We start from the raw sequence: 288,358 nt of genomic DNA on the forward strand, positions 1-288,358 counted from the left end.
GGACAAGAGATACAGCTGCTGATTTGCAGGAAACGGAACAATGGAACACGTTGAATGGCACCATGATCACGCAATCTGCAAAGTTCTGACTGTGGGCGGCTCTACAGGTCAAAGGGATAAACCATAAAGTTAAAAAAAGACTTAAAAGATAGATATATAATTAAAACATATATTTATGTGTGTGGCAGGGAAATAGGGAGACTATACTGTCTCAGGGTGAACATTTGGCTGGTAAAACCATTAAAGAAGGAAGTGAAAATGATTACTATAAAAGTTAGGAGGATGGTTACTTATTAGGTGGTGGTGGTGGTGAAACAGCTGTAGCTGCAAGAGGGGAAGGTGCTTCTAAGGGTAGTAGCAAAATTCTTGACTTGGTGTTAGAAGGGTGTTCACTTTAGAATAATTCATTAGGGCAGACATTTCCTTTGTGTCATCTTCAGTTTCTGTGTTTTATAAAAGTTTCTGTGTTGATAAAAAGATTTTAAAAGAAAAAGTTTAGAGGGAGAGGTGAGTCCTACCCAAGAGCTGAAATATATTTTCTCCACATCAAGCTATTTACAAATGTATTGCATTTGGTTTCCTAGAAAAATATTTAGTTTAATTAGTTTAAAAAGAAAATAAATGCTTTTAAAAAAACCCACCCAAATCCTTTTTGGAGGATATTTCATGTTGTAATACAATTTTGAATTTTATTTAGATATTGTATCCTTTTTAAGAAGATAAGGCACAAGTAGTAGTAGACTGTATTTTGAGTGTTACAGAAAAGGTAAAATGGAATGATGAAAGCTAAGGAGCTTAGAAGTTTCTTGAAGCTTAATGGTTAAATTCCAATAATGGTCAAGAGAGTAATCTATAAACATTTCCCATTGAGATTTTGAGAGGGCATGCGCTCCCTCCCTTTCCCACCTACATGCCAGGACAATTTATCTCAGAATTTTGCGACTTTAAATGTCCATAGAGTGCTCAGCCAGAGATTCAAGTTTCAAGTAAACATCTGTAAACATAAATCCTATGGAGAGTCAGAATGGAGAAGTCAGAAAATATGGAAGTATGTTACCCTGGGCTTCAGCAGAGTCTGTTTGTAAACTGATCATTTGTTTATCTCTCATGACTCCTATTACGGTTTACAGACTCTGACCTTCCAATCCCATGGACCAGCTCTGACGGATCACATTGCCTCTGTGAACACACATCTCATTTTTCAACCCAATACTGAGAATGCTGGCAAGTTTTTTAACCTTACATGAGTTTTAAGTAAACTGCATTTGAAAAGAAAACAAATAGACAAGCCCCAAAATATGCATTCTTCAAACTAGGATTTGAACCAGTGAGCTTTAGGCTCTCAAAATGGACTCCAGTCAGTTACTGGGCCCACAGAACACCATGAGATTCTCTTACTTTGCTCAAATCACAGCTCCTCCTTTCCCCAAACTTTCAATAACTTAAAAAAGGCAAAAATCTGTTTTCCAAATCATGTAAGTCCTGGCTCCCTACCTCCATTCTCTGAGAAACTGTATAATGAGAAACAGATAAACAGTAAGATAAATGATGGGAACTAGGCAATTCAGAAAAGTTGCTTCTGCTTTTAATCGAGATCCCAAAGTGTTCTTGCTTGAGTTATGATGCCTACTTGAAAATAAGTCTGTTTGTGACTATACAAAGTATGTGAAAAAGGAAATATAAAAACATGAAGTGGTATCAGATTCATAAGAAAGTGTGGTATAGTGAAGTAAACATTGAAAAAAGAGCTGATGACCTCAGTTTGAGGCCACTCTGACACTTATTGACTGAGCAAGTCACACATAAGCTCAGGTTTCCTATCTGTAAGATGATAACTTTGCCAAGAGGTTCTTATGAGGAAGAAAAAACATAATCAAAATGTATGCAAGTGTATTTTATAACCTCAAAGCACTAGAGAAATTTAAGGAAAGATCAGTATTAATGTTATACACACACTCCAACTAAACTAATATTATCTTTAAAAGGAACAGCTGAAGACTTTGTGAGATAAAATTGCCCTCTTAATGTCAACCATAAATTGTTAGTATAGGAAAATTCACTCGTTTCCTTAACATTTATTATGCAGTTTGAATGAAAATAAAAACAGTTTGAAGAAAATGTCTTCAATATTTTCTTTTCTCCATAATCATTAATAATGATAGAGTTACTATTTTAAAGAGAATTTAACATCTTTTCTTAAGGGGATATTTGGTTCTCTATCAAATGTGTCCCTTTTCAGCACATTTTTAATGGTATAGTAATTGCCCTTGTAGATTCTTCTTAAAGTTACCAAATGCACATATACACACAGACAAGTACACTCCTAGGCTGGATTTAGAAGGAATTATTAGGAATTAGTCCTTCCTTAGCCACTCTGATTTTTAACCACATGATAGCAATATATGAACAATGTTGAAGAGCAGTTTCAGAAAATTCTTCTTGCTCTGAGTCTATGTAGCATTTAACAGTTAAGTTTAGTAGTAATTTGGGTTGTTCTCTCTTGTTTATTGTAAATGAAGATAAGTCCCTGTAATTCCAGGGAGAGGAAATCCCGGGGCAAAATACCTCTAAAACCGAAATCAGCCAAAGGGAGAAATAAAGTTTAAAAACCGTTTATTGCTTACAAACTGCGGTCTGGGGGCTCCGGCAGAAGCAAGAGAGCCCTCCCCCTAACCTCTCACAACCTGAGATAAGCCCTCAGTCCCCCAGGTAATTACCTATTGATATGGAGATGAACTACTGCTCTCCAACCCTTAGGAACACCTGTTCATATGGAGCTACCCTAAAGCCAGGAAAGAGACTCTGGAATATTACAATTTTACCCTGTCTTGGCAATGGGTTTCAGTCCTGGGCAAGCTCACTATGTGATTCAATGTGACCAAAGAAATTGAGAGCAAAACATTCTTGGGGTGAAAGGGTTATACCCAACTTTATTTCCAGGTGGCAGGTCAGTCACTAGAATCCCGTTCACTCAGAGCAAGTCTGCATGCAGCAAGCCAGTCTCTGCCTCTTGGGCCTCTCTGTCCACACAGCCATCCTCTAGGCCTCTCTGCCTGCACAGCCATCCCGCACAGCCATCCTCTACGCCTCTCTGCACAGTCGTACCACACAGCTGTCCTCTGGGCCTCTCTACCTGCCCAGTTGTCCCACACAGCCATCCTCTGGGCCTCTGTCCTTGGCACTGCCAACCACTACCAGCCTCGGCTCTGCTCTCCTGCAGCCTTCCAGGCCTGCCACCTGTGATGCGCCCAGAGCACTGGGCGGGGCTCTTCTTATAGAGTTAACAGCCATGTATTGCCCACAGGTGTGCAGTGAGCTAGTCAACCAGGGCCAGGTGAGAATCCTGGCTACAGGAACTCTCATTTTATCCACATACCCACAGTCCCTATAATGCTGAAAACTAGATGTTCAGGTTTGGGTGATAATCATACACAGGTGTCCCCCATTTTTTGTAAGTTTGTGTTACACCACTTTACTTTTACAAAAGACCTACAATACTATCTGTTTTTGATGACCAAAATAAACTGAAGCAGATTCTCACTTCTATGAAAAAAAAGGCAAAAAGAGAAAACAGCATTCAATGTTTGTTTTGCAGTGAGCTATACAACTTTCTTCCCTGGGAACTGCACTCAGCATCGAGCCACCATGGTGTTGAACAGTGTGAGCATCTGTGCTGTGTTTTATCCCTATTTATTATGTGCATCTGTTAGCAAAATGTGTCCTAAGGATTGGAAAAGTCTACAAGAGGTTATTTTTTGGGTCTGGGAATGCTCAAAAATTTTTCCATATAAATTAATGGTAGTTGTGCCCTTGCTTTGCACCATTTTGGCTTACAAGAGGTTTCATAGGAATGCTCTGCTTCTGGATAGCAAGAGAATCCTGTACTTAGAAACTGACTTTGAGAAGGAGTCAGGTGAGAAAGCTGAACAGGAATTAAGGAGATATGTTATCTGGCACCAGGCAGTCTCATGATTTCTCTGTCTCATTTCTTTTTATCTAAAAATTAGAAAGTTTGGGCAAAATGATAGTAGCCATTTGTTGACTGCTTTCCATATGGTAGTGTTAAAGATAAACTGAGGCATATTAAGCATTTTTTTTACTTTTTTTATTAAGATATCATTGATATATACTCTTATGAATGTTTCACAAGAAAAACAATGTGGTTACTACAGTCACCCTTATTATCGAGTCCCCCCTATACCCTATTGCAGTCACTGTCCATCAGTATAGTAAGATGCCACAGAGTCCCTACTTGTCTTCTCTGTGCTACACTGTCTTCCCCGTGACCCCACACACACCATGTGCACTAATCATAATACCCCTCAATCCCCTTCTCCCTCCCTCCCCACCCACCCACCTCTACTCCTCCCCTTTGGTAACCACTAGTCCCTTGGAGTCTGTGAGTCTGCTGCTATTTTGTTCCTTCAGTTTTGCTTCATTGTTATACCCCACAAATGAGGGAAATCACTTGGCACTTGTCTTTCTATACCTGGTTTTCTCACTTATTTTAGGATAAAATCTAAGTCCCTTAGCAAAGCATATAAGACCCTGTATGATTTGGCCCCTGCCCATGTATCTTTTCTTATTTTGGGCTACTTACCCAGTATTCTTCATTCATACTGGCTTTCTTGTTTTGCTTCCTTTTTTTTAAATCTTTTTTTATTTTTGTAAACTAATCCAGGCACATAATTTAGAAACCAATCATTGCTAAATAATTTATGAAAAAACTCTTTTCCAGGATCCCCACTTCATAACTGTCAGTTTACTCCTTTCTTTTGGCGGAGCCCATTCTCCCATAGCTTCCTGAGAAAGGATGCCAGAGAGGCTCATTTTTTGAGATGTTATAGGGAAATGGGACTTATTCTAGTCTCACTTGCTAGTTTAAGTTGGTGTGCTGTTCTAGATTAGAAAACATTTTCTCTTAAGATTTTGAAGGTTCTATTGTCTCCCAATAGTGCTGCTGAATTCCTATTTCATTTTTCTCCAATGTGGAAGTTTTCAGGATCTGCAATTTATCATTGATGCACAGACCTTGGTGTAGGTCTTTTCCTTAGTTTGTCTTACTGGGAAGTCAGTGGGACTTTCCATTCTGGAGACATATGTCCTTTGTTTTGGGAAGTGTTCTCACATTTGTTTCTTTGATAATATCTTTAAAGTTTTTGCTGCTTTTTCTTTTTTCCCCTGGAATCCCTATTATTCAGATATTGAACTTCCTAGATCCTCTAGTCTTATCATTTTCTTTTGTTGTCCATATGTTTGTCTTCTACAGTTGAGATTTTTAAAATATCCTCGAGGGTGGTTTTCAACCACATAAATGAACCATTCAAAAATCAGTCTCCCTAAACTGGTAAAAAAAAAGAATAAGACAAATTAGAACATTTCAGCTAATACACTTTATTATTCTAGTTAAAAGTCTAGCAAATTTTAGCAATTGAATGAAAAGGGACCTTTGCCACCTAACTAAATACAAATCTTTTCAAATCACATGCATTTGAAATATTTTATTTTTTACATACCTTAATTGTCTGACAAATTCAAATACTTAAGAATTTATTGTAAGCCCAATAAACTTAAAAATGTGGGTTAATTGTTAATTCTTGCATATGCCAAATTCTGTTGAATATTGAAAGCATAGGTTTGATTTTACTTAGCCTTGATATACCAAACTACTCCACCAAAACTAAGGATTTCAGTTTTATCATTAACTAACTTTCCAATCTGATTAGAACCTGTAATTGCTACCTCACTTGATTAGATTCAACCAGTTTATTCACTGCTTCATTTTATTTTGAATTCTTTTTAAAAATAGGCAACAATTTTGACAGATATTAGCATGAAAGTCTTTTAAATTTTAGATCTCTTTCATGACTTTTCCTCACAGGTTTTTATTACGAAAAATTTCAAAAATAAAAGTTTAGGGCATAGTATATTCAACACGAGTCCATCCACCATCTAAATGGAACAATAATCAACATTTTGACATATCTGCTTTATTTTTGTAGTTATTTATTATGGAAAATTCAAATATTGAGAAAAATTGAGAAAGTAGTGTAATTAACCCTACTATACCCACTATTTAATTATTAACATTTCTCCATTTTTGTTTCATCTATTTATTAATAACTCTTCTGCTGACTAATTTGAAAGCAAGTGGCAGAGAACATGACATTTCACCCCCAAATAGTTTAAGATGTAACTCCTAAAACTTAAGGACATTCCCTGTATGCATGTAATTACATTATTGTGCCTAGGAATAGTAACAATAATTCCTTAATATCATTTTTATACCAGTTTTTTTTAAACCAAGATCCAAAGTTCACGTATTACCTTTGGTTGTTTCATCTCTTTAGCCTCTTTTAATCCAGAGCAGTGTTTCCATCTCCCACCAATTTATCTCCCCATAATCCTAATTTTTTTAAAGACATCAGTCAGTTGCCCTACAGAATGTTCTCATGACCTTTTCTGACTTGTAATAATTTCCAAGGTCATTCTAACTTTGGTGGATTTCTTTGTCCTTATCTTTATATAATTTTTTACCAAATTTTAATTAGCTATAGTATTTGTATTTCTAACTGCTCTTTCTTGTTCTTAGACTGTTTATTCTTTTAGCATCCTGTTCTTGTTTCATGGATATAATATTTTTCTGATGATGCTATAATTTCTTTGAAGTACTTTTGTGCTCCCTGCATTGTCTCTGTTTCTTGTGATTCTGTTTTTCTCCCTGATTCTTACATGTTGGAGGTTTTAATATTTTTCACATTGAATGTTTTTCTCAGGTATTGGGTGATTTTTGTCCATTCATATTTTAAAAGTGAAATTCTAAAAGCTGATTGGGGGACCTAAGTGTATGTCAATTGAAGGGATTCACTGTAACTTTCCCCTATGAGGACCCCCAAATATCAGTATCTGTGGTTCCTTTTTCTGATGTGGTTCATTTTTTTTTCCTGAGAAGTACCCTTCATTTTCAACTAGAGAGAGAATTTGGCTGCAAAGTTCTGTATCTGAGCAGAAGAAGCCTAAGGTATATCATCTTCAGTTTCAGACTTAATCCCTGTCTCTTCAGTAATATGGTGGGAAAAGTAGTAGCCTGATTATATCCAGTGGAATGGGGACCAGGGGACCTGACCACTTATTAAACAGGTTTTCAAACAAATCTCCCTTTTCAGCATCATGCTCCATCCATCTCCACTCCTTTAACTTCCCTCTGCACTCTACCTGCTTCCGGCTCCTGAGTCTTTGCAGGGATCTTTACGGTGACCTGCCTGGTTTCTTCCTCTCTCCCTCTCCAGCCAGTTAGGCCTGACCTTCCTGGGGTCCATTAAGTCCTTTACCATCTTCCATCCATTTTCCATTTTCATGCATTGTGATTTGGAGTGACTACCAATTCAATAAAAATGAAATCTGTGTTTCTGCTGCTTTGCCCCCACCCTCCTTTTTATTTTTGAGAGAAGTGACGCTAGGAAGATCTCAGCTATCTTGAATTAGAAAGTCTTTGCTGTTATTTTTAGTTCTTCAAGTGCTTTGAATTCTTTCCTTCCTTTTTGCTTTTGCATTTGGTGTTTTGGCTCTCTGAGATATTCTTTTTCCCTCTTTCCTGTTCCCTCCTGGCCAATTCCAAGTTATCTTTTAGGTCCCAGCCTACACATCATTCCTAGTCCTGCCTGACCACCCAGACTAGATTGGGCCCACTACCTATTATATATTCCCATAACATCTAACATGAATGTAACTAAACATATATGCCTGTCTCCCCTACTAGACTGTCACCTCCACAAAGGAAGGGACTAATTCTGTCTTGTTGACTGCTATATCCTCAGTGTCTAGTGCAATACCTGGCATTCATTAGGGCATCAATATATATTTTTCATTATTGCTCACTGTATATTGCTCACTATAAAGATTCTTAGCTAATTAACAGTTGCCACCACCAATAAGTTATTTAGAGTTCAACAATTCTAGTCATTATGACTGTCTAGTTATTGTTATGGAAACGCTGTACTATAATATGGACTCTAGACCATGTCCAAATTTACTTTACAATGAACATTTAAAAATATACATGATGTACTGACAATAATATGATATGTACTTAGATCAAGATAATGCATATGTTTTCCATTCCTGCTGTTAAAAATAACCACAGGCTGCTCCCTCTCTCTGGGGGCAGCCATTTTCTCTTGCAGATAATAAAATATCTTGCATGGAAAAAATAAATAAATAACCACAGACTGAGCAGCCTAAAACAATACAAATTTATTATCTTATAGTTCTGGAGGTCAGAAGGCTAAATTGGGTTGCCAGGGCTGCATTCCTTCTGGAGGCTATAGGGGAGAATCAGTTTCCTTGCCTTCTTTAGCTTCTAGAGGCTGCCTGTGTTCCTTGGCTCATAGACCTTTCTCACATCTTTCTGACCTCTGCTTCCATTATCACACCTCCCTCTCTGACTCTGACCCTCTTGCTTGCCTCTTTTAAGGAGTCATATGATTAGGTTGGATGCAGATAATCCACGATAATCTCTTCTTCTAAACAGCCTTAATTTATTTTTTGCCTTTTTAAAAAAAAAATTTTTACCAAATATACATCACAGTGGTTCAACATCCCTTCCCCCTCCCTGTGCCCCTGCCCACTCCCATCCCCCTTGGTAACCACTAGTCACCTCTCAGTGTCTATGAGTTTAATGCTGTTTTGTTCCTTTTATTTTCCTTTGCTTTTTATATACCACAAGTAAGTGAAATCATATAGTATTTGTCTTTTTCTGCCTGGTTTATTTCACTGAGCATAATACCCTCTAGCTCCTTCCATGTTGTTGCAAATGGTAGGATTGGTTTCTTTTTATGGCTGAATAGTATTCCATTGTGTATATGTACCACATCTTCATCCTTTCATCCATTGATGAACACTTAAGTTGCTTCCATATCTTGGCTATTGCAAATAGCATGGTGATAAACATAGGGGTGCATATATCTTTTTGAATCAGGGATTTTGTTTTCTTCAGGTAAATTCCTAGGAGTGAAATTACTGGGTCAAATGGTATCTCTATTTTTAGTTTTTTGAGGAAACTCCATACTGCTTTCCACAGCAGTTGCACCAACTTGCAATCCCACCAACAGTGTAGGAGGGTTCCTATTTCTCTGCCTTCTTGCCAGCATTTGTTATTTCTTGTCTCTTGAATAGTGGCCATTCTAACTGGTGTGAGGTGTTATCTCATTGTGATTTTAATTTGCATTTATTTCTCTGATGATTAGCGATGTGGAGCATCTTTTCATGTGCCTGTTGGCCACGTGTATTTCTTCTTTGGAGAAGTGTTTGTTCAGGTCCTCTGCCCATTTTTTGATTGGGTTATTTGTTTTTTTGGGGTGTTGAGGCACACAAATTATATATTTTGATGTTAATGAATATATTCTCCCATACTGTAGGAGGCCTTTTTGTTCTGCTGATAGTGTCCTTTGCTGTACAGAAGCTTTTTAGTTTGATGTAATCCCATTTGTGCATTTTTTATTTTGTTTCCCATACCTGAGGAGATGTGTTCAGTAAAATGTTCTCATGTTTATATTCACGAAATTTTTGTCTGTGTTTTCTTCTAGGAGTTTTATGGTTTCATGACTTACATTCAGGTCTTTGATCCATTTCAAGATTACTTTTGTGTATGGAGTTAGGCAGTAATCCAGTTTCATTCTCTTATATGTAGCTGCCCAGTTTTTCCAACACCAGTTATTGAAGAGGTTGTTTTTTACCCATTGTATATTCATGGCTCCTTTATCATATGTTAGTTGACCATATATGTGTGGGTTTATATCTGGGCTCTCAATGCTGTTCCATTGATCCATGGTTCTGTTCTTGTGCCAGTACCATACTGCTTTGATTGCCGTAGCTTTGTAGTAGAGCTTGAAGTCAGGGAGCATAATCCCCCCAGCTTTGTTCTTCTTTCTCAGGATTGCTTTGGCTATTTGGGGTCTTCTGTGGTTCCATATGAATTTTAGAACTATTTGTTCTAGTTCATTGAAGAATGCTGTTGGTATTTTGATAGGGATTCCATTGAATCTGTAAATTGCTTTGGGCAGATGGCCATTGTGACAATATTAATTCTTCCTATCCATGAACACAGGATAGATTTCCATTTTTTGGTGTCTTCTTTAACTTCTCTCATGAGTGTCTTGAGTTTTCAGAATACAGGTCTTTCATCTCCTTGGCTAGGTTTATTCCTAGGTGTTTTATTCTTTTTGATGCAATTGTAATTGAGTGGTTTTCCTGATTCCTCTTTCTACTAATTCATTGTTAGGATATAGGAATGCACCAGACTTCTGTGTGTTAATTTTGTATCCTACAACTTTTCTGAATTCAGTTATTAGTTCTAATAGTTTTTTAGTGGATTCTTTAGGGTTTTCTATGTATAATATCATGTCATCTGCAAATAGTGAGAGTTTAACATCTTCCTCACCAATTTGGATGCCTTTTATCACTTTGTTGTCTGATTGCTCTGACTAGGCTCTCCAGTATTATGCTGAATAAAAGTGGTGAGAGTGAGCATCCTTACCTTGCTCCTGATCTTAGAGGAAAAGCTTTCAGCTTTTCACTATTAAGCGTGATGTTGGCTATGGGTTTGTCATATATGGCCTTTATTATATTGAGGTATTTACTCTCCATACCCATTTTGTTGAGAGTTTTTATCATGAATGGATGTTGAATTTTGTCAAATGCTTTTTCAGCATCTGTTGAGATGATCATGTGGCTTTTATCCTTCTTTTTGTTAATGTGGTGTATGATGTTGATGAATTTTTGAATATTGTACCATCCTTGCATCCCTGAAATAAATCCCAGTTGTTCATGATGGATGATCTTTTTGATGTATTTTTGGATTATGTTTGCTAATATTTTCTCAAGAGCTTTAATCTGCACATCTGCAAAGTTCATTTTGCCATGTAAGATAAACTATTCATGAGTTCTGGGGATTAGGCTGTGGACATCTTTGGGGACCATTATTCAGCCTACCACACATAGACAGCAAAATGTGAACCCACAGATGAATTAGTTGCCACAGAAATGATAAAACTCCACTCATATATATTTTAAACTTTATATCAGAACATCCAAAGTAGGTGAAATAACTTTATTAAGTAAAAAATATCATAAATACACATTGAAATAAGACCTGATACCTAACAAAAAACTATGATTATTAAATAGGCACCATACATCAGCTCAATGGCTGCTTGGGCTTCCTTGTGCAAATCCATTATCATGCTTTAGTGAATCCTGGGTTTTCCTGGCGTTTTCAGGTAGGCACACCATTTCCTCAAGGCAATTATCTAATTATACTATATAAAAGAGCATAGGGTTTTTTATCCATGTATTCAAGAATAAAATTTAGGTAAACAATGTAACTAAGTACTAATTATTTTTCAATAAGTACCTCAACATCCTACAGAATTGTTTGGGTAAAAGTACAATGTAAACCTATCTGGGGAAAATCAAGTCCAACATTTCTTGATGTTTATTTTAAAAGACTATGGTTAGATATTTTATTCTGAATTATCTAGCAATGTCATATGAATAACTATTACTAAATGACAGTTTCACAATGGGCTGATGGGTAAGGCTGTCAGCTGGCTCTTTCTGATAAGAACCTCACCCTACAACTGCATCTTGATGATGAATTTTGCCTATTTAGTAATTTAATAATTCATCCAAGGCTGATCTGGCTCTGATGCATTCACTGAAGAGCAATGTCCTTTTCCCAATGGAAACTTTGAGAAATCAAATTGAGATCATAAGTTTGCCTGATTAGTATAGTTAAAATGTCAGGCTGCTTAGGGCACCAAAAATGCCCAGGCACTCACCACCCTTCATCCCAACTTCCCTTTCCCCTAATCTGGCCCAAATTACAATAATCAAAATACTGAAGAAGTATTCTACACTGAAAAACTTGATACATTTTTAAAATAATGAGTCAGAATTCAACTTGATGATTTCCTCCCTTGGTTTGTATAGCTGAGGCAGCTGCTCATTGTCTTTCTCCCAAAGTCATTTCTTTTCAATTGTTTTTTTCTCTAAAGCTGCAATGCAGCCTTACTGTTTTTACTGTCCAATATAGTAGACACTAGCCATGTGTAGCTACTGAGCACCTGAAATATGGCTAGTCTGAATTGAGATGTATTGTAAGTATAAAATAATATCAGTTTAAAAACTTACATTAATGACAACGTAAAATATATCATTAATAATTTTAGGATTGATTACTGATCGAAACAACATTTAGATTTATTTTGGGAAAATTTGGTTAAATAAAATACATAATTAAAATTAATTTTACCTGTTTCTTTTTACCTGGTTAACGTAGCTACTAGAAAACTTAAAGTTACATACGCGGTTCACCTATTTTTATTGGGTAGCACTGATCTAAGGTTCCTGAAGGCCTCCCGTTACCTTCTTTAATTGTTCTTTATGGTCTGACCTCTCCATTCCTTCCCTTTCTGGGATCTGCTTCAATTTATAAGGTAAAATAGAAAGTCAAATTCTGTGAGCAACCTATAAGTCAAGAGAATTAAGTGCATCCATAGACATTGAAAGTCTTAGTTCAATTCTTCAATTTAGTGGCTTGGTACCGCAATATTAGAAAAAAGGGGGCAGGAGAATAGCCTTCATTAGTGTCTACCATGGACTATTGGTATATGGAGAATTAAAGAGAGAATATAAGAATCATTCTGGAGAGGAAACATATACACACAGAAGGAAGTAGGACAAAGACTATGGAAGTAGGACAAAGACTATTCCATCTCCAACCCTACCCACCTCTCTAGGTTTCTGATCTATTTTTCTTTTGGCCACACCTATTTGCCTCTCCTTTTCTGTGTGCTAATTTAGACTGTTTCCTTGATGGAATGCGGCAGTTGAAAAGATGAAGAAAAACTGCTGGGAGAGGAGGATGTGGAGTGGTGTAGCAGATCTAAAGACCAGGCAACATAGAAAGATGTTTATCTAAGTTGAAAAAGACCTTAGAGATTACCTTCTTCTATCTTCCACCCAAACCTATAACCTTTCTATATGTGGAATAAAAGCTGCCTGTATTGTTAGAACATCAATATTTGTCTCACAAACCAAATACATGCTGAGAATGGGGGAAATCCTCTGAAAAAATGTTTTTCAACGGGGAAAAAATATGAAGAAAACACATGATGCCATTGTTTATGAACCTGAAGAACTTCTGAATACCTCTCCCAAAGTAACAAATTGTTGCAAACTGTGGGTGAAATACAGTTTTCAGAGGACATACATGACCAGACTTGTTTGCTCCCAGGCAGTTTCAGCCATGCCAAGGAAAACAGGTAAGATATTATTTGTATTAAGATAAATATTCTACTTAGTGTGTATTTTTCTTGGTATTGAGGATATAAAATTGGGCTGTAGATCATTTAAATGTTAACTGTAAAAGGAGAGTGCTAAATCTATTTGTTGAAGTTATTATGTGGTGGAAATCTGAAACTGACTTTGCTTCATAGTATTAAATCTTTTAGTTTGTATAAGCCCTGAATCATTGATGTGATGACTAATTAAGATAATCCCAAATCAACTAAAATAGATCAAACACATCTTTAGTAAAAATTTGCCTTTAAACTTGACCCAATGATATCTGCATTGTTAAGGTAGGGAACATTCAGTTTGGGTTCCTTCTTGATTTTATCAATACAGGAAAACACATGAAGGAAAGATAAACTTGGAAGTTTGATTTTGCAAAATGTGTGATTCCTAAATGTCCCAAAATGTTGGAATATTAAAGTCTTATGTTTTGAAGAACATTAAAGAGTGTTGGGGTTAAATTTATAGGACTTTAGATTTTTAGATTAAAAATGTTATACTCCTGAAATGTATTATTAAAACTAATCTCAAACTATCCTCCAATTTTAAAAGGTGGAGATTTCAAACATCCTGATAGGTCCCATGCCACCATATCAAATATGGTATCCATTTTCTAGAAGGAACTCAATTGACTAAAATTTTTAATTTTCAACTGTGCAGGTGTCAACAATTGTCTCAAAGCCTGAGATTCTCACTTATAAATACCTTCTAAAACATATTTTGTTTTTTTTGAAATGTAATTCATACACCATAAAACTCACCCTTCTAAAGCTCAGAATTCAGTGGTTTTCAGTATATTTGCGAAGTTGTTCATTCATTACCACTCTTCTAGAACTTATGTTTTATTGTAAATCTTACCAGTATGTTTTCACACTCACCACCTGATCCTCAGATTCCTCATAAAGCTGATGGGTGTCTTCCTAGGTGTCCTGTGGGTGGTTGCCACATTTACGCCAAGTGCTTTTCTAATTAGTTTCACTTCAAAAACAGCAGCAGTGTGAAAAATTCCGATGCTACCACGTTTGATTTATAGAGTAACAGCCAACAACCTAATGTACACGTTTGTTTTCATGCCTAGAACTCTTGTTTTTCTATGTATGTAAAACTTGTGACTGGCATTTTAGTCTGGTGGGCCACCAGTATGTTCAACACCAAACAACTGGAAACAAGGGACCCCCAATTAGAGGTGGTGGCAGATGCAAGCCTGCCTTTTCCTGCCCCCATTTTTCCTGGCTCAGGAGGCCGCAGCGCGTTTCTCCCTTTTATTACATTGCTGACGAAATGGAGGAGGCGCTCCCTGAGGGAGCCGGTGTGAGACTGCAGGGCGTTGTTACCACGGCATCGAGAACGCCCAAGCCAAGGTGATCGGAGGCGCCCGGCCCCTGAGTGCGGGAACCCAGCTTCCCAGCCCTCGGGTGCCGTCAGCGGCTAGGAACGCTAAGGCGCGCCTCTGCGGCCCCGGAGCCCGCCCCTGGCCGCCGCGCGGCGTGTGCGCTCCCCACTGGCCACGGGTGGCACACGTGACCGCTGCGGCCCAACCGGCCGAGCGCGCGCTTTTCTCGCCAGCGCGCGGGCCGGGGCTGCGTAGCCGGTCACTCCCCCGCCGTGTGCGGTAGGGTCCCCAGAGGACCCTGGGAAGCTCTCCGGGCCGGGAACCTTTAAACAAACAAGCAAACAAAAAAGCCCTAAGCACTGCCCAAGGCAAAAGTAGGGAGGAAGCTGATTATTGAAGGTCCCCTTACCCCGGCAGTGGCTTTGATCCGGGGCTGCGACACAGACTGAAGATGGAAATCCCAAGCCATTCTTGGCTGGAAAGTGACTCACTGAGGGCCAATTTTAACTCTCTTACTTTAGGGAAATCTACACGTATGAACACAAGCCTTTGGAAAAACCCATAATTTCTGTAAGGGGAACTTAAAGACACTTTTTCTTAGAAGTAGAGGGGGTGGGTAGGACCTTGGGAAGTCCAGAGCAACGATCCTGATGCATCATTTAAGGAAAATTAGCAACTCTTGGGAAGTTAAAAATGCATAAAAGCAAAGGAGGCCCTGTCCACCTCTAAAAATGTAGTAGTTATTGATAGGAAAGGGCTGAATTAAAGAAACCCTATGTATGTACGGATGTGTATAAGCAGTATAAATGGGATACATTAATTGTAGAAGTCAATAGACTCGAGTTATTCAGCTTTTCTCTCCCTTTGAGAATGCTGGCATGCTTATTTTTACCTGTTCTTTGTAAGGCTCACCAACTCTCCCCTGCCTCCTCTGGATAGACAGTTTCTTTTTTTCTTCCAAAAAACTACTAGGGCCTACTATATTCCAGGCCCTGTGCTAGGTATTGGGGTAACAATGGTGAACAAAAATGGTACTAATCCTTCCTTTCTGGAGTGTACAGTCTGGTAAAGGAGGCAGAGAGTAGTCAGTTACACACACCAATGTTAAATATAATGCGATGAGAGGTCCAGATGCTATAATGGGACTTTGACCCAACAGGGAGGTTAGAGAAGACTTCCTTCGTAATGTAACCTCTGGGCTGAGGTCTTTAACAGTTAAGGGGCCAGGAACTGCAGGCAGAGGGAACAGCCTGAGCAAGGGACAGCTGGTAGCCTTTCCCTTTCCAGTAACTGCCCATCTCACCCAGTTACTATCCATGCTTTAATCTTGCCTCTTAGTTCTCACAAGACACTTTTTCTTTCAATTCCAAGTATTTAGAGAGTAACTTGTAACCTAATAATTATATTGTGATAGACAATGAGTATCCTGTATGTAAGTATACTAATATACATATCTAATATGCATTAACTAACATCTGTTGTTTTAAGAAAAACATACCATAATTATTACAAAATGTAGAATATGATGTATCTCAATAGAACTAAAAGTGCTGTAGATATTCAAGTGTAAGAAATCACTTTATTTTGGAAGATTCAAAGCATTTAGAGTAAGTAATTTTTGAGATATGCTTACAAGGCAAGATTTGGTCAAATGGAGATACAGTTTAGTGCATACAGTTCAAGAAGAGAAAGTAGGCTGGGCAGATAGGTTGTGATTCGTTATAAGGGACTTGGAAACCAGTCCAAACAGTTTGTGGAAACTAAATAGAAATGTTTTATTGAAGTTTTAAGGACTTTTGTGAGGTTGTTTTTCCCTTCCAACATTTACCATGGAAAATAAAAAATCTATAAAAAAGTAGTACAAATAAGTCTATGGTTACTCATAAACACTTCCCATGGATTCACCATTTTGGGGGACCACATTTGCTTTATCTTTTTCTCTTTCTACCCCCTCCTGCACACACCACACACACACACACATGCACACCCCCAAATACATGCACAGATGTTTTTCTTTGCTAAACCATATGAGATAACGTTGCATAATACTAACTTCAACTCTAAATAACTCCACATGTCTCCTAAGAGCAAAGATATTTTTCTGCATAACCACAATACAATTATGACACTTCTGAGATAACTTTTTAAATTAATTTTGGAAAAAGTGTGTTAAGTAAATAAAAAGTGAGTTACTTGCAACAGCGGCTGACACATCGTAAGTACAATGTAAGTGTTTAAGTGTTTGCCTAAAAATACATTTTCATGGTTGGAAAACTAAAAAATATGAAAAGGCATATGATGAGAAGTCTCCTCTGTATGCTTCTCTCCCACTCTGATCATTCCCTATAACTGGTGACCATTTATCTCAGATTCTTGGGTATTCTTCTAGAGGCTCTTTATGCAAATATGAATAACTGTAAATACAGGTTTTTATACTCCCCTTTTAGACAAAAGATAGCATATTAAGCACACTGTTTTTACTTCATAATTTATTTAAATAGTCTCCTATTGATGTATATTTGGATTGTTTCCAATCACTTAACATTGAAACCAATGCTACAACAAATAACCTTGAACACACTTGCATTTGTAAAATTTGGTACGTTGCCCACCCACACCCCCCAGAGTTTGTACCAATTTACACTCCCACCACCAATTGTGAAAGTATCTCCAGGCTTTTGATAAAGTTCTATACCAAGAGTTTAAAATATGTGAATGTGCTGCTATTATACAACTTAAAATGACAGAAGTGTCTTCAAGACAAACTAAAAGGTCAGGCTGTCCTTAGATAAACTTACAGAGTAGCCAATATTTTTCATCCAACTCTAACCTTTTTTGTTCCATTCTCTCCACCCCCTTATGCAACTATATCTTTATAATCATAACCAACAATATATGATGAGTATAGTTCTATATGTAGGCCCTGAGCAAGGTCCCAGAGTTATGAAATAGATACATGCCCTTAAGGGTTTCACCATTCAGTTGGTCAGATACGTACAAAATGCAAACAGTTGTTGAGTTCCAGAATGCAAAACATACCTCTTGCTTTTGGCCCACTCAATCCTTTGTTGCATCTTACCTCCAGGTCTCCCCTTCTCTGCTCCTTTGCTTGCCCAATTGAGCTACCCATGGCTCGTTGGCTTCCTTACAGTGCCTCCATTTCTCCCAACATCCCTAACTGAAACTTGCCCAACTTGTATTCTATTTTCCTAATGCAGATTCTAGATTTTGTATTTCCCAGGTAGTAGTTAATCAATTAACAAATAATTACCCTTTTGACTGGCACAAGCAGGGCTGGTCCTAAACACATTTTGCAATAGGTGATCTTCATTTGCAGGCTCTCCCTAGTCAGTTCCCTTTCTTATTTTTGGGCACTTTGTCTCCTGGGTGAGCAATCAGTCCTCACAGGTACCTTCACTTTTTCTCACAAAAAAAAGTCAAATAATCCTTGCTGGGGTATGAACTAAGCATTAGGGTATTATTTCAAAATAGCATGAGGTGAGAATATCTTCACTATGTATATGTTTCAAAATACTCTTGAAACCAACAATAGAAACTGAAATGACAGTATGGTTGCAGTTTTAATCACAGGGCTAGGTATTTCACCTACTATGTAAGCCACCTACTTAGGGGCTTGCCCTTGGCTGAGGTGAAATTAATGTACAAGACCCTGGCTCCCTCAGACCTCTCCCCCACCTGCTTCCCACTCTACTCTGTTGCAGGGTTCTGGCGCTCTGGGAACTGTTGCCCTCAGAGCTCTTTACTTTTGAACCCCGCTGGCAGTCCTGGTTCAGTGGCATCTGGCAGCAGGGCTGGGGGGACTGTGAGGGGGAGTTGGTGCCCTTCAGTGCCCTTAGGCACTCTTTCCTTTCTTCTCCCAGTCAGCCTGCGGCCTGATGGCCCTCTTGTGAAAGGTTGTTTTTCCCAACTGTATCCTCTTGTGTAGGTGATACACTTTCTACTCAGGAATAAGTAAGTGGTTCCCAGTTGCTGCCCAGTGTATTTAAAAGTGTGGATTTAGGTAATGATGCTGTGTTTTTGTTGCATTAAATTTTTTAAAATGCAAGTGCTCATGTCCATGGAAACCAATCAACTAGTACTGGAGAGTTTATAGTGAAAAAGGCCTGAAGCAGGGCCCAGCACACAGAAGGCCTTTTACAATATTTGTTGAATGAAAAAGTGAATGAATGAATGCAGTCAGTATCCAGCCACTCCCTTTCATTTCTACAACATCCCACTATCCCATTCCCATAAGGGAAACTCTTTAACTGGCAACGCTTTCCAGTTTTTCTAGATCAGTGATTCTCAACCCTGGCTGCATGTTAGAATAATTTGGGGAGTTTTAAAAACCTTATGTGTAGTTTTTTTCTGAGACCAAAAAAAAAATTTAAGTTTCCAAGCTAATACTCATGTGGAGCCAGATTTGACAACAGTGTTTAGATAATGTATGTTTACTCTTTTAATCTTCTGGTTTATCAAATTGATACCATCCTTTGATTCCTTGATATGACAGGTGAGGTTTAGCCCATACTAGACTCTCTCTTCTCATGTCTGATAATTAAATTATTTTAATACTTCTAATTTGTTATCTTTATAAACAATTAAAAATTTTTTAATTTCTTATTTCTCATTTCCTATTATTTCATGTCTTTTCAGCAATATCATGATCCTTTTATAAGATAAAGATACTAACTTCCCTGCCCTGTTTTCACCCAGCCTTCCTCAGCCTGCTGTTTGTCCCCTTTACTTTTCATGTTTTGGGAGAGCCAGGGTTGTTAACATTTACATTCTGACCTCCAGGCACAACCAACTCTTCCATGCTTTGTCTATCAGTTGATTCTAAAAGTTAAAAACCAAAAATCTCAGTTTACACTACTGTATCTATGTAAATATTGTCTAACACCAAGTCCAGTGTTAGTAGCTAAGACATACAACATAGAGCCTATTGTATACCAGGCACTTTATAAAGATCATTGTTTAATATTAATGAGAATCTAAAAATTCCTTTTAACAAAGTAGGAAAATGAGGCACAGAGAAGCTAACAACTTGCCTAAGAACAGGAAATTAGAAAGTAACTGAAGCTTCTCCTTTGGGAGGATAGGATAAAAATTTTTTTCCTATAGCTACAAGTTTAGGACCCTTGCCAGCTGGAAAGGCAATGTCCACCAAGGTCATATATGTATTTTTTCTTCCTTTTTTGGGGGCTAGGGGGATGACAGTGGTCTTCAGCTCCTGTTGTACTACTATGGTCAGTTTTCTTCTTTTCATTTCTGTTAGGACCCCCTCTTCCTTATCATATGGCCTAGTTCTCTGCTCCATGTACAAAACTGATGTCTTTGGGATAAGCACCTGAATCTCCTTCACCCTTTCATCAGACGTCCTTAGGTGAGCATCACATGTGATCTCCTATCTTAACTCATAGGAAGGTGGGACCCCCTCCTGTTCAAAGCTAATCTTCCATGTGTTTTCATTCTTACTGTTCCTAAACCTCTGGGACTTTGTCTCAACAATTCGCCCTACTCTATCTTCCACTTTACATTACTGTTCTCGAATTCCTTTCCTTAATCTACAAACCTGCTCAAGACTCTCAATTTAGAACATTCCTTCAGCGCCTCTCCTTGCTCCTGCCCACTCTCTCATTCCTCCATTAGGGCTCTCTTGGAGGGTAGTCTACACTTAGTGATGCCAAGTCTCACCTGGTAGCTCAGATGCACATTTCACTATAGTGCAAGCTTCTTTTCATCCTTACTGTGTGACCAGTTCTCTTTTGCTGTACTTCAATCCTGAGGGATACCAGCAATGCTTTTTTAAAGAAGCAGGTTGTCCTTCACAAGAGACTTTGCGTCTTCCTGAGATTGGTTAGTAGTCCTGCTAAATTTAAGAAAATTCTTTAAAAAATATTATTCAGATCAAGTGTTGTTAGCCATTGAACATTCAAGTATAATGCATTTAATTGATGATGAGCAAGTGTGTCCTTTGAGATGAGGCAATTGCTGCTGATTTTTACTTGAAAGTTGTAATTGTTCAAAGTGATTGAATTCAGAGTACTAGCTAATGGCTTAAAGTTTTTCTAAAAAAAGCCACTTTCCTCAATTAAAAGAAGAGGTCACACTAAGTTTGGGGTGAAGTCTTGAGTTCTGGCGATGTGGTTTGTCTTGGCAAAAGGGAGGCATGTGTTTTCCAATCTGGAAGCAGATGGTCCAGCATATGGAGAGGCCAAGACTTCCTGAACATTATACCTCATTCTTGTCCACCTGTTGTGTCAGCATTCCAAAGGTAAAAGGTTGTGCAAACACTCTCTTCAAGCTCTCTTAAGGCTCCAGGATTTAAGGGTGATGGCTACCAGCAAAAAGTCTGTATGTACTGATTTTACCTGAGAATAATCACCTCCCAGTGATGAAGCAAATGAAACAAGGGACTAGAGCTGCAATTGCTTAAGACTATGCCTAGTCATACAGGTAAAGTACTGCAAAGTGTAACACAGAGGAATAGCCTTTCAGAGGGCACTATAAAATAATTACTTCAGTTTAAACTTAAGCCACATATTAATTTGCTTCATGTTTGGACCATAATCTTCCTGTAGATTTTTTATTGTTTTCTGGGCTTTCTCATTGCGTTTCCTCCCCTCCCCCAATGTGATTTGTAGTTATGATATCCTCAAGTTTCCCCAATTTTTGTTTTCTTTTCCTTAATATGTTTTCTATCAAATCTCCCTTTCCCTGGGGACTTCTTTTCTGGAGCTGTTCTCTTGCTCCAGTGTAGTCACTTTCTGAGCCTTATTGCACCATTTCAACCTGGGATTTCCCTTCACATGGGTTGGATTCACCTTCTAAATCTTTTCCTTTCTTTGTTGGTTTAGTCATACTCTTTCTGGAATACTTCCACAAAGACTTCATAAGAAACTGTGAATGGGAGAGAAATTTTCTGAGTCTTTGTGTGTCTGCAAATGTCTTTATTCACCTCTTGCATATTATTGAGTGTTTATTTAGGCATAGAATTCTAGGCTGAAAGTAATTTTTTATGAAATTTTTGAGGGCATTAATTTTCCACTATGTTCTAGTATCCATTGTTGGTGGGAAGTTAGTCACCAAACTAATTCGTGTTTCTCTATGGAGATGTTTAGCATCTCCTTATGCCTGATGTTTTGAAATTTCAATCTTTTTATTTTCCCTTTTATTGTCCTGATAGCTTTTTTTTTTTTCCAATGGGACTTTCTAATCTGAAGTTTGGTGACCTTCAGTTCTGGGAGGCTGTTTTATACTGTTTGGTTTCCTAATTTCCCCCTCTATTTCTCTCTTCCTGGGACTCCTATTAATCATACTGGTCCTCCTTATGACCTATATTTTCTATTTTTCAACTTCTGATGTTTTTTTCTGAGTGATTTCCTTCACTTAATTTTTTAGACCATCAGTTGTATTTTTAATTTTGGCAGTGATATTTTTAACATCTGGAAGATTTTGTTCTAGGTAATTCTTACTCAAGCATTGTCTTTTGTTTCCTGAATGTAATATTTTCTTAAATCTCTCTAAACATGTAACATTAGAACTAGCAAACATTATCTTCTGTTCCCTGCATTATATAATTTTCTTCAGGATCACTGTTCTCTTTGTTTATCTGGTATTTCTCTTTCATTCTGTGGTTTTCAATTGCCTGGTGTTCATCCATTATTCTAAAAAAATATGGACTGGGTAGCTGGTGTGGCTTTTTTCTGCTGTGAGTAGGACTGTTTTCCCAGTGGTAGCTATAGTTAACATTATGTAGCATTTAACCATGTTCCAATCACTGTCCTCTGCAGGTTAAATATATTAACTGATTTACTCATCTCAGCAACCTTTTTATGAGGTAGTTACTATGGTGTTTCATTAAATTTAGTATTTCATTGGTTATAAAATGTACCATTATTTTGTTTACAACTGAGAAGGTAAACAATGCTGTTGAAATATGACATGCTATAGATTATAAAACACATTCTGATTTTAGGATTAAAAAAATCCTAGAATTGTTGAAATAATACATTACTAGTCCCATTTTACAGTTAAAGAAACAGACGCATCGAGAGATTAAGTAAATCTTGCCCCAGGTTACACAGTTTTATCTGTAGCAGATTTTGCCTTTGAACCCAAGGGATCTGGCTTCAGAATTTTACCATTATGATGCCTAACTGCCTCTCCAGGGCTCCCGGCTGAGTGGGGACTCAACTAGGGCATAGGAGGGCTCTGAGCAGGGTGTGAATGTGGGGGGCACTTTAGGGAGATGGTTAGGGAGCTAGTTTTCTAACCCTGGGCCCCTTAAATGCTAGAACAAAGAGACCTTTAATCTGAGGCACCAACACTCACAAAGAAGCTTCAGATTTCTCTGTAAGATTTGTCCTCTTCCATTAGAGAAGAATGGTTTGTTTTTTGTTTTTTTGGCCTGAAATCTGAGCAGGGTACTGTGGGCTGGAAGTGTCAAGGGTACCAAGTGACTCAGTTGATCTCCATCAGACTTCCAGTCAGTGGCATGCCTCCCTCACCCAGCCTCGGGGTATTGGTGGAGTAAAGGGGGCTTCCAAGCTTCGGGAGCCCCTGTGGTAGGTTCTCGGCTCTTTCTCTGCCTGGCTCATTTGTCCGTGTTTTGTTGCATCTGTTTTCTGCCTTCCAGAAACATGTACAGATTTCTCATCTATTGTTGACCCTGACTCCCATTTCTCTTCATTGTTGTGGTTTTATTCTGTTTCATACTTTAATTTTGGTGGGGTCAGAGGGATTAGGATATAATATCTGAAGCTTAGGGGATGTCAGAACTTAAAATAAGGATTTAAAAGTCATCATTAATGTATTTATTCAATAAAAATACAAGACAGTGGATCAGATACTTCAGAGTTTGTACAACTGATGACATAACTTCTGGATAATGGCTGATGGTCAACAAGGTAGGCAAAGGAGGGGAAATCAGGAAAAAAAAAGATGTTTCCTAATCATCTTTCAACTTTTGTTGAAAATTTCTTTCTAAAATATACTAATGGGCATTGCTACTTGGCTAACTATGGTGTACAGAATATAACAGCTTGTGTTCAGTCTTGAAACAGAAGTCTATTTTTAGTAAGACCTTCATTTTTAGTAAATAAGTCATGAGTATAAAAGTATGATTGCCATGGAGAAAATAAAATAGTCATGTGATAGCTGGCAGTGGAGAAACACTTATAAAAGTTTAAGAGCATGTTTGCTTAAAAGTTTTCCTAAATGAAAATGAAGGAACATCTGGTCAAAGTTTCTCATATAGGATTCTCAGCAACAATATTTTTAAAAGTTCCATCACATTGAGGCTTCTTATTTGCTCTATGAATGAATTATTCTTGCAAAAATATTAACCATGAGATTCTTCTGAATTCCTCACTGGGCCAGACCATTTTGTTTTCATAACTGTGTGTATATATACATATTCACACAACTTTTTAGCATAAAGTGAGATTTTCCCCTCACTGGATATTAAAAAGTCAATATTTAGAAAATAATAAAAAGTTTACTTTTTTCATTTCATTCATTTTGATGATCTTGTGACAAGATGTCTCACTTCTCCAATATATATATATATGATCACTTTGAACTTTGATGTAAGGATTTATTTCCTGTTATCTTATAAAATTACTTATAATATTGTGGTAGAGCTATTTTTTTATATAAATGTCTGTAGGACAGGTATACCAACTCTCTCTAGCCAGCAAATAATGTCATATATAGTCAGAGTCCAGCAGAGCTTTCAATCTATTTTGCATTCAATGTTTTTGAGTAATTGGTATAAATGACCAAAACCGAAACCAGAAGCCACTAGTATTGGGAACTTAATTTTTAAATTTCATTTTCAGAGTCTATCCTGAAGCTGAATTATGGCCAACACAATTTTCTACATAGTTTTGTCTAATTTTGACAGCTTTGGACAATGATAATTGATACATCTATGATTATTTATTTGGTTGTAGTGAAGAGAAACCTACTCTGGTTGGTTCCAGAAAGCTGTGTTTTCTGGTGAGGATGCTTATGGAAAAGAACTGAACATGGAGGATTCAGGTTCTGGGGCAATTCTGCGGTTAATTTTTTTCTTTTTTCTTTCTTCTTTCATACATATATTTTTAAATTTGATTTCTTTCTGAATGTCTGTTCTGTTCAGTTCTTCTTTGCCAACCAGCTTCCTCTGCCTGTTCTTTGAATGTTTCCTTCCCCTTCATAATTTTCACTTACAAATGCCTTTGACTTACTCTGGACCCAACATACTCTTGTGGCATTATTGGTCCCACTGCCAATATCTCCCTTAGTATCCTGAGTCTATATTAAACAGAAGTGGGACCCTGCTCACTTTTGGAACTAGGCTCTGAGTACATGGCCAGCCAATGGTTTATTTGCTCTTGGGTCAGGTGTCCATTTCTGATCCAATCAACTGTGACCTGGGGTTAGGGTAAGAAAGAACTTGATTGCTTAGGCAGTAGGACAGACTCTCTTAGAATAGGGTGTGGGCAAGTGAGACAATGTGACATCTTTAATACAAGGATCCTAAGGTGTGTTTCAGGATTCTGAATCATTATCATCAACACACCCACAGTTATATTCTGTACACCATAGTTAGCCAAGTAGCAATGCCCATTAGTATATTTTAGAAAGAAATTTTCAACAAGAGTTGAAAGATGATTAGGAAACATCTTTTTTTTCCTGATTTCCCCTTCTTTTCCTACCTTGTTGACCATCATTATCCAGAAGTTATGTCATCAGTTGTACAAACTCTGAAATATCTGATCCACTGTCCTGTATTTTTATTGAATAAATGCATGAATGATGACTTTTAAATCCTTATTTTAAGTTCTGACATCCCCTGAGCTTCAGATATTATCCAGATACCTGCTAAGATGCCTTACAGGTACCTTAAATTTATAAATGAACTCACATTTTCTTCTTTCTCTTTCTACCTGCCTGTCCTCCCCTGACCCCCATTCTCTCATAGGCTGCTGCCATCACCTTTCCAGTCTTTAGAACTGGAAGAGTAGGAATTTCCCTTTCCCTCACTTTCTCATCTACTCTATCACCAATTTCAGTCTATTCTGCTTCCTAAATATTTATAGAATCTGTTCTCACCACTCCACCCCTGTTAGTACCACTTTGGTTCAGGCTCTGTGTGCTGAGCACAGGCTTTGCAGCCAGATAGACCTGGATTTAAGTCCTGGCTTTCAAAATCATTGGCTTTCAAACCCTAAGCAAGGTACTCAACATCTCTAGACTACTGGTCCTCAAATCTGCTGCACATGGAAACCATCTGGGGAGCTTAAAAAAGTACGGATGCTTGGTCACACTCCCGGGATTCTGATTTCAATGGACTGGAGTGAGGCCTGAGCACTGGGAATTTTAAAATCCTCCCCAAGGGATTCCAAAGTGGAGCCAAGTTTGAAAGCCACTGCTCTAAACCATAGCTTTCTCATCTGTAACATGGCTGATGACCTGCTGGGGGTCATTATGAGGGAGTAGTTAGCAAGATAATAGAAGTGTGGTCTGATATGTGCTAAAAATGTTAGTTATTGTTAGACATCTCCTTATCATCTCTCCCCAGGACTTTCGCAGTAGCCTCTAAATGTGTTCCCTCCTGTAAGTCTTACCAGTCTCCATTCTGGTCCCAGAGAGAAATAGCTAGAAAGCAAATCAGATCATGTCATTTCCTGTTTAAAATCCTTCAGTGGGTCAACAGGATAAAGTTCAGTACTGGATAAAGTCCAAGCCTCTTACTGCACCTTCATGATTTTGCACTTGCCTACTCACTTAACTTTGTCTTCCATCACTCCCTGCCTTTCAGCAGTAACACCACTTACTGTCTGTGCACAAAACCTCAGTGTCTGTCACCCCACGCCTTTGCTCAGGTGATCCTTCTGCCTGGAATGTCCTATTTGCCACTTCCTTGCAGCTGGCCCTCTCCCCATCTCTCTCTTCTCCTGGTTGATTTTTACTCACCTTTCATCCTTCAAGACTGAACTCAGGTATCATCTTCTTTGGACATCTTCCCTGACTTCTCTGTGCAGACCTTGCTCTTAATATAATATGTTGAATTGTAGTGGGAGACAGAGTCTCTCTGACTCTTTGAGGACAGGGCTTCTTCTCTCAGGACAAAGTCTGAAAAATCAAAAGTCCTCACAAGTTCAGTGCAAAACTTGCCATATTTCTGGAGCTGTACTTACATCTACTTTAGCCCAAATTTATTCCTCCTCTGCGTTCCTAAAGCACTTGGGAATTATTTCATCCCTAAACAGTGGTTGTAAACAAGTGACAGACAGAAACCTTCTCTTTATTTTTTATAAGTTCCTCAAAGCACCCACACAGTAGTTTACTCCTAATGTTGCTTAAAAACGCTCATTGGTTGCCAGAAGCAAATAGGTTTTGGAGGAACTCATTAGAGGATTATGGGTATAAACATTAAATGGAAAAATCTAATTTAAAAAAATGTAAAGATCTAGACATGAGCTTTCCAGTACAATAACTACTAACCTCATTTGTTTATTGAGTTCTTGAAATATAGCCAGTGCAATTCAGGAACTGACTTTTAAGCTTTCTTTAATTTTAATTAATATAAGTTTGAAAACTGATATGTGCTTTAATTGTTGGGAATTTTTTTAAGTTTTTGAATTTTTTATTAAGGTATCATTGATATACAATCTTATGAAGGTATCACATGAGCAACATTGTGGTTGCTACATTTACCCATGTTATCAAGTCCACTCCCACACACCCCACCACAGTCACTATCCATCAGCATAGCAATATGCCACAGAGTCTCTACTTGTCTTCTCTGCGCTATACTGTCTTCCCTGTGACCACCCCAAGCCACGTGTACCAATCATAATGCCCCTCAATCCCCTTCTCCCTCCCTCCCCACCCATCATTCCCTAACCCTCCCCTTTGGTAACCACTAGTCCCTTCTTGGAGTCTGTGAGCCTACTGCTGTTTTGTTCTTTCAGTTTTTTTATTTGTTCTTACACTCCACATATGAGTGAAATCATTTGGTACGTGTCTTTTTCTGCCTGGCTTATTTCACTGAGCATAATACCCTCTAGCTCCATCCATGTTGTTGCAATTGGTAGGATTTCTTTTCTTCTTATGGCTGAATAATATTCCATTGTGTATATGTACCACCTCTTCTTTATCCATTCATCTACTGACGGACACATAGGTTGCTTCCATGTCTTTGCTATTGTCAATAGTGCTGCAATAAACAGGGGTCCATAGGTCTTTTTGAATCTGGGATCTTGTTTTCTTTGGATAAATTCCTAGGAGTGGGAATTCCTGGGTCAAATGGTATTTTTAGTTTCAGTTTTTTGAGGAACCTCCATATTGTTTTCCACAATGGTTGAACTATTTTACATTCCCACCAGCAGTGTAGGAGGGTTCCCTTTTCTTTTAATCCTCACCAGCATTTGTTGTTGTCTTTTGGATGATGGCCATCCTAATTGGTGTGAGGTGATATCTCATTGTAGTTTTAACTTGCATTTCCCTGATAATTAGTGATGTGGAGCACCTTTTCATGTGCCTGTTGACCATCTGAATTTCTTCTTTGGAGAAGTGTCTGTTCAGATCCTCTGCCTATTTTTTTATTGGGTTATTTGCTTTTTGGGTGTTGAAGTGAGTTCTTTATATATTTTGGATGTTAACCCCTTGTTGAATTTGTCATTTACAAATATATTCTCCCATACTGTAGGATGCCTTTTTGTTCTGCTGATGGTGCCCTTTGCTGTACAGAAGCTTTTAAATTTGATTTAGTCCCTGTTGTTCATTTTTGCTTTTGTTTCCCTTGCCCGAGGAGATGTGTTCAGAAAAAAGTTGCTAATGTTTATATTCAAGAGATTTTTGTCTATGTTTTCTTCTAAGGGTTTTATGGTATCATGACTTACATTCAGGTCTTTGATCCATTTTGAGTTTACTTTTGTGTATGGAGTTAGACAGTAATCCAGATTTATTCTTTTACATGTAGCTGTCCAGTTTTGCCAACACCAGTTGTTGAAGAGGCTGTTATTTCCCCATTGTATATCCAGGGCTCCTTTATCGTATATGAATTGACCATATATACTTGGGTTTATATCTGGGCTTTCTAGTCTGTTCCATTGATCTATGGGTCTATTCTTGTGCCAGTACCAAATTGTTTTGATTACTGTGGCTTTGTAGTAGAGCTTGAAGTTGGGGAGCATAATTGACCCAGCTTTATTCTTCCTTCTCAGGATTGCTTTGGCTATTCAGGGTCTTTTGTGGTTCCATATGAATTTTAGAATGATTTGTTACAGTACATTGAAGAATGCTGTTGGTATTTTGATAGGGTTGCTTTAGGCAGGATGGCCATTTTGACAATATTCTTCTTATCCATGAGCACGGGTATATTTCCATTTATTGGTGTCTTCCTTAATTTCTTTCAGGAATGTCTTACAGTTGCAATTTTCACAGTATAGGTCTTTCACTTCCTTGGTTAGATTTATTCCTATGTGTTTTATTCTTTTTGATGCAATTGTGAATGGAATTGTTTTCTTGATTTCTCTTTCTGCTGTTCATTGTTAGTGTATAGGAATGCAACAGATTTCTGTGTTTTAATTTTGTATCCTGCAACTTTGCTTAATTCAGTTATTAGTTCTAGTAGTTTTGGGGTGGATTCTTTAGGGTTTTTTATGTACAATATCACATCATTTGCAAGCAGTGACAGTTTAACTTCTTCCTTAACAATCTGGATGCCTTTTATTTCTTTGTGTTGTCTGAATGCTGTGGCTAGGACCTCCACTACTATGTTGAATAAAATTTGGCTGAGAGGGCATCCTTGTCTTGTTCCTGCTCAGCTTTTTGCTCTTCAGTATGATGTTGGCTGTGGGTTTGTAGTATGTGGCCTTTCTTATGTTGAGGTACTTGCCCTCTATATCCATTTTGTTGAGAGTTTTTATCATGAATGGATGTTGAATTTTGTCAAATGTTTTTTCAGCATCTATGGAGATGATCATGTGATTTTTTTCCTTCTTTTTGTTAATGTAGTGTATGATGTTGATGGATTTTTGAATATTGTACCATCCTTGCATCCCTGGAATAAATCCTACTTGATCATAATGGATGATCTTTTTGATGTATTTTTTAATTCAATTTGCGAAAATTTTGTTGAGTATTTTTGCATCTATTTTCATCAGGGATATTGGCCTGTAATTTTCTTTTTTTTAGTGTCTTTGCCTGGTTTTGGTATTAGAGTAGTGCTGGTCTCATAGAATGAGTTTGGAAGTATTCCCTCCTCTTCTACTTTTTGGAAAACTTTAAGGAGAATGGATCTTAGGTCTTCATTAAATGTTTGATAAAATTCAGTGGTGAAGCCATCTGGTCCAGGCATTTTGTTCTTAGGTAGTTTTTTTGATTACTGATTCAATTTCGTTGCTGGTAATTGGTTCATTCAGATTTTCTGGTTCTTCCTGGATCAGCCTTGGAAGGTTTTATTTTTCTAGAAAGTTGTTCATTTCTTCTAGGTTATCCAGTTTGTTACCATATAATTTTTCATAATATTCTCTAATAATTCTTTGTATTTCTGTGGTGTCCATAGTGATTTTTCATCTCTCATTTCTGATTCTGTTTATGTATATAGACTCTCTTTTTTTCTGAAAAGCCTGGCCAGGGTTTTATCTATTTTGTTTTTTTTCTCAAAGAACCAGCCCCTAGTTTCATTGATTCTTTCTATTGTTTTATTCTTCTCGATTTTTTTTCTGCTCTGATCTTTATTATGTCCCTCCTTCTACTGACTTTGGGCCTCATTTGTTCTTCTTTTTCTACTTTCATTAATTGTGAGTTTAAACTGCTCATTTGGGATTGCTTTTATTTCTTGAGATAAGCCTGTATTGCTATATACTTCCCTCTTAGAATGGCCTTCGCTGCATCCCACAGATTTTGCAGTGTTTAGTTATTGTTTTCATTTGTTTCAATATGTTACTTGATCTTTGTTTTTATTTGGTCATTGATCCATTGATTATTTAGGAGCATGTTGTTAAGCCTTCATGTTTTTGTGGGCTTTTTTGTTTTCTTTGCATAATTTATTTCTAGTTTCATACCTCTGTAGTCTGAGAAGCTGGTTGGTACAATTTCAATCTTTTTGAATTTACTGAGGCTCTTTTTGTGGCTTAGTATGTGATCTGTTCTTGAAAATGTTCCATGCGCACTGAAGAAGAATTTGTTTCCTGCTGCTTTTGGGTAGAGTGTTCTGTAGATGTCATTTAGGTCCATCTGTTTTAATGTGTTGTTCAGTACCTGTGTCTCCTTATTTATTTTCTGTCTGGTTGATCTCTCCTTTGGAGTGAGTGGTGTGTTGAAGTATCCTAAAATGAATGCATTGCATTCTATTTCCTCCTTTAATTCTGTTAGTATTTGTTTCACATATGTAGGTGCTCTTGCTTTGGGTGCATAGATATTTAAAATGGTTATATCCTCTTGTTGGACTGACCCATTTATCATTATGTAATGTCCTTCTTTGTTTCTTGTTACTTTCTTTGTTTTGAAGTCTATTTTGTCTAATACAAGCAGTGTAACTCTTGCTTTTTACCACCTATTATTTTCATGAAATATCTTTTTCCATCCCTTCACTTTTAGTCTGTATATGTCTTTGGGTTTGAAGTTAGTCTCTTGTAGGCAGCATATAGATGGATCTTGTTTTCGTATCCATTCTGTAACTCTATGTCTTTTGATTGGTGCATTCAGTCCATTTACATTTAAGGTGATTATTGATAGATATGTACTTACAGCCATTGCAGGCTTTAGATTCATGGTTACCAAAGGTTAAAAGGTAGCTTATTTACTATTTAACAGTCTAACTTAACTCACTTCGTACACTCTTTCAAACACAATCTAAAGGTTCTTTTTTTTCCCTCCTTTATTTTTCTTCATCTTCCACTATTTATATATTAGGTGTCATATTCTGTACTCTTTGTGTGTCCCTTCACTGACTTTGGGGGTAGTTGATTTAGTTTTGCATTTGCTTAGTAATTAGTTTGTCTACTTCCTTTACTATGGTTTTATTTTCTCTGGTGACAGCTATTTTGCCTTAGAAGCACATCTATCTAGAGCAGTCACTCCAAAATACAATGCATAGATGGTTTAGGGGAGGTATATTCTCTCACCTTTTGTTTATCTGGAAATTGTTAAATCCCTGCTTCAAATTTAAATGATAATCTTGCCAGGTAGAGTATTCTTGGTTGGAGGCCCTTCTGTTTCATTGCATTAAATATATCATGCCATTTCCTTCTGGCCTGTACAGTTTCTTCTGAGAAATCTGATGACAGCCTGATGAATTTTTCTTTGTATGTGATCTTTTTCTATCTTTGGTTGTTTTTAATACTTTGTCCTTGTCCTTGATCTTTTGTCATTTTAATTATTGTATGCCTTGATGTTGTCTTCCTTTGGTCCCTTGTGTTGGGAGATCTCTGCACCTCCATGGCCTGAGAGATTATGTCCTTTCCCAGATTGGGGAAATGTTCAGCAATTATTTCCTCAAAACCAGTTTATATCCCTTTTTCTCTCTCTTCTTCTGGTACCCCTATAATGCAAATATTGTTTCATTTGGATTGGTCACACAGTTCTCTTAATATTCTTTCATTCCTAGAGATTCTTTTTCTCTCTGTGTCTTAGCTTCTTTGTATTCCTGTTCTCTAATTTGTATTTCATTTACCATCTCCTCTACCTCATCTAATATGCTTTTATATCCCTCCATTGTACGTTTCATTTTGGATACTCTATTTTTCAATGTTTCTATCTCCTTCTTGGATTCTTCCCTGAGGTCTTCACTATTTTTCTGTAGCTCCATGAGCATGTTTATGATTTTTATTTTGAAATCTTTTTCAGAAAGATTGATGCTTTCAGTTTCACTTAGTCCTATTTCTGGTGTTTGTGGAATTTTGGGTTGTACCAGGTTCTTTTGCTGTTCATATTTGTAATGATTATTATGGAATAATAACTTTGTGTAGGTGGCACTCTCTAGTGCCCAGAAGCTCTACTCTCTCGAGCTTCCCAGCACCTGGAATGATGGCAGGGTTTGCAAGGGAGTGGCACTGTTGCCTGAGGGGAGGAATGAGCTCTTTCCTGCTTCCTGGCTGCAGTGCCTGCTTTCACTGCCATGGCCAGTGAGTTGAGCATGCATGGAGGAGCCCCTGTGTTATGCCCTGGTAGCTGCCCTGGGTGTGACTGCCCTCTGGCTGGCCTGGTGCAATGGTGGGGGCAGCAGGTTTACGAGCCGATGCTGGTGGGGAGGAAGGAGAAGCAGGCTGTGTATCGCAGTGGGGTGCCTCGGCATTCATTGCCAGCCAGGAGAATGGAGTGCCTGAAGCTCCTGAAAGTTCTCAACCTGCTGGACTGAGTGTGCAGGGACAATTTTGTCCACCTCTCCTTTCTCTTGAGCAGCAAGCTTTGTGTAATCCTTGCCCCTTTAGCAGCCCTCTCACCATTGGGAAGCCTTTCAAAGTGCCCACCTTTCTTTTGTCCTGGAGTTACTGGTTTTGGGTACCTGTTCTCCATAAGCAGCTGTGATCTCAGTCTCTCTGAGTATTCTGCCTGTCATTGCTTTCCAACCCCACTAATCTACATAGCACCATGTAATTTAATCTCCAGGGGTGGTGTTCAGCAGTCCTAGGCTTTTACTCCCTCCCTGATCCATTTCTCTTCCTCAATCTAGTAAACTGGGGGCTGGGGGAGAGCTTGGGTCCGGCTGGATTGTATATTTGCTACTTTACCCTTTTCCATGAGGTTTTCTCTTTTCCCTAGATGTAGGCAGTCCATCACAGTCTTCTTTCCAGTCCCTCTTTCAGGATTAGTTGTATTTGCTGTATTTTCATATTACATATGTTTTTGGGAGGAGGTTTCTGACTCACTTCTCACACAGCCATCTTTAAACCCCTCTGTTGGGAAATTTTTAAGTGTGTTTGGAACAACTTGGATATATGAACCTACTTTTTTAACTGTAAAATTCATGAAATCTAAATACAGATCAAAGTTTTCCAGTGAAAGCTAGCACCTGGACTGAGATATACTGTAAGTATAAAAAACACTGAATTTTGAGGACTTACGTATAACAGAATGACAAGCATATTAATAATTTTATATTGATCGTATGTTGTAATAATAGTATGTTGGCTATGTTGTCTTAAGTATAATATACAGTTGACCTTTGAACAGTTGATTCACTTATATACAGATATTTTCTATAAATATATTGGAAACATTTTTGGAGATTTGCAACAATTTGATAAAACATTTTCTTTTCTCTAGGTTACTTTATTTTAAGAATATAGTATATAATACATATAATGTACAAAATGTGTGTTAATCAACTATTTATATTATCAATAAGGCTTCCAATCAACAGTATGCTACTAGTAGTTAAGTTTTGGAGGAGTCAAAAGTTATAATACACTGATTTTCGGCTGCTAGAGGGGTCAATGCCCTTAATCCCCACATTGCTCAAGAGTCCACTGTATTATGGAAATTATTTTTACCTGATTTGGGTACTAGAAAATTTTAAATTACTATGTAGCTTGAATTATATTTCTATTGGACAGACAGAATTTATCTATTCCACTGCAAAGATTTTCTTTTTGATAATCATTGTGATAATGGAATTTCATCCCTGTCATTGTCTAAGACAATTTTTAGTAACTAGTGGTGAGTGAGTTACACTCAGTTTATGGAGTTGTCTCTTTTGAACTCTTCTGTCAATGCAGATCACAGTCCACCTCCTCAGCCCAAGGTGAATATAATTTGCCAGAGCCTTCATCAGGAGGAAATAATCCAGGAGTTAACCATGAAGCTGAGACACATTGGAGACAGCATTGATCATAGGATGGCTCAAGAGGTGAGACATTGGTTTCCGCAGCAGGGACCTCTCTGCTGGGTGGAAAGAGCAAATAGAACAGTAGGTACCAAGTATCTGGGATGCCCAGAAATTAGCAGAACACATGGATTAATGATGTCCAGATTACCAAACATTAGATCTGAAAATTGTGAACCTGAGTCAAAGCCAGTGTTTGAACTCACACCTGCTACTCAAACTGTGGTCCATGGACTCACAGCATCAGCATTGTTTGGCAGCTGGTAAGATGACCTGAGGTATGGTCTGGGCATCAGGCACTTTGAAAACTCCCCAGGTGAGACTAATGCTCCATCAGGGAGAAGAACCTCTGCCTTTGGTTGTGGTCATCCTTGCAGCACCATCCCAGAGGTTATGATCAGCCCCACTGCTGTTGATTGTTGATTGCTTTGTTTCTCCTGATTATTGTTTAAGATAAGGGAAAATAGAAAAGAATAATGATTACTGTTTGAATCTGAGGGATGTCAAAATCCATAGCCAACTTAGTTTTCTTCCAGAACAACCTGTAGTTGGTGGCAGAGAGAGAATGATCACATGGAATTTCACAATAAGAGGGGTGGCTGCCCCTCAGAGCCAACTTCTTGCCCATAAATGTACCTGTCCTATGATGACTTCCTGTTCATCACTGCTTCTGCATCACAGTGGCTTTGGGAAGGGCCTTTTCCTCTTTTATGCTCTGGTCCAAATGTGAACAATACTTGGCCATTCCCTCAAACAAAACATTCCCTGAGACAAAATATGAATGGAAGTTCCCAAAATAATGCTACTAAAAGAAAGAAGGAAACAAAGAGGAAATAAACACAGGCAATCAAATAATGTATTTGATAGACCAATTTCATTCAAATAAATATTTATTGAGTACTTACTATATGCCAGAGTCAGTTCTAGGCTTTGGGTGTCTGAGTGAGAGAAAGAAGATGCACCTGCTCTCCCAGAACCTGTAACGCAGGAGGGAGACAGACAGTAAAGCAGATGACTGGCCTGCTGCTTAGTCCCATCAGACAGTGATGTGGTCTCAAAGCAGGGTTAGGGGAAACTGAGTGATGGAGAGCAACTCTGGTTGGGTGATCAGGGAAGGCCTCTCTGGGAAGGTGATATTTGAGCAGAGACTGGAAGTGGGGAGTGGGCCTTGGGAACACCTGGGTGGAAAGTGTCCCAGGCAGAGGGAACAGGCCTATGGAATAGCGTGGAGGCTGTATAGCTGGAATGGAGTGAGTTCAGGTCCAGGAGTTGGCCTCAGTTTAAGAACTGAGGGTCTGTGATTGGGTTTTACCCAAAATAGAGTGAAAGCTTTTGGGAGAATGGAGACTGACTGTGGTGCAGAGAGCTGGCTGTTGTGAAAATTAAATGAGATAATCTTTTATTATTCACTTAGAACAGAGACTAACCCACAGAAAATGATCAACAAATGTCATTTAAGCCAAAAAATTAATTTGTTTTTTGTCCTTGCCCTTTCAGTATCTGGAGTTGAACATCTCTTTGCTTTGTACCGTCATCACATTCTCATGATGTTGGCAATCTCCCCCTGCTACGGTTTCTTCTTGAGGAAACTGTTGCTGATGACTGCACTTTATGATTCTGAGGAATGTCCTTAGTTCAGCTTTCTTGCTTCTTTATCAGCTAACTCTCTCAATACTCATGGCTCCTTCTAATTTTTTTTTCTCTCAAGAAGAGAGAACAAAGTAGGACAAATCACTACCACCTATTTCCTATTTTTGCCTCAACCCAGTTACTGCTTGATGTAACTCCTTTCTCATTTTTCTCCTTTTCTTTCTTTCCCTTACTTTTTAATTAATTATGTCTTAAATTTACCCCTGCAGCTTAAGAAACTGATGCTGAACTGCTCTGGCTTTCCTTTCTTTTTAAAAAAACTTTATTGAGAAATAAAATCTATATTCCGTACAATTCACCCCTTTCAACTGTACAATGAGTGGCTTTTAGTATATTTATGGTACTTTAAAACTGTCATCACAATCAATTTTAGAACATTTTCATCACCCCACAAAGATATTCCAAACCCAAGAGCAGTCACCAGTCTTTCCTCCCAGCCCCACCAGTCTTCTCTCTGTCTCTATGGATGTACCTATTCTGGACATTTCTCCTAAGTGGATTAATATAATACATGACCTTTTGTGTCTGGCTTCTTTTGCTTAGCATAATATGTTTTTCAAGTTTCATCCATATTGTAGCACATATCAGTTCTCCATTTTTTATTGCTGAATAATATTCCATTGTTGGCCATTTTGTTTATCCATTTATCAGTTGATGGACATTTGGGTTGTTTCCACTTTTTTACTATTATGAATAATGATGCTGTGAATATTGGTATAGAAGTTTGTTGTGGACACGTTTTCAATTCTTTTTGGCACATACTGAGTCATATGACAATTTATGTTTAACTTTTTGAGGAACTTCCAGACTATTTTCTGAAGTGGCTACACCATTTTACATTGTGGCCCACCAGCAGGTACAAGGGTTCTGGTTTCTCTACATGCTTGTCAACACTTATTAATTGTCTTTTTGATTATAGCCATCCTAATGAGCATTAAGAGGAATCTCATTGTGGTTTTGACTTGCAGTTCCATAATGTTTAGAATTGTGCATCTTTTCATCTGCATTGGTCATTTGTGTATCTTTTCAGAGAAATGTCTATTCAGATCCATTGCCCTTTTTAAAATTGGGTTGTCTTTTTATTGCTGAGTTCAGGAGTTTTTCATGTATTTTAGATATAAATTCCTTATCAGATATATATTATTTGCAAATATTTTCTCCTATCTATCAGATTGTCTTTCTTGATGGTATTCTTTGAAGCCCAAAAGTTTTTAATTTTGATGAAGTTCAATTTATCTATTTTTAATTGTGTTGCTAGTGCTGTTGGGTCATATTTAACAAACCATTACCTACTCCAAAGTCATGAAAATGTATACCTATGTTTTCTTCTAAGAGAGTTATAGTTTTAACTCTTAAATTTAGGTCTTTGATCCATTTGGAGTTAATTTTTACATATGGTGTGAGTTAAAAGTTCATCTTCTTTCTTTTGCATATGGGTATCCAGTTGTCCCAGCACCATTTGTTAAAAAGACTATTCTCTCCCGACTGAAGTGCCTTGGAATGCTTGTCAAAAATCAGTTGATTGTGAATAGTGAACATTTATTTCTGGGCTCTCAATCCATTCCATTGGTCTAGATGGCTATCCTTATGCCCTAGCTTTTCCTGCAGCAGTTTACACAGTTAGAGTTTTAAAGATATCTTGTCTTGTACCTCAAAAATGAATTTTAAAACATTTCTAAATAGACACCAGTATATTTTAAAAATTCCTCCTAAGTTTGGCTCTAAAATGCTAAAGACTTAAATCAAGCAACTTTAACAGAATTTCAAATCTGGCATGGTTCTCCTATTTTTCATGTATTTAAAGAAACTTTTACTCTTGCTTTTGGATCTCCCTAGCAAGAAGCTCACCAATTGTGAGCTATAATTTTGTCTGCTGAATCAGTTGTCCTTGGACTGCCACATAGCTTGATTTCTTGTTCTATTCACTTAAGCGGGGATTCGGTGTTTTCAAGTAGACCTTCATTCTCAAAATGACATCTTCTGTTTTGCTATTTATTTTTGAGAGGTTTTGGTTCAAAGATCTGGTCTTTTTTTTTAAACCTCTCTTTTTTATTTTTCTTTTTTAAACAGGCTCTTCAGCAGGAAGGCAGAGATGCACTGGCTCATTTTGTCTTCATTTTCTTCGGAGGAGTTCATGGGCTGCTACGCTTTCTCTGGAATAACCACTTGGTGTAAATGGAATGTAAATGTCAAGTTCTGTTTTCCTGCTACCCTCTGAGAAAACATGAATCCTATAGGAACAGACAGGAAAAAGACCCTCTTCCACCTTCCTCTCTTCACCCACCACTGTTGATTTATACCTGGTTTGTTGGAAAACTGCAGACTCTCTGGCCATTTGTCTGTTCAGAGCAGCCAGCTTTGAGATGTCTGTGATTGCCTCATGGCAGAGCCCAACGGATACTTAGGAACTCAGGAGGCCTTGACACTTGGTGAACACCAGTGCTGTGGATGGTCCCAGTGCCCCTAATCAGGAAACCTTGAACATTTCCTTCTATCAGTGAAACTGAGGTCACAGAATGGACGCTTTCTCATGGCCTTCCTGGGTGCCAGGCCTGCAGTGAGCTGTCGGCCCCACCCTGTTGCCCATGCCCAGCTATGCAGTGTCCCATTCTCCTTTTACCTTTCTACCTCATATTCCCAATCTCCCACCTTGTAGAAGTATTACAAGTACTAAGACAGTTTACTGTTGTAAGTTCTATATAAGCGTTTTGAGTTCTTTGTAGGAAAAGTGTTATTTAAAAAAACAATAATTTAAAACAAGAAATAAATATTGTTATTTTATTGAGCATGAAACACCTGTGGATATTTCTTTTGTGAAGGAGACATTCCACTTGCTCCTACTCATGTGGGTTCATAATTTTGTAGGCTTTGATCATATGTAGCATCGCCTTTGTCTTTCCCAAGGAAAAAGTCCCCATTTTTTTGGTCTGTCCCAGACAATGAATGCTTGTTCAGTTCCAGCATCACTTACTTAGGTTTTGGCTTGCTGACATGGAACAGATCACAAAATGTCTTTCTTATTTATTTATTTTTACTCTTTTTAACTGGTATTTATTCGTATGGTTAAAAAATCAAAACAATATAAAAAAGTTTCCAATGAAAACTCTTGTTCCTTTTTCTATACTGAATTCCAATTAAGTTTAGTAGTTTGTTACATATACTTCCCCAGTTTCTTTGTATAAATAACCAGTGTATATACATATACATGAAATACTTTGTATATATGTATAGGTATATATATATATTTATACACAAAATGTAACATGTAATGCACATTGTTCTGTACCTTGGTATTTTTTGCTTGGCATGGTGCACTATTTCCATTGTCTTACAAATGTTAAGTTACAAATGTTAAGTTACAAATGTTTACTCTTCATAGCAACCTTAGGAGACAGATATTATCATTAGCTCTATTTTGCTGTTAAGGAAACTGAAGCAGTAGTTTATAGAGAGGTTAACAGACTTGCTCAAGGACACACAGCAAGTAAATGACATAGTTGGGATTCCAAGCCAGGCAGGCTATCCTCAGAGTCCTGGTTCTTAATTGCTGTGCTTGGAGAGTTTGCCATAGTCCTCAGAGAGCTCTGTCGGATAACGATCTTCTGTTAAGTGGATGTATTATAGCATATTTCATCAGATACTTTTTAATGGATACCTGGGTTGTTTCTAATCATTTGGTATTATAAGCCATGTTGAAATAATTAACCATGCACATTTGGGGTATGTGCAGGCGTATTTGTTGAATACACCTTTTCCAGTAGTGGGATCGCTGGGTGAAGGGCAAATAGCATTGGCAACTTTGCTAGTCCTGCTGTACTACCCTCGTGGGGCTGTATCACTTCACGTGCTCAGTGCTCTGTCCTCCACAGCCTCTCCAGCAGATGATGTTATTAAACTTTGGAATTTCTGCCAACAGGTAAGCACTGATATATCAGAATATCTTTAATCTGCGTATCTTTTATAATGAGTGAGTCTGAGCAGCTTTTTCTACATACAGGAACAATTTGGCATTTTGTTTTAGGTGGACTTTCTATGCACAGTCTTGGTTCATTTTTCTTTTGGGACTCTGGCCTTCTCGCTGGTTTCAGGAGCTCATGATGTATCCGTGCTAAGCTTTCTTTATAACAGCATCTAAACCCTCAGAATTTTGGCAGAAGGTTATGACTTCTTTCCTCCCTTACTTTGGAGGCTGTGTTGGTGTGCTTTAATGCTTGCAGTCTCTCTGGGCTTCCTCTCGGGACAGGGGGAGCTGAGGCAGGGGCACCACAGCTGGAGCAGCCAGAGGCCCGGGAACACAGGTGTCAGCCCAGATGGGTCTAAGTGAGAACACCGCAGCGCCCTGAGGTGCCTGGGCCTGGGCGGTGGGGCCTCCACCGAGAGGCAGGGTGACGCACCCCTACAGGGATAGGAACCTGGTCCTGGCCAACAGCTTGGGAGGCCCCCTCCCATCCATCTGCCCAGACGCCAAAGGCGAGGTGAAGTTGGTCTGTCGCTGTCCTGAGCCCGGGGCCGGAGAGGCGCTGTCCCAGACCGCTCGGCTCCCCAGACCATGCCTAGTCCCACCTCTGCCCCGTGGGCGCCAGGGCTAGGCTGCCCGAGGGGCTGTCAGCCGCAGGAGGCTGCGAGCAGGACCGACGCCTCCCAGCCTGCGGGGCTCTGCTCCGCAGGGCCGGCCCCTGCCCTCGCCAGAACCCGCAGGGCGGGAGTGGAAGCCGATCCCGCTCTTTCGTTTTCGTTTCCCGGAAGGATAGCGATTACCCGAGCGCCCTGCGCGACTGCTCGCCCGGGGACCGAGGGCTCATCACCCGGCGCTTCTCAAGAGAGATTGCCTCCTACGTGACTTCCCCGTGTTCCGCGCCAGGTTAGGGGTTTGGGGAAGCAGAGCCTGAGAGCATCGGCCTGGGGCGCAGCAGAGGCAGCCAGTGGAGAGCTCACGACACACCACCAGAACGGGTGGCTCCCTTACCTCCACCTGTAATGCAGGTAAGAGCCTGGCTGCTGAACCACGGGAGCCACCTGCCCCCATCCCTTCTCCAGCACCTCAATTTCCATACCCATTTTATCAGACCCTTTTCCTGGCTGGAATCTCACTTGGCACCAATTCCCAAACCTCACAATCCATGCCTCCCTGCCTCTCATTTTCCACCACACTCACCCAGCCCCTCTCTTTTGGAAACCACTCAGTTATATTCTGCTCCACCTTGCCTTCTCCTCACCCTGCATCAACCAGGTTGGAAGTCCCTGGAAATTCCTGCACCAGCCAGACCCTCACTGCTGGCAAAGGTGTTGTGCAGGGACCCCCACCTTAGCAGCCCCTTCCTTTGCCTGTGTCCTAGCAGCCTCAGAACTGCCCCCAGAGCTGGGCCCTGTGCCCACTTCCAAGGCCTTTCTCCACTCCCCTCTGTCCAAGAGCCATGTCTGAATCTCTGTTTCAGACCTCTCCCTGGCCTTTATGCTGAAACCCAAAGCTCTATTTCTCAGCAGCAACCAGGCTGGGGTTTCTCAGGCAGCCACAGCCCTGGAATTCCCCGTTCTTCTGGAGGACAGACAAGGAGCTTCCTGCAAGTCTCAGGCCTGGAGTCCCTTCTCCAGTGTGGCAAGCCCCCACTGACAGGTGGCAGCTTCTGAGGCTGGGTTACCTGGAAACAGTACCAACTGGGGCAGCAGGCTGGGGGCTGCTAGAAATGCAGTGAGAACCACCCCAAAAGGTGTTGATTCCTTTTCTGTCATGGCCAAGACTTCTGGGGTTTGCTTTTCTAGCTCCAGATCCAGTCTTTCTCTGCAGATTGCCCTTCTCAGACACCCAGAGGTGAATATAACACTCTTGAAGATCCTAGACTGAGAAAATGACTCTTGCTGGGACTGGTTTCACTTTTACTTTGCATGATGTGGCTGAGTATGGACCCCCAGGGTCCTCCTGTTGCTACAAAATCCTATCAGTTTTTTTATTCCCTCATCCTGACGGATGAGCCAAATCACCTCTGGGGGCTAGGCTGACTATAAAATTGTAAAGATTCAGACTTCCCTTGGTGGGACCTTGGGGTTCAGAAAGACATCCTTCCTTTTTCTTTTTCTTTTTTTTCATTTTTAAAATTTTATTTTGGTATCATTAATGTACAATTACATGAGCAACATTATGGTTACTAGTCTCCCCCCATTATCAAGCCCCCACCACATACCCCATTACAGTCACTGTCCATCAGCATAGTAAGATGCTATAGAATCACTACTTGTCTTCTCAATGTTGTACAGCCCTCCCGGTGCTGCCCCCTACACCACGTGTGCTAATCATAATGCCTCTTTTTCCCCCTTCTCCTTCCCTTCCCACCTATCCTCCCCAGTCCCTCTCCCTTTGGTAACTGTTAGTCCTTTCTTGGGTTCTGTGATTCTGCTGCTGTTTTGTCCCTTCAGTTTAATTTTTGTTCTTATACTCCACATATGAGTGAAATCATTTGGTACTTGTCTTTCTCCACCTGGCTTATTTCACTGAGCGAAATGCCCTCTAGCTCCATCCATGTTGCTGCAAATGGTAGGATTTGTTTTCTTCTTATGATCCTTTCTTTTACTGTTTTGAAAATAGTATTTAATTGCTTATTTCTGATTTAAGGTCTTTTTAAATCCTGGATACTCAGGCTCTTTGTGTCGTCTCACCAAGGTCCCAGGGAGTTACTCCTAGGCCCTCAGATTTCCAGCTTATAAGTCAAGTCTTGGCAGGTTAGCCTTATGGTGGGTCAGGCACAGGCATGAAAAGTTGGAGTCGGAAAGATGAAGTTTATCAGCATCCACTGTTTGCAAGATGTTGGCGGTACCAAGCTGAAGACATACATGTCTCCTGCCTTTAAGGCAGAAACAGAGATGGATGATCTTTCCCTCTAAAAAAATCCCTTAATACGTTTGGATGACTGAGCACTGGTCTTTGACTGCCCTTGATTTACACCTCTCTAGGCAGGAGCCTTTGCAGCTGCACCACCCACAGGTCACCAGGCCTGGGCCGGACGTGAAGCTGGAGTGAACCTGCTGGCTGCGGGGGGAGTCTGCAAGCTGCCGGGAAGACTCCGTGAGTAGAGGGGAGGAGAAGGCTGATTTTTTTAAAGGACATACATGTGACACATTAACTTCTTCTCTGAGAAGTTGCTTCACTTCATTTGCTATTTCTTTGCTGAGGTTTTCTTTAACCTTCCCCTGGTGAGGCAGTCAGAGGAGGTACATGTGAATTGCCCACTGGGGAATACAGCTGACATGGCCAGGTCTGAGGGTGGGCAGCCTCCTCATTGATACAGTGAGGGCTGGGATGAGATGAGTTTTCAGGTCCCAGCTAAAGACAAAGAGGTGGGGACATTGCCAGTGAGGGAGCCAGACCAGGCTAAAGAGTGAACAACTGTATATGTGTAGAACCCTCTTTTAAATAGCTATGTTTAATTTTTACCATTACCAAAGTAACATGTGCTTAAAGATTGAGAAATAACAGAGAAGCATAAGAGGAATGTACAGAGCAATCAAATCCCCCCAAAGATAACCAAAGATTCAGGAAATGTGTTGGCTCTATCCTTTCATTTTGTTTTCCTAAGTAAGTCTTTTGCCAGAGGAGACTCATGGCCATGGAACCAGCTGTAGACGGATGCATTTACGCCTGTGTTTCCCGTGGCAAAGCTGAGAGGTGGAAAAGCTCAGAGACGTGCTCAAGAGCACACAGGCTGTCCATGCTAAGGCCAAACCTTGGTCTTGTTGATAATCTTCTCAGAGATTTTTAAATGAACCTCCTAAGCTGTGGGAATCATAGGAGAGGCAGCTAGCTGACTGCTGGGGGGGATCTTTAATCTGGATCGGGGGCTTGGGGCAGCTGTGGGTAGGGATGTCTGACCTGGGTTGTAAAGCATCCAGACCACTTCCTGCTCGGCTGGCCCAGTGGTTGGAACATAGCTTCACTGACTTCACACCCTTCTGATTTCCTGGCCACAACCTGCTTTTTGAGTGCTGACAGGATTGAGCAGAGTGGGGTATGACTTCACAGGCCTTGGGAAGACCTTGCTGCCCCGGATGCCTCTCATGTGCAATGCCTGGCATTCTTTTAATGGGGAACAGCCTGTCTTTTCATGATTAGAAGGAAAGTGGGAACTCACAGACACAAGAGAACCTGAGGCTGCAGAGGGTGCCCTGGCACCTCAGAGCCACGGTGGAGAGAAGTGGCAGTGTGATTTGGGGAGAAGGGTGAGGAGCTCTGTAAGGAACCTCTTTTACCTCATTCTGTCCAAATGCCATCTTGACAGGTAGATCGGGGCTCAGGGCTGCTCCAAGGAGATGTTTGGCAACAGTTGCTTAGAGGGTAGAGTTTGGGCTCCATTCCGGGCCCAAGCCGTGGTGATAAGGAAAAAACAGGACAGATGTGAAGACCGTGAGTGTTGCTGTTGAGAAGGACCTTAGAAGTCATCTAGTCCAGTCACCTCATGGCAGCTGGAGGAGCCGAGCCTCAGAGAGGGTGGGGCTTCTCTGCAGGTACCACAGGGCCCTGTGGATTGTTCCCATTGCCTCCCCCATATTCAAAGACCACACTCATAACCGGCTCACCAGGCCCTAGAATGTTGACACTGACAGACCCTAGATGTTACCTTAGGTAACTGCCTCATATTCCAAATAAGGAAATTGAGAGACAGGAGCTTGTGTTCTGTCCAAGGTCACCAGTGACCTTCAGTCACTGGTGCCTAGCTCAAGGTTACTGGGTGGGAGGGTACAGGAGGACAAGCGGGGCTTTACAAAGGTCAGCCATAGCCTTGGTAAGCACAATTATGCGAGTTTTTTAATTTTTTGAAGCCCCCTTCAGCAGGAACCCTCTGAGATGGTTACCAGGTCTTCCCACACACTTGTAGTGACAGGAATGTCCTCCCCTCTTAAGCCAGCCTGTTCCTTGGTTACTCAACTCAAGGTGAAAGGTCATCGTGACTGGTTTAGAGCTCCTGAGGTACTAGTCCTATTGCCTTGGGTTAGCTTGCTTTCTCCAGAAGCAGCAGACCCTGAAATACTTCCCCTCAGAGAAGAGAAGGAAATCCAAGAGAGTGTTTCCCTTGAGCCTGATAGCACTGTGGGCACCTGGAGCTCAATCTCAGTGGCGACCTCTGGGCACAGTGAGGGCACAGCCCTCCAAACCCAGGTCAAGGAAGCTGAGTCTTTATCCATTCCCTTCCCACCCACGATGGGAGCAGGGCTGCTGCCAGGGATACTGCCTCCCCAGCCTTCCAAGCTGCCCTGTGCGTGGGCCAAGTCATGCGCAGGCAGGAGCTGTCATTCGGCATTCAGCTGCCTGCAAGGAATTGGTGAGAGCTGAGGGCCATGGGCAGGGCACCAACAGCGTCTTCTCTACTTCTCGTCTTAGATTCCATGACTCATATTTGCTTCTGAAAATATTCAGGCAACACAGTTCTGGCCCTTAGTAAATATCTAACACTCTTAGGAGATAGAATACACTAAATGACTCATTTTCCTGTCAAGAACATCCCAAATAAGCAAACTGCTGACACTTATGAGGGTCTGACCTTTCAGATGCTGCGGTGATGCAGCCCCATTTCTTTCATTTCAGGAAACTGGGTTTCCATCTCTCTGACATTTATTCCCAGGCGCCCATTCCATTCCCTCCTCTACCTCCACCTTCCATTCTGATCATCAGGACTGATTTGTCTCAGCAGGGAAGTGAGCAAACAAAACAGGTCTTGCTTAGATCTGTGAGCCAGTGCCAAGTGGAGCACACAAGCTATTTCCGTGTACAGCTCACTTTGCCGTGTTTATTTGCCCAATGAAGAAAGATGTGCAGTAGAGCGGTGCAGAGTCTGCTCTGAGGGCAATTGCAATGTCATCAACCCAGGCCTGCTGAGATGGAGGGGCGGCATCCACGGGGCCTCTGGCAGAGTGCCCCCACTCACAGAAGGAGAGTCCCAGCTCTGCTTCCCTCTGTGGAAGCGGAGAGTGAAAGAGGAGTGCATGTCCCTTGCCTAGTCTGTCCGTGAGGGTCTGTCCAAGGGCGGGGCGAGTCAGGAGCTATGAAGGCAAGAAAGCCCTGGGACCCCTCGCAGGACCCAGGCTAAGGTCACAGGGGAGTGAGTCAGGAAGGAAGGAATGCAACCTTAAGAGACAACTCGGGGGTCTTGAGAGGAGGCAGTTTAGAGATGGTCACCAGCACATTTCATTAGACGACAGAGGAACCGAGACTCTGAGAATGAGACCCCCAGGGGCTAATGGCCAGTTGGGACCTCACACCCAGGACTCTTAGTCCTTGGTCTCAAGTAGTCTTTTCATTTTCCTGGAGCTGATTCCTGTGAACTTGCCACTGCTGAATGCCGAGGGATGGAGATCTTTGTGTTTTGAAATAGACATTCAAAGTTCCAAGATGTGAATAACAAGAGGGGACATAAAGTGCCACCTCCAATTTCCAGATGTCTGGGGCAAAGAATGACACTCTCTGCATGTCCCTGGCAACGTAAAACAAGGGACAAGCTCCAGCAGCTGTTGGTGCCCCTGCTCAACTTCTCAGCCTTCACTTACAACAGAGTCCCCAGGCACTTATTTTAATACATACAGTCCTAACAAGGGTGACTTCTTGGTGTCCTAGGCCCTGGGCGTCTCAAATTTCCGTGGGTACATGAATCTCCTGCCAGCCTTGTTGAAATACAGATTCTGATTTTGCAGATCAGAGGTGGGGCCTGAGGGTCTGTATCTCTAATAATCTCCTGAAAGAGGCTTCTGCTGCTGGGAATGCGTTCAAGGGCCTCATTTTATGCAGTTAAGTCCTAACAGTGATTTTCAAAGTGTTGGTCAAGACTCATTTAAGAGGTGAAATGAATGTAGTGGGTCAAAATAAGTATTTTTAAAGAAAGAAAGCATATACCATGAATAGTAAAGATAGCTGTAATTTCGTTTTGGCTATTGATATATACGTGTGTGGGGGTCTTTTTTTTTTTTTTCACTTTCGACTTCTATTTTATTTCCTTTGCAAAAGTCAAGACAGGAACTTTTTGTCTTACAGCATCCAAATTAGATATCTGATTAATGAGGATGGGGGGAGTTGGCACCATTGTGAACAAATCTCTCCATTACTAAGGAATAAAGTATTATTAATGTTTCTCTCCCATTTAAAAGTTAATTCTTACCAGAATGATGGGCAGCTTTTCTGAAGTTGTTTTTATTCTAATATTTAAATTCCTTATACCTTACTTGAAATGATTGCCTTTATTTGGACTTTGATTATGCTTCATTATATTCTTTTATAGTAAATATTGAAAGTATTTAATATTTTATTCATCCCTTAGCCCCCTAAATCTATACACACTTAATCTGTTTTAGCAACTGCTTAGCAAGAAACACTGAGGAATCCTCACCATAAATCCTCCTCATAATCGAAAAACCCCTGGTAATGTGTGTAAATCATCATTTCTCCCTCCAGAGTGAGCGCTCCTTGAGAACAGAGTATGAGCCAGCATATATGACAATGGGGGGAGGTATAAGAACCCTGTGAATAGATAGGGAATTAGTAACTACCAGGGAAAGTGACCAGGGAAAGTAGTTCCCTGTGGGGGGTCTTGATATAAATGTATTTTTTAACTGCAGGTTGGGGTCAGAATGTGGGGGATTTAGTGGGGGATTTAGTGGGGTTCAGTGATAAGGGCAACACAGCAGAGGAAGGGGAGGAAGCTCATGTCCAGCCCTGCTCTGGCAGTGGGGGACAGAGGGCCGACTCCTTAGGGACACACCAGAGCCCTCCCACTTTGTCTTGGAAAACAGCTCCTCTGGCTGTTCCAGCCAGGGGCTCTGTCCAGATCTGTCCCAGAAGCTAGGAGCTGGCCAAGCTGGAAATCCCCAGTAAGCAAGTCACAGGGGCAGGGAGAGTAAGGTGATATCAGGCTGGAGTTTTGAGAGACAAAGATGGTCGCTGTGAGGAAGTGAAAAGACAGTGGATCACTGCTGAGCCGGGGACTAGCCCTGGCTGGACTGCAGGTGAAGCCCCAGAGGTTTGGTTAGACTGATTAGGGAGATGCAGCTAGGCTCCAACCACTAACTAGGTCAGGGAGACTTCTCCGGGGGGAGCTGACGCCTTAAATAACACTTAACAGCATTTGTTGAACTCTTAGGTGTCCTGGGCCCTGCGCCAGGCATTTTACAAGTGTTACCTCATCCAACACCAAGAGCTCTGTTTGTCTTGGGAAGCACATGTCACATGCCAGGCCCTGGATTCTAAACTGATGCTCTTGTAGAATCCTCATGACAGCTTGTGTGCCCGGTACTATTTTTGTAATTGTCCTCAACTTGCAGATGAGGAAACAGAGACATAGTCATTTAAGCCCCATGGTTTGCAGCTGGCCTGGCACTATCATTGGTACTTTTTGTTGTCATATGTTTTTACTTTCACTGTTTTCTTAGGTATAATTTATATATAGCCAAGTGTGTAGCTCCATGAGTTTTTGTGTGTGTATACACCCATGTAGCTGAAATCTAGATCAAGATCTAGACCATTTCCAGCTCCTAAGGTAGTCCCCTTGTGCCCCTTCCCAGTCAATTCCCCTCCACTGTTTGAACTTCTACTGCATTAGCACTGTCTATTCTTGATTGTATTTTATGGCTGGCTTCTTTCCTTCAACATAAGTATCTTCAAGTTTCTTCCATGTGTCAGGTGTAGCAATGTTCGTACTTTCTGTTTTATTGCTGAGCCGCATTCTATTCATGAAAGCATCACAGTTTGATTGTCCATTCTCCAGCTGATGGATATTTGGGATGTTTCCAGTTCTTTTCTATTTTGACCAGAGCCACTGTGGACACTCACACACGTCTTCCAGGGTACGTGTTCACCATGTCTCCTAGGTCTTTACTGAGGAGTGGAAATGTTCGGTTTTGCAGTTTGTAGCCTCGGCTCCTAATCTCTGCACCACGCTGACCCAGACAGGCAGTGTTATTATCTCATTTCACAGAGGGGAAAGTTGAACCTGAGTGAGATTGAGTGACTTATGAGGGGACTTGGTAGCATGGGGCTGAGCTTCGGAACTTGACCCAGAGCCGGGTAGCTGTTCCAGTGATTGGTGTGAGGGCTTTGACCCGCTGCTGGCTTTGATCAAAACCTTGGTGGCTGACCCACAGCTTGGAGCTTGATCCTTTCCTGGGGACTCAAATCCTATTGGAAAACCCTTTTGACCTTACTATTCTTTGAAGACATGAAGAATGAGAAGGTCCTTTTTCAATTTATTGGACTGGAGGTGTGGCAGCAATAGGATGAAAGGCGAGGGGCAGGAGTGAGCAGGTGTAGCAAGTAAAAACCCAATTCCACTCAGGAAGATGGGGCAGGACCACATTTGGGTTGATAATATCTGCCAAGTTCAGGGTTTTCCCTCAGTGCGATTTTAGTGTTTTTGCAGCACAACAACCAGAGGGCTGTGGAATTCATCCCTACCCTCTGACCAAACACAGGAAAACCCACCTCTGATTTAGGAATCATAGTTTTGAATTTTCAGGCTGTCAGCCTCATATATCATGAAACAGGAGTCCTGAGATCTCCGACTTTTACACCACTCAGCTTGTTGTGTCTCCCTTCTCTCATCAGCATACTGATCTCCTTGGGAGGCTCTGAATTTGTTTGCTCCAGCAAGGTTTCCTTTTCCCTGCATTCCCGCAAGGTGTACGTGTTGTCATTGAAGTGGTATCTCATTCTTCTCTGATTGTGTCTGTCCCTGACTATTCAGGTGACATATCTTGCCACATGTTTATTAGTGGATCTGCTCTACTGCAAAGGTCCTAAACTGGCAATGACTTTGCTCCCTTCCCCTTGGGGACATGTGGCAATGTCTGCTAACATTTTTGGGTGTCACAACTCTTGGGGGGGTGTGCGTGCTGCTGACATCTACTGAGAAGAGACTAGACATGCTACTAACCATTCCACAAAACTCAGGATGGCCCCCACAGCAAGGGATTATCAGGCCCCAAGTGTCAATAGTGCTGGTGCTGAGAAAGCCTGCTCCACTGTGAATTGCTGGCAAGAAAATTAATTTAGAGATGCTCTTGACATATGAGAGGCTTTAGCCCTTTGTCTGTCATCTGCATTGCAAATATTCCCGAAATCTGTCAGTGTTTAGTTTTGTTTCTATCTTTTGTCACACATGCAAAAATTAATGTAGTCAGGTATATCTTTAATTTTTATTATAGCCTCTGAGTTTCTTTGTATGGTTGAGGTCCCCTCAACCCTTGTTTGGTACATATGGTTTCTTATTTTTACTTCTAGAGAGGTTTCTATTGTTCTAGTCATTTTACTGGGCCTTAATCCATCTGGAATTGGGTTTTGTGAATGGTGGGACATAAGGGGCCAAATATATTTTTTTACAGGTGGAGAAGCAGTTGCGATTTTGCTGTATCTTTCCACTGAATTAAAATCCCACTTCTGTCATATATTAACTTCACACACATTTCTGGGCTCCCTCTTCTTTTCCAATGATACTTGCCAATCTTGGGTTAATGCCCTCAGACCTTCATTACATGGCTTTGCAGTATATCGTACCACAAAAGGCAGTTGTCACCTCTATTCTTTTTATCCCTCCTTAAGTAATTTTTTGGTCAATTTTAAACATTCATTCTTCCTTCTTAGGTCCCAAAATAAAGGGAAGACTCCTCCCTTCCAAGGTGGGCTGTATGCCCTGCTTTCTGGGTTTGTAGCACAGTGCATTTCCCTTTGTGCTGCTGATCAGGACTGTCATTAGATAGCCACTGGCTGCCAGGGCCGCTTGCTCTGCGCCTCGCTCCCAGCAGGGGCCTGGTTCCTAGCATGTGGCTGGTACTTGTTAGGTATTGGCTGAATGAATGAATAAGTAGATGATACACTTTTTTTTTTAACATGAAAACTAGCCTTATCTCTTGTGTTGTTTTGGGCCCAAGGCACTCAGAGATTGGTTTAGTCTTGTCACTGCCACTGTGTGGCCTTGGACAGTTGCTTCTCTCTGCTGCCTCAGTTTTCTTACTTGTCTGTCCAACTGGGCCTGATGAGCCCTGAGCTCCTCCCACTCTCACACACTGAGGCTGGGCCTGTGGGCCAGGAAGAGCTCTTGGGGGAAGAACCGCAGAAAGAGGAGCACCAGCTGACTGGTCACAGTGGGCACACTGCCTGTGGCCCCCGTTCTTTCAGGGACCTATGAAAATGTTCCAGTTTCTTTTAAAATCAGAATAAAAAATGAACTTTTAGGCAGAAGAAAATGTTTTTGAATATAACAATGTACTTGCATATAACCTTATATGCAATAACAGTATACTTTAATATATAACAATATACCAATGCAGTCATAAAATGTAATTACAATTATTTTTTAGTGGAGGAAGGGGATCCATGAAGGCAAGAGTGCCAAGGACCCATGGAAGTCATAAGGTGGCCCTGCTAAACACAACCCAGATGAGTGAGATGAAACTGGTATTGGGAGCACAACAGGCCCAGGCAGAGTAGGGGAAATGAAGGAAAGCAGCCATTTGCCTGGGTATTGCCAGAGATAAGAACATGCACAGACTGAATAGGGTGTAGGAGCCCTTTTGTGCCCTGGGCTGTGTCCTGAGCAAACCCAGATGTGAGCAGGCACAACTGATCCAAAAGTACGGCAGCTAGACAGGCCTGGGTTCTGGGCCTGGCTACTCCTCATGCTACTTACCTGTGTGACCTTAGGCTAGTCACTTCACCTCTGGGAACCCCAGACCCCTCATTTGGAAAACAGTAGCAATAACACCTTCTTTGTAGGACTGTTTGTTCATTCATGCAGTCACTTGGCTTATTTGTGGTGCTTCTACAGTATTCCAGGCCCTGTGCTAGGTGCTGAGTACCTACAACGGTGTGCCCCACCACACCTCGCCCAGGGCCTGGCACCGAGCAGGTCCTCACTAAACATTTGTTCAATGAATACTTGGAAAAGAGGCCCAGATGGGGGAGGAGGTTCCAAATATAAGTAAGTGAATATATATATATAATGCACAGATGATGATAAACATAAACATATACCTATATCAAATGTAACATGGAATTCTAAAGAAAATAAGGTGCCGGGAAGGAAAAGAACAGGGCACAGTGACAAAATGACTGGGCATGCGGAGCAGGGCAAGACAGCATCTGCTCCGAAGTAGTGTTCCAGGTGGCCTTCTCTGAGGAGGTGGCATTGCAGCGGAGCCTGGAGAGGAAGGGTGAGCGACTCATGGGACCAGCCCCCTCCGCGCCCTCGCTTGCAGGCGTCCAGCCGGCGCTCTGGAGCAGGGAGGATGTGCTGCACTGGCTGCGCTGGGCCGAGCAGGAGTACTCTCTGCAGCGCACCGGGGAGCGCGGCTTTGAGATGAATGGCCGAGCCCTCTGCATCCTCACCAAGGACGACTTCCGGCTCCGCGCGCCCGATTCAGGTCAGGGAAACTCCCTGCCTCCGCTGGAAGCCCTGTCCGCCCAGGGAGGGGGACGGCGGGCGGTTGGCTGGAGGCGCATGCTCACCCCGGCCCGGTGGTTTCCGCTGAAGCAGCAGCGGAGTCACTCCGGCTGCTGTTTTCAGGGCTCCAGGGGCCCGTCCTGTCCTGCTGTCCTCCCTTCCCCGCGGCCCCGGTCTGCCCCACCCATTTCCAGCGCCCGCGTCTCACTCCATCAGCGCGAAGCTTGGCGACGGGCCGAGGCAGCCCCTCGAGAGGCAGGTGGCCGGTGGCGGCCCGCCCTCCCCGGCGGCGCGCTCAGCCGCCGGCCCTCCCGCCCACCCCCAGGTGACGTCCTGTATGAGCTGCTCCGGTACATCAGGACCCAGCGGCAAGCCCTGGTGTGCGGGCCCTTCTTTGGAGGGGCCTTCAGGCCGAAGATGCCCACTCAGCGCTGCCCCTGCCCCCTGGAAGGTGAGGAGGCTCTGCTGGGGGGCTCTGAGACCCTCCCCTAAGACGCCTCAAGGTGGGGGTGGTGGGGTGGCTTCTTCCGGCAAAGTAAAGAAGGGGCCGCGCTGTGGGCTGAGCTCCCCTCTCCCCCCAGCCCTCCCCTCCTGCGCTCTGGGGCACTCCTGGCAGCCCTTTGTGCTGCAGCCCTCTGGCGGGGAGGCCTTGCCTCTCATCCCCTCCTTTCTCTGCTCTCCTCTCCAGCAAAGAGCTGTTGGTATGCTGCCTCTACTCCCTCTGCTCGGATCTTTCCAAAGAAGCCCTTCTTGTCAGGGTCTCCGGGGACCCGAACAGGGATGTGCATGTCCGCTCTCAGTGTCACTGGCATGACCTCTCAGCCTGCAGCCCAGTGGGCCATCCTCCCTCCCCCTGAACTCCTCCCTTGGCTTCTAGAACACCCCACCACCACTCCTTCTCAGTGTCCTGGTTTTTCTCCTCCCCTACTTCTAAACGTTGGGGAACCGCAGGACTCAGGGTCCTCTTCTCTATCTGCATTCAGGCCTGAATAATCTCATCTACTCTTGGGTGTTAAATACTGTGTATTGCCGATGACTCCCGTACATACCTGGACCTCTCTGAATTGCGGACTCATGAACCCCGCACTCCTACCCAACCTCCACTGGGATGTCTAACAGCACTTCGACCCAAAAGCTCCTAAAGCAATCACCTGCTTCCTGTCTCCACCCCAACCCTACTCCTCTCCCAGCCTCTCTTCTCAGCCCACTGCTCCATCTTTCCAGTTGCTCTGGCCAAAACATTGGACGTCATCTCTGATTGTTCTTCCTCTTCCACCCTCATCCCGGTCCCAAATCTTGTTGACTCTACCTTCAAAATCTCCAGAATCCTACCACTTCATGCAGCTCCCCTGTTGTCCGTGGGCCAGCCCCCATCACCTTTAGAGAGCCTCCTCCCAGGTCTTCTTGCTTCCGTTCTTGACATCCTGTGATCTATTCTTAGCAGAGCAGCCAGAGAGAGTCACAGATCAGGCCATGTCATTTCTCTCCTCAAAACCTTCCAGTGGCTCTGGTCTCACTCAGTGTCAAAGCACATTTCTTACCTGACCCCTATGATTTCTCCTATCCTCTTCCACCCCTATGCTCCTTGATCAGGCAGCTCCAAATACACTAGCCTCTTTGTTCATTGGACAAGCCACAGACACTCCTGCCTCAGGGCCTTTGCACTTGCTGTTCCCTCTGCCTGGCATTCCCTTCTCTAGATACCCATGTAGCTCATTCCTCTACCTTTCCTCAGGTCTCCATTCAAATGTTAACACGTCAGTGAGTCCTTCCCTGGCCAATTAGTGCATGCATATACCCAGGATTCCCAATTTGCCTTACAGTGTTTTATTCCCTCCTGCCCCTATTATATACTGTTTCTATTTCCTTTTTTATTGTAGTCATCTACCTCCCTCAGCCTCACCCCCCAAACAGAACAATGCCTGGCTCATAGAACATTCTCAATAAATATTTATTTGGCAGATGGAGAGTACATTGGACTGAGAAACAGGGCACCTGGGTCCTGGTCCTAGCTCTGTCACCCCAAAATTGTGCAAAATAGTGGCTTTGCAAACAATTTTACTGATGAGGGAACAGGATTGAGAGATTAAGTTTCTTGTCTGGGAGCTAGGCTTAGCCCGTGGGCTGTCTCCCTCATGCCCTCCACTGCCTCCCTGACATCTAACCAGGGCAGGAACAGCATCAGGAGTACTGCCTCATGGGGCTCCCAGGCATGTCCTTGAGGGGGTTTGGGCTGGGGGAGGCTCTGGGCTACAGCATCAGCGGAGCTCATCTGCTTGCAGAGAGGACCAGGCCCTCTCAGGTGGCCCCCCTCGGGGCCTCCTGCAGCAGCCACCAGACCTGGGGCTTGCCAGTACCAGGAGCCACCTGGATGCCCCTGGCTTGGCCAGGTGGCCCCTCAGCAGGGAGGAGTCCCTAAACTTATCTCACTGTGCAGAGTTCGGCTGCAGGGATGAGGGAGTCCACTCCTTCCCCACGGTGTCGCCGGCCCCCATAGACGGCAGGATCGCTGGTAAGTAGGAGGCTGTGTTCCCTGGCCCTGAGGGGGGTGTGCTGAGACAGAGTCCCAGGAGGGTCGTGGGTGATGAGGAAGAGGGCGGTTTTGATCTGGGGGATGAGAGGGTCTGTGCTGCGTTGGGGGCAGGGCATGGTGTGACTGTCCTATGTGCTGGCCACAATCTGGTTGCAGCAGGCAGTGCTGCCTGGGATCACCAAGCCCACCCTTTATCCAGGGCAGGGACTATTTAGCCAGTCATAGTCTGGCAGTAGATTTGCATGAAGTATCTCATCTTTCAAACTTTATGTATTTACTTTTAAATAGTTGAGTACTTACAATATGCTAGGCATGGTTCCAAGGCTTTATTTAATCCCACAGAAGCCCTTTGAGGTTGGCATTGTTGTTAGCTCCATTTTACAGATAAAGGAAAATGAGGCACAGAGAGGTTAAGTGACTTCCCCCTGATCACACAGCAGAAAGCAGCAGAGTTGATAAGTAAATCCAAGCAGTCTGGCTCCACAGCCTGAGCTCCAACCTGGTGATACACTTCTACTCCACATTAATTGTTAAAGGACTGACTCACAGACAGGCAACCAGACAGACTGACAGATAAGCTGCCTGCTTTTCCAAAGGGTGTTTTCTAGCCATGGTGGGGCCACTGCATTTTTTCTAAGACACCACAGAGGGGGCAGAAGCCTCGTTTCTGGAAATGACTAGGACTCACTGAAACCCAATTATATATAGTCTTTGTAATAATAATGCTTAACGTTCTTTGAGTACTTACTCTGTACCAGGCACTATGCTAAGGGTTTTTTTTTTTTGTCCTTTGGTTACTTAATCCTCATGTTACCTCATATGAAGAAATTGTGGCTCAGAAAAGGTTGGGTAATCTTCCCACAGTGACAGTCCCCACCCCTGGGTGGCCCAGGCAGTGGGGTGAGGATCTTGCTCCTAGGTTCCTTTTGCCACTTGCCTTCCATACTGGCACATTTGATTTTCCCAAATCTCCCATTAAGGGGCTTGATAGGATGGATGTTACAATCCTGATGTAACAGAGATCCAGGGGGCTGAGTGACTGGGCAGAGGCAGAGAGGGGTGTGGAAGCAGGGCTCTGCCCACCGGCCAACAGCCCCCCACCTGCCCCCTGCCCCTCAGTGAAAGGTGTTAGTGTTGCTCAGTCTGCACAGCTGGGTGAGACTCCCCACTCTGCCTGCTGCTTAGGAGCTTGGTGATTGGGACATGTCCGTCTTTCTCTGAGATCAGCTCCTCATCTTTCCCTGGGCATAAAGGGAGCCACTTCCTAAGTTAGGATGATTGAACGAGACAGTGAGTATTGAGCCCCCACACATGGCCTTTCCTATTGATACTGTCATTGTGTCCACCATTGTGCTGCTTGCCTGGGCCCTGCGTCCAGAGCCCCAGAGCACTTGAAAATGCTTTTTAATGCCTGTGCCCATAGCTCCAGGAATGCCCCCTGACTGCATCCTCTGTGCTCAATTGCAGACTGCCGGCTGCTGTGGGATTATGTGTACCAGCTGCTCTCTGACACCAGGTACAAGCCCTACATCAGGTGGGAAGACAAGAATGCCAAGGTCTTCCGAGTTGTGGATCCAAATGGACTTGCCAGACTCTGGGGAAACCATAAGGTGAACCTCAGCCAGCAGGCAGGGTAGTCTCAACATAAACATAACCAGAAGAGGACAGGGCAGGGGGACATAGTGGGCCCCTCAGCATTGGGGGATAGTCCCCAACTGACAGGGGCTTCACCAGGAGCCCTACATGTGCTGGGGGTCATTTTATTGTGGGAGATCCGGAGGGACAGGCAGTTACTTGTTGAGAATGGGGACTGTCTATGGAACTCAGGAATCTTGCCTTCTAATCGCTTAGTCCCACCTTTGCTCAGCATTTGAAACTTTCAAAGCACATTTACATGAGTTGTGTAGCATATGCAGTGGGCAGTTAGGCCAGGTGAGGAAGCTGGTTTCCTGGGGGATCTTGGTGCAGAAAGTCAGGTCCCAGGCTCCAGAGGAGCAATTGGTGTCAGGGTCGGAAAGGCCTGGGAACGACTGAGGGCAGCATTCCCATCGTGAGGAACACCCATACCTAAATGAATGTCTGCCGGAAGATTTGGGGCACTTTAGTTATATTCTAATAATTATTTATTTCAGTAAAAATTAGGATTAAAAGCTTTACTACCATGTCAATTTCATGATTTACAGGAATGATACAAAGTGTCCTTGTCTATAAGTAATTCATTTAGGTTAAAAAAAATGAGTCTTTTAGCAATAATGGCCATCTGCAGTATTAAGCATTTCCTAAAACGGTACAGCGTTTGATTCCCAGGCACTGTTCTGAGGACTTTACATGCATGAACTCACTTCATCCTCACAACAATCCCATGAATTACATGTCAGATGGGGAAACTGGGGCCCAGAGAGCAGCAGTTCTATTTAAGGGGCGCATACTACATGCTGAGTGCTGTGTTAAGTGCTCTCATGGATTAGCTAATTTAATCCTCACAACAGATTTGTTCTTATCCTCATTTTGTAGCCACGAAAACAGATTCAGAGAAAGAAAGAAACTTATCCAAGGTCACACAGCTGCCCAATGGTGGCACTGGGCTTAAATTGACACTGAGGCCCAGCTCTTTGCCTCTGCTCTGCACTGCCCACACCCCAGAGAGAGGGCATAAATGACTTGGCCAAGATTGTGCTGCTGGTGGCAAGGCTATCACGTCCCACCTCCGTGCTGTTTTTTCTCTGTGCATCCAAGTAAAAATATATTTATTTGTTACTACGTGGGTCCACTATTTAAAAGCAACATGTGACTCACTCTGTGCCCTGGTTCTCAGCCTGGCAGGTAGCACCTATCACTTCTCCGCCACCCGCCCCTCCCTCCTCCTACACTCAGGAAAACTCTCCCAGCCCCTCACGGAACCCAGGGCCAAGGGGCTCAATAAGCGACCATCTAGTCCACCCTGCTCCTTTCCCAGTGTGGGAACTGAGGCTGTAGGGACTGATGTGGGGCTGCTTTCCCTTCCAGAACCGGGTGAACATGACCTACGAGAAGATGTCACGCGCCCTGCGCCACTACTACAAGCTGAACATCATTCAGAAGGAACCGGGGCAGAAGCTCCTATTCAGGTGAATAGTCTGGGGGCCTGGATGAAGTAAGTGGGCTGGGGCTGGGTGGGCTGGAAGCCCCCTGCAGCTGAGGTAGGAGCTGATCTGCTGCTGGGGCCTGAATTCCAGATTTCTGAAGACTCCTGGGAAGATCGTCCAGGACAAGCACGGCCACCTGGAGCAGCTGGAGAGCCAGCAGCAGGGCGGGATGGAGACGCTGGAAGCCCTTCCATGAGGGGCAGGTGGATGCTGGGTGCTGGTGCTGACGAGGCAGAGATTGAGTCTCCTACGAAGGCAGCTTGCTGCACGGTGGCCTCCTCCCTCCTCGAGGGACAGCAAGGGCCTGAGCTGGGGTTTGTAGTCATGAATCACAGCTGTTGTCTTGCATGTGGCCACTGCCTGGAGGCCTGGAAGGCCTGAGAACTGGGAGGCCTCCCATCAAGGACATCACCCAAGGGCATCATTCTTAGGAAGGGCAGCCCTGGGGCCAAGTGGGGGGCTCAGGGAGTGAACCTTCTCTCTGCCCTACCCCTTGCTACCTACCTGGCTGGAGTGGTAGTCGGGCACGGAGAGCATCCAGCCCAATGCGTTCATGCAGAAGAGGAAGCAAAGGTCCCTCGCTGAGCCTTGGCTTTCCTTACTGTAGAAGGGGCGCGCTCCTGAACACCTGCCCTCGGGCCTGATGCATGAGATGGGAGAAAGGACTCCTGCTTTACCAGCCTTAGGCATAGGAACCATAAAGATAACTGAGGCTTAAGTGCTTAGTCTGTGCCAGGCCTTATGCTTAGGGCTCTGCCTCTATTTTGTCTCATTCAGTTCACGCACCAACCAACCCCCTGAGATTTGACAATGGAGAAACTGAGGCAGAGGCTGGCTGAGCAGGATGCCTCTCCACACCCCAGGGCTGTTACCTGTTTTCTTCTAGTGCCTCTGAATATATCAAGCATTTCTTAAGCAGAGGCCGTGGCCCTACCTCTATGTCCCTGGGTCTTTGCTGAACAGTTCAATTCACTTGGCCCAATGCCCTTGTCCTCAGTGTTCAGTCCTTTGGTGATTCTGTGACTATAACCCAGTGAAGATTGCCATCCCCCACCGCCAGCCTGTGGCTTCCTCTGTTCGGGGCCTGCACCTGCCAGGCAACCTTGGGCAGGTTGTTCCACCCCTCTGGAGTCTCAGGTTTCTCAACGGCAAATACTGTTCATGCCTGACCTGGACTGCCAGGAAACTTCAGTAAGACAATGTTTGTGACGTCCTCAGCGTCTACTTGCTCTGCAAGGACAGCTTAACCTGTGTTAGCTGAGAAAACTCTGCAAACCAAGAGCTGCTTTAAAGCATGACAGTGCCTCTGTCCTGTTGGTTCAACATCTCCTGCCTGCTTCCCCAGACCCAAGTACTGGCTGGGGCCTCCTGAGGTCAGAGCCTCTGCCCTTGCAACCCCCTGGTAAGGATGGTGGGGGAAGGGAAGCCAGTGTTTTCACTCAATCGAAAACAGAACTTCTTGGATTCGCATCTTCTTTCTTGGAAGGAGGAAACCACCTCTGCCTGTGGCCTCAGTGGGTCAGGAAATCCCCCATCTGGCTGAACCTGGGTTAGACTTGAATCACTGTACAGGAGAAGGCTGATAAGGATTCTCAGACGTTGGGACTCAAAGCTGACTGCTCATGAGCAGGGAAACTCTTGGCTTAGTCCCATCTTGACAATTCTACATCAGAAGGAGCCAGGCAGCTTGCGTCAGCAAAAAGGCTCAGCAGCAAATTCCTTGGCCCTCCTCATCTTTGCTGACACTATTCCATCTCCTTGACTTTTGCAGAATGAGCCCACGCCCCGTAGCTTTTATTTTTTTTCCTCATCATCTGCAATCCAAAACTATATAACTGGACTGGGAGGGATTGTCTCTTTTTGATAATAAAAATAAAAAGGATAGACTGATAATCAAAATCAGTTTCTCTTTTTATAGATAAGGCAACTGAGGCCAGAGAGGGGGAGTGACTTGCCCAAGGACACACAGCCCAGCTCAGACTGCTGACTGCTAATACTGCCTTATTTCCTCTTATCTTTCACTTTGCTCCTGGATGTAAGAAGTGGGGGCTTAAATAAGAGGATGGAGTCAAGACACTTCTTCCAGTTACTCATCCCTGGACTCTCCACTCAACCTGGGGTGATCTCCACCCTTTCCCCACCTCCCCAGGCACTGGTATGGGACAGACACCTGGGTGCCAGGAATAAAAGGGCTCATTCAGCCCTTCCTTCCACAAGCATTAATTGAGCAGTTGATACGTACCTGGCACCAGGTGAGCTGTGGGTGTGCATCCATTTCTTACACAATTAGATTCTTGAAAAGTGGTGGATCACTGAAAACTACATATGTCAAAATGGACTTCCTCACAATTTTAAAAAACAGGAAATATATTCTCATGGTTGGAAAAAGTAGCTAGCTGTGTCTTTTTTCTTCACAGATTATATTAAAGTCAACAGTAATTTATTTTGAAAAAAGTAAGTATATTAAATTCATTAATTAAATAAATAACACAAGTCACTGTCTCCTACCAGTCAGACCTTTTACAGTGTTAACCCTGGGGCATGTGCTCTGTTAATCTCCATCTTTCCATTCTATGGATTCTTGAGAATAAAGTCTTTTTCCTAAGGAAGTTCCACCCCTGCTCCCCACTTTACTGAGATATGATTGACATAGGGCATTGTGTAAACTGTAGGTGAGTGACATCTAGCACTGTCTCTAACCCTGGCAGTCCTGCGACGTTTCAGGTTCTTGCTGCAGGGAGCCTGGACTGACGCTGGTCACCCATTGTCTTTCTTGTGGAAGAGCCTAGTGGTTACACCCTTTCTTGGCTTCTTCTTCTGGCCCCTCCCATCATACTAATCTGCATTTTCTATCCAAGTGTTCTCTCAGCAGTTTTTATAAAGATGCTTAGAAAACACTTTTACAGAGCAAGGTCTTGAGCCTTCCAAACTGTAGTGTCTGGTGGTGTATGCAAATGTGGTGCTGGCTCAGAAGAGGCCTTGTCTAATGTTGGTGTCAGGTCCCCTCATCCGTCCGTGCTGGCTTGGCCACTCAGAGGGACCTTCGAACTAAGCTGCCACTGGGACAGCCCCACGGTTTGGATGGAGAGTTTAAAGTGGGTTGTTTTGAAATACGAATGTGTATATCTTAAAAATATTTTAATCATGGTCTTAATTTCTTAAATTCCTAAATCCTTGTAAGTTAATTGCTCATATGGGGAGGGGTGGAGGTAGTGTCCAGAGGCGAGGGGGCCCTGCACTGGGGAAGCTCACAGGTCAGTCAGGGAAGCAGGTGGTGTGGCAGGCCCAGGGAGAGGTGCAATGAGAGGCATGCCCTCTGGGGGCAGTGGGGGGACCAAGTGGCACTGGTGAATTCTGCTTGGGAGGCACTAGGGAGTGTCCCTAAGAATCATACAGGCTCCTGCTGTGTTTTTCTCCTTCATTTTTCCAGGGCTGAGGTCTGGAGGCATGTCAGGGCAGTGTGCCTTCTGATCCCAGTGGGTAGGGGGCTCTGGGGTGCTGGGGAATGTGAGCAGTGCTGACTGCAGAGGCCTGTCCCTGAGGAAGGGCAAAGGGGTCCCTGAATTCTGTGCTTGGGTCAGTCTTATTCACTAGGACAGGCAAGTAGACCATGAACTCCCTTGCCAGGGCAATGAGGGCGCCTTTGGGACTAGGGAGGGGCTGTCCTATGTCTGACCCTTGAGGAAGGGTCGAAGTAACCTCAGCAGCACCAACTGCACACAACCCACTTCATGGAACAAATGATGCTGTGAGGAAAAAACATTGCTTGGAGTCAGTCCACAGGGACCCTTCAGTTCACCGAAAGACTACGGAGTAGCACAGTCCCAGGCCCTGTGCTGGGGTTCCCTGCACCCTTCAGCCTGGCTGGCCTCCAATGCCCAGGTGTAGGCTTGGAACGAATCGTTGATCAAAACTATGTGCTGTTCTCAGCAGTGAGATGCAACTGCACGAAGAAGTGCTGAGAAGAGCAGCTGGCCTGGCTGGGGAGCCCACTTTTCACAGGGGCGTCTGAGTCCTGCTGTTCAGAAAGTCTGGGTTGGGAGCCAGAGCCCATTTCAGTACTTCAGGTTGGGCTGAGTGTGACCCAACACCTGCCTCAGGTGGGGCTGTGCTGGCCCACTGCACTTGCCAGCGTCGTTGCTTTTGCCCAGATCAGATGACCTCTGTGTGGTAATGCGAAGAGGTGAAGACTTCATGGTGTCTACATGCAGTTGCAAAAGGCCTCTGATGATAATAAAGGGTGCGGTAAGATAAGCATAAATAACACTACAACAAATATAAAAATGTGCACTCTGGTAGACAAAACCTTTCACAATATGATCTCCATGGAGCAAAAAACCTTTACAGAATTTTTGTTGGTGGTTTGTTTTTGGTTTCTGGTGGTTTCAGGAAGGCTTACCCAGAACTAAACTGAACTGGGAAATTTTACTTCTGGTTAAAGACAATTCAGGGTCACTCCCAAATAGAAAGACAAGCTGAATGAATAAAGGAGCATCCTCCTGATCTCCTCCAGGTATCGTCCCAGTTTGCTATTCCCAGGAATCTGGAATAAGTTTGGGAGGGACGTATCCCCTTCAATCCCAGGGACATACCTCAGCAACCCCTGAGTTCCATTAATAGATCCTCCCTGTAACAGTGCCCTGTCTGAAGCCTGATGGGGCCTGGCCCAGGGCAGGAGCTCCGCTGAGCTTGTGTAAACTGAAGCGGGCGGGTTCTCATGAAATCGTTAAGAGCCTCTATGAATTGGCTTCACTGCTCAGGTTCTTGGGGGACGCTCAGGCTGCCGGCTTCCTCCATGAAAAGGCCTGCAGCTTAAAGTCATGTCCACCAGGTGGCGCAAAAGCCGCTTTCGTGTCAGCTCTGGCCTGGTTGGCTGCTGCCTGTCCTGTGATGCAGTAGAGCCCCTTCTACGGGGATGGGAGAACAGCTCTCCAGCTCAGGCATACTCCGTAGGTAGACATCCAGCCCCTGTCCAAACACCTCCAGGCACAAGGAGGTCACCACCTATGGGGGCAGAGTAAGTAGCAGGAGTTGGGGGGTGGAACTGAGGGCGCTAAAAAGCCACCTGTTTATGAATAATGTCATTTTCCTCTCCCAATTCACAGACCACGGGTTTCTGAAATTCCTATCTTCCCAGTCTCTGTTGGGAATAACTTTTTGTCTTTTTCTTATCACCTTATCCCGGAGTAGGTTATCAAATTCTGATCAAAGGCTCAGGTGAGACCCTGCACAGGTATGAGACACATGCCAGTGGCATATCAAAAGCTTCTCTACCTACCCCACGCGCCTCTACCCGAGGCCCTGTTCAGGAATCAAAAGGACCGAGGCTCCCTTAGTTTCCTAGAGGCCTTAGTGAAGTCAGCCGTCTGGGCCTCAGTTTCCACCTTTGTAAAATGAATATGGGCATCTTCTACCCTGCTTGCCACATTGCTTTTTTGAGAAGCTTCAAATGAAATAATGTATTCATTTATTTAACACATATCTATCGAGCACCTACTGTATGCTGGGCACTGCTCTAAAAACTGGGGAATACACTGGTGGCCAAGACAGATAAGTAAACAAGAACTACAGCATACGGTATCAGGTGGTGGTAAGTGCCATGAAGAAAAAAAAAATAGAGTCAAGTGAGGGGCCCAGTTTTAGATTGAGCTGTCAGAGGTGTGAAAAGCATGTGCAGGTAGGAGCAAGTATCTTTACTCACATTGGTTTTCCCTCTGTAGTCTGTCTGCTCCCCTTCTGTTTGGCCTGTGGTTCTGTCAGTCCGGGGAGAGGAAATCCTGGGGCAAAATACACCTAAAAAACCAAAAACAGTCAAAGGGAGAAATAAAGTTTAAAACCCATTTATTGCTTACAAACTGCAGTCCAGGGCCATCTCACTCCTCTGCTCCTGCAGAAGCAAGCCAGCAAGCCAGTCCCTCCCCTTAACCTCTCAGGTTCAGACACGCCCTTGGTTGCCCAGGTAATTACCCACTGACATGGAGTTGAACTTCTCTCCACCCCTGAGGATATGCAAATGTACTAAAGCCAGGTAAGATATTCTGGAAATGCTACAATTTTACCCACAGGTTCCTACTATGAAAGCCTCACCTATGATAGACATTGTTGTTAGTTTCTGTTCTGTGTAATCAAATGCAATCCTAATGGGCATGAGTCATGTAGACAGAAAGGCTGGGAGGCAAAGACCAAGTTGGCCAGAGCTCTCCCTTTCTATGCCCCGCCTTTGCCTGGGGTGGGGCAAGCTAAGATCAATGAGATCATAAATTCTCCTGAACAGACCTCAGCTCTCCAGGTCAGGCCCATCTAAACATCCTAACTCAAGGAAGCACTCTGTATTGGTGAAATCTGGCTGGGAACCCCCAGAGTTCTAAACATGGCTCTTTAAATCCCAGCAGTTCTGACCAGGAAGGGATTTCCCTTTGGTCATAGGGTCACACACTCCAGCCAGTGACAAGCTCAGGTTCTCAACCTGCGGTGTGAAGTGGGGGATGCATATCAGATTCTCAGGGAGCAGGGGCTGGGGGTGGCTGGACATGGTGTGTGAATCTCCAGGGATATCCTGAAGCAGGTGACAAGAGCCCTTCTCTCCCCACGAGTGCTTATGAGCATCATGACCTAACCCAGCTTTAAGATCTGGGACACTGAAGATTAAGATATCAGAGGGAACCCAGGGCCTGGGATCCCACCCTTCATCAGCATCCCTTCCAAGCTTTGGAGCAGACCACGCTATCTCTAGCCCGTCACAGACTCTAAAGTGATTTGCAATAAGGGACACTGTTTTCCTGGCTGACCAGTGAATAACTCAGTGACTCAGGTCTTGATCAGCCACGAAGAGAAAAGGGCTTTTGACAGAGCAGGAGGTCTGAACTAGAGCCAAGAGCAGAAGGTCCCCAAATAAATGCAGAAACGAAAGCTAGGTGGCTCATTCACATCTTTATTTTCAGCAAGATGAAATGCCTTTCTGATAATATAAATTCATTCATTTGACTCTAGAGTGTGGGAGACATGCCCAGGTCAAAATCCTTTCCTAAGGAGGCCAGTCCCAGTTGATCTGCTTCTATTCTACCATATCAGCTCTACTATAACATTAGCTGCAGCGTCTGAACTTTCAGTGGTATAGCACGATAGACATTTGTTTCTCAGTTGTGCAAAGTTTGGTTGGCGGGGCATGTTGGTGGTGGGGGGATCCTCTCCATGAAATCATCTGGGGCCTCAAACTGAGGGAGGGACTTCCATTTTCTTCATGTGGCTTCATGTTGGGGATTGGGGGGCTGACCTCCAGCCTGGGGAGGTCAGATGGCACGGAGAATTAGGAAAGTGCTTTCATGAGGTGAGGTGCCCATCACTTCTGTGTGCATTCCATTGCCAGAACTCAGGCATGTGGCATGCCAAATATGTTCTCACTCCTTCTGAACGACTTTCCACCCTTTGTCATGTCGCTGTCCAGCCTTCATCCTGCTCTGTGGCTGGGGGCTGGCCACTGTGGATTGTACCAGTGGGCTCCATTGTCTTCTGCGTCTACTTGGGTTTAGCCAGTGAAGCCACTGGCAGGAGAGGAGAGTGTGGCCAAGGCTGTATTACCTGGTCTGCCCAGGCCCTCCTTGCCGGGTCTCCTAGGTTGGCTATGTTCCTCTACTAAAGGTCACATTTCTATCACTGTCGTCTCCATTGAGTCACTTCCTCCAAATTGTTTCACTGCTCACTCCACATGCTTTTTTAGGCTTAGGAGTGGTAACAATTCCCCACTGTTGCTGGTCTCAGGGAAATGCCCTATTATTTATACACATCCTTGTAAATGGTCTAGTTATTAAACTCTCCACGATTATCTGCTGTGTGGTGCCCCAGTTCCCTGCCATGACCCTGACTGCTACTCATGGGGACAAATAGCTGCAGAGCGGGTGGGGAGTGGAGTCCCAGCCTGGGCAGCCACTCTACAGTGTGGAAGGGCCTCTTTGGTGAACAGCTAGCTGTCTCTGCCCAATCCATTCTGACCTCTATGCTTTTTGCAAAGGTCTTTCTGCATAGGCTATTTGTTTGTATGACATTGGGCAATGCCTCTTCTCTGGATCCCAGTTCCCTCATCTATAAAATAAGTGGGTTGTGCCAGCAATCTATCCAACTGACATTCAATAGCCCCTCTGGCTACAAATGGTATCCTGGTTGTCCTGAGATACTTGGTTGCTTACCTGTGAACTCAAATGCAGGTTTCTCTTTCTGGCTCCAAAAGAGAGGCAATCCCATAATCCTCATGCACCGTTCTTGCCATCCTCCTCTAAATAACTGATTTTGCCACTGAGAGTGGCTTTTCTCCTATTTCATCACAGACTCCTGCCCTTGGCAATGGGGAAAGGCCCTGTAACCCACATGGGGCCATTGGGAGAAGGTTATTCCCCTGACCACATCACTATTCCAGAGATGGCATATGATGCAGGACAGGCCAATCAGAGTCCTTCCCTGGGATTTTCCTAACTGAAGCTGGCAGGGAAGTTAATCCCCAAGCTGGTGGTGGCCATGTCCTCTGCCACAGGGGATGCCAGAGAAGCAGGAAAATGAGGTGAGGTCCCAACAGGGTCTGGTCTCCAATTCCTGTCTTTGCAATCTCTGGGCTATCTGGATCCCTGCAGATCTTCCTTCAACTCTTGGACAGCCCAATGCTTTCTAACAAATCTCCTTTCACTTAAGTTGGTTTGAGTTGCAGTTTCTGTCTCATGCAATCAAGCTCTGACTACATTCTGAGGAGGAGGCACAATCTTTAGGTAAAGGATTGTTGTCACCTCTCTATACTAGAAAGTGAGTTTTCTAGCAGAGAGGGGATGTTCTTTGCCTGGGATGAACCAAAAGGAATTGCTGCACTGAAGCTCCGAAGATTTAACTGGGTGGCACCAGACATGCTCAGTAATAAGCCCTGGTCCGCTGGGTACAGTCTCCTCCTGCTGGGGAGTAGAGGCCTAGTATTTTTTTTTTTTTTTTGAGAGGGCATCTCTCATATTTATTGATCAAATGGTTGTTAACAACAATAAAATTCAGTATAGGGGGGTCAACGCTCAATGTACAATCATTAATCCATCTCAAGCCTAATTCTCGTCAGTCTCCAATCTTCTGAAGCATAACAAACAAGTTCTTACATGGTGAACGAATTCTTACGTAGTGAATAAATTCTTACATGGTGAACAGTACAAGGGCATTCATCACAGAAACTTTCGGTTTTGATCATGCATTATGACCTATAAACAATCAGGACAAATATGAATATTCGTTTGATTTTTGTACTTGATTTATATGTTGATCCCACATTTCTCCTATTATTATTATTATTTTTATTTTTAATAAAATGCTGAAGTGGTAGGTAGATGCAAGATAAAGGTAGAAAACATAGTTTAGTGCTGTAAGAAGGCAAATGTAGATGATCAGATGATCAGGTGTGTGCCTATGGACTAAGTATTAATCCAGTAGAGGCCTAGTATTTGAATATGACTCTAATTTTCTCTCAAACTTGTAGGTCAGAGTTTAAGAGGATTAATGTAATACTCCATATTAATAAAATGAAAGACAAAACCCACATGATCATCTTAATAGATACAGAGGAAGTATTTGCTTTTATTATAAAAATACTCAGCAACCAAGACTGGAAAAAACATCTTTAACCTGATAAAGGACATCTATGAAAACCCTACTGGTACCATCACACTGACTGGTGAAAGACTAGAGGCTTTCCCCCTATTATCAGGAGATTCTAGCCAGGGAAATTAGGGGAAGAAAAAAAAAAGGAAAAGAAAAGAAAAACAAATAAAAGGCATCCAGATTGTAAAAGGATTAAAACTATGTCTGTTTATAGATGATATAATATTGCATATAAAAAGCCCTAAAGATAAAAGTTTATTTGAACTAGTAAATGAGTTGAGCAAAGTTGCAAGATACAAGGTCAATCATCTACAAAAGTAAATCGTATTTCTGTACACTAACAATGAACAATCTGAAAATGAAATTTAGAAACAAGTCTACAATAGTATCAGAAAGAATAAAATACTTAGGAATAAACTTAAAACACAGTAAATATACTTTGAAAATTACAAAGCATTGTTGAAAGAAATTAAAGAACACCTAAATAAATGAGTAGATATCTCATGTTTATGGATTGGAAGACCTAATATTGTTAAGATGCAATACTCGTCAAATTAATCCATAGATCCAGTGCAATCCCTGCCAAAATTCTAATTGCTTTTCTCTTTTTTAGAATTGGATAAGCTGATCCTAAATTCTTATGAAATTGCAAGTGACCCTGAATTGCCAAAACAATCTTGCAAAGAAGAACTAAGTTGGAGAATCCACATTTCCTGATTTCAAACTTACTGTAAAGTTATAGTAATCAAAACAGTGTGGTATTGGCATAAGGCTAGATATATAAATCAAGGAAATAGAATGGAGAATCCTGAACCAAATCCATAGATATGGTAATTGAGTTTTTAATAAGGGTGCCAGTACTATACAATGGGGAAAGAATAATCTCCTTAAAATGGTATTGAGATAACTGGGTATCTACATGCAAGAGGATGAAGTGTACCCTGATCTCACAGTACATACAAAAATTAACTCAAGATGGATCAAAAACATAAATAGAAGAGCTAATATTATAGAACTCTTAGAATAAAACAAAGAAGTAAATGTTAATGACCTTGCATTAGGCAGTATTTTCTTAAATAAGATACCAAAAGCACACACAAAAAAGAAAAAACAGATAAATTGGACATCATCAAAATTAAAAACTTTTATGCTTCAAAGGACACCATCAGGAAGTTGAAAAGACAATATAAAAAATGGGAGAAAATATCCTCACATCATCTATCTGACAAGGGTCTTGTATCCAAGATATATAAAAACCCTTACAACCCCAGATAAAAAGACAAAGACAAATAACCCAATTAAAAAACAAGCAAAAGATTTAAATAGGTATTTTCCCCAAAAAAGATAAATGACTAATAAGCACTTGAAGATACTCAATATTATTAATCATTAGGGAAATGTAGATCACACCACAATGAGATACTACCTCAGACTTACTAGGATCGCTTTAAGAAAAAAGATGAACAGTAACAAATGTTGGAAAGGATTTGAAGAAATTGGAACTTCTATACATACAGACAGTAGATGAGTGGTTTCCAGGGCCTTGAGGGAGGAGCGAACAGGAATGACCGCTAATGGGTAATGGGAGTGCTCAGTGTGATGGAAATGCTCTGGGATCAGAGAGCGGTGAGGGGCGCACAGCTCAGTGAATATATTAAGAACCATTTAATTGTATACTTTAAAGTTGGGTGAACTTTACGGCATGTGAATTAGAAACATCTCAGTGAAGGTGCATGGAAAGAAAGGAAGAGTTTCTGAGCAAACAGAGTTCCTGTGTGGCATGGTGGCATCCCCAAAGGGAGCTGGTCTGGGGCACGGCCCTGGGCCCTTAAGAGTGGGAAGGAGCACAGGGGTGAGAATCCAGGCTTTGAATCCTGATGGCTGTGGGTCTGACTATTGTGCCCACTTCATTTGCGTTGGGCTGGGAAATTGACTCAACCTTTCTGAGTCTTTCCTCTGTAAAATGAGAATGATCCCTACTTTGTAGGGTTCTTGTGAGGACTAACTCTTGGTAGCTTAGAGTATACAGTGATATCTATTTTTATGATTATTTTCTCTTGGACACAGAGAGGTCTGTGGAAGGGAAATTTGGTCTTGGATGAAAGGTGGGAAGAAAAGGCCCAGCTTATATAAGTGGACAAATAGTTTTCGGTTCTAGCTTGGGCTAGAGGGGTATGGAGGTCCCTCTCCAGGCATGCGGGTGGTCAGTGTGGAGCCAGGCAGCGTTATGGGAGAGAAAGAGTACAGGTGCTCAGCCTCCCAAAGGTGTCCCCAGGTCTGTGGGTTAGAACTAGGAGACAAGTTGGGTATTTTATCACTTTCTGTCGCCGTAACTTTTCTCCCTTGCTCTTGGGAAGGGGCCGGGAACTTCTCTGCTTTGGGTATTATGTGTGAGCACCAAAGTCAGCTGAGGCTCCCCTGGGCTGAGCTGATGATTTTGCATTCAAAGGAACAGCTGGCTGACTGATTAGGACCAACATCCCAGTGGGGCTGAATGTTTTCTTTTCATCAATATTTGATTCTTGTGGAATAACATGATTTTTATTTCATTCTTTCTGCCTTTTTTACACTCTTCAGATTTTCTACCAGGATGAGGTTCCTGACTAAAGCGCTATTAGGAAAATCAGGAGCATGATTCACAACATCACCCTTTATTTAAGCTTTTCTTTCTCGTATTTTGCATACTTCTGTCAAGATAAGTATTTATGAGTAGTATCCGTTCGGGTTCGCGGGGAGGAAAGAGAAACTACGCCAGCTAATTTGGGCAGGAAAGGCTTACAAAGCCTTTGGATTGGAGGATTCCCAGCAGGATCTCCGGGAACATTCTGGAATACCACCACCATAGCTGTGATCCAGACTTCGGGGGCCACCACTGCTCCATGAGGGTGCCCGCGTGCTGGAACACTGCCTAACCCACACAACCTCTCTTCACCTTGCTCTTCTCGGCAGCAGCTGGACCCACAAGAAGATGCCCCATCTCACTGGCTCCTCCCAAATCTTGGGCCAGGGCATCTAATTGTCAGACCCTAATTCGCATCTGAAACTCTAGTTCCAAAGTGTACTTTTTAGTTTTTTAGCCCATGAGATAGAAAAGGGACCCTTGGAGGTGGTTGGGATGGATGTGAATGGGTCAATCCATTTGGACTGGCCTCCTTATATCAAGATTTTGACATTTCATTTGGTTTAATACTTGAACCTGAGCTGAACAACGGCTGATCTTTTATTTATATATTTATTTATTTAGGTCTGTGTGAAACTTATATTTGCAGTGTGAAATGACTTTCTCCCATCTGTGGAGCCTATAAATTCAACCCTGACTATCTGTGAACACAAGCTCTTGAAACCTGGAGAAGTGGTTTCCTTTGAGGAGTTCTCATATCTGATTCCAAGGCCTTTGCATCTGGCTAATGATGAATGAATAATTGCTTTCTCTGCAGGAAGTGACAAACTCCTGTGAGTTATAGGAAGCAAGGGCTTCCACATATTCTCTTGAGCAGAATGAGCACTTCCTGGAGGAAACAATATAACTTGATAAACTGAATGTTTTTTTTCAATAAAGAACTGCTTCTCAAGAACAAACTCAGAGGTAGAAAGCATTTGAGAAGATGGCTTAACTTCATGAGCAATTAAATAGAGGCAAATTAAAATAAGACTGACAACAAAGAACAGGCTCAATAGTGTCCACTTGGGTCTGGTAATTTTGCCAAGCATTTTTGCTATAGACATCTTTGCCACAAGCATTTTGCCATATAACTACTTGGCCATAAGGCAATTTTACTGCAAAAGATAAAATAACTGGTTTATAGTTTTGTTTCATCTCTCCATTGACGAAGCTCCCATTTTTTTTTATGTCATATAAATCTTAGCCCTCATAATGGTCTATGAATGATGTAGACATGGTGGTCTTAAAATAGTGGATGATAACAACTATATATGTATCAGCTTGATAGAAAATATGGTGACAAAACTTACTAGAAGAGTGTAAAGCCAGATTGAATACTATATTGCACCAGAAACGATAACATATCAGTTTCGATGATAACAGAGCTCAGTTACAAATACATTATAGTGTTAGCATTTCTTGCATGTTTCCCATAGAACTTGGAATGTCTGTCAGTGGACACGTGACAAGATGTTAAGAATAAAGAACCATGTAAAACACTTTCACAAATAGGCATCCCAGTATTTGGAAACTGATACCTCTCTTAATGAAGGAAGAAACTTAAGTGAAAAAATCAACAGAACAAACAATGTTAAAGGAGAAGACAAACCAACAAACAAAATATAAAAATTGTGTATGGTAGTTCCCCCTTATTGGAGGTTTTGTTTTTCCTGGTTTGTTACCCTCAGTCAACTGCTATCCGGAAACAGATGATCCTTCTGACATCTTGTCTGATGGTCAATAATAGCCTATGTCACAATTCCTACATCATTCCCTCTACTTCATCTCATCACGTAGGCATTGTATCATCTCACATCATCACAAGAAGAAGGGTGAGTACAGTACAGTAAGGTATTTTGAGAAAGAGAGAGACCACATTCACAGAAATTTTATTATAGTATATTGTTATAATTGTTCTATTTTACTATTAGTGCTTGTTAATCTCTATGCCTTTATGAATCAAACTTTATCATAGGTGTGGATGTGTAGAAAAAAACATAGTATTTAGAGAGTTCAGTACCATCCTCCCTTTCGAGCCTCCACTGAGGGGTCTTGGAATACATCCCCTGGGGATAAGGGATGACTACAGTAATACTATGAATGAAAGACTTGGAGACAGGACTTGAAGACAAAATAAAGCCAGTTCTTTGCACAGTATTGCCATGAATCTACATGTATTTTAAATGTATTCAAATATCTTGTATTTCAAAATAAAGTTTTGAATTTTGTTATTTAGTTTTCATGTTGCATTATGTCCTTTTTAATGAATGTCCCTCTTTTATTTCTTATGATTTTATCTTTTATGACACAATTGCCTTATGCCTAATTATATGGCAAAAATGTTTGTACCAAAAATGCTTGCAGCAAAGATATCTATGGCAAAGCTACCTAGAACAGTGTCTGCTGTAGAGGGTGTGGGTGTGAAGCAGCAGCCACATTCCTGGACCACAGGGGGACGTGTGAAGAGGTACAAAGCTTTGGAAGGGAATTCAGCAGGGCCTACCAAGAATATAAATGTGTCTCCTTTGGGATCCAGTCATTCTGTTTCTGAGAATACACCTTTCAGAAATGTTCTCACAATACACACAAAAATATATTTATAGAGAGATTCTCAAAAGTACTGGGTTACAATTACAAAAACTTGGGGGAAAATCCAACTGACTAGAAATAGGGTTTGGATAAGTAAACACTGTGGAATAGTATGCAGTTACTATAAAGAAAACTAGGTCTGTGAGTCCTGACTGGAATGGACACACGGACATTCCCAAAGCTGCAGAGCTGGGGTCTCATGGCCGCTTGCCAAATGGTGATGCTATCCTTGTCTGTGAACATTTAGAGTTCATAAAACCATGTTTCAGGGAATGTGGTGCAGGAAGGCTTAGGGTGATTTTGTTCTATAAGACAATGTATATAATTTATATCAAGAATATTCCAAGCATGGGATATTCTTAGTCTTCATGTCTTCCACTAAGCCTTGAGAATTTTACTTACCTCTCAGAACCCCAAGCGAGAAAGGAAAAGTTGAACTTGGATGTCCTACTTTTCAACTGTCTTGGGTTATAAAGAGGGAGGGATGTTTCCTTGAGGAGGGAGGCAGTGACCTAGTTGTGTACAAGCTGGTTTTGACCCACCTCCTTGTCCCCTCCCCACATCCCTGCCTGTCTAGGTTGGGGGTGGGAGTGGGGCCTGCAGGTTCCACTCCAACTCTTGGAAGTCTGACATCGCTGAACACCACTCCTGAGTACTGACTGTCCTTACAGGTCTGAACCTTTTCACCTGCTAAGAAAAGAAACTATTTGGGGCTTAGAAACAAGAAAGGGAGTGTTGTCTGCTCTTTGGCCAAGAAACTCGCTTATGACAACATTTATTGTGGAACCACCACCACGGGAACATAAAAAAGAAAAAAAAAAGAGTGAGTTGTAGAACAGTATGTATTAAATGTTCCCATCTGTGAGCATAACAGTAACAATCATAATGATAATAATAATACTAAAGTGATGCTATGATGTTTTCTTTAAAAAAGATCCCAGAAGAGCTTATTCAAAACAGTGGGGTGATGGGGTCTCTGGTGTTTTCAATCGCACGCAGACATGCATTCCTCTCACAGTACAGCAGCTCTGCTTCCAGCAGTCGGCCCCACAGGCTTGCCTGCCTGTCAGTAGGCTCTTGTTTTGATAGATAAGACCTTCAAGGTCTGTCCCGCATGGCTCATTTTCTGGTGAGTCCCCTCCAACATGGGCCTAGTGCCAAAGGCCCTCCTGTCTGATCACATTCTTGAGGGTGGGGATGCAGGGGGGTGGGGTGGGGGGGATTTCAGAATGGTCAGAAAGGCTTGGCTCTCAAGTTTCACCTTGCAGGCAGCGTCTGCAGGTGGAAACCTGGTCCTACCCTGAACTTAAAAGGAAGGTGGGAGCTGACTAGCAATGAAATTCACTAAGGGCAGAAAAGGCTGTGAGCAGTGCTTCGAGGATCAACCTTGGCTTCCACTTCCCAAATACTGATTTTAAATTTCTTATTTCAAGTTTGTTTTCTCTTTTATTTCCTTCTATTTGCTTTTTTTTAAATTTTGGTATCGTTAATGTACAATTACTTGAACAATATTATGATTACTAGACTCCCCCTATTATCAAGTCTCCCAAACATACCCGATTAGTCACTGTCCATCAGCATAGTAAGATGCTGTAGAATCACTACTTGTCTTCTCTGTGTTATACTTCCTTTCCTGTGTCCCCCCCCTCCTAAATTGTGTGTGCTAATTGTAATGCCCCATTTTTCCCCCTTATCCCTCCCTTCCCACCCATCCTCCCCAGTCCCTTTCCCTTTGGTAACTGTTAGTCCATTCTTGGGTTCTGTGAGTCTGCTGCTGTTTTGTTCCTTCAGTTTTTTCTTTGATCTTATATTCCACAGATGAGTGAAATCGTTTGATACTTATCTTTCTCCGCCTGGTTTATTTCACTGAGCATAATACCCTCCAGCTCCATCCATGTATTTGCTTATTTTTTAGATGCATGAAGGGAACACTTCTCTTCCTAGTTTAAAAAATTACCATCAGAAGGGCATGTAGAAATTGTCAGACAGTTTTGAGTAAACGTATTGACATATTTCCTGATATTAACAGTTCCTTAATATGAAATCATCTTTGATTTCTTAAAATACAGCCTACTGGATGTAATGGCTAGGTCATTTAATGTACTTTCAAGTTTAATTTAGGGCCTGATATTAAGAAATACTGTTGCGTTGCTGCTCTGAGTGGTCCTTCTGTATCTCTAAGAACAACCCAGAACAGCCCAAAGCAGATGATTCCCTGTTAATCAGTTAGCAAGCTATGGCTTGTCACCTGTTTTTGTGTGGCCTGATAGACTTTGAGAATGGTTTTTACATCTTCAGATGTTTGAAAAAAATTATTTTAAGAATAATATTTCATGGCATGTGACATTTATATAAAATGTAAATTCAGTGCCCATAAAGAGTTTTACTGGAACACAGCCATACTCATTTGTTTACCTACTATCTATGGCTGCTTTCTCATTCCAGCCACAAAGTTGAATAGTTGCAACAGAGGTCATATGGCTCACAAAGCTGGAAGTAATTTATCCCTTTACAGGAAAACTTTCCCAAACCCTGGTATACATGATTCAGTCAACAGAAGTCTGTGGAGAAGCTGCTGGTGAAGGGTGTGCTCTTGTGGCTCCCACGGGTGTTGATTCACTGCTAGGGAGTCACAGCCCAGAGCAACAAGTGCTAGGATGGGACAGCATGGGAGTTTAGCAGGGGTGGAGCAGAGACCTCGGAGCCACACTGGGAGATCAGGGAAAGCTTCTCCGGGGCAGCAATGTCGAACCAGAAACTAGAGAGGAAGAAGGAGCAGGCCACTGAAAGATGGGCAAGGGGAGGTTGGAGGCAGCAGGAAGAATGTTCTGGGCAGAGAGAACAGCATGTCCAGTGGTCAGAGGAATCATGGCTTGCTGGAGGACTGGGTCATGTTTGCATTATCATTTGCATTGATAATGTCTAGTTTGCATGTGAATAAATAATTGCCTATATAGGGCTCTTAGTGACTTAAACAAGGAAGAGGAAAGGTCAAATAATTGATTCAGTAATTAACTCATTCGTTCACTCATTTATTCATTTATTTGTCTAACTGGAATTGATTGAGCACTTTCTCAGTGCTGAACACAGGGCTAAGTTCTGAGGATACAGAGGAAAACACAAGGAGGCCCCTGTCCTGAAGGTGCTCATGGTCTAGTAAAGAAAGCAGAAAAATCATTCCCCCAGGTGGGAGGGGTGCCTATGCTTCCATGTCAGGAGGGCCCAGTCCATTTCCAATGTTCTTCTTCCTGACCACATAGTCATTTTCCCAGCCTCCCTTGTAGCTAAGGATGGGCCTTACCTAGTTTTGGTCAATAGATACCTGAGGGCTGCTGAGAAGGGTCTGGAAAAACTCTTTGGATTAAAGGTGAAGCCATAAATGACACATGACTTTGTCCCTCTTGCTTGCCTTTGAAAAGGACTGTGATGGTGGCACAGTGGGATCATGGCAGCCATCTTGTGATCATGAGGTGATAAGCATCATCACCTTGTTGGCATCATCGAGCTGCTGCACCAAACCTGAAACTGCCCACCTTTGGGGACTCCTAGTTGGATGACATTATTACATGTCACTATTGCCTAAGGCAGTAGTTCTTGGCTGGGAGTGATTTGTCTTCTAGAGGATGTTTGGCAATGTCTAGAGATATTTTTAGTTCTCACTACTGGCATGGTGGTACTGCTGGCATCTAGTGGGTAGAGGCCAGGGTTGCTGCTGACAATCCTACAATACACAGGACAGCCCCACAACGAAGAATTATCTGCTCCAGACTGTCAATAAAGCCCAGGTGAGAAACCCTGGAATGAGCCATGTTAACCAAGTGCTTTCTTCATTGATGTAGAGGGTTGAGAGCCAAGCCAGAGAAGGGAAGGTGAACAAGCCAGTGTCCGCCTTAGGAGAGGGAATTATTCCAGTGTGCTTCACTCACGCAGCACTGTTAGGCTTGGAGCAGATCCCTTGAGAGAGGTGTGGACGCCAGTCCCTCACATGACACCTCATTGTGAGCTTTTCTAGACCTAATGCTACCACTGCCCAAGTGCTATGTGCCCTGGGCTAGGACCTCATGTGAATCACCTCCTTGAAGTTTCCCAGCAAGTCTGCAAGGTCGCCATCATTTAGTCCCATTGTACAGCTGTGAAAACTGTGGTTCAGGAAACAGTGGAGTGCCATGGTTAATATCAGGCTTTGGGGACTGACAGGTTTTAATCTGCCATTTAGCAGTGTCACTTAAGTGGTTTTTTTTTTTTTTTTGTCTTTTTGAGAGTCACTTTTCAGATCTTTACAATAACAGTATCTACTTTATAAATAGTATTATGGGGTAAAAATAAATAACGCATGTAAAAGCTCTTAGAACAGAGCCTGATATATAATGATATATAATTAAAAATGCAATATTAATAATAAAATTTCACAAATGGTTGCTGTTGTTTTACTATTACTAGTTTTTCCAACTGGGGGTGGGGAGCTGGGCTGCAGAGCAGCTCTGTCCAATGGCAAAGCTGTGCCAACAGGATGATCACCTGAGCTGCCCACTTGCAGGGGGGCCCGAGGAACAGCTGAGGGAGAGGACATTCTGGGAGCTACTGGGGGGAGAGAAGAAATCACTGAGGCAGGGGAATGTGGAAGGGAATTGAGATTCATCAAGGACTTCAGGCAAAAGACCTAAATTCAGCCATTTGCACAGGAAGGAAAAGAATATTCCGAGGTTACCTTCCAGCCAAGAGACTTTGGTCTTTGGTCCTGAACTGGCTAGAGAAGAAAAGATGAAGTCAGTCTTTCAGGAACCTCTCAGTGAGGAAAGGGAAGAGCACATCTTTCCAGGAAGCTCGGCGGGCTGGGAGGCCCAAACACAGGGTGGGGCTGGACCTTGAAACCGTGGATTCCAGGGAGAGGGTGGCCCTGGGAGGGGGCATGCTCACACACATGCCTTTTGCTCCTGAGTCACCAAAGGCACCTGTTCTCCTTTTCCGTAATGCAAATTCTCTTGTAGGGGCAGGGGCGGGTATCTGGGCATTGGGATTCCAAACTCACATGGGTTTGAGTGTGTCTTGTGAAAACTCTCCTAAATGTGTCACTCAAAGGCGCCCCACCCGTGGTTCCTGAGACTGGGACACTCTCTTCTACTGCCCCCTCTTTTTCTTAAAAACTTACAATAAATTAAATTTAATTAAAAAATTTTTTAATCACATGTACATCGCAGTGGTTCAGCAGTCTCCCTCTCCTCGCCCCCACCCACTCCCCTCCCCCTTGGTAACCCCTAGTCACTTCTCAGTGTCTATGAGTCTAATGCTGTCTGGTTCCTTCTGTTTTGCTTTGTTTTTATACTCCACAAATAACTGAAATCATATTCTACTGCCCCCTTTTAATTTAATGCCTCCACCTTTACTCAAGACCAAGTTTATCTTCTATGACCCCCTGTTGTGTACCCAGGCCACGCAAGAGAATGAAGAATCTTTCTAGACAAATAAAGAGACTCTCAGGAAAAGGAAAAAGTCTCCATGTTGTGAATATCTCATTGCTTATTTACTCATTGTATTGTTAGGGGGCATTTGAGTAGTTCCAAGGTTTTGAGTTCTTGGCTATTACAGACAGTGCAGATATAAGCACTCATCCCTGCTGCTTGTGCGTGTGTTTCTGTCCTGTCTGTGTCTGGGTGGTGCTGGTCAGCTTTAGGAGATGTTGTTGCCTGGTTTTCCAAGGCAATGGCACCATTCTTCACTCCTCCTGCAGTGGGTCAGAGTTCTGGGTGCCCTGCTTCTCTCCGACACTTGTATTGTCAGTCTGAGAATTTACCACTACAGCTATGCACAGTGGCATGGCTGAATCTCACAAACATGGAATAGAGTGAAAAAGCCAGACCTAAAAGAATGCCGGCAGCCTGATTCCCATTTACGCAACACCTCCACACAGGCAAAAATGATCTAAGCTGTTAGAAGTCAGGAAAGTGGTACCCAAGAGAAGCACAAGGGGGCTGGCTTCTGGGGTGCTGATAATGTTCTGCTTCTTAATCTGGGTGCCGGTTACACGGGTTTATTCCCTTTATGAAAATTCATCAAGCTATACAATTAAGATTAGTGGATTTTTCTAAATGTTCTACCTATATAAAAATTTCAAAAAGTGTTCTCTCTCAGTCTCCTCTCTTGCTTCTTCTGTCACCTCTCCTCGCAACACTTGGTTGGGAGCTGTCCCCATCAGAGTCCCTTGTGATTACGCAGCCTGGGCGGCTGCACGGGGCCCACGCTCAGAAAGGCCTGCAATTGGTTTCATGCTCTGCTGTCTCTGTGTTGAAATTCTTAACACTTTTTGAACAAGGCACCCTCCGTTGCCATTTGACACCGGGCCTCATGCATCAGGCAGCCAGTGTCTCATCACAGATCCCTGCTCAAGGCTTGGTCTTTGATGGGCATGGAGGACAGGGCTAGCTCACCCCTCTGCCTGGTAGAGAAGGTGTTCAATGCCCATGGTGTCCCCAGGATGGTTCTCTCTCCCAGGAAAACCTGGGATTGTACATACCTGCAGTTTACTGGAATTACTGGGTCGTAGGGTAGGTTTGGGCACACAATGCCCCATGTGGCCCTCAGCCCTTGCTTTTCCATCTGCTTTTTAAAAAAATTGTGGCAAGATATGCATAAAATGGTATTTACCATTTTAACCATTTAAATCAGCAGCCTAGTGGCCTTAAATACATTCACATTATTGTACAACCTTCTCTACCATTCATCTTCCCAAATTAATACTCTATATCCATGCAAGAGGGGCTCCCCATTCCCTTCCACCTGCTCCTTATAATTTTTTCTGTATGTCTCTCTTCGCCACTGCACTGTGACCTCCATGTGGGTGGGTGGGGCTTATTTACCTCTGAATAAGGAGCGTGTATGATGCCCACAGGGTCTGGAGGATATGGTTAAGAACACAGTTTTGGTAAATAAATGAAAAATATGGCCTACAATTTAACTCTTGTTTGAAGCCTGAGTAAGCGCTTCAGTATTGAGACAGTGTCCAGCACATAGCTGGGTCCAAAACCTGTTTGCTGACAGACTGAACAAAGCATTAATGACTCTGCTACCAATTGTAAAATACTGGCCCTTTACTGGGCATGCACTGGATGCTAGACACCCCTAGTACTCAGAAAATACTTAGAAAAGTGCCTGGCACTCAATACATTTTCTTCTTTTCCTAATGAGCATTACCACATTTGGTCCTAACAATCAGCCTCTAAGGTGACCACTCAGTTTTTGAGTGAGAAACAAACTCAAAGACATGGTGTCCCCTGCCAGAGGTCACACTGTCCAGTCTGGGTGACTCCAAAGCTCAGTGATTTCAATATTCACTTTGCAAGGCCTGCCCATATCATTAAACAAAAGATGATTTCTGACATGTTTTGCTTTTGTTGACATAAAGCTAGTTTTTCTTTTCTGATCAAATACATGCACAAACTCTCTAAAAAATCCAGAAACTACAGAAAGTGAAAATGTGAATTTTTAAAATTCACATTTCTTAGAATGTTCTGTCAGGATTCACAGAGACCCTACCCAGGGGTAGTGGGGTTTGGAAAGCATGCCCCTTCTCAATTTCTCCTTCTGAGTTTTTCCTCCAGCTTAAGGAATGTATGTGTTGTACGCAATGACCTTTTTTTCTAGATCCTTCCCTCTTTGGAGTTCTTCAGAAAGCTGAGGGAGAGTGTGAAGGCAATACGAACTGCCCTTTTCTCCTTGTTCCATCCTCCTTTCTCAGAAGTCCTTGTTTTCTATTCCATGGGCTGGCTTTCCTCCAGCCAGGCCTAAGGTTGTTTTCTGAGCATTGGTTTCTTGTTGGGGTTGAGGTGTAATAAGGAAGTTGCCAAATGAAACTGTTGTTTTCCAGGGTAGCTGAGGTAAGCCTCCTATCACTGGAAGAGCAGAAAGCAGTCCTGGGATAGGCTGGGTCCGGCAGTGATGGTGAGAGGCCAGCACAGCCAGGCCCTCAGCTCTCAGGATTGGCTGTCATGAGCTAAGCTCCCGGAGTTATAAAACTTGACCAGAGCATCTTCAGAGACACTCTAGAAGCTTGTGGCAGGAATAGCATCATCTTCTCCCTGGGCTACCTACCCTCAGTGGACACAACTTTCAGCCTCTGCGGTGTCTGCCAACACCCAACACTGCGGGGGACGCCCGGCTCCGAGCCCCTGGGCTGGAGGTCCCGGCCACTGTGTCTGGGGACAGAGCGACTTTCGTGGTCTGAGGTTGGTTGAATGATACTCCTTTCTCAGGGGCCTGGAGCACTGGGTTGGTATTTTAGGGTCCTGAAAGGAGGAGAGACCCAGGAGTCAGACTCCAAGTCCAGGCCCAGTTGTGCTTCTGGCTTGCTGGGCCCTCCCTGGGCCTCAGTTTCTTCATCTCTTGAAAGAAAGATAGAGCATATTTCAGTGAAGTCATCTCAGCCAGTGCCATGCAAAAAGCACTGAACTTTGTACAGCTTTGAACTTTAGAAACTCTGAACCTCTTACTTCCCAGCCAGCAACCCTGAGCAGAAGTTTACTTCTCTGAGCCTCAGTTTCCTTATCTGTAGAATGGGGGCAACATCACATGCCTCTCCTGCTCATTTCCCTATTGGGTGTTGTCGGTCAAGTTATAGACTTTAAGTGAAGATACATAGTAAAGGGAAATCCCTTTTAAAGGGGAGGTGTTATTACTATCTATGCCTGGATTGAGGGTCTATAATTTTAAGGCTCTTGGAAATTCTAAAGACAGGGACATCTTTTGGGAAGAGCTTCTGGTGGCCTGCTGCTGTGACAGGTATCATACTGATTGCCCATGGTCTTGGGCAGAGGACAAGATGGGGTGGGGACGAGTGGGGGCAGCTGTGGGGTACAAACTCCAGTGCTGGATGGAGGGGAGCAGTGGCAGTTCTGGAGGTCTCTGGCTTTGTGAATAGGGACCACACTGCCACAGCCAGCCTACCCCACTGCTCTCTCACTGTGCCTGATGCCCCACCACTAGGGAGTTATTCTTTGGGTTTTGAAAGATCCTCAACAGGCACAAATCCTTGACCTTTTGGAAAATAGGCATCAGGTGATAAGTGTGTTTGGTGGTGACAATAAAGAACAGGCAGACAGTCCAAGTCCACCCCTTTATACTGAGCTGCAGGTTGGACCAGGCAGACCTGACCTTCCCGATGGCGCCATGTGGCCACTCAAATGCCTCCATGATTTGAGGCTTTGTGCAAAGATCCCAGAGGGCCCTGTTGCAATTGGGCCCTGGCTGGAGCCTCTGCCTGGGCCTGGGCCTTGGCCTTGCATTTTGACAAGGAGCAGCTGCGGAATGGCCAGGGAAGAGTGCCCAGGCAGGGAATGGCTGCAGAAGCATTGTAATTTGAGGAACAACCGAGAGACCTGGGCAATCGGGGTGGTGGACTGGAACAGAGAGGACTCAGGGGTGACATGGTCTCCCTCAGGGCTGAGAAGGACTGCCACCAGCGACTTCAGCTGCATCTAAGGAAGGCTTTCTGCCTCAAAGGGTGGTGAGTGCCCATTGCAGGAAGGGTTTCAACAGGGGCTCCAAGCCTACAGGAGGTGGGGCTTCCAGCCCTAGGAACCTGCCAAGGACCCCACAGAAGAGAAGCAATCCCTTGAATTGTCACCATAACATTTGAGAAGTGGGCAAGGGAGGAGGATGGGTCCAGTGTTGAGGGAAGAGATGACCAACTGTTAACCCTGCTTGATTCTGGCCAGGAAAGGTTGAGGGTCTGTTACCCAGGAAGCATCTTGCTACACTGCATGTGGGGAAATGTGAGCTGCATGTGGGACCCATACCATTGTGGGAGCCTAGGTTGAAGGCTTTGACCTTGGCCAGATACAGGGTTTGGAGTGTCCATGGGGCCTGGGCTGGTGAGAAGTAAATGTGAATTGAAGGGTACAGCAGCTGACCCTCCAGCCCACTGACTGGCTGCCAGCCCAGGAACATGTGATCCCTGCCCTGTGCTTACAGTCTCTGCCTCTGGGACACAGATGTCCTCCTAGGCACATGTGGATGTGTGACTCCGTGTGTACAAGTCATGGTGGGCATGTGTACAGGTGTGGTTAACTCTATCAGTGTGAAATAACAGGTGTGCTCATCTCTAAGTCCCTGTGTGCACATGTGTGTGTGTCTATATTTACGGGAGGCCACTTGGTGTAGGACACAGAAGAAAGGATTTAGAATCAAGAAGTGGGTCCAAGCCCCAACCGTCTCTGCTTCCCGGCTGTGGGGCCTTGGCTAAGCTTCCTAACCACTCAGAGCCTCAGTGTCCCACTGCCGGCCCATCTGGTTCACAGGGCCACGGCCAAGACAAAGCGAGATGATGCAGTTGAAAAGGTATTCTGGATATTGTGTGGCAGAACACAGGTGAGCTGGCTGTGTTTGTATATATCAGTGTACTGTTCACTTGCTCCACAAATGCTGAGAGCCTCTGAGGCAGCTTGGACATGGCAGGGACCCACGCAGGCTTGGGTCATCTCTCTGGAACTTGGAGTTAGACCGGGAGGGCAGATCGCAAATATACTCAGATAACTATTCCCTTGCACTTGGGGCGGGAAAAGTATAAGGTGTTGTGAACCTGTGTAGGTTAATGTGTGATGACTGTGTTACTGTAACACATGAGTGTCTCAGACTATTTGGGCTGCTGTAACAAATTGCCACTGATTGTTAGAGGCTAGAGCAATGAGTGCCTGTGCGTGTTGCCCCTTGGTCCACACGTCTGTGCCACACACTCTCTCCCAGAGCAGCCAGCTATTTGTTAAATATTTATGGTGTAAAGTTTAGGGGTGGAGAAGGGGAGGAACAAACGATCACTATGAAACTGGCAGCCCAGCTGTTACAGAGTAACACAGCTGTTAAACACGTTAGAGAATAGTGTATAGATGAGGTCAGGGTATCATTTAGAATATAAACCCAAAACAGCAACATACTTGGAAAAAATCAACAAAGTTTCGGCTCCACAATAGCTCAAGGTCAGCTCTGTGCTGTTTCTCTGGTGGTTTGTGGTTGTTTTTAAACGAGCCACTGGTGTGTGTCACGTCTTACCAGAAGTCCTGTGATCTGTAGATCACTTGGGTCTTTCTGAGGAGATTTGTACTTTGCTCAGAAATTATTTGCCAAGGCAATAAATTGACAAGAGCAGCTGGGTTTCCACGAAGTGAGTGTCTGCTGCTGTCTCGGGGTGAGTGGTCTTCTCGGGGTGAGTGGTCTGGAAGCAAGTCCTGGCCTGGGTGGGCTTCCCTGACAGCCAGGCTGAGTGTGGGCCCACCTCCAGGCAAAGCAGAGCAGAAAGTAAGAAAAAAGAGGAAGGGAAGAGAAAGTCTTGCTTTGCTGAGTTCTGGATAGGCAGGATTTTACAACTGGCAAGTCTGGAAAGAATTCATTTCAGCACACATAGATGTTGGTGTGTGTGTGAGAGAAAACCCAGTCTTCTCAAGGCTTAGAGACTCCAGCGGTCTGAGGACCCACCGGCCAGGGAGGCTCTTCCAGTGTGTCTGGGCGGTTTGCCCTCCTCCGCCCGATGCGCTCTCTCAGCGTCCTGGGCTGGCGCTGGAAGACAGCATCTTTGGAACACTAGAGGGGAGCGCAGTCAGGGAGGAAGAGGACAGTGGCTGAGCTCCTGCCCACCTACCAGAGGGGAGAGAGCTGCGAGGAGAGCCGTGGAGGATGAGGAATGGGAAGAGGTCCCTGGATTTGGAATTAGGAGGCCTTGGGAGAGCCTAGAGACTCTGCCCTGGGAAAACGCTCTTGGATCACTAAAGTGGCATGTCACCCACCCCCTGCTCCCCTGCCTGTGGGCTGCTCCCCCTGCTCCTCTCCTGGGTCTCCCTCACCTCCCTCTGGGCATGGGGTACTGTTGTTCCAGGGAGGGAATGGCCAAATCAAGGAGGTTTTCTTGAAAAGTCAAGGAAAACCCTTGTCTGGTGGAAGTGTACTGATGCTTTGATTAGAAGTAGCAACATGTCCTTTGAATGTAGTAGGAAGACCCTGCGACTATCAGCAAAGGTGAAAATGGTTCCTGTAGAAACGACAGCTTTTAAAAAGATTACTGCACCTCTTCTCCCATTGGCTGGGGAAGGACACTCTGGGCCTCCACACTATGGGCCCCGTTGAGCCAAATTACTGCAGGAAAAAGAGGGGCTGAGCTGAACAAGGGTGACCCGTGTGTTTGGCAGGTTTGGTGGTTTTGTTACGGAACAGCTTCTCTGCCAACCCCATCCAATCTGCCCTGAGCACAGGAATATATGGACAAAGCAGAGAGAACCCTGACACTGTTCAGTAAATACAGTTCATCTCACTTGGCTGAAAATTCTGGCTCAGCTTATTTGGACCTTAAAATGAAATAGACCTTCTACCTAAATTTATCTTCTCTTAAGACCGTGTGCTAGTAAAGAGAGAGCAGGCATCAGGGGGACAGAGCGCTCCTGTCATCACCATTCACTCACCTCCCACCCCTGTCCATTTGCCAAAGACTAGAACATTCTTGCTGAGGGACAACCAACATCTTGTTCATTATTATTTCCCCAGCATCAAGCATAATTCCTGGTATACGGTTGGTACGTATTAAATGTTCGTTGGAAGAAATAAATGAGAAGAAAGAAAAATATTTCCTTCTATGATTTCTTCTCCTCATCCTACCCCATACCATATTCTGGAGACATGACTGTAATTCAGCCTCTGAGGCTTTAAGAATATTAGTCAACTTCCATATAAGGTACAAAGGTGTATTGCTAAAAGTTTTCATCTAACTCAGATGTTCCTTTGAAGGAAAATTAAACAACAAATAAAGCCTTCCAAAATACCTGCTTCCTTACTGGGCAGTTTTCTCATTTCCCCCAAGATTGTCCACATGTGGACCCACTACCAGTGCTGGTGGTACCCACTGGCCCCTGGCCATCTGCCCTAGTCCTTCCTTCCCAGAACACACTGAGAGAAGGCAAGTCCTCCTGAATGGTACTGTCACCTTCAAATGTCTCTTTATTTCCCCATGCCTTTTCTTTTCTCTTTTCATGTACCTTCTTCCCATTCACATGGATCCCTGTGCATCTGAAATTGCAATGATGATTCTTATTTTTACTTCTAAGCTGGACATAGCTAATAGAGTACATTTTAAAGTAATGAATCAGCTGGTACATGTAGGAGATATGATGTAAATACATAATATGTGGAGACATAATACAGTAAATAACACTTAGTAGATGCATGTTAAGGCTATAATTGCAAATTAGAGTAGACAATCCATGAATCTAAAGCCCATATGAAACTGGGAGCTCAGGTTTGGGATTCAAAACTATCTTTCATTTTTCTTTCAACTTCCACCATGGGGAAAAGGGTTGCTGGACACTGTGGACAAATTGGAAAGCCCTGGGAATTTCAAATTAAAGACACACAAAGTAAGTGCACTGCCCAGACCCAGCCTGCTTGAAATGCTGCCAAGAGGAGGTGGTTCTTTCATCTTTTCCTTGGGCAGCTGCTTCATTGTGGATGGACAACAGAAAGGCCTCTGCTGCTCTAAGATGGGACAGGTCCAGACAAGTTTACTGTACGTTAACTACACATCGGAAGATACCTTAGATATTGAACGGCTTACTGAATGTTTGTGTTACACATTTCTTCATTAGTTTAGTAAGTACTTCCTGAGTGCCAGTGATGTGCCAGGCATTGTTCTAGGCACTAAGAGTACAAGACCTAGCAAAACAGATAAAGGAGAGGGAGAGAGACTCAGACAACAAACAGGCACATAAATATGTGACACTGCATAACTTCAGGAGGTAAGGTAAAGGGGGAGAGGTTGTGCTGGTGCAGGGTGAACAAAGAGGGCCTCTCTGGGAAGGTGACACTTGAGTGGAGTCTTGAAGGAAGTGAGAGGACAAACCAAAAGATTGTCTAGGAGAGGTATGTTCCAAAAAAAATTCCTGAGACAAAGCAGGCCTGAGGGACAGTGAGTAGGGCTGTGTGAGTGACTCATGAGAGGTGACTGGAGAGGCCACAGAGCCTTGCTGGCCACTGTAAGGCCTTTAACTTTGACTAGGGCAAGGGGAGCCATTGGGGGCAGGAGGCTGATGTGCTCTAACTTATGCTGTGAAAGCCCCCAGGGGGCGGGGGGCAGTTTCTCCATGGATAGATCAGGGAGACTAATTAGGAGGAGATGGCAACAGCCCAGGTGAGCGGAGGGGGTGCCCAGACCCAGGTGGTGGTCGAGAAGGTGCATTGTCGTGGTGGAGGTCTGACGCCATTTGGAAGGCTTTGCTGATGGATCAGATGTGAGAGTGAGAGAAAGGAGTCAGGGATGACTGCCAGCTGGGCCTGAGCAATCGGAAGAACCCAGTTGCCATTTACTGCTCTTTATTGTCTTAACAGCCTGTGGGAGACAGGAAGGTGTGTCAGGCAGGTTTCAGAAAAGATAAATCAGCTTCCCAAAGTCCAGAGGGCAGGACTTGGCCTCTGGGTCCGGCTGTATTAGTTTCCTGTTACCATTATAATAAAATGCCACAAACCCAGTGGTTCTGGAATAACAAGGATTAGCTATCTTACAGTTCTGGTGGTCAGAAGTCCAAAATCGGTCTCCATGGACTAAACTGAGTCCGCTGGCAGGGCTGTGTTCCTTCTGGGGTCTCTGAGGAGCTATGCACTAGCTGTGAGATCTGGAGCTCAGTTTCCTTCTCTGGAGAATGTGGACAAGGACAGCCCTCCGTCCCAGGGCTGTTGAGGAATTTAAACGAGACAACAGCTCTGAGAGTCGTGTCACCCATGTTAGCGGGTTGGTTGGGTGGGTGCAGCCTGAGCCCACCTTGGCGGTCTCTGGTAGGCCTCTTCTAACAGAGCTGCTTGTTTTGGCTGTAGCATGACAGAGCATCCACGGTGCCCGAGGACGTCTCTCTCAGGGAGGAGAGCCAGGTCTCTGGACAGGTCACAGAATCCCCGGAAGGACTCGGAGTCGTGCGACTGCCACTGCCTTTCCCTACTCACGCCCCCCTCCAGGAGGGCGCTTCAGGGGACGGCCAGTGATGGGACCAGATGCCCCAAGAGCCCAGCTCAGTCAGCAGAGGCTCAGGGCACCACAGCCGCAGCCCTAAGCCTGGAGGGGCCCAGGGAGTTTCTCCCCAGCGAGCGCAGACCTCCACCGGACACCAAGAAGGACAAGGCCCAGAGGCGGGCCCAGCAGGGCTGGCTGAAGACTGTGCTGAACTTCGTCCTCAGGGTGGGCCCTGAGGAGCCTGAAGAAAAGGGCAGCAGGAGGGCGAAGGGGAAGGAGGGTTTCCCCCAGCCTGCAGAAACCCCCGAGTCACCGGGACAGCCAGCTTCCAGGAAAAAAGCCCACGACAAGAAGGATACCTGCAGGAAACACAGTCACAAGAAACAATGTGCCGACAAATCCCAGAGGGCCCAAGATCAGGAGGCTGAAGGTCAAGGGGCAGGGCTGCTCAGGATGGCTGCTGCCTCACTCTCCGTGCAGGCGCACCTGGGCCCAGCACCCTCGGGTGAGTGGACCACGCACATTTCTATGGCAACCCCATTGCCCCGCCCAGGGGCTAGGGTGCTCTGAGCTGGCTCTTCAAACCCCTCAATTGAGGGAGTGAAAGGTGGGGCAACTGTCAGGAATAAGACCACTGTGACATTTCTTTGGGGCAGAACAACACGGTGACTGAGACCTTGACGTCTCAGACAAATTTCACTACCTGTGTGACCTGGGGCTGGTGACTTTCCTCTCTGAGCCTCAAATATTTTCCATGGGGGTGCCATGGTTCAGAGCTGACACATGAAAATTGCTCCATAAATAAAGCGCTCTAATTTAGGGTACACAGACCTGGAAGAAATGGGAAGGCTGCAGGGAGGCGAGGAGGGAAGCCCTACCCGCACACTAGTACATATGTGAGGCCGGAGGTGGGTGCCTGGGAAGTAGAAAGAGCCAGCTTCGGGGTGCATTGGTCCATTGGGATCAACTTGTGTGACTTTGCATAAGTTGCTGCCCCTCTCTGGAACTTTCAATTCCCCATTTGTAAAATGAGGGAGCTGGTCCCCAAGGAGCCTTCCGTTTCTGACTCCTAGCCTCCTGGAGTTGAATGCCTCTCAGCTCCTGTGGGGAGGAGGAGCTTTGCCCTGTAGTGAGCGCTCAAAACTTACCATGTTCAATGTGGAGAAGAGACCAAGGGAGGTCCGGGGTACTTTGGAGGTCGGGGGGTAAGGATGTCTGGGTTGAGGCAGCCTCTTTTCAAATGGAAACCTTGGCAGGTTTCTGACTTTTGATTGGTCCTCAAACTACAGCAGAGTTTGTAATGTTTCACTGTGTTAATCAACCAAGTCAGAAGAATGTCACTGACACCCCCTTCCCCCCTCCACCACTTACTCTCACCTTTATTCCAGGGGGGGAGGATTCTGCTCTCCAGCAGTCCTTGCTCACCGAAGGAGGGGGTGTTGGAGTCCTGGAGGGTTCTTCCCAAGCCCCAGGTGACCAGTGGGAAGGGGAGCTCAAAAACCTTGACGGTGAGTTGAATCTACTCAGTGTCCTCATTGCCTGCAGCTGGAGCAGCTGTTGTGCATTGCTCTGGATGACTGCTTAGACCTTGACGGCCACTCTCAAGCTGTGTGTACTGATCTTGCCCCTTCTGGTACTTCTGGTCACATTTGCTTATTTTAGAGTTTCATAGAAGGGAGTCTTGGAAATTAGAATGGCCACTGGCAAATTCTCCTGCCTGTGTGTCAGTAAGTGTGGGACATTTTTTAGTCTTTTTAAATTTACAGGAGAAATAGAAAATAGAGGAATATAGAATATATATATATATATTCTATATATATTTAAATATATAGAAGAATGGAAAGAACAGTTTTTTGCACACTCATATGCTCACAGTTGTTAATAGCTGGCCATATTCCCTTCATTTGTGTGTGTGTGTATAATTTTGTGGCTGAATCATTTTAAGTAAAATGACGCTTCATCCTAAAGTACTTAAGCATGTGTCTCCAAGAAATAAGGACAATCACACACAACCCATACTGTTATTGCTTCTACTAAAATCAATCGTGCTGTATTAATCCAATTCCCTATGAAGAATGGGCTTATTTTAAAAGATGTGAAATGGAAGAGCTCTGTGTGTGTCAAAGAATAACCAAAAGGCATTTAATTGTTTTTTGGGGGGGATTTTTATTTTACTTGCTAATTGTTTCTTCATGTGAGAGGTAGACTGAGTCAGGGGGGAAAAGCCAAACAGGATTTATAAATGAGAGTGAAGCGAGGGAGGATAGCGAGGGGTGAAAAAATCTGCAGACAGCTTGGGAACAGGGAATTTTGTTTGTACCCCCTTTCGTGTAACCTGATCATTTGGTGACTACCAGAGGCCACGCTGAGTACATTGTCTTTGGACTGGTTGACTGAAGTATCAAAGAAAACCATTTATGTGGTTTGAGGCTTCTCTGTAAAGACCCGGTAATGTGATTGAGGCGTCAATGTGGCAGGTGGTCTCCGTCCAGCCTGCTGGAGTCCTTCATAGTTAGGCTGGGTCTCCACTGTTTCCTCTGCTGGACTTTTGCAGGTTAGATCAGCATTAGCTTTGCAAAGTATTTCCAAGCACAGATCCTCATCTGATGGCCTGACAGCCTTCTGAGGGAAGTGGGATAGAGATTAAGACCCCACAGTTCATGGGGAAGAGATGAAGGCCCAGAGAGGTTAAGAGACTTACCCGAGGTCACACAGCTTGCTGAACCCAAAGCAGACATTTACAGATCTGTAAAGTTCAAAGGATATAGTGGGGCACAGGTTGAATACTTAAAGGATTGACCTGAAGTTTCTTGCATACAATTTTATGCCGTGGCCTAGTACCTTCCCCTGTGGATCTTGCCAAAGGACCAGCCCCTGGACTGTGGTGCTTTCCCCACTTCTGGGGCTAAGGAACTGTTTCAAGAGGGCGCTCACTTAATACAGAAGGCCCCAGCTGGTCTCAGAAGTACAACAGTCACCAGAAAGAGTTCTCTGTGCCTCTAGAAAGATTAACCAGGAGCATTTGCTTTCTTTTAGAGGATACTATACTCCAGATGATAGTGGGATTGCTCCAGAAAGTGGGAGACCAGTGGGAAGAAGAGGTGAGGAGCAGAGTCTGTGTAGCACCCCTGGGCACTTGTTCCCTCTCCCTCTCCTTCTCCTCAAGTCCCACCTGTCTTTCCAGCCCCAGCTTCCCCTGCTCTGGGCTCTGTCACCTCCGTCCCCTGGGGCCGCCTGAACCACCTGTTGCCCTTTAGTTGCTTCTTGAGGAGCTTTCCCCTCTTCTCACGGTTAGGGCCCTGACTCAGTTTCTCTCATCTCCCACTGCAGCTTCAAGCCCTTCTGCCACAGGGACTAAAGCTGGCTCCACAAAACCCGGCACCAGCCTACAGGAAGAAATCCCAAGATAAAAAGTCTAGTCTCAAGAGGACATTTTCTTATAAGAAACATAGCTCCGAGGAGCCCAAGAGAGCAGGGGCTACAGATGTTTCCAGCCCGAAGTCCCGGCCACCCAAGAGACCCAGCTTCCTGCCCCTATGTGTTGGGGGCCATCGCCCCTCCATCTCTAGCAGCCCTGGTGAGCAGGCTCACAGTTTCCATAGCAACGCTGCTGCTGCCTCCAGGTCTAAAACCTTCTTTCGGGCTGGAATGGGCCATTTGAAAGGCTGCCATCCCAGTTCTGGCTTTTGCTCTGCCTTTAGTGGGGTGAGGAGGCCTGTGGGGAAGAGAAAAGGGATGCCAGCAGGTCACCTCCACACATGAAACCTTGCCACTTAGGCAGCTCAGCTAAGTCCCCGGTGCAAATGCTCTTCAGGGAACCCCAACAATCCTCTTTCCACAGGCTCAGCTTCCACACCCTTGAAGAGGGGTGGCACATGCAGGTAGGAACTGGAGCCTGGGAGGCAGAACACCTGGGTTCTGAGCTGTACTGTCTATGTCATCCCCCATCTCTGTGCTGCAATCTCTTCACTTATGAAATAAGACACTTCCCTATACGTATCCATGCTCAGTCAGTTCTCACAGCCAGTTTATGACTACACGTTATTGTCCCCATTTTACAGATGAGTAAACAGAGGCTTAGGGAAGAAAAACAATGTGTTCAAGGTCACGTGGCCCATCAATGATGGTACCAGAGCTACAGGGAGAAAGGGTCACCCTGGGTGTCAGGGAGGAACAGTTTAACAGGGCATCCTAGTCGGGGGAACATGCATTTTAAAAAGGAATTGTTCAATGCTTAACACCGAAGAGTGGATCCCAGTGCTGGAATTTCAGGCCACAGAGGGAGATAATTTCATGCAGGCGGAGTCTGGCCATGGAAGCAGGCATTACTCTCCACCTCTGTACACCAAGCAAAGATGCGGGGTGGCGGGGTGGGGGGATGAGGTCCTCAGGGGAGGGAGGAGAGGGGAGCGAAGTCCAGGGAAGTTGTATGGAAGTTCAAAAGGATCAGGGAGGTGTGTCTGGACCAGGGCATGAGAGGCATGGCCCTGCCCAGTTGCTCACCTTCACCCCAGAAAAGCCTTTGCATGATCTGGCCACGGGTCACACTTTGGAGTCCCTGCTGACTCCTGTGCATAGTTAACACCCTCAGGTGACAAAACACACCCATCATTTCCTCTTGCTTCTCAGGTGCAGAGGAACCTGAAGTCCAAGAGGCCCTTTCTACAGATGGTGGGGGTCCAAGTCCCTCTGAGCTTTCTTCCCAAGCAGGAAGTCGGGGACAGGAAGAGGACTTGCAGCTGGACAGAGCCTCAGAATTCAGTTAGTAGTCCCTCTCCTTTTCTCAGAGGCCCTGGTAAAACGTCTGGCCACTTGCAGAAGAGAAAGTGAACCAGAGAGAGGCAGTGACCTGTCTTTACCACCCTCTGAGGTGGCAGGCTGCAGAGGCAGCATGGGGGCCAAAGCATAGGCCCGGAGCCAGGCTGGGGTCACGTTCCCTGCTCCAGCCTCAGCTCCTTGGTGGGGCCTACATGCAACGATTCAAGGAAAACATTGGCCTGCGGCAAGGGCTTGGTGGGTGGTGTGATTCTGAGAGCCTGGATTTGAATATGGGCTGTGGATTTGGACAAGTCACTTCATGGCGGGGCCTGGGACGCCCAGTGCAAGCTCATTGGCACCCTGGACTATTGCCTGGGAGAATCACCCAGAGAGCCACTTGGGCCTTAGAAAAGTCTTTCTCAGCCTTTTTACACTGAAGTGTAGCCACCACTTTGTTCTTTTTCAGAAGAATTCATCGAGACAATCATCACCCTACTCCAAGATGCCGAGGAGCAGGAGGGAGACAAGGTGAGCAAGACATTGCAGGTATAGAGACTGATCCTCACTGTGGAATCCCCCCGCCCCCACCTGGCATAGTAACTTCCCTGCCGCTCCCCGTTCGACATCCTTCCAAAGCCCGGCTCCAGTCCCTCCTCCATCCTGAAACCTCCTCTGGCCACTGTAGGCTGCACTTGTTTCCCCAGCTCTGAGCATCCATTGCCCTTCTCTCCAGGCTGTACCCTCTGGTTCACAGTGGGTTTCAGGAGATGCTAATCTCTTTCCCTAGCTCACTTGCAAATCCTCAAAGTCGGGGCCCTGACTCAGTTTCTCTCATCTCCCCCACAGCAATTTCAAGTCCAGGAGCCAGAAGTGGCTGTAGAAAACCTGGCTCCAGCGTACAGGAAGAAATCCCACGAGAAAAAGCCCAGCTTCAGAAAAGCTTTTTCGCTTAAGAAATATGGTTCGAAAGAGCCCAAGAGAGCAGGGGCAGCAGATGCCGCCAGCCCGGAAGCCCGGCCACTCAAGAAGCCCAACTTTCGGCCCCTGTGTGTCGGGGGCCATCGGTCCTCCATCTCACCTCCTGGTGAGCAGGCCCAGTTGTCATGGTAACAGAGGCTGCCTCCCGCCCTAGGCTTCCTCCAGGGCAGGGTTGGTCAGCTCTGTGGCCTCTCCTTCAGTCTTGACTTTCTCTCTCTGCTCTGAGCAGGGTGGGAGGTGTGGAGGGCTGTGGAGAGGGGAGAGGGGCTGCTTGCCAGCAGGATCCACCAGCCACAATACCCGCCTTCCCCACATATATCCATAAACCTTAAAAACAAATGCAGTATGAGAGCAGCGCCTCTGTTCATCAGAGAAGTGCATCAGAATCATCTGAAAAGCTAGTAGAGAAACAGAGACCCAGGTTTGATGAGGTAGGCTACGGCCCAGGCATTTTTACTGCTCTGAATTGGGAGGACCACTGGTATACAATGATGCAAGTGATGCTTTTGGAGTGCCTACTCTATGCCACTTGCACACATATTATCTCACTCACCTGCTCACCATCCTATGAGATCAGACTTACTACACCCATTTGACAGATGGAGAAAGTAAGGTTCAGGTAGGCTAAGCCTCACAGAGTTAGAGGGGAAGTGGGCTCACTTGGTGGGAACTTATCCCCCTCCCATCCAGTGAGGAGGCAGGGGGTTGGTGGAGGAGATTTCTGGAGGGAGGCAAAGTGGAGTCCTCTGAGGCTGGTCCAGGAAGACTGCGGGCTCATGGAGCCTGGGAGACCAGGACCCCTCTGGTGCCAGTGCCTTCGGGGACAGCTTCTTGTCAAAAGCTGGATTCCGTGATGTGTTTGTGGATCTAAGACAGGTGCAAAACACACTCACTCTGCCTCCTTTTTGCCTTCAGATCTGGACAGCCCAGAGTTCCAGGGGTCCTTGCCGGCAGAAGGGGAACTGGCTGGATCCTCAGAAGCACCCTCCCAGGCCAGGAGCCACAAGCCAGAAGGGCGACCTCAGGCAGGAGGAGCGTGTGAATCTAGTTAGTACCACCCTGCTCTCATCTGGGACAGCTGCCCTGGGGCTTTACTTTTGCATGGATTTCACAGGCTGAATCTGAGTGGGGCATTGGGGAGGTGGGGGACAAATTCCCTGTCCAAGGAGATTCTACAGAGAAGGGAGGAGGCAGAGCTAGCCTTTCACCTGGGGCTGTTGGAGCAGAGTTCCAGGTAGAGCATCTTCTTCAGGTGGAGAACACCTGGCTATTCTGTGGGAGGTAACTTCGCCCCACCCCACCCCACCCCACCTCACTGGTTTGCTTGAATATTTCATATAAAATTCCTCGCTTGCTCTGGGTCTCATAACCAGTGGTGTGCTGGCAAACAGGCTGAAGGTAGATGTTGGGGGGAAACCTGATTTTAAGCTGCCAACGGTTAATAACAATGGGTCCACAAATTTCCTGAATATTTACAATTAACTCTTGGTGTCAGTGGCTACCTGCACTCTGCTGTTTATAGGCAGGCCAATGGGTGCATTCCTGCTCCATCAGTAGCCCTGGCTTTGCCCCCCCCCTCACCCCTGGATTCTGATTAGCTGCTCCTGGTCCCGACTCCCATTCCTGACCATGCTACCCTGCACCCAGGGTAAGAGTCATCGGGAGGTCTCAGTTTTCCCTCTGTCAAATGGACCTGAGGTGAGGCTCAGCTGGCCCAAATCCCTTCTTTTTCCATAAAGCAAACTCAAACAAAGCTCTCATACTCGAGCCTTAGTTTAGGGGGAGATTTTTCTTTACCCTTCATAACTAAGCTGTGTGCCATATTTTAGAGACAAAATACTGTTTGTAATCAATGGATGTGTTATTGCAGAACTTGTCAACAGCCCCTCAATCTTTGTTTTCCTTAGAGGAGCCAATCATCCAGAGGCTGGTGGCCCTTCTGCAAGAAGTAGACGGCCAGGTGGGAGAGCAGGTGAGGACTGCTCAGTCCCCCCAGGGCCAAACCTGGGGGCCTCGGCAACCCACAACCGAGATCTGAGTTCAATCCCTATCTCTGTATCTGGGCAACCTTGGGCATATCCCTTAACCTGTCTTGAGTCTCAATTTCCTCTTTTGCAAAATAGCGATTAAATACTTACCTGACAAAGTTTCATACATATACAGAAACTGCCAGACACAGAGCAGATGAGACAAATGTTAGTTTACAATAATGTAATGCTCCCGTGGCTGCTCCTGCCCGCTAGGACCTCCCCATCCAACTTATTCTTGAAGTTCAGCTCATGCCCCTCCTCCCTGGATGTCTCCTTCGCCAAGTCCGGCCTGCCAGGCCCATGGATCTGGATTTCTGCTATCTTCCTTTCCACTCTGTCTTGGCACATGCATCAGCATTTGTACAGTCTCCAATTGTTTCAAACTTTTAGAATTTTCCTCCTCTGTTAGATAGCATGTAGCAGAAGGTTCCCTGCCTTTGAAAAACTTACAGTTTACCTGGAGAGACAAACACGGATTGCATCTGAGGAGGTGTCAGATATGATCGCAGGTCACAGATAAGTAATCAGAGCAGTGGATGCTGTGGGTGACTCACTTACCACTACAGTACACGCTGGCCCCACTCCCTTCTGCCAGCACTGGTATCCTTTGGCCTGAGACTGGCCCCTAGAGCCACTTTACCACTCATGTGATAGGTCAGAATGAACACTCTCCACCTTCCCGGGAGGAGCCCCCAATCACCAGCTGATGGGAGCTGGTATATACATACCCCAACTCCCTGGCCCCCTCGGGGGATAACTCTGAGGAACGTTCTACATTGGCTCCCCTAAGGCATTGTGTGGATTAGACTCCCATAACTCTTAACTGGGTGTGGGCTGCCTTCCCATCCTTGTCCCAGGTCTCCATCCCACCATCAGAGTTTCCCAGGATCACTGACCACATAAACTACCTGCACTCGAGCCCCCTTGTCTCTGGGGCAACCCAGCCTAAGACATTTAGGCATTAAGAGGAGGAGGCTTAGGGTAGGAACTAAAATTCATCCAACATGTGCTAAGCATGAAACATTTCATGTAAACTGTTCACTTAATCCCCTCCCTGCAACAACAATGGGGGAGTATTATTATTCCCATTTTACACATGACCAAACAGAGGCTCAGAGAAGTCACCCAGCTGGTAAAGGCAATTTAAACATCCGTTATCTGAGTCCAAAGACTTGCACTATTTTTTCACTTTGTCCCGCTGCTTGGAGCTGACCTTTGCAGAACAGATTCTGAGGCTGTGGGAGCTCGTCCCAGGGACAATGGGGTACCCCCTGGCAGCACAGAGCTAGGGGAGGGGCAGCTGACTGGAGGAGATTACCTGCGGGTAACACTGACAGCTTGTCATCTTTTCTGCTTCTAGATCAGGCGGCACCCCAGCTTTAAGAGGTTTTTCTACAAGCTCTCAGACTCTTCCCTCAGAAAGCTGGCAGCCACCCTGTGCAGCCCGGAGGCCCACTCCACTGAACCGCACAGAAGCTCTGCTGAGAGACGCTACCAGTTTGCCTTTGAGCTGGCTAACAAATTCGCAGGCAGCAACAGGCACGCCGTCCTCAGCCTCATGGGACGCCGCTACAGCCGCCGCAGTTACTCCCAGTTCCCCTACGGAGAAGCCCAGCCGGTGAGAAGGGGCAATGCAGCATGAGTGACCACAGGATGTGCTTACTGCCCTCTCCCCTCCCCTGATTAGGTTGGGACTTTGGGGATCCAGCTCAAATGCTCCCTGCTTGCTGAGGCCTTCAAAGACAATTGTATACCCATAGTTGACCCTGCGCTTTTCCAAAACCCTCACTGGCCTTACTTCATAATTAGCATCTTCTCTATTTGGCTCTGGTCTCTAATTATATATGCATTTTCATGCTTTTGATATCACTATGGAGCTTTGGATAAGACAATATCAGTGTCTCAGCTCACTTCTTATTTCACGAGTTCTGCTGCTTGGTCTCCCAATTCAAGACTGTCATACTGTTTAAATAACCAAACAAAGATTACATATCAGATAAGGGGTGGGTGAGGTAGATGGGAAGGATCGATGGCTGTTTGGGTCCTGGAAGCCTCCCAGAGCTGCTCCTTCGCAGACCCTGCCTTGGCTGGTTAGGCACAGCCTCTCCTGATCATGTAGACTCTCCTGATTTGCTTCCTGCTTTTCCTAACAATCCTCCTCCCCTAAGGCTCTGAGATGTTCCCTTTAGAAATAATAGATATCTCTGTTTTTTTTTAAAGATCTTAGTATTCATATATTTTCTGGGGGACTCTAATAAACAGTTTTCTCCACCTTTTTCAAATTCACTTAAGATAACCTACTTACAGACATTGGACTGTCTTTAGCGCAGAAGCTACTGAATGTAGGTGTGACTTTAAAAGAATGAAATGTTAGGTTTGTTGGTGGAAAGAGGAGACCAGAATTTCTGCATCCAAACGGTCCCCTGGGAAACCAATCGTTATACAATGATGTCACCATCCCCCAGCACTCTCTCTTCCTATTACCTAGAGAATTATGGAATTACCTACAGAAGCTGTGTGATAAGTCTCTCGGGAAAGCGGTCTTATTCCATGACACCTGTCCCCTGTCTTTCCAGTACTCACTCTACATTGGCTTGTTTTCCTAGTAGGAACTTCTCATGACCTTAGACCTCTCTTTTCTTAGTAGGTCTTCTCCTGGAGAGTGGGGATATTAGGGATAATTTGCTCTCTAGGATGGATAAGGTAACAGCTTATGGAGTGATGTGGGTTCTTTGTGAAAGATACCATAGAAACTTCAGCTCTGACAGCCTCAGTAGCCCTAACTCCATTTTCTGGCTTTAAAACTACTCATTCATTCATTTATTCACTTACTTATTCATTCAACCAATAGGTATTGAGACCCTCCTATGTGCCTAGCTGTGCAAGGTGCTGTAAGGACCTATGGAAGGTTCTGCTAGTGGAAAAGACAGAATGTTTACTGATAACAGAATTAAATATTAATTAATTGCCAAATCAGTGGTAACTGAGGTCATGAAGCAAGTTGGCCTGTGAGACTTCCAGGAGGTGACAGGCATTGATTGTAGATGGGGAGAAAGGACCAGGAGAACCCTGCAGGGAGGATGGTACTGTGTGAGCAAAGGCGCACAGGTGGGAGCTGGTGCGGTGTGTCGGCGGCTTAATGAGAAGTCGGCTGTCATCTGAGTGGGGCCCATAGATAACTGGGCTATGGCTAAAACCTATATATTTTTTTTTTTGGTCTTCCCAGAACATCACAAGTCATAATAGCCAAAGTCCAGATTAAAAGCTGCACTTTGCACTCAAGTTTCCTTGAATAAGTCAAACAATTGGCAACTTTAACCAGAAGACCCTGAGGATGCTTCATGATGTCTCAATCCAGTGCTTCACAGACAAGACTGAAGAGTGGACGGCCATCTGCATCCATGCACCATTGTGGCTTTATTGAGACTGAGATGCACAAAACATTCTTCCACAAAGCTGGAGGCAGAGGCTGTATTGGGGGCAATAAGCACTGGACTGGGAGTTTGGAGAGGAGGGTTTACCCACTGACCTGCCCCAAAGTTGTGACAAGACCCTCTACATGTCCCCTCACCTCTCCAGACCTTGGATTCTGGGCTAGACTAGGTGGCCCATTGGATTCTTTCTGACTCCCTTATGCTGAAATACCTAAAGAGAGGTAGTGAGCGTTTTCATGCTGTGGCTCCATACACCCCACTGAGCTGGATTCTTAAAGTACTTACACAGGGAGGGAGGGAGGAAGGAAGGAAGGGGAAGGGAAGGGAAGGGAAGCACTGAGATCCAGGCAGTTCTGCCTGGCATTCCCTGGGAGGCCTTGGGCCTCAACTGGAATTATGTAACCAGTGGTTCTAAGTTTGGAGTTAGGGAAGAAATGGGGGAGCTACCTCAACAGGCACTGGGCCTGAGCATTGAACCCAGCCAGAGTTAAGGTCTTTGCAATCTGGGGCCAAACCTAGTGCTATGTGCCTCTTTTTTTAAACCATGTGTTTCCTTGATTCACAGAGGCTAAAATATGCCCACTGTTGTATAGAAGACCTGCTGATATTTTTTAGATGTTAGCTTTAAACAAATCTTAGTTCTGAAAATAAATTTTTATTTGCTCTCTCACCCGAATATCCACATGCACTTTAAACAAGAGGTGCCCCCATGCACAACACATACTTCATTCAGTTGACTAACAGAGCTTGTCCATGTGGATTTGTACAGACCTCCCAGGAACTCTGTAGGCCCCAGAGAGGGGAAACCTATGGACTGGGGATTCTTGGTTTCTCAGAATCCTTCCAACCTTGTATTCTATGATTCTATGGCCAGAGAAACAAAGCTGATGTCTTGCACCTCTCCCATCTCATAGGCACATGGCAAGAGTCAGTGAGAAAATGAATGTGAAGAGTTTTGAAAATTACACTGTCTATACATGTCATTATTCGTACTATAGCTATAATCTGGGTAGTTTTCAGGACGTTGGGGAGGGCTTTAAGCTGGATCACCATGGCTGACTGCACAGGTATGCACTGCTCAAGAGGACCATACCCCAGGAAGTGCTATTCACTTCCTAGACATTGTAGATTTGTAGATTTATGATAATTTCTCAGCTGACAGCAGTCAAGTTTCTTGAAAAAGAGAGAGGGTCCTTTTTGTTTTTGCACAGAGGTGAAGTGTGGACTGCTAGACACCCCTCTTCTATACAGCTGAACAGTTTAAACAGCTTGGCTCAGATGGACAATTTGCCACATGTTTATTATCTATATGGGCTACGAACATGCCCTTGGACATTGCCTGGAACACAAAGTCAGAGAGGAGAGGGTGTTAAAACTCATTCTTGTCACCCTTGGTAGACACTGTATTGCTGTGCTGAACCTGTGGGAGCTCCATGGGGAAGGGGAGAAATCAAGGGCAAAGAGGCCTTGGGCACTTAGTTGGGACTGATCCCAAAACTAAGGCAAGGCTTTAGGAAGTTCAACACAGCATACACTGAACATTATTAAACTTTATTGCTGCTTCTTAGAAATAGAGGTGAGGTGAGCTGTTTATGGATTTCTTTCAGGGAGTGTTCAGGAACCACACCACCAAAATGTGAAGGATCAGAATAAGTGTTGAAATGAGGGTCAGGAACCTTCTGTGTGTAGTTTCTTATTTGGAATGATATTTTTTTAGCTTTATGAGTATTTGGTATGAGTTCCTGATGCTGGCGTCTGAGTCTCATTTTTGTACAGTGTTATTTGAGCAAATAAAGAAATTGACTAGCACAAGGTCTAGCCTGGATTATTCATAAATGGTGACAAAACGGGGGCCTACTTGCCACATTTAGGCTAGTCTGGTGCGCGTAAGGCTGGGAGCGTCAGCCTCTTTGTCCCTTCCTGGATGCTCTCCAGGTGTCCAGTCCTTGGGGTGTCAACTTGCTACAGCAGTAAAAAAGTGCCCTGTGCTAGGTAGGCATCAGGAGACCTGGGTTTTAGTCCAGCTGCTCACTGATGACCTTGGGGACAAGATCCTTGCCCTCCAGACCTGACATCCTATGACTGTGACTCTTAAGGTGACAGTTAATTTTATGTCTGGGAAAATCTGGGCCACTCCTGATTCTACATCACCTGTCTTATTAGTCCCTAGGTTCTGATGCCCAAACCCTGCCACTTAGAACCAGGACAAAAGTGAGCAGAACCCAGTGCCTGTTCTCCAGTGCTGAAGATGTGGTCTCCATCGAAAGCCAGTGAGGCCTCCTTTCCCCTCAAGTAACACTTGAGTTCTTCTAGTGGCTCTCTCAGGAAGGCAACCCTTTTGTGAGCACAGCTTGTCTTCTTTTCAAACCATGTCTCCAACCCCTAACCCTTGAAGGCTCACCATATTGCTCTGAGGAGGGCAGGGGAGAGCAGCATTTTTATACTCATCTGCCAGACAGGAAGCTGAGGCTCAGAGTGGGGAGGTTCCTTGTTTAAGGTCACACAGGCAGTTATAGATAGAATCAAGCTCCAAGAACCCCTGTTTTAGTGACCACCCCCTGCCCCTTATTGTCTAATCCAGTTGTACTTCTATTCAAACAATATTTACTGAGCACTTACTATGTGCCAGGACTGGTCTAGCTCTGTGGAATTCACAGATGTTCAAGACACCATCCACCATCCCTGCCTTCACAATGCTCATGGACCTCACTGTTACGGGCATTTTGTGTCAACAGGAATATAGGGTGGTGGGACAGTGTGTGAGGCTGGGGCTCCCTCAATTCACACCGAGGAGACTTTCAAGAGCCCCGAGATGCATGGGAGACCCTGCTGCTTTGAAAGGCTTTTGAAAGGTGGGCAAGTGGCATCAGGACATAATCAACCTGCTTTCTCACCCTCAGAAGTCAGGAGGCTAACTGGGTGAGTCAGTGGGGCCGGCCAAGGGCTGATTGCGGTTGTTAGCTGGGTACAGGCAGGCCTGCACTGCATGTATCATTCAAATAGGCATGTTTGGAGGGCCAGGAAGTGTTCTTCCATGACCTTGGCACCTGTGGGGCTTCCCAGTTTCAAAGCACAGTCGCTGGCACATCAAAAAACAACAATCCATTAATGCTGGGTTTTTTTCAAAAAGGCATAAAAGGAAGAAAGGAACTAATCAGGGTTGCCAAATTTAGCAAACAAAAATATGGGTGGCCCAGTTACATTTAAATTTCAGATATACAACAAATAGGTACAGTGCAAGGGTCATACTTACACTAAATAATTATTTGATGTTTATCTAAAATTCAAATTAACAAGGTGTCCTGTGTTTTATCTGGTAGCTCTGGAACTAAAACAAGAAAAATTTTCTCAATTACCTCAAAATGGGGGAAAGGGACATTAAGCAAAGTGAAGGAAACTATTCTTTATAAGGGGATTTATTGATGCTTATAACTGTAACATAGGAGCGTCTGGGCTCTAATCCAGGCTTTGAGGCAAAACAACAATTACGTTCCATTCTCCCCTGCACACCAGAGAATAAGCATTCCTCTGAGCTGTGCAAGATGGAAACCCTCCTCCCCTCGGTCACGTGTCTCAGGGCTCTGGGAGCACAGCCTGCTGCGGACTGCAGCATCACTCCCGGAGGAGAGGAGGGGCGGAGGAGGGGGGAGCTGCGTCCAGGTGCCACTCCAGAGAGTCTCCTCCCACCACATGGCCCCGAGGGCGCTGCCCTTGACTGCTCTGGGCCACAGGATCGCAGTAGGCAGTGGGTACAAGAACACCTGACTTGATTCCCCTCAGGCTCAAAGGTACACTCAGCTTCTCCCAGGCAGAAGCTTCTAAAAGGGTCTGTGCGGGCTCATGGGCCCTGACATGGTTCTGTTAAATGCTGGCTGCACCAGGGCCTCCTTACCATAGCCCCCACCCTCCACTGCTCAAATTTCCCTCAGGCACCTCAGACCAGTTCAGGGCTGTCTCCATCCAGTCCTCTGGGGTTCCATGATTTGGTAAGCAAATGTTGCTGAGGCCTGTGTGCAGCCCAGGCTTCCTTACTGGGCCTGGCTAGGGCTGGAGGTTATCTACTATTCTGGGGGCAGTGGCATAATTTCTTCTCTGGCCAGGATAGAAAACTGAGGCTAAAGGTATCTTTCTCATGGAACATGTTCACTGAGGCAGGGCCAGCAGAGTCTGCCCCCATTCGGGCTGAGCGATGGGAAAGAAAGGATGTTTGGCCTCCCATTTCCTTTACAACCACACGAGGCCTCAGGGACGTCCAGGGCAGCCCACCCAGCATGGCCACAGCACATAATCCCTGCGGAGCTCTTAGAGACCTCGCGCCAGCACAAGTCTATCAAATGATTCCAGTGAGCAGCTGAGGTAGAATCCCGTGGCCCCATGTCGAGCCTTTGATACACTGGGAACGGAGAACTTAGGACTTGGTGTCTTTTATTTTATTATTTTATTTTATTTTTTAAATTTTGTTATCATTAATCTACAATTACATGAAGAACATTATGTTTACTAAGCTCTCCCCTTCGGACTTGGTGTCTTTTAACACACCAGGAAGGAGGGAAGTGCGTTTGTGGCTCAGTCCTGCATGTGGACTAGATCTGAGGGGCTCGGGTCTGTCTCGAAGAAGCAAACTCCGGCCGGGGTTGGGAGGAGGGCCCAGGGCCCAGGGCCCAGCAGTCAGGAAGCTGTGCTGTATGCTCCTCAGTGCCAGGCTGTGCTGCCCACCGTCCGTCAGTCTGTCCAGAGCAAGGCATGGAAGGGCTGGAAGGGGTGTTTAAACGAGGAGGTGCTCCCCCTCCACCAGCAGGCTCAGCAGCAAGTGCCACCCCTGTCACTCAGGCTCAGTAGTGAGGGGAGGGCATCTGAGGGCTGTGGGGAGAAGGCTCTACCTGGGGTCTTCAGGTCCTCTCCCGTGCCAGCCCAGGTTTTCTCTCTAGGCTCATCGCTTCCTAGAAAAAGGACACAGGGAAAATGACAAATCATTTCTAAGTCTCTACCTGGACTTCCCGCCCCTCTGCTCCCCTTATTTCCACTGAGAACATTCCCCAAAGCTTCATCGCCCTGGACAGCCCTGAGCAAGCAGCTAGGCCCCATTACAGCCAAGCTGACACTTAGAAATTGGAAATCTCTATGCCAAAAGCCAGTTAAAGGGTTTCTTTATTATGCAAGGGTATTTTGCAAATGGAGAATTGCATTTGCAGAGCAGTTGCTAAGAGTGTTTCAAATATTATTGGTTTACAAAAGTCCAATTAATATTTGGTTTTTCAGGAAGGGGGAAGGGGTGGTGTGGCCTCCAGTGTGTTGAATACAGTTGTGCAGGCTGTGCACGGTACAGGGATATACTGCAATACTAAGGGGTAGGCAGTCCAGAGATATACTTATATCATTTGTACAGTTTTCTATGTGTTATTTATACAGTTTTATAGCTTTGTATGTCATTCATACAGATTTCTAGCAGCTGACAGTCAATTGTTTGAACAAAATCAGTACGTTATGACAATCTTCCGACAACTGGCAGTCAGATTCTCCAGGAATGGGTGCTGCTTTCTTAGTGAACAAGGCATTGTATGGGGCTAGTGTTGGCCTTGACTATGACCAGCAAGAAGCTGGTGGGGGCAGAAGGACGTTGGGCCAGTGGGGCTCAGAGGTCATCACAGCATTCCAGGACGGGGCCGTGTCCAGTCTCTGGAGTCACCCTGGGGAGTTCCACACCTCAGGACAGCTGTACTCCGGGATCCGGGCGGGATGAGGCCTGTAGGTGACCCAAACTGTCCCGGAAGTAGAGAGCAGAGACAAGTCGAGTGGGCAGGGAGCAGATCTAGAAGTGAGAAGCGGAGGAATCACATGAGAGGAGAAATGAGACAAAAAGGGGGAATCAGAAAACCTGAGTTTCCAGCTCTCCTCCACTTGCTGTGTGACCTTGAGCAAGTCACTTGCCCTCTCTGGGAAACTACAGGAAGACCTGCGGACAAAGGCTGGGATGTGAACTTGCAGGTTCTTGGATAATTTTCAAATCTGTGTCATTCTGTGGCTTAAACCCTGTGATGACTCTTCAGCACCGCAGATGAAGTCCAACCTTGCTAGCATGGCACCCAAGCCTGGCTGACCTACTCCTGCCATGTCTTCCAGCTTCCAAGTACCTCCAGGTGCCCCTCCCTGACCAAATGGAAACAGGCACTAGACCCTGTGACTTCCGGCTCTCACTCCAGCCTCCCAGGAGGGAATAATACTCCCTCCTGGGAGGCTGTATCATTTAGCACTCAACATGAAGACACTGCACAAACCACTTAGATTCAGATCCTGGCTCCACCACCTACCGACCATGTGACTTCAGGCATGTTACTTTGTGCCACAGTGCCTGGGACATAATAATTACTATATAAATTTCAACTATTACCATTACATCCACATCAGAATAGAGGGAAATTCCACAGTAATGTAAAGGAGGGGCTCTCAAGCGGTGGAAATTTGGGAAGTCTGACAGACTTGGTGGCAGTTGGGAGGATCTGAGCAGCAAGTAGCCAGATGGACCTCCGCCTTTTCCATCTGTAGCCTGTAGGCAGTCTCTCAATTTCTCAGTCTGTCTTTTTACTTCGAGGTCAGTTACATAACCAGACTCACGTTCACTGAATTCTTAGGAGAGGAGAGAAAAGGCCAGCAGAGGAAAGCACGGCTAGTGCCTATATCTAGCCATCCTCCAGGAGAAAAACATACCCAGCAAAACTACTGGCCCTGGAATGAGAGGCACAGGGAACAGACTCAAGCCCAACCTGTAGCCTAAGCAGAGCTATCACAACCAACTCTCAGACCTATTGGAAAGAAAAAAATATATATGTATTTTTTGTAATCCACTGAGATTGAGGGGAGGGGTGGTTGTTTTGAGGAGATGTCTGCTTTGCCTGCCTAACATTTTTAAGCTTCTCTTTTCTACCCCCTACCCTGGTTTTGAAACTGAAAACAGTGAATTTGCATGGACTTGCTAAGGATCATCAATTGATAAATAAATCGCCTCCAGGCAGTTTTGCAATCTGTTCTATAAATCGCAGACAGATGTGTGACCCACTGACGACAGTGTTCGCCACAGCTTATGAATGTTGTTTTGTTTCCATCACAGCCTGCTTCTTCATAAAGCACCTTGACTCCTAGCAGTTTGTCAACTAAGGGAGCTCTGGCTGAATTGCTCTGTTCCCAATGCTCCGACGCCTGGCCCTGGAAACATCAGAGTCTGGGTCTGGCTCCCAGCCCCAGGGGAGCCTCCGCCCACCCCCCATCCCCACCTACTGCAGGCCTGCCAATGGTCTTATGACCAGACTTGACCCTGAACTCCTGAAGACAGAGACATGGACACTCAGAAGTTAGGGAAGTCTTAGAGCTGGAGACCAAGGACAGAGCAAGCCTAATCCCTGGCTGCACTGATCCCATGACCCCCAGGGACCAGCAAATGCCCGGTGGGTCCTCGCCCTCCCTGCCAATCCTTTAATCTAGAAAGCGACAGGTGGGACTGCTTCATTTCCTGTGCAGCCCTGAGAAGCTCTTTCCCACCATTCTGCTTTGCACCACCCACCAAGTGCCTGTTGCCCAGCCTCTGAAGGGGGCCCGTGGCCTCCAGCGTGAGCCTCTGACCCTCGTCTGATATATCCCTTCACCTACCCAGGGACTGCCACCTGAGGCAGAAGCAACTGGAAGGATGCTGCTTAGATTGATTTAGGGATTTTTCTGATCAATAAAGGCTTGAAACAAATTAAATAACAGTGTGGGTCTGCTCCTTTCAGAGAATATTTGATAGTCCAGTGAACTGATACCTGGCTTGGTTTGTGTTTAAGGCTGGCATTTTTAATTTGTTAGCTTTTATACGTACATGCACGTATCTTTAAAAACAATATTATGGTTCAGTAAAAAAATGGAGACTTGGTTATAAGGGGCTTGTAGTTTGGCAGAGTGGTAGGTTTTATTCTTATTTTTGGTCTAAAATTCAATTTTGGGGTCAACTCCTGAAAGTTGGGGATTGAGTTTAATTCATCTTTGATATCTCCAGAGCTTGAAAGAGTGCTTGGCACATGAGAGGTGCTCAGTAAAAGCTGGTTGATTAAATCAAGGATAATATAATATACTCAAAAAGTCATAAGAAGAAGGCCTGCATTGAGGGCTTTTATGTGTGGCATGGCAACAGTTTAGAGCTCTACCTGTTGAGGGTCCTGTGAGCACACAACTGTCTAGTTTGGTTTTTTAAGTATAGTTCTGTTTAGAAGCAGAGTGGTAGCTAGTTAACCTCTGTGAGTTAGATGACCATAATATTTATTAATTTTATTGAGTGCTACATATTGCACTGTGGAACGACTTACATATTGACCTCATTAAACTCTCACAGCAACCTTAGCAGTTGGTATTATCCCTATTTTACAGATCAGGAAATAGAGGCTCAGAAAGATCACATGTCCTGAGTATGCTCACTGAGTGAGATTGTGGCAGCGCAGGGATTTTATGTTGGGTGTGTCTGACTCCAAAGCCCAGTTCCAAACGCCAACTGCTACTGATTTTCCCTCTGCCCCTTGTAATCTTCCTGCTTCCTGCTTCCTGTTCCCAAATCAGCTCCTTCCTACGGAATTCAAGAAAAAATTAATAATGCTCACTGAATTTTGCTGCCTGTTTTTTTGGATCGTGGATGTCTTGGGAAGCCTCTTCTGCTGCCACTTGTCTTTTGTTTGTTCTTCTTGAATACCTTGCTCACCCAGTTGGGGTCTTCAACAGTGTTCTCCCTGGGCAAAGAGATGTAGTAAATAGATTGTTAATGACCTTCCCTGTGTCCTCCACTGTCAGGGCTCTGCTCCAGCTCAGAAGGTAGACAGACACATAAATGCAATGGTTCCCAGCCCTGGCTGAACAGCAGAGTTCCCAGCAAACTTTTACTTTGTAATCAGTGAATATTTATCTAAGTAACATCATGTCAACTAGTCAACAGAAACTCAGTTAAACCTTTATACAGGTATACATCAATGAAAAAGGTTTAAATCATGTGAACAATATGCATAATTTATGCCCAAGCACAAAAATCATTAAATTACGCAAACTCTTTCAAAGAGTTTTATAATTAAAATTATACTTAATGTGAGCAGGTATGTTTTAATATATTTGATACGATATGGAATGGAAACATCAAAAGTAAAATTGCCCCAAGCCCTGATCTCCCAAACCTGCAGCTGTGGCCACAGAGAAACCCAGCCACTGCCAGAGCTACCCAATGGCGGGTTGCATGGGGGTGGGGGAGCATACCCTTGACCCACCCTCTCTTTGACCCACCCTCTGATCTCCTGCTGGTGTCTTCCACTGGCTAACCCAACTGGCATCCAGCTTCAAGAGAGCCTGGCAACATGGTCCCCAGGGAACATAAAAAAAGTACAGATCTCCTGGCCTTTCATAATGACTGCAAAGATAACAGTGGAGTGCTTGTTACACCACCCAGACAAGTGATGTGCATTATAAAAAAGATTTTCTGGGGACAATCTGCAACATAGGAATATAAACCCTTTTATCATGCTATGAAAATAATCTGGATTAAGGAAGGCCTTTGATAGACTCCCTCAATTTATACCACACAGGGGCTACCTAAGGCTGGAATGTAGCATGTCTGCTAGCTCTCTTGAACTGAGACATTACCAGAGTCAGACATTGGGGGAGAGGTACACATTCCCCCACTGCACTCCGAGAAGGTGGCTTCCCCACTGTACACAGCAGGGAGATGGAGAGAATGAAACTATCAGCATGAACAGGCTCATTTTGCACCCACTGCCCCTACTGAAGAAGAGGGAAGGCAGTTTGTGAAATGTAAAGGGGTGGACTGCAATCACACACACAAGAAAAGGATCCCAGTGTTCCCAGAACAGCTGAAGAGATGGAAATATCACTTAGCTGGACCCCCTCCCCCTCACCAAACAAAAGAATGTGTTCCCAAGTAAGGAGAAACTTACATTGCATAAGGCTTGCTGGCAATTTCTTTCACATTAACCAGAGGCATGGCACTTTTCGGATTTGAAGTGGCAAGGGGAGCTACAGCCAAAAATAAAAATACAAGGGACATGAGTGAGATGAGTGGGGAAGGAGTTGCCATTTTTGAAGTAGCAATAGCAAGCATCAACAATTCCCTCACAAAAAGCAGCCATATTGGGGAAAGTTTTCAAGAAAATCCCTCACAGGAGTCCCAGCCTACCACCACTTGGTTTCTATTAATAATAGAAAATATTAATAATTTCATGACCATTGTTCTTAAGGAAACTCTTGGCATATTTTCACCGAGTATGGGGGGTACATAATATATGAAGGCTAATATGTAAATACACGATACATGTGAATAACAATAATATAGAATATATTTAAATTATTCTACTTGAACTTTTTTCATTTGGGGGCCAGTTGGATATCCCTGGCTCTCCCAAATCTCTTTGCGGTTCCTTTGTTTATGGATTTTCCTAGGACTTTTTGCAACAGCCTCATCCCCAGCAACCTCATGGCCATCATTAAATGACTTGATAACACCAACCGCTGGGGAGGTTCTGTTCTGCCCAACTCTCTTGGCCTGCGATGTCACTGTTGAGGCTCAACTGGAGGCTCTGACAGGGTTTCTCAACCCCAGCACTACAGGCTTGAAGAGCCAGATAATCCTTTGTTGTGGGGGCTGTGTGTTTAGCAGCATCCCTGGCCTCTACCCACTGGATGTTACCCACTGGGTGACAACCCAAAATGTCTCCAGATAGTGTCAAATGCCTCCTGGGGGTAAAATCGCCCCTAGCTGAGAACCACTGGATGGTCTGTCCTCCTAATCCACCCCTGATATGAGTGAGGAAGGCCGACTCAGGGCCCAGGATGGCTCAGGCACCTGGAGAAGGCTACCTTTAGGCACAGGTGTGAACAATATAAAATAAATGCTTTTTATTTAACAGGAAATAAGAGAGCATGTGAAATAGTGACCAATTTTCTGACTCTTATTGTCCTGATGTTTTTGTCTCTTTGTGATTAAAAGAATTAAACCTATTCCAGAGAAAGGAACTGGGCTATTGTTTATCATAACTGTGGGAATCTAGCTGACAGACCAGGAGGACCCTACAACCTGGCTTCTGTCCCTCATTCGGGCCTCCCTCCCTTTGCCCTCTCCCAGCCTATTCACAGTGGCCGAACAGGTATCCCCTTCATCCCAAATGTACTTTGTACTTTCCTTCTCTGCTCCAGGACGTCAAGAAAAACCAAAATCTGAAATGCTCTTTCTCTCTATCCCATCTCATCCTATCCCACAAACCACGACTGTCAAAATCCTACCCATTTCAACTCTTCTGTCACCTCCAAACAGCCTTCTTTAAACCCCCAGAGAGAAGTGATCTTAACCTTTATGAATACCCCCAACACTCATTAGTGATATAGTTCTTATTAATTCTTTTTTTGTATTTTGGAGCTTGGCATCCATGTCACCCCTCTGCTGGAGGGGAGATTTCCTGAGAACGAGGAATTGAGAACTGTTCATCTTTGCAGCCCCTAAAATGGTGCTTCTCAAACTTTCTGTAGTGAAGATTTGGTTTTTTAAAAGTCTAATTTACAGTTCATAATGGACCAGTAGTTTTGTGAAATACAATACAAATCAATCGGTAGGAAAACACCAAGCTCTTGGATGTCATGGCACTATCTCATTGCTACAAACATTTCTAAACGCTTGCTCTCAGTCTGCGCTCATTTCATTGTGAACCAGTAACAGACAGTTTGGGCCCTGGCACTGGTCCTCCAGCCGCTCTTTGAGGTGTATTGTGTGTATTGTCAGGGCTCAGGGACTTTCACAATAAAACCCTCCTGTACAGAGGCTTTCAAATGTGAGCAGGCAAAATAATTACCTGGAGCGATTGTAGAAAAAGACAGATAGCTGGATCCCACCCACAGAGTTAGTAGGCTTATGGTAGGGCCTGAGAATTTTCATTTCTATTAAGTTCCCAGATGAGGCTGTCCCTGCTGGCCAGGGACCCACACCTCAGAAACCATAGGACTAAAGAAATGAACAAATGCTAGGTATACTGCCCCCTTGTGGTGGCCTGTTCTCATAGCAGGTAGTGCCGCCAGAGCTAACTGCTAAGTTCACCACGCTCCCCTATAAAGCAACAGGCAGCAGCTACCATATTGTTGCATGCTTGCCAAGGGCTCCAGACATGAAGGAGCCTGGAGGATCCTGTACCTTGGGGCTGTTCTGGGCCCAGTTCTTCCACAGGTGGCCGTGCAAGTGACGCTGAAGGAGAACACTGGGGCATTTGAGGTGCCCCTACAGCTGGAGGCCCCAAGGATGGCGTGGGTGACAGAGATGACCGGTGGGGTGCAGATCTGGGTGCTGACCCAGTCAGTTGTGCCTGCTGCCATGGTGACACAGGTGACAGCCTGGGTGTTGAGCTGTGCGGTATGTTCCCGGCTGAAAGTGATGTGGGGGGCCGGTCAGTAGGAGAATGTGATGGTGATAGGGCCAGTGGTGATGCAGGTGACTGCTCAAATGGAGGGACAGGCAGCAAAACAGACGACTCTACGGGCCACTCACATGTGAATTCAGGTGTCTGCACACGTGGAGACACAGGTGGTCCATGGCCACCCCATCCTTCCCCTTTGGGAGCCCATTGCATGTGAAGGTGTGTGGATTCTTCCGGACTGGCCTGCTCCCCTTGGAGGCTTGGTTGACTGCGTTCAGGACACTCATTGCCAAGGGCAATTTCTATCTGGCAGTACACTTCTACCCGGGGGAAAATCACTCTCTTGGAGGGAGAATTAAGGTAAGCAGCATCTAAGGAAAACAACAGCATGGGGTCACAGATGGTATTACTAACCCCTGGTATCAGCTTGGCATTTGCAAAAAATGATTTCCCAGATTATTTTAATAAACAACATTAATGATTTCAATGGCCTTTCTTTATCTACTTGAATTTATATTGAGTATTTGGTTATTTATTGATTCATGTATTCAAGGATTATTTATTCAGTGTCTATATGTACCAGACATCATACCAGACACTGAGGGGACAAAAACAGGTGTGATGGTTCCTGGCCTCTTGGAATTTATAGTCTAGTGTGGGGGCAGGTGCTCACCACCTAAATAATCTCAAGTTCTAACCAAGGCAAGTTCTAGCCAAGAGAGGCACATGGTACCAGGACAGAGGGAAACAGGGAGGGCTTAATCAGGAGGACTCCCCTAAGGGTGTGACATTGCCGCTGAGATCTGAAGAGCAAGCCAGCAGTCCAGGGGGTGGTCAGTGGGATGGGGAGGAGCATTTCAGACATAGGGAAGAGCATGCGCAGAGGCCACGGGTTCAAGGGAGCATGAGGAGGGCCTGAGAGGTCAGTGTGGCTAGAGCAGGGGTGGGGGCACTGCGTGGGGAGATGGGGCCGAGGAGGCTGCAGGGCCAGACCATGGGAGAACTTGTAGGTGGCATTGAGGATTCCTGGTTTTCATCGAGGTCATAAGAGTCTTATAGTCAGGGAGGCGTTGCATTCGCCCTGGCTTTGACAAGATCACTGTGGCTGCTGTGTAGACACTCACTGGAAAGGGCACAGGTGACCCAGGAGAAACCTGTCAGGGTGCTATGGAGAGGTGTTGAGGGCTTGCACCAGGAAGGAGATAGAAAGAAGTAGAAGGTTCTGCTTAGAAGGTAAAATAAGTGAGAATTGGTTCCAGACTGACTGGGGGAAAAGGGAAGGTAGGCAGACTGTACAACTAAACGGATGCTGATGCTATTTGCTGAGAGGAGCCCACATTGGGGATGGGCCTGGGGAGGAGTGGGTGAGCACAGGTTGTGAGTCTGTTGTAACATGTGGGTTTTGGAGTGCCTTTGAGGTGTCCAAGGAGAGATGACAAATGGGCAGTTGGATATGTGGGTTTGGGTCCCAGAGAAGAGATGAGGGTTTGGAGGTGTGTATTTGGGAGCCCCCCTACGGATGGCAACTGAAGCCAGGATGGTGGCTGTGCAGGTGATTCCCCAGGGAGGAACATGCAGTGAGAAGAGGAGCAGCAAGGACTGTGGGGAGAAGGGGGTCCAGAGCAAGTTTTTTACGCTAGGCAAGACTGGGGTGGATTCAAAAGATGCTGGTGAGGATCCAGTTGAGAGGTGGAGGTTGGATATATAAAAGGGAAAGGGGGTAATGGATAATTTGGGAATCTTGAGATGGGGAAAGGGTCTGAGCACAGGTGGGGGTGGGCTTCAGGCGGAAAGAGGGACACTTCCTGTAATGTGCTGGGAAGGAGGGGGACAGGGAGAGGAAAGTCTGTATATTTGATAGCACAAAATTGAGAGAACTTCCCTCTAATAGCTCTGGTTTTCTCTGTGCAGTTGGGCAAGGTTCTGTGCTGCTGATCAGGGAGAGGGGAAGGTTTGAGGTGGTATCGCAGAGGATGAGAGAGTTAGTTGGCCAGACAAATACAGCATGATTCCATTTGGTATAGAAAACCACAAGCTAACTCTCAAAATCATATGGAAATACAAAGGACCTAGAATAGCCAAAACAAGTTTGAAAAAGAACAAAGTTGGAGAACTAAGACTACTTCATCTCAAGATTTATTATAAAGCTACAGTGATCAAGACAGAATGCTATTGACAAACATGGAGAAATCTATCAATGGCACAAAACAGAGTCTAAAAATAGACCCATGACATATATAGACAACTGACTTCAGTCAAAGATGCCAAGCCGTTTCAAAGGAGAAAGCACAGTCTTTTCAACAACTAAGGCTGTAGCAATTCAATATCTATATGCAAAAAAAGAACTTTGCTTTTTACCATGAATCATATTTAAAATAAACTCAAATGGATTTTAAACACAAATGAAAAATCAAAAAACTATAAAAGTTCTGGAAGAAAACATAGGAAAATACCTTTGCATAATCATGAGTAAAGCAAAGATTTCTTAGATGAGACATGATTCAGAAAGGAAAAATATTAATAATATGAGCCCCGTCAAAATTAAAAACCCCTTTTCAGAAGACAATGTTAAGGAATTGAAAACAGGAACCAAAGACTGGGATAAAATATTTGCAAATCATATTTCTGGTAAAGGACATTTATCTAGAATATATCAAATCTCTTAAATAAGAAAACAAACAATTCAATTTTTAAAACGGGCAAAAGAGCCAAATGAGAGAGCTCCCAATGGCCAAAGCTCGAACAATCTGAGCAACAAAATAAATTAATTGAGATTGAATAATAACCCAAGATATAAAACAGGTATCCATCAGTCCATAGTGATATGAACAAATGATCAAAGAAGCACATAAGTGGGGGAGAAGAGTTCCAGAAGAATTCCAAATAATTTATGTAGATACCCTGCCCTTAGAGAAGTGGAGCATACTCCCCACCCCTTATGTGTGGGTTGTGTATAGTGACTTCCTTCTGAAGAACCAGTATAGAAAGGGGGAGAAAGAGCAATTCTACAGTGGACAAACCTGATGAACACACTACAGCCAGATGATCAAGGTCAGCCTGATATGTCATGTTACTAGCATGTGCCCTTGATACAGCATGATGGCACTGTGGTCTTCCTCCCTAAAACCCATAACCCCAGTCTAATCATGAGGAAAACATCAGACAAACCCCAATCGAAGGACATTCTACAAAATATCTGGCTACTCAAATCTTGCCAATGTCATTAAAAACAAGGAGAGTCTGAGAAGCTGTCACAGACAAGAGGACCCTGAGGAGACATGACTCAGTGTAATGTAGTACCCTGGATGGGATCCTGGATCAGAAAAAGGACTTTGGGTGAAAACTAAAGAAATCTGAATATATGGACTTTAGTTAATAGTAATTTATCAATATTGGTTCATTAACTGTAAGCAATATACCACACTATGTACCAAATTATATACATAGCATACTATAACATCTGACAAATGTGAGACATAATAATAGGGAAACGTAAATTGGAGTATTTGGAAACTCTCTGTACTATTTTTATACATTTTTTTCTGTAAACCTGAAACTACTCTAAAAAATAAAACTTATTAAAGACCTAGGTGGGAAATGAGCAAAAAAGTTTAACAGACACTTCACCAAGGAAGATATATGGATGGCAAATAAGCACATGAAAAGATGCTCAAGATCATTACTCATTAGGGAAGTACAAGTTAAAATCACAATAAGATACCACCACACACCTAATTGAATGGCTAAAATTAAAAAGACTGATCATAGCAAGTGTTAGCAAGAATTTGGAGAACCAGAACTCTCATACACTGCTGTTGGGCATGTAAAATGGTACAACTGCTTTGGAAAACAATTTGGCAGTTTCTTAAAAGTTAAACATGTATTATGGGTATATGTGTTAGTATATACCCTAAAGAATTGCAAATAGAATCTTGAAGAGATATTCACACTCCCATGTTTATTGCAGCATTATTCAGAGTAGCCAAGAGATGGATGAAACCCACATGTCCATTGATGGATATAGAAAATGTGGTTTATACACAGGATGGAATATTACTCAGCCTTAAAAAGGAAGGAAATCCACACACCAGTAAGGACTGCCACCATCCAAAAGACAAACAACAAATGTTGGCGAGGTTGTGGAGAAAGGGGAACCCTCCTACACTGCTGGTGGGAATGTAAATTAGTTCAACCATTGTGGAAAGCAGTATGGAGGTTCCTCAAAAAGCTCAAAATAGAAATACCATTTGACCCAGGAATTCCACTTCTAGGTATTTACCCTAAGAATACAGCAGCCCGGTTTGAAAAAGACAGATGCACCCCTATGTCTATTTACAATAGCCAAGAAATGGAAGCAACCTAAGTATTCATCAGTAGATGAATGGATAAAGAAGAGGTGGTACCTATACACAATGGAACATTATTCAGCCATAAGAAGAAAACAAATCCTACCCTTTGCAACAACATGGATGGAGCTAGAGGGTATTATACTCAGTGAAATAAGCCAGGCGGAAAAAGACAAGTACCAAATGATTTCACTCATATATGGAGTATAAGAACAAAGAAAAAACTGAAGGAACAAAACAGCAGCAGAATCACAGAACCCAAGAATGGACTAACAGTTACCAAAGGGAAAGGGACTGGGGAGGATGGGTGGGAAGGAAGGGATAAGGGGGGGGTAGAAGAAAGGGAGCATTACGATTAGCATGTATAATGTAGGGGGGGAGCATGGGGAGGGCTGTGCAACACAGAGAAGACAAGTAGTGAGTCTACAGCATCTTACTACGCTGATGGACAGTGACTGTAATGGGGTTTGTGGGAGAGACTTGCTGAAGGGAGGAGTCTAGTAAACATAATGTTCCTCATGTAATTGTAGATTAGTGATACCAAAATAAAAATAATAAAAAATAAAAAAAAGGAAGGAAATCCTGACAAATGCTACAACATGGATGAAACTTGAGGACATTATGATAAGTGAAATAAACCAGTCACAAAAAACAAACCTTGTCCTTTTGACTCCACATATATAAAGTAACTAGTTAAACTCATAGAAACAGAAAACAGAATGGGCCTATGAGGAGGTGGAAATGAGGAGTTATTGGTCAATATGTACAGAGTTGCAGTTTTGCAAGATGAGAAAGTTCTGGAGATTGATTATATAATGTGAATATTATGTAACCTACTGAACTGTACACTTGAAAATGGTTAAGATGGTAAATTTTATTTATGTGTTTTTAACCACAATTTTTTCTATTAACTAAATGTACATCTACCATACAATCTAGTCATTCCACAATTAGGTATTTACCTAAGAGAAATGAAAGCTTAAGTCCACACAAAGACTGCATGAGTGTTCATAGCAGCTTTATTCGTAATAACTCCAAACTGGATACAATCTAAATGTCCATTAACAGGTAAATGGATGAATGAAACATGGTACATTCATCCAATGGAACGGAATGTAAAAAGGAATGAACTATACATGGATGAATCTCAGAATAATTATGCTGAGTGAAAGAAGGCAGACAAATAGAGTCCATACTGTAGGATTTCATTGTGTAAGTCACACTGCAAGTTTCTATAGTGACAGAAAATAGATCGGGTTGCTCAGGGGTGGGGCTGCTGAAAGAAGGTGGGAGGGACCGCTTTCGGTGTGATGTGTTCACTCTCTTGGGTGTGGTGCTGGTTTCACAGGTGTGAGTGTGTGTAAATTTACCAAACTGTGAGAGGGAGGAAGAGAGAGAAGGAAGGAAGGAAGGAAGGAAGGAAGGAAGGAAGGAAGGAAGGAAGGAAGGAAGGAAGGAAGGAAGGAAGGAAGGAAGGAAGGAAGGAAGGAAGGAAGGAGGGAGGGAGGGAGGGAGGGAGGGAGGGAGGGAGGGAGGGAGGGAGGGAGGGAGGGAAGGAAGGTCTGGCTGGGCACGCCTGGGTGCCACACGGGAATTTTAGACATGGCGTCCTCTGAGCAACAACCCCATTGAGCAATGCATATCTGTGGGGTAATGTGGATTTCAAGTATGCCGGCAAGCAGCACCCCTCCCTGTGGCAAAAGGCCACTGCCAGGGAGGCCAGGGGTGGAGGGGGAGGCTAGCCCAGTAGCAGGAATAATTAGGTGGATGTGAGCCCTTATGAGGGAGGAGACAGAGGATGCCAGGATGTGAGTCGAGGGGTTGAGGGTGACATATTGTGGGTGCAGCTTCCTGCTGCAGCTGACCCCCATCCAGAAAGCAGTCAGGAGGGAGGCTGGAATGGACTCCTTTTTTCTATTCCCAGATGGCAGGTGGAAATTAAGAGTGTGGCTCTGGGCACCAACCACAGTTTCTCGGGATGTGTCATACCACCTGCTTGCCGCTGGTGCCAGGGTAAAAGGCCAGGATTTAAGTGATGGAGCTGAAACCTGCTCTGAGAAAGCCATGCATACACTGGCAAACTAGAAGAGGAAGGAAAAAGCTGGTAGCCAGCGTGAGACAGTTTCTTATGGGTTATATGTGTTCCCACCATCTTCCGCATACTGCCCCAATTCTTCAGTGGATGCCTGAAATGCTACTCTTAGCGTTTCACCCTCTGGTTGAAGACTGCCTTTCCTACCTGTGAAGATGTCCACACCTGCTAAGGGTAGAAGGTGGGGGAGGGTGCAAAGGCACTGGTTCTCCCCTGACGGCAGAAGAGGAGGGGCTGCTGAGGAAGCAGGGAGATCGGAGATGTGTAGCAACTCACTTTGTAACTCTCCCCAGGGCTTGCCCTGAGAGGAAGAGAAAGGAAATATTCTAGGGCAGAGACAGGTATGGAGGTGGCCAGGATGCCAGGCTGCAACCTGAGATGATGAAGGGTCTCTTGGGGCAGGGAATTAGTGTCTGTCCCAAGATCACAGTCCCAAATCAGGAGACTCCTCAACCTCAAGTCCCCCGTATAGATCATACACATAAGGCAAGGGTGGAGGGGATCCCCAGCTGGCGGTCGAGAGACCTGGATCCTAGCCAGAGCCCCCATTCCTGAAGCTCTATAGGTGAGGCCCCATCTCCACCTTCCATGGACACCCCTCAGATCGTCCTCCTTTTGGACACTTGGGGCTCGATTTTCACAGGTGTGAAAGGATGTGGAGTAATTGTCAGAGGAGAGTCAGGGTTAGGGGGAGTCTGTCCTGCAGAGAGGTGAGAGGAAGGGCCTGTCTCCAAGGGCAGAGGGGCAGTGGGCTGGATTGACTGTGGCTAGGAATAAAACTCTGATGTAAATTCCACAATCAGCCTCCTGGTACAGATGTGAAAATGGAAGCCCCAGGACATTAATTACCTTCTCAAGATCACACAGTTGGTAGGTATCATGAACCAGAATCTAAACCCTTTTTACAGATTAGAGACCAAAACTTAAAGAGATGGTTGTGAATCCCCCAAGCTCACACAGCTGGGGGGATGGGGATCCTGGTCCTTCAGGGCCCAAGTTCTCTCAGCCCTGGTCTCCTGCTCCCCACCCACTGCACTGGGAGAATGGATCCAGGAGAAAGTAGTCAGGACAAAGGGAACCTGGGAAGCAATTTTGAAAGAAAAAAAGTGAACAAATTTTAGGGGAAAAAAACTCATTTAACCCATTAATCTTACTCCTAAAATATTTTTTTTAAACTACGTATACAAAAAAATGCACCACAGCATTGTTTATTAGAGTAAACATTTGGAAACTCAAAGGAATGATCAAAGTTGTGACCAGTGATCAATGAACAAAAACATACAGTTTTCTGAACAACTCTGATGGACTATTATACAACTGCCAAGAAAGACAGTTACAAAGACCCTATGGCAATGTGGATAAAACTTATCTATAATGTTGGGCAAACATCCTTGGGTCCAGGACTCCCTTTTCCTGCAAATACATTCTATGGAATCAATTCTAAATATGGGAAAGCTTTGTCTGGTTCCTTTGAACAGAGACGTTTGCCATGGCCTGCACAGTTAGGGTGTGTAATGCCCGTCTTGGCATCTTCCCTCCGCCTGATAATGTGAGAGGATGCCCAGGGGTGGGGGCTGTGCTTTCCAAACCGGCCTGGGCAAGGGCTCTTTTCTCTCATTTGTCGATCAATATGTCACTGAAAGTCATACACAGATGTAACCTCATCATGTCTAGATATACATTAACACTACAGTTTTATTGGAAAAGAGAGTAAAATGGAAGAGAAAGAAATCAAATGAGAAAGAAATTCTCCAGGGAGATATGAGCTATGCATTTCCTAAATACAGTTTTTAAATCCAGAAATATATCTGTACACAAGCCCTAGACACTGTCCCATCAGTTAACCTAAAAGCGCCTTTTCACAGGGATCCTACTTTCCGGTCACAGTGGCCTGCCCTGGATGACACAGGCCGACAGGTCCCTGCACCCGTTTCCACCTCTCCTGGGAGAAGGGAATCTCCAGTTCACAAATCTGAGGGCTATGTTCCACTTCCCGTCTTTGCCCCATCCTCCAAGACTCCCTTCCTCGTGGCCCCATGTGTACTTACTCAACCGCCTCAAGTACAGAACAGCATCCTCATACCCTCGGTAGTAGTAATTGTGCAGGATCTGCAAGGTGGGGACACCAGGAAAGTAGCTAAGGCTGCAGCAACAGAGAGAGTCACAGTGGCCTCACCCAGAGCAGCACCTTCCTTTGCTCTTGAGCTTCCTTTGATGGGCATTTCAAAATGTATGCATCCAGTGTCCCATCCCTCCCTATCTGCTAGGAAATGGGGAGCACTTCCTGATCATGTGTCCATAGTATGTTGCAGCAATGTGTTAAACCATTCACAGCTGGTCATCAGCTCCCACCTGGGTGGGAGAGGGTAAAATGTTTATAGTACAACCAGAGAGGGTGCTTTTGGGCCATATGAAGAGCAGAGTTTGGAAACTAGGTTCAAATCCCAGTGCTGCCATATATTGGCTACATGGATGTCACCTCTCATGGCCTCAGTGTCTTCATCTGTAAAATTGACATAAAAATAGTATCTATTGCAGAGGACACTAGAGGATTACACCAGATATTACCCACAAATCCTTTTCTGTAAAAGGCCAGATAGTACATATTTGGGGCTTCACAGGCCACATATTGTCTCTGTGACATCTTTTTTTCTACAACCTGTTAAAAATGGAAAGCTCATAGGTTGTATAAACCATGCCCTGTGTTGGATATGGCCCATGGGCCATAGTTTGCTGACCCCTGCACTGCACATCAGTCGTTCTGTGCACATCAGTCATTCCGATCTGTGGTTCTGACATCATTTCATTTTACAGGGGAGAAAAGAAAATTGAGGCCTGCAGTGCTTAGGGGACTTGTTCAAGGTCACATAGCTAGTCAGTGGCAGGGCCAGGTCTAGGAGGACATTTAAGGGATCGCTTGAGGGGAGGAGACACAGGTGGAACTGAGTGGGCCTCACTGGCTGCCCATCCCACCCCCAGGCCCTGTCACCCTCCTGTGTTCCCTCTGTCCTCCCAGGTCCCCCGTCCCTCACCAGCAGGTCCGGCGGAAACAGGGCCTGGGTCATCCTGGCAATATTCTCCAGAGAGAACTGGAAGGAGAAGTTAAACATGCGGAAGTCATGGAAGATGGCCGGGCAGTCCCGGGGGCAGATGTCCTGCTGCCCGCTGAAGGTGGAGATGGTGATGGCGTCGGTCCAGAAGGAGCAGGGCTGCATGCCCGTGAAGCCGCCGTCTATGTACCGCTGTGGGGGCAGGCAGAGTGAGAAGGGCTCAGTTGGGCTCAAAGGTCCTCTTCCCCACTCAGGAAGTACACCGAGGAAATGGGGCCCTTGGGACAAGCCTTGCGACTGAGGTCTGGGTGGGTGAGCTGTGTGGTCAAAATCACTTCATGGGTCCACAGTAGCCTCATGCAGTCCCAGGGCTCTGTCCCTGCACCGTCTCCCCTCAGCCACCTAAATGGTGCCGAGACTGGGGCTTGGTGGGGAGGCAGACATCTGTACTCTGGATAAAGCAGGAGCAGAACCCTCCCTTGTCACAGCTCCCCCTCCTGGGCTGCCCCCGAGTGAGTCTACCTTCAGCTCCCTTCCCCTCTTGGGGCTTCATCCTCCTCGCAGGCCAGAACACTCACCACACCACGGTAAGTTGGGGGAATGAGGCCACAGTACACGGGGACAAAGCAGCTGCAGTACAGGGCCTGTGGGGAGAGAACAGGGCTGAGATGCCTGAGGCCCTCCCTGGAAGGAAGGCGGAGAGGGCTGCTCTACAGGCCTCCAGGCCTGGCCCTCCCTAAGCCCAGGGTGGAGGCACTGCCCTGGGAAGCGGGGCCCCAGCTCAGTTTCTGGCCTGGCCCTAACTAGCTGGATCTTTGATAACCCACTTGGTCAGTCTGGGCCTGATGTCCCAGCTATAAAGGGAGAAGGTGCCTCAGTGGTCTCCAGGGACCCTTCTAGCACCAAATTTCCATGAATCCAAAGGGATTTGATAAACATTAATGTGTGTCTGACCTGGGTCAGATCCTGGAATCAAAGGAGGGTGATGCCCACCCTTGGGAATGCTCAAACAGGAGGAGGAAGAAGGTAGGTGGCAGTGCATGGGGTGACAGGCACTGCGATGGAGGTGAGCATGGGCACTGTGGTCCTGAAGGAGGCATGCCCGGACTGGGTGGTGGGGCAGGCAGGCGATGAAGGACAGTTCCCTGGCAGGAGTGACTGGAGTCTGTCAAGCAAGTGCAGTGAGGTGGGAAGGTGGGAACAGCAGGTGCAAAGGTCCAGAAGCCTGCTTGGGTTGTGGTTTTCTCATGGGTAGGAGTGAGAAATGGTAGGAGGGGACTGGGGGGGAAAGTCTTGGAGAGTTGGGCACTAATAAACCCACAGGAACATGAGGCAGATGGGGGAGGTATCCATGCCGACTGCCTGCTTATCCCCCATGCCCAGGATCGTGGTTGTGTCAGTGTGGGATGCAAGGATGGGTGGTGAGGACCTTATATTCAGGGGAGGTTAGGAAGTGGAAATGTGGGGTGGAGGTCATGCAGCTTAACCCCTTGTCCTGAAAGAAAATCAGGCATATCCCTACCACTCTCCAGTGAGAATAATTCGTGACTAAAATTTATATTAATGAGCTTAGAATAGTACACAGAGTGTCCTTCCTAAGCGATAACCCATTTAGCGTTAATTCAACCCCTTTTCCAAGGGCCACTGGAAGAGAAGGGGCAGAAGAAGGTGCTATTCCCTCAAACTGGAAGTAATTCAGGGTGGGCACACTACAACCCAGCCTGGGAGGCCCTAAAGGAGACACGAGCCGCCGTTGTCCACAGTTGGGCCTCTGAGCAGCTGCAGGATCAGCACAGAGGACAAGGCAGAGGCAAAAGGAGGGGCTGAGCCCTTGGGGACTCTGGGCGTTGAATTCTTGAGAATGGTTTCTCTTGGGCTTCTGTATCCATCTGGTCTGACAGTGTGCCTGACACAGATGCCAGGAGGGCGAAGGCAGAGAAGGACTAGGGAAGCAGAAAATGAAGCGAGGCGACAGGTGGACCATCACAGGGGCCTGCCAAGAGGAGCAGGACCCGCCCTCGGACCCCTCCTTCCCAGCCCCCACCCTGCGGCACCGCCCCCTCTCCGAGGCTCCTCCCCCGCCCGTGGCCCCGCCCTCGCCCTGGGCCGCTCCCTCTTGCCTCGATGAGCTCCTCCTTGGAAGTATACTCCGAGACCACTACACTCTCTCCATCCGTGAGCCGCGTGAGGGCCACGTGGAGCTTCCCCGTGGCGGCCTTGTAGGAGTCCTCAGGCAGGACCTGGTACAGAAACTGCCTCATCATCTGAACCATCTTGCAGGATGGGGACAAGGGCCCCAGGAAGAATTTCTTCACCTCGGCCACACCCACGTTGAGGACCCTGAGGTACTCCTCTGTGGAGGAAGTAGAGAGCGGCAGGTGGTCAGCAGCCCAGGGCCAAGAGAGGTCACCCGCAATTTTGCCATCTCATCCTGATTCCGACAAATGGGCAAAGCGGGGCTTCTGAAGCAGGGAGGGGCTCGGGAGTCACCCTGTCCCCGCGCACACCAGGAAAGCAAGGCACGGGAGAATTAAGTCTCTGGCTGCAGAGAGCCCACAGCTCTTCAGTGGCAGAGCTAGGCCCAGGGGTCCTGACTCCTTTCACGTTGAGGGCACAGGACCACTTTCCTACCCCAAAATATCTCTCCCCAGTTTCTCATCAACAATGCCTGGAAGTGCACCACCAGACTACATTCTTTTGGGGTCTTAGAGGCTTTTTGCCCTATATGAGATTCCTATAAAGACCGCTACAGTTGAAATCCTTCACCAAGCAACACCCTGTGACATTCGCTTGGTGCCCACTAAGTGTGTGGGCAGGGAGTGGGTACTGGCCTTGAGGCAGGTGCATTACAGGGAGGGGAAAGCTTCCTCTTGAAACCATTGTATCAGGCCTGAGAGGGAGACGGTCCTGAAATATGGAACACGAGCTGTGCCGGGCTGTGCTTCCATGATCCCAGGAGGGGGAGATGACTCTTATCCCTCTTTCTGAGTGGAGCACAGCCAGGCCACATGAAGGCTCACATGTGCCAAATGCGGCTTATAGGGCAGATGCGTTGTTGTTCAGAGAGTGGCCGAGTAAAGTGTAATCCATCCCCCAAGTCCCCAGAATTCCACTGGGCAGGTTAGGGTTTGCAGGCTTAATAAGAAATGCTATCATGTTAGATTCTCACAGAAATACTATGAGGTAGATATTTCTATCCTTATTTTACTCTTGGAGAGGTAATATAACTTGCCCAAGGTCAACCATCCAGTAAGTGGACAAAGTGGGATTTTGAGCTAGGGTCTGTGACCCTGGAATTGCATACTCCTTCCACTACACTAAGCCTCAAGTTTCCAGTGCTGGGCCTGGACCTGCTTCTTGCCAATTGTTGCTAATTTCCACCCTGGGCAAGCCTTCTGGGAAATTCAGGAGCAGAAATAGCTCTGGAAAGGATTGCCAGTTTTTTAAAACAAATATTTAGTTGTGAAACATCCTATAGAGAAGAATTTTCATACAATTAGTGTCATGTAGCACTGGCTATTTGGGAAGTTGGGCAGCCACGAGCTCTCCACCACTGGAGGTAACCAAGCAGAGGAGGGACAAGTGCTTCAGTCACAGAACTTATCAAAGGGATTCCTGCATGGGCAGTAAGAGCTAAGATTCCTTCCAACTTTGAGATTTTGTGTGCTCATGGGTGCCTGACAATACATCTGGGAATTATCACAGTGGACATTATTTTCCTATTTATAAATAGAGCAGCTGAAGCACAGAGAGGTTAAGTGATTTTACCAGTCACACACAGCAATTTGGGGAAAACCACAAAGCTAGAGACTCTAGCCCTCTCATGTTTTACAGTTCCCATTATTCCTCATTAATGGAGGATGAATTGGATAAGGAGCTTCAGCATCATTTTACATGTAGGATCTGAGCCAGAAAAAAAGCTGTGTCTAGCCTGAGGGCAGACAGCCAGGCAATGTTCATCCTGACTGTAAACTCTACCTTCTTTTCCTGGGTGTTGGACTGATCTCAGAGGCTCAATGAGCCTGGGTTACCATGGTGATGGCCTTTCCTCCCCGACACTGAGAATCACAGCTGCATTTGTGTAGTAGGACTGACCTGAGCAACAGAGCATCATAGCTGTCACCCGCTTACAGGGGAGGGTGCTCCTGGGAGGTGGGAGGGCCCTACAGTTTAATCGAGGTTAGCTTTACCAGGTGCAACTTGTGTAGTGTTTTCCCTCAGTGATGACCAAGTCATCAGTAGGCTATGAAGCAACTGAACATTTGGATAACAAGGTGCTGGGTCAGTGAGTGCCAGCCTGCAAAACCAGTCAGGACTGGGAGTTGAACCAGGGTGGGGATCCATTGTTTTTGGAATTCTTAATGAGCAGCTAGAAGTGGCCTTGACTGGGTTGGTGGCCTTTCCCACAATGCCTCAGAGCTAGAAGCATCTGGTTTGTTCAGCTTGCCCATACACTCCAGGGCTCCCAGCAGGAGGTGCTCTCTGGGACCGATGGAAGGAAATTTATTCTCATTGTCCAAGAAATACATGGTCATTGTGGAAAAAGAATTTTTAAAAAGGCAGATAAGCAAAAAGAAAAACTTAAAATGTCTTGGAATTCCTTCACCCAGAGATTAACATTTGGTTTATGTCTTCCTAGACTATATATTTTATATTAACTCTTACTTATAAGAATACATATATGGAGTCATACTCTATACACTACTTTGTAGTCTGTTTTTTTCACCCAATAAATCACATCTTTCCACATTGGTACGTACCCATTTATAACCTAATTTACAAGTGGCATGGAAAGCTATTGTAAGGTTATGCCATTATTTATTGAGCAGTTCTCCAATAGGAGGTAGCTATTTAATTGGTTTAGTTGCTTTTCTAAACAATGCTGCAATGAATAATCTCATGTTAATTTTTTTGCCTGTGTTTTTAATTATTTTCCTTAGGATAAATTCCTAGAAGTGGGAATGCTATGTCAAAGCTATGCGCATTTAGCTTTGTAATGCTTATTTTAATGGTGGCTTTTATATATTATCCATTTATAATCAACTCTCAGATGTTTAGGGGTGATTGTGGGTGACAGGGACAAAGCAGTGGCCATATAGACATCTCCAATATACTCAGATGGGAGAATGTTTTTTTGGAAATTAGCAATGCTCTAGGCAGAATCATACAGCAGGGTGGGGTGGGGGGAGATTGTCTGATTTCTCCCACTCAGGTGCTCAGTTTAATATTCTTTCCTACTGCCCACTGGGACTGTGTACCAAAAGATGCCTTGATCTCTGCCTCTCCTTGTTTCTCTTCCAGTCTTGCTCTGTGTGTCTCTGTCCTCAGAGTCTCTGATTGTCTCTTTCTCTGTGTCTCTTTTTCTCTCTCTTTTCCTAGCTGAGGGAGAAGCAACTAATCTGGTTAAACAAGTTGTTTTTGATAGTTAAGTGTTGAGCATAGCAATTGCTGAGCCCTGTGAAGAGGGATAAATTTAGCTTGCTTCTTTATGCATCTCTATACTTTCCCGCACCTTCTCCCATTTAAAGCCTTCCTTCCAAGCTGCAGGCTGCTGGGCTCTGAGACAGAGCCCCACACTGACCACAATGAGATTGGATTTAGAAGCAGCACCTCAGGAAAGTCAAGGTCAGCTCTTCCCACCCCCAACCCACACTTGCCACATCCACTTCTGCTTCCTCCCACTTCCTTTCACACTTTTTTATTATCTAAGGGGAAGTCTGTCTCCCAAGCCAGGAAGGAGCTTTTCAGAGGGCAGGTTTTTGTGGTCCTTTCTTCTCTATAGTCTATCACTGTTCTTTGCCCACAGAGGGCCAGTCAGAAACTTTTGCTATGAGCTGAGAACTCCTCAGGGGCAGGAACAGGCCACACTCAAGCCTCCCGTGACACTCGATGGGTGCCCAGTATTTGTTCAGTGTGTGAGTAAAGGAAAATAAAAGCCCAGCTGGGAGGAAAAGAAAGCGATGGAGATACTCACAAGAAGAGCTACTTGATTTAATTACCCAATAACAGCTTGAAAGCAAGACCATCCCAGATAGACGGATAGATAACAAAGCTAACTATATTTATAAACGCGGCCAATTCACCAGGTTTTATGAGTTTATTGTGCCAAGAACTTCAGTAGAAGAATAAATAAGATCCTGGCACTGGGAGGTTTTGAAGGGCATTGGGAAGTCACTGCAAATCTCATCCACTAAGAGAGGCTTTTACGCTTTTCTTGACTGACCAGATCCATTTCTTGGAAAGAACAAAGGCTTTGGAGTCAGGGAGTTATGGTTCAAATCCCAGCTCCACCACACGCTATCTGGGTCAGCACTGACTAGTCAAATAACTTCTTCAGCCTCAATTTGGCCACCTATAAAATGTGAATAATAATAATATTAACTTCACTGGGTTGTTAAAACAAATAGCTTTTTAAGTGCCAGCAAGTAGTAAGTGCTTAATATTTGGTTATGCCAGTAATTCCCCACGTGACCACGGCCAAGGCTTCTCGATGTTTCTGGCTTTCAGCTTTCTTATCTGAACAGGGGACAACGCTCCCTGCCCGCATTTATAGAGGTACATCAGGCTCACTTGTGGATGCAAAAGAGCCCAGTAAAAAGGCACTGAGGAGATGAGAGGGTGTACCCTTGTCTCAGAGCATAATGGGGGGCGGGGATTAGGTATAATGTAGTATAGGCACCGTTGGCAGCAGCTTTCCCTTCCCTGTCAATTGGGGGACCCTACAGGTTTAGTAGGGGAAAAGGCGGGCTTGGAAAATCATCGGAGGGGAAGGAAATGGATGATTAGGTATGTGCTTATTTATTTACTGAAATGCCCAATGTTTACCCCTTCGTGAGGGCAAGGATGGTCTCCATCTTGTTTATGTATCTCTATACTTTCCTAGCACCTGATCGAGTGCCCGGAACATGGTAAGCACTTAATAAACGTAAGTGCACGCATGAATAATGGATAAATGAATGAACCACAGGAATCAAAGGAGGATACTAAAGCCCAGAGAAAGCAGCAGCTATTCAAGGTGACCCAGAGAATAAAAACGGCATTTCTTCCCCTCTTCCCCTCTTCCACGCGGCCTCTTGCTAAATGAAAAATTCTAGAAAGATGAGCATCTGGCAGCTGGGGATCCAGTTCACAGGGTGCCCGAATTAGGGCTGCTGTGCGGGATGGGTCTGCCTTGGAGGATGGGGCTACACGGCAGCCAGGGTCTCCCCATGGAATGGTAGCCTAGCAACAACTTCCGGCTCAGCCAATCACGCGAGGCGCCTCCCGCCCAGTTCTCCGCCGGCCCTGTCGCGCAGCAGCGGTGAGCACCGGGAAGCTGCGCGCGCAGCAGCCCGTGGGGAGGCGCGGGCGAGCAGGGGCTCGGTTGCCAGGAGAGCCCAGCAATTCTGGGAGTTCCTGTCTGGAGCACCGGGAAGTCTGCTGCTCTTACCTGGCCCTTAATTGTAGGCTAAATGATAGGTTGCATTTCCCTGTTGGCTATATCTTGACTGTCCTACTCCACTAGCATAACAATTATTATTATTATCTTAACAGTCGTTTACCTAAGCAAGTTTTCACACCCAACGGTCTCAGTTTATCCTCCCAGTGATAGCAAGCCCCTGAGGGGCAGTGGCCCTAGTTTTTTCACAATTTTATTTCAATATCTCACATGGCAGGGCCATTGATTGGAAAACAGTTGGGCTTCAAGCTGCAATGTCGCCACTGAACGGTCCATAGCAACCCTCTGGGGAAGAGATTTTTCGTCAGGCAGCCTTTGTGAAAAAGAAACTTCAAGTGGAGACCCATCATATAAAACAGCTAAAAACGGGGCTGTTCTGGGTTGAAGCCAAGTGGGGCGTCAGACCCTGCCCAATCACCCCACCCCAACCCTTTGTAGGAAGCCCCTGAAAGCACCACCCTGAAACTCCTAAAATTATAGAAGCCTAGGATCAAAAATACTAAACCAGACTAATTCTCTCATTTCACAGGTAAACTCAATAAATATGGATGATAGCTGGCTGGCTGGCTGGCTGGCTGGCTGGGCAGGATGGAGACATAAATAAAAAGATGGATATACCCTAGGTCACACAGTCTATGTTAGCAGAAACTGGAACAAGAATGTATGAGAAAACTTGTCTTTTCTACTCTGTTTTGCATACATTATAGACTTTAGCCAAAAGCAAAACACTCTGATTTGGGAAGTGCTTAAAAAACGAAAAACAAAAAAACAATACTACAATACTTTGCTATGGATAACAACAACCTTCCACACACACCTTTTTCTAACCATAACAGTTTACTAAATAATTGGATTTAAAAGTTTGGATCAGCTTATATGTGGTTACCATAGCAACAGCAGTACCTCCCACTGGTTCCTCACCTGGAATCCTATGAAGGTGCCTGTGGGACTCTTTCTGAGGGTATGGGACCTCACCCGGCCCTGGTGCCTCTCTCCCGGAATCCAGGCACAATCTCCCCAGTTTTCCACTAAAGGATCTACTGATCACCTTGAGTTCTCTGGAACCCCACAACATTCTCAGAGCCATTGCCCTGCTCTTTTCAGTTGTCTTTGGTGGACCCAGAAGTCCTTTGGGGATCCTGCCCCACAGTGGAAACCAGCACTGCCTCCCTTCCAGGCAGTGGCCTGTCCCCCCTACAGACTCTCCCTGCACTACTGAGGAGACACTGGGATAATGCAAGAGTTGTGAACTACTCCCCTTTTAATCTTAAGAGTTGTTTTTGGCTTTGTTTTGTTTTGTTTTTTGTTCTATAGGTCAGAGGACCTCCAGGTGAACCTCTGCTATACAGGAAGAAGGCCATCTTAGAGCCTCTCCTCATTTGGGATTTGCTCAAATTAAGGCACCACTGCAGAGGAACGCCCATGCCTCCCTCTTTCAAAATCTTAATTACAGTTTGTTTCTGCTGACCAAAGTTATTCACTGTTTTAAATGTCCGGGACTTTCAATGGTTGGGCCTGATACCGACATCTCTCCACCTATGTTGCATTCATCTTCAAGTTCTCATGAAACAGCAGGACTCCAGTCCCACCCTGCTGTTTACTGCTTTACTGGCGGCCACCTTTTGGTATCTCCGTGGTGCCAGGCTCCGAGGCCTCTTGTCTCCTTTAATCTTCATGACACTCCTTTGAAGTACATACTATGGTTACCTCCTCTTTACAGATGAGAAAATGGAGGCTAAACCAGTAACTTGCCCAAGGTCACACCACTGGAGTCCTATGGGCCCCAAAGCCAGTGTTCTTTCTACCACAGCTGGCTGCCTGCACCAGGGACATGCCCCTTGTCCCTCAGAACCTCCATTTCCCACTGTGAGGTGAGGAGGTAGTTCCGCAAAGGCTCTTGGGATCTGCCTTTCCAGGATTTAGTCTAGGCATTCCTCCTAAGGGCTCACATGTCCCTGGGAGACAAGGAAATTCTTTCTCTAGGGAAACAATCCAAACCACATCTTCAACCATATGGTCCTCTATCCACATACCCAAAGCCCTTCTCAGGCAAGCTCAGTTTCCTCTCTCAACAGTGAACACATGGGCACAATCCTGCTTCCCTTCTCTGTCACTTCTTCTGTTTTTTACCATTTGTGCAGACCACCCCCTAAAGCAAACCTCTCAGCTTAAGGCCTGGGCCTCCTCTTTAAAGCCTTCCCTTATCATCTCTGCTGTTAGCTCTCTCTCCCCTTCTTGTCTGCACCATTTATTTCAGGCTGTCCTAAGTGGCCTGACCTATTCCTCTGTCTAGCCACATTCCTTGAGGACAACACCTGTATCAAAAACACCCCCCACCATTATTGTCTAGCAATCCATAGCAGATACTCAAGAATGAATCAACAAACTAATGTTCTGTAAGCAGGGACTATTTCTGTTTGGTCCTCCATTATACCCCCATACTTAATTCAGCACCCAGCACACTTTAGGGACTTAATAAAGGTTTGATGAATAATATATAGTAAAAATGAACTGTGGGAGGAGACCAAAGAGTATCTTCTCCACTGAGTTGATGAAATCTTCCCACCTGGTGGTCTGGAAGGTGAAATTCTTCAGTAACTGAGCCGGATGTGGGCTGTGATGAGGCAAACCACAGAGCAGTTTTCTCTGCCACGTCTGGTCCTAACTCTTGCCCCCACATGAACACAAGACCCTGAGCTGGGACTGAGGAGGAGATTCTTCCTTCTGCGGTGGTTTCATGAGGACAAACTTGGCGTACCTTCAGCGTTGATGGGCCAACTCCTAACTCAGTGGAAGTCAACCCAGTCTGGAGGCTTGTTTACCTATTTTATCTATGGAATTATAAATGGAGCTCACTGTCATTGTTGAATTTGGCCCCAAAATGAAGCAAAGAAAACAATGCTATTTTAATACTCTAAACGAGTTGGTTGAGAAATGGATCCACCAAATGAAGTTAGGATCTTAGATCAGCTCCTGAGACAGAAAAAGGACATTAGTAGAAAAACTGGTGAAATCTGTAGTAAATAATAAGGTACCAATGTTGATGTATTAGTGTGGACAGAGGTACACTGGTTATGTAAGATGCTAATATTAGGGGAACCTACGTGAAGGCCATATGGGACTATCTGTATAATCTCAGCAACTTTTCTATAAATTGAACAATATTCCAGAATGAAAAGTTTATTATCACTAGAGTAAAAAAGCACGATCATACTCAACAAAATATTAGCAAATCAAATTCAAAAACACATCAAAAAGATTCATCTATCATGATCAAGTAGTATTTATTCCAGGGATGCAAGGATGGTACAATATTTGAAAATTCATCAATATCATCCACCACATCAACAAAAAGAAGGACAAAAACCACATGATCATCTCCATAGATGCTGAAAAGGCATTCAACAAAATTCAATATCCATTCATGATAAAAACTCTCAACAATTGGTATAGAGGGCAAATACCTCCACATAATAAAGGCCATATATGACAAACCCATAGCCAACATCATACTTAACAACAAGAAGCTGAAAGCTTTTCCTTTAAGATTGGGAACAAGACAAGGATGCCCACTCTCCCCACTTTTATTCAACATAGTTCTGGAGGTCCTAGCCACGGCAATCAGACAACACCAAGAAATAAAAGGCATTCAGATTGGTAAGGAAGAAATTAAACTGTCATTGTTTGCAAATGATGTGATATTGAACATAGAAAACACTAAAGAATCCACCCCAAAACTACTAGAACTAATAATTGATTTCAACAAAGTGGCAGGATACAAAATTAATACACAGAAATCTGTTGCATTCCTATATATTAATGATGAACTAGCAGAGGGAGAAATCAGGAAAAAAATTCCATTCACAATTGCATAAAAAAATACCTAGGAATAAACCTAATGATCTGTACAATCTTAACCTAAGTGTTCATCAGTAGATGAATGGATAGAGAAGATGTGGTACATATACACAATGGAAGAGGCCTATAAACATCTATACCCTAAAAACTACAAGAGACTCATAAGAAAAATTAAAGAAGATACCAATAAATGTAAATACATCTGAGCTCATGGACAGGAAGAATTAATATTGTCAAAATGGCCATCCTGCCTAAAGCAATCTACAGATTAATGCAATCCCTATCAAAATACCAACAGCATTCTTCAACGAACTAGAGCAAATAGTTCTAAAATTCATATGGAACCACAAAAGACCCCAAATAGCCAAAGCAATCCTGAAAAGGAAGAATAAAGCTGGGGAGATTATGCTGCCCAACTTTAAGCTCTACTACAAAACCACAGTAATCAAGACAATTTGGTACTGGCACAAGAACAGACCCATAGACCAATGGAACAGACTAGAGAGCCCAGACATAAACCCAAGGCTATATGGTCAATTAATATATGATAAAGGAGCAATGGATATACAATGGGGAAATGACAGCCTCTTCAACAACTGGTGTTAGCAAAACTGGAAAGCTACATGCAAGAAAATGAAACTGAATTATTGTCTAACCCCATACACAAAAGTAAATTCGAGATGGATCAGAGACCTGAATGTCAGTCATGAAACCATAAAACTCTTAGAAGAAAACATAGGCAAAAATCTCCTGAATATAAACATGAGAAACTTTTTCCTGAATGCATGTCCTTGGGCAAGGGAAACAAAAGCAAAAATGAACAAATGGGACTACATCAAGCTAAAAAGCTTCTGTACAGCAAAGGAAACCATCAGTAGAACAAAAAGGTATCCTACAGTATAGGAGAATATATTTGTAAATGACATATCTGACAAGGGATTAACATCCCAAACATATAAAGAACTCACATGCCTCAACACCCAAAAAGCAAATAACATGATTAAAGAATGGGTGGGGGATATGAACAGATAATTCTCCAAAGAAGAAATTCAGGCGGCTAGTAGGCACATGAAAAGATGCTCCACATTGCTAATTATAAGGGAAATGCAAATTAAAACCACAATGAGGTATCACCTCACACCAGTTAGGATGGCCAACATTGAAAAGACTAAGAACAACAAATGCTGGTGAGGATGTGGAGAAAGGGCAACCCTCCTACACTGCTGGTAGGAATGTGAATTAGTTCAACCATTGTGGAAAGCAACATGGAGGTTCCTCAAAAAAACTAAAAATAAAAAACCATTTGACCTGGAAATTCTACTCCTAGGAATTTACCCAAAGAAAACAAGTTCTCAGATTCAAAAAGACATATGCACCCCTAATGTTTATTGCAGCACTATTTACAATAGCCAAGATATGGATGCAACCTAAGTGTTCATCAGTAGATGAATGGAGAAAGAAGATGTAGTACATATACACAATGGAATATTATTCAGCCATAAGAAGAAAACAAATTCTACCATTTGCAACAACATGGATGGAGCTAGAGGGTATTATCAGTGAAATAAGCCAGGTGGAGAAAGACAAGTACCAAATGATTTCCCTCATTTGTGGAGTATAAAAACGAAGCAAAACTGAAGGAACAAAATAGCAACAGACTCACAGACTACAGGAAGTGACTAGTGGTTACCAAAGGGGAGAGGTGAAGGAAGGTGGTGGGGAGGGAGGTAGAAGGGGATTGAAGGGTATTTTGATTGGTACACATGGTGTGGGTGGGGTCATGGGAAGACAGTGTAGCACAGAAAATACAAGTAGTGACTGTGTGGCATCTTACTACATTGATGGACAGTGACTTCAGGAGGGATCTGGGGGGGACCTGATAATATGGGTGAATGTAATAACCACAATGGTTTTCATGTGAAACCTTTATAAGAATGTATATCAATGATACCTTAATAAAAAAATGTGAAAAAAAAAGCACCATCACCCCAGGCTCTTAGGCACATAGTGCCTGTCACTCAGCAGAGCTCAGTTAATGCTTGCTTATGTTGAGGGGATTGGATCAACTCACCCACATGAGTTACATTCCAAAGAGTTAGAGATTTCTAGTGTGTAACCAAAACATTCAGTTTTACAAGATTTTCTATTCAGTTATCTTCTACTTAAGAGTCTAAAAGATTGGGAAAAATAAATCTTTCTCCATTTGGTTGGAAAGGTTAAACACATAAAAGTTACTCTGAATGAGTTAAAAGAAACTAATCCCAACATGGGAGTGGGAGTTACAACCACCACAAGGAGTCATTTCTATAGCGTTTTATAAAAAGTCTTTTTTGCATGTATCATGTCATTTGATCTCACTTTCTTAACCAATGTGCAAACAATTGCTTGGCCATGGAATTTGTCAGGAAAGCTCTCAAGCTATTTGCAAAGCAACTTCTGAAATCATAATTTGAGAGGATATAGAATGTAGAAATTAAGAGAGATCTTGGCTCTGCTGTATAAACCTAGGGAAGTTATCTAATCTCTCTAAGTACCTGATTGCCCCATAGAAACATAGCATCTCCTTGATAGGGCCGTGAGAGGATTAACGCAAATAATTCATGCAAAGCATTGAGCACAGTGCTTGGCACATTCTAAGCACTTGATAAATAGCTATTATTAGCATGACACTAAGATGTGAATCAGAGCAGAGTGCCTTTTTACAGGACATACTGCCATCTTAGGCAGATAAATAGCTCTGGGGATGATTTTTTTTTTCCTCGCCTTTTTTTTTTTTTTTTTTTTACATTTGTCTTAACTTTATTGGTTGGTTTAAAACTTTTTCTGCATTTTTTTTGAGAGGGCATCTCTCATATTTATTGATCAAATGGTTGTTAACAACAATAAAATTCTGTATAGGGGACTCAATGCACAGTCATTAATCAATCCCAAGCCTATATCTCAACAGTCTCCAATCTTCTGAAGCATAACAAACAAGTTCTTACATGGTGAACAAGGTCTTACACAGTGAATAAGTTCTTACATGGTGAACAGTGCAAGGGCAGTCATCACAGAAACTTTTGGTTTTGATCACGCATCATGAACTATAAACAATCAAGTCAGATATGATTATTCATTTGATTTTTATACTTGATTTATATGTGAATCCCACATTTATCCCTTATTATAATTATTATTTTTTAAATAAAATGCTGAAGTAGTAGGTAGATGCAAGATAAAGGTAGAAAACATAATTTAGTGCTGTAAGAGGGTAAATGTAGATGATCAGGTCTGTGCCTATAGACTAAGTATTAATCCAAGCTAGACAAGGGCAACAAAACATCCACGGATGCAGAAGATTTCTCCCAAAACAGGGGGGATGAGGTTCTAAGCCTCACTTCTGTTGATCCCCAATTTCTCACCTGATGGCCCCCCTGCAACTGTGCCTGTCTTAGGTTATTCCTCCCTTGAGGAATCTTACCCGTCTCTGGCTAACCAGTCATCTTCTGGGGCCATACAGGGAAATGTAAAGTTGGTAAGTGAGAGAGAAGCAATATTCTTTGAAAAGGTTAGGTTTTTACTTCTTTGCAGATTTATGCCCTGTGGCTTCTATGCCCAGCACTTGTCTTGAGGTATCTTTACCACTTGGAAGAATTATGATACTCGGTAATTTTCGATATGAGGCACTAATTCTACTTAAGGGTTGTAATTAGGAAGGAAGAAGAAAAGCTACAGAAGTAGCAGATGGAAGAAAGCATGGGAGGATTGATTATTTCTTTGACATATCTTCTTGTAGAGTAACATAAGCATGTATAAGTTTTAAACTACTAATTAAATTGAGCACATACATTAACATAATAGGAATACAGCTACATAACAAAAGCAGACTTACAATTACCAGCCATATCCAGTGAAACCAAGAAAACCAGTTAGGTACCCTAGGCATTTGTGAAAAATTATCAATGATATGATGGATATTGTCTAACTGAATTTGAATAGTTTGAGAAAAATCAGACAAATTAAAACAACACATTGCTGGGAACTGTTCACAGCCCATGTGTTCTTTTAACAGTAGATAGTCTATAGTCGCACGATTTTGGAGCACTGCAACTTGCACTTCTCCTAATTCTTGGTTGAGTTCTGACAGTATAGATCCAGTCAAATTTGTTGTTTTACTGTATGCACAGGCCAGCTTAGATATCTCCTTCTTCATTCCAATGGCAAGTCCAGGAACCTGTGGGATGACTGCAGCTACAACTGCAGCAGCGCCAGGATCTTTGTTGAAGTTTTTTGATGTTCATCTTCTGGAATGACTCTTCCAGAGGATGTTGATGTTGGAAGTTCTTCTTCATATCTTATCTTAATTCATTTTCTGTGTGGCCAAATTAAGCTTTGATCCTCTGTATAAACACAAACAAACCCTTTGCCCACACTTTGATATGACCTTTATACTATTGTGAAGAACCTATTGGAGATCACCACACAGGAACTGCTTTTTTTTTTAAGAGAAAGGAATATTATCAGAAAAATGTACTTCCATAGCTGATCATCTGACACCCTTTGAAAGATTAAAATTAAGGATATGTAAAGCATGCATTAATCATTGATTTGCAGTTAGTTTTATCCTATCAGGGAGTAATCCCCCTTTTCTTTCTCTCTTTTCTTTTTTTTGTTATCATTAATCTACAATTATATGAAGAATATTATGTTTACTAGGCTCTCCCCTATACCAAGTCCCCCCCCACAAACCCCATTACAGTACTGTCCATCAGCATAGCAAAATGTTGTAGAATCACTACTTGTCTTCTCTGTGTTGCACAGCCCTCCCCTTTCTTCCACCCCCCACATTATGCATGCTAATTATAATACCCCCTTTCTTCTTCCACCCCCTTATTCCTCCCTACCCACCCATCCTCCCCAGTCCCTTTCCCTTTGGTACCTATTAGTCCATTCTTGGGTTCTGTGATTCTGATGCTGTTTTGTTCCTTCAGTTTTTCTTTTGTTCTTATACTCCACAGATGAGTGAAATCATTTGGTATTTCTCTTTCTCCGTTTGGCTTATTTCACTGAGCATAATACCCTTTAGCTCCATCCATGTTGTTGCAAATGGTAGGATCTGCTTTCTTCTTATGGCTGAATAATGTTCCATTGTGTATATGTACCGTATCTTCTTTATCCATTCATCTACTGATGGACACTTAGGTTGCTTCCAATTCTTGGCTATTGTAAATAGTGCTGCGATAAACATAGGGGTGCATCTGTCTTTTTCAAACTGGGATGCTGCATTCTTAGGGTAAATTCCTAGTAGTGGAATTCCTGGGTCAAATGGTAAGTCTATTTTGAGCATTCTGAGGAATCTCCATACTGCTTTCCACAATGGTTGAACTAATTTACATTCCCACCAGCAGTGTAGGAGGGTCGCCCTTTCTCCACAACTTCGCCAACATTTGTTGTTGTTTGTCTTTTGGATGGTAGCCATGCTTACCGGTGTGAGGTGATACCTCATTGTGGTTTTAATTTGCATTTCTCTGATAATTAGCAATGTGGAGCATCTTTTCATGTGTCTGTTGGCCATCTGAATTTCTTTTTTGGAGAACTGTCTGTTCAGTTCCTCTGCCCATTTTTTAATTGTATTATTTGTTTTTTGTTTGTTGAGGTGGGTGAGCTCTTTATATATTTTAGATGTCAAGCCTTTATTGGATCTGTCATTTACAAATATATTCTCCCATACTGTAGGGTACCTTTTTGTTCTATTGATGATGTCTTTTGCTGTACAGAAGCTTTTCAGCTTAATATAGTCCCACTTGTTCATTTTTGCTTTTGTTTTCCTTGCCCAGGGAGATATGTTCAAGAAGAGGTCACTCATGTTTATGTCTAAGAGGTTTCTGCCTATGTTTTTTTCCAAGAGTTTAATGGTTTCATGACTTACATTCAGGTCTTTGATCCATTTTGAATTTACTTTTCTGTATGGGGTTAGACAGTGGTCCAGTTTCATTCTCTTACATGTAGCTGTACAGTTTTGCCAGCACCATCTGTTGAATAGACTGTCATTTCCCCATTGTACGTCCATGGCTCCTTTATCAAATATTAATTGACCATATATGTTTGGGTTAATGTCTGGAGTCTCTAATCTGTCCCACTGGTCTGTGGCTCTGTTCTTGTGCCAGTACCAAATTATCTTGATTACTATGGCTCTGTAGTAGAGCTTCAAGCTGGGAAGTGAGATCCCGCCCCCCACTTTATTCTTCCTTCTCAGGATTGCTTTGGCTATTTGGGGTCTTTGGTGTTTTCCATATGAATTTTTAAACTATTTGTTCCAGTTCGTTGAAGAATGTTGCTGGTAATTTGATAGGGATTGCATCAAATCTGTATATTGCTTTGGGCAGGATGGCCATTTTGACAATATTAATTCTTCCTAGCCAAGAGCATGGAATGAGTTTCCATTTGTTAGTGTCCCCTTTAATTTCTCTTAAGAGTGTCTTGCAGTTTTCAGGGTATAGGTCTTTCACTTCCTTGGTTAGGTTTATTCCTAGGTATTTTATTCTTTTTGATGCAATTGTGAATGGAGTTGTTTTCCTGATTTCTCTTTCTATTGGTTCATTGTTAGTGTATAGGAAAGCCACAGATTTCTGTGTGTTAATTCTGTATCCTGCAACTTTCTGGGAATTATTTTTGATGAAGACATTTTGATTCTGAAAGTCCCCTCAGCAGCCAGAACTGAGCACCAGGTTGCATCTGCGCAATGTGGAAACACACATACAGAGGAGGGAGACTTCCAGCTCCAGCAATACAGTGGGATGAACTAGAAAGGAAATTTCCCACCTTCAGGAAAAACAACAAGCCTGATATTAAATAACATTGTGAGACATGGTTGAACTCACAATGGTTCTTCTCACAAGAAGGAATGAGAAGAAATGAAGGAATGGAAAGCTAGTGCCATGAGAAAGAAACTGATGATGGGGTTATCAGACCAGCGATGGGCAGGGACAGGGGCTGTGGTCCGGGGCTGTAAGAGGGGCTGTTGATCTGAGACCCCTGCTTAATGTGAGGCCCCTCCAAGAGCTGAAGGATCAGTGAAAGGTGCCAGGAGCCTGTCTCTGCCTGGGCTTTGGGTGAGGAAACACAAGTCTCCATAAAAACTCAAAGCCCCAAGCCTACCTTGCCTTTGGTTCAGAGCTTGAACTGACACGCCTACAAGGGTAATTACTGTGACAAGTGGTCCCTAGTTGGTGATACCCCAGGGATGCCTGCCCAGGGGGCCATACAGAATTCCCATGGACAAACCAATCCTTTTGCCAATGAGTGCACAATTAAAATACTACAAATATTAATTGGGCAAAGTTGGAGTCCAGTAATCTTTGTTTTAATTAAGTTTAATAAGTTCTCTAGGGCATGCTTCAGTGAAGTTCAAAAAATGCTGCTTTACCTATGCTTTTATATCTCAAGATAGCTTCCTTTCCACTCGCTCATCCATTCATTCAACATTCACCCATCAAACTTATTTTGTTAAGAATATTTGCCAGGCAGTGTGCCAGGAACATCTGTGACTTCTTTGGTCCCTCACTGTAATGTCCAAGGGATGTGTTCTCACCCTCAAGTTACAGATGGGAAAACGGAGGGTGAGACAGGTCATGGCAGGCCAAGGACACACGGTAATCAGTGGCAGAGCTGGAACACCAGTCCAGTCCTCCTCCTTCCTGGGAGCTACGTTCTTAACCAACTGTAGGTGTCTTATTCCTCGAATGCATGACAAAGACAGGTACTGGCGTGACTGAGGAGATGGTCACCAGAGCCAGTATTCTTACAGAGTAGTCTTGTCCTCCCAGTACTTTGAGGCCCCAGGGGACCCACTGTCTGGAACACAACTGAGCTACCTGCCAATGACAGTAACTTCAGCTGCCCTGGGCTCCAGTACCCTGGGGGGTCTGCAGTCACTGGGAGGGTGGAAGCTGCTCAAGGCAGCACCGGTTCAGGGGTCGGAGGCAGACCAAAACACCTGGAATGTCCTCTATCCTCGGGGGAGGAGTTGTGCCGGGTCCTGCTATGCCTACATATGTGGGGCCGGGGCCCCGCTGCCCTGCTGGCTCTCTCATGTGCTTTGCCAGGTCCTTTTGAAGCCCATCTCCTGTCCAGAAGGACAGCTGCTTTCCCTTCTGAGAATGCAAGTGCATTTCACCACAGGGCTATTGCACCTGCTGACCCCTAGGCCTGGAACTCTCTTCCCTCAGAGCATGCATGGCTCTCCCCTCCTTTCCTTCTGCCTCAGAGAGGCCGCCCCAATCAGCCCACTTGAAACTTCCCTCTTCAGTCACTCACCACACACCCACTTCCCCTGTTTTATTTCTCCTTTAGCATGCATGATGATGTTTTCCTATGTTTGGTTATTTATGGCTTTATTTCACCAAGAAAATGTCAGCTCTGTAAGGGCAGCCAGCTGTTTTGTTCACAGCTAAGACCTGGAATAAATGAATAGATGAGTGGTCTATTTATCATTGTAATTCATCCAGAATCTGGTCCTCAACTTCTTTCTTTGCACATTAAATGGATTAGACTTAAACAGTGGCTTTCAAACGTAAAAAAAAAGTCATTGAAACACTTCCTTTAAATGAAATTTTAGAAAGAATGGACAGTAGCATGTCTGTAGTTGTTGAAGCTGGGAGAAGACTCCAGGGCTTCAGTGTGTGTCCTCTCTGTTTTCATCTTCCTCACCAGACCCCATAGAACCCTGAGGTTCCACAGAACGCAATTTGGAAACCACAAGCCTAAGTGAAATCCACCTCCAATGAATCACTTCCACTCCCAAGGTTTAAATACAATCATCTATAAAATGAATAAGGAGTTGGACTCACTGACCTTCATTGCATGACATTCTAGTATTATAAATCATATCCGTATCTGCAGAAAATTATCTGAGTCAGATAAATCCCAAAATAGAAATTGTAAAGACACATTTAGCGACATGCCTACCAGCAATAAGTATATCAAGCATTGCTTGTTGGACGAGCAGTTTATGGGAGCCATGGGACCCATAAGAATCTCAGATTGCTCAATCTAGTTGATGAAATAAACACTGAAAGCCTTAAGACAGTACGTCATCCGGTGCTAGAAGAGGTCAACAGATTCTATGGGCAAACTAGAGATCATGGAAAGGGGATCCAGTGGTCTAAATGGGATGGTGTCTTGGAAGGAAGTACTGTGTCTGGGGAGAACAACAGAAGGGCATTTTAGGTGGGGGTTACAGTGGGTGCCATGGTGCACTATGCAAACCCCCTGGCAGAACGGAGGCACTCACACCCCCCACTGCCAGGAGAGCGGCGTGCTCCTGGTTCAGTGCCGAGTCCCTTCCTAGCCAACAGACTGCACTGGGCCTGGTGGTCATGGAGTAATGGTCTTGGTCCCAGGCGGGGACAGAGTTATTCCATCATCATCCTGTCTCCGATTATGGTTATTGTGGCAGAGACTATTTGTCCCCAATATCCATTCTCCTCTTCTTCCTTAGTAACTGAACCTCCAGTTATTATCTAGACACATGGCCTCCCAGAATAAAGTTTATATTTCCCAGCCTCCCTTGCAGCTAGATGTGCCATGTGACAAGTTCTGATCTGTGGGATGTAAGGTGACATGATGTGGACCTCCAAGGTCTGTCCTTAAAGGAAATGCCTCCCCTTTCTCCTCTCCAACTAGCTGGATACAGACATGGTGGGGAGCCCTCTTGGACCAGGAGCAGCACGATGGAAGAAGGCTGGGTCCTAACCCTGACTTGAAGGCTGGCGGGCAAAGGCCATATAGAGTGAGCAGAGCTCTGTCCTGATGAAGCTTCTGCTATCCTGACCAGTGCAACTATAGTATCAATCCCTTACTTGAAAAACTTGCTCAGAAGGAACACTTGCTGGTTCCAAGAGCCAGGCTGTGGGGAGGGGACAACAGGCATTAATCTCTCCCATGCATGGTGGCTGAGCTAAAACTCAGGGTAGCTTGTCCAAGGTCACTCACTGTTGAGTGGATTCCTGGAACCAGAGGGAAAGGAGGGGTGGAGAGAGTTGGACTTTGGGATCATACTAGCTTCGGTTTGAACCCTGCCTCCCTCCTTCCTAAGCCCCACTCGGAAAGACCATATGAAAACAATGTGTGTGGCAAGCTAGACTCCTAGCCTGACTGTAGGACATTTTTGTTCTCAGACTCCAGAGAGCTTGTTCCTATCAAGGGCTCTTTCCCATGGAGATTCTGGTCTCTGAGAAAGGTGCTACCCTAGAGCCAGCTGTGGGACCCCCAGGGCTTTAGTGCCTGACGGGACTCAGAAGAGACTCGGAGGAGGTGATGGCTGAGGCAGGCCTTGGAGGATGGGAGATGTAACACAGGGAGAGAAGAAGGGGGTCAGCATCCCTGGGAGAGGGAGCAGCTTAAGCAAACGCACAGAAATAGGAAACATCCTGAGACTATGATGGAAGTGAAAAGCAGAGCTCCCAATCTCAGCCCTGACTCTCAGCCTGCCCTCTAATATTTTATTTAGTGGTTTGGGTGTTTGGTGGGGGACAGAGGTTGGGGTTGGCATTGTTGAGAAGGCAGCTTGAGAGGCACTGGAAAATAATTACCTTTTGAGAACAAAACCAAGTCACCTGATAAACTCAGCTCAAAGCCAGCTCAGTCCCCTCGCCCCAGCCCTCGCCCAGCAGGGGTGCACCCCCCAGAGCAGGGGCCTGCAGATGGGAGAGCAGTCAGCCCCATTCCCTTGGGCTTTGCCTCAGACTCACAGTCCTCATCTGCAGAGTGCTACCCCCTCTGAAACACATGGGCAAAAAGCAGCCTAGTAAGGCTACATGCAATTTCCATGTGAGTTTAAGATTATTTCAAAAATTATATATAAAAACAAAATAAAACAAAGCAGGGTGGGGAATATACAGATGAAATCCAGTTAGTAAATGCTGATAACTGCTGAAATTATATAATGGGTTCTTGAGGGTTCATTATATTTCCTCTCCAATACATTTGACACTTTTCATTAAAAGAAACTACTAAAAAGTTTTAAAAATGTACGTGACGCTGATGGACAGTGACTGTAATGGGGTTTGTGGGGGGGACTTGGTGAAGGGGAGAGCCTAGTAAACATAACGTTCTTCATGTAATTGTAGATTAATGATAACAACAACAACAAAAAATGTACATGAGTGTTCAGAGCAGCATTATTCATAATGGCCCAAAGTAAAAAAAATAACCCAAGTGTACATCACCTGATAAATAGATAAATAAAATGTGTTTTAGCCACACAATGGAATATTATTCAACAGTAAAAAGGAATGAGGTACTGCTCCATGCTACAACATGGATAAACTTTGAAAACATTACGCTAAGTGAAAGAAGCCAGACACAAATACTGCATGCTTCCACTTACATGAAATGTCCAGAATAAGCAAATCCATAGAGACAGAAGTAGATTAGTGGTTTCCAGGCAGTTCAAGGAAGGGAAAAATTGAGAGTGACAGCTAAGGGGTGTGGACCATCTTTGGAGATAATTAAAATGTTTTAGAATTGGTTGTGATAATGGAGGCACAACTTTGTGAACATACTAAAAGACATGAATTATATGCTTTAAATAGGTGAATTGTATAGTTTGTGTATTGTATCTCAACAAAACTGCTTTTGAAAAGTTAAGAAAAGGTAGGGGTGAGAAACAGCCAGGAGAGGCTCTGGGCCATGGGTGTCCACTGGTTTCTCTGAAAAGTGGACTGAGTATGGGGATGGGCTAAGGGGAAGGGATGGGTCAGCCCTTAACCAAGGTCAGCCTCCCTCATTTATGGCCCAGCCAGAAGAATTCATATAATCTATTCCAGCCTAAAGCCACTGTAGTGAAACTCTTTCTCTCTACCCTGGAAAAAAGTATTCCTCATCACATACTGAATTTTCATTAGTCCAGGAAGATACTGGGCATTTTACAGTTTTCATGTGAAATGCTGGATTCATTTCCACTGCCTGATCACACATTCATCGACTCTTGCGGAGGTAGTACCTTAGTTTTCCAGAGCATGCTGGGTCTCAGCTGTGGCTGCATGTTGGAATCACCTGGGTGTTGAATAAACATTGGTACCAGGACACTACCCCCAGAGACCTTGATTTAATTCGTTTGGGAAAAAGCCTGAACCATGGACATTTTAAAAACTCCCCAGGTAATCCAATGCTCAGCCAAGATTGAGGACTACCAATTTAATGAAAAGAAATTTTAAAGTAGAAGAGAATATTAAAATTGTGGCATAGAGTATGGTAAGTATTCTATCGTGAAACTTTTCTTTTAAAATTTACATTTACACTGGGGACAACATAAAGAGATTTCTCACTGTGGGTTTTAGTCTGGGAATCTGGAGACCTCAGGTTTACAGGCCATCTTGGTCACTGCCCTAAACGAAGAGACCCACAGAAGCAGTAACCAGTGCCTCCCAGTCCCTGTGTGGGCCTCTCCATAGGCAAGTGCTCCCCTGCTTCGAGAAGGGCCCTTTCCCATCTTGGACAATGCTTGCTGTGCCAACAGCTGCCTCTCTGATCCTATTGTGTTGACCCTTGACACTAGTCAACCTGTACTATTCACCACCATCATATTTCCTGCATCACATGACTTTACCATGTTGGCGTGCTGGTCCTTGCTAGAAGCCTCGGCTTCCGCCTGACCAGTCCCTGCCTGTGGACCTTCTATGCAACCTTCCAGCACAATGTTCCAATGCCACCTCCAGGTGGCCTCCCGTGCTTGGTGGTGTGCTCCCTACTTCTGCATTCTGGTGCCTTTTAATTTTCTAATGTTTAGTTGGAACTTCCCTGCATTATAACTACTTGGTGGCTACCTTTGAGTTTGAGCAGACTCTAAGCTCTTATGGGCAAAGGCAGAGTTTCATTTCATATTACATCTCTGTATCCTCTGCAGGGCCTAGTATATGTTCAATAAATGCTTGTTGAACAATGAATGAATGAATGGCTTGCCATGCAGTTTTTATAGGAGGAAAGGTGCCAACTAGTAGCTTAAATGGGGATGGAGTTTTAAGACCACCAAATCCTCATTCTTTAGTAAAAAAAGAAATTTGTTTTTTCAAACTTATGCAAATACAGCTTTGAGGCAAGTTCCCAGCCTCATTTCTGATAGATTGAAAATTCTGAATCCCTGCCATTGGTCATCATGGAGACCATCTCTCCACAGCTGAATGAATGAATGAACTAACATCTACTCTATCCCTAATGAAGACCAGGCACTGTGTTAAGTGTCTTTACAAACATGTGTCCCCAAATTGGCCCCATCACAGAACTAGGCACACATCACCAGAAGGTGACCCACTGCTGCCTTAGCTTGCACAGGAACTAAGCAGAGAACCTCAGTATAGAAAAGCCAAGGCTGGGAACAAGAGGAGGATGCATGGCCTGGAGGAGGGAGGCCCAGGGGTCCATGTGTTGAAAACTTTTTAAAAAGAGACAAACCTCAGCTTATATGCAGTTAGTGTGATTGTTTACACATAAAATATGAACTAATCTATCAACAAACTTTTAGAAATATTAAGCACATTCACTAGTTGTTCAAAACAAGATCAATATGCAAAAACAACATTCCTTTATATCAGCAATGATCAGATTAAAAAATGCCATAGGAAGAAAGAACCCATTCCTCATAGCAACAAAAACTAATAAACCTAATAAATGACACACTAAATATGTACTGAAGGACAAAAAAGCCCAGGAGAAATAGAGGGATAGACTATATTTATAAATGGGAAGATATAATTTCAATTAAAATCCCAACAGAGCTTGGAAAAAGGGATCAAGAAAAACAGAGACAATATTTGAAGAAGAAATTGGAAGAGGAGGAAGAAAAGGAGAGCAATTGCCATATATAATGTACTGCTTATTATTAAGCTATGTGATTAAAACAGTGTGATTTTGTGCATAAATAGAAATATTCCCCAGTGGAAGAAAAGAAAGACACCGGGGACAGACTCCTGAGAATCCAGGAGCTTGAATGAGCCAGAGGCAACATTTCAAACAAGAGTATAAAGGGCTGTCTATAAATGGAGTGGTATAATTGGTTATCACACAGCAAAACAAAAACTTAGAGTTCTAACTCAAACTAACCACAAAATAATTTCCAGATGGATAACCTAAAGATGAAAGAGCAAAATTTCAAAAATTTTGGGAAAAAATAAAGAAGAAATAATTGTAGCAAAGTAAAGATATTACATAACATAAATTGTAAGGGGAAAAGATTGATATGTTTAACTGTGTTAAAATTGAAAATTTCTTAATGACAAAAGACATCATAAAATAAAAAGATAAGCCATGGAGTAGAATAAGATAACTGCAATGTCTGTAGCTGACAAATGATTAGTGTTCAGACTATATAAAGAACATCTACAAGAGATAAAAGAGAAAAAAAACAGTAGAAAAACAGGTAAAGATCCATTTGCAACAACATGGATGGAGCTGGAGGATATTATGCTCAGTGAAATAAGCCAGACGGAAAAGGACAAGTACCAAATGATTTCCCTCATTTGTGGAGTATAACAATAAAGCAAAACTGAAGGAACAAAACAGCAGCAGACTCACAGACTCCAAGAAGGGACTAGTGGTTACCAAAGGGAAGGGGTGCGGGAGAGTGGGTGGGAAGGGAGGGAGAAGGGGATTGAGGGGAATTATAATTGGCACACATGGTGTAGGGGGGATCATGGGGAAGACAGTGTAGCACAGAGAAAGCAAATAGTGTCTCTGTGGCATCTTACTACACTGATGGGCAGTGACTGCAATGGGGTATGGGGGGGACTCAATAATATGGGTAAATGTAGTAACCACATTGTTTTTCATGCGAAACCTTCATAAGAGTGTATATCATAATACCTTAATAAAAAACAAAAGAAAAACAGGTAAAGGTCATGAGCAGGCAGGTAAGTTATAGAAGAAACACAAATGGTCAATAAACACATAGAGATACTAACATCACTAGTAATCAGGATATGAAGATCAAATAAGCAAAATAAAGTGAGAATTTATAATTCATTAGATTGACTTAAAACATTGAAGTCCATTAGTACAAGGCTGTTGACAATGTGGGGAAATTCGAGCTCATGTATGCTGCTCCGGATCAAATTGTTACAACCACTTTGCTTTACCAGACTTGGCTGGTAAAGCAAGTATGATGAGTACTCTAGGGAAACATTCTGTGTGGGCTTGGAAGACACAAAGGATATTCATTGCAGTGTTGTCTGTAATAACAAAAACTTGGCTGTGTTCATCAATAGAATGGCTAAACAAACCATAATGCAATCTTAATGGAATATATGCCAAAAGAGGTAAAGAGCCTTGAGGAAAGTCAGGAGACCAAGTCCTGGCTTTTGTTCTGCTTCTAACTGCTGACAGGATGTCACACAAATCACTTGTCCCTTAGCATGCTCTCCCCAGACAGTCTCGGGGCTTGCTCCCTCACCTCCTTCTGGTCCGTGTACAAATTCCGCCTGCTCAGACAGACTTCCATGACCCCACTATCCATGCAGTGGGCATCCACACCCCCAGCACTGCTTTGCCTAAAAAGGCGAGTGTGTAGATTCTGGCTAGATTGGGTTCAAATCCCAGCTTTACCAACTACCTGTGTGTGACCTTAGGCCAGTTATTTAAGCTTTCTGTGACTCAGTATCTTCCTCTGTAAAATGGAGATAATAAAAAGTTTCATCTTAGAGGGTTGATGTGAGACTGAATAAGTTAATTTGCTGAAGACTTAGAACAGTGCCCGATATAAAAGAAGTGCTAGCTAACAGTAAATTATATGGCAGTTAAAATGAACGAGGTGGACTGGAGTGACGTGGCTGCATCTGACATCCACGCTGCTGAGTGCAAAGGGCACAACCTCGCCAGCATCTCATCCTTCCCTAAGCTTCTGCACTGATCACAAGCAGCGCACAGCCCAGGCCTCGTTCACACCTGCAGTCAGGTGTCCTTCTCACAGGTTCCCTTCCCTTGCTGTCCATGCCCATCGCAGCGTGGCCAAGTCACTTTGGGGCAGTATTGCTTCAGTTGGATGAATTCTGAGAAATCCTTGAATGCCGGAGGATGAAGATACCATTGACTCTCTCAGATGGTATATATTAAGAAGTTGAAATAAAGACATGAGGAAAGTGGGAGCAATGGAGCAGGTGAGCGACACAGATTCCTGGCAAGGGCTAGAATCCCAGAGGCAGGGTATCTCCAAGGGCAGCAGTTCTGGGATTCCAGGATGGGAGCTCACCCAGCCCCTCTCTCCAGGCCTGTCCTCGGGTCCCTTGTACAAAGGAAGCATTAACTGCTATATTCACAGAGGACTCTGCATAAGAAAAGATCTAGAAGGATCCAGGTAGAGCCCTTAGCACTGGCTACAGGAGGGAGAGCAGGACTGGGGATCAAGGGGCTGAGTGGTGGCTTTTCTAACCTCTGTATAATTTTCCACTATATACTTTTGCATTGTTTGAACTTTGCACAGTGAGAAAGAGTTCTTATTTGTAAATATTAGAAAGGAAAAATTACCTTATACATGAGAGGTATTCATTGAGTGGGCATTACTATTATTCTTTAAAACAAACACAAAGACTTCCCACCCACACAGAGGTCCCAGGCAGGAAAGCACTCTGCGGGCACCTCTTCCTCAAACACGGCAGCTGCCCGTTCAGCAGGCTTCACTGGCTCTACCTGTGAAATATATCCTGAATCCAAAGCCCTCTCACTGCCCTCACCACCCAGCCATGTGCTTTGCTCACTTAGATGGACAATAGACTCACACCTGTCCCAACTCCTTGTTTCTACCCTCACCCCCTCCACCTCGCTCTGCACAGCAGTCGGGGTCCTTCAAGTCCCCAAATAAGTAGCTGACACATACCAAGCACTTGCCATGTGCCAGGCACTGCAGTAAGCAGGTGAACCACTAGCCCAACTTTACAGCCCTTTACAGCCCTCAGAACTAGGCACAAGTAGAATCTCCACTTCACAGATGCAGAAATGGAGGCTCTGAATATTCGATAATTTTCCCCAGGTCAACATCATGAAATGGCAGAGCTGGGACCCGATCCATGTGGTGTGCATGCTCTTAGCTGCCTCCCCACACTGGCTCCCTCATGGGTGTCTGAGCTCCTCACCTCACTCAGAGAGAAACCAGAGCTTGCTACTGTGGCTACAAGGCCCCACTGTACTCTGGCCCCTGCCTGCCTCTCCAGCCTTATCCTCCCTCCCTCCTCCTCACCCACCACACCCCAGCCCCACTGGTTCTCTGGCTGCTCCTCTGCCTGGAATGTTTCTTTCCTGATCTTCAAATGGCTTGTTCTCTCACTTTGCTCAGGTCCCTGCTTGAATGTCACCTCCTCCAGAAGGGCCTCCCTGACCACCCTTTCTAAAATAGTCCACAGGTTGACCCTTTCCTGCTGTAATTTTACTCATAGATCTTATCACTTCCTGATGTGACATCATAAGTTTATTTGTTGGAATGTTTATTATCTGTCTCCTCTCTAGAATTTCTGCTCCATAAAGGCAGGGACTTTGTTCCCAGTGCCTGGCACAGGGCCTGGAACAGAACAGTAACACAATAATTGAATAAATCCATCCAAAGGCAGCCCTTGGGGCATATGTGTGGGGCTGCTAGGAACGTGTCCACTCCCCCTGCACAGGATGGAGCATCTGCCCCCTGGGCCAGCAGTGTGGGCCCATTCTTCTCTCTGGAGCCCCGGGACTAACAGAGCAGAAGATGAAGCAGATCTTCCTTCCTCATTCCCAGTTTCTCCCCCTCGGGCCCCTTCATCTATCCTTCCAGCCCCAGGGCTTTCACCTCCCAGCCACTTGGAAGCTGATCTGACAAATTCATCCCCACCAACGTGATAAAGATGTGAAGTGTTACCCTTCCCAAGGATATTTGCATTTAAACAAAGCCAGACAGGAGCAACATGTCACCCTAATGTATGACTGTTCCACGGTGTAACTTCCAAGATGAGGATGTTTGAGGGAGTACTGCCCTGCCCTCTCCCAGGTACTGGGAGACAGGGCTCCCCAGGTAAGAGCACTGGAGGGGAGGGAGAGATGGGCCCAAGCTCGCTCAGTGGGTCAGAGACTGGGACCAACAGACCCCAGTCTCAAAAGTGACAGCTTCCCATTGTCCCACTCAACCCACCTCTTCCTTTCCTGCTACCCAGAAGGTCTGGCTTTGTTCCCAAAAGCATCCCCAAGTGATCCTCAGGCTCTGCTTTGGGGAATCCCTCCAGCGGCTACCCGGGGGACCCAGAACAAAGGCCTTACCCATTTCAATCCCACAGATGACCAGGGCTGCAATCACTGCTCCTGCTGATGTCCCAGCGAAGCGGTGGGCTGTTTCCAGCATCCGGGGGGCCAGGTCCCGAAGGGCGTCCACTGCCCCAGCCTGGTAGAATGAGAGAAATCCACTGCCGGAGAAGGAGATGGAATGAGGGGTGTCCGGGTCCCCCTTGAACACCTGTTCCTCCATCTCCTCAGTCTGGGGCCTCCCGTAGTGGGAAGGAACCACCCCTCAGAGCTTGCCTGCCTGAGCCTGGCTGTCTGCCTGCTGGAACTCAGTGCCAAGCTTCCCAGCCAGCTGGAGACTGGAATGTGGCTGTCTCCCCAGTCGACTGGGACTCCCACGGGTGGCTCAGACAGCCACCTGAGCCTGTTGAGCACTGCCAGGAGAGAGTCCCAAAGGCTGGGAAAGGGCGCCAGGCCCAGGACACTGGCAGGAGGCCCCCTGGACGTGTGAGCAGCTTTCTGGTCCTGTGAGCGCTCCCCTGGCTTCATTGCGTGGTGAGATTCATCTCCTGCAGAGACCTCATTTCCCTGCCGGCGCTAGATACGCTTAGGAGCAGTTGGGGCTGTGGTGTATGGCTGTCCCCGAGGCCGAGGAGGCAGGCACTGCTCAGCCTTTGGCCCAGAAGGCTTCACCCATGGGATTGCAAAACATCCACTGATGGTTATTAGAGTGCCTCCCTCCCTGACACGCTGAGGCAGTGAAGGAATCAAATGCTGGCTTCCCTCCCAGAGGACAGTGTCCCCTCCTCCTTGGGTAAGGCTGGCAGGGTGGCTCTAGTTTTTGAGAGGGACACTGATACCACCCACGTGCGCCACAGTGCCACCCTTCCTTGGGCTCCTTCTCCAGTTTCTGTGTGATATGTGCGGTGTGTTACACAATTGTTTTTTTGTTCTTACATAAGCTCCGCTTTGCTTATTCACTTGTGTGTTGGTTCACATGTTAGGACTGGCCACAGGCAAAACTGTCGAGGAAGAGAAGTTGGGTGTCAGAGCCCCACCCACCACTGCGTCTCCATCTCTCACCCTCTTTCTGCCCAGCCCCTCACTGACCCACCCATCTTTAGTCAGTGCCCTCTCACCAAGCCCCAAACCTTCAGGCTGTCTCTGTCCAGGAAGAAATCAGTCTAAAATCTGGATCATTCTAAGCGTTTGAAATGAGAAGCTTGAGAGGGCAACATTTTACCCCAAGAGTGAACAGCTTGGGAGACCAGATATGGGGGCATCGAGGCCAGGGCAGAGTGATGTTTTGGGGCCCAAAGGACTAGGGAGGTGGTGTGTGGGTGTGGGGGCACTGGTCAAGCCCCCTCTAGAGGTGTGCGACTTGGCCCTGGAGAGGAGGGTCTTCCTCACAACCCACAAATCTCACTGCCCGAGGATGTCACAGAGCAACCACATTATAAGATCGCATCTCTCTTCTGCCCCCGAGACTAGATTGGGATCCCAGGGGGCTCCCACTGACTGCTGGCCCCGCTTGCCTGTACTGGGATTCCACAAGGAGGGCAATGCCCAGTACTCAGGCAGGATGGAGCTTTCTCTCTTGGGTAGGTAGTTCCAGGCATATAGTTGCCTCCATCTGGGAAGAGACGTTTTGATTAAACGTCTGCGTAACAGAGAAAATGTGTGTGTGTGTGTGTGTGTGTGTGTGTGTGTGTGTGTGTGTGTGTGTGTGTGTGTGTGTGTGTGTGTGTGTGTGTGTGTGTGTGTGTGTGTGTGTGTGTGTGTGTGTGTGTGTGTGTGTGTGTGTGTGTGTGTGTGTGTGTGTATGACGTGCAGCTTTCCGCTGGAGCATAGGCTATGATGAGGTGGAGCCCAGCCGGCCTTTGGAACACTGAGATCCTGCCTCTTCCTGGGAAATCAGGTCAGCTCCGCTGAGTATTTGCACACCCAGCTCTGTGTTGGGGTCCTGAGGGAAGGGAGTGAGTAGAAGCACCAGTCCCTGTAACTCAGACAGGATTCTTGGGAGCAAGAAAGGCAAGTGTGAAACAGCGAACCATATGCAGTGATCCACAGTTAGGTACCAAACGGTGCGGGGCTGAGATTCCTGCCAGAAAACCTAAGAGACAAGGGTGAGCAGGGTGGGCTGGAAGCACCAGAGAAGCTCTGCCATGGAGCTGTGGGTAGAGGGACCTGAAGAAGCTGGAAGGAAGGTGGGGGAGTGTCATGGCAAGGAACAGCGAAGGCCCCTTGCAGAGGAGAGAATGGGCATGATGGAGCCCCTTACACAGGATGGAGGACTTTGGATCAGGCAGGCATGGGTTGAATCCCAGCTCTGCTACTTATAGGTAGCATGACCTGTGTAACCTCTCTGGGCCTCAGTCTTCCTCATCTGTAAAAAGGACAAAAATATGGATGTTGCACAATAGCTGTAAAAGTTAAAGATATGGCTGTAAAATGCCTGGGCTGTGGAATGTCTATTATCATCAAAGGGTAGTAAGGGCCAAGGCAAGATTGACCTTGGAGATAAAGTGGAACAGGAAGGTGGGGTGGGAAGAGGAAGGTGGATCCATTTTTGACATGCAAGAGGAGCTGGGAAAGGTCTTAGTCTTGGGAGGGCAATGAGACCAGGGCTCGGGACAGAGGGACGAGGACAGCGCTGCTGCCTCCTGGGGATGTCGGCGGCCAGAGCAGGGTGGTGCCTGAAAGGAGCCATTGCTGCAGAGACTCAGGGCTGGGACTGGTTAGAGGAGTAGGGTGAGTCATGACTTCTGCCTCATTCTAAGCCCCAGGGCTGGGAGGGTTGGGGCTGCCTTTGGCTCTCTGGGGAAAACTGAGACAGACAGGGGAAGCTGGGTGGAGGACGAATGAACTGTGAGAGCGTCTGAGATGAAAAGCAGGCCTGGGAGCTGGGGGCCTGGTGGCAGGAAAGTCTCCAGAGAGGGGGAGAGCACCCCTGCCACGGAAGCGGCAGAGACAGGTAAGCAGCTGGAGGGGGTGCAGGGCCGTTTTGAAGGAAGATGACCTAGGACAGGCATTCTCCTTTCAGGTCATCTTGCTGTTCCCAGGGAAACAGGAGGCAGGCCCACCTTGCTCTACACGGGCTACAGAGGCTCAAGAGGGCTGGGGGCCCACCACCCTTTCAAGGACACCCCTTGTCCTGATGTGTCCCTGGGTGTTCCTGCCTCCTCAGTCCTGGCTGTCAGATTAGGCTGAGGTCTTCACTGAGTGAACATATTCTTAGGTTCCATGGGGATGGTTCCAGGGACATAGCACAGGTGCCACACCCCTACTATGCAAACAAGCAAACTAGAAATTGACGATTGTTCATGAGGCCACAGGAGCTGTTAATGTGGTCATCATGTGCTGACCCTGGCTGAGCACTCTGCACATCTGAGGAGGGCTGGTGGGCCACAGGCCTCTCCTGTCCTGTACCTGGGGTTAAACAACTGAGAAGATTTTCTCATTTCCTTTTGCTCCTGACATTACACTTAACAGAACCTCAGAAATTCAGGTGGGTTACATCAGGAAAGGATCAGTTTTCAACATTTCCACATTTGGTGTTAAAGCTGGTTCATTATCCTCTTTAGATGTTTAAACTCCTGCAAGCCCGTGCAGGAGATGGAGACTGCTTATCACACACAATTCCAACAAGATGACCCCAAATGAACTGATAGAAGAATCTGGAGTTTTCCATAAGACATGAAGTCACCCAGGACAGAGCTCTCAGTAAGAAAGACAGCATGTAGATTCTGGGTTGGCCTTTCATTAACAGTGCTCCATCCTCTGCTTATATCTTTTAAAATGTTTATTTACTGAAGCACCTGGTGTTTCTTGATGGGAGAGAGTAGGAAGGTCACAGTGATACCCATGAACAATCTTGCCAGTAATGTTTAACCTGAATCTAACTGAGGCTTAACTTCCTGTTTACAGTGAATAGAGAGTATGAAGAAACAAGTTAAATGATGCCAGGTAAAAACAACCAGACAAGCTGAAGCTGTGGGAAGGGCTGGTAGATAATGTTGTTGTTACACAGCAGCTGTTTCCATACCGCAGAGAATTGCCCACTTCCCTGTAAAGCAGCTGGGAGGGCTGATACTTGATTTCCCAGCCTCCCTTGCAGCTAGAGACTCATTCCAGCCAATGAGAAGTAAGGGGAAATCTTCTGGGTGGCTTCTAAAAAACACTTTTCCTCTTTGATAAAGGGAGAAAGGTACACAGGGAAAGCTCCTTTTGCCTAATGCCCCTTCCTGCTGAGATGCTGTCCTGCAGGGTGTTTCATGCTATGGTAGCCATCTATCACCCATCAGGGGAAACATGACAGACACAATGAGTATGTTAGTTATCTATTGCTGTGTCACAAATTACCTTAAGATGTAATACCTTAAAATAACAAACATTTTGATCTCACACAGTTTCTCAGAATTAGGAACCCAGAAATAGCTTAGCTGCATGGTTCTGGCTCAGGGTCTCATGAAGTTGTATTCACGCTGATAGACAGAGTGGGCAATCACCTCAAGGGTCACTGGAGTGGAAGAATCCATTTCCAAACACACTCTCGTGGTTTTGATAGGCATCAGTTCTTAGCTGGCTCTGGATAGAAAGCTCCAGTGCCTCACCACACAGGTCTCTCCAATGGCGGCTCACAAGATGACAGTGTGCTTTCACCCCAGTGAGAGATGCAAAAGAGCAAGAGAGCATAAGAGAGACAGAGAACAAGATAGAGTGTGAAGCCCAAAGGGAAACTGCAGTCTTTTTATAACCTAATCTCAGAATTGACACTATCCCTTCTGCCATATTTTATTGGCCACACAGAACCAACCCTGGTAAAATGTGGGAAGGGTGTGCATACCAGAAGGTAGGGATTATTAAGGACCAATTTGGAAGCTGTCTATCACACTGAGGATTGCAGAAGAGAAAGAACGAGTCTGGGTCTTTGAGAAGAGTGTTCAGTAACTGCACCCAGCCCCCAAACTATTTGTACCTATCCTGTTATGTCAGATAACTGAATGTCTTTGTTGTTTAGGTCACTGTTCATTTGATATTTGCTGCCAAAAACGTCGTGACTAATAGCAAGGGCTATTAAATACTTCTAGTAAAATGTAGCCTTTATTTTGAGAAGAACAAAAAATATGCCTGTTTTTAGTAAAAACAAAAGAAATATTTTAAGGTGTAGCTTGTTACTTTAGGTGAAATAATTTTGATTCATGAAAATTCTGAAAACTTTAATCTGAAAATTCCAGATTTTTATACTTTTTAGAAATTGTTTACAACTACTACTTTCATTGGAAGAAATAGAGTATTTTTCTCTCCTTATTCCTCCTGAGAAATAAAGTGGGGTTATGCTAATTAATCAAATAGGCCTGTAATATAGCACTCAGGTGTGTGACTTAGTTTTTGAACATTTGATTAAACATAGGTAGATCCTCTGTGGGTTGAAGGTTTACACTCTTTCTAAAAAGTCCTCAATTGTTAAAAATAAGGCTTAGGTAGAGAGGAGAAAATTTGACACAATTGAGATGGGGACAGAACTGGCATCCTATCATGTTGTCCTTTTACATGTTCTTGAGATCATTCAAGCATCCTGAACCATTTCTCGCTCTCACTGTGAAATAGCTCAACATACAGTAAAGTATTGAAAATAGAACAGCAAACATCCAAGTATCTGCCAGGCAGACTGAACAAATCTTAATGTTTCACCACATCTTGGTCAAATATTTGTTTGTTTTTAAAGAAATGAAACATCACAGATGGAGGTGAAACCTCTTTGACCTCTTTTCTAACCTTACCCCACAACTCTCCCTCCCATGCGCAACCATGCCACAGACTAGAGAGATCTTTCCTTTTGATTACATGAATATGTTTTATAAATTATATATAATATTGTTTTATAAGTATTTTTTAATTTCATATAAGCAAGCACATTGATTAAGTTTGTGATTTGCCATTTTCATTCAGCCTTGTGATACAGAGCTCCATTCTTTTCCATTTCCCTGCTTTTTGGTAACCTATTATGAGACCATGGGACAACATATTAATCATTCTCCTGCTGACGGACATTAGGGTTGTCGTCACTGTTTCACTATAACCAACCATGCTGTACTGAGCACCCTTTTACACGTCTCCCTTTGCGTTGTATGGGAATTCCTCCAGTGAGTGTATCAACTATACCCATGGGATTTTAACCTATGGGGGCGACTGAGTGATGACAAGCGAGGCTAATGCCATGGAAAGAAGATTTTTTATTACATTAGTCCCCTGTTATCCATGAAGGATACATTTCAGGATTCCCAGTGGATGCCTGAAACCTCAGATAGTACCAAACCCTATATATACTATGTACATACATACCTATGATAAAGTTTAATTTATAAATTAGGCACAGTAAGAGATTAACAACAATAACTAATGATAAAATAGAACAATTATAACAACATGCTTTAAGAAAAATTATGTGAATGTGGGCTGTCTCTCAAAATATCTCGTTGTGATGTACTCACCCTTCTTGTGATGATGTGAGTTGATAAAATGTCTATATGATGAGATAAAGTGAGGTGAATGATCTATTGTGACATAGGTTAGGCTGCTATTGACCTTCTGATGATCTGTCAGAAGGGGGATCATCTGCTTCGGGACTGTGGTCCATTGTGGATAAGAGGGGCTATTGTACTTACATTTTCAGACATGCAAGGCCAGGTGGGGAAGCACCAGGTTTGATCAGGAGTTAGAAGGCATGAAGGAAAAACATGGCCCAGAGCCTTTATTGTTTTCTGGGAGAAAGGAAGGCGGGGGAAACAGCTTAGGATTGGCTGCTTTGAATAACGTCAACAGACTCTGGAATACGGGTGGTCTCTAGTTGTCTGGTACCCAGCCCCAGGTGATGAGGGCAGAGGAATATTGTCCCCTGGAGTGTAGGAGCAGACAGAGGAGGTGGTTCAGAGCATGGGCTCTGGATTGGGTAGTATGCATATGAAAGGAGTGCCCCCAGCCCTTTGCTCCCTTTAAGAACTGGCTAGCCCTGGGGAGGGTCGTCTCTCTCTAGTCAGTGACTTCACGGGTGCCAGAGCCTCAAGGATATATCAAATAAGAAGTGGAGTTAATGCAATGGGCACTTAGGTGTTGCCAAATTGCTGGTTGTGCCAATTTACACTCCCACTGAGAGTTTATAAGAGACCTAATTGCTTTGCTTCTCTTGGTATTACCAGAATAAAAAAAATTTTGCCAATGAAATACTATCTCATTGCTGTTTAATTGATATTTTCCTGATTATTTGTGAGGCTGGGCATCATTTCATCTGTCCATTAGCCATTTCAGTTTCTTCTTCACTGAATTGCCTGTTCTTAGCTTTTTACCATTAGGGTGGGACAGTGTTTATATTTTGTTAATAATGTGCAGATGTTGATACTAATGTAAGCTAATATTAATAACACTAATAATACTAATATTAGCGATTGAATGCATTGCAAATATCCTCACCCAGTTTGTGGCTTGACTTTTAACTCTTTTATGATGTCTCTACAGTTCAGAAGTTTAAAACATATCATTCTTTTCCTTTATAGTTTATGTTTTTGTATCTTAGAGTCATAAAGATGCTATTCCATGTAAAATAGTGTCTTGGTTATTTTAAATGATTTACCCATCAAGTCTAAGCAGTTTGTTTAGTCTCCATTGAATAACTGCCATTTGAAGAACAGTTTGGCCCAATCTATTTTTTTAAATAAATTCTTGTAGGAATTTATCCTGCAGAAATATTCCCCAAAATATATGCACAATGTTGTTAAATATAGCTCCCAAGGTAACAGCAAAAAATCTAAAAGTCACCTAAATCAATCAGTGGAAAGTTAGTGAAATGAATTATGGAATAACCACATAATGTAATTCTCTACAGCCATAGAAACAATAAAGGAGATCTGGATGAGCTCATATGGAAAGTTCTCCAAGATATATTGGTAAGTAGGAAAAATAGAAATTTAAAAAAAATCCTAGGATCCATTTACTATGCTACCATTTATGTCAAAGAGGTAAAAACAATTCTCTATGTTGATACATATAACATTTCAGAAATAAAACTACTAAGAGCAGTTACTTCTGAGGAGGGGGGCCCAGGGTTTGAGGGAGGGAGGGAGACCCATTTTTCACTGCCCATCTTTTGTGCTGATTTCCTTGTTATTTCCATTAAAGTAAAGAAAAACTGCCGTGGGTGATCCCATTTGCTGTAAGTTGCTATTTGTTTTGGCATTTGAAATATTCTGAGGTGAAGAGGTCCTTTCATTCCAATCGTCAGGAAGAAACTGAGTTATTAGAAATGAGGCAGGAGACAGGGTGTCCGCGGGGCAGTCTCATTACACGTGTCCTGCAGCTGGGCCTGAAGGGCAGCGCTCCCAGCAGCAGGCTGCTTGATGAGATTCAGGCTGGTGCCATCTGGGGAAGTGCAAGCTGTCTGTGAACCAGGAGGGTGGGGGCTGGAAGAAGTGGGGCTGGCGGGATGTCTGTGGGATGGGAGGTGGAGGGGGCACAGAGGAAACAGATGGAAGGTGGGGGCAGGTCTGAGCCAAGAGGATCCACCCAGGTCCCTGCAGCCCCAGGACCAACTGTCTGAGTCTGTGGTCTGGGCACGCCAGGCTCTGTCTCCATGTTCTGTCTGGCTGAGGGGTAGGAATGAAGCTCAGTGGAGGAGGAGAGCCCCCACCTCAAAACTTCTGGTGGGCAATTCTCTGGAGAGGAAGAAAGCCCTACTCAACCTAGGCAAATGCTCATCCAATAAGTGAGACTTAAAGGCACCCCGCGTTTACCCTTATTGAGATTTAAGAATAAGGGAAAGGGACTGGGTCAGCAACCATGGAACAAAGACAAAATGTGCCCCCAAGGTTAATCCAGCTGCCTTTCTCAGGGCAGTACAGCGGAGCTGTAGGGGGGTGGGCTCTCTGGGTCCAAATCATAGGTGTATGGATTCCACCTCTGGCAAGTTACTGAACATTTCTGCCTTAGTTTTCTTATCTATACATCGGAAAATAATAAAACTTACCCCAAAGGGGGTTGTCCTGACATATGGTAAATGCTTATGAAGTGTTAACCATTGTTATTCTTTACTTGTTTACCACCTTTTAAGTTCACCACAGCCCTGGCAGTGACATGATCAGCACGTGGAGACGGGTTCTGTGTCTGCAGTAGATGCACATTAACCGAGCTCACAAACCTGATGAATAAACTCTAACCCAACTTGTTCATCTACATGGGGCAGAGCACATAGAAGGACCCATCAGCATCCTCCTCTTCTCTCTTCTCCCCATGTGGGAGTCCAGACTGCACTCAGGTTCCTTAGGGGAATGAGATTGCTCTGTGACATTCTTTCTTTTCACGGCTACTCCCACAGCGTGACTGTCAGCCCCGTAGGGAAAGGCACCTTGCTACACAGATTTCATGTATTGATTTTGTATCCTGCAACTTCACTGAATTCTCTTAGTTCTAAGAGTTCTAACTAATTGGTTTTTTTGGTGAACTCTTTAAGGTTTTCTCTTTCTAATATCTTGTCATCCTGTAAGCAGGATTTTTGTTAGTCTCTCTTTAAAGAGCAAGGCAGGGTTTTCCCCAGCAGATTGCCTTTGGCCATCATAAGGATGGGATTGTTATTTTGCCAGTCTTTTTCTGATCATGAGGATGATTAGCCTGAGGACGAACCCCACGCGCCATATATGGCAGAGCAAGACGGAAAGGACCTGGGTCCTTGATATATCACTGAGCCACTGGATTAACCAACCCAGGAACTTCTCTGCTGCCAGACTTCTCTTACTGAGAGAAAAATAAAGTGTCCTTATTTAAGCAACTTGTTTGGGTTTTATGTTACTTACATGAGGACAAAAGCTTTGTAAGTTATAATGCTCTGCAGTAAAGAACTTGGCTTAATTTTTGCCTAACTTGAGCTTCACCAAATTTATGTGTCCACATCTTTTTTTAACTAATTTCTATTGAAATGTCAAGAACACTTAGGAAAGTCCTGTGTAGACCCTAGTTTCTACCTTCTAAATCTATGCCATCCAATTATATCACCTGTAGAATATTAAAGGCTATTTTGATCATATAAAAACGTGGACTACACTAACAACTGTCTAAATTGATGACGTGAAGTCTGCCAGGAACCTACTATTAGAAAATGTCATGTTTTCTATTGCTGCACACCCTTGTTTCTCACAGCATGGTGCATGAACCAGCAGCATGTCATACCCCAGACCTACTGAATCTAAGATTTGCATTTAAACAAGACTCCCTGGTGAGTCTGTGTACATTAGAATTATCGTAGAAGAACTATTATAAACTAAAAGCTGCAATACAGATGTTGGCTACATCGTTATTCATGAAAACAAAGAACAAACTAATATTATTAATTAATTTCTTTATCTGCTTTCAGAGACCTTCAAAAGCATTTACCATGTGTTAGGAAACCAAATAGTCTCATTTGATTTTCAAAGCACTACTGAGAGTTTTTAAACCCTTGTTTATAGGGGAGAAAATGAGATTCAGAGAAGTAAAGTGACACTATGTTGAGTTTTGCTAGTCCTGTAGTTGGGAAAAAGAATGCCAATTCATCGTCCAGATGCAGTCATGGTTTTTCCCATGCAGACACTTGATGTCTGGCCACACGGGGAGGTAAGACCTTCCCACCCCTTTGAACACTCTTCCCAGTTGGTACTGAGATTGCACTCCTGTCTCAATGCCCAAGCCTGTGCTGTCCTTCAGGAGGAGGCAAATGACAGTCCTGTTCACACAACCAAACCCTCCTGTCTGCTCATCCAGGGCCCAGAGAAGTCTTAGCCCCTGAAGGGGTCCTGAGCCCAAAGCTGAGAGGTATCTCAACAGCCAGGTTAAGAGATTCCTGGTCTGGGAAGCCAGACAGCTTCCTACATGGGCCATGCAAGGACTCAAACTCCACTCCTGTTAGAATGGCACATTCTAATCACTTGGAGTCCCAAGACCAGGATGAGATTAGGCTTTGATTGGAAATAATCCTGGATTAATAAGAAAAGAACAGAAGCATTTAATACTCTAGATACTGAAGTATTATTTAAAGCTGAGGGTTGATTTTTTTTTTAAATTCTTGATGTTGGCTTATTTGCTTAGCTATTTAATGGTTACTTTGTTTAGCAGTTGGATAAAGGGTTGTGATTTTGTTTTTTAGAGGAAACACATTGCTTTGTAGCTCAATTAACAATTTCTACTAAGCCCCAAATTCAGATCATATGGGCTCAAAACAGAGCAGCAAATCCTGATTATAAGGGACCCGGGATCAAAAGGACAGTCCAAGGGCTGAGTTCATAAACCGAAAATAGCCACACCACATAGTAAATCTTCCTGAGTCAGGTGATCCAGTCTTGCATTTTCAATGTTAAACAAAATACTCATATGTGATGATAGAACCATCTTGGTTCTGTCAATCTGCAAAAGCAATTTGGCTATTCATGGAGAATCATAGTAGTTGTGTCTTGGATGAGGTTCATCATTCTTAGTATTTCTAGAAATGAGTCCATTTCTGGAAATTTATCTTAAGGAAATAATCTAAGCCAAAGGAAACTCTCTGGCCAGAAGAGCCCACCATAGCACTATTTTAAGTACTGGAAACCCATGGTATTTGAGAGTAAGGGAATAATTAAATGGCCTGTGGTGTGGCTACCTAATAATATATTAAGTAGTCAATTTTTAAGTGATGTTTAAATTTAAAGCATATTGGGTATTGAACTGGATTGTTCCTCTGTTGCTTTCTATCCAATAGGTACAAATGGTTGAAACAAAGTTAAACATGAAAGTTGTAAGACAAAGGTTATTTGTAAAGTACTAGCTATAGAATTTGGTTGAAGATATATGAGGATGGGCCTGCCCAGACTATTACTATCTTCTCTATCCACCCAAAAGCAAAGCTCAGCCATTCTTCCAGCCCTGCTGTCTCCCCATAGCTGTCTTGACTCCTCAGTCCTCTCTCCCCCGTGGTATCTCCTACAGCACACAGCCCGTGGTGAAGCCTGCCTTGAACGCTTGGTGTTTCCATCAGCATGAGTCTCTTCTGCTGGCATCTTTGACCTCAGGGACTGGGATTTTAGACCTCTTTTATTTCACACGGCACACAACTCAACCCCTGCTGTACCCAGTCAGGCACCAAGTCCTGTTCATCCTACTTCCTAGCTTTCCTCAGCTCTATCTCTTTCTCTCTAGCCCTTCAAATAGGCCTACATTTGGGGATTCCTCATCTCTGCATCCCTCCCTGGATTCCTGCAACACTGTAGCTATTAACACTGTATCTCTTAGGGTGCTTTGGTGCAAGTAACAGAGAGCTCAATGTGTAAGTAGTTTAAACAATGTGGTAAGTCTATTTTTTTTTTTTTGGTGGGGGGGAGAAAAACCCTTTCCATAAAGCCTTCCAGAAGACGCTCAAGGTCCATGGGCCAGCACTGGGTCACACAGCCATGTCTTAGCTGCAGGGAAGGCTGTGAAAGCCATCATTTGGCATTTTCAATCTCTATAGCGGGATGCAGGCTCTGCCAGCAGGAAAGAAAGAAGGGTGAAGGGACAGTTTCTATTAGAGTAGGGAACCAATCGTGTCTGCCTCCAACTCCCTGCTTGGGTCTCCCCACCCCTTTAATCCATTTCCAGCACTGCCATTATTTATTCACTCATTCATTTCATTAATGATTCATCCATGGCAAAAATAACCCAAGACAGCTAGGTTATTTTTCTGTAACAAACAACCTTCAACTACCAGTAGCTTGGAATAGCAGGGTTAATTTTCACTGGCCACAGCAGCAGGGCAAAGAGAGCATAGAGATTAGCACCAGCTCCTACCTGCTTCCACCTGATATCAGAATTGATGCTTATCAATTCTGCTCACACTTTATTGGCTAAAGGAAGTCACATAACCACACCTAGCTTCAAAAGAGCATAAAAGTGAGCTCATTCTTTATGCAGGGTGAGCAGCACGGACAGTTATCACACTCAACAAATACTGCATCACTGACCATATGCTAGATGACTTGCTGGAGAAGTATGGTAAGAAAAACAAAGTATCTGTTCTGAAAGCATTTATAATCTAGAAGGAAGAGTCTGCCTCTTCTTTTATGCCCTCATGCTGCCTTTAGAAGACTTCAATTGTACCACCTCTTACATTTTTATTAAATTTAAAAAAACTTGGCTGTCTACCTGAATAGGCTGTAAAACCTTAAAGATGTGTTACCATCCTTGTAAACCTGCACTAGTAGAAACTTAATAAATGTTTGTTGAATTATCTCTGAGATAGGATGGGCTCAGCTGCAAGGAACAGGAAGACCAGTTGGCAGTAGCTTTAACAAACCGGGTTTATATTTTCACCCAGAGAGAAGTCTAACAGTCAGCAGCTGCTGTGGTTGGTTTCTCTGTTAAACAATGTCATCCAGGACCCAGGCTCTTTCTATCCTTACACTATGATATGCTCGGCTTGTTGGCTTTTCTACCTTGTGATTGTGCCTCATGGTCACAAGACTGCTGCCACTGCTCCATATAATGTATTCATTTTTAAGGTGGGAAAAAACAGGACAGTGGCAGGGTGTTCTCCACTGGTGGCTGTCCCTTAGAGCAGGGAACAAAAGTTTTCCTAGAAGCCACCCAGTAGTTTAAGTCTCACAGCCAAAATATGGATCACAGGGCCACCCCAAGCTTCAAGTGAGACTGAGAAAGAGAAAATCTGGATCTCCAGTAAGCAAAAGATAGCAAAAGAGCAGCTGGGAATGGTTTGGGTAGCCAACCAGAAAGTTCATCACAAATTAAGAATACGTGCCCAGTAATATTTATTGTTGAATATTCAGATTTTTATTATCTGGCTCTTTATTGATTTTTAATAACATATAAAGAACTCTCATCATTTTTGTGACTAACCAATATTGAGTGAATTGTCTGTGTTGGGCACTATGCCAAGCAAGTTGTGGATTCTCTCATTCAGTCTTCGCAACTCTATGACAAAGGTATTATCAATCTCAGTTTTACATATGAAGAAATTGAATGCCAGCATAGTTAAACAACTTGTCCAACTTGTTCACTTACCAGCTAATAAATGATGAAACAGGAGTTTGAACTCCAGTGTCTGAATCCAGAGCCCATGTTCCTATTCTAGGACTTTAGGTCTAGAGAGAAACAGAGAGCTCATCAGACCCAAACCCTTTATTTACATAGTGCTGAGGCCCAGAGATGGGCAGTAACCTGTGCAAGGTCACACAGCAAGCCCAAGTCAGAGACAGGCCAGGACCCAGCAATCCTGACTCCCAGGCCACAGTTCTTTCTATCACCCTGGGCTGCCTCTATTTAGAAATCTCACATTAGTTCACTGATCTTTAAAAAGACAAAATACCAAAATCGGATTTTTAAAAATGTATTTGACTGATGGTTTGGCAAATCAGAACAAACTTTCCTTTTGTGAAGTTGAAATTTGATGGTGAGTTTGTTCAAACTCTTTTGCCTGTGTCCGTGGAAACTCTGGTTTGTATAGTATTTTTCAGTTCTCAAGTGATAAGAGGAAGGAAGGGATATATGGTCAGAGCTTCAGCTGAGACTTAACCAAGATTACTTCAAACTCCAAGCTCATGCCCAGAAATGCCTTATGTGTGGTGCTTAGCCACATCCTCTATAATACAGCTTTGGGAAGCCTCTTGATAGAGTAGAATGTGTGTGGTTTGACTTCCCACTTCTATTACCGACTGACTAGCCGTAGGACCTGTGACTGACACCACTGTGAGAATGCAGCAGACCTCACGTGTGGAAAGCACCTGGCACAAAACAGGGCTCGGCAAGTGTCAAGTCCCTTTCCCTTGTCCTCTGCTACCTCCCCTTTGGTCTTAGGGCTGAAATGCCACCAGCATCGAATTTTATAAGCAGTGTCTACCTTGCCCACGCCATGCCCTGTTTCAGAAAGGTTGAGTTTCTTTTGTTGATGGGACTCAAACCTTTCAAGGGAAAAATGTTTGCTTAAATTTAAAAGTCATTTTGGTGTGGCATTTAAGACCCTGGAGAGTGAAGGTTGTCAGCACAGGTTCTTGAATCACACAAGGGTTTGAATTTAGGCTCCATCACTTCCTAATTATGTGTGCAGTTGCGTATCCTGCTTGCATCTGAGTTCCCTCTCCAGACAATGTAGGTACTTATAGTAGCCACTGCCGGAGGTTGTGGGGATGAGATGAGGACTGGGAGCAGAGAGCTGAGAACTGTGTGGCACACAGAAAGCACACCGTGAGTGTTTGCTGGAGCCTTGTTGGATTGTTGAACCTCTTCCACAGCTTTTTCATCTAAGCTTTTAGTGTGGGTAAGACAAAACATTTTCTCTGCTTCTTGTAAGGGTAAGGACAATTAGGGCAGTTGGCAGCATGTGACAGCTAAGTGAGGTGGCATACAGGACCACAGGGCAGGAGACTGGGTAGAACTCCTGGCTCTGCCACCAGCACCCATGTGTCCTTCTTCCTCAGGACTTCAGTTCACTGCTTGTAAAATTCAGAGGTTGGAGTCCCTGGGCTTGTCCTCCTTGTCCCAGCCTCCCCACCCTCCTCTAGTCCCCCTTGACATTGACTTCCATCCTCTACCTTCTTTCCTCAGATATGACTATAAACAAGCTCTCAGGTCCTTCTCCACACTCCAAAAGAAACTCCTTCAACAAACATGCATATTCACCAAATGTGCACCCACTGGGCACCAGGCACTCTTCTGGGGGGTGGGATAGGGCAGTGGACAGAGGACATAGTCCCTGCCTCACAGGATTGACATTCTAGCTGTGCAGACAGGAGCAAACAAAATAAACAAGTGAGATATACAGGCACACCGTGGAGACACTGAAAGTTCACTTCCAGACCACCACAATAAAGTGAACATAACCCAAGTCAAATGCAGTTTTTGGTTTCCCAGTGCACGTAAAAGTTATGTTTGCACTATACTGCAGTCTGTTAAGTGCACAGTAGCATTATGTCTAAAAAACAATGTACATACCTTAAATAAAAAATACTTTGCTAAAAAATGCTAATAGGCATCAGCTGATCTTTCAGCAAGTCATAACCACTGATCACAGGTCACTGTAACAAATAATGAAAAGTTTGAAATATTGCAAGAATGACTAAAATGTGACACCAAGACACCAAGTGCGCAAGTGCCATTGGAAAAGTGGCACCGACAGATGTGCTCAACCACAGGGGTGCCACAAACCTTCAATCTGTGAAAAACACAGTATCTGCGAAGCTCAGCGAAATAATGTGCGCCTGTATAGTAGAGCAGGTGGAGCTGGAGAGTTAGATTTAACGGGGTTGGGGTTTTGCTGAGTGAGGGGAGAGTGCAGACAAGGAGCTGGAATCACCAACCTTGGAGTTGAGGCTGGCTTGGCAAGGGGGTTGGTTTGAAGTGCGCAGTGAAAAGGTCGGGAGGTCAGTGAACTGTGGGGCCCGTGGAGGTGCAGGCTTGAAGGAATGAGCTAGGAAGAGGTTTGAGCATGGGGTCTTTGGGGGGGCCTAGGGCTTGACTGTGGGCCTAAGCTGCTGAGCCAGGGAAGATGAGGTCATCGGGGGAGAGGAAGTCAAGGAAGCAGGTGGCCAGGGCGTCGGTGGATTGGGCCAGTGGATGGGAAAAGTGACATCATGGGTGGGGGAGAGCGGACAGTGAGGCAGGAGCTACCAGGGGTGAGCAGCTAGTTTGTAGAGACACATTTAAAAGTGCAATTTAGTGTTATATTTGTGGAAAAACTCTTTTGTTTTTATGATAACTACAGAAGGGAAGAGAGTTATTTATGTCATAAAAAGCAGGCCTGAGCATTAAAAAGCTGAGGAATACCTGAGAGTATCTTGTTTCTTCAAGGACCCAGACTGCCAGTGGGAGGGATATAACACCGCTTGTACAATCGCAGTCCTGAGCTGGTGGGAAGGTATTTAGTTTTTTATAGGTGAAGGGCTTTCCTGTCATCTCTGAAATCCAAGGAGATAGCCACCATTTCAATACAGGTTTGAAATAATATTATAATGATAATTTATTAGTACTATCCATTGAAAGCCATTGATTGAGAGGCAGTGGTGTCAGGAGTTAAGCACGGGTTCTGCTTGGGTTTGAGTCCCAGCTCCGCTTCTTACTGTTAAAACTCATCTGTACAAGGGGAATAATAATAGCACTGTCCCTCAGTTTCTAATGTGCACAGAGGGTAGCCTGCAGTGTGTGAGCACTCAAAAAATGTAGACTAGATATTCTACTCTTTCTCATCTTTGTTGGTAAATGAACAAGCAAATAAAAACAGGTTTTGAAGGTCCTGTACCATTCATGTCTGTGTGGGGAAAACCAGCCAGAGAGCAGAGCAGAGACATGTGTCCTTCCCCCGAATTGCCTCTGGGAGGCCGTGTGGCCCACGGGGAGCGAGGCTGTACTGGGAGTGAGGAGCCTGGGTTTCTGTTCCTCCTCAGCCTGGGAGGCAAAGGCCAAGTATGGCCAAGGTGAAGGCAGAGTGTCTCTGAGCTTCAGCTTGCAACCCTGCAAAGTGGGGTCAATCATTCGGCCAGGCTCACACAAGGCTGTCTGAGGAGCAAATGAGGAAATGTCCCAAGAAGGCAATCGGTTAACTCCCTGGACAAGTGTACGCAGCATGCCTGTGGTGAGTGCCCACCTACCTGCTGGGCACAGAGGTTTGGAATTCTGCTGGTCCCCTCCCCAGAGAAGTACCCAGAAGACAGTTTTGGGGAGAATATAATGAATGGTGCTGAGCATGGCCATCAGTTCCTTTTCCAGAGCCTTACCAACAGATGTTCCTGCTCATGGGAAATGACCAGAGGTCACTGCTCTTCCCTGTAGAATGGTCTAGACCTGCATAAGTTCAGAAGCCCCCTTAACACCAGACACTCTTCCTCCAATTTGGGCTGCCTTCCCCTCTCGGCAGGTGCTTTCAGACCCTTAATTTTTGTCTCTCCTAGCACACCACAGCATCCTCGAATTAGACATATCCTCAATAGCAAGAAAACTACGGTGTTTACAAGTGCAGAAGTGTGAGGTGTTTTATAAATATCAGCCCTACTCCACTCCAAGCCCCAGAAAAAGGTTACTGTCCCCATTGTATAAAGAAGTGAGGCTCAGGGAAGTGTGGATTTCTCGTCTTCCTGGTTGTTTTGTGGAAATGTTGCCCTGCCCCCTTTGAGACTGTACATTCTCTAAGGGTGGTGGTCAATTTTTTTCCCCTCTTCTTCAGGGATGGCAAAGTCCAGCGTCTCAGGAAGTACTAATTCTTGGGACAGGGATAATCATAAGAAGGAATTGCCAGGGTAGAGGCCATCCCTGAGGAATCTCTGTGGAGGTGGGAATGGCAGTGTAGAGGCCAACAGGTTGGTTCTGGGTTGGTTCAGAGGGAACATGAACATCACCATCTGAGAAAAGATGATGTGGTTAAAATGAGAGAGGGCAGATACAGTTCCCACCTTAGGGAACTCAAGGAAGTGAGGGAACTTCCTGGAAGCACAGGGCCAGAGGGAAGCAAAAACTATCTTCCACTTTAAACGTACAACAGGTTGCTGTGTAAGAAATCTATATATAGACTCCCCCACTTTACCATTTATATACAAAGTTATTCACTACAGAACTGACTGTAAAAGACTGGAGCCAACTCAGTGTCTATCAATAAGGAACTAGTTTAATTAGTCAGATTTTCATTTGATAGAACACTCTCCAGCCCAAGAAATGAGGAGGAAGTCCTCATTGCTCTGAAATGGAACAATCTCAAGAATTTATTTTAAGTAAAAAATGCAGTGGGCATAATGAGGGAAATGAAAAAACCACCATGTGTTACTATTTCACTCATATCATTTTGGAAAATTTTAAAAACTGGTAATTCTAAGTGTTGACAAGGAAGTAGAGCAAAGGCAATTTTCAAACATGCTGGCAAATGTGTGAACTGACACAACCACTCTGGAATGCAGTTCCCATTCTCTGAAGTTGACAATGTGCATTCCCTAGGGCCCTGCAAATGCTCTAGGGAAATGCTTACCCCAGTCCCACCTGTACCTGGTCCTAAATCATACACACCAGGAGAAATGATTAAGAACATTCACATCACTGTTGTTCCTAGAAGCAAAGAGTGGAAGCAACCCAAATGTCCTTAAATAGTACAATGAAAAATTGATGGTGCATCTTCACAGAATGGAATTCTACACCAGAATGCAAATGAACCAACCCCAGCCATGCATGTCATCATGACTAAATCTCAGGGGCACAATCACGGGTGGGATAAAAGCAAGTTGGAGAAGACTGTATGCAATATGCTCCTTCCCTTCAAAGTCCAAATAAGTAAAACACTGTCCGGAATTTATTGTATGGTAATATAAACACATGGCAGGACAATAAAGAAAGAAAGGGCAGAGTAGCTATAACATTCAGAATAACACTTAGGTGGGGTTGGGAAAGGCTACACAGAGTTTAAAAGTTCTGCTTCCTTGTGTAGAACAAGTGGTTGGTACTAGGCGGCTTACTGTACTGTAGTTAAAAAAAAACATATATACTGAATAATTACTATTTCATATCTACTCAATATTTAATAAAAACAATTTTTTAAAATGAGGCCTAGACCAGTGTGAACAGTATGCTGCCATTTGTGTAAAAACGGAGAGCCACACACATACACACTGGCATGAGAAGTATTTCTGGGAAGTTATACATGACACTGGTAAAATTGGTTGCCTCTGGAAAGGGAGGCTGGGAACCAGATGAAATTTAAAATGGTGAAATCTGGAGGGAGACAGGGAAGTTGCGAGGGAGGGACAGGGGCTGGAGGAGAGGACTGGCCTGGCTGGGCCCCAAACCTCTGGGTGTGGGTGTGCCCAGAATCACAAGTGGAGTTGCAAGTCTCACTGGCCAGCCCAGGGAATCCTGTGTCCTCATCTCACAGCTTGGGCCCTTGCGCCTAAGGACAGGGCTGGCTTTAAACAGTTGCCCAAGTCAATTCTAGCTCTGCAATCTTTTGTTTCCAGAGCTTTGTTTCCAAACAGGGTTCCCTCAGGTCTCTTTCCCTGACCCTGCCTTCTTATCTGACCTTCACCCCACTGGTGAGCTGAGCAATTCCTTTGAAATCACGTCAATGTCTTCTGAGACTTCATCCTTGATGACTGAAATGTCCATCTGTGTCACCAAGGTCAGCCAACAGCAAATAGGCCCTTTTCATCCCCTTTTTTATCCTCTCCTCAAGAACCCCATGTCCTTTGCTCCACTGTCTCAGCAAAACCTTCTTGAACATTTTTTATTCACTATGGGATATCAGTAACTCAAAGGAAGCTAGGGTTACAGGCATGTCCCCAAGGATCATGGCCTTGAGAGGTAAAGGCATGAGGCACTAATGGAATCTCAGGTATCAGCCAGTGGTCAGGAAGGACTTGGACACAATGTGCAAGGGGTGCCTTCTGCCCTGCTTATACCCAGAATGCCTGAGGACTGGCATGTTGGCAGCATGGATCTGTATGAGAGGCCCCTGAGGGAGGCTGTCTTCCAGAGCCCAGTGGCCATGGATGAGGAGCAGGGGGACAAGGGAGGTTTCATTACTCTGAACTAAGCAGCACCTTATTCCCCAAAGAACCAGTGCAGGCATCTGCATGGCACTGTGGTATGGAAGTGGCTGCTTGGAGGAGGCTGGGCTGCCAGCCAGGATGGGCTCAGCTCTCCCACCTCACCCATCCCCTCACTGCTGGGTTCCCCAGTGGAAAAACACCTTGGCAGTTCATGACTCTCCCTCAGGACCAAGGTAGTGTTGTAAAGGAAGAGAGCAGCTCAGCGGAAGCTGTCAACAAGCAGGTCTGGAGCAAATGCCGTGGGCTGACAATACAAGTGCTGGTGAGGCTGTGGAGCAACTGGACTGAGTTCATCCACTGCTGTGGGGGTGCAGACTGTTAACCGATAGGAAACTGCCTAGTAGAATCTATTAAAGCTAAACACATACCTGTCCCATGACCTAGTAATTCCACTCCTGGAGATACACTGGGAGAAAGGAGCATGCGTGTCTTCCACATGACATGCACGAGAATGTTCATAGCAAAGTTATCTACAACAGTCCCCAAACGGGAACAACCCAGTGCCTACCAGCAGGGCAGTGGATAAACACACTACTGTCTATTTGTACAATAGAGTACTACGCAAAACAAACTAAAGCTACATGCAAAACAGGGATGGAGTTCAGAGGCATAATGTTGAACAAAAGAAGGCAGACACAAAAGAACACATACTGTATTATTCAGTGCAAGAACAGGCAACACTGATCTATGGCCACAGAAGTCTGGACAGTGGTTATTCTTGGAGGGGGGCGATACTGGCTAGAAAGGAACACAGGAACTATCTGGGGCACTGGAAATGTTCTGGGGCACATGGATGGGTACACATGCAACAGTTTATGGAGATTAAACTTAAGGTTGGTACCTTAATGACTGTACGTAAAGTTATATGGCAAACAACAAACATTCCAGGTCTAAAGCTCTGGCACCCCAGCTCGGCTGTTGGTTTTGCCTTCAGAAGAGTGTTGTGTGTACCTTAGGATGACTTTTCATTCCAGCTGCTGGTGGTTGTACCTGAGGACAGACAGCAGGAACTCCTCAAACTGGAGAAGAAAGCATGTGGCCTTTGGGGAGCCTGACCACTGATAGACCATGGGGCAGAATTTGGTTGAGGACTTATTTTCATGGAAATGTACCCCCAGTAGCAAAGTTCTTGGGATGGAGGTGTATAGCTCCCAATTTCAACTGCCAGAGAGCAGTATTTTAACCAAATGAAGGGAGAAACAATAACAGTCAGTGCCTGGCTTAGGCCAGTTCATAATAAATGGCAAGTGAGGAAAAGTCAAACTTGGGCAGAGGACGTGTCAGGCCTTGTGTTCCAGTCATGCCATGAACTTCTTCTGCCATGACGAACAGCTAACAGCCTCTCAGAGCCCCTGATTTCTCAGCTACTCAGTACAAGAAACTAAAATATATACTCTACCTAGAAAAAAACAAGACTGTAATGATTACATTAAAATGGTGGAAATTGTTATTTCTAGTTTCTGGTTAGTTAGAATACTTTCTCCTTGCACTTTAAAAACAATTTCCCAAATTAGATAGCAAAGAACAAATTTTACAATCTTTCATGACCAACTCAGATAAAATGCTCCAGGGATCCTTCTGGAATGTAAAGCTGGGGGGAAAGGACCCCTTCCCTTGGGCCTCCATGATCCTGCACCCTTGTTCACCAGGAACATCAATGTTGCATCCCTGATACTGCCTCTGTGTCCCCAGAAGGGCCAGTACAGAGCAGAAAGGAGAGGAAGGAACTCAGACACCGCCTCAGCAGTTAGACTGAAACCTGACTCTTCTAACCAGCCTTGGAGGTGCCGTGCAAAGGACACACAATGTTCTTTGAAATAACAGCACAACAGCCCTTTGTAAATTCGGGGACAGTTAGCTTTTTCTACTCCCTGTAGCCCCTGAGTACCTGGCCCTCTTAAGAATATTAAAATTGTAGAGAATACTAATATATGTATATCACATACATATAAATAATCTATTAAAAGATATGTTTTTCTTTTCTTTCTACTCCTAGTGTCTTCTGTCACCCTTGAAGGGAAAGGACAAGCAGAACGGCTGCACAAGTGCCAAGTTGGAGTCAGAGCTCCCCGCCACTCTGGCTCAGTAGACCCACACCTCTCTGGCCCTATTTTCCCCACACACACAATAAGGCAAAAACTACTGCCCATCTTTTGAAGAAACCATTTCCCTCCTCCAAAGGCCTCTGTACTAGCTGCAGGCGGCAGCACCAGATATCCATACTCACTGCCCTACAGATCCTGTGGGAGGGCCTGCACGCCCCACACTCTGTCTCCCTTCAGCACCCTGCCCAGAGGCTGGCAGGCTTACCTCCTATGCGATCTCCTCTCAAAGTAAAAAAGCTCACAGCTTGGGCTGGTGGGGAGAGCCCAGCTGAAAAGCAAATCCACATTTAAGTGTGAATGGTAACTAATCTGGTAAAGGAAGTGGCCAGGCTGACCAGGGTTTTGGCAAGTGCTTTTTTTTTTAATTTTGGTATCATTAATCTACAATTACATGAAGAACATTATGTTTACCAGGCTCCCCTCTTCACCACATCCCCCCCCCACATACCCCTTCACAGTCACTGTCCATCTGCATAGTAAGATGCTGTAAATCACTACTTGTCTTCTCTGTGTTGCACAGCCCTCCTCGTGCCCCCAACTCACTATACATGCTAATCATAATGCCCTCTTTCTTTTTCCCTGCCCTTGTCCCTCCCTTCCCACCCATCATCCCCAGTCCCTTTCCCTTTGGTAACTGTTAGTCCATTCTTGGGTTCTGTGATTCTGCTGCGGTTTTGTTCCTTCAGTTTTCCTTTGTTCTTATACTCCACATATGAGTGAAATCATTTGGTACTTGTCTTTCTCTGCCTGGCTTAATTCACAGAGCATAATACCCTCTAGCTCCATCCATGTTGTTGTGAATGGTAGGATCTGTTTTTTTCTTATAGCTGAGTAATATTCCATTGTGTATATGTACCATATCTTCTTTATCCATTCATCTACTGATGGACATTTATCTTGGCTATTGTAAATAGTGCAGCGATAAACATAGGGGTGCATCTGTCTTTTTCAAACTGGAGTGCTGCATTCTTAGGGTAAATTCCTAGAAGTGGAATTCCTGGGTCAAATGGTATTTCTATTTTGAGCATTCTGAGGAATTTCCATACTGCTTTCCACAATGGTTGAACTAATTTACATTCCCACCAGCAGTGTAGGAGGGTTCCCCTTTCTCCACAACCTTGCCAACATTTGTTGTTGTTGTTTGCTTTTCGATGATGGCGATCCTTACTGGTGTGAGGCGATACCTCATTGTGGTTTTAATTTGCATTTCTCTGATGGTTACCAATGTGGAGCATCTTTACATGTGCCTGTTAGCCATCTAGATTTCTTCTTTAGAGAACTGTCTATTCAGTTCCTCCACCCATTTCTTAATTGGATTATTTGCTTTTTGTTTGTTGAGGTGTGTGAGATTTTTATATATTTTGAATGTCAATTCTTTATCAGATCTGTCATTTATGAATATATTCTCCCAGATGGTAGGATACTTTTTTGTTCTATTGATGGTGTCCTTTGCTGTACAGAAGCTTTTTAGCTTGATATAGTCCCACTTGTTCATTTTTGCCTTTGTTTCCCTTGCCCAGGGAGATATGTTCATGAAGAAGTCACTCATGTTTATGTCCATGAGATTTTTGCCTATGTTTTTTTCTAAGAGTTTTATGGTTTCATGACTTAACATTCAGGTCTTTGATCCATTTCAAATTTACTTTTGTATATGGGGTTAGACAATGATCCAGTTTCATTCTCTTACATGCAGCTGTCCAGTTTTGCCAGCACCATCTGCTGAAGAGACTGTCATTTCCCCATTGTATGTCCATGGCCCCTTTATCGTATATTAATTGAACATATATGTTTGGGTTAATGTCTGGAGTCTCTATTCTGTTCCACTGGTCTGTGGCTCTGTTCTTGTGCCAGTACCAAATTGTCTTGATTACTGTGGCTTTGTAGGAGAGCTTGAAGTTGGGGAGTGAGATCCCCCCACTTTATTCTTCCTTCTCAGGATTGCTTTGGCTATTTGGGGTCTTTGGCGGTTCCATATGAATTTTTGAACTATTTGTTCCAGTTCATTGAAGAATGCTGTTGGTAATTTGATAGGGATTGCATCGAATCTGTATATTGCTTTGGGTGGGATGGCCATTTTGACGATATTAATTCTTCCTAGCCAAGAGCATGGGATGAGTTTCCATTTGTTAGTGACCTCTTTAATTTCTCTTAAGAGTGTCTTGTAGTTTTCAGGGTATAGGTCTTTCACTTCCTTGGTTAGGTTTATTCCTAGGTATCTTATTCTTTTTGATGCTATTGTGAATGGAATTGTTTTCCTGATTTCTCTTTCTATTAGTTCATTGTTAGTGTATAGGAAAGCTACAGATTTATGTGTGTTAATTTTGTATCCTGCAACTTTGCTGAATTCTGATATTAGTTCTAGGAGTTTTGCAGTTTTTTATGTACACCAGTAAGGATCGCCATCATCGAAAAGCAAACAACAACAACAAATGTTGGCAAGGTTGTGGAGAAAGGGGAACCCTCCTACACTGCTGGTGGGAATGTAAATTAGTTCAATTTAGGGTTTTTTATGTACAATATCATGTCATCTGCAAATAGTGACAGTTTGACTTCTTTACCAATCTGGTTGCCTTGTATTTCTTTGTTTTGTCTGATTGCCATGGCTAGGACCTCCAGTACTACGTTGAACAACAGTGGGGAAAGTGGGCATCCCTGTCTTGTTCCTGATCTCAGAGGAAAAGCTTTCAGCCTCTCGCTGTTCAGTATGATGTTAGCTGTGGGTTTATCATATATGGCCTTTATTATGTTGAGGTACTTGCCCTCTATGTTCATTTTGTTTAGAGTTTTTATGATGAATGGATGTTGAATTTTGTCAAATGCTTTTTCAGCATCGATGGAAATGATCATGTGGTTTGTGTCCTTCTTTTTGTTTATGTGGTAGATGATGTTGATGGATTTTCAAATGTTGTACCATCCTTGCATCCCTGGGTTGAATCCCACTTGGTCATGGTGTATGATCCTCTTGATGTATTTTTGAATTCGGTTTGCTAATATTTTGTTAAGTATTTTTGCATCTATGCTCATCAGGGATATTGGTCTGTAGTTTCTTTTTTGGTGGGGTCTTTGCCTGGTTTTGGCATTAGGGTGATGTTGGCTTCATAGAATGAGTTTGGGAGTATACCCTCCTCTTCTGTTTTTTGGAAAACTTTAAGGAGAATGGGTATTATGTCTTCTCTGTATGTCTGATAAAATTCCGAGGTGAATCCATCTGGCCCAGGGATTTTGTTCTTGGGTAGTTTTTTGATTACTGATTCAATTTTGTTGCTGGTAATTGGTCTGTTTAGATTTTCTGTTTCTTTCTGGGTCAGTCTTGGAAGGTTGTATTTTTCTAGGAAGTTGTCCATTTCTCCTAGGTTTTCCAGCTTGTTAGAATATGTTTTCATAGTATTCTCTAATAATTCTTTGTATTTCTGTGGGGTCTGTTGTGATTTTTCCTTTCTCGTGTCTGATTCTGTTGATGTGTGTTGACTCTCTTTTTCTCTTAAGAAGTCTGGCTAGAGGCTTATCTATTTTGTTTATTTTCTCGAAGAACCAGCTCTTGGCTTCATTGATTTTTTTCTATTGTTTAATTCTTCTCAATTTTATTTATTTCTTCTCTGATCTTTATTATGTCCCTCCATCTGCTGACCTTAGGCCTCATTGGTTCTTTTTTCCAGTTTCGATAATTGTGATGTTAGACTAATCATTTGGGATTGTTTTTCCTTCTTTAAATATGCCTGGATTGCTATATACTTTCCTCTTAAGACTGCTTTTGCTGCATCCCACAGAAGTTGGGGCTTTGTGTTGTTGTCATTTGTTTCCATATATTGCTGGATCTACATTTCAATTTGGTCATTGATCCATTGAGTATTTAGGAGCATGTTGTTAAGCCTCCATGTGTTTGTGAGCCTTTTTGCTTTCTTTGTATGATTTATTTCTAGTTTTATACCTTTGTGGTCTGAAAAGTTGGTTGGTAGGATTTCAATCTTTTTGAATTTACTGAGGCTCTTTTTGTGGCCTAGTATGTGGTCTATTCTGGAGAATGTTCCATGTGCACTTGAGAAGAATGTGTATCCTGTTGCTTTTGGATGTAGAGTTCTATAGATGTCTATTAGGTCCATCTGTTCTAGTGTGTTGTTCAGTGCCTCTGTGTCCTTACTTATTTTCTGTCTGGTGGATCTGTCCTTTGGAGTGAGTGGTGTGTTAAAGTCTCCCAAAATGAATGCATTGCATTCTATTTCCTCCTTTAATTCTGTTAGTATTTGTTTCACATATATTGGTGCTCCTGTATTGGGTGCATATATGTTTATAATGGTTATATCCTCTTGTTTGACTGAGCCCTTTATCATTATGTAATGTCCTTCTTTATCTCTTGTTACTTTCTTTTTTTTGAAGTCTATTTTGTCTGATACTAGTATTGCAACACCTGCTCTTTTGTCCCTGTTGTTTGCATGAAATATCTTTTTCTATCCCTTGACTTTTAATCTGTGCATGTCTTTGGGTTTGAGGTGAGTCTCTTGTAAGCAGCATATAGATGGGTCTTGCTTTTTTATCCATTCTATTACTCTGTGTCTTTTGATTGGTGCATTCAGTCCATTTACATTTAGGGTGATTATTGAAAGATATGTACTTATTGCCATTGCAGGCTTTAGATTCGTGGTTACCAACGGTTCAAGGTTATCTTGTTTACTACCTTACTGTCTAACTTAACTCGCTTATTGAGCTATTATAAACACAGTCTGATGATTATTTCTCTCCCTTCTTATTCCTCCTCCTCCATTCTTCATATGTTGGGTGTTTTGTTCTATGCTCTTTTTAGGAGTGTTCCCATCTAGAGCAGTCCCTCTAAGATACCCTGTAGAGGTGGTTTGTGGGAGGCAAATTCCCTCAACTTTTGCTTGTCTGGGAGTTGTTTAATCCCTCCATATTTAAAGGATAATCGTGCTGGATACAGTATCCTTGGTTCAAGGCCCTTCTGTTTCATTGCATTAAATATATCATGCCATTCTCTTCTGGCCTGTAAGGTTTCTGTTGAGAAGTCTGATGATAGCCTGATGGGTTTTCCTTACTAGGGGACCTTTTTCCTCTCTTTGGCTGCCTTTAATACACTGTCCTTGTCCTTGATCCTTGCCATTTTAATTATTATGTGTCTTGGTGTTGCCCTCTTTGGATCCCATCTCTCGGGAGTTCTGTGTGCCTCCGTAGTCTGAGCAACTATTTCCTGGGGAAGTTCTCAGCAATTATTTCTTCAAAGACACTTTCTATTCCTTTTTCTCTCTCTTCTTCTTCTGGTACCCCTATAATGCAGATATTATTCCTTTTGGATTGGTCACACAGTTCTCTTAATATTGTTTCATTCCTGGAGATCTTTTTATCTCTCTCTGTGTCAGCTTCTATGTGTTCCTGTTCTCTGGTTTCTATTCCATCAATGGCCTCTTGCATCTTATCCATTCTGCTTATAAATCCTTCCAGAGTTTGTTTCACTTCTGTAATCTCCCTCCAGCCGTCTGTAATCTCCCTCTGGACTTCATCCCTTAGCTCTTGCATATTTCTCTGCAGCTCTGTCAGCATGTTTATGATTTTTATTCTGAATTCTTTTTCAGGGAGACTGGTTAGGTCTGTCTCTGCAGCTCCTCTCTCAGGTGTTGTCTGAACTATCTTGGACTGGACTAAATATTTTTTGCCTTTTCATGGTGATAGCAGTGGCTGTAGGCAGGTTACAGGTGTATCAGCTGGGAGAAGAAAGTCCTTTCCTGCTTGCTGGATGCCTTGCCCTTCTCCGCTCCCTGTGTCGGTTACCCGCACTCCTGGAGCAGCCACTGGGTTAGTTCCCTAAGCTTCTGTGGGCGGGGTCTCCTTCAGAGCAGTGTGGAGCCCTGTGGGGAGTGGCAGGCACACCAGGTGCACTCCTCCATGATAGCGGCACTCCTGCCGGGCAGCTGTGTACCAGCAGTGGCCTTTGGGTCTGGCCCAGGCGGCTGTGTGTTGGGCTGGGATTCCGGTTGGCTGGTGGGAGCACGCCTGCTCCCTCTGGCTCCGCTGCAGGTGTGTGTGTGGCTCTCCCACATGGGCCTCCACTGGGCTCCTCTGGCTCCACTGCTGCCAGTGCACGCGAGCCGTACCTGGGCTGTTCGGTTGCCGCTGCTGCAGGCTTGCACAAGCCTCTCCTGGTCTCCTCTGGCGCTGTTGGCGCAAGCGATCTGCTCCTGGTTCCTTCTGGTGCAGCTGCCCCTAGCACGCGCTACCACTCTCCCGCTACTGGGCTGGGGTGTTGGGTTCCACGCCAGTTCGAGGAATGACTGGCAGGCTGCTTAGTGCCATGAGGGGCTTCAGAGCTGCACTGCCTCCTCGGGGTTTAGGGCGCCTAGGTTCCCCGGGATTCCCAGCTGCTAGCTATGTGTGCCAGGATGACTTTGTCCAGCTATGGGATCCCTGTCTCTTTAAGACTTGTGGAAAGCACTCGCTTTTCTTTTGTCTTGGGGGCGCCAGTTGTGGGGACCTGCCCACAGGTTTTGCTTTTCCGTTTCTCTAATATCCAGCACCCCATGCAGCTTGTATCTGTACTCCAGGTGCAGATTTCTAGAGTTGGTTGTTTAGCAGTCCTGGGCTTTCACTCCCTCCCTGTTCTGACTCGTTTCTTCCCGCCGGGTTCTGGGGTGGGAGAGTGTTTGGGTCCTGCCTGGCTGTGGCTTGTATCTTACCCCCTTTGTATGATGTTGAGTTCTCACAGATGTAGATTTATCCTGGCTGTTGTACTGCATCCACTGGTGTCTCTTTTAGGGATAGTGTATTTATTGTATTTTCATAAATATATACATTTTGGGGAGGAGATTTCCTCTGAACTACTCCCCTGCTCAGTTGGATCTTGCTTCTCAATTGGAGATGCTTGAGGGGTCCAAACGCCTCCATGTGCCACTGAGCCAGGCCCCAAGCTCCACAAGGACAGAAACTCCTTTATTTGGGACCTTGCCCTCTGTCTCTCCTCATCTGGCTGTTAACTTGTGTCCTTTATGGTGTCCTTTATTAAACTGGTAAACATGTTTTCCTGAGTTCTGTGGGCCACTCAAGCAAATGAATCGAACCTAAGAGGTAGGTCATGGGAACCTCCAATCTGTAGCCAGTAGGTCAGAAGCACAGGTAACTGTCTGGGCCTTGCGACTGGCATCTGGAGTGGGGGGTGGAGAGCAGTCTTGTAGGAGAGGGCCTTTTTCTCTGAGCAGATAGCTTAAGGATTGAGTTCTCAGACACCCTGCTGGTGTTGACAATTGCTTGGTGTTAGTATGTGTGGGAAGACCCCCTCCCACATACTTACACATTCCAAGAACCTGAATGCAGTTATACAATTATTACTGCTGTGTATAATTGTCTTGCCAATGGGTTTCAGCCCTGGGCAAGTTCGCTATGGATTCAGTGTGACCAAAGAAAATGACAGCAAAACATTCTTGGGGTGAAAGGGTTATACCCAACTTTATTTCCAGGTGGCAGGTCAGTCACTAAAATCCCATTCACTCAGAGTGAGTCTGCGTGCAGCAAGCTGGTCTCTGCCTCTGGGCCCCTCTGTCTGCACAGCCTTCTTCTGGGCCTGTCCTCAGCGCTGCCACCACTCCAGCCTCTGCTCTGCTCTCCTGCAGTCTTGCAGCCCTGCCACCGTGTCATGCCCAGAGCACTGGGCGGAGTCAACAGCCATGTATTGCCACCAGGTGTGCAGTGAGCTAGTCAACCAGGGCCAGGTGAGAATCCTGGCCACAGGAACTCTCATTTTATCCCCAATAATATTGTTACTGTTTTATATATATATGTAGGAAAACACTACACCACTGCATTTGGTGTTGGAAGAGTGGGAATTACAGGGTTTTAGTCCAGCACTGCCCCTTCCTGCACTGTGATGCTGAGCACATCTGACCTGCCTCTCTCTGAAATGCGTCGTGGGCCTCGGTAATTGTCAGGGCTTGACATTCTCTGTGTGAGCCCTTCCCCAGTGACCAGACCCCTCTGAAGGTGCTGTCTCCATCTCTCCTCCAACCCCAGCCTGTCATTAGAACAGGCTTTCTCCAGATCTGTCCTTACCCCTCTCCTCTTGGCCATTCTCCTAACTGCCCTGATGGGCTCCAGGGCCCTCCCTTTCTGTTATCTTCTACCTTCCTCTTGAAGTCTAGGCCCAGTCCCATCTTCTTGCTGGTGTTGTTCTCAGATGCCATCAGCAACACAAACTCATCAAAATCAAACTCTTCCTCCTCCCCATCAAACCCACTGCTGATCCCTCCAGCCACCAGCAACCCTGTCTTAACACTCCTGCTTTTTTGCCTTTGACATTTAATTAGTTGTCAAATTCCTATCAAGTCTCTTCCCTCTTCAAATCCCTTGATGGCTGCTGCCACCTACCATGTACCAATACTTCACCCTGGCTTCAGGGTACTCTATTTAGTCAGTCTCAGGCTCAGAGAGGTCAAGTGCTATGTTCCAGGTCACACAGCCAGTGAGTGACAGGGCTCTTAACTCCAACACACTGCCTTCTGGTCAGATGGGACAGAGGTCAGTCACTGGAGATGGAATACATGCCATACCTCCCTGAGTGCTGCCTTTACCTAAGCTGCTTCATCTATTTACAATGCCTTCCCTCCTTGCCTGCTAAAATCCTACCCATCTGGTCATTTTTCCAATTTTGCTCTAAATATAATTGCCTGTGTAATTCAAAATATAAACCCTTAAGTAGGAATTTTTAACCCTTTTTCCAGGCTTGAATTAATTACTTCATTCTTCTGAAAGCTTGTTATTCCCCCAAACTCCTCCCTCCCATTCTGGGAGCCTCACATCTGCCTCATTCAGAGTTGTCTGCCATCTGTTTTATGAATCAGGTTGTGAGCACCCTTGGACCAGGGGTGTGTGTCTTTGCATCCTTAACACTTAATACAAGGATTATCAGTACATTGGAGGTATGCTGCCAATTTGACACTAAACTAAGAACATTTACACTCCTGTGAGTTCAGTGACAAGGATTTCAAAGGCCCTGTGGAGGTCTTCAGGAGACCCCCGTGTGATCAGGGTCACAGCACTGAGACATGTAATTCCCAGCCAAGCACAGTAGCCAGGTAGGACCAGAGAGAATAAGATAGGGAATGGGATGGGGAAAAGCTATCCTAGGCCCAGCAACCGAGCAGTTTGTCCCTTGGAAACTTGTCAGCAGTTTGTCTTGCTCTGCTTCTGCTCTTTAAGATGTCTCTTTGCAGTAACAGTGGAGCCACAGCCACTGAGGGGAGCACGGTACAGAACAGGCCAGCACAGCCTCAAAATGCTGTGGATCTCACAGGGAAAGCTTTGACCTGATCCTTGTCCCAGGATTCTGCCACCGTTTCTTGGCTGGCTGACCTTGGGCAAGTCTTTTAATGTTGCTGGTCTGTTTCCTTGTCTGTAAAATAAAGACCAGGTAGGCTCAAGGACCCCTTCAGCTCTAAAAGGACCCAGGCCCATGTCATGCTTCTTTGTGTATCCCAGCTACCTACCTATAGAATGGGACAGCCACAACAACAAAGGAGGCATGAGCATCCTAGAGTCCCAAATCCAGCCAGCTTGGTAAACAGGTGATGGAGATATCCAAAGGCCCACTTCTCCCACTGAGTGGGTAACAGATGCTCCTAAAGGAACTTGGCCACAAGGAAGCTGAGGCAGGGGAAAGGCTGGATCTTCTACAGCTGGAAGGAGGTGGTGCTGCTTAGGAGGGAAATGATGTCAAAGCGCATCTTCACACCCTTTCCAAGGGTACAAGAGACAGACAGGCAGACAGCCTCCTCCAGGTGGGAGCCTACCACAGCTAGACAACCCCGTGAATGGCCCTGGCCTTCTGAGGAGGGGATGGGCTGTAGTAGTCAGCAGACAGGGGTAGCCCCCCACTGATGACACCAAACACAGCACAGCAACTGCTGCCCATTAGAACATTTATTTCTCAGAGAGAAAATAAGTTTCAGACAGTCATATTATAGTAGGTAAAAGTAACCTTTGTATTCTTTACAAGCATAGATTTTTCTCTGTTTATTACCTCTCTTATACCATCTATTATAAACAATTCTAGAAAGCGAATAAAGTCACTTTCTACAATAAATAGAGCATCATGTGCTTCACAGCAGACGCGAGTGAGACATGTAGGCCCCACGCCACAGCAGGATCTGAGCCGCTTCCCGTTCTAAAAGAGCAGTTTTAAAAATGAGACTCAGAGAGACTGAAAGATCCAAAGATTGAAAAAAAAAAGAGACTAAGAAAGTGTTGGGGGAAGAGATAGATAAGACACAGAGAGAGAAAGCCCCGAGATCTTACAACACAGGTTGAGACGAAAGTCACAGAGTCCACAGCCGACTGACTGACTACCTGGGGAGAGGGGACGCATTGGCTTCCTTAAATAAACCACACTGTGTGCACTTAAAATACTTAGCCACACAATGGAGGATTCCAGTAATGGAAACTATCGGCCTGAATAATTTAGAACAGTATTTTACAATTATATACACCATGTCCTCCCCTAGCCATACGCTGTATTGTATTTTTACTGTACAAAATCCAAAACCCCATCCTTTATATTATAGGGAGTTTTGTTGGTTCCCTTTTAAACTCTGGCTCATGTCCCAAATGTATAAGAAGTTGTGGTGGTTGGTTGGTTGTATTTTTAAAAAGTCGAGTGTTTAAAAATGGCAGTGATCTCCCCAGTGACTTTGTTTTGTCCAAAACTACCCTATGAAAATCTTAAAACAATTAAAAAGAACATCAGGTTAAAAATCAACATGGCAATCAGTGGCCTGCAATTTGGCTCTGCAACTTTGGTGCTTAAGAGGTGAACAGAAACATCCAGAGAACAGACATCAAAGCCTCTGAAAGTTGTGTTGGTTTGTCAGTCAGCATTCCCTGTTTCACAGTTTTTTTTCCTTCCATTTTTGAGAAGGTGAAGGTAGGGAGGGGGGTGAAGAAAAAGAGGAAGGGACAAAGGGTTTAAATAAAAGCATTGCTTTCCCTGGAGTGCGGAAGAGGGAGCAGCAGAGAGGCTGGGCCAGGCAGAGCACAGGTCAGAAAGGTGTTGGACTGCAGGCAGCACACTGTTCATGGTGGTGGGGAGGCTAGAGGCTGCAGTTGCAGAAAAAGAAAAGTCCAAAAAGACAGGATAGATGAGTGGGCAGACCAGCAGAAGGGCATGGCCCCAACCCAACAACCCTCAATATCCGAGTGGACAGATGGACACTCGCACTCCAGCCTCGTCTGCTGACAGCAGCCACCCAGTCTCAGCCCGCCTCTCAACAAGACAGCGAGAGGTCAAGGGGCCCTGCCTCAGTCCAAGGGGCAAGCTTTCCAGCCTGGCCTCAGCTGTGCGTCTGCAGCAGATGTGAAAGGGGGTGGGGGCAAGTGCTGGTGAAGGGGTCACCCGAGTGGTAGGCTGGCCTCTGTTCTGGGCCTTGAGGAGCCAGGTGGAGGCACCCACCTAGCATAGCAGCTGGCCTCAAAGGGAATGAGACATACAAAGAAAAAGACCAGTTTGGTGATGGTTTCTGTCAGTTTGGCACAAGAGAAAGTAAGGGAAGGAACATGGGAAAAAGACTGGGCAGAGATGTAGAAGTGGGATAGGGAAGAGCTGTGAGGATGGGGGATGAAGGGGAGAGGGTGAGCTCAGTGAGATTCCCCACAGGACCCTAGCGTATCCACAGCACCTCTGGGGTCAGTGACAGAGCCTCGCTCACCCTGAGGTGTAGTTAGCTGGGAGTTGGGTGGAGGGAGCCAGGTGTACCCTTGAGAAAAGAGCCCAGGACCTCTTGCCTTCTGGGGCCAGGCCCAAGCCTCACAGCTGTTTCTGCCTCTAACTGGTTCTTCAGTGGGTAGCTAGTAGCCCCTAAGCGAGCTCAGGTGAGAGTTTTTGGCACACAGCAGGCCCGCCAGGGGAACCACAGAGTTGGTCAAAACTGGGAACTTGCCCTGGGGAGGACACAGCCCAGTCCCTGGCCTGCCATGGAAGGGGAAAGCTGCCGGCCATACATTTGGCTGGGGCAGGAGGAGGCCTCTCTGTGCCCCATGGGACAGAGGCAGGGCAGGAACACACAGGCCAGGTCCCACCCTTACAGGTAGCTGGAGGTGATGAAGGAGTGGGGCCCACGGACTCGGCTCAAGTGGATCATTGCACGGTCGTAGGCCACCTGCACTGACTTGCGAATGCTGGTCTTGCGGCCTTCTAGCATTTTGAGCTTGTCCACGGTGTCTTCCACACCCAGGGGCAGGACTTTGTCTCTTGGAAGCCACTGCCTAAAATAGAAGCACAGTAGGAGACCTGGGCCATGGTGGGTCCTATGAGGGAGCTCTTCAGCCCCACTTTCCCAGGACCAGCAAAGCCAGGGGAGGGGACAGAGCAGAAGGACACAGACTGGGATACCCCAGGCAGAAAACCACCAAGGGATCTGTTTTCTAGCCAGGCCCCTCCTGCTTCCCAGGGCACTCACTCTGCTGAGAGAATTGTTAGGGCCCAGGAGCCAAGAGGCCCATGTTAGGATTAGCCATCTAGAAGGCTCTGAACTTTACCCTGCCTTCAAGAATCAGGGGGCTATGGCTAGAAAGTTGAACCAATGCCAGGAATTGATGGACTGATCTCTGGTGGTGCCTGCATCTGGTGTATGTTTTTTTAAAGATCCCTGGGCAAATCCAACACATGGCCAAGAGCCAGCCTTTGGAGCCAGATCTTGGCTTGTTTCCCAGTTCTGGCTATGGAGTCTTGGCTTTCTACACCCCAGCTTCCCCATCAGCAAAATACATTAGGAGGGTTTAATGAAGACTTAATAAGGATTAAATGAGATTGTATATGTAAAGCAGTTGGCATAAGGTCTTGGAGTAAACAATAAATGATAGCTATTATCGTTATTTTTACTAGCGAGTCCTACCTCCTCATTTTATAGAAGCAGAGGTGAAAGAACTCTCCTGCTGCTAAGAGAAACCTTAAGGTGTTCTTAAACTATAAGCGATCAAGCAAGCCCCCCGTAGAGGATCCTGTACTGCCCAGAGCCACCCTCCACCAACTCCCCCACCCCACTGAGACATGCATTCCACAGCTGCCTTTCAGTGGCAGCTAACAGGCTCTCAAGCTGAGTTCTCTCTGCAGGAATCACCTCCACCAAGATTGCTGCCTGGCCGAGGGTCACCTCCCCACCCAGGGGCAACCAGCATTCAGTGACTAGTGGACATGAGGGTACAAAGGCACAGCCCCAGTTCCTAACATCACTGATGAGTCACCCAGCTCCAGAGCTCCCCTTAGGGTCAGCTGAGGCCTCCACAGCAAGTGCACTGCAGTCCAACTTCTCTGCCCAGTGCTGTGTCCCTCCAAAACAGCTCTCCCTAGGAAGCCTTCTGATATAAGTCTCCACCCCAGAGCATTTCCCAGAGAATCTGATCTGTGATGCTCCTCAGTTATTAGCAACACTATTAATCGATGTGACCAGGAACAGTTGTAACATTAAGTTACTATTAACATGGCAAATGCAGGCTAGCTGCCAGCAGGTTAATGCCTAACTTCCACCTGCAGGAAGGACCTGAATCCACAGCCCCTGTGTACCTCTCTAGCATGTCAGCATTTGCACATCCTTCCTGTCAGCCCCTCATCCTGCCCCCTGGCACACCATCCTCAGCAGCAGTGCCCACACTCACCACGTGCGCTTGTTGTCAAAGAAGAGGACAAGGAAGAGCTTCTCTCCAGCCTCGGCCTGTTTCTGCTCTCCCAGCTTCAGCACATCCAGTGGGGGAACAGGGATGGGGACGCCATTGTGCAGGAGGCCCTCCCGGGGCATCTTGGGATCGATGATCTGGAGGCAGAAAAGGGTCAACACTCAGCTAGGGGTGGATGGGGTGAGCGGGGCACCCTGCACCACGACTAATGGCTGAACCACCCCATACCAAAGCTATGCAGGGGGTTTGCCAGGCCCACAACAAATTGATGGAGGGGCTTACCTATTTCATGACCCTCAGCACCCCAAAATGGAAATCCTGATTGTTTCCCCAGTTCATTGTCCTAACCCTCCAGCCCTGCACAATCAGTCTTTCTGATGAGGGAGTTTGCTCCACAAACTATCAGGGCCCAGAGCTGAAACAGAAATAATGGGAAGCTAGCATGGTGGGTGTCAGAACTGACTGGGGGTATCTCTGATGCACAGACCAGATAGGCAAATCCTTCCCAACATCCCTTAGGGGGAGAGGAATGGAGGCCATTTTTTCCACTGTCAATTTCCCTTTAGAATCTTTGCAATTCATTTCAAACACCCAGGAGCTTTCCTAGATGCCATGGCTCTCAAGAAGGTTCTGAATCAGCAGGAGGGCCCATCCTTTTGGTTCTACCTGACAAAGAACCTGCTTACCCACACTTTCCTGTGTGTCTATAATCCTTCCTGGTACATGGCCTATATACAATGTGGTACCTCCATGATAAGATTAGAGAGAAGCTAGAATCCTGAGTTTGGAGGGTTGCTGGAGAGGGGAGAATGATGTGGCTGAAAACAAGGACCAATGGAGGAATTAATCCTTGAGGCTGCAAGCTCCACAAAGGAAGGGGCTCAGCAAAATCCCTGGTGACATCAACACAACAATAATTCTCCAGCTCTATAGAGCACTGACAAAGTTACCAAAGCTCCTAATTATTCACATGTCATCTTATTTTATCCTCTTGCTGATGCTGAGAAGTCCACTGATAGGTACTATCTGACGGAGGAGAATGCCAAGCATAGGAAGATGTGGCTGGCTGAGGCCATGACCGGGACTAAACCAGGCACCAGACAAGGCTTGGGACCCCTGCTGACCACTGCTTCCTACACAGCCCCTGCTTCCAGAGCCAATGACTGATAATCACTGTGCACTAAGGCCACAGAGACTTGGAAACTTACTGAGGAAACAGACTTCTCCAGAGATGGAGCAATCTTAATGCCTATATCCTGTCCCAGGAGGCCTCTTCTCATAATAAACTGCTCTATTTACCTTTGTGTGTCTGCCAGCTTCCCTAACCCTCTTAAGATAAGCAGCTAAAAGCAGGTGTTCTAGTTAAGAGTTTCCTCTAAGGGAAAACCACCCCTACTTTGCCCCCAGTTATGTGATTTGGTTAAAATTCTATCCCCCAGCCTGTCTGTCCATCTTAGGACTGAAAGTAAGGGTTCTCATAAGGATCCTCACAAGCCCTTCTGAGCCTCCTCAATTACTGAACAAGATAGTGGGGTACTCTGATATGTTTCCTCTTGACTAAGCTATGCTGGTTTCTGCCTTGAAATGTGGGGCAGATTGTGAAAAAATGTCCCCCCAGGGCAGAAGCAAGGTGGGTATGTTGCCACTTAAGGAGAGCTCTCCTCCCTTTTTAAAGAAGGCAAATGTATCCCAAAATAATAAATAATGGTCCATTCACTCAAATGTTGTACACGAGTACAAAAACATGGAAACAAAGTTTATGATAAACTTTATATGTAATAAATGCATACATACACCATTATTACAGCTATAATACATAAACAATAAATAGAAGGAACGATACAATGATACAAAAATGCTTACAGTGGACAAGTTAGAATGGTGGGGTTTTTATTGTTTTGCTGTGATTTTTCAAAACTTCTGTAATGTAGATTTTTTTTACAGAAAAACAAAAAACACTTTTTTAAAAACAAAAGTGCCAAAAAAAAAGATTTAAAAACTATATTCACTATGGATGCAAGTATATATTTAGGTATGCACAGGAAGACTAGGAGAGCATAAACCAAAATAAAAACACAGGTTGTGTTCAGGTGATGGGGTTTCCAAATGATGGTTGAATTTCTTTAATCACGAAAGAAAATGTATGATTAAGAAGATAATTAAAAAGGAATAAAGACTAGTTTTACACTGGCTTTTTTGCATTATGAGGTTTAAAAAAACAAAACTGAATCTGCACAGCCTTAAACATTTCTTCAATGACTAAACTGGGAGGTCTCACGATAGGGCACTGAGCCTTGTGAAGGCAGCCCCAGGCCCACATTCCTCAACAGATCACAGCGTGTATCTCCCCACCTGCCATTAATAAATAGATTAAGGCAGGTAACATGGGTTCCAATAAGGTTCCAGCAAGTTGTATAACCGCCTGGAGCTGTAGTTTCCTCACCAGTCCAAAAAGGATCAGTGTCTCCCCTATTTACCTTAAGGGGTTGCTGTTAGGCTTGATAGAGTTGGAAGAAGCTCTTTGTGCATTCAAGAGGTTGGTGGGTGGTTCTCAACCCTGGCTCAGATAATACGGCAAACTTTTTTGGATATATTCATGCCTCAGTCTGGCCTCAATCTAATTTGGTGGTTCTGAGATGGGGCCTCAGTATCTGCATTGTTTAAAAAGTTTTCCCAGATGAATCTGGCATGCCCCAAGGTTTAGAATTCACTACCTTTCAGGGCCAGATGGACATGACCTCCCCAAAACAGAAAAGAGCTCTAAGAAATAACAACAAAAGTAGTAAAAATAGAGGTTTTAGCTACTGCTACTATGGAAAAACTGGAAATATTAGCTACTACTGATGGGACTATAAACTGGAACTAACTTTATCTAAAGGGCAATTTAGCAATCTGCATCAGAAGTTTGCATAGATTTTCCCCCAAGAAGGCAATCCTAAGAATTCACTGTAAAGAAATAATCATGGATGTGCATAAAGTAAAGCTACAAAGATGTTTATTGTTGGCTGTTTATCATAGTGAAAAATTAAAAACAATCTAAATGACCAACTAGAGAATGGTTAAAGTAAGGTGCATGCATACAACTGAAGACAATGCCGTCATTAAATTAATGCTGTTGAAGAATGTCTCATGGCACAAGGAGTGTGTGTTCATGGTAGGCTAAGTGAAGGGGAGGTTAAACAGAGTAGTCTCAAATATATGCATATTTATGCATTTTTAAAAAAGGTTGAGTACATATACACCAAAAGGTAATCTCTGAATAGACAGTGATTTTGAACTTGAGGTCAGAACACAGGCTTCGACATCACACATTTTGAGCCCTGTGCTCAAATTTCAGCACTGCACTTAATAGCTAGATGACCATGGGGAACAAATAGATCCTGTTTTCTTCTTCACAAATGAAAATAATCATATTCTCCTCAGTATTTCAAGAACTTAGCATGACAAATGCTTAATAAAACTTCTCAGCACTATTAGCAGCTTTAAAAATTCTCTGCAACAAGCATATTTTATGCATAAGCAAATAAATAAATGCTATTAAATCCCTAAGAGCCCTAATCTCTGCATACATGTAGCCTACTGTAAGTGGCCCAAACTGGGAGCCTGGCTGGTTTGACCTACCCAGACTGGGATAAAACCTCCCTCCCTTCTGCAGCTAAAGACACCCTGACTCCCACTACACTCTGCTGGCTTAATCCTATCAGATTAGCCCCCAAGGCAAGGCAGGGGCCACAAATGCCCAGGGGAGAGAGGGTGGTGTCTGGGGCAGACTCACCAAGGCGGGGTAGGAGGGATAGCCTCGGCACTTGGCCCACACCAGCTCCAGGGGTTCCAGGTCTCCGTGGTCTTCAAAGGGCATCAGGAGGCTTCTGCCTGGGGGTGGGGGAGGGGAGGAGACAGTGCCCAAAGGGGACTTGGAATGGTGCCCAAGAGGCCTGCTATGGCCTCCATTTGAATGGGGCATCTCGAGAATGAGTCAGCAACATCCCCTCCACCCTTCCTCTTCCCTGCCCTTTCCTTAGATCTTAGATTAGATCAGGGGTCGACAAACTTGTTCTGTAAAGGGCCAAACAGTACATATTTTAGGTTTTGTAGGCCACATAATCTGTTGAAACTATTCAACTCGGTTGTTGCAGTATGAAAGCAGCCATAGATCATCTGTAAATGAAAAAGCATGGCTGTATCCCCACAGAACTTGTTTTTGGACACTGAAGTTTGAATTTCATGTGTTACAAAAAACATTCTTCTCTTGATTTTCTTTTCAATCATTTGAAAATGCAAAAACCATTCTTAGTTCATGGGCCCTACAAAAACAGGCAACAAGTAATAGTTTGCTGACCTCTGGATTAGAACCCTAGGATGGCATTCCTTGGAAAACTGTAACTGCTTCACCTCTAGGATCCCAAGAACAACAATAACCCAGCTTAGCAAAGCCACAGATTGCACTCTGGACTTGCCTGGGTGGTGGGCCTCAGGTGGAGGCTTCAGGAAAAAAGATGCCTGGGGCAGACATCTCAGTGAAACCACTTTTAAATGAGTTTTCTGACAGAGCCACATCTGGCCATCCAGGTCACCTGGATGAATAGCACTCTGCAGAGCCAAGCAGATCTACAGGTCCTTCCTGTGTCTGCTTTTGCCAGAACTTTACACTGGGTGTCCTGCCTCGGGTAAGCACCACATCTCTTCAGCTTACTTTGTTCTGCACTGAATGCACTTGCGTATGTGGAAGGGTAAATCACAGGAGCTTCATGAACTCATGGACGAATCTTCCTTTTCCTCATCACGTCTGACTGGGAACAGGGAGGTAACCACACTCCACCAAGGAAAAAAGTCCAAACCCCAGAGGGGAAATTATGTTTCTAAGGAAACATTACCACCCTCATTTATAATTATAAAAAATGTACTACTGATAATGAGGTATTGTTTTCTACCTACTAAGTCAATAGTAATAACGACAAAAGATAAAATCCAATACTGAAGAGGCAGGCTGCAGGAAAACTGATGCAGTCATACACTGCTGAGAAAATTGCAGACCAGTCTAATCCTTTCATAAGGCAATTTGGCTGTATATTTCAAGAGCCATAAAAACAAAATGTATGAACCATCTGCTCCAGTAAATTCCTTCCCTGGGAATTTATTCTAAGAAAAATAACTTTAAAAATGAGTAAGAGAATTTTGAACAAAAGTATGCTTTCACTTCATCATGTATAATGTCAAAAGCTGGAAAAAACAAATGTCTAACAATAGAACAGTTAAGTAAATTATAACACATTGATTGGAAGACAGATTGTTCCAATAATTCAAAATATATACACATTATGACAACATGATATAAGATAGCATTGAAAAATGCTGAATATGAAAGAGCATTTGTTTCAGGTGAGCATTTTGTTAAAAATGTGCCTGAAATAAACAGAAGGCAACACAGAGAAATGAAGACAATTATGTGAAGGTGATGTAACAGTGGGAGGTCAATTTCCTTTGGCATCATTTTAATAAGTATGTGGCTTTAAAAAAAATATATTTATAAAATCAGAATAAAATGTCACTATCAGAAGCACAAAGTACATGCCAATCTGCTCCCAGTTTTGTGCTAGATGCTATATAAATTTATCTAGAAATGAGCTCTGTCTTCTGGGCACTGATAGTCAGACAGTAATGAAACACACAGGCATGCGTTCATCAACACACATATGAGAAAGAAACTGATGCTCAGGGAAAATAAAGCAGCTGAGAAAAGGAAAGAGGGGAAGAAAAGCCCTGACACCTGTGTGTTGGAAGCATCACAAGGCATCCAGAGCACTCCCCCAGTGGGAGGGCTGGACAGAGGTAAGCTGTAAGAACAGTCTGTCCTGTACCCGCTCCACCTGAGCTCACCCAGCCCTCTCCTTTGGTCCTGCCCTGTCCTTTATTCCTTGGTCCAAGGAGACAAGACCCATGTATTTTATTGTGTGGACAGCTTGAGCAGAATGCCTTGTGAGGAAAGGGCTGAAAGCATTGGATCATATGAAATTATAGTGTTAGGTGTGAGATTCAGTGAAACAGCCTATCACTGATAATTCCAATTGGCAATATCTATCAAAATTACAATGCACACTTACTCCAATATAGCAGCTCCACTTCTATAGATATAGTCCCCAGGGATAAAAAGTGCTCTATGTACAAGGTTGCTCACTGCAACATTAATTATAACAAATAAGTGAAAACAATCCAAATGTCCATCCATAGAGGGCTGGCTAAATGGTGGCAGTGCTATATAATGGGACATTAGGCAGCCAATAAAAAGCACAGAAGGATCTCTAAGGTATATTATTAACTGAAAAAAGGGCATGGTTTAAAGGAACATTTGTATATTAAGCTTCCCTACTCACTCTCTTAAATATACCCGCAAGTTTTGGCTTGTATATGTAGGGATTAAATCTGAAAAGACACAAAAGAAACTGCTAATCGTGGTTGTTTTAGGGAGGCAAGAGCTGGCTTTTCATTATGTACGCTTTGGTACCCTTTTGATTTTTGTTACCATAGCCATGTATTATCTATTCATACATTTAAGAGTTAAAAAAAAAAAAAAAAGACTATGAATGACCTAGGAGGAAGAACCAGCTCCCTGTCCAAGGGTTTGGAGGAGCTCAAAGTCTGGCTGCAGCCTACAGAGCTGGCTCTTTGGAAGGCTTGGCACCCCAGCAGCCTACAGAGCTGGCTCTTTGGAAGGCTTGGCACCCCAGATCCACCTGTACACTGCTTCTCACCTGAGCCACTGTAGTCACAGTCTCCATTCACACCTTCCAGGAAGGGCACTCGAGACAAGGCTGGCTTCCCACGGCTGCGTTTGGGGGGTGTCAGACCACTGCATACAGAGGTGAGAGGAAGAGGAGGGAAAATGAGCAATTTCAGTGACTAAAACACCCACTCCTATTCTTCCATCTCTGATAGTTGAGCTGCAAAATCCCTTCAAGGGGAATGGTTTTCTCACCTACCCCTAAAAACTCACACTAACCCATGATATATTTCTGACCAAGAAGTTCCCATGAGGCTTTGAGGAATCATTTCATCCACATGAAGGACAGAACCTGGAAAGAGATGGCCACTCCCCTGCCCAAGTACCTTAGACTTCATCCGGAGGAAAGGCTACCCCAGGCACTTGCCATTCCTTCCAAAGTCTAAGCAGCCTGGACATGAGGAGGGCCTGAATTCTTTACTCTGGTTCACACTGCTTCTTTAGAAACCAATTTGTTTTTAAGGTACAAAAATGTGCCTCTTTCCCACATTTTCTATGAAGAACATGTTTTACTTCCTTAATTAGAAAAGACATTTTTAAATTGGAAAAAAAAATCTACTTTGCACTTCTACTTCATGTGTATGACGTTTTTCTTAGATAGAGATGGACTATTTTAAACAGCAAGCCCAATTTTTTTTACATAAGGCTATTGCAAGGAGGTAAAAAAAAAATACATTAGACAAAGACTAGAAGGTAATAAGCAAAAACAACAACAGTAATGCCAGAGGAATGGTATAACTGAAACTAACCCAGGCATCAGTATTGTTAAATAGTTCCCAATGCAATTCTAATGTATGACCATAGTTGGGAGCCTCTGAGCAAGAATGATGTGGCTGGGGCTTTGTTTCACTCAAACTTTAAAAAATATTACTGCTATATAATTTGTTTAACTAAAAAAAAATGCTCAGAAGACAAGTCAATAGCAGAGAGTAGAAATGCTTAAGAAACTCCTGGTGGGATAAGAAGAGGCCAGGATTGTAACTAGGTGGAGAGCCAGCGACCCAAGTTTTACTGAATAACAACTGACTTTATCATGGTCTTACACAGAAAACCTGGCACAACCAGAACCCAATGAGTCATGATACTTCAGTAACTAGTAAGTTGGGAGCTTTTTTCCCACTAGTCAAAATTAGGACCTGTTTGAGAAAAAAACAAATAACATGCAGTTTACATTTAGGATTTAGTTCCCACTCACCCAAAACAAAAATCTGTCACTGGACGTAGAGACTCTGAGGCCTTATAAAAATGTAAGGTACTAGAAGTTTTATTAGCAAAGCCTCTCAAAGTTCACATCATGGATCTGGGGAGACAGCTTCAAATACAACAGAAGAGGGCACAGCAGAGTGGTAAAGAGAGAAACTCTGGAGCCAGACTACCTGAGTTCAGAAACTGGCTCTCTTTATGTTTAGTTCTGTGACCATGAGCAAGTTACTTAACCTCTGAGGCTTGTGTTCCCCCTATGTTGCTGTGAGGATTAATGCATTAATTAATACACAGAGCGCATGCAGTACAGCACATACCAAGTACTCAATAAATGGCAGTTCTATTATAAGCATAACAATATGAATGCCAGTAAATTTCTATTTCCCACTTTATATATTTTGAACTATTAATGTTGTACTGTGGAAGGATAGACCCTGAGAAGGAAAAGCTCAACAAAACAGGATACAGCACCAAAGCAAGGTCTGTGTGTCCTGTTCCATAAAACAAAGCACAAGTGACTTGACCATGGCCTGCATTTCAGCCCTCTTTCCAAGTTACCCAGGTCTAAGCAAACAACCCCATCTATAATTATTTTGTTTACTGGTTAACATTCATCTCTCCTTTCTACAAGATGAGAGATAACTCCATGAGAACAGATACCTCATCAGTGCTTAGAATAGTGCCTGGCTCACATTAGGTGTTTGATTATTAATAAATGAATGAGTGACCCATAGAAATAGAGTGGAGACCCAGTCTGGAGAAAATCAACAGGAAAGATAAACTCAGGGACAGGTGGGAAGGGGGGTGGAGATTAGTGACCAGAAGTTCCCTCAAGGTCCTTTCTAATTGTGAGATTACAGGATTCCATTCTATTAAGTAAAATCTTCCTTGATGTACTTACCACTACAGTGTAGGGAAAAAAGAAAGAAAAAGAAAAAATGAGGAGGAGTCCTGAATCTATTTTAAACCCTGAAACTTCACTGAGAACCAGTGAGTTAAAGAGGAAATGCCTTCTAAAAGCATTGCTCCTACACTGAGCAGAGCCCCAGAGAAATCAGTGACTTTGGACCACGAATTCTTCAGAAAAGCAACACATAGCCTGAGTCAACAGGCTAACCAGAGTTTGGTCCACCTTGCTTCTTGTGGCTCATAGCCAGGAAGATTCCTTCACAGAGAGAAGAGCCAAACACGCCTTCTACCTTTAGTCAAGAGCTAGGATGGGGCAGTTTGATAACCCCACTTCTATCCCACCTCAATGAACTGGGTTTGTAAACACCGTATCTTTGAAGGGAGTCATTAACTCCAACCCAGGACCAGGCTAGAAGCATCTTGTAAAACTGTGAAATCTCTGCCACTTCTCTATGCTTGGCAACTGAGGTTTTTTTTCCCATCTACTCCCCCTACATATCTAGAGGCTGCAACATGGAGAAAGCTAGGATAATTCTGAGGCTTGGTAGGGAGGAAAATCTCAAAGGAACCACTGAGAGTTGGGCCCTGCCAAAATAGGGAACCAGCCCAGGCCCAAGGGGTAAGTGGGGACCTCCTGTAGCCCCACCAGGAACCAAGTGGTCAAGAGAGAATGAGTACCTAGCAGAACACACACCCCACCAGGCTTGGAAGCACTTCAAACACAGACACACAGTCTTTTGGTACTGCCTTGGGACCTTTCCTCCCCTAGTCTGAACCCAGGATCCATTAGCAGCCACATGGAAGGACCACGAGGTCAGCCTCAGCACAAGTAATTTCTCCTCTGTGGCACCAAGGGTCTCCCATTTCCACGAGTCCCACACTCCCTGGTGTCTTGCAGAGTACATAATACAGAGTAGGGATTTAATAAACTCTTGGTTTTGGGAAGACGCTTTAAGGTTCTGGTCTCAGAATCCTCCCTTGAGGTGAAAAAGTTTGCGAAAAGAAACTATCCTTCCCACCTGAAAGATGGCAGAAGAGCTAGGGCCATTGTCTAAACAAAAGCCAATTCCAAATTTCCATTCTGCTAATTTCTTATTCCTATACCATACCTCTCAAGAAGCCACTGCTCTGACACCCCAAGAGGGTAAGGGCAAAACTATGACTGTACCTGGGTTATCTGAGTGGGCCCAGGTGGGGTAGGGGACTGACTCAAATGTTAACTTTACTAGGCAATAGAGATCTGGCTGTCCTCACCCTCTGGAGCCAAATTCACCTATTCAAACTCTGTAAAGCATCAGTGCCACTCCACCCCTCTAGTCAGATCAGGCCTGAGTCAAGGGTCACACCATTTCCTAGGAGCTACCAGAGTTACAGACAGAGGCCTCAGAAAGTAGCAGGGGTAGAGGAAGAAAAAAACTGAGATAAGCAGAAGGAGGTTCAGTCTGTGGCTAAATGGAGAATAAAGGGAGAGGTGGTGGAGCTGCCAACAAAGCTTTGGGAACAAGTGTTTTTACCTGCAAGCTTCAAATGCCAGTCCACCACTGAGACCCAAACTGCATTCCGAGTCAGACCCACTTTCAGTGGGTTTTCCAAAGCCGTTGGTCACGCCTGCCAAGGACACACAAAGTCAGCCTCAGTGCAGAAACTCCCCTTCCCCTAACACACTGCAACATGAGGCAGCCTTCGCAGGAGGATTCAGTGAGCAGGGCTGGAGAGAGTGGCTGTCCCTTGCCCTGTGAGAAATGGGTCTTAGGTGACAGGGAGAAACTGGTAAGGGTTTGGGGGAAACATTAGCTAGGGCAATGAGCAAACTCTGCCTTTCCCTTCCCATTCTTCTGGTTTTACTTTAAGGAAAACTGAACACACAGCTCAGTCCAGTTACTGTCATTTGGGTACAAAGGGAAATAGCAAGATTTACCCACTCCAACTGGCTCACAACTCCCTGGATCTGCTTCTAATTTCAAGCCTCAATTATTAGGGAGTCTCCTCTGCCTCTTGGGGAGCCCACCTGCCTTGCCTCTTCAGATAAACATGTACATACCCTATCCATCAAGCAGCTGGCAATAGCTTACTTCACTCTTTTGGGATGGTGTCAGGGGAGGTTGGGGCAGGATAAGGGCTGTGTCAACCACACCCTGAGATATCTAGCAGAGCTAATCAGGGTTGAGGGCACTTTTTTGCAGATCTAAAGCAGACCAGACCTTCCTGAGATGGGGAGTAAGAATTTCCTGGGTTCTAGAGTGGACTGTGAAATACGGGTCCCTTTTCCTTTTTAAGCTTTGGCTTCTCCTTTTGTGAAGCAAGATAATACCTTGTTACTTACAGAAAGCATTATTAGATATGAGAGGTCTGTTTACCAGAGGGCCCTTTGGGGGCAAATTAAGTCTGGTCATCACAAGAACATGAAGTCTCTCATCTGCTGTGAAGGCTTCATTCAACTCTCCTCTCTATCCAATCCCCTAACCATAATCCAGAGTACAAGTCTGGCAGCTGAGCCAAAAACTCTAGAGCTCTAAGTCACAGATACCTTAACCAGAAAACTGTGATGCAAGACACTGTAAGAGCAGGTTCTGAGCCAAAGTATCTGGACTCTCACCTGGCTCTACCTTTAACATTATGACCTCAATTTAAGTCATCGAAGCTAACTGTCTCAGTAGTCTCATCTGTAAAGGATCAATAATATCTGTACTTGTAAGACTCCATTAAGGTTGTGCAGAATTATTCCTGGGCACCAGGCAGCTGGGATGTGGGAAGGAACAAATTCCAGCAATTTCCCACGCAGTGGGCCCTCCCAGGTTGGATGAACCTGACATCCAGACCTATTTCTGAATAGCAGGATTTTTCTATTTTAGTGCTGTTTGGCTGTTCTGCTATAGCTGAGAGGATGACAACTATAACTGCCATCACCTACTGCTCTATGCCAAGTGTTTTGTACAAGCTATTTCCAACCTTAGAGCCCTGCAGTGTAGACATCACTAATCCCATATTAGAAATAAGGAACAGGCTCAGAGAGGTTGACTCATTTGCCCTAGGATACACAGGTGGTAAGAAGATGGGATTTGAACTCAGGTCTGCCTAACTCCAGGCCTCAAGCTCTAAATTCTATATATCAACCTACCACCCTAATACAGGGAAGCTTGGACCAGACAGGAAGGGGAGGTATTACTGGAAACAAAGTGTTAGGCAGGAAGAGAGACAAGCAGAGAAAAACATGTGCTGGCCACACCCCCAAAGCCACCACATAAGGTACATGGGAGAGAGAGATGTGGAGCAAAAGCCAAGAGCAGGCCCTCCCCAGCAAGCAAGCTGGCCTTCCATATTCCACCAAGACTGAACTACTCTGTCTGGCAGTGGAGGTCTTGCACAACCAGGCCCACCCTGCTCATCTATCCTTGGTTCCTAATGCTCTAGAAAGCCTGTCTCCAAACTGCTCTCACAAATCTGCCCTGGTGAGGCCTTATTTCACACACCAAGGCCTGAGCCCTTCATTCAATCTACTCCCTTCTATTCTGTGCTCATCTCCCAGGGCCATATCCTTCTGAAGCCATCCCAACTCCTCCAGCTCTTATTCCCTGAATCCTTCCAGCAGCACTATCACCTGACACACGGCCACATACTGTGCAGCACTGTGACATCTCAGGAGACTCAATCTGGCCCTCTCAAGATACTTGCTCAAAGCCTATTTCCCCAGGCCACAACTTGTGTGCCAGGCCCAACTGTGAACAATGAACTCTTAATGCTAATACTGGTATCCACAGAGGCCATCAGAGAGGCAGCCGACTGGGGGAGCTACTAGTTGGCAAGACAAAGCAGGAAAGCAGGTAAGAGATAGCTAGAGAAGTCATAGGCAGGGTCACCTGTCTCGTCTTCCTGCTGGGGGGACCTCTCCCCTTCACTCTCACTACAGCTCCTGCTCCTTGGCCGCTTCCGGGAGTGCTGCTCATCCTCAATGCTGGAGGGAGAGGCCGGAGAGCCCACTGCACCATGGTCCTCGCCATTCTCCAGAGCCCCATCTGGGCTCCTCTGTAGCTTAACCCCATTCTTGGCCTTCTTGAAGAGTACTGATGTGCGGCGGCCCACGCCACTGAGTGGAGCACTGGTGGAGGTATCAGGGGCCATGAGGGACACTCTGTTGATGCCACTGTCACCAAACAGGCATTGCAAGGGCTCGCTCCCTAGCTGCAGAGGTGATTTTTCCAAGAGCTCATCTTCTTCCACCTTTCTGGGCTTTAGGAATCGGCTTGGAGGTTTGCTATCATTGATGGGTTTCAGAGTGGGGGGTTCTGGAGGGGTTTCTTGCTCAGACAAGGAAGGTGCAGGCCCAGTGGGCTCCAGGGTTGGTGGAGGAGGCAGTTTGGAGTCATCTGCTAGATAAAAAGAGAACCTGCTTGAACATTTTAGATAAGGTCTACCCCTATAAACCAGATAATGACACTGAGAACCAAAAGCACAGGCTGTTGTAAAGCTTGTGATGCATCCCAGGTCTAAGGTCTGAGAGAATGTAGAACTAAGTTTTGTCTCAATGACTAGTTATAAACCCTGGCTATATATTAAAATCACCTAGGAAGTTTCTTAAAAATTTCAATACTGAGGTCCCCTATCCCAGACAAACTGAAACCAAATCTCTAAGGATGAGGTATTTTTTTTTTACAAGATTATCAGGTTATTCTGATGAAGTAAGGGTTCCAAACCAATGATCTACACCCAAGAAAGCTAAAGTCCCCTAGTTAATTAATATTAGGTAAAATCAACTTCACTGATTAGGAGTCTACAACTCTCATTAGCTTCAAGTGTTCTGCCATCTACCAATGTACTTTGTTTCGTATCACCCAAGTGAAGCAACAAGCAGAAAGAGAAAGTTTACAGACGTGGAAAAATGAGAGCAAGTAAGTTAATCAATGGTAACCAAACGTATCTCTTCACCCACAACCTTGAAATTTAAAAACTGAGAATTCCAAGCCACAGCTCAGATTTCCCTAATCTGAATCTCTGGGGATGAGGCCTGTCAATTTTGTTTTGAAACCCTCTAGAAGCTGTTACAGTGGTCCATCAGGCATGACTCTGCACTGCCACAGCTCAGGAGTGAGGATACAAGTGGCATGCTAACTACCACAAGGGGAGTTGGTAAGAGTCACAAAACACAAGAATCCCTCTAATGCCAACTGTGATCTCTCAACCATTTCCCCTTTCTTTGACAACCTAAATTAAATGAGCCATTCCCTGCTATTTGGCCCCCTGTCCATTGGCAATAACTCCCAATTTTCTGGACTATGTGGAAGACAGGCCCTCCCAAACTATAGGCTCAGATCCAAGAGCCAGTATGAGGGAGACAGTATGTCCCCTGTTTAACAGGAAGGATGGAAAGCAGCCCAGCTTCAGAGTCCCTGGGCCTCTGAGAATCACTTCCCCAGCTGCCTTTTGCAGACTGGCCTTTCTGCTTGGGCTGGGCCTGTAGACTTGGCCAGCTGTGGTCAAAGCCATGGGGACCATCTTTAGGATAGTTCTTTTCTATCCCCCCATGCCACAACTTAACCTGCTCTAACAGTAAGTAGAGAGCTACATGATGGTATAAGGCAAGCTAATCTTTAACTGGTATGTGCAATATGGCCACATCAGGTGCAAAATATTAAAATACTTCTTTATTGGTTGGTAAACAGCTACTGGGCTCCAGCATCAGAATCTCCCCGAACCTGCCCACAATCCAGCAATTAAATACCTACATCAGTGGCCCCCAGAAACCCACTCCAATACAACAGACAACATCTACTCTGACTGATGAATTTTGGTCTCTCCTGATTGTTACAATATTTTGAATATTATCCCTGGGTATACATGAAAGTGTGACCCCTCTGAGGGCTTTTGCTTACCCACAAAGGTCAGACCTAAACTCAGGGTAGGATGCTCCCACTGTGCGATTTCAGCTTAATTCTTATTCCCTTACCCTGGCTCCCAGACCACTGCCTGCCCATGACTGTTTCTCACCTCTGTCCCCATCATCTTCTGGCTCCTCCTGTGGGGCCTGCTCCAGCACAGCTGCGTCTCCCTGGGACCCTGCTGGTAGCTCCCCATTAGACACAGTCTTGTTCAGTGATGGTGGCTGTGGTGGTGGCTGTGTCAGCTTCTGTCGAAGGGCATTGATCTCCCGGCGCAGCAGGCGGACGCGGCGAGTACGGGCCCCACTGGACCGCATGGCACTTACTAGGTCCAGTTTCTCCAGCAGCTCCTTCAGCTGCACCTCCGGAGACAAATGGGCCCGGTTCTCTGGGACAAGGATGTTGTCCACTGCCAGGGAGAAGGGAGGACAGAGGGGGCTGAAGGACCTGCCCAGCTCAGGTCAAGGGGAAGGGGTTAAATCCTTCAGATGCAAAATATTGTCCTGGAATGCCTGGGCCATTGGCTTCCAGCAGCATCCCTGTGGGGCCTCAGCCCTGGCAACACTGCTGCCTAGAGGGCAGGCACAGGGAAAAGGTCAGAATCTGGGAAACATCTGGAGGAAGCAGTTCACAGTCACAATTATGGGCTCCGTGGAGCAGGCACGAGGCAGCTTGGCAATCTTCCGGCCTGAATGACTGCCATTAAGCCACTGCCTGCTGCCATTAAGCAGCAGAGAGAGCAGGGGCAGGCAGAGTGTGGGGCTTCGAGGCAATTCTGTTTTTCTGGTCTACCTGCACTCTTCTGAATGGGGCATATATATACCAGAACTGTACTCCTCCTCCCCCATGCTTCAATGCCACACAAAGCAGGTCCAGGAGAGAAAGACTCATCTTTAGCTTTTCAAAAAGATAGCTAGTACCTGATTCCCCTTTCACTTCATTCAAGCAGTGCTCAGTGAATTAGTTAAACTTTTACCCTTGGAACTGTTCCAGCCACAAGCAGGCGGGTCCCAGCCTGTGCCTTTCCCCAGCATGGCTCCTGGAGTCTGCCCAAGAGCCCCGAGGTCCACCCTAATCTCTGAGCTCTGTCCCTATACCTCCTCCTGGCTCCTCTCCTCCCCACGCATCCAGGCTTCTTACCATCTTCCCAGGAGAAGCGGTAAAAATCCTCCAATTTGGGTGACTCAGGCAGGTGGGTGCCCCTCTCGGGGTCATAGCCGATGTTCTCTGCCTGCCGCCGGGCGTGCCGCAAGATGGCCCCTCCCAGGTCCCGCAGGCGGACAGCTGCTCGGTGGAAAATTGTGTCTTTAGCATTATACTTCATGCAGTTGATAACTATAAGGTTAAAGTCCTCCTCAAACTCCTCCAAGGTGCCGTACAGGTGGGACTCCAGCTTCCGCCTCATAGTAGAAAAATCCATTGGCTTGGATATGAATTCCAGGTAATCTGGAACCTAAACATATAAAACCTGTACAATTACAACAACCATTTACTAGCCAAACAGGCACACCCTTCACCAGCACTCTTGCCTCCCATTTTCTGGTTTGGCCATGCCAGGCTCACTTGGTGCCCCAAGGCCCTGGCCTACCCAGGCCTGCTAACCCCTCACCATGGACAAGTCTACTAGCCTTGCTTGCCAGAAACCTCCAGATTTTACACTCTGTGTCCCAATCCCATCCTGGCCTATGTAGACTCTGTTTCCAGTTCAGGAAGGACTCACTGCTCAGGAAGTTAGGGCTGGGGGGACTTGCCTCACTCAGGTTGACAGGTTCGGCAAAGATGTGTGCAGGATCCTTCTCCTGCAGCAAGTCCAGTGTTGTCCTTAGCAGAACATTGAATGGCATCAGTTCCAGCTCCACAGCAGCCTGCTGGACCTTGATCTGTGAAGGAGTTGGGGAGAGATCAGGGTATTTCCCACAAAGAGGCAGAGAACTTTTTCTTGACAGCTTGACTTTCACCAATCACGTACAACAAATTTTCACAGGACATTAAGCTGACCAGTGTATGAGGAGCTATCACCCAACCCTCAGCCTAGAAATAATGGTACCAACCGCTACTAATTTGTGAATATTTTCTATGTATCAAGCACTACACCAAAACTTGCAATGATGATGATGATGATAATAATAAATTAATACTTTATAGTCCTTACTAAGTACCAAGTAACATTCTACACATTTTATGTAATATAAATGGATACATGAAATAGCTACAGATGAGGTATTTTATAAAGAGTAAACTGAAGCAGAGACTAAGCAAATGACTGTCCCAGGGTCACAGATAATAAGGAGCACAGCTGAGATTCAGTCCCAGACAGTCTAGTTCTACAGTGTGTTTTCTTGACTACTATGCCACATTGCCTCTCTACTTATGTTACCTGTTAATAATCACAATAACCCTGAAAGAGAAACTCTTATTATCCTCATTTTACAAATATGGATCTGAAGTTTGGAAAGTAAGTGATGAGGAGTCACCAACCCAAGACCACATGGCTAGAAAAGAAAAGAGACAGAATTTGAACCCAGGTCTGACTTAGCCCAAAGAGCATACTGATGATAAGATGGGCCTTGGGCCAGAATTTCCACCAAGTGTGCTGAAATATGGATCCCATGAGTCCTTGGGGAACTGGGTCAGCCTGGGGTGACCAAAGCTGCTGAACTAACCCCCTCAAGTAGCAAGCAGCCTCACATATGAAGTAATATGCTATAGAAGTATTTTTTATATGTGCCTTAATGTGAAAAGGATGGGAAGCCATGAATTAGACAGGACTACCTGCTTCCCCTGCTTACTTCCTTTTCCCTTTTATTTCTCTGAACCAGAGGCAAGAAGGAAAGCAGAGCTGTGGGACCAGGCCTGGAATGACACAGTTTGAATCCATGGAGAAGGTCCTGAGATGTTTTCCAATAACCACCCACAGTAAGTATGGCAAGACCTGCCCTGTCTCAGGCTATAGGCCTACAAGACAAGGGCTTGTGCTGGGGCTGAACAGTAAAATGGGAGTTCGGAGAAAGGGTGAAAGGAATATCTTTAACCTAGGTCTCTGAAGCATGTGAGGCCCAACAGTTACTATTCTTAGACCAGGGAGAACAGTTTTGGTTCATCATCCATTCAATTAGTAGTATTTGCTCTCCATCGTGTAGTTTGCTGTAGCAGACACTTCAAGGAGGCAGAGTATTAATGATTATGATGATAGCAGCTGACACTTTTACAGCCCCTACTATGTGCCAGGCACTGTTCTAAGCTCTTTGTATATCCTAAGTCATCCAATCTTCACAACAACCTTATGAAATGTGTTCTATTACTATCCTCATTTTACAATGAGGAAATTGAGATATAAGGAAGATTATGCAACTTACTCAATGTCACACAAGTAATAAGCCACAGAACCAGGATTTAAACACAGCAGTCTGGCCATAGGTCATATTCCTAATCCCTATGCAACACCACCTACCATAACAGCCTATGCTCAGATGCCTAGGATCTCCTCAAACAGCAGCTGGAGAATTTTAATGATTCAAGACCATGTTTAAGAGCCAAGCTCTCAGAAGCTCCTAAGCCAGACGTGACACCCACCAAAATGACCTGAGAAGCTTTTCAAAATTCTCAAGGCCAGGCTCCCCCTGAGATTTCTTGAGTCAGAGACTCTAAGGACTCTAAGGATTGGGTCCAGGCATATGATATTATGCTTATGCTTGAGGCTACTAGAAGCTGAACCCCCAAAGTTAGAAGCTATCAGCAGCACCACACCCAATGCAAAGCAGGCAGGTCTTGGAGTCCATAGTGCTGGGCAGGGCGGAGAGAAAGCTGATACCAGGCAGGGGCTCCCAGGTCTCTGATGCCACACTGACAGTGGAAAATAAGATCTTAAACAAGAGCCCTAGGGCTGGGGGCTCTTTCTCACCTGCTCCCGCTTGAGCTTCTCTCTTTTCCGAATCAGTTCAATCAACAGCCGTGCGCGCTCCAAATCGTGCCTGAGCTTCTGCCAGTATTTCAGCTCTTCCTTCACTGCACTTGTCTTCTCATCCTGCTCTCGCTGCAGGAGGGAAGGTAGAGGGACGAGGAGCTGGGGGCCTCCTTCTTGCCAAATTCTTCCTGTTCAAGTCTCATGGGGCCTCAGCAGATTAAGAGCCCCATCCCCTTCCTTGACCCAAAGTCCCCAAGAGCCTTTCCACTCCCTCTCTAACCCATGCCTTCCTCCTGTGCTTCTCTGGCCTCATAATAATGTTTCTTCCTTGTAGTACAATAACCCTTACTGAAGTGAGATCTGGGACTATTTCCCGCTACCCCAGGAGATACCAGAGAGCAGCTGTGCCCCTCAGGGTTGGAAATAATTTCAGAAGGAAACTAATAGATACCTCAGGGTGGAAAGAATTTCACCCCAGAGTTTAGACTTGGCTAGAAAACAAAGTGAAATTCTTACTACAAACTTGTGCTGACTTGAACATACTTTAGAACACCATTACTAGTACCAAAAACATGATTCCTGCCTTAGGAGAGGTTGCATTGTAGTTGGGGGAAGAAAGAGGCACAGGATTTGCACACAAGGGTACAGTAGATAAAGGCAAAAAAAAAAAAAAATCAAAGAAACTGAATATAAAATGCTGAAAGGATATAAAATAGAGGGGATCTGAGTGGGTTGGGGTTAAGTTAAGGAAGGTTTCATGGGGAAAGCAATCTTACTAGGGTTTCACATGAAGTAATAGACATGGATGAAAAAAGCAGTAAGGAAGGAACTGAGGGACCACAGGGCAGAAATGTAGAGGAAGAATTAGTGAATTTTTTGCTTAGTGAGTAAAAATGGGTTGACTAGAGCAGAGAAGCTGGAGAACCATAAAAGCCAAGTAAGACTCAGGATCCAGCTGGCAAGAAGCCTGAAATGTCAGGCAAAAGAGCATGGATGTGGTCTACCTGGAGAGGGAAAACATTCTGTAAAAGAAGTGACAGGATGGAAAATGGTGTGTAAGACAGTACCAGCTGTACAGCAAATAATTAGAGGCTGAAGACTACCTAGAGAGCTATTGCTGAAATTAAGGGGGCATGGGTGGGCAGGGTAGATGTAGAATGGAGATAAACATACACTGATAAATCTCCCAAAACAGCTTAGGGGATGACTGACTGTGGCTCATTATGGAAGGAAAAGTCAAAAGTCTGGTGGGGAATGTCTGAAGTCAAGAGGGAGAAGATTCCATGATGATAATGGGGAAATACATTTACTGAGGGGAAGGAAGATAATGAGTGCAACTTCTAATATCTGAATTATAGGAAATAAAATTTACATGGACATCTACAGTTCCTCTGTCCCAGAGGGACTGAGGGCAGAAACAAGGGATGAGGACAAGACTAGAAACATACAGCTACTGCTAAGCAGTTATTTAGAACTATGAAAGAGGACAAGCTCTCCAAGCAAATAAGCAGGCTGTAGAGCCCCTAGGAATGTTACTAAGGAGTAAGAAATGGGATCAGCACAGTCAGTGGAGTGGAGAAAACAGTGTCACAGAAAAGCTCTAAGAGCAAGAGATCTGTGGTGTCAAATGTAGCCCAATGGTCAATAAGGTGAGAAACTGAGGAAACACTTGCTGGACTGGGAGGAGGTCACTGATGTTCTAGGGGACACTTCAGGGGTAGACCATTTCAAGGAGGGACCAGATAAAGACTTGCACTTTAGGACTTTAGTTAGAAAAGGCAAAAGTGAAATCAGACAGAATGTGGAGGGGATCAGAGTCAGGTAAAGGCTTGCTTCTTCTTTGGAGCAGTGGTGTCAGAATATTTAAAGACAAAAGTAAGGGAACATATTAAGCCCGAAAATAGCCTCAGTAAATTAAAAGACTGAAATTGTATCAATCAGCTTCTCAGCTCACAATGGTATGAAACTAGAAATAAATTGCACAAAGAAAACAAAAAGCCTACAAATACATGGAAGCTGAACAACATGCTTCTAAACAATCAACAGATCAATGAACAAATTAAAACAAATCAAGCAATACATGGAGACAAATTAAAACAAAAAATCAACAGTCCAAAATTTGTGGGACACCACAAAGGCAGTTGTAAGGGGGAAGTACACAGCAATACGGGCCTACATCAAGAAACACAGTCAATAGTCTAAAATCACAATTAAAGTAACAAGAAAAAGAAGAGCAAATGAAACCCAAAGTCAGTAGAAGGAGGGACATAATAAAGATCAGAGTAAAAATAAATAGAGAATAAAAACAACAGAAAAAAAATCAATGAAACCCCAAGAGCTGGTTCTTTGAGAAAATAAACAAAATAGTCAAACCCCTAGCCAGACATATAAAGAAAAAAAGGAGAGAGTACACAAAATCAGAAATGAAGAAGGAATAATCACAACGGATACCACAGAAATACAAAAAATTACTAGAGAATACCATAAAAAATTATATCCCAAGTTGGACAACCTAGAAGAAATTGACAAATTCCTAGAAAACTACAACCTTACAAGTCTGACCCTGGAAGAAACAGAAAATCTGAACAGACTAATTACCAGCAATGAAATTGCATTGGTAATCAAAAACCTCCCAACAAACAAAAGGCCAGGACCAGATGGCTTCACAGCTGAATTCTACCAAACATTTAAAGAACTAATAAACATAGTTTTTAAAGTATTCCAAAGAGAGGAGGGAATACTTCCAAACTCATTTTATGAGGCCAGCATCACTTTAAAACCAAAACCAAACAAAGACACTAAAAAAAAAGAAAATTATAGACCAATATTCCTGATGAACACAGATGCAAAAATCCTCAACAAAAATTTAGCGAGCTAAATTTAAAAATACATAAAAAGGATCATCCACCATGACCAAGTGGGTTTTATTCCAGGGATGCAAGAATGGTGTAATATTCATAAATCAGTATCATACACCACATTAACATAAAGGATAAAAACCACATAATCATCTCAATAGATGCCTGAAAAAACAATCGACAAAATTCAACATCCATTCATGATAAAAACTGTCAACAAAATGGGCATAGAGAATATATACCTCAACATAATAAACGTCATATATGACAAACCCACAGCTAACATTACACTTAATGGCAAAGTTGAAAGCTTTTCCTCTAAGGTTGGGAACAAGAAAAGGATGCCCACTCTCGCCACTTTTAGTCAACATAGTATGGGAGGACTTAGCCATGGCAATCAAGACAAGATAAAGAGACAAAAGGCATTCAAATTGATAAGGAAGAAAACCTGTCACTATTTGCAATGACATCATATTACACATAGAAAACCCTGAAGACTCCACCAAAAAACTATGAAAAATCTAATAACTGGATTCAACAAAGTTTCAGGATACAAAATTTAGTATGCAGAAATATGTTTCATTCCTATATACTAACAACAATCTAGCAGAAAGAGAAATCAGGAAAACAATTCCATTTACAACTGCATCAAAAAGAATAAAATACCTAGGAATAAACCTAACCAATGAGGTGAAAGACCTATACTCTGAAAACTGTAAGACACTCATGAGAGAAATTAAAAGAAGACACAAATAAATGAAAATCTATCCTGTGCTCATGGATAGGAAGAATTAATATTATCAAAATGGCCATACTGCCTAAAGCAATTTACAAATTCAATGCAATCCCTATCAAAACACCAACAGCATTTTTCAATGAACTAGAACAAATAGTTCTAAAATTCTGAAAAGCCAAAGCAATCCTGAGAAAGAACAACAAAACTGGGGGTATTACACTCCCTGACTTCAAGCTATACTACAAAGCTATGGTAATCAAAACATCATGGTACTGGCAAAAGAACAGATCCATAGATCAGTGGAACAGAAAGTCCAGATATAAACCCACACATATATAGTCAACTAATATACAATAAAGGAGCCATAAATATACAATGGGGCGACTATAGCCTGTACAATAACTGGTATTGGGAAAACTGGACAGCTGCATGCAAGAGAATGAAACTGGTTACTGACTCACTCCATACACAAAAGTAAACTCAAAATGGATCAAACACCTGAATGTAAGTCATGAGACCATAAAACTATTAGAAGAAAACAGGCAAAAGTCTCTTGACTATAAATATGAGCAATTTTTTCCTGTACACATCTCCTCAGGTAAGGGAAACAAAATAAAAACTGAACAAGTGGGACTACATCAAACTAAAAAGCTTCTGTACAGCAAAGGACACAATCAGCAGAACAAAAAGGCAACCTACAGTATGGGAGAATATATTCATTTACATATATTTTGGTTAACATCCAAAATACATAAAGAACTCATATGCATCAACACCAAAAAAAACACATAACCCATTAAAAAATGGGTGGAGGACTTGAACAGACATTTCTCCAACAGAAGAAATACAGATGGCCAACAAGCACATGGAAGGATGCTCCACATTGGAAAGATGCTCCACATCGCTAATCATTAGGGAAATGCAAATCAGAACCACAATGAGGTATCACCTCATACCAGATAGAATGGCCACTATCAAAAAGACAAGAAATAAGAAGTGTTGGTGAGGATGTGGAGAAATGGAAACCTTCCTATACTGTTGATGGCAATGTCAATTGGTGTAGCCACTGTGGAAACAGAATAAAGGTTCCTAAAAAAACTAAAGATAGAAATGCCATTCGACTCAGTAATTCCACTCCAAGGAATTTACCCAAAAACAAAATCCCTCATTCAAAAAGACAGATGAACTCCTGTGTTTATAACATTACAAGAGTCAAGATAGAGGCAACCTAAGTGTTCATCAATAAATGAATGGATAAGGAAGATGAGGTACATACACACAAAGGAATATTATTCAGCCATAAAAAAGGAAATCCTGCCTTTTGCAACAACATGGATTGATCTAGAGGGTATTATGCTAAGTGAAATAAGTCAGGCAGAGAAGACAAATACCATATGATTTCACTTACTTGTGGAATATAAAAAACAAAACAAAATGAACAAAATAGCAGTGGATTCAATAGACACTGAGAAGTGATTGGTGGTTACCAAGGAGGAGGAGTGGGGATGGGCGGGCGGGAAGGGTGAGGGGAATAAAGGGGCACTAAAATTCTCAATAATAGTAAAGTTGGCCACAGGGATAGTAGTAAAGCATGGAGAATACAATGACTCTGTAACATCTTTTTATGTTGTCCGATAGTAACCGTACTAGTGGGGGTGAGGATTTCATATGGGTAACTGTTGAACCACTGTGTTGTATATCTGAAACCAATATAAGATTGTACATCAATGATACTTCAATTTAAAAAAAAATAAAAAGACAGAAGTAATGGAGTATGTGAAAAAGGAGAAAGAACTAAAGATGTTTAAAAAATAGTATCTCAGGAGGCCTCCACCAACTCGGAAAACACTGAACATGCAGGAACTTCAGTTGCCATGGCACTAAGTTTTAGTGCACAACCTGCCCAATTGTGCCATATGGCAGTACAATGTTAAGGAAAAGGTACCTTTTCCTAATTCCTGGCTCTCACTCAGCCCACTTCTTCCTTTCTGCCATATCTAAAGGGTTTTCCCTACATGTATGGAAAGTTGGACTTGCTCTCCATTTTCCCCTAGAATCAATCTGCTCCAAAATCAGTGCCTCCCACCCAGAAGGAGCTGCTGTCTGGTCTGAAAAGTTCTACAGTGCTACCAGGTCATTCCTGGGAAAGAACACCTAGAGAGGTGATCGTTTAAAGGCAAAGCCTCTGTAAAGGGCTCAAAGAGGGGACCCTGACAATCACTTCTCCTTCACCCTCTACCACCCTCAAATCACTTCACCTACCTGCTCGGCATTTCTTTGGGACTGCAGGTGGGAGTGCAGGCGCCGGATGAGGGGGACACCATTTCGTGCCTGCCGCTTCAACAGCCAGTAGTTGTGAAGCCGCTGTATGAACTGGTTTTTCCTCTGAAAGGAGAGACCACTACAGATCTTGTTCAACCTTGAGTAGAGGCACAGGGAAATGAAAGGCACGATCAGTGGGCAGACCAGATTTTAGCCTCCTATCCATATCCTGGTGCATTTCTGAACCTTACAGAGGAAGACAGACTAAAGTGGCCAACTGCCTCACCTCAAAGAAAGGCTTGAAAAGACCAGCAAAGTTAAGCAGCTCAGATTCGGCATGAGATATTTCACTTGATTTTCCAACTCCTGCCTTGCAGTCCTGGCCCTCCAAAAGAACCTAATTCCAGAAGCCCTGTTTCCTGTAGTTCTGCACACCTGAGAAACAGGCCTATACCCCAACCCACACCTTTCCCTTGATAAAGGCAGCAAGAAAACAGGAGCTTGAGTAAGCTATGGGCACTGTAGTCACTATCTCTTGCCTCCTGTGGCTGAGGGTCCCACCAGAACTAGGAAGTCATCTACAGCCAAACAGGAAGGAAAACTACTAGGCTACTAGAGTATAGGAGGCTACTGCTTTCTAAGCTCAATTCACCCCTTGGAGCTGTGGACCTCTAGTTTTTCATTAAAAATCTCAGCAGCCCAAAAATGTCTTTTTTTGAACCAAATGAAAAAGAAAATTGATCTAAATGTATAAGAGGAGGGAAAATATAAAAACTTAGCTAGCTAAACTACCCCAAAAGAAAAGTTTTAAAGTCAAGAGTTTAGGCCAGTAACATGTGGAGGGAAGGGAAAGGGGTAGGAAGGGAATTAAAAAGAGCTTGTAATCTCTATCCTGCCACCCATATTGCAAGGTGGGTAACATTATTCCCATGTTACAGAAGATGGAAAGGCAGCTTAGGAACAGGGGCGGAATAAGTTGTCAAAGTCACTAATGCAACTAATAGAATTCAAACTGGATAGGGTTTGAATTCATAATCTCTGTTACACCATGCTGTGTCCCAAAATAGTTTATCCATAGCCTAACCAAGGCCTTAGTGCTCCTGTGATGTTTTCTCCACTTATTCTCTTCATCCAGCTCCAATGAGAGGAAGATTAAATGTGGCTTAACAGGAAGGTAGAACCTAAGAAAGAGTATGTGGGCTGGACATTGTTCACCTAGGCCTTGAGCCTTTCCTTGGTCAGATATTTCTGTCCCAAAGCCACACTTACAAAATCAAGGCCAAGGCTTTTCCCCAAAGGACAGGGTCCCCCACCAATGCCCATGCCAAGCACACCTGCCCAGATGGAGGCAACCCCTTCCTCTGTAACCTCTTGGCCATGGAGGTCCCAACAGCATTTGTGCAAGGAGGGAAAAGAGTACCAACATAGCAGCAGCAGCAGCAGCAGCAGCAGCCACTGTTTATTGAGCACCTACTATCTACCAGGCACTGTGCTAAGTGCTTTACTTACATTATCTCATTTGGTTCTCACAACAACCCAGTGAGGTAGGTTCACTAATAATATATAAACTAAGGCTTGCTGAAGATCACACAGGTAGTTAGTGACAGAAGCAGGATTCAAACCTGGGTTTGTCTGGTTCACAGCCAGCATGCCATGCTGGCCACTGCAATGGACATCAAGAGCAGATGGGACAAGCAAAAAGTCTAGCCCCAGGACATAACCACCCCACAGATGGGGACTAAGCCTGGACCACTCGCCTCAGGGAAGAGAGTAGCCTAGAATAGCTCTGTGACTAGAAGACATTTCTAGTGAAAATATTCTACCTCCAGCTGTCCTCACAACAAATGCCTCTCCCTGTGGATCTTCACTACTCTTGAATCTTCTTCCCAGACTGATGAGTCTGGTTCCCCTTACACAATTCATTCCCCACTGCCCTCCAGTACTCCTTTCTCCCTATTCTTTTCATCAAGAGACAGACAGCTGGAACACAACCTAGAGGTGTCACGAGCCCCAGTTTTTGAACCAGGGTCTGTCCTTTCCACTTGGTTCCAGCCCCTAGACCAGGACTTGGCATATAGTAAGTGCTCAATAAACATCGTGTTGAATAAATAAAGGAGTGAATAACTTTACCTCCTGTGGCCGCAGTTTCTTCATCTAGGGGTGTGGGAGAAGGTTCAAGGACTATATTAGATGAATAATCTCCAGGAGTGTTTCCTGCTCTAACACTGCATACTTTTTAATTATTGCCCTTGAGATGAACCTCCACTGGAAAATATTCTCTGCCAAGCTCTCATCCCTCTAACAGCTCCAGCTACCTCTCATGGTTTAATACAGGTACAAAGGTCTCTCTACAGACTCAATGGGAGCCAAGGTGGCTTAGTTAGACAGCTGAACTGGGTGATCCTTTTTCTCCTAAATCTAAAAGCTTCTCTAGTGGAGGAATAGCATATACTCCCCACACCACCACCCCTTCCCACAAAGTCCCCATCTTTCCTGGGACAGTGCTGTCTGGACAGCAGATACCCATACTGAGCCTTGAAACACTGGTTCTCAACTGGAAGTAGTTCTATCCCCGTAAGGGTTTTGGAAACACATGTGGCAAGTGTTTGAGGTTGTCACAAAGGCCAGGCAATGAGGGAAAGGATGCATATGGCACTTGCAAAGAACAGGAATGTTAAACATTGGGAAATGTATGGGGCAGTCCTAATAATGAGGAATTAACCTGTCCAAAATGCCACTTACTTGTGCACCTGTTGAAAATACTATCATCAAATCCTGTTACCTAGGTTTCTAAACAACTTAGATGTTTTGTCTCCCCTTGTAGCAAAGCAAATACATTGTTCCGAGGGCACAATCAAAACCACAAACCAGGCCAAGCAGGACTAAGGGCCCAATGGAGAAGTCTAAATTTAAGGGCACAGAAGAGAATAGACATTCACCAACTGTGCTCGGGAAAGAAAAGAAAGCCTGGCTCAGGGTCAACAATGAGTCCCCTGGGGAACCCTCCTGGGCAGGCTTACCTGTAAGAAGGTATCTGTGGGACAGCAACCATAGGGACAGTAGAGGGCGTGTCTCGGCCCATTTCCTCTGACTCCTTCTTAATTTTTTGCTTCAAAGTCATCTTGTTCTTCTTGGGCACTCCCTTGAGGGAGCCACCTACCCCACCTTGGCCTTCATCTTCCTCCTCCTCTTCCACTTTTTCCTTCTCTTCCTCTTCTCCACAGCCCTCCTTCAGCCCATCCTCATCCCCAGCCTCACTGAGGCTTCCAGGGGAGTCACCCTTCCTCCTAGTAGTGGCAGCACCTGGCGGTGAGTGGGCCTCACAGTACGCAGTTTTACGCACTGTGAAGATGGTGCCATTGAGGCTAGTCTCGCGCATGGGCTCAATCTTCATGAAGAGTCCAGCCCGCTGTGCACATGTCACATGGAAGGCAGTGTAGCAGTTCACCTTATGGCACTGGATGGCTGCACCCAGCCCCTTCTGCTTGCAGATATAGCAGGTTAATTTCCAGCGGGCAGGTGGGATGTTGTCGATGCCCTCAATGGGTTCCAGGAACACGGTATTAGCAAAGCAGACTTCAGGGATCCAGATGGCACACACCACATGGGCCCAGTGCCCATCACTGGTTTGTTTGAAGGCACCACCCTTATTGGGGCAGAGGACACAATCCACAGGCCGGGAAGGAGACTGCAGGCAACAGCGGCATAGCCACTGGCCCTCAGGGATGTAGGGGACGCCATAGCACTCCTGGTGTACAGCCAGGTTGCAGATGTCACAGAAAAGAATGACATTGCTGTTGTGGCATTCATCATCTAGACACACACAGCAGAAAGCATCTTCATCAACAAGTGACTGTTGGGCCCCACTACTGCGACTCTCCAAGTATGACTCCTTCTCAAGCCGGTCCACCAGCAGCTCAAAGGTGTCTGCTGACACCAAACTGTGCCCGTCTACTCGCCGCTTCTCATTTACCATGTCCAGCCAGGCAAGGTCCTCCTCATCCATGTCATACTCTACCTCTGCATCCAGGTCTTCAGGCGGCTTCTCAATGTAGCGATAGTAGGCAGCAGGCAGAGGAGGTGCCTCTGGCTGGCTGCCTGAGTCCACCATCCGGAAGCTAGGCTGAGGGAGGTGGAAGGAAGTACTGGATGCATGCTTGGAGCAGGATTCCTTCTTCTTGCCTTTGGATGAGGGTTTTTTGGACTTGCCAGGAAACTGAGGCTGCTCACTGTTTTCCTTGTTACTATTGCATTCGGTGATATCCTGGGCAGTCAGCTCATCCTCTGTTATGATCTTGAGTGGGTCATAAATGCTGATACGATGCAGGCGTCCATCAATGTCCACCTCGACAATGCGTTGGGCCTGGGCATATGTCAGAGTCTCCCGGGTAGGTGAGCACTTCAGACTGTAGGGGGATGGGGAGCGCCGGCCCTCAGAATTCATCCGCGACTTGCGGCGCGGCTTCCTCATGGCACCTAGGAACCAAGGGGACAGACCTAAGAAGAGAAGGCCAGGAGACTGTGAGCTGGATATTCAGACATGCTTGCACCCATTCACCCTTATATCTGATCAAGTGGCCACTGAAAGGAACATACTGTCTGGACATCTTGTCCCTCAGACATCCCCATAGCTTGTTCCTTTACCTCCTTCAAGTCTTTTTAGAAGCATTACTTCTCAATGAGACATTCTCTGACCATTGTCTCTAAAATTACAAATCCCTTTCCAAGAGCAATCTTTCATCCTGCTATATTTTTCACTATAAAACCTACAATTTTTTACTGTACAATGTACTTTACCCACTTATTATAAAGGTTTGCATCCTACTACTAGAATATAAGTTCCATGAGGGGAGGGACTTTTGCTGTCTTGTTCACTGCTGGAACAAGCACCTGGAATGGGGCCTGGCTCCTAAATAAGCACTCAATAAGTATTAGCTGAATGAAAGGAGAAATCAAACACGCATGATTCCCTGCTCTCAAGGAGCTCTGTTCAACTGAAGGGACAGAAAAATAAACAGATCATAACAGTAATAGATGAAGACATCTAATGTTCTGTTGGCAGCCGCGCTCAGAAAATAGCGCCCCATGCAGGGCAGCCGGAAGGCCCCGAACTTCCTAATGACAAATCATCCCACACCACTAAACTACATGCTAATTGCGCCTTGGCATAAGGACCAATGAGACCCACCAAATGGTTATGCTAATAAGGCATATGGAGCCGCACCAACCAGGTCAGAGCATGAGAACTATATAAGCAAGCCTCTCCTTCCCCTCTGGGTCCTGCCCAACACATTTGTTTCACAAAGAGCTGAAGAATAAAGCTTTCTGCAGAAGAATCCTGCTGTTGTTGCGTGCTGTTCTTGCCGGCGAGGACGGGGCGCGCGACAAGTGGTGCCGAATCCCGGGAACCAGAACATCACCGGCATAGGGAGGACCCTTCAGACATCTGGAGAGGATTCAGAACTGCAGGTCAGAAGAAAGCCCGGAGGGGTAAGTTCCGAGAGGCCCCTGCTTTTTAGGATGATGGTTGATGGTTCTCTGTAAATAAGGAGGCACCATGGGGAATGCACCGTCATTAGTCACGGCGCTGCAGACAGCTCTCAAAGAGCGAAACTTGAAGGTCTCCAGCAAAGTCTTAGGATCTTTTGTGAAGGAGATAGACCGTGTGGCCCCCTGGTTCATTTGTTCAGGGTCCCTCTCAATCCCGAGCTGGGACAAACTGGGGAAAGATCTTGATAGAGAGGAGGAGGAGGGTAGCCTGAGGGGAGGCACCAGGCCCCTCTGGAAACTGATTAGAGCTTGTCTGCAAGATGAGAGATGTGAAAAGGTAATAAAAGAAGGTCAGAGAGCATTGACAGATATCCAAGAGAGCATGTCAGAAACGGAACGGGAAACAGAGAGCGCGCGCGGCCGAAAAAAGGCCACAAAAACGAAGGTAAAGAAACCTCAGAGTGAGGGAGAAAGCCCGCCTAGGGCAAAAGCGAAAGAGCCCCGAGAAGCGAGTGACGATCGCCTCGGAGAAAATAGTAAATACCCCTGGAAAGAGTTGAGGGACCTCCAACTCTCCAATAGGGAATCTGAGGAGGAATTAACGTCCGCAGAGGAAGGGGAAGAAAATAAAACCGCAGAGTGTAGAAGTAAGGGAACCAGCAAAGTTGAAAAGCGGACCAAGGAAAAAATGAAAGCAGGGTGTCCCCCGACGCCCTTTGCCCCGCCACCTTACGTGAGTGGCGCACTCTCCTTTTGCCACCCAGATACTCTTCAGGCAATTAGACAAATGTTTCCTGTATTTGAGGATAACGGTGTACGCTCTCACCAGCCCCTAAGCCATAAACAAGTTAAGGAGTTAGCAGAATCCGTTCGGGCTTATGGAGTCAGTGCTAACTATACCATAGCACAAGTTGAGAGATTAACAGAGACAGCCATGACACCCGCAGACTGGCAATATGTAACTAAGGCATGCCTTTCTAGTATGGGGCAATACATAGAATGGAAGGCATTGTGGCATGATATCAGCATGACCCAGGCACGCGCAAACGCGGCCGAAGGACAGCCTGCACGGTCATATGATATGCTGACGGGCCAAGGACAGTGGGTAGCCAACCAGACCGCCTTCCCCTTACAGGTATACGCACAAATAAACATGTGCGCTGCCAAGGCATGGAAAGCCCTCACCAACAAAGGAGAAGTATCAGGCAATTTGACAAAAATTATTCAGGGGCTGAGCGAGCCATTTTCTGACTTTGTCGCTCGTATGATGGAGGCCGCAGGCAGAATATTTGGAGATCAGGAACAAGCGATGCCCCTGGTAGAGCAATTAGTATTTGAACAATGTACCAAGGAATGCAGACAGGCGATAACACCCTGGAAACAGAAAGGGATACACGCTTGGTTGAAAGCCTGTAGAGAAATAGGAGGGCCACTCACCAACGCGGGCCTAGCTGCAGCCATATTACAGAGCCACAAACAAGCCAGGATCACTAACAGAAGTATTAAATGCTTTCACTAATCTGTCACGAGGCCTGTCCCAGTATCTTTCAGGAAACTGGTCCCAAGACTTCGATGGGACACTAGAAGAGCTGCGGCGAGAAATTATCCACATCAACTCCACCCGTCTAGATATCTCCGTAGCGGAAGGACTCTCTTCCTGGTTCCTCAGAGCTCTCTCCCACGTCAAGGAGTGGGCGGGCATGGCTGGGATGGGCGTGTTCATGCTTGGAGGTCTCATGCTCTTACTCTGGTTGTTATGCAGACTGCGCAACCAACATAAGCAGGACAAGGTGATCCTTGCTCAAGCCCTAATGGCGATAGACGTTGGCGCCTCTCCCCAAGTGTGGCTCAATATGCTTAAGAAGGAAGCTCAGCTTTAGCTTGAGGTAGCTCTTGCACCCTGAGCCCATGTGGCACTGCACCAGGCCCGAGTACCTCAATGCTTAATCACAGCTTTCTTTAAGAAGCTCATGGTGCAAGAGGGTTGAGAAAAAGGGTCCAAACCCTTTGTACCAAGCGGTCCCAACGCCAGCCAGAGGATGCGAGGCAAAGCACTGCAAGAGGTCTTGGACCCCTCTGAGAGGCATGCCTGACTGCATAGGGGTAGATGCCCAGAACCCCTCTCCAAAAAGGGGGCATCAGGAAGTATGATGGAGGTCAGGCCTCTGTCTCCGCCTCTGCTGGCAAGTTCCGCCTTGAGCTTCTGTTAGACAAAAAAGGGGGAGATGTTGGCAGCCGCGCTCAGAAAATAGCGCCCCATGCAGGGCAGCCGGAAGGCCCCGAACTTCCTAATGACAAATCATCCCACACCACTAAACTACATGCTAATTGCGCCTTGGCATAAGGACCAATGAGACCCACCAAATGGTTATGCTAATAAGGCATATGGAGCCGCACCAACCAGGTCAGAGCATGAGAACTATATAAGCAAGCCTCTCCTTCCCCTCTGGGTCCTGCCCAACACATTTGTTTCACAAAGAGCTGAAGAATAAAGCTTTCTGCAGAAGAATCCTGCTGTTGTTGCGTGCTGTTCTTGCCGGCGAGGACGGGGCGCGCGACAATGTTCTAATGATGTACATAAGGCGTGGCACAGCTAACAGTGGAAAAGGAGGGGGTAGTTAAAGCTTCAGAAAAATAAAAACAAGAACAGCATCACTTTGAAGCTCTGTACATGAACAGTGGTCCCATCAGAGGAAGAAAAATTCACGGGTCTGGAGCCTTTTCCCAAGCCATCTTACCATGATCAGAAATCCTATCCCCTGACAATGGCCTGGGGTGAAGAGGTTCAGGCACTCGAAATGTCTATCACTTGCAGTCTAGGGCTTTCAAACTGTAAGATGCAGGATTTTCTCTACAAAAGGCAGCTTTGAGGATTCACTGGCTAGACATCACTAAGCAGAAACCCTGGAAGCTTTGGGAGTGGCCCTAAGTGGCAATAAAGCTGTAAATGTTCTCTCTTGAGATACTCATTGGACCTAAGACCAAGATGATTGGGAAAATATCTGATATAAATTGTCAGTGCATTTTGTTATCTCAAAAGTCCCTCGCTCCCCAAATACTTACATCTGGTCTACCCTTGTGCAACAAAGAAAAGGCTCTAACATTTCCCATATCATTCTCTGGTTGGAGGGAACTATGATAAGCTCGTAAGAACCTGTAATAAGCAGTCTACTGAGGCCATCACTACCAGTAAAGACCTTTGGGGATATGGTGCCCTGAGGTGTGGGCAGAGACTTGCAAGGGTGTGAACAGGGAAAAGATTTCAAGGAGAAAAACACCTGGTCAACTTGGTTGCAAGATCTTTCATCTATAGAGTGTAGATGGTGATGATATATCAGTACACATTTATAAACTACAAAACCCTTTTACTTCTAACATTTCTCACAACTAGCTTGGGAGGTAGAATAGATATTATCATCTCTATTTTACAGATGAAGAAGCAGCTCAGAAAGGTTTTATTCAACCCAAAGCTAGTAAATGATAAAGCTACAATTCAAACCCGTATCTTCTGATCTGCTCAACTCATCTCACTAAGAGGTAAAAATACCACAGAGATGCCAAGGTCTGGTACAAAAGAGGCTCTGGAGCAATCTTGTGTCTAATATTGACCCTGTGTGACCTGGAGGAAGTCACTTAGTCTATCTGTGTCTCCATACTCAATCAGTAAAATAAAATTAATAAAATCTCTTAAGGGTTGTTATTTGCTAATAAGGTATTATTAACTTCATTATTTAAAAGGCCTTCCAATCCCAAAGTGTGACTGAAACAAACAAAAAACTTGGCTGAGTAAAGTGCCAGGCCGGCACACACTCCACTTGGAACCAAAGAAAACAGGATCACCATCACAGAAATTCTATGTTCCAGAGGCCCTTGGCCACTACATGCCTTACAAATGCCAAATCCGTGGGAGCAGCAAGGAGGCCAAAAGACCTAATTTACTGCTCCACCCCAAGGGTGTGGAGACCCTTGCAGAGGTGTGACGATCTACCTCAATCCCAACTTGAAATACAGAGTGCGGGGCCTTCCTTTGTTAAAGCCACCGAAAATTCTTCTTCCCTACCTGCTGCTACTCCTCCGTTATCTCTCAACCAAGCAGCAAGTATCTACGGAGACCTCTTCTATCCTACCCAAGCCTCTAGACGCTGGTGGAGGGGAGGGGGTAGAAACTCTAGTGGGGGAAGGGCTGCTGCTAAGGAAAATGAAATGAGTTTCGCCCACAAGGAACTTACAGTCCAGCTTTTCGGCGGGAGTTTATCATCCCACACAGCCCTTCCCACATAGATGCCCCCAAATATCTCCAACCCCCCCCCAAGTTCTTCTTTCCACCCCTGAGCCCCCACTTACCCACCCCACCCAGTTCCCAGAATGAGGGCTTTCTACAATTAGATTGTACCTCCTTCACCCCACCCGCGATACTCAATGAGACCAGGGAAAACCCCAGCAAAGGCTCCTGCCCCTTTAAAGAGGAACCTATTCCAGAAGAATCTTGATCCTTCCGAGAAGGAGAAAAGAGGGGAATTACATCTCCTACCCGGAGGGGAGGGGGCGAGCGCGCCAGAGACGGACTAACGCGGAGCTCGACCGACCCTCAGAAAAAGCTAGGCGCCAGCGAACGAACGGGGAAGAGTCGAGCGCCCATAGGCCGCCTTATCTGCCCGTCAGGAGGAACCTGGGGTCCAAGGGACGCTGAGGGGGGTGGAACTCTCCTCCGGCCTTACCAATTGGAGAACGTGGCGGGGGCGGAGCTCGGTGGCTCGGCTTCCAGGGCCGGAGGGGGGAAACAAAATGGCGGCTACGCAAGGGGGTCCTCGCTTTTCAGCTCCCCCCCTCACCCGCCTTCTCCTTCCCCGCCGCCCTCCCCCCAATAGAGGGCTTTCGCACCGCCCCCGCCCTGCTCGAGAAGCCCGCTGCTCCTCACCCCTCACCCGCCCGCACAGTCCCTGGTCCCCGTAGGCCCCGCTGCCCCCGACCCCGCTCTGTCCGGCCCCGCTGCCGCCCCCATTACCTCAGCCGCCGGCCCGGCCCAACCGTTCGGGGCCCCTGGGCGCGGACTGGCCGGCCGTCGAACAGGTCGGCGCGGACCGGCGAGTGCAGCGCGGCCTCCTCCCGCGCTGGCTTCCACGGCCACTGGCGTGCCCCCTACCGGCCCACGCTGGGGCCCCGGCCCGGGTGCCGCCGCCGCTCCCGGGGGAGGAGGGGGAATGAAGCCGCCGCCGCCGCTGCCGCCACGGAACCCGGCCGAGGGGAGGGAGGGATCAGCCCCCAGGCAGGATCCGCCCCTCCGGCCTACCCCCCCCCCGCCACCTCCACCCCTTCCCTCTCTCCCTCCCTGGCTCCGCGGGCTCTCCCGCCGAATGCGAGAGAGCGCGCGAAAGAGGTGGGGGGGGGGGGCTGCAAAAAAAATCCCCCCGCCCGTGCCCGGCACGGCAGCAGTCGGAGCGGCGCGGAAAGGAGCGCGGAGCCGTCGCCGCCACGGGGCACCGTCCCCGGCTCGGCCTCACGGTGGCGGTGCGTACGCGGCAGGGTCGCTACGCAGAGACCCGGTCTGATCCCGCTGCGGCCCCGGCTCACCCCGGCCCAGCCCGCCGCGGGGCGAGCCAGACAACAGAGCGGGGGAGGTTCGGCTCTAGTTGGGAAAGACGGAGGTCTCTAACTCTTGAGTGGTCAGTGGTCCCCTCCCCCTATCCCTGCGGGGGAGGTGGCTAAGGTTTGTGGCAACAACCCCTATCCCCGAGGGAGATGACCCCACCCCCGCAAAGATTAAGCCAGGGCAGTCATTGAAGCCAAAAGAGGCTGTAGTTTCTTGGGGTTCGATGTCTGCACTACTAGAAAATCCCCCTCCTACCAGTACCCCCAACCAAGCTCAGGTCCGGAGGACAAAGGTCTAGCGATGCCCATCCCCTCCCCCAGTGAGGACAGCCGGGAAAAATTTGCCTCTGTTATGTACAGGTGAGCGTCTTGTTCCCCACAGGACATCTTTCTTAAGAAACAGACCTGACTTTTCGTTACGTAGCATCCTCTCCCTTGCATGTTTAAAAAGAGTAAACATAAAAGTTTGACAGTCTACTTGAGGTAACTCATTTGTCACTGTAGACGTGGGAAACACTCCTTAAACCTGATTTGACTAGGAGTCGGTTAATTTAATGCAATAGCGGCTTTCTAAAAGATGCTTGACAAATGACAACTTCAGATTTTCAGATGTAATCAGACTGGCTTTTAACAAATAAATTTGAGAAGAGAGCTCCTTTGGCATACCTCTTTTGCCTGTAAATTGGAAAGCTTATCTCATATAACTGAAGTCTTAAGCACCAGTATTTAATGATGTTTACAAAGGATGTATGGACAGACTGTCTTTAAATGTGAAGATGAATGACATTTTGAAAGCATTTACACTGCCCACGCTGGTTGGTGTAGCTTGGTGAGACTTTCACAATTTCTTGCTTGGTTTTTAATGAAGATAGACACGGATTTTAGAGTCAGAGGATGAAGAATAAAGTCTTAGCATCCAAGTCTTCTGAATATGTAAACTGAACGTACTGTTGTTTTTGAAGTATAGAGGTTCATTATCCTAAGAAATTTCAGTATTTTGTTTTGAATTTGAAAGCTTGATAAAAGTAAGGAAGTTATTTGTATTACAAAGATGTTTTCCTGATTAAGATGGTAGCACCTTTTGGCAAACTGATAGCAAAAATACTTAAGTTAACCAATTTTTTTAAAAGAAAGGGGAGTGGCTGGTGGAGCTAAGCAAGTGAAGATGAAATAGTATAATTTAATGTGTTCTAAGGCTAGGAGGAATAATCATTTGAGGGAAGGTGTAGAAGAAAAGATGATTAATGGTGGAAGAGAAAGCCCCAGAGAAAAGAGAAGATTACAATTACTTTTAATTTAAAACAACCCCCCCAAAAGAACTCTAAAGGCTAATAGAACAAGAATACTGAATTTCACTTCTTGTTCTTATAAAATGTGAAATACAACTATACATATGACTAGTTTTATTTCTTGATGGAGGTTCTCAAAATTTATTTAACACAATTCCCATTTGTGTGTTTGGGAGCTATCTTTTTCCACTAAAAGTAAATTCCTAGAGAAAATATGTTGGTTTACATTTGTAACAGTAAGTAAAATAATGATTTAAATGCTGGTGAAAATGCATTAAGTTAACCTAACACATGATTTCCAGGTTTTTCTATTCAAAACTTTTATAGAAAGATCTTATTCAGCCTAAGTTTCTCTCCATTTTCAACTTCCACTTTCTTAATGGTAACATTACAGTGGTCCTCATTTTTATTTTTGACATTTGGAATTGTTTTTTTGTTAGCATAACTGCACACATAACCAGTTCCCTATGATATAATCTTCAATGTAACATGGGACAATTATGTCATTAAAAACAAATTTGGAACATGTATCAAAAATCCCAGAGGCACTAAAGTTAATTCACTTTAATCTTTAGTTATTTTAAAGAGTTTAAATTCATCAGCCCTTGGCCTTTTCATTAAGTCATACAGCAATTAAGTTCAATAAACAGAAGCCACAGACCTTTGATAACAAATAGTAGTTTTTTCAAAATCCTGCATTTCTAAGTAGGAAAGAAGTTATTTGGAATAGAATAATGTTTTGCCATGTAGAACTAAAAGAGGAAACATGAATACAAAAAATCCCCTTCCCCAATTTTTCTTTTTCAATATCTTGGTATGTTTGTCAATGCTTTGCTATTACCTTACTTACCAAGGTGAGAAACCTCTGAAGGGTTGATGCAATCCCCCCTGGATTAATAAAATACATATGATAAGAAAGGCTTTGATTGATTCTTAAATTATTTTAAATAGAACATTCCTTCCTTAAACCTTGGGTAAAAGAATTCTGAAACAATAACTGGGAAGAATGTTGGAAGTTGGAATCATGATATTTTTATGCTCTAATGAAAATGGTTTAAGAATGTAAAGTTGCTTAGAAAAAGGAAAAAATTTAGGCTAACAATAGTCTCTAAATTGAATACCATACCCTCTAAATTTAATTCATTCATTTATTCCTATAATAGACACTTACTGAACACCTACCTACTGTGTGTCCACCACTGTACAAGTTGCTTTGAAAAATAATATCTCAACCTTGAAAGTGACCATATGTAAACAGAATATATTTTTCCTTGCCTTGAGTTGTGTACAATCAAGAAGAAGCGAGAAATAACTAGAAAACACACACAGGAGAAATTAGATAAGGCAGTGAACTGTGTGGAGCCACCATTATTCAAATAAAGATAAGAAGCTTTTTTTAGCCAGGTTTTAAATAGTGATGGATATAAATTGGTGAAGAGTGGAATAACATTATTAGATTGGTGACAAGGTAGCCCAGGGAAAGGATCAACATAAAGGGAATAATAAGGAAATTATCCTAGCTGGTCTGTATGAGCAGATGTCAAGAAAGAAAAGGTTGAATTGAATATGAGGTATGGTAAGATTATAAGGAAAATAAAAAGAATACCTCGCATGCAGGATCTTTTACATGTATAGTGAGTGTGCTTAGTGTTTTACCTACTGTATTTATTTTTAAAATCTAGTTTAATAAAGGAAATCTATTGATTCTCATAACCAGAAAGTTCAGGGGGTGCATCTGGCTTTAGGCAAGGTCAAGTCAAGAGATTGAAATTGTCACTGGAGCTCTTGTCTTGCAATCTCTCAGCCAGCTGAACTGATAGCTGTGGAAAGAAAGACAGGACACTCCAATGAGTTCTGGTCATTGTCCACCACTAGAACCAGAGGACATGGACTTGAGGTGATTCTATAAAAATACAGTGGGCGCATGTACAAAATGGATCCAACATACATGCCATATCTCATGTATCTATTTGTTTAAAATTTTCTATTAAGGTATTATTGATATACACTCTTATGAAGGTTTCACATGAAAAAAAATGTGGTTACTACATTTACCCATATTATCAAGTCCCCACCGACCACACCCCAATGCAGTCACTGTCCATCAGTGTAGTAAGATGCCATAGATTCACTGTTTGCCTTCTCTGTGCTACACTGTTTTCCCTGTGACCCCCCACACCATGAGTACCAAACATAATACCCCTCAATCCCCATCTCCCTCCCTCCCGACCCACCCTCCCACACCCCTCCCCTTTGGTAATCACTAGTCCCTTCTTGGAGTCTGTGAGTCTGCTGCTATTTTGTTCCTTCAGTTTTGCTTTGTTGTTATACTACACAAATGAGGGAATTCATTTGGCGATTGTCTTTCTCCATCTGGCTTATTTCACTGAGCAGAATATCCTCCTGCTCCATCCATGTTGCAAATGGTAAGATTTGTTTCTTCTTATGGCTAAATAGTATACCATGGTGTATATGTACCACATCTTCTTTATCCATTCATCTAGTGATAGACACTTAGGTTGCTTCCATATCTTGGCTATTGTAAATAGTGCTGCAATAAACATAGGTGTGCATATGTGTTTTTGAATCTGAGAAGTTGTATTCTTCAGGTAAATTCCAAGGAGTGGGATTCCCGGGTAAAATGGTATTTCTATTTTTAGTTTTTTGAGGAACCTCCATACTGCTTTCCACAATGGTTGAACTAGTTTACATTCCCACCAGCAGTGTAGGAGGGTTCCCCTTTCTCTGCATGCTTGCCAGCATTTGTTGTTCTTAGTCTTTTCGATGCTGGCCATCCTTACTGGTGTGAGGTGATATCTCATTGTGGTTTTAATTTGCATTTCCCTGATGATTAGAGATGTGGAGCATCTTTTCATGTGTCTTTTGGCCATCTGAATTTCTTGTTTGGAGAATTGTCTCTTCATATCCTCTGCCCATTTTTTAATAGGGTTATTTGCTTTTTGGGTGTTGAGGCATGTGAGTTCTTTATCTATTTTGGATGTTAACCCCTTGTCGGAAGTGTCATTTACAAATATATTCTCCCATACTGTAGGATGCCTTTTTGTTCTGTTGATGGTGTCCTTTGCAGTACAGAAACTTTTTAGTTTAATGTACTCCCATTTGTTCATTTTTGTTTTTGTTTCCCTTGCTTGAGGAGAGGCATTCAGGAAGAAGTTGCTCCTGCTTATATTCAGGAGATATTTGCCTATGTTTTCTTCTAAGAGTTTTATGGTTTCATGACTTACATTCAGGTCTTTGATCCATCTCGAGTTTAGTTTTGTATATGGGGTTAAACAATAATCCAGTTTCATTCTCTTGCATGTAGCTGTCCTGTTTTGCCAACACCAGTTGTTGAAGAGGCTGTCATTTCCCCATTGTATGTCCATGGCTCCTTTATTGTATATTAATTGACCATATATGGTTAGGTTTATGTCAGGGCTCTAGTCTATTCCATTGGTCTATGGTTCTGTTCTTGTGCCAGTACCAAATTGTCTTGATTACTGTGACTTTGTAGTAGAGCTTGAAGTTGGGGAGCATTAATCCCCCCAGCTTTATTCTTCCTTCTCAGGATTGCTTTGGCTATTTGGGGTCTTTTGTGGTTCCATATGAATTTTAGAATGATTTGCTCTAGTTCATTGAACAATGTTATCGGTATTTTGATAGGAATTGCATTGAATCTGTAGATTGCTTTAGGCAGGATGGCCATTTTGACAATATTATTTCTTCCTATCCATGAGCACGGGATGTGTTTCCATTTATTGGTTTCTTCTTTAATTTCTCTCATGAGTGTCTTGTAGTTTTCAGAGTATGGGTCTGTCATTTCCTTGGTTAGGTTTATTCCTAAGTATTTTATTCTTTTTGATGCAACTGCGAATGGAATTGTTTTCCTGATTTCTCTTCCTGCTAGTTCATTGTTAGTGTATATGAATGCAACAAAATTTCCTTGTATTAATTTTGTATCCCACAAATTTGCTGAATTCAGATATTAGATCTAGTAGCTTTGGAGTGGATTCTTAAGGGTTTTTTATTTACAATATCATGTCATCTGCAAACAGTGACAGTTTAACTTCATTCTTCCCAATCTGGATGCCTTTTATTTCTCTGTGTTGTCTGTTTGCCATGGCTAGGACTTCCAGTACTATGTTGAATAGAAGTTGGGCGAGTGGGCATCCTTGCCTTGTTCCCAATCTTAAAGGAAAAACTTTCGGCTTCTCGCTGTTCAGTATAATGTTGGCTGTGGGTTTGTCATATATGGCCTTTATTATGTTGAGGTACTTGCCCTCTATACCCATTTTGTTGAGAGTTTTTATCATGAATGGATGTTTAATTTTGTTGAGTGCTTTTTCAGCATCTATGGAGATGATCATGTGGTTTTTGTCCTTCTTTTTGTTGATGTGGTGGATGATGTTGATGGATTTTCAAATGTTGTACCATCCTTGCATCCCTGGAACAATCCTACTTGATCATGATGGATGATCTTTTTGATGTATTTTTAAATTCAGTTTGCTAATATTTTATTGAGTATTTTTGCATCTATGTTCATCAGTGATATTGGTGTGTAATTTTGTTTTTTTCTGGTGTCTTTACCTGGTTTTGGTATTAGAGTGATGCTGGCCTCATAGAATGAGTTTGAAAGTATTCCCTCTTCTACTCTCAGGAAAACTTTAAGGATAATGGGTATTAGGTCTTCACCAAATGTTTGATAAAATTCAGTGGTGAAGCCATCTGGTCCAGGGCTTTTGTTCTTAGGTAGTTTTTTGATTATCAGTTCAATTTCATTGCTGGTAATTGGTCTGCTCAGATTTTCTGTTTCTTTCTGGGTCAGCCTTGGAAGGTTGTATTTTTCTAGAAAGTTGTCCATTTCTTCTAGGTTATCCAGTTTGTTGGCATACAGTTTTTCATAGTATTCTCTAATAATTCTTTGTATTTCTGTGGTGTCCATCATGATTTTTCCTTTCTCATTTCTGATTCTGTTTATGTGTGTAGACTATCTTTCTTTCTTGATAAGTCTGGTTAGGGGTTTATCTATTTTGTTTATTTTCTTGAAGAACCAGCTCTTGCTTTCATTGATTCTTTCTATTGTTTTATTCTTCTTGATTTTATTTATTTCTGCTCTAATCTTTATTATGTCCGTCCTTCTACTGACTTTGGGCCTCATTTGTTCTTCTTTTTCTACTTTTGTTAATTGTGAGTTTAGAGTGTTTATATGGGATTGTTCTTCTTTCCTGAGGTAGGCCTGTATCGCAATATACTTTCCTCTTAGCACAGCCTTTGCTGTGTCCCATAAATTTTGCAGTTTTAAACTGTTGTTGTTATTTGTATCCATATATAGCTTGATCTCTGTTTTTATTTGGTCATTGACCCATTGGTTATTTCGGAGCATGTTGTGAAGCCTCCATGTGTTTGTGGGATTTTTCATTTTCTTTGCATAATTTATTCCTAGTTTCATACCTTTGTGGTCTGAGAAGTTGGTTGGTAGAATTCCAATCTTTTTGAATTTACCAAGGCTCTTTTTGTGTCCTAGTATGTGGTCTATTCTGGAGAATGTTCCATGTGCAGTTGAGAAGAATGTGTATCCTGCTGCTTTTGGGTGTAGAGTTCTGTAGATGTCTGCTAGGTCCATCTGTTCTAATGTGTTGTTCAGTGCCTCTGTCTCCTTACTTATTTTATGTCTGGTTGATCTGTCCTTTGGAGTGAGTAGAGTGTTGAAGTCTCCTAGAATGAATGCATTACATTCTATTTCCCCTTTTAATTCTGTTAGTATTTGTTTCACATATGTAAGTGCTCCTGTGTTGGATGCATAGATATTTATAATGGTTATATCTTCTTGTTGGATTGGCCCCTTAACCATTATGTAATGATCTTCTTTGTCTCTTCTTACTTTCTTTGTTTTGAAGTCTATTTTGTCTGATAAAAGTACTGCAACTCCTGCTTTTTCTACCTATCAGTTGCATGAAATATGTTTTTCCATCCCTCCACTTTTAGTCTGCATATGTCTTTGATTTTAAAGTGAGTCTCTTGTAGGCAGCATGTAGATAGGTCTTCTTTTTTATTCATTCAGTGACTCTATGTCTTCTGATTGGTGCATTCAGTCCATTTACATTTAGGGTGATTATCAATAGGCTATCGATATTGCAGGCTATAGATTTGTGGTTACCAAAGGTTCAAGGTTAACTTCCATACTATGAATCTAACTTAACTCACTCAATAAGCTATTACAAACACAATCTAAAAGTTGTTTTTTTCTCCTCCTTTTTTCCTCCTCCATTCTTTATACATTAAATATCATATTCTATACTCTTCATCTCTCTGTTGATTGACTTTGGGAATAGTTTATTTAATTTCACATTTGCTTAGTAATTAATGGTTCTACTTTTTTTACATGGTTTTATTATGTCTGGTGACAGCTATTAAACCTGAGGAACACTTTCATCTATAGCAGTCTCTCCAAAATACACTGTAGAGATGGTTTGTGGGAGGTAAATTCTCTCAGCTTTTGCTTATCTGGAAATTGTGTAATCCCTCCTTCAAATTTAAATGATAATGTTGCTGGATAAAGTATTCTTGGTTCCAGGCCCTTCTGCTTCATTGCATTAAATACATCATGCCACTCCCTTCTGGCCTGTAAGATTTCTGCTGAGAAGTCTGATGATAGCCTGATGGGCTTTCCTTTGTGTGTGATCTTATTTCTCTCTCTGGCTGCTTTTAATAGTCTGTCCTTATCCTTGATCTTTGCCATTTTAATTATTATATGTCTTGATGTTGTCTTTCTTGGATCCCTTGTGTTGGCAGATCTGAGATCTCCATGGCCTGAGAGACTATCTCCTTCCCCAGATTGGGGAAGTTTTCAGCAGTTACCTCCTCAAGATGCTTTCCATCCCTTTCTCTCTCTCTTCTTTATCTGGTATCCCTATAATGTGAATATTGTTCCATTTGGATTGGTCACACTGTTCTCTCCATATTCTTTCATTCTTAGAGATCCAATTTTCTCTCTGTGCCTCAACTTTGTATTCCTTTTCTCTAATTTCTATTTCTTTATCATCTCCTCCACCATATCTAATCTGCTTTTAATACCCTCCATTGTGCTCTTCAATGAGTGGATCTCTGACCAGAATTCGTTCCTGAGTTCTTGAATATTTTTCTGTACCTCCATGAGCATGTTAATGATTTTTATTTTGAAATCCCTTTCAGGAAGATTCATGAGGTTGATTTCATTTGAATCTTTCTCAGGTGTTGTATTCATAATTTTACTTTGAACCAGGTTCTTTTGGCGTTTCATATTTGTATATGGCACCCTCTAGTACCCAGAAGCTCTACTCTCTGAAGTTGCTCAGCCCCTGAAGCAATGTCGAGGATTGCAGGGAGCCGTATTGGTGCCTGGGGAGACCTCCACCGCCAGAACCAGTGGGCCAACGATGCGGTATAAGACTCTATGCTTTGCGTTTGTAGTTTCTGTAGATGGGGCTTCCCTCTGGCTGGCCTAACTCCAGGGTAGGGTTTGCCCATTTGAAAACCAGGTGGGGCTGGCCAGGAGAAAGGTGCAGTAAGGCTGCATATCATGCAGGGGGTCCTTCGAGCTGTGTAGCCATCCAAGGAGCTGGAGCGCCTGAAGATCGAGAAAGTTCCCTTCCTGCTGGGCAGAGTGCACCTGGACATTTTTGTCTACTTGTCCTTTCTCCTGAGCAGTAAGCTCTGTGCAATCCTTGCCTCTTTAGCAGCCCTCTTTCTGTTAGGAAGTCTGTCAGACTGCCTAGCTTTCTTTTGTCCCAGAGCAGCTGGGTATGGATCCCTGCTTTCCACAAGTGGCTGGAATCTCAGTCTCTCCAGGTATTCTGCCTGTCTTAGCTTTCCAACCCCCTAATCACGAGAGTACCATGAAAGAACCATGGAATGTAGGTTTGTGCTCCCAGAGCAGATCTCCGGAGTTAGGTATTCAGCAGTCCCAGGCCTCCACTCCCTCCTCACTCCATTTCTCTTCCTTCTGCCAGCGAACTGGGGTAGGGGAAGGGCTTGGGTTGAGCCAGGCCATGGCTTTGGTATGTTACCCTGTTCCATGAGGTTTTATTTTTTTCTCCAGGTATATGCAGTTTGGTGCAGCCTTCTTTCTTGTTGCTCTTTCAGGATTAGTCATTTTAATTATATTTTCGTATTATATGCAGTTTTAGGAGGAAGCCTCTGTCTCACCTCTCATGCCACCATCTTTAATCCACCCCAATGGTTCTCATGTATCTATTAACTCTATGAAATTACTGTTATTACGGTCACATTACATATAGGATAAACTAAAGCAGGAGCAATACTACATTAAATCAGGAAGAATTTACCACAGGTAATTAGGCATTATGAAAATAATGGGCATTAACCAGAAGAGTGGAAGAGATAACAAAGAAAGAGGAGGGAATCAAAGGGTTATATCAGAAGACAAATAGCAATTTGATGACTGATTTGCCATAGGGACAAAGGAGATTGAAGGTGAATATGAGTTCAAATTTAGGAGGTTTTTATAATGCTAGAGCAATCACTGCAAATTAAGAGGTGGCAAAAGTTTACTCAGGAACTCCTTTTGGGTCTGAGGGCCAAGGATTGAGGAAATGGATAAGTCAGCTCAAGTTCTGCAGAGCCTCTTTTAGTCACACTAAAATACATATCTATTCAAAAATTGTTTGTAAGCTGCAGGTAAGCTTCTGTTTTATGCCTGTGAAGGCCCCAGAGATGAAAAGGGTATGCTGTCAGACTTGAAAGCACTTAAAATCTAATCATAGGAATAAAGCACAAGTATACGAATAACTAAAACATGAAACAGCATTGAAGAACCTCAAGAGAGATACAAAACATGTGGCATGAGAGTTTAGGGAAGGCTCCTTGAAGAAGGTGCCATTGGAGCTCCACCTTAGAGCTTAGCTTGAGTGTCAGTTAGGAGGGTGGTAGGAGTGTGATCCAGGGTAAGCACTAACATGAACCAAAAGAGGTGGAAGGAACACAATGAGGTTTATTCAGGGAACAGTGGATTACCCTGTTTGACCAAAAAAAAGGGAAATGTGGGAGAAAATTCTGGAAAGGTAAAATGTGAGAGCATGGAGGCTGTAAGGTAGGGAACTGAATGCAAAGGTTTGGCAGTCCCTGCTGAATTTTGGAACAGGGAAGTGAATAGTTCTGTGGCTTAAGATCTAGTCAGGCAAGATGTATGATACAATATGGTTTAAATTATCCAGCTAGTATGGCTTGCATTATCCTCTTCAGACGTGAAATCTAGCTAGAACATTTTATCATATAATCAGTGGAATGCCAAACCACAAGCCTGAAAGTAAATAGTTTTGTGGCAAGTGTAAATTATTCAACCTGAATTAATGACTTTTCATTTCAACCTTTAATTAGCATTTCCCTTAAAACCTAAACTTTCAATTATGAGTAAAGTCAGGACAACATAAATAGAAGTTATTTCCATGTTTTAGCAAAATAACCAATCCTGCAAATAGCCATCTACTTAGTATAATTTTACTAAAGAAAGAAAATACACAAAAATAATAGCACCTACCAAACCAGAATCTGCATTTTAAAAAGATCCCCCTAGGTGACTCACATTTGTGACGGTTAATTTTATGTGTCAGCTTGGCTTAGGGATGCCCAGATAGCTGGTAAAATGCTATGTCTGGGGGTGTCTGTTTCCAGAAGAGATTAAAATTTGAATTTGAAAATAGGCCGAGTAAAGAAGTTAATCCTCATCAATATGGATAGACCTCCAATCTGTTGAGAGCCTGAATAGGACAAAAAGATAGAGGGAGGTCAAATTTGTTCTCTGCTTAAGCCAGAACATCCATCTTTTCTTGCTCTTAGACATTGGTGCTCCAGGCCTTTGAACTTGGGCTGAATTATACTACTTGCCTTTCCTGCTTCTTCAGCTTGCAGATGACAGACAGATTTCTTGGCCTCCATAACTGCTTGAACCAATTCCCATAATATCCTTATTGTATATATATATAATTTATATATAATATATATAATCCTTATTATATATATAATATGTATGTATGATATATACATGTAAATTATATTTGTGTGTGTATATATACACACACATATATATATACATACATATATATGTATATTCTTTTGGTTCTCTTGAGAACCCTAATGCAATATGCATATTAAAATTAAGCAGTAGATTAGAGGATATAAGAGAATTCCAGGATTAAAGTGTTTTAAGGTCCTTGGATTACCTGGAAAAAGGGTAAAGTTCAAGGATTAGTATTAGTCTTTGATTAGTCAAAAATACCTGTGTGACAATGTATGATTCCATTTATATTATTAAAACTCAAATTAATCTATAGTGACAAAGCAGATTAGCTGCTTAGAGGTGGAGGAGAGGACTGACTATAAAGGGACATGAGGGAACTTTTGGGAGTGATAGAAACATTCTGTAAGTTGATTGTGATGGTGAAGTGCATTTGTCAAAAGTTGAACTACTGAAAAGCTGTAGTTTGTTTTATATAAATTGTACCACAATTAAATTGATAAAGAAGAGCACTAGTTGTAATTTTTAGACTAAGCATTTTAAAAAATGAAAAAAATAGTTTGTGGAGCTAGAGGGTATTATGCTCAGTGAAATAAGCCAGGCAGAGAAAGACAAGTACCAAATGATTTCACTCATCTGTGGAGTATAAGAACAAAGAAAAACTGAAGGGACAAAACAGCAGCAGATTCAGAACCCAAGAATGGACTAACAGTTACCAAAGAGAAAGGGACTGGGGAGGATGGGTGGAAAGGGAAGGATAAGGGTGAGGGGGGGGGAGAAAGGGGGCATTATGATTAGCATGTATAGTGGGGGGGGGCACAGGGAGGGCTGTACAGCACAGAGAAGACAAGTAGTGACTATAACATCTTTCTATGCTGATGGACAGAGACTAATGGGGTATGTGGGGGGGACTTGGTGAAGGGGGGAGTCTAGTAAACATAATGTTCCTCATGTAATTGAAGGTTAATGATACCAAAATAAAAAAATAGTTTGTAAGACACTAATAGAAAGGAAAAAGGGAATACAGTCATACCTTGTTGTGCTTTGCTTTATTGTGCCTCACAGATTGCATTTTTTACAAATTGAAGGTTTGTGGCTGGCAATCTTGTGTCAAGCAAGTCTTTCTTTTTTTTAAATTGATATGCAGTCTTATGTTAGTTTCAAGTATAAAACACAGTGTTTCAAGTTACCCATATTATTAAATCCTCACCCTCATTAGTACAGCTACTACCTACCAACATAGGAAGATGTTACAGAATCATTCACTATTCTCCATGCTATACTACCAACCCCATGACCAACTTACATTATGATTCAGAAATTTTGTCCCCCTTACCCTCCAAACCCACACCAACCCCTCCCCATGGTAACCACCAGTCCCTTCTCAGTGTCTATGAGTCTACTTCTGTTTTGTTCATTCTGTTTTGCTTTGTATTTATCTTCCACAAATAAGTGGAATCACATGGTATCTGTCTCTCTCCATCTGGCTTATTTTACTGAGCATAATATCCTCTAGATTCATCCATGTTGTTGCAAATGGCAGGATTTCTTTTCTTTTTGTGGCTAAATAATATTCCATTATATATATATATACACCACATCTTTATTCATTCATTTATTGATGGACACTTAGGTTGCTCCCATATCTTGGCTATTATAAATAATGCAGCAAAAAACATAGGGTGCATATATCTTTTTGAGTCTTGGATTTTGTTTTCTTCAGATAAATTCCTAGAAGTGGACTTACTGGGTCAAATGGCATTTCTAGTTTTAGTTTTTTGAGGAACCTCCATACTGTTTTCCACAGTGGCTGCACCAATTGTCATTCCCACCAACAGTGTAGGAGGGTTCCCATTTCTCTACATCCTCACCAATACTTGTTATTTCTTGTCTTTTGGATAGTGGCTGTTCTAACTGGTGTGCGGTGATATCTGATTGTGGTTCTAATTTGCATTTCCCTGATGATTAGTGATGAGATCTTTTCATGTGCCTCTTAACTATCTGTATTTCTTCTTTGGAGAAATGTCTGTTCAGGTCCTCTGCCCATTTTTTAACTGAGTTATTTGGGTGTTTTGCTTTGTTTTGTTTTTTGGTGTTGAGGCATATGAGTTCTTTATATATTTTGGATGTTAACCCCCTATCAAATAAATCATTTACAAATATGTTCTCCCATACTGTAGGCTACCTTTTTGTTCTGCTGATGGTGTCCTTTGCTGTACAGAAACTTTTTAGTTTGATGTAGTCCCACTTGTTCTGTTTTGATTTTGTTTCCCTTACCTGAGGAGCTGTGTCCAGGAAAAAATTGCTCATATTTATACTTAAGAGGTTTTTGCCTGTGTTTTCTTCCAAGACTTTTATGGTTTCATGACTTATATTCAGGTCTTTGATCCATTTCAAGTTTATGTTTGTATATGGAGTGAGTCAGTAATCCAGTTTCATTATCTTGCATGTAGCTATTCAGTTTTCCAACACCAGTTATTGAAGAGGCTGTCATTTCCCCATTGTATATGTCTGGCTCCTTTATCATATATTAGTTGACCATATATGCATGGATTTACATCTGGGCTTTCTATTTTGTTGCATTGATCTATGGATCTGTTCTTGTGCCAGTACCATACTGTTTTGATTACTGTAGCTTTATAGTATAACTTGTAGTCAGGATATGTAATCCCCAGCTTTGTTTTTCTTTCTCAGGATTGCTTTGGCTACTCAGGGTCTTTTGTAGTTCCACATGGATTTTAGAACTATTTGTTCTAGTTCATTGAAAAATGCTGTTAGTATTTTGATAGGGATTGCATTGAATCTGTAAATTGCTTTGGACAGGATGGTCATTTTGACAATATTAATTCTTCCTATCCATGACCATGGGATAGATTTCCATTTATTTGTGTCTTCTTTAATTTCTCTCATGAGTGTCTTACAGTTTTCAGAGTATAGGTCCTTCACCTCGTTTGTTAGGTATATTCCTAGATATTTTACTCTTTTTGATGCAGGTGTAAATGGAGTTGTTTTCTGATTTCTCTTTCTGCTAGTTCATTGTTAATATATAGGAATGCAACATATTTCTGTGTGTTAGTTTTGTATCCAGCTGTCGGTCCCTCCCTGCTTCTGACCCGGAGATAAGGAAGGAGATACAATGAGATATCAAAGATCTGAAAGGACCAGCCAGGGGACTGGAGGCTTAACAGCGCAAGAGTGGTGCTGAGGGAGCACCTTTTGTATTTATTGAGCAAATGAATATTAATAACAATAGAATTCTGTGGGGGGGAATTAACACACAATCATTAATTCTCAGCTGTCTCCAGTCTCTTGGGCCATAACGTTCCTACATGGTGAACAAGTTCTTACATGGTTAACAATGCAAGGGCAGTCATGTCACAGAAACTGTTTTGGTCTTGATCATACATCATGAATTATAAGAAAAATAATCAAGTCAGATTGATTATACATTCAATTTCTATACTTGATTTATATATTAATCCCACACCAGCAACTTTGCTGAATCTAGTTACCAGTTCTAATAGTATTTTGGAGTCATTAGGGTTCTCTATGTATAATATAATGTCATCTTCAAGTAGTGACAGTTTACTTCTTTCTTACCAATTTGGATGATGCCTTTTATCTTTTTGTATTATCTGATTGCTGTGGCTAGGACCTCCAATACTATGTTGAATAAAAGTGGTGAGAGTGGACATCCTTGTCTTGTTCCTGATTTTAGAGGAAAAGCTTTTAGCTTTTCACCATCAAGTATGATGTTAGTTGTGGGCTTTTCATTATATGGTCTTTATTATGTTGAGGTACATACCCTCAGTGCCCATTTTGTTGTGATTTTTATCATGAATGTATGTTGAATTTGTGAAATACTTTTTCAGCATCTATTGAGATGATCATATAGTTTTTATACTTCCTTTTGTTAGTGTACTGTATGAAAGTGATTGGCTTACAAATATTATACCACTCTGGTATCCCTGGAATAAATCCCACTTGGTCATGGTGGATGATCTTTTCGATGTATTTTAAATTTGGTTTGCTAATACTTTGTTGAGGATTTTTGCATCTATGCTCATCAGGGATATTGGTCTATAATTTTCTTTTTTTGTAGTGTCTTTGCCTCAAGCAAGTCTTTCTGCACCATTTTTCCAACAGCATTGCCCACTTGGTGTCTCTGTGTCACATTTTGGTATTTTTGACAATATTTCAAGCTTCTCTATTATTATATTTGTTATGGTGACCTGTAATCAGTGATTATGACTCACCATAAGTTCAGAAGATAGTTAGCACTTTATAGCAAAAAAAGTATTTTTAAGTAAAATATGTTAGTTTTTAGACATAATGTTAATGTATACTTAATGGACTACAATATAGTATAAACATAACATATGCACTGGGAAACTAAAATATTTATTGGACTCACTTTATTGCAACATTTGCTTTACTTGGTAGTCTGGAACTGAACCCACAATATCCCCAAGGTGTGCCTATAATAAATAAATATTCACCCAATCAAAAGGAAGACAAAGAAAAACATAGTAAAGGTGTAACAAATAAGCAAGGAAATGATGGCAGATTTTAACTCAGTCCACATTCTGCATTGTAATAGTCTCAATGAGAGGGACATTTCTGGGAAAGTTTAATAGTACATGATTAAAATGTGTGGATTGAGCAAAATATATCCCCAAAATCTCACTAATATGGTAGTAAAGGATTCAATAAGTAAGCAAATCACAGGATAATAAAATCCACAAGAACAAAGAGAATGGGGAAATAAACAACAGCAAAGAAAATTGTCAATAAAATTTTTGAGAATGGAAGTAGATGGATGAAAAAATCAGAAAAAGCTAAAACTTAGTCTCCCAAAAAAAAGCCAATAAAAACCAGCTGATTCACATTAGACCACTAGAAAGTCATCAAAGTCGGAAACTGTCGGCACTCCTGAAGGGGTAAAGGGGACAGTGGCTGGGAGAGTAGGCCTGTGAAAGTAAGATTGGCTGAAAATCGTAAAAAAGGCAGTTGACTCCACCAGATCTCCCTACTACTTCTTGGATACATACCATCTCAAAAAACTGAGCTTGAGATATGGACTTCAGGACACCAGGCACCAGTAAGGGCAAGGACAAAGTGCCATTCTGAAAATGGGAATCAAAATGCAACTCTATATACTGAATGGTGAGACACCTGCTCCCTGCTCCATTTCCCTTCCCAGGACTGATAAAAAAGAATGGAGAAGCTGGTACAAATTGCTGGGATCTGGTGGTCCAGAAGGGGACTAAAAAAAACTCCCATGAAAACATTTTTAGCCGGTCCATCCTTTTAATGGGGAATTAAAAAAAATGTTTTCATGATATCAAACTCCTCAGCTGTCCTGCCCCTTTACCCCACTTCATGTTTCAGAGCACTGGGAGCTAAGTTTATATTAGACCCTTGCTACTCAATTGTTGCCCAAGAATCAGTAGTACTCGCATCCCTGGGAGCTGGCTGAAAATGCAGAATCTCAGGCCCCACTCCAGAACCTACCAAACTTAAACCTGCATTTTAACAAGACCCCCCTTAAGTGATTCATACGCATATTAAAGGCTGAGAAGTAGTGAATTAGAGAATAATAGAGAATTCCAGGACTCCTTTCTGAAAGTAGAGAAAAGACCTATTTATGAATCTTGATGGAGGTACATCCACAATAAAAATTTCAGCTTACCGCCTTTTGCCTTATACTGAAGCCCACCAGATATCGGTACTCCTCCTCCCCCACCACACAGTTTTAAACAGCCTTTTTTTAAAATTGTTACCTCACTCTTAAAATTGAATACACAGTCAAGACCCATCAGATGCATGAGGGAATTCTCATGAAGGTCAGAGCCAAAGCAAAGGAGCCAGGGGAAAACAGTCAATGTAGAGAACCAAAGAAGTCTTAACAAGTAAACAAACAAACAAAATGACAGCTTCAAGTAGTAGTATCCATGAAATGGGAACATAATAATATTACAAAGAGAAATGGGTGGAGGAGGTCAGTGGGGTGAGGTGGAAGGTGAAGAAAAGCAGTCAGAAAAGTCTTAACAATTTAAAATATGAAAATATTGAAAAATTTTAAAGATAGAAGATTTGGAAGGTGAAGTTGAGGAAGTCTCCCAGAGAGCAGTGGGAAATAGGAAAGTAAAGAGAAGAGAAAAAAGATTTTGAGGATGAATTCAAGAAGCTTAGCATCCCATTTATAGAAACCTAGAAAGAGAAATGAGAAAACTTCCCAGATGTGAAGGTAGTGAGTTTCCAAAATGAAAGTCTTCCCCAGTGCCCTGGTACAATGCATGCAAAAAGACCTAAGCCAAGAGCATTAGTGGTAGAGAAAGGAAAGATTCTAAAAGCTTCTGGTGAGAAAAAGCAGGTCACATAGAAAGGAGTAGGCATCAGAATGCTATCAAGCTAGAAGACAACAGAGTAAGCTTTTAAATGCTGAGAGAACATTGTTTTTCGTATACACATCTATGCCTCGCCAAATGACAATGAAGTTGTTATTGTTAGCTTAAAGACATTTTCAGACATTGAAGATCTTGTTTTTTCTTTCTCAGGGAGCAATTAGATGACATCCTTCACAAAAATAATGGAGGAAAAAAATCATGAAGAAGAAAAAAGTCATGGGATTCATGAAATGGGAACCAAAGTAAGAAGGAAAAGAAAGGCACTCCTGGGGATTATGGTGGAGGAAAATCCCAGGAGGAAAGTTGTATGTCAGGCCTAGAGTGCACCTATGGGAATTAGAGACAGAGGGAAGACTCCAGGAAAGACTGAAATGTGTAGATTACCAGATACATTTGACCATGAAAGGAGGTTTTTCATTACTGATAGTGAGTTTGGATATGAATTTAATAATATGTACATAGAAAATGAAAAATTTTAAACAGACAATTATTAATTCCAGGAAAGATAACTCACACAAAAAGAAACATAATTCCTGTTGAGCCCATGTGGCTCATTTGCAAACATGTACAAAATCATGATAATTAAAAACAGACTAGAGATTTAACTAAAAATTATGGTAATACAATTTTGGGAATATGAGGTGAATGGTAGGAGATATGAGAGTTAAATCCTGTTGTCTATAGTTGAAAGACAATAGATAATGTATGAAATTGCAGCATCAAGAACTAACAGTAAATCGATGTTGTTAATGAATGAAAGATGAATACTGGAAGAAAGTACTAGAGAATTTGAAATGGTTGCTTTTGAATTGAGAGAGCAGGAGTTGGGGTGAAACAGGATCTCTGGTTTAATTTTTAAGCCTCATAGTATTATTTGACTTTTTAAAACTAATTTCATAAAAGTTAATATGAAGTAGATTTAAAGTTAAATATTATTCCAGACCTATGTGAATGGATTGAAAAGTGTCTGTAATAAATCAGCTTTCAAATTCAATATGGCAGAATGCACATTATGCAGAAAAGAGTTCACATAGCAGGCCTCACTGCCATCCTTTGAAATCCCTGCTGACAAGGTTGGCGCATAGCTGGCATCCGGGAACTTGGATTTCAGGAAGGTTCTCATCACCCTTACTGGTAAGAGTGACTCACTGTGCCTAAACTATTTGTGTAAAAAATATGGTTTAGGGGGCGGAGCCAAGATGGTGGCGTGAGTAGAGCAGTGGAAATCTCCTCCCAAAAACACATAGATCTATGAAAATATAACAAAGAATACTCTTCCTAAAATAGAGACCAGAAGACACAGGACAACATCCAGACCACATCCACACATGCAAGAACCCAGCACCTTGCAAAGGGGATAAGATACAAGCCCCGGCCCAGCGGGACCCGAGCGCCCCTCCCCCTGGCTCCTGGCGGGTGGAAAGAAACTGGAGCGGTTTTTTTTTTTTTTGGCGAGTGCTTTTTGGAAGCCTTAAAGGGACAGGGACCCCAATACCAGTGAAACAGGGCAGCAAGACTGGTGAGCGGGTGCCTGAGACCGGCGCCTGGGGACAAAGAAAATCGCACGTTTTTCCCAATACTAGGGAGGCAGGGCAGCGGGACCAGTGGGTGGGGGCCTGGGGCCAGCGCCTGAGGACAAAGAAAATCGCGTGTTTTTCCCTTTTTTTTTTTTTGGCGAGTGCTTTTTGGAAGCCTTGGAGAGACGGGGACCCCAATACCAGGGAGGCAGGGCAGCAAGACCGGTGGGCGAGTGCCTGGGACTGGCGCCTGAGGACAAAGAAAATCGCGCATTTCTTCCTTTTTTTTTCTTTTTGGCAAGTACTTTTTGAAGGCCTTAGGGGGACAGGGACTCCATTGCCAGGGAGGCAGGGTGGCAGGGCTGGTGAGCGGGTGCCTGGGACCAGCACCTGGGGATGGAGAGGGTCACACGTTTTTCCCTTTTTTTTTTTGGCGAGTGTTTTTTGGAGGCCTTGGAGGGATGGGGACCCCAGTGCTAGGGAGGCAGGGCAGCAGGACCAGTGGGCGGGTGCCTGGGACCGGTGCCTGAGGACAAACAATATCGCATGTTTTTCCCTTTTTTTTTTTTTTTGCCGGTTGCTTTTCGGAAGCCTTGAAGGGACAGGGACCCCAGTGCTACGGAGGCAGGGCAGCAGGAACGGTGAGCGGGTGCCTGGGACTGGTGCCTGAGGACAAAGAAAATAGCGCGTTTTTTCCTTTTTTTTTTTTTTCTTTTTCCTCTTTCGTTGTCGCTGTTGTTGTTTTGGTTTGGAGAGTGCTTTTTGGAAGTCTTAAAGGGGCAGGACAGGACACTTAGTCCAGAGGCAGGGAATCTGGGGATCTCTAACCCCCTGGGCAACAGGGAGCACAGAGGCCCCTTACGGAGATAAATAGCCTCCCGGACGCTCCCCCTCCAACGGGGCTCCAGCACTTTGGAGGAGCAGCCCCAGCCAGGCTACGCCCACAGCAACAGCGGAGATAAACTCCATAGCAAAAGGGCAGGTAGCAGAAACCCTGTCTGCACACAGCTGACAAGCATAAGCCACTAGAGGTCGCTATTCTCCCAGGAGAGGAAGGCCACAAACCAACAAGAAGGGAAGCTCTTCCAGCGGTCACTCATACCAGCTCTGCAAACTATCTCTATCACCATGAAAAGGCAAAACTACAGGCAGACAAAGATCACAGAGACAACACCTGAGGAGACAGACCTAACCAGTCCTCCTGAAAAAGAATTCAAAATAAAAATCATGAACATGCTGACAGAGATGCAGAGAAAAATGCAAGAGCAATGGGATGAAGTCCAGAGGGAGATCACAGATGTCAGGAACGAGATCATAGAAGTGAAACAATCCCTGGAAGGATTTATAAGCAGAATGGATAAGATGCAAGAGGCCATTGAAGGAAAAGAAACCAGAGAACAGGAACGTATAGAAGCTGACATAGAGAGAGATAAAAGGATCTCCAGGAATGAAACAACACTAAGAGAACTATGTGACCAATCCAAAAGGAATAATACTCGTATTATAGGGGTACCAAAAGAAGAAGAAAGAGGAAAAGGGATAGAAAATCTCTTTGAAGAAATAATTGCTGAAAACTTCCCCAAACTGGGGGAGGAAATAATCGAACAGACTACAGAATTACACAGAAGCCCCAACAGAAAGGATCCAAGGAGGACAACACCAAGACACATAATAATTAAAATGGCAAGGATCAAGGACAAGGAAAGAGTTTTAAAGGCAGCTAGAGAGAAAAAGGTCACCTATAAAGGAAAACCCATCAGGCTAACATCAGACTTCTCGACAGAAACCCTACAGGCCAGAAGAGAATGGCATGATATATTTAATGCACTGAAACAGAAGGGCCTAGAACCAAGGATACTGTATCCAGCACGACTATCATTTAAATATGATGGTGGGATTAAACAATTCCCAGACAAGCAAAAGCTGAGGGAATTTGCTTCCCACAAACCACCTCTACAGAGCATCCTACAGGGACAGCTCTAGATGGGAGCACTCCTAAAAAGAGCACAGAACAAAACACACAATATATGAAGAATGGAGGAGGAGGAATAAGAAGGGAGAGAAGAAAAGAATCTCCAGATAGTGTATATAACAGCTCAATAGCGAGCTAAGATAGGCAGTAAGATACTAAAGAAGCTAACCTTGAACCTTTGGTAACCACAAACCTAAAGCCTGCAATGGCAATAAGTACATATCTCTCAATAGTCACCCTAAATGTAAATGGACTGAATGCACCAATCAAAAGACACAGAGTAATAGAATGGATAAAAAAGCAAGACCCATCTATATGCTGCTTCCAAGAAACTCACCTTACACCCAAAGACAAGCACCGACTAAAAGTCAAGGGATGGAAAAACATATTTCAGGCAAACAACAGTGAGAAGAAAGCAGGGTTGCAGTACTAATATCAGACAAAATAGACTTCAAAACAAAGAAAGTAACAAGAGATAAAGAAGGACACTACATAATGATAAAGGGCTCAGTCCAACAAGAGGATATAACCATTCTAAATATATATGCACCCAATACAGGAGCACCAGCATATGTAAAACAAATACTAACAGAACTAAAGAGGGAAATAGACTGCAATGCATTCATTTTAGGAGACTTCAACACACCACTCACCCCGAAGGATAGATCCACCGGGCAGAAAATAACTAAGGACACACAGGCACTGAACAACACACTAGAACAGATGAACCTAATAGACATCTATAGAACTCTACATGCAAAAGCAACAGGATATACATTCTTCTCAAGTGCACATGGAACATTCTTCAGAATAGACTACATACTATCTCACAAAAAGAGCCTCAGTAAATTCCAAAATATTGAAATTCTACCAACCAATTTTTCAGACCACAAAGGTATAAAAGTAGAAATAAATTCTACAAACAAAACAAAAAGGCTCACAAACACATGGAGGCTTATCAACATGCTACCAAATAATCAATGGATCAATGAACAAATCAAAATAGAGATCAAGGAATATATAGAAACAAATGACAACAACAACACAAAGCCCCAACTTCTGTGGGACACAGCGAAAGCAGTCTTAAGAGGAAAGTATATAGCAATCCAGGCACACTTGAAGAAGGAAGAACAATCCCAAATGAATAGTCTAACATCACAATTATCGAAACTGGAAAAAGAAGAACAAATGAGGCCTAAAGTCAGCAGAAGGAGGGACATAATAAAGATCAGAGAAGAATAAGCAAAATTGAGAAGAATAAAACAATAGCAAAAATCAACGAAACCAAGAGCTGGTTCTTCAAGAAAATAAACAAAATAGATAAGCCTCTAGCCAAACTTATTAAGAGAAAAAGAGAATCAACACAAATCAACATAATCAGAAATGAGAATGGAAAAATCATGACAGACTCCACAGAAATACAAAGAATTATTAAAGACTACTATGAAAACCTATATGCCAACAAGCTGAAAAACCTAGAAGAAATGGGCAACTTCCTAGAAAAATACAACCTCCCAAGACTGACCAAGGAAGAAACACAAAAGTTAAACAAACCAATTACGAGCAAAGAAATTGAAACGGTAATCAAAAAACTACCCAAGAACAAAACCCCTGAGCCGATGGATTTACCTCAGAATTTTATCAGACACACAGAGAAGACATAATACCCATTCTCCTTAAAGTTTTCCAAAAAATAGAAGAAGAGGGAATACTCCCAAACTCATTCTATGAAGCCAACATCACCCTAATACCAAAACCAGGCAAAGACCCCACCAAAAAAGAAAATTACAGACCAATATCCCTGATGAATGTAGATGAAAAAATACTCAATAAAATATTAGCAAACAGAATTCAACAGTATATCAAAAGGATCATACACCATGACCAAGTGGGATTCATCCCAGGGATGCAAGGATGGTACAACATTCGAAAATCCATCAACATCATTCACCACATCAAAAAAAAGAAAGACAAAAACCACATGATCATCTCCATAGATGCTGAAAAAGCATTTGACAAAATTGAACATCCATTCATGATAAAAACTCTCAGCAAAATGGGAACAGAGGGCAAGTACCTCAACATAATAAAGGCCATATATGATAAACCCACAGCCAGCATTATACTGAACAGCAAGAAGCTGAAAGCATTTCCTCTGAGATCGGGATCAAGACAGGGATGCCCACTCTCCCCACTGTTATTTAACATAGTACTGAAGGTCCTAGCAATGGCAATCAGACAAAACAAAGAAATACAAGGATTCCAGATTGGTAAAGAAGAAGTTAAACTGTCACTATTTGCAGATGATATGATACTGTACATAAAAAACCCTAAAGACTCCACTCCAAAACTACTAGAACTGATATCTGAATACAGCAAAGTTGCAGGATACAAAATTAACATACAGAAATCTGTAGCTTTCCTATACACTAACAATGAACCAACAGAAAGAGAAATCAGGAGAACAATTCCATTCACCATTGCATCAAAAAGAATAAAATACCTAGGAATAAACCTAACCAAAGAAGTGAAAGACTTATACTCTGAAAACTACAAGTCACTCTTAAGAGAAATTAAAGGGGACACTAATAAATGGAAACTCATCCCATGCTCATGGCTAGGAAGAATTAATATCGTCAAAATGGCCATCCTACCCAAAGCAATATACAGATTTGATGCAATCCCTCTCAAATTACCAGCAATATTCTTCAATGAATTGGAACAAATAATTCAAAAATTCATATGGAAACACCAAAGACCCCGAATAGCCAAAGCAATCCTGAGAAAGAAGAATAAAGTAGGGGGGATCTCACTCCCCAACTTCCAGCTCTTCTACAAAACCATAGTAATCAAGACAATCTTGTACTGGCACAAGAACAGAGCCACAGACCAGTGGAACAGATTAGAGACTCCAGAAATTAACCCAAACATATATGGTCAATTAATATTTGATAAAGGAGCCATGGACATACAATGGCAAAATGACAGTCTCTTCAACAGATGGTGCTGGCAAAACTGGACAGCTACATGTAGGAGAATGAAACTGGACCATTGTGTCACCCCATGTACAAAGGTAAACTCAAAATGGATCAAAGACCTGAATGTAAGTCATGAAACCATTAAACTCTTGGAAAAAAACATAGGCAGAAACCTCTTAGACATAAACATGAGTGACCTCTTCTTGAACATATCTCCCCGGGCAAGGAAAACAACAGCAAAAATGAGCAAGTGGGACTACATTAAGCTGAAAAGCTTCTGTACAGTGAAAGACACCATCAATAGAACAAAAAGGAACCCTACAGTATGGGAGAATATATTTGAAAATGACAGATCCGATAAAGGCTTGACGTCCAAAATATATATAAAGAGCTCACACGCCTCAACAAACAAAAAACAAATAACCCAATTTAAAAAATGGGCAGAGGAACTGAACAGACAGTTCTCTAAAAAAGAAATACAGATGGCCAACAGACACATGAAAAGATGCTCCACATTGCTAATTATCAGAGAAATGCAAATTAAAACTACAATGAGGTATCACCTCACCCCAGTAAGGATAGCTGCCATCCAAAAGACAAACAACAACAAATGTTGGCGATTCTGTGGAGAAAGGGGAACCCTCCTACACTGCTGGTGGGAATGTAAATTAGTTCAACCATTGTGGAAAGCAGTTTGGAGGTTCATCAAAATGCTCAAAACAGACCTACCATTTGACCCAGGAATTCCACTCCTAGGAATTTACCCTAAGAACGCAGCAATCAAGTTTGAGAAAGACAGATGCACCCCTATGTTTATCGCAGCACTATTTACAATAGCCAAGAATTGGAAGCAACCTAAATGTCCATTGGTAGATGAATGGATAAAGAAGATGTGGTACATATACACAATGGAATACTACTCAGTCATAAGAAGTGGAAAAATCCAACCATTTGCAGCAACATGGATGGAGCTGGAGAGTATTATGCTCAGTGAAATAAGCCAAGTGGAGAAAGAGAAATACCAAATGATTTCACTCATCTGAGGAGTATAAGAACAAAGGAAAAACTGAAGGAACAAAACAGCAGTGAATTACAGAACCCAAAAATGGACTAACAGGTACCAAAGGGAAAGGAACTGGGGAGGATCAGTGGGCAGGGAGGGATAAGGGGGGGGGAGAAGAAGGGGGTTATTAAGATTAGCATGCATGGGGGGGAGGGAGAAAGGGGAGGGTGGGCTGTACAACACAGAGAGGACAAGTAGTGATTCTACAACATTTTGCTAAGCTGATGGACAGTAACCGTAATGTGGTTTTTAGGGGGGACCTGATATAGGGGAGAGCATAGTAAACATAGTATTCTTCATGTAAGTGTAGATTAAGGATTAAAAAAAAAAGAAAGAAAGAAAGAAAGAAAGAAAAGGGGGATTACTCCTTGATAGGATAAAACTATTGGTAAATCAAAGATCAACGCATGCTTTAAATACCCTTAATGTTGATCACTTAAAGGGTATCAGATGATCAGCTATGGAGGTACTCTTTTCTGATAATATTCCTTTCTCTTAATAAAAAAAAAAAAGCAGTTCCTGTGTGCTGTCCTCCAATGAGTTCTACACAGTGGTATACAGAGCATGTCAAAGTGTGGGCAAAGGGTCTGTTTGTTTCTATGCAGAAGATCAAGGCCTAGGTTGGCTACCCAGAAAATGAACTAAGATACGATATGAGGAGAAGCTTCCGGCATCAGCGCTCTCTGGAGGGCTCGTGCTGGGGGATGATCATCAAAAAGCCTCTACAGGGATCCAGACGATGCTGCGGTTGTGGCTGCATCCACCCCACCGTTTCCTGGACTTGCCATTGGAATGAGGAGGGAGATGTCTAGGCTGGCATGTGCATACAGTGAGACAACGAGTTTGACCGGATCTGTACTGTTGGAACTCAACCAGGAGTTGGGAGGGTGCAAGGTGTAGCACTCCAAAATCTTATGACTATAGACTATCTATGGTTAAAAGAACATATGGGATGTGAACAGATCCCAGAAATGGGTTGCTTTAATTTGTCTGATTTCTCTCAGACTATTCAAGTACAGTTGGACAATATCCATCATATCATAGACAAATTTTCACAAATGCCTAGGGTGCCTAAATGGTTTTCTTGGCTTCACTGGAGATGGATGGTAATTATAGATTTGCTTTGTTTATGTCACCGTATTCCTAGTATGTTAATATGTGAGCACAAGTTAGTTAGTAGTTTAAAACCTATACATGCTTAAGCTACTCTACAAGAAGATATGTCAAAGAAATAATCAATCCTCCCATGTTTTCTTCCATATGCTACCTCTATAGCTTTTCTTCTTCCTTCCTAATTACAACCCTTAAATAGAATTCGTGCCCCATATCGAATTTACCGAGTATCATAATTCCTCCAGGTGGTAAAGATACCTCGAGACAAGTGCTGGGCATAGAAGCCACAGGGCATAAATCTGCAAAGAAGTAAAAAGCTAACCTTTTCAAACAATATGGCTTCTCTCTCACTTACCAACTTTACATTTCCCTGTATGGCCCCGGAAGATGACTGGTTAGCCAGAGACGGGTAAGATTCCTCAAGGGAGGAACAACCTAAGACAGGCACAGTCGCAGGGGGGCCATCAGGTGAGAAATTGGGGATCAACAGAGGTGAGGCTCAGAACCTCATCCCCCCTGCTTTGAGAGAAATCTTCTGCATCCGTGGATGTTTTGTTGCCCTTGTCTAGCTTGGATTAATACTTAGTCCATAGGCACACACCTGATCATCTACATCTGCCCTCTTACAGCACTAAACTATGTTTTCTACCTTTATCTTGCATCTACCTACCACTTCAGCATTTTATTAAACATAAAAATAATAATAATAATAAAAGGAGAAATGTGGGATCAACATATAAATCAAGTATAAAAATCAAACGAATATTCATATTTGACCTGATTGTTTATAGCTCATAATGCGTGATCAAAACCGAAAGTTTCTGTGATGACTGCCCTTGTACTGTTCACCATGTAAGAATTTATTCACTATGTAAGAATTCGTTCACCATGTAAGAACTTGTTCGTTATGCTTCAGAAGATTGGAGACTGACGAGAATTAGGCTTGAGATGGATTAATGATTGTACATTGAGCATTGACCCCCCTATACTGAATTTTTATTTTTGTTAACAACCATTTGATCAATAAATATGAGAGATGCCCTCTCAAAAAAAAAATAAGCTAAAAAGAAGGAAGGCAATTGGATATTAGTAACAAATCTTTGTATCAGTTTGTCAGTGTATATGTTTTTATGAAAAGTATTGCTAACTGTAGTCATTACATCTCAATCTGTATGTTTGTGTGTCTCAGTATGTAAATGAAAGATTTTTCTACCTCCAGATGGTGTTAATAAAAATTGATTTAAAGACCAAAAAAAAATTAAAAACATAAAAATAATAATAATAATAATAATAATAATAATAATAAAGGGAGAAATGTGGGATCCACATATAAATCAAGTATAAAAATCAAACGAATATTCATATTTGACCTGATTGTTTATAGTTCATAATGCGTGATCAAAACCGAAAGTTTCTGTGATGAATGCCCTTGTACTGTTCACCATGTAAGAATTTATTCACTATGTAAGAATTCGTTCACCATGTAAGAACTTGTTCATTATGCTTCAGAAGATTGGAGACTGATGAGAATTAGGCTTGAGATGGATTAATGATTGTGCATTGAGCATTGACCCCCCCCCATACAGATTTTTATTGTTGTTAACAACCATTTGATCAATAAATATGAGAGATGCCCTGTCAAAAAAAAAAAAAAAAAAAAGAGAGAGAGAGAGTGAAAGAGGGAGATCCTAGACCTAGCAAAGCTTGTGTCTTTTGAAGAGAATTTTTCTTTAATTTTGATAAGGCATAGTTCATCTTTTTCTTTTAATTTTAGGACTAGTGCTTTTTGGGTCGTATCTAATACATCCTTGCCAAACTCCAAAACCACAAAGATTTTCTATTTTTCTTCTAGAAATTTATGTATTCAAAATCACAGACAAATCTCTAAAACATTACACTCAATGAAAGACACAAAAAGGAGTACCTACTCCATAACTCAATCTATATCCATTTCTAGAAGAGGGAAAAACTAATCTAAAGAGATGGAAAGCAGACCAAACAGAAGGGGATTCTCCGGGCATTGGAAATATTCTATATCTTGATGCACTGGTTGATTACATGGGTATATTTGTCAACACACAAACATACTCAAAGTGGATACACTTTATTATTCATGAAACATACCTCAGCAAATTTGATTATAAAAATATTTAATGGTATTTGGGGCTGGACTAGTAGAAATACTGACAACCACATAGTCTTATGAGGTAAGATTTAGGGAGTAATCAAGGTTTTGCTGTGCCTGTGGCAAAAATATTAACCTCAGCATATATGTAACTTCTTAAATAAATATTATCTTATTCTAAAAAAAATATGGTTTATGCTAAACACCTGTGTTCCTTCTGGAAGTCTGAAATTCCAGTACATGCTAGGCAGAGGGTGCCTATGTAACCAGACCCTGATAAAACCCTGGCAGCATTTCTAAGGAGCATCCTTGGTAAACATTTGATGTGTGCTGTTACAAGTCACTGCTGAGGGAATTAAGTGTGTCTGGTGTGATTCCACAGGGAAAGGGCTCATGGAACCTTGGGCCTGGTTTCCTCCAAATTTCACCCTTTGTGCCTTTTTGCTAATTTGCTCTGTAATCATAGCTGTAAATACGGCTGCATGCTGAGTCCCGTGATTCCTCCTAGGGAATCATTGAATTTGGGGGGGGGCCTTGAGGACCCCTGACACATATTTTACTCCAAATACCCATTGAAATAATCATGTAATTACAGGATGCATGCCTGTAAGCATCAAAACCCAATCTAATATCTCAGGCAAAAAGAGACTTTATTGGAAGGATTTAAGGAGGACTCACAGAATTAACAGGAGATTGGAGGAGCAAACTAGAAATAAAATATCATCTAGCCAGGTCATTGCCACTACTGCCTATATTGTAAATAGTATCTTAAATTGTTTTCTGTTAGTTCCAATATTGGAAATTACAATTTATTTTTGCATATTCACCTTATATTTAGCCACCTTACTAAACTTTCTTATTTCCTATAATTTGGTAGGTTCTTATGAGTTTTCTCTGTAAATAATTATGTTATCTGTGAATAATAGTTTTGATCTTTCCAACATTTCTTCCCTCCTTCCTTCCTTCTTTCCTTCCTTCCTTTCTCTCTCTTTTCTTACTGACCTTCAACACCATGTTGGATAACAGCACTGATAGTGTACATTCTTGTCTTGCTACTCAGTTTAAAAGGAATGCTTCTGACATTTTTGCATTAAGAATGATGTTTGCCTTAGGTGTATGTTGGATACCCTTTATCAGGTTAAGAAAAATCATTTCTATTCTTACTTTGCTAAAAGTTATTTTGTCATGATGAGTGTTAAGTTTTATCAGATGCTTTTTCTGCATCTACTAAGATAATAATTAGTTTTCTCCTTTACTGTTAATGTGAAGAATTGTTCCTCTAATATTAAACCACTCCTGTATCCCTGGAATTAGCTTTACTTAGTCATGATTTATCACCTCTTTTATACATCAGTAATTTGGTTTGCTAATACTTTAGTATATTTGCATGTAGGTTCACAAGTGAGATAGGCTGTAAACTGATTGCTTTGGGAATTAAGTTTTATTAATCTCATAGAATGAATTGGGAATATTTTCTCATTCTATTTCCAGAAGAGTTTGTATAAGATAGAAATGAACTGTTACTTGAAACGTTGGTAGAACTCACCTAATTATTTAATCCTGGTAGTTTCTTTATAAGAAATTTTAACTGTCCTCAGTTTCTCTAAGGAACATAGAATTATATGAGATTTTTATTTCTTGAGCTATATACTTCTAGGGTTTTATTCATCCAAATTTTGCAAAATGTTATCTTTTAAATCTCTGCTGCATCTGTAGCTATGTCTCCTTTTGCATCTCTAATATTTTTTCTTCTCTTTTTCCTCTCCCCTCTTTGTCAGTTTTATTAGTTTTTCCCTCTTAGATAACCAGCTTTTAGCTTTGTTGAGTCCCTATTTCTAGTTTCTTGATTGTTGCTCTTATCATTTTTGTCTGCTTCTTTCCACTTTCCTTGAGTTTGTTCTGTTATATTTCTAATTTAAGTTAGGTACCTAGTTCTTTAATTTCCAGACTTCCTTCATTTCTAATACAAGCATTCAAGGCTTCAAGTTTACCTTGATTTATCACTATTGTTTATTTGTTTCTTGGTCTTAATACATAATATTTTTATTTTTGTTCACTTCTAAATACTTTTTGTGCTTCTATTAGGATTTCACCTTGGACCCAACTGCCATTTTTGAAGTGTGTGTTTATTAAGTTTTTTATTTTGAGTTTCCCCTGATAGTAACATCTTGCAAAACTAAAGAAAATACCACAACTAGGATATTGATTCTGATGAGAATTCAGCTATTAATGTGAAGAATCACTTCTCTCTCGCTGCTTTCAAGACTCTTTGTCCTTGACTTTTGACAGTTTGATTATGATGTATCTATGTATGGGTCTCCTTGAGTCTAACTTAGACTGTGTTGAACTTCTTGAGTGCACAGGTTAATGGCTTTCATCCAATTTGGGAAGTTTTGGGGCACTTCTTCAAATATTCTTTGTGTCCCTTTCTCTTCTCTCCTTCTGTGTCCTCCATTGTGTGTTTGTTGGTACACTTAATGGTGTTTCACAGGTCTCTAAGGCTCTGTTCATTTTTCTTTTTTCTCTCTATTCCTCAGAATGGAGAATTTCAGTTTACCTGTCAGTTTGCTGATTCTTCTTTCTTCCAGCTTGAATCTAGTTTTGCCCCTCTAGTAAATTTTTAAATTTCAGTTATTGTACTTTTCAACTCCAGAATTTCTATTTAGTTCTCTTTTATAATTCTATCTTTTTACTGGTATTCTCTGTCTGGTGAGACATTCTCATATGTTCCTTTAGTTCCTTAAACATGATATTCTTTCATTCTTTGAACATATTTATGGTAACTAATTTAAAGTCTTTGTCTAGTAAAGTCTGTTCATCTGGACTTCCTGAGAGACAGACTCTATTAACTGTTTATTCCCCTCCACCTGGTGTATGTGATATTTTCCCATTTCTTTGCATGTCTCATAAGTTTTTGTTGAAAACTAGACATTTTAAATATAATATGGCAACTCTGGAAATCAGATTTCTCTCAATTTCCAGGGTTTTTGGAGTTGCTGTTTATTGTCACTGTTCCTATTTGTTTAGTGACTTTCCTAAATTCTGTAAAGTCTGTATTCTTTGTCATGTGGCCACTCTACTCTGCTCTATTAGCTTGGTGATCAGGTAATGAGAGGACATATATTTCCTTACATGCATTGAATTAAAAGTCTCCCAGCTTTTGCCAAGGATTGTGTGTGTGTGTGTGTGTGTGTGTGTGTGTGTGTGTGTGTGTGTGTGTGTGTGTTAGGATATATTATCAAGACTCAGCACATTGTGGACAACTCTGCTTTAGTCTTTACTTCCTGATTGTGTAGAGGCTCAAGGTCTGCCAATAGTGAGAGAGATTAGAGTCTTCTCAGACCTTCCCTGGATGTGTGCACAGCCCTGCATGTGCATGTGGCCTTTTAGAGTTCCAGGAATACGTTGGAACTCTTGAAAGATACCTATAGATATCTTATTCCCAAGTGTTACATTTTAGGCTTTATGTCAACTTCTTTACCCTGCCCAATTATCACCTAAGGCACCTGTGATGTTAAACAATTGCCACTGATTGTTTTCAATAGATACTCCAGGGAAGGGTATTCAGAGTGGATGAGCTCTGAGTCAGTTCAAATAAACACAGGCCCTGAGAGTGGTGGTTTACAGGGAACTGCCAGACAGGTCAAATATGACAATTCTTTGAGGACAGGGCCTTTGAGAACCTCCAAAGACATTTTCACCCCCTCTAGTGATTGCTAGATTGCTGGTTTTCATGATTACCATGATTCCAAGGTTGTTGGTTCCAAGGGTTTCCACTTCCAGAAGGGGAGAAAGGGTTGGAAACAGAGTAAGTTAACATGCCACAAAGTTCTCTTTGTACTGAGATTCAGCCATTTTTTTCATGAATAAATAGTTTTCAGCTTCTTTTGGACCTTTGGTTAATTTCCAGAGTTCTGAAAATGTTAATTTTGACAATTTTTGCCCATTTTCCCATTGCTTTTATGGAGGAGAAGTATTTTATTTATTTGTTTGTTTACTTATTTATTTAATTTTGTTATCATTAATCTACAATTACATGAAGAACATTATGTTTACTATGGTCCACCCTTCACCAAGTCCCCCCCACAAACCCCATTACAGTAACTGTCCCTCAGCTTAGTTAGATGTTGTAGAATCACTACTTGTCTTCTCTGTGTTGCACAGCCCTCCCCATTCCCCCCCCAACATTATACATGCTAATCGTAATAACCCTTTCTTCTTCCCCGCCCTTATCTCTCCCTTCCCTCCCAAACTCCCCAGTCCCTTTCCCTTTGGTAACTGTTAGTCCATTCTTGGGTTCTGTGATGCTGCTGCTATTTTGTTCCTTCAGTTTTTCTTTATTCTTATACTTCACATGTGAGTGAAATCATTTGGTGTTTGTCTTTCTCTGCTTGGCTTATTTCACTGAGCATAATACCCTCTAGCTCCATCCATGTTGTTGCAAATGGTAGTATTTGTTTCTTTCTTATGGCTGAGTAGTATTCCATTGTGTATATGTACCACATCTTCTTTATCCATTCATCTACTGATGGACACTTAGGTTGCTTCCATTTCTTGGCTATTGTAAACAGTGCTGCGATAAACATCGGGTGCATCTGTCTTTTTCAAACTGGGCTGCTGCATTCTTAGGGTAAATTCCTAGAAGTGGAATTCCTGGGTCAAATGGTAAGCCTATTTTGAGCATTTTGAGGAATCTCCAAACTGCTTTTCACAATGGTTGAACTAATTTACATTTCCACCAGCAGTGTAGGAGGGTTCCCCTTTCTCCACAACCTCGCCAACCTTTGCTGTTGTTTGTCTTTTGGATGGTAGCCATCCTTACTGGTGTGACATGATATCTCATTGTGGTTTTAATTTGCATTTCTCTGATAACTAGCGATGTGGAGCATCTTTTCATGTGTCTGTTGGCCATCTGAATTTCTTCTTTGGAGAACTGTCAGTTCAGCTCCTCTGGCCATTTTTTAATTGGATTATTTGCTTTTTGTTTGTTGAGGTATGTGAGGCCTTTATATATTTTGGATGTCAACCCTTTATCAGATCTCTCATTTACGAATATGTTCACCCATACTGTAGGGAACCTTTTTGTTCTATTGATGGTGTCTTTTGCTGTACAGAAGCTTTTCAGCTTAATATAGTCCCACTTGTTCATTTTTGCTTTTGTTTTCCTTGCCCAGAGAGATATGTTCAAGAAGAGGTCACTCATGTTTATGTCTAAGAGACTTTTGCCTGTGTTTTTTTCTAAGAGTTTTATGGTTTCATGACTTACATTCAGGTCTTTGATCCATTTCGAATTTACTTTTGTGTATGGGGTTAGACAGTGATCCAGTTTCATTCTCTTACATGTAGCTGTCCAGTTTTGCCAGCACCATCTGCTGAAGAGACTGTCATTTCCCCATTGTATGTCCATGGCTTCTTTATCGAATATTAATTGAACATATATGTTTGGGATAATGTCTGGAGTCTCTATTCTGTTCCACTGGTCTGTGGCTCTGTTCTTGTGCCAGTACCAAATTGTCTTGATTACTGTTGCTTTGTAGTAGAGCTTGAAATTGGGGAGTGAGATCCCCCCTACTTTATTCTTCCTTCTCAGGATTGCTTTGGCTATTCGGGGTCTATCATGTTTCCGTATGAATTTTTGAGCTATTTGTTCCAGTTTGTTGAAGAATGTTGCTGGTAATTTGATAGGGATTGCATCAAATCTGTATATTGCTTTGGGCAGGATGGCCATTTTGATGATATTAATTCTTCCTATCCAAGAGCATGGGATGAGTTTCCATTTGTTAGCGTCCACTCTAATTTCTCTTAAGAGTGTCTTGTAGTTTTCAGGGTATAGGTCTTTCACTTCCTTGGTTAGGTTTATTCCTAGGTATCTTATTCTTTTTGATGCAATTGTGAATGGAGTTGTTTTCCTGATTTCTCTTTCTGTTGGTTCATTCTTAGTGTATAGGAAAGCCACAGATTTCTGTGTGTTAATTCTGTATCCTGCAACTTTGCTGTATTCCGATATCAGTTCTGGTAGTTTTGGAGTGGAGTCTTTAGGGTTTTTTATGTACAATATCATGTCATCTGCAAATAGTGACAGTTTAACTTCTTCTTTACCAATCTGGATTCCTTGTATTTCTTTGTTTTGTCTAATTGCCGTGGCTAGGACCTCCAGTACTATGTTAAATAACAGTGGGGAGTGTCACATCCCTGTCTTGTTTCCGATCTCAGAGGAAAAACTTTCAGCTTCTCGCTGTTCAGTATGATGTTAGCTGTGGGTTTATCATATATGGCCTTTAATATGTTGAGTTACTTGCCCTCTCTACCCATTTTACTGAGAGTTTTTATCATGAATGGATGTTAAATTTTGTTGAATGCTTTTTCAGCATCTATGGAGATGATCATGTGGTTTTTGTCCTTCTTTTTGTTGATGTGGTGGATGATGTTGATGGATTTTCGAATGTTGCACCATGCTTGCTTCCCTGGGATGAATCCCACTTGGTCATGGTGTATGATCCTTTTGATATATTTTTGAATCCGGTTTCATAATATTTTGTTGAGTATTTTTGCATCTGTGTTCATCAGGATTATTGGTCTGTAATCTTCTTTTTTGATGGGGTCTTTGCCTGGATTTGGTATTAGGTTGATGTTGGCTTCATAGAAAGAGTTTGGGAGAATTCCCTCTTCTTCTATATTTTGGAAAACTTTAAGGAGAATGGGTATTATGTCTTCTCTGTATGTCTGATAAAATTCTGAGGTAAATCCATCTGGCCCAGGGGTTTTGTCCTTGGGTAGTTTTTTGATTACCACTTCACTTTCTTTGCTGGTAATTGGTTTGTTTAATTTTTGTGTTTCTTCCTTGGTCAGTCTTGGAAGGTTGTATTTTTCTAGGAAGTTGTCCATTTCTTCTAGGTTTTCCAGCTTGTTAGCATATAGGTTTTCATAGTAGTCTCTAATAATTCTTTGTATTTCTGTGGAATCTGTCATGGTTTTTCCTTTCTTGTTTCTGATTCTGTTGATGTGTGTTGATTCTCTTTTTCTCTTAATAAGTTTGGCTAGAGGCTTATCTATTTTGTTTATTTTCTCGAAGAACCAGATCTTGGTTTCATTGATTTTTTCTATTGTTTTATTCTTTTCAATTTTGTTTATTTCTTCTCTGATCTTTATTATGTCCCTCCTTCTGCTGACTTTAGGCCTCATTTGTTCTTCTTTTTCCAATTTCGATAATTGTGACGTTATACTATTCATTTGGAATTGTTCTTCCTTCTTTAAGTATGCCTGGATTGCTATATACTTTCCTCTTAATACTGCTTTCGCTGTGTCCCACAGAAGTTGGTGCTTTGTATTGTTGTTGTCATTTGTTTCCATATATTCCTTGATCTCTATTTTAATTTGTTGATTGATCCATTGATTATTTAGGAGCATGTTGTTAAGCCTCCATGTGTTTGTGAGCCTTTTTGTTTTCTTTGTACAATTTATTTCTAGTTTTATAACTTTGTGGTCTGAAAAGTTGGTTGGTAAGGTTTCAATCTTTTTGAATTTACTGAGGCTCCTTTTGTGGCCTAGTATGTGGTCTATTCTGGAGAATGTTCCATGTGTACTTGAGAAGAATGTGTATCCTATTGCTTTTGGATGTAGAGTTCTATAGATGTCCATTAGGTCCATGTGTTCTAATGTGTTGTTCTGTGCCTCCGTGTCCTTACTTATTTTTTGTCTGGTGGGTCTATCCTTTGGAGTGAGTGGCATGTTGAGGTCTCCTAAAATGAATGCCTTGCAGTCTATTTCCCCCTTTAGTTCTGTCAGTATTTGTCTCACATATGCTGGTGCTCCTGTGTTGGGTGCATATATGTTTAGAATGGTTATATCCTCTTGTTGGACTGAGCCCTTTATCATTATGTAATGTCCTTCTTTATCTCTTGTTACTTTCTTTGTTTTGAAGTTTATTTTGTCTGATACTAGTATTGCAACACCTGCTTTTTCTTCCTGTTGTTTGCATGAAATATCTTTTTCCATCCCTTGACTTTAAGTCTGTGCATGTCTTTGGGTTTGAGGTGAGTTTCTTGTAAGCAGCATATAGGTGGATCTTGCTTTTTTATCCATTCTGTTACTCTGTGTCTTTTGATTGGTGCATTCAGTCCATTTGCATTTAGGGTGATTATTGAAAGATATGTACTTATTGCCATTGCAGGCTTTAGATTCATAGTTACCAAAGGTTCAAGGTTAGCTTCTTTAGTATCTTACTGTCTAACTTAACTCACTTATTGAGCTGTTATGAACACTGTCTGGTGATTCTTTATTTCTCTTCCTTCTTATTCCTCCTCCTCCATTCTTTATACGTTGGTTGTTTTATTCTGTGCTGTTTTGTGTTTCCTTTAACTGCTTTTGTAGTGGGTAGTTGGTTTTATTTTTTGCCTTTAGTTAGTATTTGGTTGGTCTGCTTTCTTTGCTGTGAGTTTATTTTCTCTTGTGACATCTGTTTAGTCTTAGGAGTGCTTCCATCTAGAGCCATCCCTCTAAAATGCCCTGTAGAGGTGGTCTGTGGGAGGCAAATTCCCTCAACCTTTGCTTGTCTGGGAATTGTTTAATCCCTCCTTCATATTTAAATGATAATCGTGCTGGATACAGTATTCTTGGTTCAAGGCCCTTCTGTTTCATTGCACTGAATATATCATGCCATTCTCTTCTGGCCTGTAAGGTTTCTGTTGAAAAGTCTGATGATAACCTGATGGGTTTTCCTTTGTAGGTGACCTTTTTCCTCTCTCTAGCTACCTTTAAAACTCTGTCCTTGTCCTTGATCTTTGCCATTTTAGTTATTATGTGTCTTGGTGTTGTCCTCCTTGGGTCCCTTCTGTTGGGAGTTCTGTGTACTTCTGTGGTCTGAGCAACTATTTCCTCCCCCAGTTTGGGGAAGTTTTCAGCCATTATTTCTTCAAAGACACTTTCTATCCCTTTTTCTCTCTCTTCTTCTTCTAGTACCCCTATAATGTGGATATTGTTCCTTTTGAATTGGTCATACAGTTCTCTTAATATTGTTTCACTCCTTGAGATCCTTTTATCTCTCTCCACATCAGCTTCTAGGCATTCCTGTTCTCTGGTTTCTATTCCACCAATGGCCTCTTGCATCTTATCCATTCTGCTTATAAATTCTTCCTGAGATTGTTTCATTTCTATAATCTCCCTCTGGATGTCATCCCTTAGCTCTTGCATATTTCTCTGCAGCTCTGTCAACATGGTTCTGACCTTTATTTTGAATTCTTTTTCAGGAAGATTGGTTAGGTCTATCGACTTTTCAGGGGTTGACTCTGTGATTTTGGTCTGTATCAAATTCTTCTGCCTTTTCATGGTGATAGAGGTAGGTATTGCAGAGCTGGTGGGTGTGTCAGCTGTGAGAACATCCCTTCTTGCTGGTTTGTGGCCTTCCTCTCTTGGGAGAATAGTGACCTCTATTGGCTTTTGCTGGGCAGCTGTGCACAGGCAGGGCCTCTGATTTTTGTCCGGCCGCTGAGGAGTTAATCTCCACAGTTGCTCTGGGTGTTGCCAGCCTCAGTCTGCTGCTCCAATAGGGCAGAGCCACGTCAGAGGGGAAACAGGTGGGAGGCTGTTTAGCGTGGTGAGGTCCTCTGAGCTGCTCTGCTGCCCAGGGGTTTAGGGCACCTGGAGTTCCCTGGGATTCCCAGCTGCTGGGCTAAGTGTCCCGGGATGCTTCTGTCCAGCGGTGAGGCCTCTGTCCCTTCAAGATTTTAAAAAAGCACCCGCTTTTCTTTGTCCCAGGTGTGCTGGCTGCGGGGACCTGCTCACAGGTTTCACTGTCCTGTTTCCCTAGTATCCAGTACACCACATACTGTTTGTCTGTGCTCTGATGCAGATGGCTAGGGCTGGCTATTTAGCAGTCCTGGGCCCCCTCTCCCTCCCCGCTCCGACTCCTCTTCTCCCACCTGCTGGGAACTGGAGTGAGGGGTGCTCGGGTCCCTCCGGGCCACGACTTGTATCTTACCCCCTTCGCAAGGTGCTGAGTTCTCACAGGTGTAAATGTAGTTTGGCTGTTGTCCTGTGTCTTCTGGTCTCTCTTTTAGGAGTAGTTGTATTTGTTGTATTTTCAAAAATGTATATGGTCTTGGGAGGAGATTTCTGCTGCTCTACTCATATCACCATCTTGGCTCCATCCCTGGATTAGCAGAATTTTAAAGGTCCTTATTCTGTCATTTTGAAAGTGGCTTCTGTCATACTGACATTGATATAGTCAAGATAAAGAACAATTCCATCACTGCAAGGTTCCTTTCTGTTGTTCTTTTATAGCCACACCTATTTCTTTCCCAAGTATCCCTCTTAAATCTTGGCAACCATTCATCTGTTCTCTATTTCTATATTTTGTTATAAAATGTTATATAAATGTTATCTCTTTGGGATTGACTTTTTTCACTAAGCATAATTCTTGTAGATTCATCCAGATTGTTGCCTTTATCATAATTTGTTCCTTATTATTTCTAAGTAATAACTTATGATATAGATGTACCACAATTACACCATTACCCATTGAAGGAAATTGCATTTTTCCAGTTGGGGATGCTATGGATAAAGCTGTTATGGACATTTGCATATAGCTTATTATGTGAAAATAGGTCTTTATTTCTCTGGGATAAATTTCCCAAGTGTGCAGTTCCTGACTCATATGGTAATTTCATGTTTAGTGTTTTCAATAAACTGCCAATCTGGAAGATACAAAAAAATGGAAAGATATGCTGTGCTCACGGATTGGAAGAATTAATATTGTTAAAATATCCATACTATCCAAAGCAATCTACATACAATTACATACATAATCTAGAATACAATTAGGATGAAAATTCCAATGGCATTTACATGGAAATTAACAATCCTAAAATTTATATGGAACCATAAAGACCTTGAATAGCCAAAGCAATCTTGAGAAAGAAGAACAAAGCTGGAGAAAACATGCTGCCTGATTTTGAACTATATTATAAACTATGGTAATCACAACAGTATGGTATTGGCATAGAAACAGCCACATAGATCACTGGAATAGGATAGAGAGCTCAGAAATAAACCCATACATATGTGGTCAATTAATTTACAACAAAAGAGCTAAGAATATACAATGGGGAAAGGACAGTTTATTTAATAAATGGTATTGGGAAAATTGGATAGCCACATGCAAAAAAAAAAAAAAAAAAAAAGAAACCAGACCACTATCTTACACATACATAAAAGTTAACTCAAAATGGATTAAATACTTGAATGTAAGACCTGAAACTCCTAGCAGAAAACACAGGCAGTAAACTCCTTGACACTGATGATATTTTGGACTTGACACCAAAACTAAAAGCAAAAAAAACCCAAAAATAAGTGGGATAACATCAAGCCAAAAAGCTTCTGCACAACAAATAAAAATATCAACAAAATGAAAAGGCAACTTATGTAATGGGAGAGAACATTTGCATCTCATGTATCTGGTAAGTAACTAATATCCAAAATGTATAAAAAATGTACATTTGATAGCAAAAATAAACAATCTGATTTAGAAATAGGCAAACGATCTGAATAGACATTTTCCAAAGACATACAAATGGCCAACAGGTACATAAAAAAGTGCCCAAAAATCACTAACCATCAGGACAGTGCAAATTAAAACCACAATGAGATATGTCACCTCATACCTGTTAGAATGGCTATTATCAGAAAGACAAGAAGTAACAAATATTGGTGAACATGCAGAGAAAAAGGAACCCTTGTGCGCTGCTGGTAGGAATGTAAATTGGTGCAGCTACTATAGAAAACAATAGGTAGCTTTCTCAAAAAGTCAAAAATAGAACTACCATATGGTCTAGCAATTCGACTTCTGGATATTTATCTGAAGGAAATGAGAAGTCTGCCAAAATGATATATGCACTCCCATGTTCATTGCAGCATTATTTACAGTAGCTAAGACATGGAAACAATCTAGTGACCATTGATGGATGAATGGATAAAGAACGAACATAAATGGTGAATAGATAAAGAAAATGTGGAATATATATACCATGGAATATTACTCAGCCATAAAAAAGAAGGAAAACTTGCTATTTGCAACAACATGGATGGATCTTGAAAACATTATTCCATGTGGTATAAGTCAAACATATGATATCACTTATGTATGGAATATAAAAACAAAAAACAAAAAACAAAAACCAAGCTCATACATTGTTGACTGGTAGTTGCCAGTGGTGGGGGTTGGGGGTTGAGGGATGGGAGAAATGGGTGAGGGTGGTCAAAATACTTCATGAACTAAAGTCCTGGATGTAATATACAGCATTGTGACTGTAGTTAATAATACTGTATTGTATATTTTACATTTCCATCAGCAATATATGAATGATCTACTTTTTTCTGCACCCTTGCTCACATTTAACATCAAAATTCTTTATTTTCACCATTCTTATAGGTGCATGTTGATATTTTAGTGTTGTTTTAATTTTCATTTCCCTAATGGTTAATGCCATTTAATAACCTTCCATGTGTTTATTTACCATTTATATATCCTTTCAGCAAAATGTCTGTAATGTCTTTTACCCATTTTTAACTAGTTTTTAAAATTTTTACTGTTGAATTTTGAGAGTTCTTTAAATATTCTAGATGGCAGTCCTTTTTGGATATGTGGTTTGTATATTTTCTCCCATCTGTAGGTTTATTTTCATATCAGGGCCTTCTGCAGAGCAAAAATTTTTAATTTTGATATAGTTCAATTTATCTGTTTTTTCTTTTATGGACCATGTGTTTTTGCTGTCAAATCTAAGAAATCTTTGCCTATTGCTAGATCCTGAATACCTTCTATTTTTTCTAAAAGCTTTGTAGTTCTATGCTTTATTTTTAAGTCAGTGATGTATTTTGACTTAACTTTTTTAGTATTAACTGTGAGATTTGTGTCAAAGCTCATAGGTTTTTTGGCTATGGATGCCTAATTACTCTAGCACCATTTGTTGAAAAAGTGACTTTTTCTCCATGGAATTATTTTCACCTTTGTAAAAAATCAGTTGGGCATTTTTGTGTCACTCTGTTTATGAGTTCTGTGTTTCATTGATCTATGTATCTATCCCTCTGCCCATAGCACACAGTCTTGATTAGTGTGACCCTATAAAGTCTTAAAATTGGATAATTTTCCCACTTAATATTTCTGTTTTAAATTGTTTTAGCTATTATAGTCCCCTTACCTTTTCATACTAATTTTAGAATAATCTTGTCTATTCTACATAAAACTTTGATGGAATTTTAATAGGAATTGCATTAAACCTATATATCAATTTGGGATGATTGACAGTTTTTTCTTTATCTTTTTGTTATTAGTATCTAACTTAATTCTCTTGTAGACAGAGAATGTGATCAATAACATAGATTAATAATATATTGTGAAATTTGCTGAGACTTGTTTTATGGACTAGAAAGAATTTAATTTTTATAAATGCTTGAGCAAAATGAATATTGCTTAATTTTTATGTTCTTTTATATGTCCAAAAATTACTGTATTCTTCAGATCTTCTATCTTTTTACCAATTTTTTTGTGTACTTATACCTCTCTGGTGTATTTTTAAAAGTATGTAGTGAACTCCTTTCTCTCTGTTAATGGTTTTGTCTTAAAATCCATTTTCTAGGATACTAACTCAGGTTTCTTTTGTTAGTATTTGTCCAAGTTAGTTTTTTCTGTCCTTTTACTTTTTTTTTTTTTACATGAAGAACATTATGTTTACTAGGCTCTCCCCTTCACCAAGTCTCCCCACAAACCCCATTACAGTCACTGTCCATCAGCGTAGTAAGATGTAGAATCACTACTTGTCTTCTCTGTGTTGCACAGCCCTCCCCTTTCCCCCACCCCCGACATTATACATGCTAATCATAATACCCCTTTCTTCTTCCCCACCCTTATCCCTCCCTACCTTCCCATCCTTCCCAGTCCCTTTCCCTTTGGTCAAACTGTTGGTCCCTTCTTGGATTCTGTGATTCTGCTGCTGTTTTGTTCCTTATGTTTTCCTTTGTTCTTATACTCCACATATGAATGAAATCATTTGGTATTTGTCTTTCTCCGCTTGGCTTGTTTCACTGAGCATAATACCCTCTAGCTCCATCCATGTTGCAAATGGCAGGATTTGTTTTCTTCTTATGGCTGAATAATATTCCATTGTGTATATGTACCACATCTTCTTTATCCATTCATCTACTGATGGACACTTAGGTTGCTTCCATTTCTTGGCTATTGTAAATAGTGCTGCAATAAACATAGGGGTGTATCTGTCTTTTTCAGACTGGGATGCTGCATTCTTAGGGTAAATTCCTAGAAGTGGAATTCCTGGGTCAAATGGTAAGCCTATTTTGAGCATTTTGAGGAATCTCCATACTGCTTTCCACAATGGTTGAACTAATTCACATTCCCATCAGCAGTGTAGGAGGGTTCCCCTTTCTCCACAACCTCGCCAACATTTGTTGTTGTTTGTCTTTTGGATGGTAGCCATCCTTACTGGTGTGAGGTGATATCTCATTGTGGTTTTAATTTGCATTTCTCTGATAACTAGCAATGTGGAATATCTTTTCATGTGTCTGTTGGCCAGCTGAATTTCTTCTTTAGAGAACTGTCTATTCAACTCCTCTGCCCATTTTTTAATTGGATTATTTGCTTTTTGTTTGTAGTGGTGCATGAGCTCTTTATATATTTTAGATGTCAACCCTTTATTGGATCTGTCATTTACAAACATATTCTCCCATACTGTAGGGTACCTTTTTGTTCTATTGATGGTGTCCTTTGCTGTACAGAAGCTTTTCAGCTTGATGTAGTCCCACTTGTTCATTTTTGCTTTTCTTTTCCTTGCCCGGGGAGATATGTTTGTGAAGAAGTCGCTCATGTTTATGTCCAAGAGATTTTTGCCTATGTTTTTTTCTAAGAGTTTTATGGTTTCATGACTTACATTCAGGTCTTTGATGCATTTCAAATTTATTTTTGTGTATGGGGTTAGACAGTAATCCAGTTTCATTCACTTACATGTAGCTGTCCAGTTTTGCCAGCACCATCTGTTGAAGAGACTGTCATTTCCCCATTGCATTTCCATGGCTGTCCTTTTACTTTTAATCTCTCTGTGGGCTTATGTTTTGGATGAGCCTGTTGTATATTATTAGATTTTGTTTTTTATTTTAAATCTAATTTAAGTTTGTCCTAAATGGCACCTTTGGCTCATTAATTTGATTGTAATTATTGATATAGTCAGCCTTCTTTTTATCATCTTGTTTTTTGCTTCCTATCTGTCCATTTTCCCCTATATGCCCCTCTACAACACACACACACACACACACACACACACACACACGTTCCTGCCTCATTTTTAATTTTTCCCAATTGGTAATTCTTTTTTTCCATGTATCCCCTCTCTACTTGTTTACAAGTTACACATTCTAATTCTATTCTTTTGTGGTTACCATTGAAATTTTTACCATACATACTTAATGAGGCCAAGCTAATTAATACCTTAAATCCTCTTGAACAATACAAAGAACTTAGAACCCTTTTACTCCAACTACTCAGCCTTCTGATTTACATACTATAGTTTTCTAGTATTTTAGACCTGTTCTTTTTAATTTAATTTTTGTGACTAATTAATAAATTCATATGGCTCAAACACCAGAAATATAAAATGGTATATAGCAAAAAGTTTCCGACCCATATTTATTATATTTGATACTCAGTTTTCTCTCATAGGAAATCACTATTCTTAGTTTGTTATGTATCCTTCAGAATCTTATTATGCACAAGCAAATATTAACAGATGTTCCATCTCTCTTTTTAATAAAAAAAAGTAGCATGCTGTGTTAACTGCTAAGCATCTTGCTTTTTTTCACTTAGTATGTCTGAAGAGCTTTTCATATTCAGTACATAGAGATTGTTTTTTAAACAGCTATCTATATTTCATCATATGGATTACTGTGATTTATTTATTAGTCCCATGCTGGTGAAATTTGGGTTTCATATCAATCCCGTACTAATGAAATCTTGAGCCCTGGTTATTGCAAGCAGTGCTGTAAAGAATAACCTTATATATATATATATCATTTCATACATGTGGAAGTTTATTTATGGTATAAATTAAATAACCCAAAGTGGAATTTTTGGGTCAGAGGCTATATGCTTTTTGAAGTGTTATAGCTCTCCATAAGGAGTATACAATACAAGGACCTCTCCATAAGGAGTTTACATTCATACAAACCTTGTAGCTGTTCCCACTCCGCCCCCCCATCTCCATCAGTAGAATGTGTTAGCAAACTTGGATTTTTACCAATCTGATAGGTTAAAGTGATAGTTTGGCTTAGTTTTAATTTGAATTTTTTTATAACAGAATTTGACCATCCTTTCATATTTAAAGCCATAAGGCCATTTTCATTGCCTTTACACCAATAATTGACAAGGGTATAAAAATATAAAGTATATACATTTGTCAAAAATGACAAAACTGTGCACTTAAAATCTGTGCATTTTAATGTGTATAAATTATCTTTATACTATTATCTCTTAAAAATACTTTGCTTTCTCTACTTAATAACTTATCAAAAATAATTTGACCAGATATGCATGTGTCTATTTCTTTCCTCCCTATTCTGTAACATTCATCTATTTGTCCTTTTGCCAATGTCACACTGTCTTGATTTCCTCAGCTTTATGGTAACACTTGCAGGCAGGTAGAAGAATTCTAAGAAGTATGCTTTTTTTCCAAGGTTATTTTGAGTGCTCTATGTCCTGTGTAGTTCCACAAAAATTTTAGAGTCAGCTTGTCAGTTTCCATAATAAAGCTTTCTTGAGATTTTGGTTGGGATTGCATTGAGTCTGTTTATCAATTTGGGGGGAATATCTTAACAGTATGAGTCTTACAATCCATTAATAGAGTATTTTTTCCATATGTGTGCATCTTTGATTTCACTCAAAATGTTTTATAGATTTCAATGCAGGAGTTCTGCACATTATCCTTAATTATCCTAAAGTATTTTTTATTTTTAGGGGGCCATATAATGTTTTGCTGGCTGTTCTTGTTTGTTTTTCCACACCTATTTTGGGATGACATTGGTCTAAAAAGAAAAAAAAGAAATTTTAAAAACAAGTCATTTGATATTTTTAAAGAGAAAATTGAAACTTTTTCAACATTAAGTCTTACTATTCAAGAATAGGTATTCTATTTGCTCAAATCTTTTGTGTGCTTCAGTAATGTTGTAGATTCCACCTTTCCCCACACTAGGTCTTACATACTTCTTGTCAAGGTTGTTCCTGGATATTTTATAATTTTGTTGCTATAATAACTGAGGCCTTTCCTTCCAGTCTATCTCCTGATTATTGTTTGCATATATGAAAATGACATTCACATATTAATTTTTATTCTACCTTATTGCCTTTTATTATTATTCGTAGTAGTTTTCAGTTGATTATCTTGCATTTTCCATGTATACAGTCACATTGTGTGCAAATTGTGATAACTTAATCCTCTCCTTTCAAATTTTTATACTTTTGTAGTATGCTGATGAGACTATAAAGTACTCTAAGGTGAAGTCAGGGTCAACTTCTCCTCCATGTTGGAACCAGTTAGTTTTGGCAGGTCTGGTATCTATACCCTCACTCCCTACATCCCAGAATAGTTCACATGGAATATTTAGAATATAAACAAGCATCTAATTGAATGTAAACAGCTGCCGAAGTCCCGAACCTTCTCCCTACTCATGTCTGACTGTCTACCTACTGTAACAACATGTTTTAATTTTCTTCTTATTTGGGAATTTGTTTTGATAAATTATATTTTCCTCACAACTTATATATTTCATGTATGTTTTCAAAATTGTTTGCAAAAAGTTAAGCAAAGTAATTTTAAATAATTCTATAAACTTTTTGTTTGTTTCTGTGGTTATTTTTATTTTGTGTAATTGTGCTTTCTTCCATTAGGTTAGGTTAGGATTGTTCTTTTTTCCAACACCTTTCCGTTTGCTAATTGGTTCTTTTGTTTTTGTTTTCTAATTTATTAATTTCTGCCTTTTACTTTTACTTTTTCTTCTTTGTTCCCTAATTTATAACTTAATTTATATCCCACCGATTCTAATACACAGTTTTATATTATGCTTTCTAGAAATTCTGTATCAGTTTTGAGTTCCTCTTTAACTGAAAGGTGGTCTAAGATAGTGTATTTAAGTTACCAGGAAGAAGGAAGTTTTGTTTTCTGATTTTGTTGTTGTGATATAATGAGTTAGGAGAAATATATATTTGGTCATTCAGATGGCCAGATATATCTCTCAGTTATATTTTGTTTTCATCCGTAGTTCCTGAAACTTCTTCGAAGCCATAAAGGTGAAATGCATGTCTTGTTAGGTTAGTGGAGAGTCTTTTGGATTCCCCCCCACCAAGGGCAAGGGCTGGTTGCCAGGGTGACTAACACAGTGATTAGAGAATGGGAACTCAGCCTCTAGCCACCAACCCCTGAGAGGGGAGAGGGCAGAGGCACTGATGGTTGAATCAGCCAATGGCCAATGATTTAGTCAATCATTACTATACAATGAAGCCCTTGCAAAAACCTATGAAAGGAGAAGGAGCCAAGATGGCAGCATGAGTAGGGCAGCAGAAATCTCCTCCCAAAGACATATATATTTTTGAAAATACAACAAATACAACTATTCCTAAAAGAGAGACCAGAAAATACAGAACAACAGCCAAGCTACATCTACACCTGCAAGAACCCAGCACCTCACAAAAGGGGTAAGATACAAGCCACGGCCCAGGGGTACCAGAGCATGCCCCCCACCCCAGCTCTCCGGCAGAAGGAGAGGAGTCAGAGTGGGGAGGGAGTGGGAGCCCAGGACTGCTAAATACCCAGCCCTAGACATCCGCACTGGGAGCGCAGACACACAGTGTGTAGTGTACTAGATACTAGGGAAATGGAACAGTAAAACCTATGAGCAGGTTCCCACAGCTGATGCCCCTGGGACAAAAGAAAAGTGAGTGCTTTCTGAAAGTCTTAAAGGGACAGGAGCCTCACAGCTGGATGGAAGCATCGCAGCACACTCAGCACAGCAGCTGGGAATCCTGGGGAACTCTGGGTGCCCTAAACCCCTGGGCAGCAGTGAAGATGTGAGGCCTCTCACGGTGATAAAAAGCCTCCCAGCCATTCTCCCTCGGCACAGCCCCACCATAGTGGAGCAGCAGCCTTAGACCAGCCACACCCACAGCAGCCACACAGACCCTCCCTTGCAGCGGCCCGGGCCAGACTCAGAGACCCAGTCGGTGTGCAACTGCCCAGCACAAGCTGCTAGGGGTCGTCATTCTCCCAGGAGAGGAAGGCAACGAGCAAGCAGGAATAGACTTTATTCTCCCAGCTTAAACTCCTGCCAACTACCCATGACCATCTCTATTGCCATGAAAAGATGGAAGAATTTGATCCAGACCAGAATCAAACAGACATCCCCTGAGAGGGAACCTGGGGAGATAGATTTAACCAATCTTCCTGAAAAAGAATTCAAAATAAAGGTAATAACCATGCTGATGGAGCTGCAGAGAAAAATGCAAGAGCTAACAGATAAAGATGGGAGGGAGAATACAGAAATAAAACAATCTCTGGAAGGACTTAAAAACAGAATGGATGAGGTACAAGAGGCCATTAATGGAATAGAAATCAGAGAAGAGGAAAGCAGAGAAGCTGATGCAGAGAGAGATAAAAGGATATCCAGGAATGAAAGAATATAAAGAGAACTCTGTGACCAATCCAAATGGAATGATATCTGCATGATAGGGGTACTAGAAGAAGAAGAGAGAGAAAAAGGGATAGAAAGTGTATTTGAAGAAATAATGGCTGAAAACTTCTCCAAACTTGGGAAGGAAATAGTCACACAGACCATGGAAGCACACAGAACTCCCAACACCAAGACACATAATAATTAAAATGGCAAATATCAAGGACAAGGACAGAGTATTAAAGGCAGCCACAGAGAGAAAAAAGGTCACCTACAAAGGAAAACCCATCAGGCTATCATCAGACTTCTCAACAGAAACCTTACAGGCCAGAAGAGAATGGCATGATATACTTAATGCAACAAAGCAGAAGGGCTTTGAACCAAGAATACTGTATCCAGCACAATTATCATTTAAATATGAAGGAGGGATTAAGCAATTCCTAGACAAGCAAAAGTTGAGGGAATTTGCCTCCCACAAACCACCTCTACAGGGTATTTTAGAGGGACTGCTCTAGATGGGAGCACTCCTAAGGCTAAATAGATGTCACCAGAGAAAATAAAATCACAGCAAAGAAAGCAGACCAACCAAATACTAACTAAAGGCAAAACATAAAATTAACTACCCTCAAAAGCAGTTAAAGGAAATACAAAAGAGCACTAAATAAAACACATAGCATACAAAGAATGGAGGAGGAGGAATAAGAAGGAAGAGAAATAAAGAATCATCAGACTGTGTTTATAATAGCTCAACAAGTGAGTTAAGTTAGACAGTTAGATAGTAAAGAAGCTAACCTTGAACCTTTGGTAACCATGAATCTAAAGCCTGCAATGGCAATAAGTACATATCTTTCAATAATCACCCTAAATGTAAATGGAATGAATGCACCAATCAAAAGACACAGAGTAACAGAATGTATAAAAAAGCAAGACCCATCCATATGCTGCTTACAAGAGACTCACCTCAAACCCAAAGGCATGCACAGACAAAAAGTCAAGGGATGGAAAAAGATATTTCATGCAAACCATAGGGAGAAAAAAGCCGGTGTTGCAGTACTAGTATCAGACAAAATAAACTTCAATGCAAAGAAAGTAACAAGAGATAAAGAAGGACATTACATAATGATAAAGGGCTCAGTCCAACAAGAGGATATAACCATTATAAATATATATGCACCCAACACAAGAGCACCAACATATGTGAAACAAATACTAACAGAATTAAAGGAGGAAATAGAATGCAATGCATTCATTCTAGGAGACTTCAACACACCACTCACTCCAAAGGACAGATCCACCAAACAGAAAATAAGTAAGGACACAGAGGCACTGAACAACACACTAGAATGGATGGACCTAATAGACATCTACAGTACTCTACATCCAAAAGCAACAGGATACACATTCTTCTCAAGTGCACATGGAACATTCTCCAGAATAGACCACATACTAGGCCACAAAAAGAGCCTCAGTAAATTCAAAAAGATTGAAATTCTACCAACCAACTTTTCAGACCACAAAGGAATAAAACTAGAAATACATTGTACAAAGAAAGCTAAACGGCTCACAAACACATGGAGGCTTAACAGCATGCTCCTAAATAATCAATGGATCAACGAACAAATTAAAATAGAGATAAAGGAATATATGGAAACAAATGACAACAACAACACAAGGCCCCAACTTCTGTGGGACACAGCGAAAGCAGTCTTAATGGGAAAGTATATAGCAATTCAGGCATAATTAAAGAAGGAAGAACAATCCCAAATGAATAGTCTAACATCACAATTATCTAAATTGGAAAAAGAAGAACAAATGAGGCCTAAAGTTAGCAGAAGGAGGGACATAATAAAAATCAGAGAAGATATAAACAAAATTGAAAAGAACAAAACAATAGAAAAAATCAATGAAACCAAGATCTGGTTCTTTGAGAAAATAAACAAAATAGATTAGACTCTAGCCAAACTTATTAAGAGAAAAAGAGAATCAACACACATCAACAGAATCAGAAACCAGAAAGGAAAAATCAGGACAGACTCCACAGAAATACAAAGAATTATTAGAGACTACTATGAAAACCTGTATGCTAACAAGCTGAAAAACGTAGAAAAATGGACAACTTCCTAGAAAAATACAACCTTCCAAGACTGACCAAGGAAGAAACAGAAAATTTAAACAAACCAAATAGGAGCAAAGAAATTGAAGCAGTAATCAAAAAACTACCCAAGAACAAAACCCCCAGGCCAGATGGATTTACCTCGGAATTTTATCAGACATACAAAGAAGACATAATACCCATTCTCCTTAAAGTTTTCCAAAAAATAGAAGAGGAGGGAATTCTCCCAAACTCATTCTATGAAGCCAACATCACCCTAATACCAAAACCATGCAAAGACCCCACCAAAAAAGAAAATTAGTGACCAATATCCCTGATGAATGTAGATGCAAAAATATTCAACAAAATATTAGCAAACCGAATTCAAAAATATATCAAAAGGATCATACACCACGACCAAGTGGGATTCATCCCAGGGAAGCAAGCATGGTGCAACAATCGAAAATCCATCAACATCATCCACCACATAAACAAAAAGAAGGACAAAAACCACATGATCATCTCAATAGATGCTGAAAGACATTTGACAGAATTCAACATCTGTTCATGATAAAAACTCTCATAAAATGGGTATAGAGGGCAAGTACTTCAACATAATAAAGGCCATATATGATAAACCCACAGCTAACATCATACTGAACAGCGAGAATATGAAAGCTTTTCCTCTGAGATCGGGAACAAGACAGGGATGCCCACTCTCCCCACTGTTATTTAACATAGTACTGGAGGTCCTAGCCATGACAATTAGACAAAATAAAGAAATACAAGAAATCCAGATTAGTAAAGAAGAAGTTAAACTGTCACTATTTGCAGATGACATGATATTGTACATAAAAATTCCTAAAGTCTCCACTCCAAAACTACTAGAACTGATACTGGAATACAGCAAAGTTGCAGGATACAAAATTAACATGCAGAAATCTGTGACTTTCCTATACACTAACAATGAAGCAATAGAAAGAGACATCAGGAAAACAACTTCATTCACAATTGCATCAAAAAGAATAAAATACCTAGGAATAAACCTAACCAAAGAAGTGAAAGACCTATACCCTGAAAATTATGACACTCTTAAGAGAAATTAAAGAGGACACTAACAAATGGAAACTCACTCCATGCTCTTGGCTAGGAAGAATTAATATTGTCTAAATGGCCATCCTGCCCAAAGCAATATACAGATTTGATGCAATCCCTATCAAATTACCAACATTCTTCAACAAACTGGAACAAATAGTTCAAAAAATTCATATGGAAACACCAAAGACCCTGAATAGCCAAAGCAATCCTGAGAAGGAAGAATAAAGTGGGTGGGATCTCACTCCCCAACTTCAAGCTCTACTACAAAGCCATAGTAATTAAGACAATTTGGTACTGGCACAAGAACAGAGCCACAGACCAGTGGAACAGAATAGAGACTCCAGACATTAACCCAAACATATATGGTCAACTAATATATGATAAAGGAGCCATGGACATACAATGGGGAAATGACAGTCTCTTCAACAGATGGTGCTGGCAAAACTGGACAGCTACATGTAAGAGAATGAAACTGGATCACTGTCTAACCCCGTGCACAAAAGTAAATTCAAAATGGATCAAAGACCTGAATGTAAGTCATGAAACCATAAAACTCTTAGAAAAAAACATAGGCAAAAATATCTTGGACATAAACTTGAGTGACTTCTTCATGAACATATCTCCCCCAGGCAAGGAAAACAACAGCAAAAATGAACAAGTGGGACTACATCAAGCTGAAAAGCTTCTGTACAGCAAAGGACACCATCCATAGAACAAAAAGGTACCCTACAGTATGGGAGAATATATTTGTAAATGACAGATCCAATAAAGGGTTGACATCCAAAATATATAAAGAGCTCACGCACCTCAAGAAACAAAAAGCAAATAATCCAATTAAAAAATGGGCAGAGGAGCTGAGCAGACACTTCTCCAAAGAAGAAATTTGGATGGCCAACAGACACATGAAATATGCTCCACATTGCTAGTTATCAGAGAAATGCAAATTAAACCACAATGAGATATCACCTCACACCAGTAAGGATGGCTACCATCCAAAAGACAAACAACAACAAATGTTGGCAAGGTTGTGGAGAAAGGGGAACCCTCCTACACTGCTGGTGGGAATGTAAATTAGTTCAACCATTGTGGAAAGCAGTATGGAGGTTCCTCAAAGTGCTCAAAATAGACTTACCATTTGACCCAGGAATTCCACTTCTAGGAATTTACCCTAAGAATGCAGCATCCCAGTTTGAAAAAGACAGATGCACCCCTATGTTTATTGCAGCACTATTTACAATAGCCAAGAAATGGAAGCAACCTAAGTTGTAGATGAATGGATAAAGAAGATGTGGTACATATACACAATGGAATATTATTCAGCCATAAGAAGAAAACAAATCCTACCATTTGCAACAACATGGATGGAGCTGGAGGGTACTATGCTTGGTGAAATAAGCCAGGCGGAGAAAGACAAATACCAAATGATTTCACTCATATGTGAAGTATAAGAACAAAGCAAAACTGAATAAACAAAACAGCATCAGAATCACAGAACTCGAACATGGCAGTGTGAGTAGGACAGTGGGAATTTCCTCCTAAAAACATATATATTTTTGAAAATACAACAAATACAACTAATCCTAAAAGAGAGACCAGAAGACACAGGACAACAGCCAGACTACATCCACTCGTGCGAGAGCCCAGTGCTTGGTGAAAGGGGTAAGATACAAGCCCCATCCCAGCGGGACCCGAGCACACCTTCCCCCAGCTCCCGGCAGGAGGGAGAGGAAACCCAGGACTGCTAAACACCCAGCCCCAGCCACCCGCACCACAGTGCAGACACAGTGCATGCATGGAGGGCTGGAAACTAGGGAAATAGGGCAGCAAGACCTCTGAGTGGGTTACGAAACTGATGCCCCTGTGACAAAGAAAAGTGAGTGCTTTTTGAAAGTCTTAAAGGGACAAGGGCATAACAGCTGGATGGAAACAACAAAGGTCACAGTCCAGTGGCTGGATATTACAGGGAAAACCGGGTGCACTAACCCCCTGGGCAACAGCTCTGAGACCCCTCATGGAGGTAAACAGCCAAACAACCCCCCCACCCCGTCCATTACCCCTCCAGGCCCTGCGAAAGCAGAGAAGCAGCCTAAGGCAAGCCCTACCCTCAGAAAGGGAGTTCTCTCCATGTCTGCCGGGGCAAAGACCCAGTCTACACGCAATTACCCAACACAAGCCACTAGGGGTCGCAGTTGTCCCAGTAAAGAAAGGCCAGTAGCAAGTGAAAAGTTTGACCCTCCCAGCTGACAGTCAATAGCACCTGTCAACATGAAAAGGCAAAAAATACGTTCCAGACAAGACTATCCCAGACAGCTTCGGCATCTGCTACATCTTCCCCTGAGAAGGAACCTGGGGAGATAGATTTAACCAGTCTTCCTGAAAAAGAATTCAAAACAAAATTCATAACCATGCTGATGGACTTGCAGAGAAATATGCAAGAACTAGGGAAGGAGAATACAGAAATAAAACAAGCTCTGGAAGGGCTTCAAAACAGAATGGACGAGATGCAAGAGACCATTAATGGACTAGAAAACAGAAAACAGGAACTCAGAGAAGCTGATGCAGAGAGAGATAAAAGGATCTCAAGGAATGAAAGAATTCTAAGAGAGCCGAGTGACCAATTGAAAAGGAATAATATACACATTATAGGGGTACAAGAAGAAGAAGAGAGAGAAAAAGGGATAGAAAGTGTCTTTGAAGAAATAATTGTCGAAAACTTCCCCAAACTAGGGGAAGAAATGGCCTCTCAGACCACAGAGGTACACAGAACTCCCATGACAAGGGATCCAAGGAGGGCAACACCAAGACAGATAATAATTAAAATGGCAAAGATCAAAGACAAGGACAAAGTATTAAAGGCAGCCAGAGAGAAAAAAAAAAAGGTTACCTCCAAAGGAAAACCCATCAGGCTATCATCAGACTTCTCAACAGAAACCCTACAGGCCAGAAGAGAATGGCATGATATACTTGATGCAATGAAACAGAAGGGCCTCGAACCAAGAGTACTGTATCCAGCACGAATATCATTTAAATATGAAGGAGGGATTAAACAATTCCTGGACAAGCAAAAGTTGAAGGAATTTGCCTCCCAAAACCACCTCTACAGGGCATCCTACAGGGACTGCTCTAGATGGGAGCACTCCTAAAAAGAGCACAGAACAGAAAACCCAACATATGAAGAAGGGAGGAGGAGGAATAAGAAGGGAGGGAAATAAAGAATCATCAGACCACGTTTATAATAGCTCAACAAGTGAGTTAACTTAGACAGTAAGATAGTAAAGAAGCTAACCCTGAACCTTTGGTAAACACAAACGTAAAGCCTGCAATGGCAATAAGTTCATACCTCTCAATAATCACCCTAAATGTAAATGGACTGAATGCACCAATCAAAAGACACAGAGTAATAGAATGGATAAAAAAGCAAGATCCATCCATATGCTGCTTACAAGAGACTCAGCTCAAACCCAAAGCCATGCACAGACTTAAAGTCAAGGGATGGAAAAAGATACTTCATGCAAACAACAGAGAGAAGAAAGCAGGTGTTGCAATTCTGGTATCAGACAAAACAGACTTCAAAATAAAGAAAGTAACAAAAGACAAAGAAGGACATTACATAATGATAAAGGGCTCAGTCCAACAAGAGGATATAACCATTATAAATATATATGCACCCAATACAGGAGCACCAACATACCTGAAACAAATACTAATAGAATTAAAGGAGGAAATAGAATGTAATGCATTCATTCTAGGAGACTTCAACACACCACTCACTCCAAAGGACAGATCCACCAAACAGAAAATAAGTAAGGACACAGAGGCACTGAACAACACACTAGAATGGATGGACCTAATAGACATCTACAGTACTCTACATCCAAAAGCAACAGGATACACATTCTTCTCAAGTGCACATGGAACATTCTCCAGAATAGACCACATACTAGGCCACAAAAAGAGCCTCAGTAAATTCAAAAAGATTGAAATTCTACCAACCAACTTTTCAGACCACAAAGGAATAAAACTAGAAATACATTGTACAAAGAAAGCTAAACGGCTCACAAACACATGGAGGCTTAACAGCATGCTCCTAAATAATCAATGGATCAACGAACAAATTAAAATAGAGATAAAGGAATATATGGAAACAAATGACAACAACAACACAAGGCCCCAACTTCTGTGGGACACAGCGAAAGCAGTCTTAACGGGAAAGTATATAGCAATTCAGGCATAATTAAAGAAGGAAGAACAATCCCAAATGAATAGTCTAACATCACAATTATCTAAATTGAAAAAGAAGAACAAATGAGGCCTAAAGTTAGCAGAAGGAGGGACATAATAAAAATCAGAGAAGAAATAAATAAAATTGAGAAGAATAAAACAATAGAAAAAATCAATGAAACCAAGATCTGGTTCTTTGAGAAAATAAACAAAATAGATAAGCCTCTAGCCAGACTTATTAAGAGGAAAAGAGAGTCAACACAAATCAACAGTATCAGAAACGAGAAAGGAAAAATCACGACGGACCCCACAGAAATACAAAGAATTATTAGAGACTACTATGAAAACCTATATGCTAACAAGGTTGGAAACCTAGGAGAAATGGACAACTTCCTAGAAAAATACAACCTTCCAAGACTGACCCAGAAAGAAATAGAAAATCGAAACAGACCAATTACCAGCAACGAAATTGAAGCGGTAATCAAAAAACTACCAAAGAACAAAACCCCTGGGCCAGATGGATTCACCTCAGAATTTTATCAGACATACAGGGAAGACATAATACCCATTCCCCTTAAAGTTTTCCAAAAAATAGAAGAGAAGGGGATACTCCCAAACTCATTCTATGAAGCTAACATCAGCCTAATACCAAAACCAGGCAAACACCCCACCAAAAAAGAGAACTACAGACCAATATCCCTGATGAATGTAGATGCAAAAATACTCAACAAAATAATAGCAAACCGAATTCAAAAATACATCAAAAGGATCGTACACCATGACCAAGTGGGATTCATCCCAGGGATGCAAGGATGGTACAACATTTGAAAGTCCATCAACATCATCCACCACATCAACAAAAAGAAAGATAAAAACCACATGATCATCTCCATAGATGCTGAAAAAGCATTTGACAAAGTTCAACATCCATTCATGATAAAAACTCTCAGCAAAATGGGAATAGAGGGCAAGTACCCCAACATAATAAAGGCTATCTATGATAAACCCACAGCCAACATTATATTGAACAGCGAGAAGCTGAAAGCTTTTCCTCTGAGATCGGGAACTAGACAGGGATGCCCACTCACCCCACAGTTATTTAACATAGTACTGGAGGTCCTAGACAAGGCAATTAGACAAAACAAAGAAATACAAGGAATCCAGACTGGTAAAGAAGAAGTTAAACTGTCACTATTTGCAGATGACATGATACTATACATAAAAATCCCTAAAGACTCCACCCCAAAACTACTAGAACTGATATCGGAATACAGCAAAGTTGCAGGATACAAAATCAACACTCAGAAATCTGTGGCTTTCCTATACACTAAGAATGAACCAACAGAAAGAGAAATCAGGAAAACAACTCCATTCACAATTGCATCAAAAAAAATAAAATACCTAGGAATAAACCTAACCAAAGAAGTGAAAGACTTATACTCTGAAAACTACAAGTCACTCTTAAGAGAAATTAAAGGGGACACTAACAGATGGAAACTCATCCCATGGTCGTGGCTAGGAAGAATTAATATTGTCAAAATGGCCATCCTGCCCAAAGCGATATACAGATTTGATGCAATCCCTATGAAACTACCAGCAAAATTCTTCAATGAACTGGAACAAATAATTCAAAAATTCATATGGAAACACCAAAGACCCTGAATAGCCAAAGCAATCCTGAGAAAGAAGAATAAAGTAGGGGGGAATCTCACTCCCAACTTCAAGCTCTACTATAAAGCCATAGTAATCAAGACAATTTGGTACTGGCACAAGAACAGAGCCACAGACCAATGGAACAGACTAGAGAATCCAGACATTAACCCAGACATATATGGTCAATTAATAGTTGATAAAGGAGCCATGGACATACAATGGTGAAATGACAGTCTCTTCAACAGATGGTGCTGGCACAACTGGACAGCTACATGTAGGAGAATGAAACTGGACCATTGTCTAACCCCATATACAAAAGTAAACTCAAAATGGATCAAAGACCTGAATGTAAGTCATGAAACCATTAAACTCTTGGAAAAAAACATAGGCAGAAACCTCTTAGACATAAACATGAGTGACCTCTTCTTGAACATATCTCCCCGGGCAAGGAAAACAACAGCAAAAATGAACAAGTGGGACTATATTAAGCTGAAAAGCTTCTGTACAGCAAAAGACACCATCAATAGAACAAAAAGGAACCCTACAGTATGGGAGAATATATTTGAAAATCACAGATCCAATAAAGGCTTGACGTCCAGAATATATAAAGAGCTCACACGCCTCAACAAACAAAAAACAAATAACCCAATTAAAAAATGGGCAGAGGAACTGAACAGACAGTTCTCTAAAAAAGAAATACAGATGGCCAACAGACACATGAAAAGATGCTTCACATCGCTAATTATCAGAGAAATGCAAATTAAAACTACAATGAGGTATCACCTCACATCAGTAAGGATGGCTGCCATCCAAAAGACAAACAACAACAAATGTTGGCGATTCTGTGGAGAAAGGGGAACCCTCCTACACTGCTGGTGGGAATGTAAATTAGTTCAACCATTGTGGAAAGCAGTATGGAGGTACATCAAAATGCTCAAAACAGACTTACCATTTGACCCAGGAATTCCACTCCTAGGAATTTACCCTAAGAATGCAGCAATCAAGTTTAAGAAAGACAGATGCACCCCTATGTTTATCGCAGCACTATTTACAATAGCCAAGAATTGGAAGCAACCTAAATGTCCATCGATAGATGAATGGATAAAGAAGATGTGGTACATATACACAATGGAATACTACTCAGCCATAAGAAAAGGGCAAATCCTACCATTTGCAGCAACATGGATGGAGCTGGAGGGTATTATGCTCAGCGAAATAAGCCAAGTGGAGAAAGAGAAATACCAAATGATTTCACTCATCTGTGGAGTATAAGAACAAAGGAAAAACTGAAGGAACAAAACAGCAGCAGAATCACAAAACTCAAGAATGGACTAACAGGTACCAAAGGGAAAGGGACTGGGGAGGATGGGTAGGTAGGGAGGGATAAGGGGTGGGAGGGAAGGAGAAGGGGGTATTAAGATTAGCATGCATGGGGGGGTGGGAAAAAGGGGAGGGCTGTACAACACAGAGAAGACAAGTAGTGACTCTACAACACTTTGCTATGCTGATGGACAGTGACTGTAAAGGGGTTTATAGGGGGGACCCGGTATAGGGGAGAGCCTAGTAAACATAATATTCATCATGTAAGTATAGATTAATGATAAAAAAAAAAAGCAGTTCCTGTGTGGTGACCTCCAATGAGTTCTACACAATGGTATAAAGGGCATATAAAAGTGTAGGCAAAGGGTTTGTTTGTGCTTATACAGAGGATCACAGCCTAATTTGGCTACCCCAAAAATGAACTAAGATACGATATGAAAAAGAACTTCCAACATCAGCACTCTCTGGAAGACTCATGCCAGAAGATGATCATCAAAAAACCCCAACAAAGATCCACGTGCTGCTACAGGTATAGATGCACTCATCCCACCAGTTCCTGGACTTGCCATGGGAATGAAGAAGGGGATATCTAAGCTGGCCTGTGCATACAGTAAAACAACAAATTTGACTAGATCTACACTGTTGGAACTCAACCAAGAAATAGGAGAAGTGCAAATTGTAGCACTCCAAAATCTTACAACTACAGACTATTTACTGTTAAAAGAACATATGGAATGTGAACAGTCCCCAGGAATGGGTTGTTTTAATTTGTCTGATTTTTCTCAGACTGTTCAAGTTCAGTTGGACAATATCCACCATATCATAGATAAGTTTTCACAAATGCCTAAGGTACCTAACTGGTTTTCTTGGTTTCACTGGAGATGGCTGGTAATTATAGGTATGCTTTGGTTATGTAACTCTATTCCTATTATGTTAATGTGTGTGTGCAATTTAATTAGTAGTTTAAAACCTATACATGCTGAAGTTACTCTACAAGAAGATATGTCAAAGAAATAATCAATCTTCCCATGTTTTCTTCCGCCTGCTACTTCTATAGCTTTTCTTCTTCCTTCCTAATTACAACCCATAAATAGAATTCGTGCGTCATATCGAATTTACCGTATATCATAATTCTTCCAAGTGGTAAAGATACCTCAAGACAAATGCTGGGCATAGAAGCCACAGGGCATAAATATGAAAAGAAGTAAAAAACTAACCTTTTCAAACAATAAGGCTTCTCTCTCACTTACCAACTTTACATTTCCCTGTATGGCCCCGGAAGATGACTGTTTAGCCAGAGACGGGTAAGATTCCTCAAGGGAGGAACAACCTAAGACAGGCACAGTCACAGGGGGGCCATCAGGAGAGAAATTGGGGACCAACAGAGGAGAGGCTTAGAACCTTCCCCCCCCCCCATTCTGAGAGAAATATGCTGCATCCGTGGATGTTTTATTGCCCTTGTCTAGCTTGGATTAACACATAGTCTACAGGCACACCCCTGATCATCTACATTTGCTCTCTACAACACTAAACTATGTTTTCTACCTTTATCTTGCATCTACCTACCACTTCAGCATTTTATTAAAAATAATAATAATAAAGAGAGAAATGTGGTATCCACATATAAATCAAGTACCAAACGAATATTCATATTTGAACTGTTTATAGTTCATAATGCATGATCAAAACCGAAAGTTTCTGTGATGAATGCCCTTGTACTGTTCACCATGTAACTTATTCACTATGTAAGAATTTGTTCTCCATGTAAGAACTTGTTCATTATGCTTCAGAAGATTGGAGACTGATGAAAATTAGGCTTGGGGTGGATTAATGATTATACATTGAGCATTGAGTCCCCTATACAGAATTTTATTGTTGTTAACAACCATTTGATCAATAAATAGGAGAGATGCCCTCACAAAAAAAAAAAAGTACACACTTCCAATTGTAAAATAAATAAGTAACCAGGATGTAATGTATAGCATAAGGAATATAGTCAAAATATTGTAACAACTTGGTATGGTGATAGCTGGTACCTAGAATTGTCATGTATATAAATGTTCAATCACTGTGTTGTACACCTGAAACTAATGTAATACTGTGTGTCAACTACCCTTCAATAAAAAGTAATTATCTAAAAAAAAAAAAGAAAAAAAAAAGAATCACAGAACCCAAGAATGGACTAACAGTTACCAAATGGAAAGGAACTGGGGAGAATGGGAGAGAAGGGAGGGTTAAGGGCAGGGAAGAAGAAAGGGGGTATTATGATTAGCATGTATAATGTGTGGGGGCGAATGGGGAGGGCTGTGCAACACAGAGAAGACAAGTAGTGATTCTACAACATCTTACTACGTTGATGGACAGTGACTGTAATCGGGTTTGTGGGGGGACTTGGTAAAGGGGGGACCCTAGTAAACATAATGTTCTTCATTTAATTGTAGATTAATGATAACAAAATAAATAAATAATAAACAAACAAACAAATAAATAAATAAAATGAAGATATGTGTTTTAATAAGAGAAAGTATAAGGAATGGAAATTAGTTTTGTTGAGAGTAAAGGAAAGTAATTGTTCTAAAGTAGAGATGTTTATTTAAAGAGGAAGAGCTCTAAATGTAAAAAAACTATAGAAACTGTGGAAGAATTAGAAAACTTTTTGCAATTTTTCAACATTAGCAGCAAATAAGAATTTTTTTTTCAGTGAAAAGGACCAGTTTTCTTAAACTGTTAGTCGCTCTTAATAATGAAAAATTGCTGAAAGTGCTCTAATTGTTTTATCAAAGCAGTTTCTCATGCTTAAAGTCTCAATGAATTGTCTGAGCATTTAAGAAAATGATATCTCAATATTAAAAGGACTAAAAGCTAAACTTTGCTGACAACTGTGTAACCTTCTGTATCTGCCTTTGAAGTATTTTGTTGTCATTCTAGTTAAACGGATAAGTATTGCCTCATGGGAAACTGTCTTATTTAAGCAAGTGCCAAGGAAACTTTCTTCTGACAGCCTCCCAAAATCAAATTCAAAAAGGTGCTTTTACCTCGTCAACTCATATTTTCTAGAGGGCCCCTGGAACACGTCAAAAGAACTTTTTCTCCTCATCAGGGAAAATATTTGGCTAATTTGGCTTATTTATCTGATATATATTTACCTGGAAAGCACTGTCAAAGGGAATGATGCTAAACTTTGTTACTGAATGTTTTGTGTCACAGAAATATCCACATTTCCTTATGTCAGCTGTCTTATAGTAAGCTCTCATCAGATCTTTCACCATTGTCATTTGTAAGTCTTTTGTCACTTATAGTAACTGTTTTATTACTCCTAAACTAGTAAAGAGCTAGATTTCAGAACAGGTATTGGTTACATAGGATTAAGTAACCTAAGGAAAATGATTTTGTGGCTTTATTTTTCAAATGTTGCTGATAAAGTGTTTTAAGTTTTTTCTCTTAAACTGACAACAGTTTAGTAAATGACAATATCTTTATAGGAAGCATTGAAACATTTATCTTTCTCTCTATCTAATCTCTCAAGAATTTAAAAACTCTCAGTGACTATTTTCATAGTTCACAGCAGTATGTTTATTTGCATAAGGAATCTGCTTTCCTTGTAAGAGGACCAATTAAAAACACAGGTTATATTACCATGGCTTTGACTGGAATGACATACCTGCGAGACACGTGCATAAGCTCAGATATGAACAGCTTTAAGGAAATAAGGTTGACTTTATAGAGCTAACAAAGCCCCTTGGAAGAACTGGCCTGGTACCTTGCTTACAGGGTTCCCAGCAGCCTTACCAGGTGAGTAAGGAAGGTCACTTCCTGGGAAGTGCAAGAACCTCAAGATGGCTTGGGGACCTCAGGAAGAGAAGAATTCACCCAAATGTACAGGTACTGCAGGGAAAACCCGAAGGCAAGTCTGGCTTGGCTTTCTGGCCTTGAGAGGCCTTTAAAAGTCCCATCTGAAACTCCTTATAAAAAGTTCCTTCAAAGCACATTTAAAGGATCCCATGTAATCAACTGCTCTTCTTGCTGCACTTATGCAAATAGTTGAGCCAAGTGTTCATTATTTTCTTAATCTAGTTACTTCTAATAAAAATGAGGGTGATTTTAGAGAAAAGTATTGTTTCAAAAAGGCAGCTCTATACTAAATCCTAATACTAGCCATTGAGACGTAGACTAGATCCAGAATTCTAGTTTCCCCAAAATATCTAGCTATGGTTCTCCAGATGTTTTAGTTTTTTCCCATCATTTCAATTAAAGTTTTACTATTTCTAGTTCTCATATTCAGCCATGCATTCTTAATCTTGTCAAGTTGCTCCAAAAAAGAAAATCCAGCTCCAGATGTTGCTACTTAACCTAATAACACAATTTGTTCTATCTTGTCTAGAAGCCATAAAACTGCAAATAGTAATAGAAATGGAACCTGGAATAGAAATGCCAATCTTCCCAGGCCCTCTCAACTGACCATTTATGGAGACCTAACTGCACCCCTTACTGCGCCCCCTCTCAGCATGAAGCAACCAGAACAGTCATGGCCACTTTTCCCTAGCAGCAGTTAGTGTCTCTACCTGTAGAGGGGAGAATGAGACAGGGACCGTGAGCTTAGAATAAGGTGAGGGCCTCCAGAAAAAGCAAGGCAGGATATTTGCAGTCAGAGCAATGTAATAACTACATGCAAGGAAACTCCCTACCAAAACTCTGTGCTAAGCATTAAGCTCTAGAGTCATTCTTCAGTGAGATCAGTTAAAGCTCAAAAGGCCAGGAGAAACTTGGCCTGGAATGTTTGAGTGTTCCGCAAATAAAGAAGGGTAGCTCAGCATAACCCGTGACCTCACTGTAAACAGCCCTAGCAAACAGACACAACCCAGCCCACCTTAGGGGTCGGGCAGGTGATACAAGTCCACACCCTAAGCCCCATCTTCACATTATCAAAATATATGTGGCGTGGGACGCATCCTTCCTACTCTAATAGATTATCCCGGAAATAGTCATAAAAGATTTCTCCGAGCTCTGCCATCTGATTGTGATGACAACTTGAAACTTTTAGATCCCACCTCTGCTGCAGTTGCAGCGGCATTCATCCTGCCAGTTCCCGGACTTGGTCAGTGGAATGCAAAAAGAGATATGTAAGCTGGCCTGTGCGTATAGTAAGACAACAAATCTGACCGCTTCTATGTTATCTGAACTCAAGAGCTAGGAGAAGTGCAAGTTGCTTCAGAATCGTGCTGTTAAAAGAACATATGGGATGCAAACAGTTTCCAGGAATGTGTTCTTTTAATTTGTCTGATTTTTCTCAAACTATTCAAAATCAATTAGACAATATTCATCATATTATTAATAAGTTTTCACAAATGCCTGGGTTCCCTAATTGGTTTTCTTGGTTTCATTAGATATGGCCGGTAATTGTAGGACTGCTTGTGTTATGTATCTGTATTCTTGTTCTGTTAATGTTTGTACATAATTTAGTTAGTACTTTGTTAAAACCTATACATGCTTATGTTACTCTACAAGAAGTTATGTCAAAGAAATAATCAATCTTCTCATATTTTCTTCCTTTGCTGCTTCTGTAGCTTTTCTTTTTCCTTCCTAAATACAGCCCTTTACTAAAATTCTAGAATTCGTGCCTCATATTTTAAATTACCATGTATCATAATCCTTCCAGCTGATAAAGATACCTCGAGACAAGTGCTGGGCATAGGAGCCACAGGGCATAAATCTGCAAAGAAGTAAAAAAGCTAACCTTTTCAAAGAATATTGCTTCTCTCTCACTTACCAACTTTACATCTCCCTGTATGGCCCCGGAAGATGACTGGTTAGCCAGAGACGGGTAAGATTCCTCAAGGGAGGAACAGCCTAAGACAGGCACAGTCGCAGAGGGGCCATCAGGTAGAAATTGGGGGTCAACAGACATGAGGCTTAGAACCTCAGCCCCCCCAGCTTTGAGAGAAATCTTCTGCACCCATGGCTGTTTTGTTGCCCTTGTCTAACTAGGATCAATACCTAATCTGTAGGCACCTGACCACCTACACTTGCCTTCCTACTACACTAAACTCTACTTTCCATTTTTATTTTACATCACAAGATTTAAAAGGTAGATTATCTTTTATGAAAAGGTAAACTGTGTTAAAAAGCTCTTTTTTAGAAACTGTAATGTTTATTATGTCTACCTACTACTTAAACATTTTATTAAAAAATAAGGGGTGATGTGGGATTAATATAGAAATCAAGTATAGAAATCAAATGTATAATCATATATGACTTGATTATTTTCCTATATTTCCTGGTACATGATCAAGAACAGAACAAACAAGACCAAAACAGTTTCTGTGACCTAATTGCCCTTGTAATTGTTTCAATACCGTGTAAGACGTCACACTCCAGGAGACTGGAGACTGCAGAGGATTAAGTTTCGAGTTAGTTAATGATTGTGTATTAAGTTCCCCCAAAGAATTGTTGTTAACATGTATTTGCTCAGTAAATACGAAGGGTGCCCTCTCGGCACCACTCTTGCGCTGTTAAGTCACAAGTCCCCTGGCTGGTCCTTTCAGATCTTCCATATCTCATCATATCTCCTCTCTTACCTGCGGGTCAGAAGCAGGGAGGGACTGACACTTTTTCCTACATTGATTGAGATGGTCGTATGTTTATTTTCCTTCATTTTGTTGATGTGGCATATTACATTGATCAATTTCCATATGTTCAGCCGTCCTTGCATTCCTGAATAAATCCCACTTGCTCATGGCATATAATCCTTTAAATATACTGTTGAATTCTGTATGCTAGTATTTTTTGAGGCTTTTGCATGGGGATCCATAAGAGATATTGGTGTGTAGTTTTTTGTAGTGTTTTTGTCTAACTTTGGTATTAGTGTTGTGCTGGCCTCAGGAAGAGTTCTTCCTTCTTTACTTTTTTTTGCAAAAATTTGAGAAGGTTTGGTATTAGCTTTTGTTTAAATGTTTGGTAGCATTTACCAGTGAAGCAGTCAAATACAGAACTTTTCTTTGTTGGGAGGTTTTTATTGAGATATAGTTGACATATAACATAGTATTAGTTTTAGATGTACAACATAATGATGATATTTATATATATATGTATATAGTGTGTACATACATATACATGCACATATTTTTTACTGTATACATAATGTATATTTACTATATACTATCTCTCTTTCTGTCTATATATAAAT

At 43.1% G+C, this 288,358-nt stretch overlaps 5 protein-coding genes and 1 long non-coding RNA gene across 18 annotated transcripts; 4 read left to right on the plus strand and 2 right to left on the minus strand.

The window, feature by feature from the left end:
• The first annotated feature begins 12,669 nt into the window (after nucleotides 1–12,669).
• On the plus strand, nucleotides 12,670–39,073 carry PXT1 (peroxisomal testis enriched protein 1). Its single transcript, XM_017648830.2, has 3 exons — nucleotides 12,670–13,322; nucleotides 34,408–34,538; nucleotides 38,235–39,073. The coding sequence occupies exons 1-3, from the start codon at nucleotides 13,157–13,159 to the stop codon at nucleotides 38,337–38,339; spliced, it is 402 nt and encodes a 133-aa protein (XP_017504319.1). The 5' UTR covers nucleotides 12,670–13,156; the 3' UTR covers nucleotides 38,340–39,073.
• Nucleotides 39,074–40,638: 1,565 nt separating this feature from the next.
• Nucleotides 40,639–60,651, plus strand: ETV7 (ETS variant transcription factor 7). 3 transcript variants are annotated; one of them, XM_073224058.1, is made up of 8 exons: nucleotides 40,678–41,147; nucleotides 43,110–43,221; nucleotides 52,386–52,550; nucleotides 52,896–53,021; nucleotides 55,008–55,082; nucleotides 56,571–56,713; nucleotides 58,110–58,210; nucleotides 60,147–60,651. In XM_073224058.1, exons 1-8 carry the CDS (start codon nucleotides 41,142–41,144, stop codon nucleotides 60,148–60,150), a joined length of 732 nt encoding a protein of 243 aa, XP_073080159.1. In that variant the 5' UTR covers nucleotides 40,678–41,141; the 3' UTR covers nucleotides 60,151–60,651. The 3 variants fall into 3 exon arrangements, with proteins under 3 accessions (XP_073080160.1, XP_073080159.1, XP_073080158.1); XM_073224057.1 differs by lacking the exon at nucleotides 60,147–60,651 and adding an exon at nucleotides 58,319–60,127 and having other exon boundaries at nucleotides 40,694–41,147; XM_073224059.1 differs by lacking the exons at nucleotides 55,008–55,082; nucleotides 56,571–56,713; nucleotides 58,110–58,210; nucleotides 60,147–60,651 and adding an exon at nucleotides 53,259–54,900 and having other exon boundaries at nucleotides 40,639–41,147.
• Nucleotides 60,652–81,150: 20,499 nt separating this feature from the next.
• On the plus strand, nucleotides 81,151–101,250 carry BNIP5 (BCL2 interacting protein 5). Of its 2 annotated transcripts, none has more exons than XM_037015563.2 (12): nucleotides 81,151–81,316; nucleotides 87,933–88,570; nucleotides 89,454–89,573; nucleotides 91,102–91,166; nucleotides 91,396–91,642; nucleotides 92,695–92,826; nucleotides 93,290–93,351; nucleotides 93,670–93,907; nucleotides 94,717–94,848; nucleotides 95,709–95,773; nucleotides 97,192–97,449; nucleotides 99,058–101,250. In XM_037015563.2, exons 2-12 carry the CDS (start codon nucleotides 87,934–87,936, stop codon nucleotides 99,091–99,093), a joined length of 1,992 nt encoding a protein of 663 aa, XP_036871458.2. In that variant the 5' UTR covers nucleotides 81,151–81,316; nucleotide 87,933; the 3' UTR covers nucleotides 99,094–101,250. The 2 variants fall into 2 exon arrangements, with proteins under 2 accessions (XP_036871458.2, XP_017504318.3); XM_017648829.3 differs by lacking the exon at nucleotides 81,151–81,316 and adding an exon at nucleotides 84,180–84,270.
• Nucleotides 101,251–103,684: 2,434 nt separating this feature from the next.
• On the minus strand, nucleotides 103,685–151,478 carry PNPLA1 (patatin like domain 1, omega-hydroxyceramide transacylase). Of its 7 annotated transcripts, none has more exons than XM_017648842.3 (11): nucleotides 150,712–151,478; nucleotides 123,290–123,522; nucleotides 121,748–121,813; nucleotides 121,152–121,361; nucleotides 120,168–120,228; nucleotides 111,462–112,052; nucleotides 109,222–109,300; nucleotides 107,887–108,012; nucleotides 104,969–105,074; nucleotides 104,146–104,205; nucleotides 103,685–103,992 (listed from the first exon to the last, which is right to left on the minus strand). In XM_017648842.3, the coding sequence occupies exons 1-10, from the start codon at nucleotides 150,914–150,916 to the stop codon at nucleotides 104,155–104,157; spliced, it is 1,728 nt and encodes a 575-aa protein (XP_017504331.1). In that variant the 5' UTR covers nucleotides 150,917–151,478; the 3' UTR covers nucleotides 103,685–103,992; nucleotides 104,146–104,154. The 7 variants fall into 7 exon arrangements, with proteins under 7 accessions (XP_017504331.1, XP_017504330.1, XP_017504332.1 ...); XM_017648841.3 differs by having other exon boundaries at nucleotides 103,685–104,017; XM_017648843.3 differs by having other exon boundaries at nucleotides 103,685–104,205; nucleotides 111,462–111,689; nucleotides 111,813–112,052; nucleotides 150,712–151,473.
• A 2,021-nt stretch (nucleotides 151,479–153,499) lies between these two features.
• On the plus strand, nucleotides 153,500–177,448 carry LOC108390136 (uncharacterized). Its single transcript, XR_001851435.3, has 3 exons — nucleotides 153,500–153,646; nucleotides 158,555–158,615; nucleotides 173,233–177,448. It is a non-coding gene; the product is annotated as an uncharacterized lncRNA (long non-coding RNA).
• Nucleotides 177,449–183,235: 5,787 nt separating this feature from the next.
• BRPF3 (bromodomain and PHD finger containing 3) lies at nucleotides 183,236–222,302 on the minus strand. Of its 4 annotated transcripts, none has more exons than XM_037015475.2 (13): nucleotides 222,016–222,300; nucleotides 214,541–215,996; nucleotides 211,521–211,677; nucleotides 205,662–205,793; nucleotides 203,512–203,640; nucleotides 202,901–203,213; nucleotides 201,870–202,169; nucleotides 199,745–200,254; nucleotides 197,402–197,495; nucleotides 193,747–193,844; nucleotides 190,773–190,870; nucleotides 186,980–187,134; nucleotides 183,236–185,590 (listed from the first exon to the last, which is right to left on the minus strand). In XM_037015475.2, the coding sequence occupies exons 2-13, from the start codon at nucleotides 215,989–215,991 to the stop codon at nucleotides 185,407–185,409; spliced, it is 3,621 nt and encodes a 1,206-aa protein (XP_036871370.2). In that variant the 5' UTR covers nucleotides 215,992–215,996; nucleotides 222,016–222,300; the 3' UTR covers nucleotides 183,236–185,406. The 4 variants fall into 4 exon arrangements, 3 of the variants coding, with proteins under 3 accessions (XP_036871370.2, XP_036871371.2, XP_036871369.2); XM_037015476.2 differs by having other exon boundaries at nucleotides 199,745–200,251; nucleotides 214,541–216,017; XM_037015474.2 differs by having other exon boundaries at nucleotides 214,541–216,017.
• Between the last annotated feature and the right edge of the window lie 66,056 nt (nucleotides 222,303–288,358).

This window comes from Manis javanica, chromosome 16, assembly GCF_040802235.1.
Source record: "Manis javanica isolate MJ-LG chromosome 16, MJ_LKY, whole genome shotgun sequence".
Classification (NCBI taxonomy): Eukaryota; Metazoa; Chordata; class Mammalia; order Pholidota; family Manidae; genus Manis; species Manis javanica.

Bases quoted from the DNA above. Each gene is read 5' to 3' on its own strand.
- PNPLA1 (XM_017648842.3), bottom strand. From the start codon at position 150,916: ATGGAGGAACAGGTGTTCAAGGGGGACCCGGACACCCCTCATTCCATC. The intron at 123,523-150,711 runs GTAAGGCCTTTG...CTTCCTCCACAG, and splicing joins CATCTGTGGGATTGAAATGG to AGGAGTACCTCAGGGTCCTC. The intron at 120,229-121,151 runs GTGAGGGACGGG...CCCACCTTGCAG, and splicing joins TGTTTCCGCCGGACCTGCTG to ATCCTGCACAATTACTACTA.
- ETV7 (XM_073224057.1), top strand. The intron at 43,222-52,385 runs GTGAGTAGAGGG...CCTCGCTTGCAG, and splicing joins CAAGCTGCCGGGAAGACTCC to GCGTCCAGCCGGCGCTCTGG. The intron at 53,022-55,007 runs GTGAGGAGGCTC...CTCACTGTGCAG, and splicing joins CTGCCCCTGCCCCCTGGAAG to AGTTCGGCTGCAGGGATGAG.
- BNIP5 (XM_037015563.2), top strand. From the start codon at position 87,934: ATGACAGAGCATCCACGGTGCCCGAGGACGTCTCTCTCAGGGAGGAGA. The intron at 91,643-92,694 runs GTGAGCAGGCTC...CTTGCTTCTCAG, and splicing joins CTCCATCTCTAGCAGCCCTG to GTGCAGAGGAACCTGAAGTC. The intron at 95,774-97,191 runs GTGAGGACTGCT...TTCTGCTTCTAG, and splicing joins ACGGCCAGGTGGGAGAGCAG to ATCAGGCGGCACCCCAGCTT.
- BRPF3 (XM_037015475.2), bottom strand. From the start codon at position 215,991: ATGAGGAAGCCGCGCCGCAAGTCGCGGATGAATTCTGAGGGCCGGCGC. The intron at 202,170-202,900 runs GTAAGAAGCCTG...TCTCCCTGGCAG, and splicing joins CCGCTTCTCCTGGGAAGATG to TGGACAACATCCTTGTCCCA. The intron at 193,845-197,401 runs GTAAAAACACTT...CTCTGTATGCAG, and splicing joins CTGGCATTTGAAGCTTGCAG to TGGTCTGACACCCCCCAAAC.
- PXT1 (XM_017648830.2), top strand. From the start codon at position 13,157: ATGAAGAAAACACATGATGCCATTGTTTATGAACCTGAAGAACTTCTG. The intron at 13,323-34,407 runs GTAAGATATTAT...CTGTCAATGCAG, and splicing joins AGCCATGCCAAGGAAAACAG to ATCACAGTCCACCTCCTCAG. The intron at 34,539-38,234 runs GTGAGACATTGG...TTTTTTAAACAG, and splicing joins ATCATAGGATGGCTCAAGAG to GCTCTTCAGCAGGAAGGCAG.